At 37.6% G+C, this 270,809-nt stretch overlaps 29 protein-coding genes, 4 long non-coding RNA genes and 3 other non-coding genes across 72 annotated transcripts; 15 read left to right on the top strand and 21 right to left on the bottom strand.

Annotated features, from left to right (window-relative positions):
* The first annotated feature begins 3,346 nt into the window (after window positions 1-3,346).
* LOC103422543 (mitochondrial dicarboxylate/tricarboxylate transporter DTC-like) lies at window positions 3,347-5,898 on the top strand. 2 transcript variants are annotated; one of them, XM_008360609.4, is made up of 5 exons: window positions 3,347-3,726; window positions 4,182-4,243; window positions 4,642-4,982; window positions 5,209-5,369; window positions 5,589-5,898. In XM_008360609.4, exons 1-5 carry the CDS (start codon window positions 3,463-3,465, stop codon window positions 5,643-5,645), a joined length of 885 nt encoding a protein of 294 aa, XP_008358831.2. In that variant the 5' UTR covers window positions 3,347-3,462; the 3' UTR covers window positions 5,646-5,898. The 2 variants fall into 2 exon arrangements, with proteins under 2 accessions (XP_008358831.2, XP_028943622.1); XM_029087789.2 differs by having other exon boundaries at window positions 3,389-3,726; window positions 5,227-5,369.
* Window positions 5,899-9,072: 3,174 nt separating this feature from the next.
* LOC103422568 (mitochondrial dicarboxylate/tricarboxylate transporter DTC-like) lies at window positions 9,073-11,764 on the top strand. The gene is made up of 5 exons (XM_029088638.2): window positions 9,073-9,728; window positions 10,115-10,176; window positions 10,550-10,890; window positions 11,121-11,286; window positions 11,500-11,764. Exons 1-5 carry the CDS (start codon window positions 9,366-9,368, stop codon window positions 11,549-11,551), a joined length of 984 nt encoding a protein of 327 aa, XP_028944471.2. The 5' UTR covers window positions 9,073-9,365; the 3' UTR covers window positions 11,552-11,764.
* Window positions 11,765-15,187: 3,423 nt separating this feature from the next.
* On the bottom strand, window positions 15,188-18,351 carry LOC103447029 (uncharacterized). 2 transcript variants are annotated; one of them, XM_008386205.4, is made up of 11 exons: window positions 18,039-18,351; window positions 17,904-17,934; window positions 17,761-17,774; window positions 17,620-17,670; window positions 17,436-17,505; window positions 17,097-17,166; window positions 16,925-16,992; window positions 16,663-16,786; window positions 16,173-16,212; window positions 15,783-15,850; window positions 15,188-15,469 (listed from the first exon to the last, which is right to left on the bottom strand). In XM_008386205.4, exons 1-11 carry the CDS (start codon window positions 18,270-18,272, stop codon window positions 15,457-15,459), a joined length of 783 nt encoding a protein of 260 aa, XP_008384427.3. In that variant the 5' UTR covers window positions 18,273-18,351; the 3' UTR covers window positions 15,188-15,456. The 2 variants fall into 2 exon arrangements, with proteins under 2 accessions (XP_008384427.3, XP_028943620.1); XM_029087787.2 differs by having other exon boundaries at window positions 17,097-17,124.
* Window positions 18,352-34,621: 16,270 nt separating this feature from the next.
* Window positions 34,622-35,177, bottom strand: LOC114819405 (arabinogalactan protein 13-like). The gene has a single exon (XM_029087786.2). The coding sequence runs from the start codon at window positions 35,060-35,062 to the stop codon at window positions 34,874-34,876; it is 189 nt and encodes a 62-aa protein (XP_028943619.1). The 5' UTR covers window positions 35,063-35,177; the 3' UTR covers window positions 34,622-34,873.
* A 4,670-nt stretch (window positions 35,178-39,847) lies between these two features.
* On the top strand, window positions 39,848-42,217 carry LOC103446970 (uncharacterized). The gene is made up of 6 exons (XM_029087784.2): window positions 39,848-40,210; window positions 40,417-40,467; window positions 40,595-40,811; window positions 41,196-41,481; window positions 41,608-41,685; window positions 41,930-42,217. Exons 3-6 carry the CDS (start codon window positions 40,597-40,599, stop codon window positions 41,987-41,989), a joined length of 639 nt encoding a protein of 212 aa, XP_028943617.1. The 5' UTR covers window positions 39,848-40,210; window positions 40,417-40,467; window positions 40,595-40,596; the 3' UTR covers window positions 41,990-42,217.
* An 807-nt stretch (window positions 42,218-43,024) lies between these two features.
* LOC103446971 (calpain-type cysteine protease DEK1-like) lies at window positions 43,025-58,614 on the bottom strand. 3 transcript variants are annotated; one of them, XM_008386139.4, is made up of 31 exons: window positions 58,023-58,614; window positions 56,210-56,460; window positions 55,220-55,402; window positions 54,937-55,072; window positions 54,385-54,515; window positions 54,175-54,289; window positions 53,062-54,088; window positions 52,799-52,909; window positions 52,392-52,450; window positions 51,848-52,010; window positions 51,066-51,339; window positions 50,803-50,953; window positions 50,557-50,668; window positions 50,302-50,467; window positions 50,110-50,180; window positions 49,904-49,995; window positions 49,638-49,800; window positions 49,376-49,447; window positions 48,715-49,092; window positions 48,517-48,632; window positions 48,134-48,431; window positions 47,166-47,485; window positions 46,469-46,820; window positions 46,015-46,335; window positions 45,823-45,927; window positions 45,613-45,741; window positions 44,779-45,159; window positions 44,544-44,681; window positions 44,188-44,424; window positions 43,643-44,090; window positions 43,025-43,531 (listed from the first exon to the last, which is right to left on the bottom strand). In XM_008386139.4, exons 1-30 carry the CDS (start codon window positions 58,145-58,147, stop codon window positions 43,785-43,787), a joined length of 6,483 nt encoding a protein of 2,160 aa, XP_008384361.2. In that variant the 5' UTR covers window positions 58,148-58,614; the 3' UTR covers window positions 43,025-43,531; window positions 43,643-43,784. The 3 variants fall into 3 exon arrangements, with proteins under 3 accessions (XP_008384361.2, XP_070664970.1, XP_008384362.2); XM_070808869.1 differs by having other exon boundaries at window positions 43,025-43,526; XM_008386140.4 differs by having other exon boundaries at window positions 43,025-43,492.
* A 4,272-nt stretch (window positions 58,615-62,886) lies between these two features.
* Window positions 62,887-67,096, bottom strand: LOC103446972 (protein neprosin). The gene is made up of 7 exons (XR_003766464.2): window positions 65,908-67,096; window positions 65,192-65,278; window positions 64,845-65,090; window positions 64,567-64,731; window positions 64,401-64,454; window positions 64,122-64,268; window positions 62,887-63,602 (listed from the first exon to the last, which is right to left on the bottom strand). It is a non-coding gene; the product is annotated as a protein neprosin (transcript).
* A 1,483-nt stretch (window positions 67,097-68,579) lies between these two features.
* On the top strand, window positions 68,580-69,699 carry LOC139189717 (uncharacterized). Of its 4 annotated transcripts, none has more exons than XR_011573581.1 (3): window positions 68,580-68,788; window positions 68,927-69,101; window positions 69,177-69,699. It is a non-coding gene; the product is annotated as an uncharacterized lncRNA (long non-coding RNA). The 4 variants fall into 4 exon arrangements; XR_011573579.1 differs by having other exon boundaries at window positions 68,927-69,106; window positions 69,438-69,699; XR_011573582.1 differs by having other exon boundaries at window positions 68,927-69,106; window positions 69,408-69,699.
* Window positions 69,700-77,763: 8,064 nt separating this feature from the next.
* LOC103446973 (uncharacterized) lies at window positions 77,764-80,488 on the bottom strand. Of its 7 annotated transcripts, none has more exons than XR_003766463.2 (2): window positions 80,062-80,488; window positions 77,764-79,948 (listed from the first exon to the last, which is right to left on the bottom strand). XR_003766463.2 is itself a non-coding variant. In XM_029087783.2 (2 exons), exon 1 carries the CDS (start codon window positions 80,389-80,391, stop codon window positions 80,113-80,115), a length of 279 nt encoding a protein of 92 aa, XP_028943616.1. In that variant the 5' UTR covers window positions 80,392-80,488; the 3' UTR covers window positions 77,764-78,132; window positions 80,067-80,112. The 7 variants fall into 7 exon arrangements, 3 of the variants coding, with proteins under 3 accessions (XP_028943616.1, XP_070664969.1, XP_028943615.1); XR_003766462.2 differs by having other exon boundaries at window positions 77,764-78,132; XR_011573578.1 differs by having other exon boundaries at window positions 77,764-78,077.
* A 913-nt stretch (window positions 80,489-81,401) lies between these two features.
* LOC103446975 (lysine--tRNA ligase, chloroplastic/mitochondrial-like) lies at window positions 81,402-85,934 on the top strand. The gene is made up of 14 exons (XM_008386145.4): window positions 81,402-81,733; window positions 81,865-82,083; window positions 82,376-82,487; window positions 82,679-82,787; window positions 82,941-82,998; window positions 83,138-83,206; window positions 83,687-83,794; window positions 84,011-84,103; window positions 84,248-84,352; window positions 84,502-84,708; window positions 84,927-85,021; window positions 85,108-85,198; window positions 85,311-85,484; window positions 85,573-85,934. Exons 1-14 carry the CDS (start codon window positions 81,467-81,469, stop codon window positions 85,663-85,665), a joined length of 1,800 nt encoding a protein of 599 aa, XP_008384367.2. The 5' UTR covers window positions 81,402-81,466; the 3' UTR covers window positions 85,666-85,934.
* A 1,263-nt stretch (window positions 85,935-87,197) lies between these two features.
* On the top strand, window positions 87,198-89,462 carry LOC103446977 (uncharacterized). Its single transcript, XR_011573577.1, has 2 exons — window positions 87,198-88,312; window positions 88,866-89,462. It is a non-coding gene; the product is annotated as an uncharacterized lncRNA (long non-coding RNA).
* LOC103446978 (protein MET1, chloroplastic-like) lies at window positions 89,385-92,228 on the bottom strand. The gene is made up of 7 exons (XM_029087780.2): window positions 91,585-92,228; window positions 90,990-91,096; window positions 90,754-90,848; window positions 90,551-90,627; window positions 90,228-90,348; window positions 89,945-90,004; window positions 89,385-89,865 (listed from the first exon to the last, which is right to left on the bottom strand). Exons 1-7 carry the CDS (start codon window positions 91,998-92,000, stop codon window positions 89,722-89,724), a joined length of 1,020 nt encoding a protein of 339 aa, XP_028943613.1. The 5' UTR covers window positions 92,001-92,228; the 3' UTR covers window positions 89,385-89,721.
* A 403-nt stretch (window positions 92,229-92,631) lies between these two features.
* Window positions 92,632-97,296, bottom strand: LOC103446979 (pumilio homolog 12). Of its 3 annotated transcripts, none has more exons than XM_008386150.4 (9): window positions 97,147-97,296; window positions 96,885-96,956; window positions 94,630-96,348; window positions 94,287-94,449; window positions 93,860-94,023; window positions 93,512-93,770; window positions 93,199-93,313; window positions 93,045-93,088; window positions 92,632-92,949 (listed from the first exon to the last, which is right to left on the bottom strand). In XM_008386150.4, the coding sequence occupies exons 3-7, from the start codon at window positions 96,264-96,266 to the stop codon at window positions 93,206-93,208; spliced, it is 2,331 nt and encodes a 776-aa protein (XP_008384372.2). In that variant the 5' UTR covers window positions 96,267-96,348; window positions 96,885-96,956; window positions 97,147-97,296; the 3' UTR covers window positions 92,632-92,949; window positions 93,045-93,088; window positions 93,199-93,205. The 3 variants fall into 3 exon arrangements, with proteins under 3 accessions (XP_008384372.2, XP_017190905.2, XP_008384374.2); XM_017335416.3 differs by having other exon boundaries at window positions 96,893-96,956; window positions 97,147-97,287; XM_008386152.4 differs by lacking the exon at window positions 96,885-96,956 and having other exon boundaries at window positions 97,147-97,288.
* Window positions 97,297-99,577: 2,281 nt separating this feature from the next.
* LOC103446980 (ruBisCO large subunit-binding protein subunit beta, chloroplastic) lies at window positions 99,578-103,989 on the bottom strand. Of its 2 annotated transcripts, none has more exons than XM_070808866.1 (15): window positions 103,673-103,989; window positions 103,003-103,230; window positions 102,792-102,917; window positions 102,298-102,435; window positions 102,121-102,216; window positions 101,737-101,979; window positions 101,415-101,649; window positions 101,077-101,246; window positions 100,914-100,991; window positions 100,752-100,823; window positions 100,540-100,644; window positions 100,331-100,423; window positions 100,148-100,240; window positions 99,913-100,039; window positions 99,578-99,829 (listed from the first exon to the last, which is right to left on the bottom strand). In XM_070808866.1, the coding sequence occupies exons 2-15, from the start codon at window positions 103,228-103,230 to the stop codon at window positions 99,816-99,818; spliced, it is 1,818 nt and encodes a 605-aa protein (XP_070664967.1). In that variant the 5' UTR covers window positions 103,673-103,989; the 3' UTR covers window positions 99,578-99,815. The 2 variants fall into 2 exon arrangements, with proteins under 2 accessions (XP_070664967.1, XP_070664968.1); XM_070808867.1 differs by having other exon boundaries at window positions 103,003-103,235; window positions 103,673-103,854.
* Window positions 103,990-104,655: 666 nt separating this feature from the next.
* On the bottom strand, window positions 104,656-108,661 carry LOC103446981 (probable serine/threonine-protein kinase PBL16). Its single transcript, XM_008386155.4, has 6 exons — window positions 108,076-108,661; window positions 106,637-106,944; window positions 106,415-106,550; window positions 105,763-105,899; window positions 105,380-105,503; window positions 104,656-105,188 (listed from the first exon to the last, which is right to left on the bottom strand). Exons 1-6 carry the CDS (start codon window positions 108,137-108,139, stop codon window positions 104,800-104,802), a joined length of 1,158 nt encoding a protein of 385 aa, XP_008384377.2. The 5' UTR covers window positions 108,140-108,661; the 3' UTR covers window positions 104,656-104,799.
* A 3,607-nt stretch (window positions 108,662-112,268) lies between these two features.
* Window positions 112,269-113,863, top strand: LOC103446982 (uncharacterized). Its single transcript, XR_011573576.1, has 3 exons — window positions 112,269-112,746; window positions 112,875-113,086; window positions 113,196-113,863. It is a non-coding gene; the product is annotated as an uncharacterized lncRNA (long non-coding RNA).
* Window positions 113,864-116,315: 2,452 nt separating this feature from the next.
* On the top strand, window positions 116,316-120,989 carry LOC103429778 (YTH domain-containing protein ECT4-like). Of its 3 annotated transcripts, none has more exons than XM_008367910.4 (9): window positions 116,316-116,644; window positions 117,266-117,342; window positions 117,531-117,687; window positions 117,823-117,896; window positions 118,010-118,600; window positions 118,946-119,533; window positions 119,623-119,835; window positions 119,920-120,066; window positions 120,205-120,989. In XM_008367910.4, the coding sequence occupies exons 1-9, from the start codon at window positions 116,617-116,619 to the stop codon at window positions 120,442-120,444; spliced, it is 2,115 nt and encodes a 704-aa protein (XP_008366132.2). In that variant the 5' UTR covers window positions 116,316-116,616; the 3' UTR covers window positions 120,445-120,989. The 3 variants fall into 3 exon arrangements, with proteins under 3 accessions (XP_008366132.2, XP_070664966.1, XP_008366133.2); XM_070808865.1 differs by having other exon boundaries at window positions 116,416-116,644; window positions 117,272-117,342; XM_008367911.4 differs by having other exon boundaries at window positions 116,416-116,644; window positions 117,269-117,342.
* Window positions 120,990-123,738: 2,749 nt separating this feature from the next.
* Window positions 123,739-127,808, top strand: YTP1 (uncharacterized LOC103446969). 2 transcript variants are annotated; one of them, XM_008367909.4, is made up of 9 exons: window positions 123,739-123,928; window positions 124,244-124,326; window positions 124,472-124,598; window positions 124,772-124,845; window positions 125,010-125,555; window positions 125,948-126,535; window positions 126,630-126,842; window positions 126,916-127,059; window positions 127,267-127,808. In XM_008367909.4, the coding sequence occupies exons 1-9, from the start codon at window positions 123,898-123,900 to the stop codon at window positions 127,486-127,488; spliced, it is 2,028 nt and encodes a 675-aa protein (XP_008366131.2). In that variant the 5' UTR covers window positions 123,739-123,897; the 3' UTR covers window positions 127,489-127,808.
* A 6,019-nt stretch (window positions 127,809-133,827) lies between these two features.
* On the bottom strand, window positions 133,828-134,406 carry LOC103422565 (F-box protein At4g12382-like). The gene has a single exon (XM_008360626.1). It carries the CDS (start codon window positions 134,404-134,406, stop codon window positions 133,828-133,830), a length of 579 nt encoding a protein of 192 aa, XP_008358848.1.
* Window positions 134,407-137,574: 3,168 nt separating this feature from the next.
* Window positions 137,575-140,914, top strand: LOC103446967 (2-oxoisovalerate dehydrogenase subunit beta 1, mitochondrial). Its single transcript, XM_008386133.4, has 13 exons — window positions 137,575-138,083; window positions 138,524-138,635; window positions 138,753-138,788; window positions 138,921-138,980; window positions 139,078-139,135; window positions 139,228-139,325; window positions 139,453-139,542; window positions 139,648-139,716; window positions 139,847-139,933; window positions 140,108-140,203; window positions 140,290-140,367; window positions 140,470-140,556; window positions 140,652-140,914. Exons 1-13 carry the CDS (start codon window positions 137,881-137,883, stop codon window positions 140,685-140,687), a joined length of 1,110 nt encoding a protein of 369 aa, XP_008384355.2. The 5' UTR covers window positions 137,575-137,880; the 3' UTR covers window positions 140,688-140,914.
* On the bottom strand, window positions 140,814-144,019 carry LOC103429774 (TATA-box-binding protein). Its single transcript, XM_008367905.4, has 10 exons — window positions 143,803-144,019; window positions 143,357-143,479; window positions 142,975-143,062; window positions 142,564-142,635; window positions 142,226-142,276; window positions 141,942-141,986; window positions 141,757-141,849; window positions 141,293-141,394; window positions 141,118-141,191; window positions 140,814-141,027 (listed from the first exon to the last, which is right to left on the bottom strand). Coding segments are annotated over exons 2-10 (648 nt in total). The 5' UTR covers window position 143,479; window positions 143,803-144,019; the 3' UTR covers window positions 140,814-141,026.
* A 7,884-nt stretch (window positions 144,020-151,903) lies between these two features.
* LOC114819870 (small nucleolar RNA SNORD24) lies at window positions 151,904-151,992 on the bottom strand. The gene has a single exon (XR_003767169.1). It is a non-coding gene; the product is annotated as a small nucleolar RNA SNORD24 (small nucleolar RNA).
* Window positions 151,993-152,099: 107 nt separating this feature from the next.
* LOC114819887 (small nucleolar RNA R12) lies at window positions 152,100-152,187 on the bottom strand. Its single transcript, XR_003767185.1, has one exon. It is a non-coding gene; the product is annotated as a small nucleolar RNA R12 (small nucleolar RNA).
* Window positions 152,188-153,394: 1,207 nt separating this feature from the next.
* Window positions 153,395-156,583, bottom strand: LOC103446965 (uncharacterized). Its single transcript, XM_008386132.4, has 7 exons — window positions 156,137-156,583; window positions 155,864-155,940; window positions 155,627-155,761; window positions 155,172-155,226; window positions 154,926-155,013; window positions 153,876-153,974; window positions 153,395-153,789 (listed from the first exon to the last, which is right to left on the bottom strand). Exons 1-7 carry the CDS (start codon window positions 156,439-156,441, stop codon window positions 153,649-153,651), a joined length of 900 nt encoding a protein of 299 aa, XP_008384354.1. The 5' UTR covers window positions 156,442-156,583; the 3' UTR covers window positions 153,395-153,648.
* A 1,513-nt stretch (window positions 156,584-158,096) lies between these two features.
* Window positions 158,097-164,369, top strand: LOC103446964 (glucosidase 2 subunit beta-like). Its single transcript, XM_008386131.4, has 16 exons — window positions 158,097-158,380; window positions 158,473-158,589; window positions 159,009-159,104; window positions 159,365-159,604; window positions 159,932-160,164; window positions 160,457-160,549; window positions 160,681-160,761; window positions 161,428-161,719; window positions 161,819-161,923; window positions 162,018-162,119; window positions 162,225-162,282; window positions 162,401-162,469; window positions 163,164-163,251; window positions 163,524-163,585; window positions 163,749-163,800; window positions 163,876-164,369. The coding sequence occupies exons 1-16, from the start codon at window positions 158,230-158,232 to the stop codon at window positions 163,936-163,938; spliced, it is 1,902 nt and encodes a 633-aa protein (XP_008384353.2). The 5' UTR covers window positions 158,097-158,229; the 3' UTR covers window positions 163,939-164,369.
* A 1,576-nt stretch (window positions 164,370-165,945) lies between these two features.
* Window positions 165,946-169,520, top strand: LOC103422541 (pyruvate kinase, cytosolic isozyme). Its single transcript, XM_008360607.4, has 3 exons — window positions 165,946-166,997; window positions 167,620-168,081; window positions 168,444-169,520. Exons 1-3 carry the CDS (start codon window positions 166,785-166,787, stop codon window positions 169,254-169,256), a joined length of 1,488 nt encoding a protein of 495 aa, XP_008358829.2. The 5' UTR covers window positions 165,946-166,784; the 3' UTR covers window positions 169,257-169,520.
* A 901-nt stretch (window positions 169,521-170,421) lies between these two features.
* LOC103422542 (E3 ubiquitin-protein ligase SIRP1-like) lies at window positions 170,422-172,918 on the bottom strand. The gene is made up of 2 exons (XM_008360608.4): window positions 172,660-172,918; window positions 170,422-171,869 (listed from the first exon to the last, which is right to left on the bottom strand). The coding sequence occupies exon 2, from the start codon at window positions 171,838-171,840 to the stop codon at window positions 170,665-170,667; it is 1,176 nt and encodes a 391-aa protein (XP_008358830.3). The 5' UTR covers window positions 171,841-171,869; window positions 172,660-172,918; the 3' UTR covers window positions 170,422-170,664.
* A 2,510-nt stretch (window positions 172,919-175,428) lies between these two features.
* LOC103446961 (uncharacterized) lies at window positions 175,429-180,593 on the bottom strand. The gene is made up of 5 exons (XM_008386130.4): window positions 180,073-180,593; window positions 179,752-179,945; window positions 179,339-179,642; window positions 176,796-176,885; window positions 175,429-176,047 (listed from the first exon to the last, which is right to left on the bottom strand). The coding sequence occupies exons 1-5, from the start codon at window positions 180,166-180,168 to the stop codon at window positions 176,012-176,014; spliced, it is 720 nt and encodes a 239-aa protein (XP_008384352.1). The 5' UTR covers window positions 180,169-180,593; the 3' UTR covers window positions 175,429-176,011.
* Window positions 180,594-186,672: 6,079 nt separating this feature from the next.
* LOC114819404 (uncharacterized) lies at window positions 186,673-188,446 on the bottom strand. Its single transcript, XR_011573574.1, has 5 exons — window positions 188,309-188,446; window positions 187,830-187,902; window positions 187,614-187,715; window positions 187,095-187,160; window positions 186,673-186,812 (listed from the first exon to the last, which is right to left on the bottom strand). It is a non-coding gene; the product is annotated as an uncharacterized lncRNA (long non-coding RNA).
* Window positions 188,447-189,095: 649 nt separating this feature from the next.
* Window positions 189,096-191,042, top strand: LOC103446960 (RGS1-HXK1-interacting protein 1). Its single transcript, XM_008386128.4, has 7 exons — window positions 189,096-189,466; window positions 189,684-189,761; window positions 189,893-189,945; window positions 190,045-190,181; window positions 190,276-190,340; window positions 190,504-190,562; window positions 190,682-191,042. The coding sequence occupies exons 1-7, from the start codon at window positions 189,169-189,171 to the stop codon at window positions 190,769-190,771; spliced, it is 780 nt and encodes a 259-aa protein (XP_008384350.2). The 5' UTR covers window positions 189,096-189,168; the 3' UTR covers window positions 190,772-191,042.
* LOC103446959 (nuclear pore complex protein NUP214) lies at window positions 191,015-203,799 on the bottom strand. 14 transcript variants are annotated; one of them, XM_070808854.1, is made up of 19 exons: window positions 203,436-203,770; window positions 203,123-203,331; window positions 202,249-202,417; window positions 201,475-201,621; window positions 201,031-201,155; window positions 200,408-200,599; window positions 200,038-200,150; window positions 199,704-199,843; window positions 199,213-199,375; window positions 197,997-199,041; window positions 197,030-197,182; window positions 195,990-196,047; window positions 195,746-195,879; window positions 195,556-195,680; window positions 194,613-194,940; window positions 193,517-193,715; window positions 192,674-193,408; window positions 191,459-192,556; window positions 191,015-191,353 (listed from the first exon to the last, which is right to left on the bottom strand). In XM_070808854.1, exons 1-19 carry the CDS (start codon window positions 203,635-203,637, stop codon window positions 191,241-191,243), a joined length of 5,448 nt encoding a protein of 1,815 aa, XP_070664955.1. In that variant the 5' UTR covers window positions 203,638-203,770; the 3' UTR covers window positions 191,015-191,240. The 14 variants fall into 14 exon arrangements, with proteins under 14 accessions (XP_070664955.1, XP_070664957.1, XP_070664965.1 ...); XM_070808856.1 differs by having other exon boundaries at window positions 191,462-192,556; XM_070808864.1 differs by having other exon boundaries at window positions 191,459-193,408; window positions 200,408-200,604; window positions 203,436-203,799.
* Window positions 203,800-224,230: 20,431 nt separating this feature from the next.
* On the bottom strand, window positions 224,231-235,908 carry LOC103422564 (expansin-A15-like). The gene is made up of 5 exons (XM_029089474.2): window positions 235,894-235,908; window positions 229,966-230,083; window positions 229,700-229,752; window positions 224,743-225,002; window positions 224,231-224,534 (listed from the first exon to the last, which is right to left on the bottom strand). The coding sequence occupies exons 1-5, from the start codon at window positions 235,906-235,908 to the stop codon at window positions 224,231-224,233; spliced, it is 750 nt and encodes a 249-aa protein (XP_028945307.2).
* Window positions 235,909-237,830: 1,922 nt separating this feature from the next.
* LOC114819402 (uncharacterized) lies at window positions 237,831-239,572 on the bottom strand. The gene has a single exon (XM_029087770.2). The coding sequence runs from the start codon at window positions 239,178-239,180 to the stop codon at window positions 238,212-238,214; it is 969 nt and encodes a 322-aa protein (XP_028943603.1). The 5' UTR covers window positions 239,181-239,572; the 3' UTR covers window positions 237,831-238,211.
* Window positions 239,573-243,045: 3,473 nt separating this feature from the next.
* On the top strand, window positions 243,046-246,263 carry LOC103423156 (uncharacterized). 4 transcript variants are annotated; one of them, XM_029087768.2, is made up of 9 exons: window positions 243,046-243,370; window positions 243,524-243,674; window positions 243,814-243,901; window positions 244,037-244,096; window positions 244,518-244,580; window positions 244,675-244,875; window positions 244,972-245,083; window positions 245,212-245,429; window positions 245,860-246,263. In XM_029087768.2, the coding sequence occupies exons 2-9, from the start codon at window positions 243,559-243,561 to the stop codon at window positions 245,950-245,952; spliced, it is 951 nt and encodes a 316-aa protein (XP_028943601.1). In that variant the 5' UTR covers window positions 243,046-243,370; window positions 243,524-243,558; the 3' UTR covers window positions 245,953-246,263. The 4 variants fall into 4 exon arrangements, with proteins under 4 accessions (XP_028943601.1, XP_008359448.2, XP_028943602.1 ...); XM_008361226.4 differs by having other exon boundaries at window positions 243,051-243,206; XM_029087769.2 differs by having other exon boundaries at window positions 243,072-243,206; window positions 243,527-243,674.
* Window positions 246,264-249,955: 3,692 nt separating this feature from the next.
* On the top strand, window positions 249,956-256,940 carry LOC103423158 (transcription factor Pur-alpha 1-like). Of its 2 annotated transcripts, none has more exons than XM_008361231.4 (5): window positions 249,956-250,761; window positions 250,838-250,885; window positions 255,842-255,982; window positions 256,101-256,340; window positions 256,475-256,940. In XM_008361231.4, exons 1-5 carry the CDS (start codon window positions 250,444-250,446, stop codon window positions 256,625-256,627), a joined length of 900 nt encoding a protein of 299 aa, XP_008359453.2. In that variant the 5' UTR covers window positions 249,956-250,443; the 3' UTR covers window positions 256,628-256,940. The 2 variants fall into 2 exon arrangements, with proteins under 2 accessions (XP_008359453.2, XP_008359451.2); XM_008361229.4 differs by having other exon boundaries at window positions 250,104-250,761; window positions 256,098-256,340.
* An 11,277-nt stretch (window positions 256,941-268,217) lies between these two features.
* Window positions 268,218-270,269, bottom strand: LOC114819401 (L-ascorbate oxidase homolog). The gene is made up of 2 exons (XM_029087767.2): window positions 268,786-270,269; window positions 268,218-268,665 (listed from the first exon to the last, which is right to left on the bottom strand). The coding sequence occupies exons 1-2, from the start codon at window positions 270,141-270,143 to the stop codon at window positions 268,365-268,367; spliced, it is 1,659 nt and encodes a 552-aa protein (XP_028943600.1). The 5' UTR covers window positions 270,144-270,269; the 3' UTR covers window positions 268,218-268,364.
* Window positions 270,270-270,809: the final 540 nt, after the last annotated feature.

Below are 270,809 nucleotides of genomic sequence, written 5' to 3'. Positions count from 1 at the left end.
TAATTTTGACACAAGGAAAATCTGCCAAGTCACTTGCACTAAATCAGTTATGCAAAATTTTTGCATATTGAACAACAAAATTTGTATTCTATATAGTATATATGCTAAAATAAATTCATTAAATAAATACAAATTTTGTTGTTTAATATATAAAAAATTTGATAACTGACTTAGTGTGACTTAGTGCAAGTGCCTTGGCAGATTTTCCTTCTGTCAAAATTAAGGTGCAATTTGCAGAGTCTTTTCGTCCTGCTAAATATGCATCATGCAACCTTTGATTTGAAGCATTTCTTTATATATGTCAATACGTGTTTTCAAAATATCCACAATCTAAGATTCTGCCACTAGAAAATAAACAAAATAAGAGAATCAAGGCTAGAGTATTCCAATTAATTTGTTGCATACGTACGTACCTTCTTTTAAGAGTCTTCTGGAAGTGAAAATAATTTCGTAAATTATCTTGTACATAGAGATAAGAAAGTTTCTTTTTGATAATCAAATAAAGCATTACTGAGATTAGCTTTCAAAAAGATCCATAGATGTTTCTTCACATAATCGGGTGTTAGGTTGAAATTGTGCTTTTCATTGATAATATTTACCAGATGCTCTGCGATTTCATTTGCCATGAAATCAACAAGAGGTCCATCCTTGATTGTATTGAATAAATTCACAAAGGTGACCCGCTGTGGCACTAAGTCTGCAACGAGATGTACATAAGCCTCACTCATCGGCATACGTGTAGTCAAGCTTTCCTTTTGATGTCATGTTTTATTTTCCCTTTGTTTTGTGAGTATGTAGGGGATGTCATGCAATAGGGATACAGATCTTATTTAATTAGCTTTTGCTCTGGTGACATTTTTTTTCGAAACAGATATATTAAAACTTGTATTTTTGCCAATATTAGAATCTTATTTACTTCATTATGTTTGTATTTTGGAAATTCGAACCGAATATGAATGTAAATAATACTCCCGCGTATAATAAGGTTGGCTACTGATGTCATGTTTCAAACAAGGTTCCCACATTGGATGGGATATGCTCTATCGTTCCACGAAAGCCTTTATACCAGAGTCTCATTGGCAGCACCGAGTTACCTTTCATTAAACGTATAAGGTTATCAGTGATCTCTATTGGGTTGTAATTAGGAACGTGTGTTCTCCATCCCATCCCAATTCCTTCACAATCATTACCAAGAACCATTGGTTATATTGGAAACTACCTGTACGACAAAACCCATTTGATCGTCAACTATGTAAACTATCTATTAATACAACTTTCTTTGTCAACTAAAAGATAAATTTCATTTTCCATCCCAAAATAAAATCATGGGCAGTAATATGATTTTTTTTAACATTTTTCCATCTTCATACACACACACACACACTAGCAGAGAGCACACGCACAAGTGTGTGAACAACTGCCCATCTTCTTTCACGTTATCCTCAAGCGCAACCGTTTCAGTTCATTCAAACTATCTAAAAAACATTATGATTTCACTTACTTGTATGAAAAAATGATGGTGGGACAATTTTTCTTAATAAGTGCATATTTTTATCTTATATAAATATTTTGATACAAAATTACTATTTTACTCTCGTCATGTCAACATTGTGGATCAAAAGTGAGGGTAAAATTAAAAAAAAAGGGCAAAAAGTTCAAAAGATACAAAATTATCATTTTACCTTCATTATGTCAACATTGTGTATTCAAAAGTGAAGGCAAAATTGAAAGAAAAAGGGGCAAAAAGTTGACAAGGGGTTTTCTCTTGATACAATAGATATCGATTTGGTTGGTTTCCAGAAAGGCCCTGAGTGAAACCGAATCAAACAAAACCCATATAATGTGATTGGGTTCAGTGTCATTCGGCCGGTTTGGAACTCAGCCCAATAATTTTTGTCATTTGCAAATTTTCAGGGTTTTTTTTTCTTGATAAAAATTGTTATCATGTTAGTCAAGTCAATTCTAGAGCATGTTGGATTCTAATTTCTATTTGCCACTGAATCAAGTAATCTAGACTTTCAAAATTTCATCCAACGGCCCACTTGTTTTGACTTTTTAAAAGTTGTGATAATTTTTTACCGTTGGATGAAATTTAGAAGGTCCAGATCACTTGATTTAGTGGCCTTGGCGGAAGGATACCAAAATGGTCCTTGAGATTTGCATAACATATCACTTTGGTCCATGAGATTGAAAATCAATAGAAATGGTCCTTGAGATTGTCCACCATCCATTATTTTGGTCATTCCGTTAAAAACTCCGTTAAGTGTCCCGAAACTTTTGGCCAGACGTTTGGGCAATTTTCAAAGTTTCTTAACTCAATCGTTTCTTAACCAAATTCAACCCCGAATATATCAAAATGAAGATAGGAAAGTTTAGAACAAGATTATACCCATTTGGAAGCCCAATGGTTGCAGGAGATGGTCGGAAAAAAAATAGCCTGAAAGATGACTGGTCTGTGGGAAAATTAGAAAACTCAACGTTCATAAGTTCTTCAATACTCAACGAAATCTAGTGATTCAAAAACGAAAATCATACTTCTCGACGAGATGAAGAGATGATACCTTTCTCAATGGATAGCTTGTCATGGTTTGGGCGGAAAACGGTTCGAAAGTGGCTAACTCAACGACCAAGACAACCACTTTCGAGCCGTTTTTTGGACAAACCACGACGAGTTAGCCTTTGAGAAGGTACCATTCTCTTCATCTCATCAATAAGTATGATTTTTGTTTTTGAATCACTCAATTTCGTTGAGTATTGAAGAAGTTATGAACGTTTAACGTTTACCCAGTTTCCAGCGAGTTTTCCAGTTTTCCCGCGGAATAGTCACATTTCAGGCACCATTGGGCTTCCAAATTGATATAATCTTGTTCTACACTTTCCTACACTTTTCTATCTTCATTTTGATATATTATGGGTCGAATTTGGTTAAGAAACGATTGAGTTATGAAGCTTTGAAAATTGCCCAAACTTTCGGCCAAGAGCTCCGAGACACTTAACGGAGTTTTTTAATGGAAGGACCAAAATAATGAATGGTGGACAATCTCATGGAACATTTCTATTGATTTTCAATCTTAGGGACCAAAGTGATGTATTATGCAAATCTCAGAGAACATTTTAGATAAAAAGCCAAATATAAATAAAAGACAATATGTTCATCGCGTGATGCCTCATGCCCGATGCATTGACTGATGGTAGGTACTCGGTACAGTATTGGTTTATGCAAATACTGTCTAGAGAGTAGACAAGTTAAAATTGGGGTGGCAGGGAATCCAATTTCTGGTTGTTGGAAAAAGGACTTCCTTGTTAGTGTAAGAGGAAGCTGCATGATGAGACCTTCTTTCGTCCATAGTGTAAAACAAGGCCTTGAAAACTCATGATTTCTAAAGAAAATGAAAATGAGAATATAAAAGAGAGAGAGAGAGAGAGAGAGAGAGAGAGAGAGAGAGAGAGAGAGAGAGAGAGATGGAAGAGAGAGAAGAGAATGTGGGCATGAAATCCTTGAGTAAATCAGGTAGTAGTCCTCCTCCTTCAGGTTCAAATCCACGGTGGATGCAACATTACTGGCCGTCGGTGAAGCCATTTGTGTACGGTGGAGCTGCTGGGTTTTTTACAAGTTTCCTCGCTTTTGCCAGTTCGGCCACCCTCTTCTATTCCCCATCTCCAGACATTGTCGCTCGCTTTCAAAACACTCCCACATTCCATTTGTTTTCCAAAGAAAACATCAAGGTTCCAATTTCCAACCCTAGCTGTTTTTTATTTTTGTTTATTTATTTGAGAACTAGCTAGCTAGCTAGCAAATAAATAAGTTGCCTAATTATCTCATTTCGACCTATGAAAAAGCTTGGTTTTTTTTTTCTCCCTAATTTTGACAAGGCCCTGATGATCTGATCTGTGACAAAATGCCTGATGTGGTTGAAAATGAGTTTCGGAGTCTGAGCAGTTCTGTATATTCATTACATATAAATAATTTATAGGAAGTTTTAACAAAACATTCTCGGTACTGTTCACTTTTAACGAAAAACCACATTTTTACCTTTAAAAATGACTTTTTATTAAAACGGAGGTTTTTTTGGACTTTTCGTTAGTTTTCCTTAATTTATATTGAAATGTTAATTTAATTTATGATATCAGTTGCAATCTATCTTCAATATTAATAACTTTAAATTGGTTGTTCTTAGCAGATTATTCCTCGTGTGATTTTGGCTAATACTTTCATTGCGTCTCAACTACTTGGATTATTCGAGTAAGTGTATATTTTACTAAATTTAGAACTAGCCCTGCCAGTACCAATACCACCAATATAAACACAATATATGTAAAGACTCGATGACTCCTCGAGAACTCCTCATTTTGTACTCAATTTTCTTCAAGTTTGATTTCATTTGTTGACATGGTTGATTGTTCAGGGTACAAAATGAAACCTTTTGATACTCAATGAGTCAATTAAAAGTTTAAGCTCTAAATAATGATTCAACACCCTAGAACAATCTAGCGTGTGAACAGAGATTTGAGTAGAACTGAGGTTGATTTTCTCTTGGTCAAAGCTAGTTGGTATCCTGGGCTCCAATTAATAACCTGACTATTTTGATTGAATTTCTTTTTTCCTCTCAAAAGTGAATTTGGTTTAATTACATTATTTAGGATTCTGAGAAGGAAAGCAATTTCTACGAACGATGGAATGCCACCAATGTTACATCAGGAAGCTGCTTGTGGGCTGGCTGCTGGAGCAGTTGCAGCATGTATTAGGGTTCCATTGTATTTGCATGTAGGATACTATAGAGCTAAAATTGGATCACCTAACTTTTTTGCAAAGCCTTGGACATTGGCAGATTTAGCTAGGTACCCAAAAATATGGACAAAAGGAATGGGTCCTTATGTGAGGTCAAGAACCAGCTTAGACTTCGGTATGCTTGCCTCCTATAATCCAAGTCTCCGTTATCTCAAGGAATCCTGTGGTTTCAGCCAATCTGACGCACAATTCGGTACATTCTTAATTCTTTTTTTTCTTTCTCAAAACTATACTTTAATAAAAATTGAAGATATTGAATATATATGGTCGATCATGCACATCTTATATCTTAAAACTGAACACTCGTATTCCAGTAACACTAACTTTTCGAACTGATGATGAACATTATATTAAATAGTTTCGAGTTTTACTGTATCAATTAATTAGTTGCGGTGTTTAACTTTTAATTATTGACTCAGGTGCTAGTGTTATATCAGGTTTGTGTGCTGCAGCATGCGAATCAGCGTTTCGAAATGTTAGCTCCCTGGATTCCGCACTTAAACTTCTAAAATCAAGAGGACCCCTTGCATTCTGTACTGGGATTCCTTCTTCTTTAGTCATTTATGCACCTAATGTCATGGTAACATCTCTCTCAAACATGCACAATTAATAATGCGCACAACTTTATTTATCCATCTATATTTTTTTCACTTCAAATTGAGTATTTTACAATTTTTTACGCACAATATGTACGTAGTTCCAGAATGTTAAACATGAGAGTGCCGGGACAGGAGCGCTGGAGCTTCCGTTGGCTTTGTGTAATTGGTTGATTACGTGATGTTGGTGCATTGTTTTGCAGGTAACATGGGCTGTTTTAGAAGAAATCAGGAAACAAGGAAAGTCAATAGGAGGATAGATATTCTAGTCAAGTTCCTAAAATGATGAGATCTGAAGTTGGTTTGGCCATATTGTATCTGCAGACACTGCTTCTTGAACGCATTCAGATTTGAAAACTGATTGGATTTTTGAATATTATTGTATTAATTAGGTGGAAGCATAACTTCTGTTAAATTAATGGTACTTCTACATTATATATGTATGGCTATATATATCTTTTGAACATGGACAATTTTTATATCTTCATCTTGGACTCTTATCTACATCTTGGATCCGTTGCCTTGGAGAGAGAGATTTTGGTGTCACGAGGTGTATATCCGCTTTGTTGCTTGTCTCTCTGCTCACACGTCACGTTGCATGTCAAATGAGGATGCATACGGATTCCGGAAAAGATGTTGATTGATTTTAGTGTTAAAGCTCTAACATGACAACTTTGTATACTATAAAAATGGAACCAAGATCCATGGGATTAGGATGCCATGACATACATTTCAGACATCTAACTTATTCCGAAATAGTAGGCAAAGTGTTAAAAAAAATGCAAGAACCGTTCATATATAATTGCCTACTATGTTGTTAGTAATTTCCAAAAAAATAATTTAAGGCTTCAGGGTCTACTCTTTTCTAGATCCTTTTTTTACATGCATTTTGCCAACACTTTGCCTACTATTTCAGAATAATTTAGAAGCGAGACTAGTGTCGGAGCTAATAGTGATGTTTTAGCGTGCCACAAGGCGAGGGTTAGGGTATCAAAGTGTTAGAAAAATGCATGGTATGACACGCTAGCCTTCACATCTTGGCATGCCAAAACATCATTGTTGGCCCCGACATGACAAGCGTCGCTAATTGTCGGCAAAATGCATGTCATGACATGCCATGCATTATGTCGACTGTTTGCGAGGCTTGTTATGGCGTGCCATGGTGGGAGGGTTAACATGTTAAGACAAGTAATGGCTTGTTAAGACATGTGACATGTCATCACATGCACCAACAACGATGTTTTGGCATGTCACGATGTGAGGGTCAGTGTGTCAAAGTGTTAGAAAAATGCATAACTGACTTAGTACAAGTGCCTTGGTAGATTTTCCTTTTGTCAAAATTAAGGTGTAATTTGCAGTCTTTCCATCTAGCTAAATATGCATCATGCAACTCTTTTATTTTAAGCATTTCTTTATATATGCCAATACGTGTCTTCAAAATATCCACAATCTGAGATTCTGCCACTGGAAAATAAACATAATGCGAGAATTAAGGCTAGAGTATTCCAGTCTACTATTCCAGTTACAATCAAGTCGTTGCATACGTACGTACCTTCTTTTAAGTCTTCTGGAAGGGAAAAGAATTCCGCAAATGATCTTGTACGCGGAGATAATAATGTTTCTTTTTGGTAATCAAATGAAGCATTACTGAGATTAGCTTTCAAAAAGATCCATAGATCTTCTTCACATCATCAGGTGTTAGGTTGAAATTGTGCTTTTCATTGATAATATTCACCAGATGCTCTGCGATCTCATTTGCCATGAAATCAACAAGAGGTCCACCCTTGATTGTATTGAATAAATTCACAAAGGTGACCTGCTGTGGCAATCGGAATACTAGAAGTCTGCAACGAGATGTACATAAGCCTCACTCATTGGCGTACATGTAGTCAAGCTTTCCTTTTGATGTCATGTTTCATTTCCGCTTTGTTTTGTGAGTATGAAGGGGATGTCATGCAATAGGGATACAGGTCTTATTTAACTAGTTCTTGGTCTAGTGACATTTTTTTTCGAAGCAGATATGTTAAAACTTGTATTAATTTTTGCTAAGATTAGAATCTTATTTACTTCATTATGTTTGTATTTCGGAAATTCAAACCAAATCTGAATGTAAAAGATACTGCCGCGTATCATAAGGTTGGCCACTGATGTCATATTTCAAATTAACAAGGTTCCAACATATTGGATGGGATATGCTCTATCGTTCCACGAAAGCCTTCATACCAGAGTCTCATTGGCAGCACCGGGTCACCTTGCATTAGACGTATAAGGTTATCAATGATCTCTGTTGGGTTATAATTAGGAACGTGTGTTCTCCATCCCATCCCAATTCCTTTTACAATCATTACCAAGAACCATTGGTTATATTGGAAACTACCTGTACGACAAAACCCATTTGATCGTCTATATAAACTATCTATTAATACAACTCTCTTTGTCAACTAAAAGATAAATTTCATTTTTCATCACAAAATAAAATCATGAACAGTAATATGATATATTTTTTTTAACATTTTTACATCTTCATATATATCGATTTGGTTGGTTTCCAGAAAAGCCAATACTGAAACCGAATCAAGCAAAACCCTTATAATGTGATTTGGTTCAGTGTCAGTTGGCCGGTTTGGAACTAGGGATGGGCAATGGTTATGCGGGCGGGTAACCGCGGTTAATTTACCCATAACCGTTTATGCTCATACCCGCATAACCGTTTACCCGTTGGGTAATTGCCTAAACGGTTATACCCATACCCATAACCGTTTATAAACGGTTAACCATACCCATAACCACATACCCATTTAACCGTAACCGTTTAATACCCGTTTACCCATTTATAATTTTTAACCCGTTTATCTTTTTTTTTTACCATTACCCTTTTTTCACACGTCTACATGTTTTTTAACAACTTGAAAATTAAAAAAAAATTGTCATAATATTTTTTTTTAACAATTAAACACCGTTATAGGTACATTCATCATACATTTCCATATTTTAATTTTTTTAAGTCCTTATACCATTCCAATAATTGAAATAATAGTTTACGAACGATATTTGTAATTGTTACCAATGAAGGTAAATATAATATTTGCTAAGTATTATTAGGTTACAAAAATTGTGTAGAAGACATTTCTGTCAATTTCACGGTTACCCGCAATGAATTTAAATTAATTTGGCCAATTCCTTGATGATGAGAACTTGATGATGAGAATCATCATTCCTGTAGTAGTGTTATTGAGAGAATGACCGATGAATTCCTTGCTAATTTATTGGATGCTAAGTATTATTTGATCGAGAACATGGTTTGTGTTAATTTTACATATATAAAATAAATGGGTAAACGGTTACCCGTTTATAACCGTGGTTAATACCCATAACCGCCCATTTAAATTTCGCGGGTAAACGGTTATACCCATAACCGTTTATTTATCTAAACGGTTACCCATAACCGTAACCGTTTAATTTAAATGGGCGGGTAACCGCGATTACCCATAACTAATGGGTATTTGCCCATCCCTATTTGGAACTCAGCCCAATTACTGTTGTCATTTGCAATTTTTCAGGGTTTTTTTTTTCTTGACAAAGATTGTTATTTGACAAAGATTGTTATCATGTTAGTCAAGCCAATTCTAGGGCATGCTGGATTCCATTTGCTATTTGCCACTGAATTCTGTAGGGTGTAGGTGTGGAACCAAATCACAAATTTGAAAGGATCGAAATATAAATAAAAGACAATATGTCCATCGCGTGATGCCTGATGCATGACTGATGGTAGGTACTCGGTACAGTATTGGTTTATGCAAATACTCTCTAGAGAGTAGACAAGTTAAAATTGGGGTGGCAGGGAATCCATTTTCTGGTTGTTGGAAAAAGGACCACCTTTGTTAGTGTAAGAGGAAGCTGCTTGATGAGACCTTCTTCCTTCCATAGTGTAAAACAAGACCTTCTTCCTTCCATAGTGTAAAACAAGGCCTTGAAAACTCATGATTTCTAAAGAAAATGAAAATGAGAATATAAAAGAGAGAGAGGGAGAGAGAGAGAGGGGGAGAGAGAGAGAGAGAGAGAGAGAGAGAGAGAGAGAGATGGAAGAGAGAGAGGAGAATGTGGGCATGAAACCCTTGAGTAAATCAGGTAGTAGTCCTCCTCCTTCAGGTCCAAATCCACGGTGGATGCAACATTACTGGCCGTCGGTGAAGCCATTTGTGCACGGTGGAGCTGCTGGGTTTTTTACAACCTTCACCTATTTTGCCCATTCGGCCACCCTCTTCTATTTCCCATCTCCAGACATTGTCGCTCGCTTTCAAAACACTCCCACATTCCATTTGTTTTCCAAAGAAAACATCAAGGTTCCAATTTCCAACCCTAGCTGTTTTTTATTTTTGTTTATTTATTTGAGAACTAGCTAGCTAGCAAATAAATAAGTTGCCTAATTTATCTATTTCGATCTATGAAAAAGCTTCGTTTTTTTTTTCTCCCTAATTTTGATAAGGCTATGATGGATCCTAGGATTCCGTGATTATGACCGTTTATCGTATATCTCAGTTTTCGTTAGGTACTATTTATATTTAATTTTAAATTTTAAAATTTGAAATGATTTATGACCGTACGATGTATGATGAGCGATCATGATCACAGGATCCCTAGCATATTCAGGAAAAGAATCCGACGAGGATCCTTTTCCGGCTCTGATGATCTGATCTGTGACAAAATGTCAATTGGTTGTTGTTAGCAGATTATTCCTCGTGTGATTTTGGCTGATACTTTCATTACGTCTCAACTACTTGGATTATTCGAGTAAGTATATATTCTACTAAATTTTTAGAACTAGCCCTGCCAGTACCAATACCACCAATATAAACACAATATATGTAAAGACTCGAGAACTCCTCATTTTGAACTCAATTTTGTTCAAGTTTGATTTCGTTTATTAACATGATTGATTGTTTAGGGTACAAAATGAACCCTTTTAATACTCAATGAGCCAATTAAAAGTTTAAGCTCTAAATAATGAGAAATCTTTCTTGGTCAACAGAGATTTGAGTAGAACTGAGGTTAATTTTCTCTTGGTCAAATCCAGTTGGTATCCTGGCCTCCAATTAACCTGACTATTTTGATTGAATTTCATTTTTCCTCTCAGAAGTGAGTTTGGTTTAATTACTTTATTTAGGATTCTGAGAAGGAAAGCAATTTCTACCAACGACGGAATGCCACCAATGTTACATCAGGAAGCTGCTTGTGGGCTGGCTGCTGGAGCAGTTGCAGCATTTATTAGGGTTCCATTGTATTTGCATGTAGGCTACTGTAAAGCTAAAATTGGATCGCCTAACTTTTTTGCAAAGCCTTGGACATTGGCGGGTTTAGCTAGGTACCCAAAAAGATGGACAAAAGGAATGGGTCCTTATGTGAGGTCAAGAACCAGCTTAGACTTCGGTATGCTTGCCTCCTATAATCCAAGTCTCCGTTATCTCAAGGAATCCTGTGGTTTCAGCCAATCTGACGCACAACTTGGTACATTCTTAATACTTTAATAAAAATTAAAATAGAATGCTTTGACTTACCTGGAGATATTGGAATATATATGGTCGATCATGCAGATCTTATATCTTAAAACTGAACACTCGTTGTATTCCAGTAACACTAACTTTTCCGAACTGATGATGAACATTATATTAAATAGTTTTGAGTTTTATTGTATCAATTAATTTGTGGTGGTGTTTAACCTTTAATTATTGACTCAGGTGCTAGTGCTATATCAGGTTTGTGTGCTGCAGCATGCGAAACAGCGTTTCGAAATATTAGCTCCCTGGATTCCGCACTTAAAATTCTAAAATCAAGAGGACCCCTTGCGTTCTGTACTGGGATTCCTTCTTCTTTTGTCATTTATGCACCTAATGTCATGGTAACCTCTCTCTCAAACAAGCACAATTAATAATGCGCACAACTTTATTTATCCATATGGATTTTTTTTCCCAAGTGCAGTATGATTTTTATTCACTTCAAATTGAGTATTTTACTATTTTTTACGCACAATATGTACGTAGTTCCAGAAAGTTAGCTTCCGTTGGCCTTGTGTAATTGGTTGATTACGTGATGTTGGGGCATTGTTTTGCAGGTAACATGGGCTGTTTTAGAAGAAATCAGGAAACAAGAAAAGTCAATAGGAGGATAGCTATTCTAGTCAAGTTCCTAAAATGATGAGATCTGAAGTTGGTTTGGCCATATTGTATCTGCAGATACTGCTTCTTGAACGCATTCAGATTTGAAAACAGATTGGATTTTTGAATATTATTGTATTAATTAGGTGGAAGCATAACTTCTGTTAAATTAATGGTACTTCTACATTATATATGTATGGCTATATATATCTTTTGAACATGGACAATTTTTATATCTTCATCTTGGACTCTTATCTACATCTTGGATCCGTTGCCTTGGAGAGAGAGACTTTGGTGTAACGAGGTGTATATCCGCTTTGTGCTTCTCTCTCTGCTCACACATCACGTTGCATATCAAATGAGGATGCATACGGATTCCGGAAAAGATGTTGATTGATTTTAGTGTTAAAGCTCTAACATGACAACTTTGTATACTATGAAAATGGAACGGAGATCCATGGGATTAGGATGCCCTTACATCTAACTTATTCTGAAATAGTAGGCAAAGTATTAAAAAAATGCAAGAACCCTTCATGTATAATTTCCTACTATGTTGTAGTAATTTCCAAAAAAATAATTTAAGGCTTTGGGGTCTACTCTTTCCTAGATCCTTTTTTTACATGCATTTTGCCAACACTTTGCTTACTATTTTAGAATAATTTAGAAGCGAGGCTAGTGTCGAAGCTAATAGCGATGTTTTGGTGTGCCACAATGCGAGGGTTAGCGTGTATGGTATGACACGCTAACCTTCACATCGTGTCACGCCAAAACATCGTTGTTGGTCTCGACATGACAAGTGATGACAAGTGTCGCGAATTGTCGGTAGAATGCATGTCATGACACGCCATGCATTCTGTTCACAATTCGCAAGGCTTGTCATGACATGCCACGATGCGAGGGTTAGCGTGTCAAGGCAAGTCATGACTACGCTAACACTCACATTGTGGCACGCCAACTTTTTGCCAACACTTTGCCTACTATTTCAGAATAATTTAGGTGTTGGCAATTCATGCCAAGCGCAAAACTTTGGCAAAAGCATGCCAACAACAATGTTTGGTGTGTCATGATGCGAGGTTTAGCGTGTCAAAGTGTTAGAAAAATGCATGACATGACATGCTAACCCTCACATCATGGCACACCAAAACATCATTGTTGGCCTCGACATGACAAGCATTGCGAATTGTCGGCAAAATGCATGTCATGACATGCCATGCATTATGTCAACAATTCGCGAGGCTTGTTATGGCATGCCATGGTGGGAGGGTTAGCATGTTAAGACAAGTCATGGCTTGTTAAGACATGTGACATGTCATTGCACGCCGACAACGATGTTTTGGCGTGCCACGATGCAAGGATCAGCATGAAAGTGTTAAAAAAATGCATGGCATGACCAACCCTCGCATCATGGCACGCCAAAATATCGTTGTTGGCCCTGCCATTACAAGCGTCATGAATGTTGACAGAATGCATGTCATGACACGCCATGCATTCTATCGACAATTCGTGAGGCTTGTTATAGCGTGCCACGTTGGGAGGGTTTGGGACAAGTCATGGCTTGTCATGACATGTCATGCCTTGCATTTTGGCGACAACTTGCGAGGCTTGTTATGTCATGCATTCTTCTAACACTTTGCCTACTATTTCGGAATAATTAAAAAAAAAATGATCTAATAAAGAGTAGACCCCGGGGCCTAAAATTATTTTTTCAGAAATTAGTACAAAACATGATGCAAGTCATACATGAACGTGTTCTTACCGGTAAAAACACATTAATTAGTAGAACTGCAATTTTACACGTGTTCTTACCGGTAAGAACAAGTTCATTATTTGAGCTGAATATTTACAAGTGTTCTTACCTGTAAGAACACGTTCAAAATGTCCACTTCCTTGATTCCGCACTTAAAATCCTAAAATCAAGAGGACCCCTTGCTTTCTTTACTGGGTTTCCCTCTCTTTTTGTCAATTATGCACCTACTGTCATGGTAACCTCTCTCTCTCACTCTCTCTCTAACATGCACAAGAATGCGCACACATTTATTTATCTGTCTGTGGCCATATGATTTTTCACTTCAAATTGAGTATTTTATCATTTGTATACGCACAATATGTACGTAGTTCCAGAAAGTTAAACATGAGAGTGCCGGGACAGGAGCGCTGGAGCTCCTGTTGGTGCATTGTTTTGCAGATTACATGGGGTGTTTTAGAAGAAATCATCAGGAAACAAGAAGAGACAATGGAACGATAGAAATTCTAGTCAAGTGCGAGACTGCTTCTTGAACGCATTCAGATTTGAAAACAGAATGGATATGAAAGTTGAATATCATTGTATTAATTAGGTGGAAGCATAACTTCTGTTAAATGGTAGTTCTACATTATGTATGACTATATATCTTTTTAACATGGACAATTTCTATATCTTCATCTTGGACTCTTACCCCTACTCTAGAGGGTAAAACGTTGAGGCTGCCTAGACGGTCGACCAGACTAAAATGGGGTGGCAGGAATACACTTTGTGGTTGCTGGAAAAAAAAGGCCTTTCTTTGTTAGTATAAGAGGAGGTGAGACTTTGTTATTTACTTTTAATTCCGACAGTGTAACATTCATCCAGTCACGAGATTTTTCGGCATGCCCGCAATATCTTCATGGTGTTCCTATTTCACTCAAAACACATCCGTATAGCGAAACAAGAAAGTGAAAATGCTAGCTCCCTGGATTGTGCCCTGAAAATTCTAAAATCAAGACGACCATTGTTTGAAGGATTTCTACGTGTTTTTTCGCGTTGCACCTCCTGCCATGGTATTCTCTCTCGCTGTTGCTCTCTCTATCGCAAACACACACGCATATTTGTCTATTTATTGGAAAGTGGTTGATTATGTGCTATTCTGCTGCATGATTTTGGAGACTTCATGGTTTCATTTAGAAAGGATTCGGAATCTCGAAGTGTCAGTTGGACTGGCAATCTGAATACTAAAGTCTGCAACAAGATGTACATAAAACGTGTAGTCAAGCTTTCCCTTTGATGTCATGTTTCATTTCCCCTTTGTTTTGTGAGTATGTAGGGGGATGTCATGCAACAGCGATACAATCACACAATCACCAATGAAAGAATCAGGAACTTGTGGAATCAGATTGGATTTGATTCCGTTAAGATCTTAATTAACTAGCTCTTAGTCTGGCAACATTTCTTTTCGAAACAGATATGTTAAAACTTGTATTTTTGCCAAGATTAGAATCTTTTTTACTTCATCATGTTTGTATTTCGGAGACTCGAACCAAATATGAATGTCAAAAATACTGCCGTGTATCATAAGGTTGACCACTGATGTCATGTTTCAAACAAGGTTTTGGTCCAGACGGTCAAATTTCATGAACGGTGAATCTGATTTGCTGCGAGTAGCCAAAATACCGAGGTGATGAAGAACATCAGATTAAGCGGTCATATATTTCGTGCTAAGGGGTTTGCCTCCAATAAACCGGTTGGTTACCAGATATGAACAACTTGTCTTGAACCAGTAGGCTAATCAGATTTAACATTAAAACGAATTCTGGCATGAAGTTTCAGAGGAACATTGATGAAAGAGAGCTTATCAGCATTTATGATAAAAACTCGTTTCCCTTCTCATAAAATCATAAAAGTGCAAAACAGATAGTTTAATAATAATGTGAAACTTTTTCCCTTTTTTATAAACTAAACTGCACCAAGAAACATTTGTTCATCAAGTCAACGAGCAAAACTATCATCCCGCTGAAAGAGCGGTATCATTTCCGCAGCCAAACTATGTTGTACGAGTAAATGTACATCACTTTGAATCAGCTACATCAAGATGGTAAAAATTATCATGAAGTTGAGCAACTCATCTTAAACAGTGGCCAATAGAATTTCCACCTCTCCATCCAATTGAAGCAATGCTATTAAGCATTATGGCTTGGCCCTAATACCAAAAGGAAAAAAGAAATGAAATAAGAGAATAGACTTGGTACAAAATCCAGAAACGCTTCAAAGTGCACGAGGAGAGTTACAATTATACAGAGGGATAATAACATTATAGCATTAACTTCAACATCTCAATCATTGGGGTCATTCTAGTTAGAATGGAAAAAAATTCTCGTCTTATAAACATTTAAAAATAAAAATTAGATACACTTCAAGCAGAAGTGAAGTAAAATGCTTATCCCATATTAACTGTGCAAGAAAATAGAACTTGAAATATGTTAAACATGCCATAAAGATGAGTATAAAATTACCTTTTAACATAAGAGTCGTCATCAGTGTCAACCACCACAGCTTCACCTTCTACAATGTGAGGTGGTACCTAGGAAAGTTTGAAAAGAAAATTTACAAAAAACATTAAACACAAACAATAATGCAATCTATGATTCATGAAACCTATGGAATATCCTCAATGCACAATGGGATGGTAGAACAAACAATAATGTAATCTATGATTCATGAAACCTATGGAATATCCTCAATGCACCATGGGATGGTAGAACAAGGTTTAGGAATGCCTACAAAAATATCCCCCTTCAAATTAGAAAGCCGTAATTTGCAAATACCTAACGTTATTTTGTAATATTAGTTACAAAGATGAATAAATTTAAATATCAAAAGTACTCGGAAAAAAATAATCTTACTTTGACAGTGAAGCCGTTTTCCATCACACCTAATATTTCCCTGCATTTTAGAGAAATATCAAGGAAATAGCAAAAGCACACAAATGATATAATAATATTACAGTGTACATTAGTGTCAACATGAGAACCGGTAACCGCTTCAGAATTTAGCTACAAGATTTGTAGGAGAAAACAGAATGCAAAGTACACCAGATAATCATCAACCCAGTCACGATCAACTATAGTAAAGTCCTCAAACCAGCACACTATGTATGTATCAGTTGATGCATCAATGGAGCCAAGTCCATAATGATTAAAAGGTCTTATCTTAGCAAGCTTTAGTTTAACAAGTTAATTGAGAAATCAATGGTTTAGGAATTGCAGGATTTTTTTTCTTCTTTCTTTTGCATACTCACAAAGTACTAAATTCCACATATACTGATGCTGAAAAAGAAAGCAACTAGTGATATGAAGTCTGAAAAAGAGACAATATTCCACAACGAAAACATACTTAGGTGCTTGTGCAGTCCCCCTCACAGGATTTTGTGCTTCCTTGACAACGCATGTCACGTGTTTCGGAACTTTAACGGATAGAGGTTTATCATTATACAGCTCCACTGTCACTTTCATTTCCTCTGTTCACAATGAATAATGTATTTTAGATACATGGCGACCAATAATATTTTGGAATAGGGACCCGAAGGAAAAGAAAACAAAAAAATATCATAGAAATCAGTGAACAGAGAGGAACATGTACTACAATAAGTTTCGACCTTGTAGGTATTTAGCCTTCTTTCCGAACAAGTCTTCAGGCACATCGAGTTGATCAAGAGTATCAGGGCTGATAAGAATTACAAATAGTACACATTATTTAAGGGAAAGTAACAGAAGAAAGTGAACTGAAGGTGATGCTAGAAGAAAATTTTAATATTATATAAAACTCACTCTATCAATACTACAATGCCATCACGATCTGTGCACATGTAAACGTAAGTTTTTGATTCAACAAATACTTCTGCAGCAATTGATATGAGATTTATCATCTTAACTTAAGCACTACATTTATAATAGCTCAAAAAATGGCGCATGATTAAGATTAAAGGAACCCAGCCAACTGGAAATACAGTGACAACCCAGCATGTTTGCGTTGATATTATCAAAGTAGACATTAAGAACGGCACAAAACAGTTAAAAAGAATAAATAAATATCTAAGAAACTAAGGTTATACGACAACCAAAAGAATCCTACTAGTAATAGGAAGTTACAAAGTTAAAGTTTCGTACTATCAATTTGCTCATCCGTCAACAATCGTAAGGATGTCTTGTTCCCAGAGTCAACATCACGAACCTCCACCTGCAACGAAAACACAGCTTAAGATATCAGCTTGGTGGCATAAAAAAAAAAAAACATAAATTATAATCACAGCTTATGAGCAACATTCTAATAGCGACAACGTCAGAAACACACCTTAACAACCGCTTTTCCTCTTCCTTCATGTGAATGATCTGCCTTTAACACCTATATAACAACAATTTATGCATCAATAAAACTCCAGAATACTAATTAACAACACTAATCACCATTAAAGAAGAGGATAAACAAACTCACCTGGTAAATACGATCTGGAAAAGGTATTGCAAACCATAACCCCGACCGCAATGCAATATATTTTCAAAATTCACAAACTTGGTTAGTAAAAATTAAAACTTTGAACGAAGATTCAACTAAACCCACTGAAATTCCAAACTCACCATTCCTTGCAATGACATTTCCAGGTTTTACCTGCAGAATCACGAATCACCCAACCCATGATTACAAACAACAGTTGCAACTCAAAATACTCGAATTCATAGTACGAAAAACCTAGACGAGATTAAGAAACTTACATCGGCGCCGTGGACGACGGCTCCGCGTTGTTGAATGGCGGACCAAGGAGAGCGAAGTAGAGTTCTTCCGGTGAAACACGTGTTGGTGCTGCGGGTGATGGTGGAATCACAGCCCGGTGAGGTTAGTGAGTGCGATAAAGAAGAAGAAGAAGAAGTGAGGGTGGTTAAGGTTCTCGGAGCGAGGAGGAAGAGAGGGCGAGGGAGATTCTTGCTCAGCTTTGCCAGCGGCTGCATTTTTTTAGTTTTTGCTTAGAAAAAATTGGGAAATTTGAGAGAGTTAGAGTTAATGCTACGCAGCAGAAAAACCGCGCTGAAAGTGAGGGGTTATATAGGAAAATTTTGTTTCATATGATTTTTTTTTTTTTTTTAGTACGTTGACATTTTTATACTAAGGGAATAAGAGTTTGGTTAAGCTACACAATGGTAGTCTAATTTGATATCAAAATTGTCGTCCACAAGATTCGAATTTAAGGTCTCTCACTTCCAAGTGAAGAGGAATACTACCAGACTGTACTACTGAATGACTCTTCGTATGACCTCTTTGAACACCTAACTTAAACTTAGACCGCTTTACAACTAACTTAAATTTGGACCACGCTTAAACTTATCCAATGAAACATTAGAGTGATGATAAGCCCCCTCGAAACTCAACTTACCGCTAAGCCTCCTTTTCCGATTTTAATTCTAGTTAGAATTCCATAATTCGATCATCCTAGATCTTCACTCCATTCAACTCCTTTTCCTTAGGTCATCTCCAATTGAAGGGTCTAGAGGGCCAGATGGTCAAAAATAATCCGAAAACCGTCTCCAACCGAAGGCTAGGGCAGAGAGCTCGTGGGCCCCATGGAATCTGAAACAGCCAAAGGGCTGGTTGCATGGCCAGAAAACCGGAGCAATCTTGTCGATTATAATCGATAGGAGTATATTTAATATATTTAATATAAATATATTTTTGTCGGTTATAACCGACAAGATTGCTTAAAGAAAATTTTGAATCCAACGGCTATTATTATTATTATTATTATTGGTTTTTTGGGCCAATTTTATTTTTTAAAATTCTAAAAAATTCTAATTTTTTTTCCTATAAATATATAAACCATTCATTCACCATTCCTCAAACAATTTTCACCATTTCAATTCTCATATTTTCTTTCCTCTTTCAAAAATCCATCCTTCAATTTTTTCAATAATTTTCAAATGACCTCGTCTACAATGAAAGGTAGGGCTTGGAGCTAAAAAGAAGATGAAGCTCTTTGCAAGGCTTATAGATGGGTGTTGGAAGATAGTTTGAGGAGGAATTGTCAAACAAATGACGGTTTTTGGACTCAAGTGTCCAAAAAATACTTAGAGTTCTATGAAGACACCACTTCATTGAATATTCGAAACCACGAGAGTTGTTCTTCAATATGGAAGAAACATTTTCAGCCAAGTTTGAACAAATAGCATCAACCATTGTTAGCAGCCGCAAGTAGACATGAAAGTGGCGCTAATTATTACGACGAATTAAGTGTTTTCACGATTTATTTTAAATATTTAATTATATTACATTTAATTTCATAAATTAATTTTCTTTAATTTTTTTCTAGGTACGCCAAGCGGAGGAATTGTATATGGAGAGCATCTCGAAACCCTTTCAGTTTCACAGTTGTTGGGATATTTGTAAAGGGTGGGTGTTATTTGAAGATTCACCACATAGAGCTCCTATGCCGGTGTTTGGAACTGCATCCTCAGTTGCAGATATGGATGAAGATGGATGTCCTACCATTCAACAAACAAGGGTATAAAATCCGTCTTCGGATGAAGGTTCCATACCTAGGGCTATGAGACGAAACAAGGCGCAAATGTTGAAGGAAAAGGGCAAGGCAAATGAGGATTACGCCTCTCAACATGAAGTGGCGGCCTCATTGCGATTAATGGCGGAGCAAAATGCCCTTGAGGCGGAAGAAATGAAGTGTAGGCATGAAGTACGAGCCAAACAAATACAAGAAGAGATGTATGCTAAGAATATGGAAATGAAATTAATATCTTGGAGGAGGGTCAGAGGGCTAAAATGAGCCCTTTGGCCAGCTTTCGATCAGAGATGACCTTATCCCTCTAGTCCTCCAATGCAACCCCCTATTCTCCCTTTCAAATTCCACAACCAAGCCTCAGGACGACAATTCCCAAATTTCATCCTCACAACCCATTTATAAATTCACGACAATCCTTTTGTCATTTTACAAGAAGGTAAAATTAGTATTAACATTTTTATTATTAAGTGATAGGAAGATAAGACAATAAAGTGAGTTTAACAACACTCAACTTAAAGTGGTTTTACCATTTATTGAGCTGCAAATTTATTTTAGTCAGAATATTTAAGCCGAAAACTTCAAAATAAGTAGACAAAAATTGAGTGGAGCCAAAAACATTGCCAAAACGGGATTCCATCCGCAATAATATCAACAAAAGTCTTAAATGAATTTTTGAAACCCAACGGTGCAGTGAAGGTGGAAGCAAGTTGATTTTACAACGATTTTTTTGCAAATTTGCAAAACTGCCTAGAAAATGTGATAGTTAGCCACCTTTTTTTTTAGAAAAATGAAAATTTTTTATGTTTGCAAAATATTTCTTCCATGATTAAGGCCTAGTTTGGCAGGTTAGACTGTACTGACTATTTCAGTCGGATATGATAAATAGTCGTCGGATAGTACTGACTAAATTAGTTGAGCTTTTGATGCAACATCGGACTAATAGTCATATTATTTATATTGTATTTGTTATTATCTAGAAATCTAGAAACTTTCAAATCCTATCTTTAAAACAAGAAGCAAATAAAAAATCCCATAGATTTGAGCAAAACCTAATTTGAACTATGTTTGATTGTGTGCTGGATTAACAGAGAACTTTAGAATATTTTTAATAATTTTTAAATAATGAATGATGGTAAAATGAAGAAAAAAGGCAACTACACATAAGAAAAAATAAAAAAAAAATCAGAAAAAAAAACAAAAAAAAAACAAAACAGCATAGCACTGCCACCATTGTGCTTCTCACCACCGACTACAAACCATTATTGACACACCCCGATCCTAGAATCAATGCGTGCTGGCCGTCACGTGAGCATGACGTAACCAAAAGTGCGATGAGGAAGCAAAAAGGATAGACGAAAATACGAATGAATAAAAACCAACTACTAGCAATAATAATCCAACTAGCATACTAGAGTGAGTTTAAGTGTGAAACACACACAAAGTCAAGGGAATCTTCCTGCTAATAGATGGGTTGAGACCACTACTTGGTTTTTAGGACGAGAGTCAGCAGCTTGGTGGGTAAATCAAACTCAGTTTATGTCACCTGAAGCGGCAGCTGATTGGGAAGTATTCAAAGAAAATTTTAAGAAAAGATTTGTTCCCCTAGAGTACATTGATCGTAAAAAGCAGGAGTTCACTCAATTGAAGCAAAGAATATGTCGGCGCATGAGTATTACAGGAAGTTTACAGACTTATCCCGCTATGATCCTGATACAGTTGGTAATCAGGTAGTGATGCTTCGCCGTTTTAAGCTGGGCACTAAAAGGAAATGGCGGACGTTTGCTAGTGCGATTCCTTGCACCACTTACCATGAGTTTTTTTAGATTTTGGTTCGGATGGAGGATTTCGACAACCTTCCTAGTAATAGTGAGGAAGATGAAGATAATAATGATAATCAAAAGAAAGATGAAAGGGGGTAAAGGTATCTCTACTCAGGGACCCCGTAAGACACAGAATTTCAAGAGAAGTGGAGCGAGTTCGAGTTCTTCCAGTGGAGAATTTAGTGTCACAGGCCCAAGAAGAGGTGGAAGATTTACTGGTGGACCTGGGCCGGGATGTGACAATTCTCTATGGCTTCTAATCCTTTAAGACCAAAAAATAAGATGAAATCTCTCCTAATTTATTGAAACTTCCAGATCAAGTGGGGAGAGAAATCATGGTTTGGGAGGATTTCCAAAGAGTTAGACAATTGTTGAGAATTTCCAAATTTGCTGAAATTTCCAGATCGAAAGGAGAGAGATAGAGAGAGATTATGGTTCGAAGTTTTGAAAACCTAGAAAGAGCTTGTCGGGTTGGAGAAGAAGATGAGGAACCAGACAGTAACGTGTTTTTGATTGAAGGAGGGAAGAGAGAATGCGCATCGTGTTTTTGATTCAGCGTCCAAACTAATTATTTCGCCATTCAAGAGTATTAGTAAGCGGGTGTTGATCGTGTAAAAGATGTTGGACCGTGTTATTAATCCCTCTACTATTTTATACCAAGTGCATCAAACACCCGAGTCCGTATAGTTAATCCTATCCAATTCATTATACGAGCTGCCAAACAAGGCCTAAGAGTAACTTTATAAGGGAAGTGAAAGAATTTTTACTATTTATTGAGCCGTAAATGAATTTTTTGTGTAAGCTGAAAACTTAAAAATAAATGGATAGAAACTATAGCGGCAGCCGGCACCCAACACATTGCCAAACGAGACTCCATCCACAAGAATATCAACAAAAGTCTTGCATGAATTTTCTAAACTCAACGGTAGGGTGAAGGTGAAAGCAATTAGATTTTACGACGATTTTTGTACAAAATTGCAAAATCGCCTAGAAACCGTGATGGTTAGCCCACTTTCTTTTTAGAAAAATGCAAAGTGTTTATTTTTGCATAATATTTCTCCTCATGATTAAGCGTAACTTTATAACACAAACAAAAGCAATTTTACCATTTATCGAGCCCCAAATATATTTTTAATAGAGTATTTAGGCTAAAAACTTAAAAATAAGTAGACAAAAGTGGGCCCCAAAACATTACTGAAATGGGACTCCATCTGCAAGAAGAATGAAAAATCTTGCATGAAGTTTCAAAACCCAACAGTGTGGTGAAGGTAAAAGCAAGTATATTTTACGACGATTTTTGTACAAATTTGCAAAATCTCCTAGAAATTGTAATGGTTAGCCCACCTTTTTTTAAGAGAAAAATGATTTAATTTTTTATTTTTGCATAATATTTCTCCCCATAATTAATATAACTTTATATGGCAAATGAAAGCAATTTTACCATTTATCGAGCCACAAATGTATTTTAAGTAGAGTATTTAAGCCAAAAACTTATAAATAAATGGACAAACTGTAGTGGGGTGCAAAACATTACTAAAATGGGACTCCATCCACAAGGATATCAACAAAAAGACTTACACGAATTTTCAAAAACCAACGGTGTAGTGAAGATGAAAGAAAGTAGCTTTTATGATGATTAATGTACAAATTTGAAAAATCGCTGAGAAACTGTGATGGTTAACCCACGTTTTTTTATGAGAAAAATGAAAAATATTTATTTTTGTATAATATTATCCCCATGTTTAAAGATTAACTTTATAAGGCAAATGAAATGGTTTTACCATTCATGGACCCACAAATGTATTTTAAATAGAGTATTTAAGCCAAAAACTTATAAATAAATGGACAAACTGTAGTGGAGCGCAAAACATTGCCAAAACATGACTCCATCCACAAGGATATCAACAAAAAGACTTACAGGAATTTTGAAAAACCAACGGTGCAGTGAAGATGAAAGCAAGTAGATTTTATGACAATTAATGTAAACAGTTGAAAAATCGCTGAGAAACCGTGATGGTTAGCCCACAATTTATTTTGGATAAATTACATAACACCCCCTCAGGTTTGAGGTCTATTACAACCCCATACAACATCTTTAAAACATTTACTTTCATACCTCACATACTATTTTATTTCAAAATAATACATCCGTTAGATTTTCCATCTATTGGTCTGTTAAATGCTGACATGGCTGCCACATTTGTACTGACGTGGCTGCCAAGTGGCAAAAAAAAATTTATACATTAAAAATATTATAATATTAGCCCTATTAAAAATAAAAAAAACTAGAAATCTTTCCTCGCAACCCCACATCCCACCCCACCCCCTTACCCATCTCTTCCTTCCCGTCCGTCCATCACTTCCACTCCTCCATCACTCAACTCGGTTCCCACCTCGACGTCTCTCTCTCTTCAACCTTCCAACCTCGACCTTTCATGCCTCGCCTCTCTTAACCTCCTACCATGTTTCTCGAGTTTGACGACTCTTTGGGGGGCCAACCACCCAACCCCTTCTCCTCGTCCCTTTCGCTGGGCAGATCTAGGATTTCAAAATTTTGAATTTTTGGATTTTTAATTCCAACGCCCAAAATCTCAGCTGCATATGCAGCAGCACCCAATTTCAAACCTTAATCTCCAAATTGCTCATATACACAAATCAATTTCAGACCTTAATCCCTAAATTGCTGCTTTACTGAAATCAATTTCAAACTGTAATACCTGGAGAATTGAGCATGTTACGGATGGTCTAAGAGACCATGGCTGCCTCTTTGTGGATCACGAACTCGAACCACATCCAAAACTACGAGGTCTGATTCCTCCCCGAGTTCTTTGACTCTTGCGCAAATTGGACGGATTTTCAAGTGGAACTGTTCGTCATGGCCTGCAACCAAGGTCTTAAATGCCGATAATATCAGCGATCTTTCGCCGATATTATCGGTTTTTCGCGTTACCGATATTTTAGTTGCTATCCAATTAGTTTTCGTCAAAATATCGCGATATTATCGATAATATCGTGAAATTTATGATCTGTGCAAATTGAAGAAGAATGCCAGAGCTTCTACAGCTTCAGCCGACTGTAAAAGAGCACCCTAGACTCCGATCTAGGTATCAAAATGAAATAGAAGACGAGAGGAATGCTTTTATAACTTCCGTTTGTCGTGAAACGGTCGGAGGTGTTCGGAAAGTTCGTTGACACCCACAGCCTCGCCGAAGATGGGTGTGCCTATTCCCGAGCCGATTTCATCCCAAAAACCTTGCAAAAACATGAGATAGAACTTCAATTTCACATCTAAGCTTCGATCTATAACAGAAAGAGGTAAACCCGAAGCTTACCTAACCGGAGAAATTCAAGAAACTCGCCGGAGGGTTCCTGCGTTCGCCGAGTTGCAGAGACGATAATGAGAGGGAGAAAGACGAGGTGGGTGTCTTCCTGAAGCAGGTGTGATGGTGTGCATGTGTGAATGTGGGTCTCGGTGTAGAGAGAAATGAGAAAGATGAGAGTTTCGAAAGAAAGACGGCGCCGATGAGGCGGAAGACGCGGACGAGGAGGAAGGCGAGGGAGGAGCAGAAGGCCATGTGGGAGAAGGATCGAGAGACTGAAGTCTCTGTGCGTGTGTGTGGGAGAAGAGAGAAGAGAGATCGAGAGATCTCTGTGTGTGTATGTGGGAGAATGGAGAAGGGAGAGATGAGAGAAGGATCGAGAGAAAGAGATTGAGGTCTCTGTGTGTCTGCGTGTATGATGTTTGTGTGCGCGTGTTGTGTGCGTGTGTGGTGGTGTGTCTCTGTGTGTGTGTGTGTGTGTGTGTGTGTGGTTCCTGTCAGGAGTTAGGAACTTACTGACAACTTTTACAATTACTTTTGACAATTTCAAACCATGGAAAAAAAAAATGGTGATTTCATTGAAAAGAATCTAAATAATTCAAAACCTAGGCAACTTTTACAATTATAACTTGTACAATTTCAGACCATGGATAGTGGTTTCATTCAAAATCGTATGCCACTGTGATATTCCTTCACATTCTCAGAGGTGGAGTATCAGATAATCACACATTTTTTCACCCTTCAAAAATTAAAACCTCTATTACACCTTTTCGTTTCTTCTTCTTCCCTTACCCCTTTTAGAGCCATTCCAGATCTATTCAAGAGCTTCAACACAAAGGGTTCCATATTTAAGGTAAGTTTACAAACTTATATTTATATTATTGTAATTTATACAACAACAACAAAAATTTGTGTGGACTCGTATGTTAATTTTTTTAAGTAATTAATACTTGCATGTTAATTTTTTAAGTAATTAAGTAATGTTAACAATTACATGTTAATTTTTTTAAGTAATTAAGTAATGTTGTATAATTATTCCCTAGGATAATTTTAATATGTTTAATGTTATTTATTATTTTATTAATATTAGATTTTATTATCAAATTGGATTATTATTCATTAATATTAGGTTTTTTTTATTATCATATTGGATTATTATTCATTAAATTGGATTATTCATTAAATTGGATTATTCATTAAATTGGATTATTATCAAATTGGATTATTCATTAAATTGGATTATTCATTAAATTGGATTATTATCAAATTGGATTATTCATTAAATTGGATTATTCATTAAATTGGATTATTATCAAATTGGATTATTCATTAAATTGGATTATTATTAAATTGGATTATTATCAAATTGGATTATTATTCATTAGAATCATTACTATGTTTAATATTAGGATTATTTTTTTATCAAATTGGATTATTATTCATTAATATTAGGTTTTATTATTCCATATTATTTTTATAATTACTTAAATTTTTACAATCATTTTCTTTACTTCGTATTTAATTATTTTGTATAATAACTTTATTACTTAGGTTCTCTTATATAACCGTCATCACTACTATATTTTTTGGCCAAAAAATATTGTCTAATTTTCATGAAAAATAAATATAGGTACGTTTAAGATGTCCAGTGAAGTTACTAAGCGTGATCCAGCTTGGGAACATGAAGACCCAATAGATGGAAACAAACATGGCACAATTTGCAAATATTGTGGTCGGGTAATGAAGAATGGCGGAGTGACACGACTTAAATACCATCTTAGTGGATTAGATCCAGCAAAAAATGTCCAACGATGCGATAATGCCCCTCCATAAGTGAAGGCATTCATCACCACATTATTAAAAAATAAAAAACAGCAGAAGGAAAAGATAACACATGGAATGGAAAATATTCGAGCTGGGCTACGAGGAGAAGTCATTGGCCAAGCGGTTGACAGTGATGATGACATGGGACCTGAAGAACGACGCAATTTGAAACAAGCATTACGTGCCTCCAAACAGTTAGCATAGGAAAGAGAACACCTTCATAAAATTCCTAATAGAGCACAAGGTTTCGGGACAAGTGGTGGTGCACAAATGAGACGGGGAGGCAGTGTTAGAGAATCACAACCAACACCACAAATAGCCCCAAGTTTATATAAGTCATCTAAAGCACGTCAAAAGAGTATTTGGAGTTATTTCACTAAAGGTAATGTGAAGGACGGAATGGGGCGTCTAATTAGCAAGTTCTTTATCTATGAAAATGTCCCTGCTGAGAAGGCATCATCACATCATTTCAAAAATATGGTAGTGGGATGTCAACAGGCCGGTGTTGGAGTACAACCTCCCACCCCCTATGAGGTAAGAAACAAATATTTGGATATGGAGTATAAAGACATTTGCGAGTATGTTAACAAGTTGAGGTCAAAGTGGGAAACTAATGGTTGCACAATCATGTGTGACGGATGGACTGGCCCGACCAGATTGTTTATCATAAACTTCATGGTATACTCTAAGGGAAAGACAATTTTTTTTAAGTTTGTTGATGCTTCAGACCATATAAAGAACTACAAGTATATTTACAAATTATTGAGGGATGTAATCATGGAGGTGAGAGAGCATAATGTTGTCCAAGTCATAACCGACAGCGGTTCTGCATTTGTCAAAGCTGGAAAAAAGTTAATGAATCATCATAATGTGTTTTGGACATCATGTGCAACACATTGTATTGATCTCATGTTTGAGGCAATGAGGAAGAGAAAGAATGTTGCTACTGTGGTAAAAAGAGCTAGAAAGATCACAAATTATATTTACAATCACGGTTGGTTGTTAGCAAAGATGCGTGAATTTTGCAAAGGAGAAATTATTCGTCCAGCTACCACTCGATTCACCACCAACTATATTGCATTAGACAACATACTTAAGAAGAAAGCAGGGTTGAAGCAACTATTCACTAGTGACGATTGGGCCAACCACAATTTGAGACGCTCAAATGCAGGTCGTATGGTGGAAAGTATAGTGCTTGAGCATGCTTTTTGGACTCAATCAGAACATGTGTGCCAAGTGTTTGAACCTCTTTACAAAGTTTTACGGATCGTTGACACAGAAGTGTATCCTACTAGGGGGCAATATATGAGTTGATGCGTGTAATGAAGGATGAATTGGAAAGAAAACATGGTGCAAGGTGGGTCATAAAGATAATTGAAGACCGATGGTATAAAACATTATACCACGATTTGCATGCAGCAGGTATAAATTATGTCATAATTTGCAATTCATTTCTTTAGTTGCATAAGTATTATTTCTCTTATTAGAGTATGTGTTTCTTTGAACAACATATTATTTGAATCCTCGATACTAATACAAACCCGATGTTGGAGATGATGGTACCCTAATACGTGATGTACATAATGTATACTCTAAATTAGACCCTACATCACCAGCAGTTGGCCAATTTGGAAAAGAGGTACACAATTACTTAAATTATAATAGTTACTTTGTTGGATTAAACTAACACGATTTATTGAATTCAGCTAACATGGTTTAAAGATGCAAGAAGAATTTTGGAGAACCAACATCAGTTGTTGCTCGAACAAAAATGTCTCTTAGTGAGTGTAAACATATTTCACTATCAGTTTATAATAGAATTTGTTGGAGTTATTAGGCTTATCAACATTGTTTTTCATTGTAGCTGAATGGTGGATCATGTATGAGACTGATGCACCAACTGTGAGAAAGTTAGTAATCAAAGTATTATCACAAACAGCTTCCTCATCTGCTTGTGAAAGAAATTGGAGCATATTTGCACTCATACACACAAAGCAAAGAAATAGGTTGGCTCATAGTAGGTTGGAAAAATGAGTTTATTGCTACTACAACATGAAGCTTCAAATTCGAGATAAGGAAGCAAAAATAGATCAGGTCGACCGTGGTGACCCACTAGATGTGTTTGATATTGTTGCTGAAGATGATGATACAGAGGGTAACCAACTTTATCAATGGATTAGACCTCTTCATTTAGATGATGATGAAGGCAACCCAGCTCCCAGAGTTGCTGAAGAAGCACGTAATGAAGGGATAAATGTAGAAAGAGCATTAGAGGAGGAGGTGGGATCTAGCAGCGCTGACTCTTTAGGAGAACTTTTGTGCCCAAGACCAAGAAACATTGGAATTCCATCTTCTTCCAATCCTACACAACCACAACATCGTGCTGATACTAATGATAGCTCTAATACAAGATCAGGAGACTCACCTACCACCGGAGGTGGGAATGATGAAGGATATAGTGGAGCTGGAGGTAGTGGTGGTGGATATGGAAACTATGTTGGACCACCTCCCGGATTTATGAGCCCATTCACTGGTGAGGCAAACTTCATGCATGCAACACAGGATGATGACCATGGCAGTAGGCGGGCAGGACCAGGAATTGGTGCCATGTGGAAGGACTATACTCGTAGAGAAAGAGGCAAGGGGATTTTGTCAAGTTAAGAATATGACTCATTATCTATAACTTCGGACTCTGTTGGAGTGGGAAGTAGTAACGATGGTTATACTCATAACCAACCATTTCCCTACCCTCCATATCCCATTCCTGTTGGGATGGAATCGAGCGACTCATGGAAACAATCTAAGACTCAATCTTCAAATGATTTTGCTTATGGACAACGTCAACCAATCTCGGATCCATATGGGTGGCATGTTAACAGTTACATGCAAAACTATTTTGGGGATTTATCATTTGATGACTACTCTTCACAATACACTCACTCTACACATAGAGATGATGAAGATAGTGAAAATTTTGAACCTCATAGGAACTCTATGTGGTACTAAGTCACTCATGTATCTTACCATGCAATGTATAAAGTGTAAAATATTGTACTAATTCATTATATATAAATGATTATGGTGTGTTTAAACTTCTTTCATTAATTACTACATATTTTCTACACTCACAATGTTTGCCAGCTCGCTATATAATCAACTTAAATCAATTAAATCCATCATGCAACTCACAATGGTTTCCATATTATTTTTATCGATATCGATAATATCCCGATATTTCCGTGTTTTTGGACTACCGATATTTCCGATATCATCGATATTTAATACCTTGCCTGCAACAACGCCGCGACCAAGTTGCTTGGGGAGGTTGAGATAGACGCATCACAAAAGAGAAAGAAAGAGAGGAGGCTGAGATGGCGACGGCGTCGTCGTCAAATCCTACGAAGGAGGGATTGGTGTTCTAGAAAATCACGGCCAACAACTTGAAAAATTGTATGCCTTTGGTTCCCGTCAACGACGAAGAAGAGAGCCAGCTCCGATTAGGGTGTTGGTGGTTGTGGCTTTTTGTAAATGGGAGTTGCAGAGAGGTGAGGGGGAAGGAAAGGGATTGGGGTTCGGGTCTTTTTGGTTTTTTTTTTTAATAGGGTTAATATTATAATATTTTTAATGTATAAAAAAATTATTATTTTTCCCACATAGCAGCCACATCAGCACAAATGTGGCAGCCATGTCAGCATTTAACAGACCAATGGATGGAAAATTTAACGAATGTATTATTTTGAAATAAAATAGTACGTGAGGTATGAAAGTGAAATGTTTTAAAGATGTTGTATGAGGTTGTAATAGACCTCAAACCTGAGGGGGTATTATGTAATTTACCCTTCTTTTTTTTTTTGGTTGAGAAAAATGAAAAAAAAAATTGTATAATATTATCCCCCATGTTTAAGATTAACTTTATAAGGCAAATGAAAATGGTTTTACCATTTATTGAGGCACAAATGTATTTTTAATAAAGTATTTATACTAAAAACTTGAAAATAAGGGGACAAAAATAGTAATGTGGCCAAAAACATTGCCAAGATGGGACTCTATCCACATGAATATCAACCATAAGTCTTACATACGTACGGTGCTTAATGACATTTCAAAACCCAAAGGTGCAGTGAAAGTTGAACAAAGTTATTTTATAAGGAAAACTAATGAAAATGGCTTGAAAACTTTGAGTTTTAATGATAAGGACAAAATAAAGGGTAAAGTGAATAGTACCAGGATTGACTTTTTAGTGTAAAAATGTGGTTTTTCGTTAAAGTGAACAGTACCGGGTGCTTTTCGTTAAAGTTTCCTTTTTTATAAGGCCAATGAAAGCGGTTTTACATTTATCCATAAGAATATTAACAAAAAGTCTTCATGAATTTTCAAAGTGCAATGGTGCAATGAAAGTGAAAGGTCATAAATTTTACGACAATTTCTGTACAAATTTGCAAAATCGCCTAAAAACTGTGATGGTTAACCCACATTTTTTGAGAAAAATGCAAATGTTTTATTTTTGCAAAATATTTTCCGTCATGATTAAGGGTAACTTTATAAGGTAATTGAAAGTGGTTTTACCATTTATTGAGTCCCAAATGTATTTTTAATAGAATATTTACGCTGACAACTAAAAAATAAGTAGACAAAAACTATAGTGGGGCCCAAAACATTGACAAATCAGGAATCCATCCATAATGATATCAACAAAAAATCATACATGATTTTTTACAACCCAACAGTGAGGTGAAGATGAAAACAAGTAGATTTTATGACGATTTATGTACAAATTTGAAAAATTGCTTAGAAACCATGATGGTTAGCCCACGTTCAATTTTTGCGAAAGATGGAAGTTTTTTATTTTGTATTATATTTTCCCCCATGAGTAAGAGTAACTTTATAAGGCAAATGAAAACGGTTTTACCATTTATCGAGGCACAAATGTATTTTTAATAGAGTATTTAAACCAAAAACTTAAAAATAGGTGGACAAAAACAACAGAGGGGCTCAAAACATTGCCGAAACGGGACTCCATCCACAAGAATATCAAAAAAAAAAAAAAATTACATAAATTTTCAAAACCCAACGGTGTGGTAAATGTGAAAGCAAGTAATTTTACGACCATAGCATGGCTCACAATGTCTCTGAAATGTCGTGCATGAATTTAAAGAAAAGAGGTGTTATTCTCACCCCAATGTCTTATCTTCCCACCCACCTTTTTATGAATTTTTTAAATACAAATTTGTCCATTTGTAAAATGACTAATAAGGACCTTAGTTACTCCCTTTTGCATTACTTTTTTTTTTATAAAAAAAGAAAAAAGAAAAGTTTGGATGTGATAACTCTCACGCTATGTTTAGAAAATTTGTCTCCCTTAAACCCTAACTCATCATTCCCATCTCCTTTCATTCAGAGAAAGCAAAATCATTCAAAGAAAGCAAAAAGAATGAACTTAGAAGATGACGTTTCTATGGAAGAAGTAGATGATTATGTTTTCGTCGAAGAGGTAAAAGATAATTTTATGTGGGTCATCTTGATTTGTCGACATCGTACAATTGAAGCATAGCTCTGTGACTTTTTATTTGAATTTGCATTAGATTAGGGTGCAATTTGTTTCACATTTTCCTATGAGAATTCATTGAATTCATTTTCATTAGGTTAGGGTAAATTTGTTTTTTAATGAGTTTTCCTTTAGAAGTTACTAAATTTGTTTTTTAATGAGTTTATGACAATACAAAAAGGCATTGACCTGTAATTGAAATAAATAAAAAACTGAAACGAACCCAAAAAGTAAAAATGTGTGACAAAGTAATAGAATCTCCAACATATGTGGCAAAAATGGAAAATGTGTATGAAAAAGAAAACAAAAGGGGAAAAGCAAAGAATGAAAACCCAGAATTCTTCATTCCCACCCCAATTGGAATTTGGAAAGGAAACGGTTTTTTTTTTTTTTTTTTTTTTTTCTGGCTTTTAGAAGAGAGTAATATTATTTGTTTATATTCTTTTTTTAAGAGAAATTTATCTCTAATTAGATATAAAGGGTTATTTTAGGAATAATAGTGGGTGGGAAAATAACATTTTAATTTTTTAACTTTTTATAGTGAATGTAAATATAATGTGGGTGGGAAAATAAGACAACGAAATGAGTCTAGCAACTCTCTTAAAGAATCTTATGGTGTGGTGAAACTTCCACGAAAATACTTTTATGATGATATTTGCAGTTTTGGACAAAATCGAGTTAAAATTCATGAACTATTCATTGTAGTGTTTTTTTTATGAAAAATGCTATTATTAAATTTTCACAAAATATTTTACGTGGGCGGTAAGATAAATGCGACAAGTTATCTAGAAGCACTCTTCCGTTTTATTGAGTTGATAAGTATTTTTCTTATATTTTGAAGCTGGAAACCCGTAAAAGTCTATACGTGAATACTTTCCTTCGCGGTTTTGCTCCCATTCTTTTCAGTCTTGTAATATGCCAGCGGTGTTCCCAACATATTTCTGACAACCATAACAATTTTTTTTTTCTGAACAAAACATCTCTTGAATGTCCTACAAGAAATTTAAGAAACTTAATTATTTCAGAGTTCTAGTTTTTGAAGTTCTTAATTATTGCCTTTAGAAAAAACAATTTTCATAGTATATATATGACCCTACCATCCTTTCTTAGAACTCACAAAGCATGTGATGTTTGTTCACAGGTTCACTTCATCGCTGTTTTTGTTTTTTTTTTAAACCGTAAACAATTTTCTTTTCTGCGTTACTTAATTTTTTTCCATTCCATTTGAAGTTGTTGTAAAGAAAGAAGCCATTTTTTTCAATCCATGTGAACTGATTGAAGATGAATGATGATGTGTGTCTAGGTCTAGGTTAATTTGTGGTGAAAAATTTAGTTGTCCCTCCGTTTATGTCACGTGATAAAAACGATAGAGATGTACGACCCGATGTATGTAAGTTGTTGCATAGTTCCTAAATAGTTTTTGGAGATCATGTTTTTGACTCCCTCATCCATAATACCCTCTGTTTTGCATTATATTTATACGAAAATTCATGTAAAACTATAGGATATTTTAGGCATCAAGTCATTTCATTCATTCTCTGGCATTGTATGGATATGACCCACACAATGAAGAATTTCATTTGGACCACCGCCAAGTTAATACAATCCTTGGCTGTTCTGAATAGTCCTTCCTCCTCCTACACTCAGCGCACAGAAACTCACAAGCCACAAACTTGCAAGGATCAAAGCACTTGGTTTTGATTGTTTGGTAAACCTCCTCGTGGAGGACTTCCTTGTAATTGGAATGTCATAACACTAAATTGTCGATAATATCTCAAACGAATCACACGTTCTTATACATAATAAATTTGTAATACTGTCACCTTGATGTCCTATTTGCATGTAAATTTTTGTTCTCCTCTTGCATGTTCAACACTCAACTATGGAATGGCCTTAAGCATTATTGCAGAGGCACCACAAACCCATGCCAAATTCACACAACTCCATTGGAGTAGAACATGCCAAGCTTAGCTAGCTACTGCTCATCATAACCCTTATCTTCTCACCACAATTGCCAACTTACAAGGTCCACTCTTTCTAATTATCTTTGTTTCTTTCTTCTCTTTCAGTTTTTTGCTTTCAAAATGCGATGGTCTAAACTACAAGAAGGAAAATCTAAATCAAGCGAAAGACACACTGTCCAAACGAACGGACCATCAACTCAAATATGTTTTTTTTAATCAAACCACATATGTTATTTCTTAAGTATAGAAAAGTTTCATAATCATACGAATTCCTAGATTAAATCCAATGATGAGACATTAATCTGAAAACTACAAGAAAATAGAAGAATGAAATTTTTTTAGTACAAATGAATCACTGATAGAAATGATAGAGAAAATACAAGGACATCAAATGCCTACCCTTGATCCCCTTTATTAGCCTAAAATTGAACCATCCCCACATTCCCACTAAAAAAATTATAACATTAATTATATATCATATAATACAAATCCACCAAAACGAAAAGATCATTCACACACATACAACTCCATCAACAATACATAACCTGAAATTCCCCCCAAAAGAACCATGCTTAGAAGAATAAGCCAAAAGCCAAAGCTGCCAGAGAAGCAAAGAAAGTGGGGGCAAATGTGAAGGCATCAGATGTTGGGCTTGGAGCTGGAGCTTCAGCTGCAGCTGCAGCTACTTGTTGAATGCCTGAGAAGGCCACCATCATAACCACCAACAAAGCAACAAAAAGGTTCATCTTCATTGCCTCCATTTCTTGATTACTAAGTAATTAATTTGGACTATAGAAAAAAGGAGAGGAAGAAAGAAACTTGATTGCTGATATTGCAGTAGAGGAAGTGTAAGGACAATGGTTGTGGGTTGTATGCTATATATCCTCAGAAAAAGGAGAGAGAAAGATTAAATTTTTCAATTTTTCAATTTTCAAAGGCTGCTGAACTGCCAAAATTCCCAAAGTGAACGTTAGGGTGGGGTTGATGAAGTTGACACTTCACAGGGTGGCTTTGGCATTGTTGTCATACAACTGTCACCTTGCCTCAGGGTCCCCCCCACGTTTGCTGTCTTCTAAAAGAATTTTAAGTATTGTTTTGCCAATTTTTTTTATAGTGTTTGTTCACAGTTTTTTTCACTTTCATTTTGCTGATTAAATTCGTTATAGCATGTCTACTTACTTAATCGATGAAATCATGAATCGAGAAAGTTAGAAGTTGAAAAAAGAACGCACATGTATGGGAACAGCTCTCTTCTTATCAATCTAGTCTTAGTTTTTTCAAGTAAAGGATTACCAATTGTTTCGTGGAGATCAAAATTTTTTCGATTATGTATATATTAGCAATTGAATTCAATATAGATAAGTAAACACAATATAAGTTCTAACTTGATAGCTCATGCATTCATAAGTTTGAGTTTACCATTCATCATTCATTGGGTGAATGTTATTATGCTTTTCTAGTTTTCTTGTTGGGTGTATTATGGGATTTGGTAGGAAATGAGAAGTGATGATGAGCTGGTTGTATGATAATGTTATGTTTGTTTAACAATACTAGTACTACAGTGGATTATTATATGCACTTGTGGCTTTTATTTACATACTAGTGTGGTTTTGTAGCTGTACTTTTAATTGTATTTTAGAGTATGTAGGTGTTTTTTATATAAAATTTAGAAATGACATAACTTACATGTAAGGAGTCATTTCTCTATACAAAGAGATTAAATTTTTTATATATGTGCATAAGCGTTTTATTTTGTAGATTTATTGAAATATTTTGGTAAGAGCACAGGAGGGAAGGATCTAAAATGGACAGGACATATATACATGGGGTGGGAGGTAAAAGTCCTTGAAGACTCGAAGTTACAATTTGGGTTGTGACATCCACAATCTCGCTCCTTAAAACTTTAGCTTAAAATCCAGATGAAAGGGAAATCGGAACTGCTTGTGGTCTCTGCAATGGACAATAGTAATGGGAAAGCTGGCTTGGAAACTTGGAAACTAGATGGGTCACCTAAGCTTACCAGCTGGGTTGGTGTGTTGTCCATATCAGCTTCATTCTGTATCTATACAGTTTTCAACTGAACCAAATGTGGGTCAAATCAAACATGGAAATTTGATCTAATTATTTAAGACTGAATATCGGAGGAAAATCTTCATTCTTAATTTTAACAAATCCTTACATGTTCTATCGTAAAGACAATCTAATTAACATTAAAATATGTAAATTAAAGTTTTGAGTCCCCAAAATTAAAAATGGTGATCATATTATCACGAACCATTCTTTTCCATAGGTGCTAGCTAAACTCCAACTCTTTTGCACAAGGCAAATCTAGGCTACATGCTTTGAAACTGAAAGGATGTTTTTGGAATCAAACAAATTAACTGGGCCAATCTATAATAAATGAGAATAAGACGGTTTTGTTACTCTTTTTACGCATCTTCCTAGTATTTCATTATTCATGTCACGTCTAAGTAAAGAAAAGCAGTACTTAATCTTTACTATGTTTAAAGAAATTCTGAGTTTAAATTTCATGAATGATTATAAATTAAGAAAAATATAACAATTTTTTTTTTGTATTCACAAATCATGAATATGGCAGCCATATTGGCTAGAGAATCATAAAACCCACTAATATACCAGTATGTGACTTGCGAAGCATGAAGTGTGGGAAAGACATGCATAGCTGTAGAATGAAATCGTACATGAAATTGAATGGGTTTGTTATTTTGTGACATAGTGATATTTTAAACTACTTTAGCTTACGAGAAAGTGGTTCAAATTTGAGCACAAACGGGCAAAATCATACCACCCTAGCCCAAACTGACCTTAACTCACATCTTCATAATGGAATGGGACTAGCTATATGGCACAAACCATCCAACCATTTCCATTTGCCTATTCTTTTGAGTTTCTTACCTATATGCCTCGTTTTCTTTCTTCGGTTGGTGACTCGTACTTTGTTGACGACATTGGGATCAAATGGAAAGTTATAATTATTTATAAACCTAAGATAGATACCGATCGTCCACTCCATTGCCTCGCAAATCAATGCTATGCTGTCTTTCCCTTCCCATTTGATAATTCGACACTGCACATCAGCAAGTTAAACAAGACACTTTTTTGGTGAATGCGAGACTACATAGAACAAAAGGTAAATACGATTTACTTTAAGATACAACCTAATTTAAGTGTGAATTACCTGATATAAAATCATCTGCGTACTCCTTACTGATTTTTCATGGGTCATTAATTACACCCACCTGATCGAGCATAAATACGTAGTAGTCATGGTGATTCCATTATTTTAAAATAAATAAAGCAGCAAGTTCTGCAGTCCTAAGCTAATAAGCAATTCAGATTCTTAGGTATACAACAAAAACAAGATCTTGATCATCGGCGCCATCAAAAATAACATACTTATCTATGTCAACTTACTTCTCTAAACAGTCGGAGAGACCTACATATATCCCAATTATAATCAGTAATAACTTGACAGGTAAATGTCGAGTTACAGGTTCCTCGATGACGTGCATAAGTACCTCATTTGTATCTTCGGTGCGTATACATTTCTTTGTGAGCAACTCCACTTGAGAAACTGAAGAATCAAACGACAAATCAATTAATAAGTTCCTCATAATCAGTCAAGAAGTACTTTGAAGAGACAGCAATGTAGGATGATCGAATATATCAGAAAAGGACTGTTAATAGTGTCCTCTAAATTGGTCTTTCAACGCTCCTCCCTCCTAATTTTCACAAGGGAGGATTGTAGTTGCCATTAGCGACTCCCTAAGCATGAATTAATACACACAAGATCTTAGTAAGACTGCATATGATCCAATGTTAAGATTTCTATTTCCTAAAAAATTAAAACATTAAAATTTAGGTAGCATACGGTAGCAAGCTGTATGTTAATCTCAATCCAAAACCTGAATTCACTGTTTGAGTTATAACTTAGAGTTGGGATTAATCTTTCAACTAAAAAAAACTTGAAAAATTATTCATGTTAATATATTGTTGGAGCTAGGTTGAAACTAAGAGCTATGATGTCTAAGAATATAATTAATTTCTTACACACCAACGTATCACAAACCTGGTAAACTATTGCAGGCCTAAAATCATCTTGTTCTGCTTGAGGAGAAAGTCACGGTCGTCATCCAATTCCAGAATCTTCCACCTCTGAAACATAAGAAACGTTAAATCTAAAATCTTCTACCTCTGAAACATAAGAAACGTTAAATATTACGTCTATGTTGAATTAAGGGTAACTAACTTCTTTCAAGCATTTGCATATATATCAAATTAAAGAAATCTTTATCTTTTTTTGTTTTTGTTTTTGTTTTTGGAAGTGTGTACCTTATGGACGAAACCCTTTGTGAGAGAAGTGTTTTGCAGAAGGAATATTATTGGGCGGGAGTTCATCGTATTGTGTTGATGAACTTGCTATCTGTTGTTGTTCGATAAGTTCAACACCATTGTACTTGTTGTAGAATTGTCTCCTATCTTCCGCTTTGCCATGCCCCCACTACTTACAGACACTTTTGTACTTTGTAGACAAGTGTGGCAGTGTGGAGAATTTTGCAATAGAGTGATGAGTGCTTCTTAAATAAAAACCCTAAATCTGAAAGAAATTACCAACAAATTAAAGAAGGAACCCTAGCTAGAGATTTGCTAGTCCAAAAAAAATAAAGGGAAACAACCCAAAACATAAGCCCAGCACTTAAATACCTAATCAACTTCTTTTGTCAATCTAATTGAATTTGTGGAATGGATAATGCTAGGATGACTAAATTTGTAGATTTTGTAAACTAAATGATATGGAAGTTGATGATTGAATTATTACTGAAGCGTTGATAAACGTGCTTATTCATATTATTGAGAAATAATTTAGTTTGTAAATTTTATCTACAAATTTAACTTTCATAGCATTACCCTTGTAAAAAAATGTGTAATTCTCATTTTCTCTTTAATTTTTTATCACAACAATTATCAAAATTTCAAGTATTTATTATTCTTTTTTGTGATTGCAGCATTTTAATAATGCATATGCCTGGAAAAGTTGCGAATTGCATGTGATAGAATTAATGGAAAATTGTGCACGACCTAAAAGTCTCTTGGGCACAAAATCAAATTAATAGTTCGATACTCATGTTATTTACTTTCATTTGTAAAAGGGAGATTCCGTATTTTCCTTCACATAATGCTTTATTAATAGGCAAGAGATAGTACAACCCTCATAAACCTTTGCAAGTTACATGGTATGACACGAGTTCACCAACACGGTGGTGTTTTATGGTAATAAAATGAAAACATATGAAAGTATTTGTTCATATGTTATTTATTTCGTTGGAACAAGACAACATTCTGCCATGTAAGTTTTTCTTCAATAATTATGTATCAAATTTGCAATTATAAAAGTTATATTATCTTCACGTCGTAACATATTATACTGAGACGACATGGTGACGGTAACCTATTAAACCCAAGTACTTTTCTTTCCGTAGGGTGACGAGGGGGTTAAAAGGTCAGGCAGTTGGAGGGAAACGCATATGACCATTCGACATCCGACGGTCAAAATCATTTTCGACTTGTACAGTGGTAAGTGTGTGACATAGAGAGTAGAGATCGGTGATTGGAGGAGTGCAACAAAAACAAATCAAAGGAGGGTGAAAAAGCAAAAGAAAAACAGAGGCTCTGAGAGGGGAGGAGAGAGACTCACAGAAGTGAAGATAACAAAGAAAAGCGCCGATTTTTGATCTCTTGGCGTTTCAAAGACAAAAACCAACACACAACCCATATCTCATTACCATCACTCTTCTATATTTATTTTTTCAATTATTCTGGAGAAAATTTGAGGCCAAAGTTGTTCACTTTTTTGAGTTTCTGCTGCTGCTCGGCTGCCATCACACTATGTAATGAACTCTTCTCCTTCAAATATCTCACCTGCTGATTGTTTGGTCTGTTTGGTCTGTTCGGGTTCCCGTTGGGTTCCTTTGTTTCTTTGTCTTCTTTTTTTGTCTGAGACTTACTCAGCAACCAAACAGATCAGATCATTACTACGATGTTTTTATTCGATCTAATTCGTTAATGGGGTCATCGTAAATCCACTGAAATGCAGGGCTGTCTGAGACAAAGTGCATTTTTCACCGTTATCTCCATAGATCTTGAGGTCAGTTTTCAGCTCTCTACATGCTGGGGAAATTATCTTCCACTCATCTATCATTTTCTCGCACTTTATTTATTTATTTTTTTTAGTGGAATTCCCAGATGGGTAATCTCTAAATTTATGGTTGCAGAGATGGAAAAGGAAGGGAAAACCTCTAAGGCCACAGAGTCAGACTTTGTGCTGCAATGGGGGAACAGAAAGAGGCTTAGATGTTCAAAGTTGAAGCAGGACGAAAGCTTGAGCAACAACAACAAATCGTCGGACTGTTTGAGGAAGAAGAAAATCACTTCTCGGGCCGCCGATAAAGACTCTCCGGCTTCTCATCCACTGCCCAATCGCATGGACAAGTAAGAAACATCGATGGTTTTAACTGAAACATGATGCAAAAATGTTAACTTTTCAAAGTTTTAAGTATGCTAGATATTATGTTATAAATTGGTTTGAAGCAGCTATTCTTGAACTAAGAGCTTGTATGTTTATCTTCTGTTTGTGTATTCTCTGAAATTTTTCAAAGATCCCTCTTAAAAATAAAGAAATGAAAAAATGGAAGTGATTGGTTAGTGGTAATAAATTGAACAATCCTAGGATCATGACACTTGTGAAGTTAGTGTTTTGATGATATTGTTATATCTCAGATTTGTTGCTTTAAGTTAGCAAAATTCTCAATCAGAAAGTCTATGGGAAGTGGAATAGAGGTAACATTTTACCAAGTGGTTGCGTTTTGATTGCAGGAGTTCAACTTCGCCAATGAATAGTAGGAAGCTATTTGTTACTTCACCTGAGAAGGAAGATCGGTACTACACAACAAGGGGTTCATTAGGGTTGGACGAGAACGGGAAGGTGTTAGGATTAGATAATCCTGGTCCTGCAAGGGATGACAAAGGAAGCCGTGCTTGGCCAAGGTTATTTCTATCATTGTCTAGTAAAGAAAAGGAAGAGGATTTCATGGCTATGAAAGGGTGTAAGCTACCTCAAAGGCCCAAGAAAAGAGCAAAATTGCTCCAGAAAAGCCTACTTGTAAGTTGTTCATGAGAGAGAAAGAGAGAGAGTGTGTGTGTGTGTGTGTGTTTAACTGTTTGTGTTTGGGTTTTTTTTTCGTTTTTGTTTGTGAGGGGTTTGAATTATGCTCACTTCCGTGTGCAGTTGGTGATGCCCGGTGTATGGTTATCGGATTTGTGCCAGGAGCGGTATGAAGTCAGGGAGAAGAAGACTTCAAAGAAGGTATTCTCGTCTCTTTTAGGTTAATTTTCAGTTATGTCTTAACGACATTGTTCCATCCTTAGGGATGAGAAAAAAAAAAGGATTTAGAATCTGAGACTGCTTTTAAATGCTCGGGACCTCAAAATCGGTTAACAAGTGGAAATGTCATGTGATATTTTATCTTCTCTGTTTATTTTCCTAAGAATTGTTGTGCCAAGTATAACTATGCAAATCTGTAACTGATTGGGATACCATTATGATGCAGAGACCCAGAGGATTGAAGGCCATGGGAGGTATCGATAGCGAATCAGACAGAGAGACGTGAAAAAAAAGCCAAGAAGATACAACTTTATCGAGTAGTAAGGACTCGAGTATGCAACTAGGGACAGAGATCAGAGCCGGGTAAAAGAAAAAATTGAAAGAAACAGCGTGATCTCTCTTCCCTTGGTTTGTTATGTATTGCTTCGGCATTTTTGAGACTCGGAAAATAAACTTCATTATTTGCCCTAGCTACATGATCATCTTTATCTATCTATTTGTTCTTTTTGTTTCATATCAGCGGTCGTGACTCACCTAAAACTGCAAGCTTGAAGGATTATTGAACACAATTGCTAGAGAGAGAGAGGGGGGGGGGGGGGGGGGGGGGGAGGGACTTATCTGTTTGCTGTTAACATATCCTATTTCAAAGGGCTCCGAAGACAGACGATTCTAGCTTTTTGATAACATTCATGATTTTCCAAGGGAGCTCAGATTTTTCCCTTCTTTTTTGTCAAGTGAGCAACCTGACCTGCAATAAAGATTCTTTATTTCTGGGATATTGGTAGGGGCAATGCAGATGTCAAACTATTTCTTAAATCGACGTTCGAATCTTCTTCCCGCAGATTAGACTTAGAATATAGTTATGGTAAGAATAGCTTAGAATATAGATCCTTACCATACGAATAGCATATTCCTCTACAGTTTCTTAGCCAGTCCAAACAATGCCAACAACTTACTCGATAATATAATTAATTAAAATGAACTTTAACGAAAAGCTTTCAGTACTGTTTACTTTAACGAAAAATTACATTTTTACACTAAAAAATCAATCTTGATACTATTCATTTTACCTTTTATTTTGCCCTTATCGTTAAAACTCAAAGTTTTCAAGTTCTTTTCATTAGTTTTTCTTTAATTAAATCCTAAACTATGGGAAGAGGATTTGTTCGAACTTGGTTGCAGAGGGAAGCACATTTTTTTACCCAACTTGGCTAGGCCTTGTTCTTACCATGATAACTTCAATATTCATGTTCGTTTGGTCATTATGTAAGCATAAAAGATGCATACTAAAGTAGAACGAAACAAGATAATGCAAGTTACATTGAGTTAATGAAACGGGAGAATCAAATTGAGATAATTAAATATTTTGTACACTTGGGGCTCCATTGGTGACACTTGAAACCTCAAAACCTCAAAAGCTACATTTGCCAACTTACATTTCCCTCCAACTAAACATATTCTATTTCTTTCCCAATTTTCCCCCTCATTTACACATCATACCTATATTCATTCCATGCAAAACAATTAGTTGTATGTACAGAGACAACTACAAAACCCCCGAAAGCCCTCTTCCACGCTGGCGGAAGCAAATGACATGCATACAAGGCCAGCAACGAGTGCGACTAGTTTTCTTTCACAAGCACCATTGCGCACCACATGCATGTATCTGAAATACGCCCGCCTCTTACTCATTCTTGCGACTGAAAGACCCGTCTGATACTCGGTGCATTGAACTTGGAGAGCTCAGTGCCGCTAATCAAAATTGCACACCTGGTAATCTTTGCATTTTCTGCAATGATAGAATCAGTGGCATCATATGTACCCTGCCCTGCTCAGAATTATGTCCATATTAATAAGTCCTCTAAGAAGCTCGAAAAGAAGAGAACCATACGGAAGAGGATTGACTACCGCATTGACTTAGACACAGTGAGAAAATTACCGTGATCATGTCTTCTAATTTGTGGTCCACTGCAACCTTCCGACAGGGAGACGCGGCCCATGTCCAGCCCAAGCAATTCAACATTTTTTTCATAAGCGTTCTCAGACCAAAGGAGGAAAAGACAACCGAAGACCACAGCATACTACAAGGCTTCCAAGGTAATTGATGCTTTTGTGAAAACAGAAAGAACAAATGGAGCTTCTTCCCCTGGATGTATAGTTGTAGGCACAATTGTGTAACCTTTTGGATCTGGATCCAAAACCATTTCACAAGATATTTCTCGAGAGTTGACATAATCTGTCCCACCAACTGATTCATGTAGGTATATATTGTAAGCAGCACGACGGCCTCGAGTTTTGAGTATCCTCATCCCAATGTAGAACATCATTGAATCATGACTGGATTGATAGTTTCTGAAACCAGCAACCGTTCTTGAGAAGCTCACACCCTAAGCATTGACCAAGTGATAAAGTTTATAAATCCAGTTATAAAAAGATAGCTAATTGTTCATATAAATACACAACAAGGTCCAATTCGAAAGATACCTGTGTCAACGTAATGAATACGTGAATTGGAAGCGCGGCATCGGGGCCAGTGGCCCTCAGTCGGAACTGTGGATTTTGATGCCATGTCTCATAATCTTGGCAGCCACCTGCACTATAACCTCGCCATTGGCCATGAACAGAATAGCGCATCTCGGGGGGGTAGACACGACAAACATATATTGATCGAAAATGAATTTGGAAGTCTTGCCAGGACATCCAGAATATGCCGTCCTTTGACTGTTAAGAGAGACAAAAGAGAAGCATTATGAAACATGCCTTGAGATCGGAAACACCACCAAAAGTAATGACAAGATGGATTCACATATGTGATGCAGGAAAATGACACAGTAAACAACCTGAGGAACATGCTTCAACTTATGCTTCATCCTATCAGTCCAAAGAGATGATGAGTCTGACCAAGGGCCATTCCACTCAACTTCATTAGCCCATGGATTCCGAATCTGAATAAGCTTGTGGCCATCCACCTCTCTCACCTGAGTTAACAAAATTTGAACAGTGAGCCCACCTTTTGAAAATTTCATTTGCTGATATATAATGACATAACTAAGACATGGTGGCCTTCCAACGCACCTGCAATAACGAGTAGGCATGACCTTGCACAATGCCACTGGAGGAAACATGAACATCTGAACCTGATGGACTGCCAGCACCAAGAAGAAAGCCTTCTTGTTTGAAGCGCAGCAATTGAGACCATAGTCGACCACTTGCAAGATCAATTTGGGCCTGCGCACTCCTCATGTCAATCTCCTCGCCAGCACCTCCAGTAAGGTCGACAAGAGCATCTTGGACAAGCCCACCTTCTAATGCTTCATAGGAGCCATGCAATTTAGCATACGCCTTCTCCAATAAAGAAACCCATAGCTCGTTACCTTTCCTACTAGTAGCAAACGCTGGTTTCCCCGGTGACTCACATGGAATCCAATCATCCACAACAACAGGAACCCACTCACCCTAAAGAAATGTCAGGAACAAGCCTTAGCATGCTTACTATTAGAGTGGGAATTCAACTTCGTTCTATTTAATTTGTCTCCAAGAATTTTAGCATCTTAATGATCATTTAGCTGCATAAAGTTGCAAATTTCCCGTTACAGAGAAATAAAATTCCTATAAAACAAGGCCAAGCTACTATTTTCATCAGAATTATGTACAATAAACTCTTATCCAGAGACAGTGAGTGCTTTAAATTTTGAACTGGGATGGGGAGTCGGTGGTCTTTTGTAACAAGAAATTCAAGTTCCCTAGAGTGCTCTATTGAAACACTGCAAATCCTCCTGATGTTTATCCTCTCTTCCTTATCTTCTCTTTTTAATTCATATTACCCATGGTAATGGATGCAAGTTTATATTAGAACTTCATGTTTAAAACTATATGATTCGGAAATGTTATGTTAACATTACAAGTCACCTGAATACAGAAGCGAACAGTGTAGATTCCTTCCTCATTATACTCTGGGGTAATTATCACTTCCGATATTCGTGAAACCTCCGTCAGAACAGCAACGGCACTCAAAAACCAGCAATCACCAAGTCGGCCCTATTTAGAATGGAAACCCACTTAAGGATTATGCTGAACAAACTAATCATAACTAATTACCATATTGGCAAAGAGCCAAACCTGACAAACATCAGAAGGATTGACAGTGCCAGAAAATAAGCATGGACGAGCATCCAGCCGACTCTCTTTTACAATATCAGCAGGCCTCACCCACTCAGAAACAACCTAAATTCAAAAGGCCAGAAAAGTTATCTAAGACCACAGATTCTGTCAACAACAATTTCAAAAAGGTTATCAGAACAATAAAACAACCTGCAACTTTGATGGGGGATTTTCTGGATCTACAAATAATGACTGATCATTTGGAGGAAACTCCTGATCAGTAAAATGTATTTCTCCCCTTGCAGAGAGGGCTTCCTTGACTGCCAATTCAACTGAAAGCATTCGCTGGTTGATTTCTTCTTGTGTTTCCATCCTAGGTTTCCGAAACCTCCTGGCAAATGAATCCACATCAACCAGCACTGCATCACGTTCTGCCCTTCGTTTCCTCCCACTGGAGTATTGCCCATCCCAATCAACATCATCCCTATCATATAGATCTACATCTGCAGGATCACTATCCCATTCATCAACCTAGCAAAGGAAAAAGAATGAGAATCAGTTGATACGTTTAACCACCCACTATAACAAGAACTAAATTACTTTCCTTTACATTCTAGCATGGATTCATACAGAACAATTTATATAAACGACAAAATGCACATACTCTAGAGGGTGAATCTGCCCATTGCCAATTATCTTCAGGAAAATCTATCATATCAGAATCAGCTGAGCCAATAGCTGACTGAAGAGCAGCAACATCATCTTCAGTTAAGCACCTTCCCCATAGGAACACATCCATAATATGCATCTTAAACTCAGCCCCTTCACTGTCTGACCTCCCAAACGCATCCACATCTGTAGGTGGTCTAACACCAACCCAAACTTCTGTTCCTTCTTCCCAGACAGTATTACCCACATGCAATGGTAAACCGGTCTGGTAGCCATCAAAACCACCATCCAGATAGCAAGTTGCCTCACCTAAATCAGCATCAATCGTCATTGTTACCAAATGCCACCTGAAAAGCAAATACACGTTCCAGTGAGATTCAAAAGCTATCAACAAACATGTGGTTAAAAATCTTTTTTTTTCATACATAAAACTGGGAATTTGTTAAAGAACCAGACAAGGTGAACAAGAGGTCCATCAGAAAAACATAAAATCAAAACAGACCTGATACTAAAATATTTGAATAATAATAAAGAAAAAGAAAAGCCCACCTCAAACACAAGAACATGTGATCAATAAAAGAAATAAGTAGCCCTAAACAAATGGATGGTAATAGAGAACCATCAGGACGAATCCATGAATCAGAAGAAAAAAAAAAAGCCAATAATTTTGTTTTAATGGATAAGGCTCAAACCTTCCATCTGCTATACTAGTTGCACTAATACTCCACTCCTTTGCAACAGTAGTTTGTCTATCACCTTTTGTGATCAATCTAAGCCCAACTTGTCCAGCTTCAATACCTTGCTCAGAACCGGCCACCAATATTTCCCAGCAAACTTTCTTTTGAAACTCAGTGCCAAATAAGCAAACAGGCCCAGATACAGGTTGAATCATCACTGCAACGGAGAAGCTAATCTTTTGACTTTGACAAATGGTGGGGTGAATCTGGCCACAGTGTCTGCCACTTGTTATAGGCTCATCATCTAGAACACATACAGCCCCAGAAATTCCAGTCTGCCAATGACATTAACAACCACATTTCCGTGAACACAGAACCTCCATATGTAAATATCATGACAAGGCAATCAAACTAAACAGATGCGGCAGGACAAACAATAAGAGAATAACAGATTCATATATGATAAAACAAAAGATAACAGCACAAGGTATTTGAATACTTATTGGATCTACTGGATCATTGAGATGAACTGAATACATGGTTTGATCACTTAATAACAAAAGGACTTGACCCATTTCATGTCTACAGTATACCACACTCATCCTTTACTCGTTAAGTGAGACTCTCTCACTCATGGATTCCAACTCACAGTAGAGCATTTTATTGATATATTCTACAAGGTTACCTGTGGAAATGTTCAAATCCAGACAACAAGACCAGGTACCATAACATTGAAACCTTTCTCGTATCATTAAGTTAGAATAAAGATGACTCATCATCCCCCCATGGAAAAAGATGTGGAAGCTATTAAGACTAGAATCTTTTAATAAATGTCAGAAAATATCTAAGATTGAAAGCCCAACAGCAGTAAATGAGAACTGAGAAGCTATCCTACTTTTGTATACATTTTATGAGAAGCGAACTGATGATGCTATCACTTATAGTGGTATTTGCTTGAAACAGTTTGAGATAATATACAACACCTGAACTGCTCGACGAGCCAACTGAGCTGTTCGTATGCGACGCGCAATGCTTGAAACTCTCTCTCGAGCAAAAGAATCATCAAGAACAGAATCACCCCCTACTGCCCGCACTGCAGCTGCCATAGCTGCTGCTTCCCTGTTGCCAGCATTAGGAATGGAGGAAATCAGAGAAGCTTCTATCTCCTTCCACTTGCGTTCTTCCTTCTCCAGGAGAGCCTTTCTTCTCTCTTTGCCTTTCCCCTCCTCTTCGCGCCTTTGCATTAAGAGCTCCTCTTCCATCTCTTTTTCTCTTATATAACTACAAAATCAATATACAATTAGGAAGAGAGGATAACGTCAACAATCGCATAGAGGAAGACCCAGATGTGGAAGAGGAACTTTACCTCTCTTGAATAATCTCAAACCGCCTGCGGTCCTCGGGCATCCACTTTTTTATTTTCTTGGCACTTAGGTCAGCAAACCCTATGCTATCGAGAAAGAGTCTCAAACGTACCTCATCCTAGCATAGCATAAAAGCAATGTTATTGTTTACACTTAAACAATTATATCATCCATGGCAAGTAATAACAGTCGAAATTTACCTGTACTCGCTCTGCCTTAGCAGTCAAACCAAGCAAAAGAAGCAGATACCCACCAAATTTATCCCACATATACACCCATTCAGTATCAATCGCCTCTTCCAAAGCCAATATTCGTGCATGAGCACACATCTCTCTTCTATGATCAACATCATTAGTTGGTTCATGGCGGAAAGTTCTTCCATATCTCTTTCTGCAGAAGAATGAGCCTGCAACTAACTCCTCATTTCTTAAACGATCTCTTAATTTCATGACATCTGCTCTGGGAAGCACAAAATTTCCTGCCCTATCACGCATAATGGTGGGATCTCCAACCAAGAGAGCCGCTGAACTAGCAGACCTTTGTGGAGCAGAATAAGTTCCAGACAAAGCATTTCTGGTCTGCATGATTATAAGAATAACTCCCCTTTATATTCAAATAGAACATTCACCTCTAACAAGATTGAAAATCCAGCTTGAGAATACAAATATAAGGGTAAACATGTTGACAGTTTGTGCAATTTAAGGGCATGGTTGAATAATATGTAGTATTAAATTATTAATTCACACAGCTTATCCGATCCTACACACACACACATGCATATTAGTGTTTGTTGCTTCCATGTAGATGGGGAAAATCTTAGAACAATGCTTGAAAAACCGATCATAACAATATTATTCATACCTTGGTAGCAGATCTAGCAATAGCTTGAACAACGGTTTCCTTACTGAGAAAGTGTACTGCATCTTCCATCATCTAGACATAAAAATGAACATCTAATCAGACAAAAGAGAACATGAGAGAAAGGGAAATTCAATGGCAAAGAGAAAAAAGTCAACTGGTAAATATGTCAACACATCCTCCACAAAAATAAAGCATTTAATTATATGGAACTAGGTAGAACGAACAAATGCCAAATGAAAGACTGAAGCAAAATAAAGAAAACCTTGAGAGTCAAGCAGGGACGAGAGAAAGCAAACCCAAAGGCTACAACAAGAGTGATTGCTGACACAGAGGCACCAGCAAATGGTGGATAAATTTTCAAACTGGCAACAACACCCCAGCCTTCAGTTGCCAATGCAATCCCATAAAGCACTAGAAATGCCATACTGTTAAGGGATACAAATTGGAATCATCAGTTAAAAACACATGATAAAGCAAAACTACATTGTGTACCACATGTTCATCAGTTAAAAACACATGATAAAACACCTGACATTCTTTCCGCAATCTGCATGAGCATCATAAACATAGACTGGGAGAACTCTTGGAGAATAAACAACAATAGGAGGTGAAAGAAGAACCTGCACCAAACGCCATGTAACAAAAAATTAAAGCATGTGGAACAAGTAGAGACAAGAACTCAAATATTAGAGTGAGAATTTAGAATTTGATTCAAAATATTGAATTCAACTCACAGTCAATGCTCTCCCAGCAAGAAGAAATAAGAATAGAAAATAACCAACTGAAGCACCCACAAATGCTTTATCTATAGAGAGAGAGTAAAACAAGGTCAGTACTTAGTAGCATAATATATATATTTCTGTGTAGTATATAACTGGAAACTGATGATAAGGTAAATAATAAAAGCAGCAACCAAATATCTTCACCTTCAAACCATCCAACAAGAAATGCTGCCAATGCCAACAAAAATGCAAGGAAACAAACAAAGAATGTCTGGGTCCTTGTCAAATAGAAATTGTTTGAAGCCCAATGATGGATAGCACCAATAGCTAGTACAATCATGAGAAGAACTAAAAGAAACGCCACCCCAACCTGTTGTGAAGCCAAAAGAACTGTCAGAGAGGTCAACTGCCTATAAAATCTTGGAGGAATCAAGGGTACCAAAGTTAGTCCTCACTTACCGTCCATGGTTTAACTACAACTATAACAGCTGATATTGCCCCAAGCAGAAGCAGCAGCCCAATTGTGACAAAGATATAAACACCCCGAGAGAGTTTCCAATCATCATCCTTCCTGGAAAAACAAAATCCATAAAATTTCAGAAAGTTGGCAAGCACCCATTACTCCACATAGTTCTAATTTCTAAGGAAAGCAAGCCATGGATTTCAGCCTCAAATCAGTCATTAAAAAGCAATTAGTTCACTCACCATTTATGTAACCCAGAGCAAAGAGACAACAATGCAGGACTGCAAATTAAAGGAAGTAAAGCAGCAAGGAAATCACCCTCTGTTGGAACTTGGTCATCTCTAGATTTCACAACCTCCATATAGGATGCACCACAAAATGCCACAAGGACAACTGGAAAAACAAGGTAATATGACAAAATTCATGAGCGAAAACAGGGTACCAATTATGTTCCAATACGAAAAGAAAAGAGTCTTAAAAGAAACAAAAAATCTAGAGAAATCACCTGTGAATATCCCAACACACACTGCAGAAGACAGGGAGAACCGGTATGTTGCAAACCATGAAACAATCGGCAGTAGACCAGTGACCATCAAAGCAATCGCAGAAGCCATAGCCCACCCAATGTATACGGATGACGCATATGGAGAGTTAAAGCTTTTCTGTTCACCAGTCCAGCCTTTGTACTTTAAGTCATCCAAGGGCTTTGCAGACACTATCGCACCAAGAGCTAACACAGATCCGGCAAATAATATTGTACTTAAGACAAGAATAACACCCTGACAAAGTACAAGATGTAATTAGAATTACAAAAAATTCAGGTCAACCATAAATTCTGGTGAAGGGTGAAAAAGTAGAAGAGAAGATTGTATAATAGAAAATCAGAAGAGAAACACCTTCAGGGAAACTCTTGAAATCATGATTCGTGAAAGCACATAATAATCAAATCACACAACAAGGGAAGTAACTAAAGCTAAAAAATAAATTCAGTACTTTGTTCTCGCATATAAATAAGTGGATACTCCAAGAAATAAATACATAAATGAAAAGAAGTGCATCAACGTTGTCAGTATGTATGAATCCATATACATGTATAACCATCCAATGACAATGGTCAGAATGAGATATGAGCAGCAACCAACATCCATATTTGTGCTGATCATATTGTACAGTTCAGTTGTGCTAGAAGCCTAGAACCCATTAAGAGCTCAGCTTATTAAAATCATACTGGGTTTACAGTGCTCAGATGCTCTCATTAAACATGGTACGAATGGATTTAGTACAAACCTCTTTTGTTCCACGAATTTGATGGTTTCCTGCAGGACCTGCACATTGTAATTGAGGAACCCTAAACTGGTAACCATTACGGATCCATATAGGAATTGCAACAGAAAGGCATGCCACCATGAGTGGGACAGTCAAGGACAATCCAAGAAGAACTGAGGATTTGCTGCACATTGGAAAGAGATAATAAGTATGATGGATATAGACAGCTTTTGCGATTTAAGAGCCACAAGTTTTACAGGCAAGTTAAAGACCATCCTTTTTTAAGACTAAATGGTGCGATGCAGTATGACATGATCAGAAACTCAAATGATATGCAATATTTGAAAACTTAGTAATAAAACAAGTTTTGTAAATTATCTTATACCATCAAGAGTTATATATGCAAAAAAAAAACATCTTAGGTTCACTCAGACATTGCCAACCGATCCATTTAACCATTCATTTGACACTTAAAAACTGAAAACTTGGAAGACTCATTCTCTTCTATATATATTTTTTATAAGAGATTCAAACTCTATATATTATCCGATAAGCTAGAGCATACCTCAAGAAGGAAAGCAGCAATCCAACAGAAGTGCTGAGCAGCCAAGCAACAAAGCCATACTGAAGAAACATGAGAAAGAGAACCAGCATAAGCATCAATAAAGTTCAAATAACATAGGTGTACACAGAAACAGATAGTGGAAAAGCTCAGCCCCCATCAAACCGATCCAAATGTGCATTCCCCAGGAGATTTTTCCTACTAATCAATAATCATATAGGCCAACCCATTTTCACATACTACACAGAGGTCAACAAGCATCCAGACTAGTACAATTATATTAAACACGTTTGTTTCTCAAGAGTAAATTCCACCATGAAAAACCTATCAAGACTATTTGAAGCAATTGAACATCAACCTCTTTGTTCAATCCAAAAGAAAACAACAAACCTAAAGTCAGTGTGAGATACCTTGCGGGGTTTTGAGGTCATGGCCATATCCTCTGCTTGAAGAGATCGAAGGAAAGCCATGATTGAACAGACGACAGGAGATAACAGCAGCACCGCAAAGCCAAATTCAAACTACAGAAAAAACAAAATATAAAATTTAGGCATGATCAGGTACACAATTATATGTAAAGTTTTAATCTCTCATCATCAATCAGGATTGAGAAGTATAAAATGAAGTTACCAACTCATAAATGATAATGTAAGTTAGAAGATCCCTTGCTCACCTGTTGATGTGTGGCATTTATTATTTTTATTGTCCTTGGACGAACAATTGCCACAGCAATTGTTTCTAGAATGAAAACTAAACTAAAGAGAACCCATGCCCGTTCTGGGGTGCCTACTACATGATGCAAAACAAGTCTCGATAATTGAAGCCATTTCTCAAGCCCATGAAGCCTCAGTTCTTCTGACAAAGAGATTTGATTGGGTAAACCATGACCAACACTATTTGAGTCAACTACGGTGATATCTGTGTTGTCACGGTGATCTCTATCAGCGTCCAAGCTACTTCTTTGAAGTAATGCCAGAATAGTAGGATCCAAGCTCTTCTCCTTTAACATCATAGCAAAGTTAGGATCCAATCCTTTATCCTGCAATAGATTAACCAATTCAAGATCACCCTGTCTTGCCCTCTTCTTTAACATAGATGTAATCCTCGGGTCACTCAACCTTTCTTGCAATGCAAAAGCTAAGTTCAAATCCAAAGTTTGTTGGTTTGCAGAATTTGATGTACTAGATTCACAGCCTTGGCTTTCCAGACCACTACTAGAACAAACCATCAATGTGTTATTGTGATCAAAATTTTTGTCGGTATAGGATGTGCCCACTTCAGGCTCTTGGATTACTGAACGACAAGAACTGCTACGCAATGCTAAACTTGGCCTTCCACTATCGATGCTCTTATCACTATTAATCCCCTCACGAGAACTTGCAGCTCGTAATAGAGTGTTAGTCCAGTTATTGGCATCAAGTGTGCACTGTGTTGTGCTCCTATTGCTTGCTTCAACCACATTACCCAGGCAACCTGCTTCAACACTACTACTGCGCTTCATGCTTGAACCACAACCTTCAGATGAGCTAGATGAACTGTTTTGCTCTTTTTTATGAAATCCCTCTCTGAGGCGAATCACGGTACTCTGTAAGGCATCTCTCCTTGCAGCCAACGGGTTCATTGCAGATAAATGACGAGAAACAGAAGCGCCCAATAAAACAGAAGCTACAACTGCATAACTAATGCAGTGCCCAAAATACCTGACAAAAAATGGCAGTATTTGTTACAAACAAGAGAAACAAAGGCATTGACATTCAAATAATAGTTAAAAAAAAATTGCACGAACCAGTAGTGGACCCCAAAGCAAATGAGAAAGATCCGAGATGTTCCAGCAACAAATAATGCTGCAACACGACTTTGAAGGAGTTCGAATCCATACAAGCATGCACCCATGTTCCAATCTACAGCATGTTGGATATGCAAATTAATACATAAATTTGAATATAAAGCATGCAAAAATAAACAAAAACAAAACAAAAGACAGTGGTTAGTATACCAAGAATGATGACAGCAGCTGATGTAATGGCTCCAAGCCAACGTGACTCCTTTGCAGTCAAACCATAGAGGATTGAGTACACAAGAAGGACTACAAGTGAGCCAAGGTAAAGAAGCCCAAGATGTGAAGCCCTACATACACGTAATGAAATCAGAAAATGCAGACAACACTTGAACAAAATTCTGGGGCAAGTTTAAACCAGATGTAAGCTATTAGGTATAAATATATTACACAATTCAACACAGACGGAGAAACCCTGAACAAATTCTTCAATGTTTAATAAGACAAGTAAAAGTTCTATAAGGATTATCTAGACGTAAAAGTTCTGTAGGGATTATCTAGACCATTTATTGCCTCGGATGCAGATCTGTTCAACATATCTCTTTCCTCTAGAGTTTTTTCAGATAACCAATAAAAGGCTGTGAAAGTGGTAACACTATTCACTGTACAAGCATCTATTACGAAACAGAAGGACTAGTTACTTTTAATCAATAACAGTATAAAAAAACCCAGTAATAACTTATGAAATAAAACTTGCACATTAAGGGGCACCTGCTAGATTGTCGAGGATATAATTCATTAGGGTCTGGTGGTTCTGGTAAACATGCCACAGGACCTACTTCTATACAATCAGAATAAGCAAATTTATATGCCTTCCTCACATATTCATCAACATCTAAGCCATTCCCTGCACAAAGTGATAGAGAACATTTTTGAAGGAGGAAAACCAATTGTAGAGAATAATTGACAGCAGAAATTACAAATTATTGTTTTCAGGGAGATAAAATCATCAAATTGAAAAGCATGCAACAGGATAAAAGTTTGCAAGGTGTACCATTAAACACCATTCTGCAAATAAAGAGCATGTTGATTGCCAAGGCAACTGCTGACACGCCAAAAAAGAAACCAGACGGTGAATACCGCTGAGATGCTTTTGAACCAGCTGTAACATACACAGCACAAAGTTCGTACGCACATAGAAGGGCAACAGCCAGAAGAAGAAGAATTGCAACAGCCCCTGTTAAAGAAAAATTATAAAACCAATTTTAATGCTTACACAAAACAAAAACCAATAAACAATACTTTTATAAAAACATGAATGCTAAGTGCAAGCTCGAGTTACAAGTATTCCAAAAAATTATGTTGAATGTGAAGAAATCTGAGGTTCCACCATAAAACCAATTAGCAATATGGGGAGTAGTTACTTATAAGCACATGTAAGGTGAAGGTCCCTTATTTTCCCAATGTGGGATTGATACTCTCAACACGCCCCCTCACTTGTGGCGAATTTTCAAACCTAGCACGTGGACAACACATATCAGGTGACGTGAGGAGCAAATGTGGCCCTTGGGCTTCACACAAGGGATAACCTACTCTGATACCATGAAGAAAGTAGAGGTTCCACTACAAACCAATTGGCAATATGGGGAATTACCAATTACTTATAAGCACATGCAAGGTCCCTTCTTTTCCTGATGTGGGATTGATACTCTCAACATAATGGAACTAGACCATCAACATGAGTACACTGGATCCATTAAGTACCCATCATCAATTCCCATCACAACTCATATATCCCATTACCAACTCGACACATGTTAGTTCATGTATAATCTTTGCTGATCTCATATACCCTATCACCAACTCGTCAATAATATAAGGCCCAAGGCTTGGTATATAATTAATAAGAAACCATTTTTTCTTTAAGCCAACTTAGATGGTCCATTCTGATCGTCTTCAAAACCTTAAGGTTTACTATCTGTTCGTACAGTTTAAGTCATATAAGGAAAAAAGAAAGTTGATTAAAGGTACAGGAAATACATACTTGAGCTCTGCCATTGCGTTCGCCACCAAAGCATGATCGAATAGAAAGACAGTAGGAGAGCAGTGCCAGCCATTATTACCGCCAGACCAACTATATGTCGATCCAATATTACAACCAACCAGCTTCCCCATATGATCAGTACTAGGACCGGAGAAATGACAAGTATCCATGCGGAAAGAGACAGAAAGCCACATACTATATCCAGCTGAGGTCCATGGAAGATACCTGGCCATTTCCTGGCAAAGATCCAACTGGAAAAAAATACAGAAATGATGGTATTATATTTGGAGTCTAATATATGCTAGGAGGGGAGGAGGGAGGGAGGGAGACAGAGCGAGAGAGAGAGAGAGAGATTGTATGTTGATAATTCAATAATTTAAGCATGAGTACACGAATCAGCAACTCATTTTGCAAATAGGCATCACAAATGATCACAAAGTAGCTAAGCGAATACAAAACATCATTAATTTCGGAAATACAGAAGGCTTCCAAACAAAAACTGTATTATTTTCACATCTCCAGCATATAAGGGGTCACAGCAGAAGATGACCCACTCATGACTCTCCCCTTGGTAAAAAGGTTAAAAAAAATAATTCATAGAGAAAGGATCCAACTGTTTGTCACCCATGGTACCATTCAGTTGGGAAAAAATGCAGCATCTAAGACTCTCAGTGTTATAACAAAGCAAGCATTCCAACAGGAATCAATCCTTGTTTGAAAATTGGATGAAAAAAAACCCATGCCCACACAGAAATATATCAACAAATGTGGATTCCCGCAAATGCTTAAAAATATTGTTCGAAAAACACACACACGCAAAAAGGAAATGGATAAATATTAGCATCTGTATATACAAAATATAAAGAATTGGGTCAGTGTAAATTGAGGAAGATAACAGTATGGAAAATTAAAATATTCGATAATCATTTGGGCTATAACAACTATTTCTACAGTGGCCTATTGGAAATCTTTCCTATGAAGTTCATAAAATCCTAATACTTGTACCCTTATAGTTCTCAAAAGTACATGTTTCCGATTAGCCAAAAGTACTTGTACCCTTATAATTCTCAAATTTTTGTAGGTCTAACCAGCATGATTTTGTGTAATCTTCTGGTCCCAAAAAATGATGCAGGCCAGTATTACGTACTTAACTAAATTCCCAAATTAACTAGAATCTTAGCCTAATTGGCCAGCAGACCCAAGTAATCTTGGAGAGTCTTGTAGACGATCCTGGATCGAATTAGAACCAGGGGTAAGGAGACTAAAGATTATAACCATAATGCATCCCTTTCACTATGATAAAGGGACTTCAAAGGGAAGTCAAATAACGAAACAGCGCAAAATTTGTACACCTCCTAGGCTTCACTCACAATTTTCTCCACTATGTAGCCATATGTCCCGTTCCCAAGTATTACAATCCGGTCAGTTACGACCCATCTAAGTCCAGTATTCTTGAAAGCCAGAGATGGGAAATGTTTCTCACATTCTTAAGGAACTCTTCAGAAAAGAGGAGTTTCCAGTTCCCTGAAGATGCTGCCTTTCTCAATTTCTTAAACAAAATATAAATCCTAGAATTGCATACTGAATGCAGCCCTTAACCTCTGTTTTATAGAAGAGTTAAACCCAGCAATAAATCCCCAAGCGAAGTTACTTTAACAGTGCAGTCATGAAACTTCTAATTAACTACAGCTTAATTCCTTAATATTAACAAATACATTAATGCAGCCATAAATTAAATTAAACACTGCATTTAATTTCTCTCTGGGCAAAGATGGTAACTAAAAATTTCAAAAAAATTATAAGAGATGATTACCTGTAGATCCTCCAGGGCCTCCAATTCACAAGCCACAGTATAGAAAATGAAGCAGAACCCAAAACGGAGAAAAGGGTCCCAGAAATCACGCATGCTAGCAGCAGGCGACGCTCATCTCCTTCCATGGCTTTCCTCTCTCACCTACACAACGCATGCATCCGAACCCATCTCCCAAACTCCAACTAAAAACCAGAAAGCAACAAAATTCAGTCAAAAAACCAAATTTCCGGAATGCCCCCAGCACCCACTAGCCCGCAATGGCATGGATTGGAAGTAGCATGATGGTGAATTCAGGGCAAACGGGCCATTTTGGAAGTGGGAATTGTGGTCCAAGACTAGGGTTTGTGGCAGAAATTGAACAAGAGTGAAAGGCCAAGGTTTTTGAGTCAACAATAGCAGGAAGAAAGGAAGAAGAAGACGACTATGATTTGGGAATTAGGGTTTGTTTTAGGTTGAAAAAGATTTTGGCTTTATGTTTGTTTGTTTTGTGTTGTGTTGGGTTTGTCTCTCACGAGTCAAGATTGTAGGTTCACAGAGAGGGATGGGGGAGAAAGAGTAAAGATTAAAAAAACCCTACTGACTCACAGATATCTTTGTGTGAACTGTGTGAGGTGAAAAAGGAAGCTCCTTTGGAGAGAGAAAACAGGCAAAAGATCAAAATAAAAACAATATATTGAAAATAAAAATTAAAAAAATTAAAAAGTTAGAAGAGTGGCCATAAAACAACAGCTACCTCTGTGCCTTTGGGGGAGCTACACTCACACATGGATGGTGCGCGTGCATTTCACGATCCTATTGCGTGATGGGCAACTTATTTTCTATTGGGAGGTAGGTTGGGCTACTTTGGTGTGAGAGTGAGAGTGGAAGTTTATACATATGTATATTTTATATATGTGGGTTGTTTGTGTATGAATGTCTCAAGATGATAATTATTGAGATAAGAAAATAAGAATCAGAAAAGTAATTTTATATACATTTGTGATTTAAATAATTTAAAGGGTCAAGATAGTATTCTTGAATTAGTAGTAGGTGTAGAATAATGTGTTCCCACTGCATTATTTGTATTTGTTTAATGAAATAATTAATTAGGTAAAGAATTGGGAAGGTGGGTTCTTTTTTATTTTTTAATTTATGTCTAGTTATAATATTGACTTGTGGCCAGACTGGTCTTCTCCACATAACAAGTTTAAAGCTTGTCATCGCGGTTGGCACAATTCTAGCTCTTTGGAATGAGGACTGAGGTGTCTTTGGTATGTCAAATCAAATGTCAGCTGCAGGATTTCCTTCCTGCAAAAGCTATATACTCAGCTAGATCTTTGCAAATCATAAATCAGAGTATAAACAGGAAAGACCACTATTAAAGTGTTAGTCTTACCTGTATGTGTATAATTATTTGTTTATTAGAAAAACTAATAAAAATAGTTTGAAAATTTTGAGTTTTAATGATAATAACAAAATAAAAAGTAAAACAAATAGTACTATGATTGATTTTTTAGAGTAAAAATATGATTTTTCGTTAAAATAAAACAGTATCAATAGCTTTCCGTTAAGATTCCTATTTTTTTCTTGTGAAAAAATTGAGGATTGTATATAATGGTTGTCAAGGATCCCAAGAGCAAACTGGTAGCCATTTCTGAACTTTCAACTTAACCAGTGTATGAGATTTGTCCTAAAATCAAAAATCGATCATATGATTTGTCATAGCTCTTTGACAGCATATTTGCTTAAGCAGAAATCGAACAAGTAAGGAAACAATGAACTTGGAGATCAAGGAAATCTAGAAATAAGGATCAAAATAACTGGCTACTGATTTTGAGGGTAACGATAATTAAGTTTAAAAGATTGACGTAGCCAAAAAACCTTTGAAGGAATGTTAACTTTAAATAACTATAAGATTACAATATAATAAGAAAAGTTCATATAAAAATTTATTATCCTCGACAAGTTTTCATGGTCTAAAATCTTCTCATAAGCGTATCATAATCAATATTATCGAAAACAAACTGATGAAGGCTGTATTGTTCGGCAATTCGGAAAATTGTATGTATAGGGTTAGGCATTACCTATTTGATTTCTTGATTCAGAATATAATTCCAATTCCAAAGATGAATTGATGAAGATAGTATTATTGTTGTTGCAGTCTTGGAGATGAAGACGCTAGGAAAAACTCTGAATAGGAGAGGGTTTAAAAGTTTAATGCTAATTGATTTGTTTAGCTTTTAGGTTTGGTGATTATGTTAGTTTTCTAAATATTATAAATGTTTTATAGAATGAAAGAAGACAAAAAGGTAAGAAATAATTCTACCATATCGGCATATTGTACATAACTGATAAATTACTATATACTATATTATTTTGATGAGAAGCATAAAAACTTCACAAGGGTGAGATGATCATTGTGAGGCCATATTGGCTCCGCCCCTGGTTTAAAATGGGATCCACATATATTTTCTTGTGTTATTAAATGTGAGGGAAGTCGGAAATTGGGAATAGATCCATTTCTTCTTGAATTCATTTCTTTAAGGGCTTGTATTCAATTGAGATTTTGAAAGATTTTAAAGTGTTATATATTCATGGAGTTTTAATGAAGTTTCATGGACTCTATATGAATTTTTGGTGAAATTATTAAAAATCTTAGTAAAAGATGCCTGATTTCCTAAAGAAAAAAAAAAGGGACACTTTGGATGCGGTCCTTAGCTATCAATATTCTTTGATTGAAACCTTGTTAGTTTTTAGTTTTTGATTGAGGTCCCTGACATTAATGTAATAATGTAAGTTACTATATTTTTAAAATTAAAAATTAAAAATTGAAATTTGTAATTGTTTATATTAATGAGATTTTAAATAAAACCCATAATTTATGGGATTAAAAATAATAAAATATAAATTATATGTGTGTGTGTACATATATGTATGGGTACATTAACCAAAATTAACAAAAAAAGTTATTGTACCAAAACATGGATACATTCTCAAATCAACGAAAAAGAATGTACCCATATAAGTTTAAACATGGATTAAAAAATTTGAAAGGATTTTATATTAAAAAAAGGGTACATTTTACATATAACAAATTTTTGATATATTTGAGAATGGGTACATTTAAGATTAAAAAATTGAGAATCTTTTTATATATAAAAAAAAAAACTAATAGGTACAAACTTAATTTAATTTAATTTTATTATTATTTTGGAAATGTTTGAATTGAAAATTAATTAGAAGTTTAATAGAGGTGTGAGTATTAAACCCTAAATTAATTACTAATTTTTATATTAAAAAATTATATAATAAACATGTAAATTCATTATCACATTAATGCTAGGGACTTGAATCAAAATTTGAAAACTAATAAGGTCTTAGTCAATGAACAGTAAGAACTAGGGACCGGATACTAATTTTTCCAAAAAATAAATACACTCAGATTTTTATGAAGTACTATAAACTTTTTAAAATTTTTGTTTGAATACACCTCTCTAAGTAAAATTGTGTCAAATGGCAGATGAGAATAAAGGAACTGAGATGAAAGGGTAGGGACTGTTTAATGTGGACATCCCAAATCCCCAAATTGTATTAAAACGTACGGCGTATTAAGCAATGCGGGCTTCACAAGTGCCCTCCCCTTGGCCCAAATCTGATTAACATAATCTTTTTGAAAATTACAATCACAATCACAATCACAATCACAATCAATCAATATATTTTCATGTTTGTTTTCAATTACGATCAGAATCCCAAAGTGTGACTGGTTTGGTTAAGTTTCAAGAATAGTTTTGAGATCAGGGATATTGAAGAATCAAACGCAAACCCTCGGGTGCAAAAAAAAATGTTGTTAACTATTTGTAATTGTTGGAAAATATTAGTATTTATATTTATTTTAATATTTGGGTTTTGCTTGTTAGTTTAGGATTTGTGTCTAGCCATCCAAGTTAGGGTTTCTTAGATTTAGTTCTCTATAAACGCAAACTCTCGGATGCAAAAAAAAACGTTGTTAACCGCTTGTAACATCAATAACATAATGCTTTATGAAAAGATTTTTTGAGTATTCTGGACTTTTTAACAGATCCTTTACAAAACGCTGTATCACAGCAACTGGTTGGATCAAGAGAGCAACCAACACAAAGACGATAATGTTGGAACACAACTTAACTTTTTAGTTGTTAACCAATTAAACTTGCTTCCAACATTTAGTAGTTGCCCCAAAAAGACTCCAAGCTCAACATGCATGTCTCTCTCTCGTCTTTTGAAAATGCATTTAGCTTTACACACTTAAAAATTTAGTGAAGGAATCTAAGCTGGAAGATGGCTTTAGAATGAAAGAACCTCACAATGGACATCCGGGATGTAACAACATTTCAAATCTATCACGCACTACTTGTGTTTTCATCTTTGTAAGATACGTGATTAATTTAAGACACTGACACCTACACATGGTGTTCGAACTGCAGAAAATTTGTTCTCTGTGATGGGTAGTGGGCGTAGAGGTGGTGGACATGCAATGCAACCATATGCAAAGTGCGTCTCTGAATCTGCTCTGGTGGGGCATCTAATCCGATAATCTAATCTAACAAAAAGAATTGTCATTCACTCACATGCAAAATCACATCCCATCCCATTCCAGACACCTTTTTACACCAGCAGCATATTGTCTAGGGCACCACATCCCCGCCACCGCCACCACCACCTACACCAACACCCAAATTCAACAAATAAAATAACATATAACAAAACAAAAACAAAAAGAGGTGAGACTTGCGAGTTCCAATGCTTTTGCTCAACATTTTAGAACCAGAAACGTGATTAATTTCAGCAAACGAAGGCTACTCCAAGAGAGGGATTGGAATTTGGAGTGTATACAAACAAGAAGAATACCAAAGGAGTTTTATATAATTAAAAAAAGGCCTTCGTTTCTTTAGGCTTCTGAGAAACTCGGCCTACCTTCTTCACACCCACCCACCACTTACTTACATGGAGCGAGATTGATCCTTTCACTAAAAACACCAACGAGTCAAAACTTCCCACTACATAAAAAGCTACAACCACTTGTCTACTAGTACTACCCCAACCAACCTAAGCACTGAAAAGGAAAAAATAAATAAAAAGGGTATACAAGGGAGAAGAAGAACAAGAACAAGAAAAAGGTATTACACTAGATTGAATGATACACATAGGATTAAGTAGAGCGGTGAAATGGTCTTTTTCACCTCACGGGCAATTCGAGTTTTTACCGGGGCCTCCGTAGTAAAAGTAATGACCCCAGTCTCCATTACTGCCAGTTCGAACATCATAGCAGTTTGGTTGCTCAGTGAACGTGCCCAACCCTTTTGGGGCCTTGAGATTATTTGAGCTATCAACAACCTGGATGTTTCTGAAATAACTTGCCTTGCCAAAACCCTCCTCTGGAAAACGTCCGCTGCCCATTTGGGTTGAGGTGTGCTGGCCGTCCGGCTCTGAATTCACAACCTCACCTCCCCACTCAACCATGGAAGCACTGTCAGCCAAGTAGGAGAATAGGTAAGAAGGCCAATAACCCAGCACATAGTCGTTTCCGAATTGCATCCACCAGTGCCCCTCCTTTGGATCCTACGAACAAAAAAACACCACAGTTTTCCCAAGTGAAAACAGTTTTCTCAAATGTGCATCTATATCTACTGTTGAATTATAGAGGGAATAAAAAGGGTCTCTACTATCCTATAGCCTATGCCTATGCAAAACAAAAGAGTGGCAAGACAATGCTATTATCTTTCCCGTGACATGCATGCAAAGAAAGATGAATCAAAGTTTGGAACTTGTCAATGTCTGTATAAACAATGCTTGTCCCTTTATCAACAACAGTCAGATTCTTAGAATCTCAACCACAATGGATTTCTGCCCCTACCCCCTAATTCTCAAAGATTGCATATGATGATGATGATGTATATCTATTGTATATAAATACATATTATACATATATATACACATATATTTCGCTGCTTATATTGCCTATGATGAATTTGATTAACGTTTATCCATGCTCATATGCCTCCTTTAGGAGTTTATCAGCTATATTCCTTTGTTTTCTTTTACCACAAACTAGATGACCCATTTGTGCTTGCTTTTTACCTTCCAGACAAGTATACTGATGTCATATTGCGATCCTCGAACGCCTGAAACTGGAGAGATGCTTGCACCCATTGCTATTTCATTGTTGATTTGAATGAAGCCTGAGCAGAGGAGGTTGTAGCAACCAGTGGCTTGATATGCATCACTCTGTAACATAGTCACGGAAGGGAAGCATGCAAGGAAAAAACACATTAGCAAAACTATTAAAATTGAAAATAAACAAGAAACAAAAATGCAAACGCGAAAAAGTAAGGGAAATTTAATGTTTTGGAAGCTTACAGTCCAGTATGTAAAAAGTCTTGTGTTGTTGTCACCATAGAGGTCTGGGCTTACCTGTTGCAGTGCACAAACAAGTATCAAGATCGATACTTCACGTTTCAATAAGAAAATAAGTAACTTAGTAAATACAGGCTCGAATACTTTTTGGCCTTGATTAAGATAGTACCTGCCAGCCAGCTTCAATGCTGTTCAGATCTTCACCAAAAGATCCTCCTAATACCCACAGCTGAGACAAGCTGAACTCATTAGGCTGTTGTATCTTGGGTTCCCAGACATTTATGGTTGCTTTTGCTCCATAGTACTTATCTCCATTGACATATGCAATTGCATGCTAATCACCCCCAAAAAAACAAAGAAGCCAATTAAAACAAAATTAAGAAATCCACTAAAATAAAGTTTAAAGAACACAGGGAAGACTAAGAACGTCCATTAGAGAAAGCTTACCTGATGGCCACTCTCATTGGCAAGATCAGGATCAGCAGATTTTGGTATGGTTCTCTGCTTCTTCCTTCCATAATGTTTCATTGAACTTGCTCTCAGAATATCATCTTCCTTCGTTCTCCTTACCGGAATAGTATCTTCCGGGCATCTCCCATTGACATGCCACAGCTGGGTATTTACCCTTTCTTTTGTACTTTCAGCCACTTTGTTCTCAGCAAATAACCCTTCGGGGTGGTAGGTAGGCCTCATCTGAAAAACAAAACAGACAAAAGTAAACTTAGAAACAATGCAATAGGCAAAAGGAACAAAAAATTGTCAAATTTAACAACGTATTGTTGAGGAAAATGGACCTGGATTTTGTGATCTTTGAGGTAAGGGTGATCGAAAGCCGGTTGCTGAGAGATATGAACACAGTCTATAATATCTCCATCTGGGCTCTAATACCCATAACAAATCAAAAGATTCTCGAGTCAGATCTTACAACAGAAGCAGTGCAAAATATTACAACAAAGAAACTTGCTAACTCTCAAGAATCAAGAGAAAATAATTGAAGACATTGCTACACTTTTTTTTTTGGATTTTTTTTTCTTTTCATTTTTCTGATCTTCTGTAACTACTTTTAAAAGGAAATCATTGTAAAGAGAGGAAAGAGCAAACAACGACTAAATCATTGTTTTGTTTTAAAAAATAATAATAAGCTTCTGCAGAAAAAAAAAAAATATATATATATATATATATATATATATATATATATTATACTGAAAATCATAGGGGAAAACCCATTTGCTTACACTTCCCAATTGGTCACTGAGAAAACAATAAGAAAATACAAATAAATCAAACATTTTTACCCAAATAAATGAATAGAACTAATCAAAACAACAAAAAAATGTATAAAATTTTGAACTTTCTTCCATTTTCCACCACTTTCTCAGAAATCCAACAAAGGGAGAGAACAAAAAAAGCAAGAAAGCTCTTCCTTTTTTTCAATTTTTTTTCAAAAAATAAACACAACCCAAGAAAGTTAAATGAAGAAAGAATGTAAAGTTGAAGAAAAAGAGGAAACCTTGATGCTTTTCACGGCGGGTTTGTTCAAGCGGTTTAGGTGCTTGTGGACATCAAGCTTCTGCCTTGAAGAAGCACTCAATCTGGCAGCACAAGATAGAGAGATCAAGGTCAATAGGCAAATGGCCAGCGCCAGAGCTCTCCCAGAGCTCCCTCTGCTGCACCCAGCAAACTCCATTTGGTAAACCCAGCAAAACAAAGACCCAAAAAGCTCAAAAAATCAAAGCTTTCTCTCTCTCTCTCTCTCTCTCTCTCTCTCACAGTGCTACAATATAGAGACCCAGCAGCGTAGGTTAGAGCTCAAGCAAGCACATTGATCATTACCCAGAAACACAAAGACCCCTCTCTCTCTCTGTGTGAGAACCCAAATGACGCAGCTTTGCTGGGTGAGTTGGTTCTGCTTGAAACCTTCAACGCCAAAATCCAATAAAACTGCCCACCTCTGTCTCTCAAGAACCCACTTGGGAACTTTGTCGTTTTCTATCTCTCTACTTTCACATTTCAAGAACTGCACATTTCTTTCTTTCTTGTCATTTTCCCTCTACTTTTCTCTCTCTCAAATTAACTCTCTCTCTCTCTCTCTGCTTCCTTTCAATTTTTAGGCTTTTGCAAGAGCATGAAGTTCAAAACTATTACATAAAAGGAGTTAATATAAAAAATTATTAGAAATTTAAAATTTTAATTGTGCTAAATGATATGGCGTGGATAATTATATTATTTTTAAGTATTGATTAATATATTTATTTTTTATTTATGATATATTATTTATTTTGTAAATTTAGTTTAAAATTTTGATATCTTTACTATTATCCTTAAAATAATACTCTTGTTATTGTATAATTTGATTTTTGTACATCTCAATAAGATTTTTTAATATGCCCGAAATACAAAGCCGTATGCTATGATATTATACAAGTAGAGGAAAGTTTATTTTTATAAAAAGAGAAGAAATATAACTAGACTATTATTTTAAGAAAATTGTTATTAATACTTTAAAAATCATACTTGGCAGTCTAAATTTTCTATAATTAAAAAAAATACACTTATAAAAAATATAGAATAAAATATTTAAAATGCTGATAACAGTTTTTTATTTTATATATTAATAATAATAAAACAACAACTTAGATGTTTAATTAAACAATGCGGTCGAAAATGAACCCGATTCTTTTAAAGGGAAAGGAAGGTCCACCGGATAAATTATGGTGCTAAAAGCTTTTGAGGCTACAGCTTGGTTTGTCGTTTGGAAAGACTTATTGGGAGGTTCATGAAATATCTTTCCAGTTTCTCATTTTCACTCCTCATTCAAAAATAACCCCCATCACATTTACTAAAGGACAGAGTTATCCGCTCTCGTTTTTACTTTTACACAGTATTCTTTAGTTTTTTTCATTGAATCGAATGAATGAAAAAAATATCAATAACAACAAATTAATAAAGATATGTGAAAAGTCCAAAAGAGTGTGAGAGTCCAATAATGTGTGGACATCACTATCCTAAAAAAAATTTTCTTTATAAGGAAAACTAATTAAAATAGCTTGAAAACTTTGAGTTTTAATGATAAAGACAAAATAAAGAGTAAAATGAATAGTACTATATTTGACTTTTTAATTTAAAAATATGATTTTTCGTTAAAGTGAACAGTACCGTGAGTTTTTCGTTAAAACTTCCTCCTTTACAAGGCATAAACGAGATGACATATTAAGACGTTTGAGGAAGCACTATATAGCAGAGAATCCTTGATACCGGGGAGTCTCGTCCACGACCATTTGTTTTTTTGGTTATTCTGGACAAAGATTCTTATGTTCCAATCTCATTTCAATGGCACCTCCACCATCCACCATATTATTCTATACTTTTTATTTACATGCATAATTAAACTTTTCAATTACATGCATAATTAAACTTTTCAATGGCAGGCAGTGGCTTACGTTTTATGTATGGGATGTGATATCCACACATCATTTTTTACTTTTCTCACATCCTTTTAATTTTCTGCCGTTGGATTGGATAAATTGAAAAATATCAAATGACAAAAATTAACAAGGAATATGAGAGAAGTAAAAAAATGTGCGTGAATAGTACACTCCTTTATGCATAATTAAACAGAATAAATATATTAATTAGGATAATACTGGGAACAATGGTCCTCTCCTCCCCCATTTTATATCCTATTTTCAACCATGGAAATGCACAATTTCCCAAACCCATCAACAGATGTAGTCCTTGCTATATATATTAGTATATTACCCCATCGTCAAAATAATAAAAAGTAAAATGAGACCAATATAAGACACATAGTAGTTTTAAAATACGTAATATTGTTCAAACGCTATTTAATTAATCAATTTAATGTCAATCACTCGTTTAACGTTACCATATATATTTTACATAATTTAAACATCATTTTAAGTCATCACTGAACAATAATCATGTAAAAAATTATGCATAACAAAAAACACAATTTGTGAGTAATCCACATTCTAGATAGTTAAAACATTCATTACATGTCAAAGTTAATTACATTTTCAACTAAATATCAACAACTATAACATTGGAAAAAGCATAAGCTATATCATCAGTAATATCGACGATATATATCGCTGGTAAAGTTAATGCATGTACGCAGTTGGACCAATGAGTTTAATAATTTAGTGAATCACAAGCAATAGCATGTGTTGACTGTTCGGTGAGGACCAAAAATGTTTGAGTAAGGAGCGATGAGTGTGAGTGCAATCTGATTCTGAGGCAACTTCTGCACTTTTCACATGACAATTATTGTCATCTTATACACACAATAATATCATAAACTAAATAAAATGGTGGAAGGAAGGAACTCGGAAGCGAAAGCATCTGGATGTCAATTGCCATGCCTATTCAAAGTATTCTTCCTTTCTGGTTTCTAGCTCGTTCTTCAGTCCCATTTGACCACCTTATATTTTTTTTCTTAAAAAAACTTTGCACTGTGTCTTAAACAATGATGGTTTGCCGTGTACTCATTAGTTTTTTTAGCTTTGCAGGGATGACGCCTGGGCATGAGGTGCTGCGTCTCTTTTCTTGTAAATCCCTGCACAGCTTGTCTTGCTTATGCTGCTTGTTTGGCTTCTGTTGGCTTTCTGTTTGTTTGGCTTCTTAGCCCTGGCTTTGTTGTAGCAGTTTTTCCAAAAAAAAAACTTTGCACTGTATTCCTGACAAGTAAGGTATTATTATTTTTGTCATTTTTATTAACATATGAAATTATAGAAATAACATATGTGTTCTTCCGTCCAGCCCGAGAGATATATAATCTGACACACGAGCAGAATATTCACTTGCATGAGACTAGCTACGGCAATGGAGTTCGAAGCTCCACTGTGAAACACAACAGTGGAAGGTTTCGAGGGCCTGAAAGCTACTGCATTGCCAATAATACACGCACACACATATAACTGGTTCCACACCCAAATATTAAATTAGATGTTATAACTTTAGAACTTAACATTTATATTTAACCGGTGGCAGTTCAGTAATATTACACATTCATCGTCTCAGAATCCCAATGAAAAGTGTTCTCGTCAGCTGCGTTCATGATTACCAAGGTGGAGATATGACTGACGCAGAGCCGCAGAGGGGACCCGTCGCTTTTGTTTTCCGTCACCTGCCAACCACAGTTACCATCGTCTCATCACCAACTAATTTGTGGAAAAAAAAAAATTGTGTGGAAATTATTTTGACTCTTCTATTGAGCGAGAGAATGGATCCGGATCTTTTTGTGAATATCTCGGAAATTTATTAATCGTGTTTATTTATCATACATTATACGGTTATAAATTATTTTAAATATTTTTATTTAAAATTAAATACAAATAATACTTGATAAAAATGAATACACGATGTATAATGAACAAATACGATTCATGGATCCCAAGATCCTCACCAAAAGAATCCAAAGAGGATCAGAGCAATTCCACCCATGGAGTCTTCCCCCTGGCAATCCACTATTCAATCCACCCTATTGAACAGTAACTGCCTTAAATGAATAGTAACTATCATTAATGAACAGTAATTGCCATTTACATCTCCACCCTTGGAACCCTCTCCCTAGCAATAATCAATTAAAATAATAATTTTTTTTGTTTGTTTAAATAATAAAAAATTGCAAAAGCTCCGGTCCCCCTCTCTCTCTGACACAAAAAAAATAAAAAATTGCAAAGCCCTCGGGCCACAGGCTCGTCGACTCCCCACCCCCCCTTCGCTCGGGCTCCCACCGTCGCTCGGTCTCCACATGGCTGGACCTTTCTCCATCGGGCCTCTGGCCCCTTCTTCTCCACTGTCCCCCGAGCAACCCACATGGGTGGAGTTGCTCTCATGTTAACGAGAGAATAACTTGCACACACCTTCGTTGTGATACCGTGACGCGAAAAACAAATAATGTTATGTCGTGGGTTCTCATGCGCAACATTACCTTATTGTTTAGAGTTGTAAGATAAATAGCAGTATGACAAAGTATAGGGATTCCGAAGTATATGATTTTTTAGAGTTGTAAGATAAATAGCAGTATGACAAAGTATAGAGATTCTGAAGTATATGATTTTTCAGTCTTATTTTATATTTGAAATATGTTATTCTGTTGACAGATCAAAGCCGAGTGGATGGTATACTTTGGTTTGATTTCACAATGCAATATGATAAATTTTTAATTAAGTTTGATTTAATTATCGAGGAATTATGAAACGAATGAGTCGAACTGCTTTAGTTCAAATTTTGAGGTCTATATCATTCCTTATCAACGATCAAATCAAAACATTAATTGGTTTGGATGAATCTTGCATCATATCGGCACACATAGTGCCCCATACCGATATGAACCACAAACAAAATAATTAGAAAGCTCTATGCGCAACAAACTCACAAGTCACAAAAGATTGGTACATCCAGCATTTGGACCCCATCTGATATTTCATAAAGACGGACCAACAATCACTGTTAATTAGTCCCGTAACATTATCATCTCCTACTTGAACTTGATCACATGCTAGCGCAACAAGTGTTATAAAAAGAGATCTTCATGTTACCAATGATATAACTACTCAGTTACATACCAAATTTATCAAATTTCTGATACACGTTTACATTCTTCAACAGAAAACCATATGCATAAACTTGCAAAGTTGAGCACTATTGTTTGTGCTTGGTACCGACCCGAACTGCTTGGTATTTCAATTGAAAAAGTGTGTTTTTATTTTTATGGACTCGGTCAAATTGGATAAATAAAAACTAAAAATTTTGAGAGATAGATTGTCTGCCCTCCTGTTATGGTGTTCTTCCCATCTCTTTCTATTTGTGAGGTCATGGTTAAGCCACGTCAATATTTGATATTCTTATTATTTTTTTGTCTCTATAAAAAATCAATATAAAATGTTGACGTGGCTTAACCGTGACCTCACGAATAAAAAATGATGAGAAAAGCACCATAACAGGATGGCAGACAATATGCCTCCCAAATTTTGATGGTACAAAAAGTTAAAGGTGAATGATGGATTTGATAGAATCCCTTCCACTTAAGCCTCATGACCTATAATTCCAGATTTTTAAAATTTGATCAAACAATTATAAACAAGACGCATCGTTAAAAAGTTTAATAAATTTAGCCGGTTAATCAAATTTAAAGAGCCCGAATTTATGGATCATGAAGATTAGGTGAAAGAGATCATCTTCGGATTCCTTTTACGGATTTGATCATCTGAGTGGTATAACTGTACCTGTAGAAAATCATCACCAATATATATAGGAAATCCAGGGGCAGCAACAAGAGAGAGAGAAATCATGATGATTCATTGGCTCATGAACAACAACAAAGAAATGATGCCAAGGGAATTTTGTAACACCCGTGTGGTTGCATCAGCCACCATACACGTGTACATAAACTTACCAGTCCCCGCCCGTGAGCACGCACCAACCTGTTAGCGCGAATCACGAGCAACGGTAAAAACAACAGTAGAAAAGTAAAAAAGAATTGAGTGAGCAAGGAAAGAGAACCCGAAGGCAAGTGGTGGTGGAGTGGACTCAGTGGAGTCATCGGAGTGGGGTTAAAGAGTCATAATTTGAGATTCAAATTTGTACCCACTGGGAACCACTCACTGGGATCTCTGTCTGACTGTCAAATTTGGTGGCATGGTAAAGTGTACGGTGTACGTATAAGGCAGGCGTATGGTATGGTATAGAGTAGTGTATAGTAGTGATTCTGCGTCTGATTGTGTCACCAGCACAGCACATGGGTTCATGTTGGGGGTGTGAATTATGAGAAAATACGTTGTTATGTGCTGTGGGAGTGGGCTCCTTGGTCCCCTGATTAGCGCATGTCAATCGTGTTTTGAAGTGTAGTCGTAGTAGAGTTATTTTTATGATATGGATGACTGATATAACATTACCGATAATAAAATGCTACGGAGGAAAAAACTTATCAATAATACGGTGTTACGGAGAAGAAATATTTAAGTACATTTTGTCATTGCTATGAGAATCCTTTTACTCTTATGGAACTTTTTTCTACTTTCTAATTTCAATACTTATTCGGATGGCAAAATATGATTTTTTTTTTTTTTAGACAACAAAGGATGCCAAAATATGAATATGAAATATTAAAACGAATGGAATTCTAAATTGACTTGTTTGGCGAATATATTTGTTGAAAAATATATATAAAAAAAGTATTTATAGATTTTATTTGATATCATCTGGGTTTCTATGATTTGATTTATTTCCTATTATTGTTTTGTTTTTAATCTTATAAAAAATTTCTTATCGAGAAGAGTAAAATATTCGAGTTTGTGAAATTATTGTAGAGAATTATGAAATTTACAGCAAACCTTTTATTTTCAACTATACTAGATCGAATCAATGTAGCGAGATTTCACGCATCAGGATCCTTGAATCTGGGTTTGGCTGCAAGATCGGTACCAGAGTCTGGACTGCCAGGCACTGGAACCTTGATCAAGTCTTAGGTCGATTATTGGGTTTGGCTTTCCAGTACTAGGGTACCAGATTGGGTCGAGTCTCAAACGTTGAGGTCCATGCCTTGTCTCGGGCACCATGGTTCCTTCAAGCTACTAGGACTCCAAGCTAACAAATAAACTTAAAACCCCTTGATTGTTAGAATCTCTTAACAAAAAAATAATAAAAAAATAATGGAAAAGAAAGATAATACATAAAGATTTTCGTTCCCTTTCCGTTTCAACTTGAAATAATTGAAGAAAACAAATGCATGCATCATAACTTGTTCTTTCTTTCCTTTTTGAAAATCCAAGCATGTGATCATTGACATAGTTTTGGTGGTATTTCAAGATCAACAACTTTCCACTATCTTTTCCCGAGGATTCGTATCTGAAATGTACTGTTGCTTAAAATCCTTTTTGCTTTCAACTTTTCTTATCAATAAACTAAAGTAAATTATGGAACGAGTAACTAATTCTAATCTAAAACGTTAAATCTGTATGCTTTATTCCGTTAACTGTTAAGCTCATGACTACTAACCATACAAAAAGGCTTCAATCGAGAAAGGAGCTTCTTCTTTTTCTTTCTTTGGCTTCTGGCTGCGCGATTCGTAGCAAATTGCGGCATACACTTATCAATCTATTCAAAGGCATGCCAACTTTTATTTTTGGGACAAAAACTTTAAGCTTGTTTTATATTAAAAGTTGAAAAAGTTATATCCGGATTTAGTTTTGCATATACTTAAAAAGAAAATAGTTACTTATTTTATTTTCCTAGTTCTTATAAAAACCTAACATTTTATTTTGGATATCTAGGTACACAACGAGCGTTATAGGTAAATGAATCACGAACGGTCAGTTTTGAAAAATTATGAAACTTACAAAATTTGAGAAAAACTTTGGATTTTCAATTGAATAATATGATACAATGATAAAATACAACCCTAAATATTGTTTAAATAGTCTTAGCAAACCCTAACTCCAAGTAGAAAATAAATCAAACAAATAACAAAATATAAAAAAGATCATAAAATATGAAAATCTGAGTTGAACACATTAAATGACATAATTCGCTCGAGTCTTGTCATTTTCTTCGAATTCATATATTATGAGATCAAAAATGACAAGCCAAACGAAAGTAGTATTAATCTGGACAACATGAAAAGTCTAAAACATCTACTTTCGAGATATGATAGCAACAAATAATCTTTTAATCTATAAATTACCAATCTTCTAATCACTTTTCTTAATTAAATGACCCTTCATTCTTTTAACTTTTCCGTATCTAAAATAACATTAATTCCGTGCTCCATCATCATCTATTAGATTGTAATTAGTGCAAAGAAAAAGGAATATACAATGTGTGAGGTGTCTTGTTGCACACGGCCGCCTTCAGCGACGTCAAGGAGCCATGCATGCATAATTAATGGTTGGCTTCGCTGCTTCAGGACCACAGAAAATTCAAATTATTAACATATAATAATAATTTAAAAGTAATTGAAAAACAAATACTGGAAAACGATATATATATATTTTTTTCTTTTTCTGGTGGAAAACTGGCAAATAATGTGGGACTGGATGGGACACAAAGGTCCATGAACATGTGAACCATGGACATGGTTTGTCCTTGTATGCGAGTTGGTCGAAATTCTTTATTTTATTTTTATTAATAAGAGCATAGTTTAACTAGTAATGATATGAAAAATACATCTGATATTGAATTCGAGTGGCCCTTGATTGAAACCTCAAGGATTTTTAATTGTTGATGCCATATGAATGCAGCATTTGAACATGCAATGATGCAAGAAGTAAGTTAAATTGTGAAACTAGGAGAGGAGAATGTGAAGGATTCTTAATTTGCTCCGACGGAATACAAAATCCTTTTGGAAGATTTGTCTTCAAACCAGCATGCTCCGACACACACACATATGTATATGATGATGCTTATTGATTGTGATGAGCAAACCACCAAGTGATGAGAAAAAGAAAAAGAATAAAAAAAACTTGAGTTGTTCATCGATCCTTTGGTAACTTCATATATTCTTTCTGATGTATTAATTCAATTTAAAGTTTTGCAATTATTTATAGACTACTAAAAGAAAACAATTGTTCCAACTTCAAATGCAAAATAATTTTAATTTTTTGTTTAATCCGATTCCTTCCCAAAACATGGATGAATGTCTCCTTCTTCATTTTAAATTAAGAAAAGGCCATTAATTCTAATCCATTCAAAACAAAAGAGAATTATAGAGTTGAGAAGAATTAATCAGAAAGTATAAACTAAACAAGACGGCCATTATTTCAAGCCAGCAAAATATCTGAAAATCCACAACAACTGGAAAAGTTGGAAAGTTGGGAGGAGAAATAGAAAGGCCATCAATTCAGAATTCACGGGTCCATCAGTTCAGCACTCACTAGTCAAATACTCAAATGTGTAACAAAGAAAAAGAAGGTGTATATATATGTACGTATATATACATGCATAATTTGATAAGTCTCTTGAGATTGGGAGAGTGGGCCATAACTCTCATAAGCCATTGGATGATTGGAGTAACCTAAGGCCTGGCTTTTCCTTTCCTTTTTCCTCTTCATGATTCATGATTTTGTACTATGAAAATATAGCAATTGCTAACAATGGGCGCCAAACCTGCCTTAATAATAGACGGGAGCAAGAATAATGGAAGGTCAAGACCCCACATGCATTGGAAAACATACACCGGCATTGGTGACTGATGCCAATGCCACTTATATAATTTCCTTTATTTCTTTTACCATAAAACTTCACATTCTAAACTACTATAATCTACACCACTTAGTACTAGGTTTTCACTTATAAGTAAAAAGTCGTAAGCTCGATTCTTGTCAGACACAAATTTGAACCAAATTATTATGATTAGCCAATTGTGAGACTTATCTCTTTCATCCACCCCTACTATAGACAATATATATGGTCTGTATTAAAGTAAAGCTACTATAATCTATGGAACAAGGATCAAATTTCATAATAAAGGGCCAAGCACATTGTTTTGGCTAATTAGCCTAAGAGGGCTAGCAACCTTTATATTTGAAGGGGTATGATATCCACGCACCTCTTTTTACTTCTCCCATACTTTTTTAATTTTCGACCGTCGGATCAGATGAATTGGAGAAGATCAACGACATAAATTAACAAGGGGTGTGTGAGAAGTAAAAATGGGTGTGTGGATAGCACACCCCATATTTGAAACCTTTTTTTTCTTTCTATTTTCTCATTTCTTTTTTATGATCAAGCATTGTTACTTAACGATCGAAACCATATGTTATCTAGGTCACCTTTTAAACAACAACTTTGCAACAAAAGAACCAAACAAAATATCGTCAAAACTGTTTACACTAATATTGTCATAATTTCAATGTTTAAGAGAATTATTGAATAATAGTTAGATGAGCAAAAACTTATGGATACATTTAAGTTTTTATAGAGATGATTTTTAGATGACGACCTAGAAATAAATGGTTTAAATCATCGTGTAGCATTACAGAATAAGAATGAAAATAATAAGGTTTCCAAATAACAACGTTGTTAGCATTCTTCTTTGACCTAAACCACCTCTCTCTTATTTCACTTTCTCGCTCTGTGTTTTTACCTCTGCTGCTAGAAGAATAGTAATAATCTACAACCATCGCGATCCACCCAGATCCCCCAACGAATAATATGAATGGATTCTCGCCACCGCATCGCACGTGATAAAAGATGAACAGCGTCCTCTACCTAATGCTGCGGAGAAACTGGAAAACATATTGCAATCAACAGCTAGATACAACTTCAACATATCCATGTTTGACTTGTATATGCATTTCATGTGCCATATTTGACTACACGAAGTGGAATTCAAAGTGGTGCAGAGAACCAGCACATTATTCTAGCCAACTTGGTTATGCCCGTATCTGCAAAATTCCAGAAGATTAGAAAACCCGAACCGCATCAGGCAGTAATCACCAATCTTCAACCTAACATGCCGAGTTAATGCTTTCAAATCACTCACATGTAGGATTTAGCAACTAATACTTTCCCTGCAGCGACCACCATCCCTACACTTTCAGATTACCAAAACAGAGACCATGTAGCAACTAATTTACGGTCGACCTTGAACCAGAAGCTGCCTAATTGAGACATCATATCGAAAGTGTCTCAAATACGACACGAGACATCACACACTACTCTCTTTCTTTAATGTTGCAGGTCTTTGTACATTTTCCTGTGCAGAATTCCAGCGTGGAAGTCCTCAATTCTTGACGGGAAGACGATTTTTTTTTTTTTTTGAGAAGAAACTATAACATTTTATTAAAAAAGAAAAGTGGAATTACACAGAAGTTGATAAGAAATCCACCAAGAACAAAACAAGAAAATCTCTCAAGAGGATTTGATTACAAGTAGCAAAACCTCAACCAAAATCACTTTACGCTGCTAACATATCCCACAGTATGTGAGAAAGAGGGTAATTCTTAAAATCATTTGAAACTGAAGCCCAAAGGGCTGCCCAATATCTTACTCTTCCCCATAGATCTGCTACCCCCACACCAGCAAATAAGCATTCCCTGTCTCTCTAGTATCGTAAATCATTAGACATGTGAGAACATTTCATTTGTCTGAGTCACTCTTAATTCCACCAACAATCTCAGAGACGTAACCCTTCTATGAATAAATCTTCATGCTTAAGTTTCCATTTCTAAAAACCGGCGCCATGGTGATGTACTTGCCTAATAATTCTGAGCTTGAAGCAACCCATTTTTGGGTCTCATTAGCTTAGTTAGTACTTAGTGCTCCTCCTGAGTACATCATATTAAATCCAAATAATCAAATACAAATTAAATCAAAAGCAAGAACATGACTGCAGAAAGTGAGATTCTGTTCGAGGTTGAGTGTTACTAATTATTAACTATATCATCCAATATTTAAGTACAATTTGTATATACAATATCACCAGCATATGATCCAGTAGCGATGCTTCCACGTATAATAAGACCCAAAGAAATCTACAACTCAAAGAATATAAGACTGTTTGAAGCTTTCAGACAAAGAAGGAAAACAAACACAGGACCGGGATCTCAACTTAAATGTATTCAGAAAGTAGTTTTCCATTTCATCCACCAGCGACCAGCAATCTAACACGAAGTTAAGCCTGCTCTTCAATGTTATCCTGTCCCCTCCCAGACAAACCTACAATGTATAGCAACGAAAGAGTTTATCCAAGAATCTATCCTCCATCCTGCATCTTCCTACAATAAGTGCTGAAATGCATTAGCCAGTATCTGAAGAATTTAAAAGTTACATTTCACAAAAGCAGTCTGTGCAGCATCATCAAATGCTCAACAAAACAGCAAATCCAACACTGAATAATTTGCGTATTATTCCTAACTTCCAACAAGCACACAGTTCTTTGAAAAAAACACAACTCTGAAGGGGCTGCATGGACCCCATCAAGTTTATGAAAATTTGGAAATTCTGTTTTATAAATAAAAGGAAAAAAAATGAAAGTGATTAAAAACTATGTTCTCGATTTAAAGTTACTCAGAAACATGAAAATGGGATACTTTTTTTCCCAAGGCCACTCAATTAAAAACCAAGGCTTTCTTAATTGAATTACAGACTACGTAGAAAAAACTGCATGAAGAATATGGGTTGATGTCGCTTACATTGACAATTTGACAGACTTAATAGGGCAATGTGCACAGAACATCATCTCTAAAATATTAGTAGGTTTCAACCTCCAAGAGGAAGGGGCCATTTTCTAGAAAAGGCCATGTTTGATGTTCAAGATATTTTCTCTACGGGAGGTCTTTACAGCCCATCAAATGAGTGCCGACCTAAGAGCATACCTCATAACTCGATATTCAGTGAACACAAGTTCCTATCCTCTAATTTCCAATTTAAAGTATGAAAGACTACTGCTAATGCTAACTTGCCAACTTGCTCCCGGGCGTTTCTTGGACTACTCAAAGTCTAAAGTGCATTAACTTGCTGAAGATCAGTACAGCAATGGTCTGTACCCCACATAATGCCAAATTTCCAATGGATTTCAACTATTTCCCTCAAATTGAAGGTGCTCAATAAATTTATTAAATGTGACTATTTGTTTATTATCTTAAACTCACCATACCGTCATCCCTCCTGCCTCAGACTTGACAAATGAATCTGTGCAACCCAAATCGTAGGAAATCTCAGATCTTTTATCAGTGTTTCGGAGAAACAATCAAGTTTGACTTAATGTTTAGTTCTTACTCCATGCTTAATCAGTTAATCCACCTTCCTAACAAAGAATATTGTGATTCCAGCCAAACCAAAATAGAATAAACAATGATTAATATGAGCTGCTGGTGCAGCTTCTTTTGGATAATTCCTAACGATAAATTTTGAGAGCTAATATTGGCCCTCTAGAAATTATATGCTGCACTCCTCTCTATACAAATTTTTCCTTGTACTTTTATAATGAGGGCAGGAAGACCTTTAGGAGTGCCAATAACATCTCCCTAATTCTTCACACCATCGTCCTAACTCTGTTTCATGATCATCATTCATCAGTATCAACAATAAAATTTTCTTTTAAAGCATTACAATGTTACCTAAACATCAACCGTCAAATTAGCATCATCCTACTGATTCAGGGCATTGCTAAAGTGATCTTGGATACATCTAAATTTTAGACTCGACACCCCTAATGCCTCATGCCTACAAATTTGAGTGCACTCACTTGATAGCCTCCAAGACTGGACTGCATATCAGACCTAGGAGTTTCCAACCTTGTATAACTAGTGAACGAGTAACTTGCGAGACTTACATTGCCATACATACATACATAACAAGTCAATGCCACATGCACTAACAATGTTTTTTTTTCATGGCAATCAACTCTTAGAACACTTGATTCTCAACATTTGTTCGAAGAGCGAAGCGCTTTTGTCACACTATGTATCTAGCTTCTCGAGCCTCATGCTGATCACCCATTAAATTCTAATAATCAGAAGAAAAAAGAGCAATCTTGAACAACCCAATTCATTAATGCAAAGAAATCACGCAGTCAACCCATCATTCTACAAGAAGATTAAAAGTCAATGATCAAGCTAATCGGCACAAACCCAACATTCCAGAAACGAAAACAAAGCAATTGAGATAAAGAAAACGCAAAAAGGATAGCAGAAATTACTGTACAGGGGGCGCCGGCGAAGGGGAAGACAATCGAAGAAGCAGAAGGGAATCAATCAGAGTGGGGATCGTAGTAATAGTCATCGTAATCGACGGTGGAGGATGAGTCATCGGAGTCGGAGTAAGAGTAGGAGTAGTAGGAGTCGGGCGGAGGGACGCAGAGGAAGGTCCAGAGGCAGAAAGCCAGGCGACCCAACTGCTGCAGAGGGAGGCAGAAGATGAGATCCAACAGCTGGTGGCTGCTCAAGCGCTCCGGTAAGCATGCCAAGTACTGCCACATCTCGGCCGACAGGTGCGCCACCGACTCCACCATCAGGCTGTTGAACACCATTTTCGTGCCTCCTCTGTGGACTTGTGGCTTGCGTATGGTGACGGGACTCTGTTCTGTTCTGTTATGTTCTGTTAGTCTTATTTTTGTTGAAAGTTGGGCAATTGGGACTCAAAAATTTATCTCTGCAAAGCAAATGACGGATTTTGGCTGAGTGGATCTCAATTTTGACCGCTCTGTCTTACTTTTTACTGTACTCAAGAGTTTATATCTGCAATTGTCTGAGCTCCAACTTCCGATGTCCCTTCTATTTGTGTGGTTACGAATAAGTCACGTTAATATTTTATATTTTATCCCTGCAAAACAAAAGATGAATTATGTTGTAGTTATATTTTGTTATTAACACGTTATCTATTAGCAGATGGCATCCTTGGTGTTTATAACATCAATCATTTAATCATTTTGCTAAACAGTTGTATGTAGAGCTGCTGTTTCCTAATCCTTCTTACCAAACTACTATTTTAGGAACCAACTGTTGCTGTCTTTAAACATTTGCCAGAATACTGAAATCCCAATAAAAGAAAAGTAAATTGAGTTGGGGGTAACTGTCTTGAAAATTCAAAGGCATGGCATGGTATCCCATCCTATCTACAAGAAACTAAGTTGCATTGATTTGGAGAGACACTTATAAATAACTCTTTTTCACTTGTATTATGGCACGTGTGTACTGACTTGTTTTCTAAAAATTCTATAAATCTTTGACTATCTCCCTGTTAGTAAGAACTTCTCGCACATCCTATTAATTTTCGACCATCAAATTCGATGAATTAAATAATATCAAATGAAGATATTAATAAGAGAAATGTGAGAAATCAAAATCACACACCCCTAGAATTAAAACGCATCACATTATGTAATTGGCTTCGACTACAACTCAAGGTAGGGCACCAAAATTGGTTCGCAACTTCAATGGGTCATCACAAAAATATGGGCCAGATTTAGCCCATTCCACAAAGCCCACTATAGGGTGGCTCCTCTTGCCGTTGGAGTTGTTGATGGTAAAAGTCAGAAGAAAAAAAAAGATGGAAGAAGTGAAGTGAGAAGTAGACACTTCGGCTGTGAAACCAAAAACAAGGGGATGGATGCGGTGAAGCTATGGAGCCTATCCTCGCAGCCACTGAAGCACCTCTTCCGCGTTGCTTGCACCACCACCACCACCACTCTCAGACGACCATTTTCTCATTCTTCTTCGTATTCTAGAGTTGTCCTCCGCTGTTGCTCTTCCACCTCCACCACCACCACCACTCCTGCCAACGCCGCCAGAGCCGGCGGCCGCAACCGGCGCGCATCGACATCTTCCTCCACCTCCGATAAAGACGCTGTTCGAGCCATTCGTTTGAAGAAGGTAAGTTCTATCCAATGAAGCTCTGAGTGATACTCTGAAACTTTAATGGCAGAATTCCGGGACATGAAGGAATTCAAATTCTGGGCTTCACATTTTACTTCTCGCTTTGAATTTCCATATGGGTTTCGTAGGTAGAAGAACTGAGGAGTAAAGGTTTGGAGCCATATGCTTATGGGTGGGAAAGGACTCACTCTGCTAATCAGCTGCAAGATATATACAAGGATTTAGCGGACGGTGAAGAGGCAAAAGGCGAGAAGGATGCTGTGTCCATCGCAGGAAGAATCGTGGCTCGCAGAGCGTTTGGAAAGCTTGCATTTTTGACACTGAGGGACGATTCCGGCACAATTCAGGTTAGGAAAGCTTGCATTGTTATAATATTCATGTCTTAACATTTTTGCAAATATTGATTGGCTATATCTCATAGGAATTGTTATTAGCACTCCAAAAATCTCATTCTACACTCCAAACGGAAAGAAAAATACACTTGTGAGGAGTGTAGAATGAGATTTTTGGAGTGCCAATAACACTTACCTATCTCATTCCTGGTTTCTTTTGAAAAAACGCACTTTGAATTACCGTTTAAGTGAAACGAAACGAGCACTTCGATAAGCTGTGAGTGAAGTTATGGACATTTGGTTTCAGCTTTATTGTGAAAAGGAACGGCTTGCAGACGAACAATTTGATCAGCTAAAAGCACTTGTTGATATTGGTGATATAGTTGGTGCTAGTGGATCTATCAAACGGACAGAGAAAGGTAACTTCTTTCATGTTTCTTGTTTATAAGTAGTTGCTAAGCTTCACTGATAGGAGAAATGGCTTCCATAATAAAACGAACAAATATTATACCTGAGTTATGGATAAGTTTCATGCTTGTCTAGAAAGAGGTTATATTTGCTTCAAGGTCCTGCAAAGAAAGCTAACAAAAATTCTTGGTTAATTCCTCAGGGGAGCTTTCGATATATGTGAATTCTTTTGCAATTCTTACAAAATCTCTACTCCCGCTGCCAGACAAGTATCATGGTCTAACAGATGTGGACAAGCGCTACCGTCAGCGGTGAGTTGATATTTTGTTTTTGTATATGTCTAGACATTATACAAAAGTCTTTGTTTCCTCCTGTATTTGATAAATAGATGTGAAAGTTTTGGTTTACTTACAGGTTTATAATTCTTTTTGTTTGTTGTGTCTTATTTTCCTATTAATATTTAGGTATGTAGATATGATTGCTAATCCTGAGGTAGCTGATGTATTCCGGAAAAGAGCAAAGGTAAATCGTTCTGCTTCTCTCTTTACCAGAAAACAATTAAAACCTACTAGATTTTTAGATGTTCCTTTGCATGTTTGATAATTTTAGAATTTATAATTCCATTATTGAAAATAATTTACTTGTTTGTCTTACTGATTAGATTATATCGGAGATACGGAAGGCAGTGGAGTCTGTTGGTTTCATTGAGGTTGAAACTCCAGTTCTGCAGGTTTTACAATTTCTCCCAGTCTCATATTTGTTTGGCGCTTTAGATGTTTGATTTGGTACTCATATCAGACACGTATTAATTAAAAGCCTGGCTGAAAGTTTTTCCTTGTAAAATGGAACTGAACAACTTGAAGTGGAGTTCATCATGTGAACATAAAACTTTATATTTTAACAGTATTTTTTAGATGACAATTGACCGTTGGCTGTTTAGTCATTGACTTATTTGTACAGTTAAGAGAGAAATTGCAACTGCATGTAGAGAAATAAATAAATAGTGCAAATCCAAATTGGTCACTGATTAACGTGTTTACATATTCATATCAGTTGGTAATGGTTATGCAAGAAATTGTTGCCTGGAGTGATTTTGACAAGTTAAAGAAATACTATTTAATTCCTGGAATATATAATTCTGATTATTTTTATGAATTTATTTTAATGTCATGTACCTGGAACGTGGTTTTTAATTGATTTGATAAACTAGGGAGCAGCTGGTGGAGCGGAAGCTAGGCCATTTGTAACACACCATAATTCACTTGGAAGGGACCTGTATTTGAGAATAGCAACCGAGCTCCACTTAAAGAGAATGCTGGTGAGGACTTTGCATTTGTTAAGAATGCGAATGATTACTGGTTCACAGGAACACTGTAAAAGCTTGGTTTAAGTTTCATACAGTAGCAAATGAATGATCACAGTATATTTCATTTCTATATACTTCTGACCATATATTACACTTTTTACCAAAAAAAAAAAGACCATATATTACACTTGAATTAGATATTGAAAAGGATCTTTCTATGGATGACAGGTTGGTGGGTTTGAAAAAGTGTATGAGATTGGTCGAATATTCAGGAATGAAGGCATTTCAACTCGTCATAATCCTGAATTTACCACAATAGAGGTAAATTAATTATTACTGTCTATTTCAACTCGTCTGAATATACTTTACCAAATTAGCGTGACTAGGTGTAGGCTATTATATATTTAACTTTCTTAGTTTTATCAAGTGAAGCTCTGATCATTATTGGTATTAGTCTGATCTTAGATGTATGAGGCATATTCAGACTATGAAAGCATGATGAACATGGCAGAGGAAATTGTTACACAATGTGCGCTTGCAGTTCATGGGACTCTCACTGTTGATTATCAGGTAAATGCAACTTCACCCAACTTGTGATGGGATTTCTCTGCAGTTCACATTTCTGTGAAAAGCAAGTTGAAAATTACGTGTGCTTATTAGTTAATATATGATATTGAGTTGCTTTTAATGCATTGTAACTGTTATCATATTCTATGCAGGGGGCGGAGATACATCTTGAGCGGCCTTGGAGGAGGGAAACCATGCACAATCTTGTAAAAGAATCCACTGGGATTGATTTTGGTGAGTTGAGCAATGATCTTAAAGTGGCTAAAGAAGTTACTTTGAAAACCCTCAGAGTTGACCTTGATCACAAAGACAAAGTTTCTATTGAAGCATGCACATCTACTGGCCACCTTCTTAATGAGGTTGATCTCAATCTTCAGTCCATAATTCTTGATCTTGGTTTTATATGTGGATAGACTTATTAGTTTGCTGAGTTATCCATCTGATGGGAGGCTGTTGATATGAACATAACAGATTCCAGTGATGAAAATCAGAAACTCTTAAAGTGTGGATTTATTATTGTTATATTTTGGTTCTAGGTTGTCTCTTTTTTTCTGGTCCTAATAATTCAATTGTCCAGGTTTTTGAGTTTGCTGTAGAACCAAAGCTTCTGCAACCCACATTTGTTTTAGACTATCCTATTGAGATATCTCCTCTGGCCAAGCCACACCGAAGGTATTACACGAACCATGTTGGTTTACATACTACTTGCAATTTGACATTTTTACATGTCACCTTACTCCTGAGTACTTCCAAATTAGAAATGCAGGGTTGACTGAGAGATTTGAGCTTTTCATCTGTGGTCGTGAGCTGGCCAATGCTTTCTCTGAACTAACTGATCCTATGGATCAGGTAATCATGAACCACTGATTGTCTATTTTCACTGCCAATTGTTGTATAGTTCCCTATGTTAGTTTCTATCACAAAGCATAGAGAAGTTATGATTGGTGATAAATTTTGGCAGAGAGGACGGTTGGAAGAGCAAGTGAGGCAGCACAATGAGAAGAAAGCAGCAGGTACTTCCGAAACAGATGGTGCAGATGATAAAGGAAAGGAAAATGATGACTTGTATGAGGTGACTGTTGATGATGATTTCCTTACAGCTTTGGAATACGGGATGCCTCCAGCTTCAGGAATGGTACGGTCATTATCCTTCCTTCTGCATCTTTGTAATTTGGGAGAAAAACATAGGAAAACTAATGGGTAGAAGTTGTATATATTTTCAGGGACTTGGAATTGACAGGCTAGTCATGCTTTTAACAAACTCGGCGAGCATTAGAGATGTAATTGCTTTCCCGGTTCTTAAAGTTCATCAATAAGAAGGTCTGAGGCAGCAGGAGGCCCTAGGAATAGGATGAGTTATAATATTGAGTTCAAACTGCAACCGGCTTTATTTTTCATTCATCTATTTCTACTGATGCCCAGTTTAACGGGCAACGGATCAGTCGGTTCGTTACTTGTGGTTCCGCCATTTGATGCTGGAGTTTGGCAGAAGGAGATTACTTGTTGGAAAATTACTGATAACGAAGGTGTAGTTATTAACTTCGAAATATATTTTGAAGTAGGATTCTCTCCCTTCCTATTCTCATCCACTTTTCTCCCCTCCGCTCACATATTGTTTTTTGTCTTTATAAAAAAAATCAATATAAAATGTTAACGTGTCTAAACCGTAACCGTTCAAATAGAAAATGAGGGAAAGAGAGAGATTTGGAGGGAAAAGAATCATCTTCCATATATTTTAAGTGGTCTTGTTTTGTTCATATGATGTACGGATCCGACCATATGAGGGTGCGTCGGTATCATCTCTCTCTCTCTCTTGAAAAAAAAAAGAAAAAAAGGGCGGAGATTTCTTTCTTTATTAATTTATTTACGAGGAAAAGAGAGCCAAATTCGTAAAAAAAAGAGTGACTAGCGAGCAGTGATATGAGAATACAACTGCACAATACGAATAATGGCGATTAGAATGTGACAGCATAATTTCAAAGTTCAATCCTGGGCTGGTCTGATGTCCCCAAATATTAAATTCCACATATTATATTATGGGTTTGCATGCATGCATGCATGGACCATATATCTACGAATTATTAATTTAATCACGTGCATGCATGTTACCAATATTCCTTCATTAATCAATAAGATCTAACCACCAGAAAAAAAAAAAAGAAGGATTAAAGACAATATTCAAGTACGTGTATAAGTTATATCTAAGCATGCCCGATGACTGACGAATCTGAACGGAACCTATCAATTGTTCTTTTTCTTCTTTTATTTATTTATTAATAACGAAAAAAAAATTATATCTGTTAAGTGGAGATAAAGCTTTCCTTGTTATTGTAAATAATTCAATTATATCTAATATCATAATTAGTGATTATTCTTTCAAATATTATAATTATAAGGAAAACTAATGAAAATGACTTGAAAACTTTGAGTTTTAATGATAAGGACAAAATAAAGGGTAAAGTGAATAGTACCAAGATTGACTTTTTAGTGTAAAAATGTGGTTTTTCGTTAAAATGAACAGTACCGGGTGCTTTTCGTTAAAGTTATCTATATTGGATTTGTTGTTTCTCTTATACCATTTTGTTATGTAACCCTGATATTATATATAAAGAATTGATCCTAGCCTAGCCTTTTATTTGAGATTACGAGACTCGGGTGATTGATTATTTGTATTCATAAAATTAACAATTGCAGGCATGAATCCTAACAACACACATAAATAAATACACTAATTTTCTACATAACTATAAGCTTGCCTAATTTAAAAAAATAAAATACAATTTGGCATGCCATTCCCACTTGAGAGCATATATTATAAGAGAGAATGATACAAAATATAAGACTACTATTTGCCTGCCTGACTGATGGTTGGTACTTGCTACTTGGTAATTGGTAATCAAGGGAAAGAACAGAAGCTTTTAGATTTGGATTTGGATTTTGAGATAGGGTTGTTGTTGGGTGCTTTCCTTTCCAGCTAATTAAAAGCTTTCCCTTTCCCTTTCCTTTGTTTTTGTTCTTTTTTGTATTTGTTCTTTCCTTCTTTCTTTCTTTCTAAACGGGTAGACTTTGCTCTCTCATTACATTTTCTGCTTCTTCTCAACATTGTCCATGATGTTCATCATGTACAAGACGGAGGAGGTGGAAGTGGAACCCTGAAAGATCAGGGTATCATCGTAATTTCAGTCTCCATAGACATAATTGCTGCTTTCTTTCTGTTCCCTCCCTCTACTTTATAATTTATAAAAGGGAATCCCATTCCGACAATCATAGGCAGCAGGCAGTAGGCAGTAGGCAGTAGGCAATAAGCAAGCCTCATTTTTTATGCTTTACTTTTTAGGTTGGTTTGTTTGAGAGTCTTCTCCTTCTGCTGGGAGGAGTTGGAATCCAACTTCACAGGCCTTCATTTGTAACATTGTTTGAGAATTGAGACTGGAACTGCAAAATGAGATAATTTGGAACGCAGGCAGGCAGGCACATAGATAGATAGATAGATAGATAGATAGATAGATAGATAGATAGATAATATATATATATATATATATATATATATATATATATATATATATATATATATTTATATTTGATGAGGTTTGTGTTTTGCAAGATTCATTGTCCTCCCTTGATTTGCTTTTGCAAGCCTAATTCCCCTCACATATACACTCCTGGACCACTCGAATTACAGAATGCCCCAACTCCACCTCCACCTCCACCTTTGCCTAATTCAAAACTTGCATCAGTTCCTGAGACATCTGATCACTTGGTTGATGAAGAAATCATCAAGGAGGAAAAGTTATTAGGTAATGCGAATCCACAACCATCTACTGCTCAGCCTTGTCTCAAAAGTAGTCTCCGAAAACCCAATTCGGACTCCAGTGCTCCAAAACAGGAGGAGCTAAAGAAGACAGTGCAGTGGACAGACATTTTAGGGAAGCAGCTTGTTGACATCAGGGAATTTCAGTGCAGGTACGTGGTCTTTACTCTCTCTCTCTCTCTCTCTCTCTACCATGCTACTTCATTATTGTACTCAAATTATGCTGCGTTTAGTTTTTCCTTGGGTGGAATTCTTTGATTAACCGTCCAAGATTGATAGCTTCCAATTTCTGAAAATATTTAGAAAATCCTACATCAGAATTCACACATGATGCTTGATCTTGATTTTCCTTGTGAATGTTAAGCAGGTCAGATAACATCATAAACTACTGTATCTGAAAAGAGACAAATTTCTACGAATTCTGGTTGGATAATTTGGATCGTTTCTCCTTTTTGGTCCAAGTGTAGCATTCATGTGAAAGTTGAAACCAAACATGTGCATTCAGTAATGTATTTTATCTATAATACAACACAGTATGGATTACCACGCTCAATATGCAATGCGCAAGTTTGCATGCCTCAGTTTTTACATCCCCTTGAAATACCGATTCTTTTCTGTTTTTCATCTTATTATGCTTACTAATGTCTTTCAAATTTGGTTTTGGTTTCTCACCTAATCACTGCGTGATTTGTGTTTCTTCAATAGTGAACTAGAAGATACAGACAATGAAAACGAGAACAGAAGACGCTGTGTTTGCGTTATTTTATGAAACTTCTCGATCAGCGTCCGCTCTGCAAATTCCTAAGGAAATCACAGCAATTCCAGGAGAGAAAGAAAGGAAAATTCATGTTCATGGGATGGGTCTAAAATTGAACGGCACTCAGGTGTTTGAAATTCAGTTTTAGTCCATTTCACGTTACCAAAATTACAACGGAGCTGCAGCTCTCACAGGACTGTTTTATGCACTCAAGATAGTCACTTTCCGTTTATGAGAATTTTATCAACATTGCATTCTTTTGATTATGAAACTTCTCACAAGTTCAGACACAGGATCGGCGACGGACCAATCATCCATTCATGCGCAGCCTTTACTTTGTAATCTCCGGGGCAACATAGATCCAGGGGCCAGAAACACCATATTTATATTTGATAAAGTTGTTTTTTCATTTAGATGCTTAATTCTTCGGCGGAGGTGCCCAAAAAAATGATCAAGATGCAATAACATTTGCAAACACAAAAGCAATTGACACTCCTGTCATTAGATGAAATTTATGTATACGAAACTTTTTGTTACCCTCTTAAGTTTCTTTCTATCTTCAATTCTTGCAAATTACAAACAGAAGATTCTCATCAGAGAAAAAGATTGAAGTAAGCAAGAATAGAGAAAAAATATCTTCCAAACTCATCCAAAACTAATGCCATGAACGAATTGATACTAGCGAAACTGATCTGTCTGAAGCACGAGATGGCTGATGGCTCAATCAATCCCTTCGTTGACTTGCCGTTAAGCTCAAATGCAGACCAGCTCAAGTCCTTTTAGCTTTTGAAGTAGCTCATTGCTCTATTTCTTGTCGAAAATGCCAAATATAGATTTTATGGCGTTGATGGCATTTTCGTTGATGAATGATTCGTCAAATCTTTTCAATAGAGGATCAAAAGCATCAGATTTTCTTAAATTCTCTAGGTCAGGATCAGTCCGAATTCTCTGTTGACAGTAAAAGTAATAAATTCCATGAGAAGCTCTAGGAAATAAACCATGGTATTCTCAAAAATAGGTACGTTACCTTGAAGTCTTCAAATCCAGCTTTCAGGGCATCCTCAAGTGCAGAGATCCCAGCTTGTATCTATATAAAGAATTACAATATAAACAAATCAGTTAGTTGATCACAACATTGATTACAAAAGAGAGAATCCTTCACAATTTATTTAACCCGACAACAACGTCAGCTGTAGAAGGATAAATCAAAATCTAGGTAAAATGGCCAAACCTTTGAACGCCAAAACCAAGGGAAATGTTGAAACCGAAGCACAAATTAATCGTAATGACAGTATTCTTATTGGAAATACCTGATTAAGCTTAGAATAACAACAAGCAACATTGTAACTTGCCACTGAAGCTTCATCTAACTCAGGTTTTGATCCTAGCACAGATTCAAATTTCTCCAATGCTTCCTCATATTTCCCGCCCCTTTTTCAACCAATAAAAGGACAACGGAAAAGAATGTTGTAAGTGAGATCAATCTCCGGTTACCTGAAGTTTGGACTTCATCCGAGGTCATAATGAAGAAAAAACTTGGCTAAATGGAAGCAAACTGAACCTTTTAACTATCCTTATAAAAGAAAGATGAAGAAGGAGAGAACATGAATAAATATAAGATCAAGCTGCATACTTATAAAGCTGGAGGCCTTGTCGAAGTTCACTTTCTCTCTGCGCCTTTTGTTCCTTTTTCCTCAGGTAGTTTTGCATCTGAAGTCATTTTACGTACAAACATATAGAGACTACATTGGAGGCCATTTCTAGAAATATCTTCTGAAACAAAAAGAAACAATTCAGCATTATTTGTGTTCGCAACTGGAACAATGATTCACTTACTTGGATATCCCTCAATTTTCCGCTAATTACACCAGAATTCCTCTCAGCTCTGATAATCTCCTTTTCTGTTAATTCACCTGAAGTATCTAAATTGCCTGGAAAGAAACAAAATTTCCGAAAACCTCAGACAATGTTACAAAAGATTGATTTAAGAGGTAGGAGCTTTGGACTTGAATGAATTATGAGTATTTTAGTCACGATAACAAGTACAAACAAGGCAGATAGAATGAGCTAACCGTATCTCTTCTGCATTCGCATGAGAAGTGGACCGATCCTCTGGCGAATGGTGTACATTGTCCTCCCATACTCGGCAGCAGGCCATATTTCATCCCCAAAAACTGCACTGCATGGATAGAACTCTTTGATCACATTGCCAACACAGACACTCATCGGCCTTTTTTCGCATATCCATAAATAACTCATCAAAAGCGCAAAAAGAAAAATTTATGCATGTGCCAAACTACGATTGGTTTAAGAACAATATGTAAAAGCCATGATATTCCTTAACCTTAAAAATCATAAATACAATGCTACAAACAATTAGAAGGGACACTAACTAGAACGTATTATACGAGTTTAGTCACAAATAGAACTGGAATGACACTAAATCGACAATTGATATCGTATAAAAACCACAGTTTAGTGTCCCTCTATTGATATATTATTGTCCCTCGGATTCCATTTCAATTAAAAGCTTGTAACCAATTTCATTTGAGCATATATATTGCCGGATAAACTTTCAGAAATATGCAAAGTAAGAGACATGCTGTTCAACAATCATACAAATAAAGCCACCGAAATTAGAAGGGGAAGAAAGGATTAGATAACAACCTTGTGGCAACAACTTTATCGCCAACGGTGAACTTGCCAGTTTTGTCAGCAGATCCACCGGGCGCAATGGCATCAATGTAAGTTCCGCCGTCTCGGCCCTTGGAGAATTTCAGCCCGTAAGGCTGCACCACTTCCACCTCATACTCTTCATATGCTTCTGGTTTTCCTTTTCCCTCTCCTCCTCCTTCACTTCCACTCTCTGCTGGTTTCGACTCAGTTTCCGATGCTTTTACGACGAAAACAGACAGTCTTACTAAATGGGTGTTGAGAAAACAGCTTGAAGTGCTCAGACCAGAGAAATTCTTGGTCGGAGAAAACAGAAGTGGGTGGTGGTTCTGCTGCTTGGTCAAAGCACTTCTTGGTGGCAATGGCGGTGAAGAACAGAGAGACAGGTGACTTGTTGAAGCCAAAGACATTGTCTTCTGTTTTTGTTTAAGCTGAAATTAAAGTAAAGGAGAAGAAGATGAAGATGTTGGAGTTGCTGAAGGGATGTGGGATGGAAATTCCATTTGTTTGGTCTCAAAGAAAAAGGTTTTGGATTACAACGAGTACATGACTAGTGGCTCTAATAGGCTCGTCTTCAGTTCAAGGGTCTCATGACACGTGTTACTTTTATGGGTGGTTGCCAAGGAAATTTAATGGTACGACTTCAGTGTTACTGCACAAACAGAGTAGTTGTGTTACGTAGCATGTAATTTTAATTGTGAATACAATCGATTGCAAACTTTCAATTAAAAAAATAAAACTGTGAAACGCTACGTAAATTACAGTTTAGTGTCGTTGAGATTATGTTTATATTACAACATAACTCCAAACATATTAATAAAAAATGGTTCAAACCTTTGAATCCAATGAAACATTAACATGTCTTATAATTTCATAAGACAGCATCTTATTAGTATTAGAATAGCTATAATTAACGAAAAATCATCGATTAATGGGATTTATTAAAGAGATTTATTATATGCACTCCAAAATTCTTATTTTACACTCCAAATTTTCTATATTTAGAAAAAGAATACATTTATAAGAAGTGCAAAATAAAACTTTTATAGTGCCATTAACAATTTTCTTATTAAATACTAAACAGTAACAAGATGTTTCTGAACGAATACTAATAGACAACAAAAACACAGATGAAGCACGTTGGCAGTAATAATCTATAGGTGTAAGATACACATTGCTCCATCTTCCACTTCCAACCATGGTACAGTTTCCCCATAGCTCAAACAGCTCTACATCTTCATCTTCACATATTCCTTTTTATTCCTACGCAAAAACAAACGGGACAAAAACGAATCTGCTAATCTACAAGCATATCGATCTGGTGTGATGCTGCGAGATTTGCTCTGACATTGTCAAAACCTGTTGAGGGAGAAAACACAAAGATTAAGACTCAATTTCCATCTACATCTGTTCAAAACGAAAACCATTAAGCACTATATAAAGCTTTTCTTCACCTGCTTATTACAGATTTACAGGAACTCTCTGAACGAATTAAAACCTACAACGTGGAAGAAAGAAAATCGTATGAGCTCGAATGCCGTGTCAAAGGAGTGAAAATGGGTTAAGCTTGAATGCTATGTCAAAGAAGAAGATATTGCAGCAATTTACCAATAGTTTATTTCTTCAAAATGTTGCTAGAGAGGATTTTCTTCCCATAAGGACTGGTTCGAAGAACAGGCATGTGAGGTTTTATTGCATCCACCAACTTAGAATGAAGGATTCCCTGCTCAAACAGCAAAGAGAATTTCAGAAGGACAAGCATAGAAAAACCTCATCGTTGCCCCGATGAAAAATAACTTAGAAAATTAATTCGATCACTTCACTTCATATATTTTGTTGTTAAATGCAAATCTCTTTCGTAAAGGAACACGAATTTCATTTAAACCACAAGATAGAATGTAAGATGGACTATAATACTTACTTTTGACTGACTAAGCGCTGCTTGGACAACATAATTTCCATAAGGGTCTTGCATGACTTGATCCAAGCGCGGATTTTCTATCAGCTCCTGGATAATGCGTATGCGCCGCTCTTCACATGCATATTTCAGGCTTTTCTCAACCACATTACTGCTATACTTCTGCACAGACAAATCCCCATAATTACCCTCCAACTGGTCAAGAATATCTAAAGTTGCCCACGGAAGCTGAAGTTCAAAGACAAATTGTACAACATAGTTCCTGCAAACAAAAAATGACGCAAATATCATGCCATGCTATTAATGTATTAAATCAAGGACGTTGTAAAGAAGGGGGTGAAAATAGAGTACCCAAATGGATCTTGAGAAAGGATTAGTGCATTTGAAGTAATCTTGCAGATTAATCGGTTTCTTTGTTCAGCATCCGAATGGCTAAGGCATTTTTGTAGCACACAACAACCATGGCGGTCAGTTGCAAGCTCTACACAGTTAGTAGTTGCAGCTACGAAAAGAAACTGCAAAATAAACCGTTGCCATCTTTCATTCCATGATACATGATTTAATGAATTTACTACATTCCATGATACATGATTTAATGAATTTACTAACTGATTCATGTAGTAAGGTAATCTGAATTAAACCAAGCGACAACAGATAAGAAGATATACAAATAAGTTATCACGCTGCAACATTGCACAGAGATAGTAAACATCCCAACATCAGCAACATCCATGTACTCATAAACTTCAAAAATCATTCAATGTACTATATGTTTTACCTCACGATATTCACGTGTTAAATACTGTAAGCAGCGCTGTGCAACGTGATTTCCATTTGTGTTCTTTATCAACATCACTATCCCTGGCTTTAGCGATGAAACAACCATGGAAAACTGCTCTGGAGTTTTGAGGGTTTCAATAACCTTTTGAACAGCTCGAGTCCTGTGGTTGGGAAGAACCCCAATTTTATCATATCAAAATATAGAAAAAATGCAGCGGAGAGATTATAACTCGAACACATACACAAGCGAGCGAGTGCACACACCCACACACACACAAATATATATATATATATAAAGAGAGAGAGAGAGAGAGAGAGAGAGATAGAGAGAGAGGGCAAACCCATGCATATCACATGAAATCCTAACAAGTTCCCCTGGCTTTTTAGTGATTGAATGAAGAATTTGCATTTGCTGATCCTCATCACACACTTCAAGCAGCTTCTGGATGAGGTAATTCCCAAAAGGGTCTGTCATGAGCTCAACAATGTGATCAATGATCTCAAAGAAAATATTTTCGACATCTTTTGGGGTGCCTTCAGAAAACTTTCTTTGTAAGAAGCGGCAACCATGCTGATCCTTAGCCATTAGATAAATTCTTCCAGTAATTTCATCCATGGAGTTATATTTCTGAGGCAATGTCTTCAGATCAGTATATTTCTGAGGTAGCACCTTCATATCTGTATTCTTAAGATGCATTAAACTAGGGAACATACCCCATGTGTTCAAACTATCCAATTGAAAGCACCCGGTATTTCGAGTAGATAAGGCATGCCGGAAATGACCATTCGAGACAACTTTGCCATTCTGGCTAATATGAGTAAGTGATTCATCTGTTCCAACAGCACCAAACTTCACAGCTTTTAGTGTGTTCATTCCCTGTGATCTTGTTAGAATCTTCTCAGGAAAACTCTGCTTTCCCAACTTGTCAAGAACTTGAACCCTGTTAAAATCTGTGTACGAAAGAGCAGGATTCGATTCGTGTGGACCCCTGGGAACCACATAATTGTTCCATATTCGTTCTTGATTAGATTGTTCAAGCCGATGAGAGATTGGCACCTCAAAATGGGGGTGCCTTGGGTTTGGACGCGTGAGCCTGCTTGCGATAATCCCATTCCCTTGAACCAGATGCTGAGCTTCCAACCGCTGATCATGAACCTGCTGCAAGTATACATATTGCTCCTGCATCCTATGGTATTGCTCCTCTTCCATGTTTCTCCAGCTAATTTGATTCTGTTGCGAATGTTGGTAAGGAATACGAGATTGTGCATCAAGAAAGAATTGCTGCTGATGATCAGAAGTTAGAGGAAACTGCAGACCAGGAGCAGGCACATTAGAGAGGAACTGAAAACCTTCCACTGCATGAGCTAGAGGAACACCAGGAGATAAATTTTCAACAGGTTGTGAATAGGCAGCCTGCGGTTTCTTAAGCTCTTCAGAATTGAACTTTGACATGTTTGAACTTTCTTGGCCTGAGTTTGTCACATCAAACTCATAAAATCCACAAGGTATATTATTTGGTGCTTGGAAAGAGGGAACAACCATGACCGGCGTATCCATGCTTGAAACCTGCATCTTTAAGCTGTTTGGGATTTGTCCATCCATTGAAAAGTAGTTCTGCAAGGATTTACAATTTTCGACATGACTCCCAGCTTCCATATTCACTGCGCCATCAAAGCTCAGTCCTGCGAGTGCAGACGTTAAGGATTGATCATCGGGCAGATTTGTTACCTCTCGTTGAACCCTTTTCACAGGTGATTTCTGAATTTTCTTTGCCGAGTTCTTCCCCTCATCCAGCCTCCCATTGTTATGGAGTTTGTCACTCAATGGTCCTTTGCAGGAGTTCACACAGATGGGAGACAATGACGCATTCTTTGTTCCAGATTCCTCAGAATGTGTGTTCCCAGAAGTAGCATTTGGTATCTCACCCAGAAGCTTTTCAAATTCATCAAACTCTAGTTCAGTTCTTCCATCTTCCATGTCGTATTCGCAGTCCGTTTAACAAATTCACTCTGCCAGACAGAGCAAGCACTAGCAGGCAAGCAAACTCCCAAGATAAACCCTTCAATCCAGCAAGAATTTATATATTACAACTCAAAATAAACACAAATGACATTATTAAAAAAAATCAATAAGTACAAAACCAACACACTTAAAACTATCAATTTCAAGACATAATCCTACAATATTTATGCAAAATAACCCACATTTTATAAACACAAACCACACCAGAATTCCAATTTGAAATGACAAAACACTTCAATCTGATAAAATTACTCCTCCTAGAGAAATTGATCATTAAAATACACCAGTTTTATAACTTTTTATTTTTATTTTAATTGTTTTTTAAATAAGGACTACATTCCATTGGACAAAAAAAAAACCGACCAATCAAGGCCGTTATGTCAGCTCTCAGTCCAGAAACAGAGTCCACACAGCGCATGAAAACGATGAGGATCATCACATATTTTCTACTAAAAAATTAATTTAATAGAAAAAATAATTTTCTCGATTCTTACGTGCAAAACAAAGAAAATGGATGATCAATCCGATTGCTTTGAATTGTTCCCATCAAATAAAAAGGAGAAAGAAACATACCCGAATACCCGAATTCGATAGCTGATCGAATGTGGGTTTTAGCTGATCAAATGTGAGAAAACCCAGATGATCCTGATCATCAAGACGCTAAATTTATAATTCAGAATCACAAGAATATCACAACTTCACAATCAATACATCAAAAATAGAAAAAGGCAGGAATATCAGGTGCGGGTGAACATAACAAAAGAACAATGCAGAAGAAACGGAACCCAATAAAGTAATGCAAGCAAAAGAAGAAAGGAGAGAGAGAGAGACGTACGGGGGAGAAGGGAGAAACAAAGGGCAATGAGGGTGGCGGTGGAGAATCGGAGTGAGAGAGAAAACAGAGGCATGTACAGAGAGTGTTGGGCAGAGAAATGGAGAAGAGAAAGAGGGTGTTTTGGGTAAATTAAAAGAAAAGGGAGTGCAAAGGGAGTGACAGTGTGTGTGTGTTAATAATAAGTGTTGTTGGTCTTGGTGAGGTGAGAGAGGAATTGAAGAATGGAGAGGAGAGGAGAGGAGTGAGAGAGAATGAGGCGGCGTCAAGGAGAAGGAGAGAAGTTCTCAATACTCCGAAAGAGAAAAAAAGGAGAAAGAGATGGCCATTTGGCAACACCACCACCCACTCCAATCCCCATATTTGCCATTTTCATGCATGAATTGGACGAAAATTAGAAAAATGGGAAATGTGGGAATGGAACGCTTCTTATTCTTGTTTGGTTTTTGGTACGTTATATCCCACGTTACATGTTCTATACATCATCTCATCTGCCCTCCTCTCTAGCCTCTCTCGCTCACTTTTTGTGTGTGTAATATGCTCATTATATTGGCTTCCTTTTTCTTCTTGCATGAAAAACACTATAAGACTTTAAAGATTTGATCGTCTTTTAATTCTTGCATTTTAATGCCATTCTAGTACACTTGAAAGGAGATTTGAATTTGAGTTTAAGAGGATAAACACATTGGTCTGATCAATTCACATATGTTGTTGCTATGTTGTTACCTTGTTCAACGTTTACAATTATCTATTAAAAACTACAAAGTGAAACATAAAAGCAAAATAAAAACCTCGTAGTTGTTGAAGTGGGCTATCCCACACCATTTCATTTTCATCCACGATCCTAAGAGTAAAAGATTGTGCATGAGTGAAAACATATAGAAAGGGTATCTTTCTCTTGCTGTGTAAACTCGTTACCCAATTTTGTACATTTCTCCAAATATTATACATTATGAATTGGTAATGAATGCCATACCCTTACGTACCTTATTGCCTTAGCTTTTTGTTCAATTAAGGAAAAGGGAGCCCATCGCTACAAATAGCAAGCAAGCATTGGGTTCACATTACATTAGTGTATACACCTACTTCATTCTTCTTTACTATCTAGCTTTCTACTTGGAAATTATACAAATGTGAAACCGTGAATATTTTTTTCTAAACGGGTAAAAATAAGGCTGTAAAAATTAAAATATTACTAATAATAGCATTGAAGTTGAAGAGAAGGGTGGCCATATCAAAATATTTGATTTGATACGCGTGGCCATATCAAAAGGATAGAACTTTGCTGCTGAACAAATCAACAACAACTGCTGCTTACGACCAATTATGGTTAGACATATGTCTAAATTTTAATTAAAAAAATCAAAACTTAAACACGTGTCCAACTATGATTAATCGTAAGCAGCAACTGCTGCTGATATTTCAACAACCAAGTTCAGTTCATATCAAAATATTCAATTGGATACGTGTACGTGGCCCCAAAAGCATGTAATTGAGAGAGAGATAGAATAATTGACTAACTAGAGTTCAGTTGGAACAGTGAGGTGGCGAGACGTTCGGATCGTCATTAACTGTTTACTGTTGTAGCGGTAATTCATTTACGTATCAATTTTACATCCTCCCTTCCATAACGTCTCCCTTGTATAATTAATTACTCTTCATTTTTGTATTAAATCCTGACCATATATTTAAAACTTAAAAGATGTAGATTAGCGAGTAAAAAGTAGTTTGACCAAAAACAAGTCAGCAAACAAGTAAAAGTTATCCAGGGGTGTTTCGATAACTCGCACAAACATAGGATGGTTTGTTAAGCATTAAGTTCTGTTATTTTTAATTCTTTAGCTTTAACTTTGATTTAGTAGGTACGATTGTTTTGATTTGAATTCTGTAAATATTTTACTAACACCTACGACTTAATTCCGTCATTTTTTTCGACAAAATTAACGAGAAACATGCATGTGAGCTATTTTACATCTTAAAACAAGGCCAAATCATCTATAACAAGAAGTTAATGTCTACCAACCGTAAGAAGTACATTGAAACAACAACTTACGGAGACCAACAAAGATGAAATAATGCATGCTCTTCTTTTCCACGTTCAATATTTATTGCTTTTCCATTTCCAAGCAACTGGAGTTACGTAGGGTTGGAGGAATACCATACCCATTCATTGCACTAGGCAAGATAGTTATGCATCTAGAGTCTTTTATACCGTTCAAAACTTAATAACATGATAAATACACCAACCTAATCACCCAACACACCATTAAATCCATCTTATCAGTCACTAATCCTTTTCAAATTATTTGGCCTGCGCCTAACCATTCTCCTTTAACTCCGTTGAGCTTCTTTTCCACTTTTTAACATATAATTCAACGTAAAAGTCTCACCAATAACTCAAACAAAACCTAACTAATCGAGAATACAAACACACTTGGCACGAAAATTTCTTCCATTCAAATTATATTTGCAGTGATTGCTACACTGAAAAGGAATTCAACATCTGCAGCACTCCGGTGAGATATTCTCACCCGAATTCTTTATGTATACAAAAATTTCTTCCATTCAAATACTATCAGTCTAATAACTTGATGCCACCCTCTAAGGTCTAGGATTCTAGGTTGACCTTGTTCGCTCCTCTTCCTCGCACCGTACTCATTCTCCGATCAACTTTAGTAACCGTAGCCTGTCACAACATGAGCAAGAAGTTGGCAATTTGCATTTTGACAAGACAATAGCGGAATAGAGAGCACTAGAATATCTGCAAACCTGAGTTGTCCATGGGGTTGCCGGCGGGCACTGCTGGTTCTGGCTCTTTAATCTCGACAACTACACAGTCTGACATTAAGAAAGTTTTCGCAACAGAGGATGCATGCTCCAGGCAACATCTCACCACCTGAAAAATAAAAGGAATCAAAATTTCGGTAAATTATGTGCATGAGATTTTGATTTTATTCGTGGAAGTCCATGATGGCTCTAATGCAGATTCTGTACAGAAACCCACCTTGGTTGGATCAATGATTCCAGCAGCCATTAAATCTTCATAGTTTCCAGTGGCAGCATTGTATCCATACTTGGGATTGTCATTTGAAAGCACCTGAAAAAGGAGACTCCAATTTATTAAAACAAACATAGCATTCAGAGAGTAAGCGTGGTATATTCTATATTGAGCCAAACGAAAGAATACCTTCTCACTGACAACACTTCCATTTACACCAGCATTCTTGGCAATTAATTTCAGAGGGTAACTAAGAGCTCTTTTAACGATATCTGCTCCAACCTGCAATTACCATTTGATTTGAGCCAATATTCAATAGAATTTCAGTCATAATGAGAACCTTCTTCTGAGTCATACCCCAAAAGATAGGGTGAGTTTAATAATCAACATTACGTTACCTTTTCTTCATCATTATCAAGAGTATCTTTGATTGTGTCAACCTTCGATGCTAACCTCAGAAGTGTGCATCCACCTCCAACAACAATACCTTCCTCAACAGCTGCCTGGACAATTACCAACGTTTTAAATTTTAAATGTTCTTTAATGCACCAAAGATCAGATGAAAGAAAACAAGTATTTAACATGAAAATATTAGTTTGAGTTGCGTTACCTTCGTTGCATTCAGAGCATCTTCGACCCTCAGCTTCTTTTCTTTCAGCTCTGTCTCAGTTTGTGCTCCAACCTTGGGAGAATTCAAGAAAAAGTTAATAAAAATGAATTACAATTGGCATACATCATAATCCAAATTGTCTTCGTGTATATAGAAACTTACCTGTATAACAGCAACACCACCAGATAGTTTTGCAATCCTTTCATTCAGCTTTTCTCTTTCATAGTCCTGCTCTGCCGCCTGCATCGATGTTTAACTTGTTAAGACTATAAAGAATGACAAACGTCCATAAGCGTTTTCTAGAGAAGGAGAAAGAGGGTTTCACCTCAATGAGGTTCTTAATTTGGGCAACTCGCTTGTTAACTGCTTCCTGGGTACTTCCATCACCAACAATTGTGGAGCTATCCTTTGTAAGAACCACTTTCGAAGCATGGCCAAGGACCTCCTTTCCAGCATTCTCTAATGTGAGTCCTACCTCCTCTCTGATAACAGTTCCTATAAGCAAATTAATAGTATCTCAATATCACATTACAAACAGAAAATAATAAGGGAGACTCATCGGTTACACCAGCCCTCTATTCAAACAGGAGGAAGAACTATACTATTAGCACACAAGACACCTAGGCAAGAGTTGAGACCAAAAAACGATAGACATAAAAGTACCTCCAGTTAGAATAGCAATATCATCAAGGTACTGGCTCTTGCGATCACCAAACCCTGGAGCTTTAAGGGCAGCAATCTTAAGAGCTCCTCTTAGCTTGTTTACAACAAGAGTTGCAAGAGCTTCTTGTTCAATGTCTTCTGCAATGATTACAACTGGGTATCCTCCTCTAATAGCTTCCTCCAAAATGTTAATAAGGTCCCTTGCATTTGTAATCTTTTTATCAACAAGAAGCAACTGCACACAACCCACTCTTGTATTAGGAGGCACCAATAACACATTGAAAATTAAGTTTTCATCACCCAGGGAAGGACGACAAGTTACCTTGCAGTTCTCATATTCAACTGCCATTTTCTCGCTGTCAGTGACAAAGTAAGGTGAGATATAACCACGATCGAATTGCATTCCTTCAACAACGTACAGGCTGTTCTCAGCGCTCTTTCCCTCTTCAAGGGTCACCACACCTTTCCTACCCACCTTGCTCAAAGCTTCGGCAATCATGTTTCCTACTTCATAGTTGTTTCCTGCACTAACAGCTGCCACATCTGCCAGCTCACTGTCTTCAACCTGCAATGAGTTGTAAACTTTTCTTGTTCTGAGGAGACTTAAGGAATATGAAGCAATGCAAAGAAACACAGGAAATCATAATGCTAGCACCACATGGTCGATGGTTGAGACTGAAATAAATCAGAAAACAATTTACGCTACCTCTTTAGAGATCAACTTAAGCTCATTTACTAGAGCTCTGGTGGTCTTTTCAATGCCACGTGTGATTAAAACAGGGTTTGCCCCAGCTGCAACCACCTGAACAATTGAACTCAATTAACAGAAGTTTCCACACAAACTCTCCCAACAAAATGCAATCAGAAAGACCATGGTACAAACCTTGACACCTTCAGCAATAAGACCTTGTGCAAGAACAACAGAAGTGGTTGTACCATCACCAGCTAGGTCATTAGTCTTGGCAGCTGCCTGTCTCACTAACTTAGCTCCAATGTTCTCAACAGGGTCCTCCAACTCAACCTTTAAAGGCCGAAAAGAACAAAGTTAATAATCTCGAAATGCAGTCCTCAAGTGACTCATGCAAACTGTCCTAAACTCAAAATTGCAATCTCTTGGACAAAGTGAATACGTTTCATCTCAGAATTTTATTCAACGAAAAACGAACATCATGTAGCTCATATGCTTTGCCAAACTCACAACATGCTGCTCTCATCTCACACTACAACTTGAAATGCTAAAAGAAACATTGACGCTCAAAGCGTAAAGGAATCTAAGTTCATGTTCCCAGAACTACAACACATAAAAGCAAAGATGAGAACACTTGAAAGCTTTAATCTTGTTCCCTCCGAAAATGTGAACAAGAAAGGATCATATACCTCTTTTGCAACGGTTACACCATCGTTAACAATTTTGGGGGAGCCATACTTGCTCTCTAGAACGACATTCCTTCCCTTTGGACCAAGTGTAACCCCAACAAGGTCGGCGAGCTTGTTGACACCAGTCTGTATAACAATAAGATAATAAGTTAGAGCGCGTAAAGATAGAGCATGGAAACAAAATAGCAGCCTTGCTCTTCAAAAGACTCACCTGTAGTTTCTTGATGGCAGAGCCATCCTTGTTGAAGTGCAATTCCTTGGCCATGGCACAGATCCTGGGAGACCGTGTCCTCCTCAAAGCCACATTCTGCCTTCTAGAGACGGAGAATGAAGAGAATGAAGCATGAGACGACAAGTTGTCGAATTTCCTGTCAATGACACGGCCGCTAGGAGCAGCCAAGGAACCAACTGAAGTCATGGCTGCAAATGTGGATGCCATCTACCCTTGTCAAATTCAGTAACATCAGAAACACGACAAGTCAGTAAAATACTTATAGCCATGTAAAAGCGCATAATCCGAACAACAATATACGAGCCACAGATAAAGCCAGCTGAACACATTATCCAATTGGTTATTGAAAAAAACAATTCATCCATATTCAATTAATGGGAAAAAAAACAATTTCATGTCTTTTCATTTGAATTCAAATGGATGATTAAAATCAAGGTGAACTGAATTCAAAAGGAGCAAAGAACAAATCCAATACAAAACAAAACAAGCTGCAAGGAAAACGAAACAAAGAATCCAAAAGGGCTTCAATTGATACGGAAAGCGCACAACACAGACGACAACCAGCCGCCTCTCAAAAGCACCAGAAAACAGTAAATATTGAGTCACAGGGCTTCAGGAGCGAGAGAGAGAGGTTGAAGAGAGGTGTCACCTTAGAGCCAAACAACGAAGTGGAAGACTAGAGAGCAGCTTCTTCTGGGTTTTGGTGGGTTTGGATAAGAAACGCCCGAGAGAGAGAGCACAAAGGAAAAGGAGTGAACTTGAGTGAAATCTAAAAAAAGGTTGCGACTGCGAGCGAGCGACGCATTAGGTTTAGCCTCGCAGGGATTCAATAATGTTATAGGGACCCACTGCCCACCCTTGACTTGAGCTCTTGAAACCTTCCAGACCCAAACTCCATCTGGACCGTCGGTTGCCCATTCGTTTGTCCTTCTTCCGAACACTCTAGAACTTGGAGACTCCGACTACGCAGCAAGCATGAGTGACGTTTCGGTATATTGGGCTCAAATAATTTAAAGATTGGGCTTTTTGTTTATCTCAAGAATCAAGACATTGATATGCTTTTCTGTGGCCTCCTAAAAGGCTAAACCAAATGGATCACTTTTTTTTCTTTCTTTTTTTGTCAACTGGAATGAGATCATTTTCACAAAATCCTTCCCATCAACTAATCCGGATTTTTAAAATTTGATCCAACGACTAAAAACAAGGGTTCACCTTAAAACTTATAATAACTTTAGCCGTTTAATCAAATTTCAAGGGTCCAGATTAATTGATGGATAGGATTTGATGAAAATGATCCGGAGATAATCCCTTTCCTTTTTTTCTAGGATATTCATTAAAGATCAACTAGGTCAATTAAGTTTAAATTGTTTAGTAACTATGTTACTCAGTTAAATACGGAAATTTTAACAATGTTGATCAAAACGATCAAACAAGTTTTAATAGGGTTGATTTTTTGATGACTTACTTAGAAAATACGTGGTTTAAAGTTCCAATCTTTGAAGATGAGTGAACTAGATATAGTGATGTCACTCCGGTGACATGTCATCATCACTCTTCTGCCTCTGCAGTCTGCACTTGTTTCATTTTATATGTAGTTTATATATTCTGTGTTCTTGTCAAATGAATATTGCATTATCAACAAGAGAATATATGCTTTGAGATTGATATTTACGCAAAATTACAATAATCCAATTACAAATTATCATCACAGAAGCCATATATTTTCTCAGACGCACACAAATGAAGCTAACAAACCAAACAACACATGCATGTCAGTTACACCGGGTCTTCTTTTCTTTTAGTTTCAGCTTCCGGAAACTGGATGATCTCGGTTACAGTTTTTTTGTCAGAAACTTCCTCCGGAACCTGCAGAGGCTCCAAAGAGTCAACAATATCTCGCATTAGAGGCCTTGCTTTTGGGTTTCGGTTCAAGCAATGATACACTAGTATGGCTGCCTTTTGAACTCCTTTAACAGGATAATCTCCTTCTAGTCTCGGATCAACAATGTTCAGCACCTTCTTCTTCTCTTTCAGCATCGGGAGAGCCCAGTCGGTAAGGTTTTGCTCTCGGGCTGGCTGTGACTTGTCTAAAGATTTCCTACCGGTCAGAAGTTCGAGAAGAACAACACCAAAGCTATAAACATCACTTCTAGGAGTTAGATGGCCTGCACGTACGGAGATGGAGATATAGTAAATGATCTTTAGTTCCCAATATGAGTTCAACTGTCGATTTTTAACAATGCAATCCTAATTTTGGACGTTATGGGGAACAAAATGAAATGACTTCATCTCCATTTGGTTTACAAAGACCTTCCTAATTGCCAAAAGATGCGTCTAAATTTGTAACAGAACTTACCTGTCAAGATGTACTCAGGTGCGGCATATCCATATGTCCCCATTATGCGCGTAGAAACATGAGATTTGTCCCCCACCGGTCCATCTTTTGCAAGGCCAAAGTCAGAGAGCTTTGCATTATAGTCCTGTTTTGAGGCATGCAAAGAAGGTGCGATTGTAATCCGATTGAAATTACTCAGAAGATCAATGATACGTATGCTGCAGTAACTGAAATCAGCTCATTCGATCAATCCATGATTTTTTTAATGACCCCTAGAGAATATCATCCATACTTGGATTGAATCCGGAAATAGAGACTAGACAGTGCAATTGATATGGTAATTGGTACACGTCCCAAGTGATGTAATTTATTCTCTTTGAAAAAAAAAAATCAAGTATACTAACCAGATCCAACAGAATATTAGATGTCTTAAAATCACGATAGATGACAGGTTTCTCGGCCTCATGGAGAAAGGCAAGTCCTTTAGCAGCACCAAATGCAATCTTCATCCTTATGGACCAAGTCAGAGGAAGCAGCACTCCTATAAAAAGGGAAATACGCATGTGATATACAGTCTTATATTATTCCACAAAACTCACCAAATAACGAATAACAGTATGACTTGTCAATTGTCATAGGTTTCACAAAATTATACGGTTTGCCCCAAAACAAGTCTCTTTATGTCCCTTTTGGCATTTATCTTCCATTTTGATGTGAAAATGACATTTGACAGAAGTTCTAGAGATCATTTTTTGCACTTTCATGGCCATTCTTTGTTTAATCTCTTTCACATCCTATGACAAATATATTCAACATCCTGCATTGCCATCATATGCGCAAAGGGTTGTCCAGACGGGCCAGATGCAAGAAGCTTTAATAAAGCGAAAATGGAATTGTCTCAAGTCTTTGTGCCTGGTCAATCATATTTCTGTTCCATTGTTATATTTTGTCTCCCCGTTCTCTCTGTAATTCTCTAAGCATTTCCAGATTAATCAGAGAATTATTTTTGGGAAATTAATATAGAAAACGAGAGAGAGAAAATACTTATGTGCTTACTGGAAAATAAATTGTTTTCCACACTACCCCGAGCCATATACTCATATATCAGCACCCGTTGTTCATCCTCACAACAATATCCGATGAGCTTTACCAAATTTGGATGAGAAAGCTGCCCCAAAAATATGACTTCGGCCTAGAAATGCACAAATCAACCTCTTAATGAAACTGATCTTTCTTTTAATCTTCTTAGTGAGTTAAAATACAGAACACCAAGCTTACCAGCCATTCTCTGTGTCCTTGATAACTGTTATCACCGTCATGAACTTTAACAGCTACAGGAAGGGGGTCAATCCCCTCTCTTAAATCCTCAGTAATGAACCCCTTATACACACTTCCAAATCCTCCCCCACCCAACATGCGATCTTGCCTGAAGTTTGCAGTGATTATCTTTAGTTCACTGAATGTGAATGCAATCAAAGGATTTGCAGCTGAATCACGACGTAGGATCTCAACTTCTTCAGGATTTGATGGTAACTTACTATCATCTTCCCTATGTTTCACTGAGGGGCTCTGGTCTTTTGAGGACTCTGAAGAGAAAATTGAGAGCATAACATGACACGTCTGAACCATCCAAATCCAATCACAACTAACTTGAAGTGCATCATATAGAAAGAACTAAGAAAAACAATTAAAATAAAAATCCCTGGCATGGCAGAGTAGGGTATGCACCATCAACTTTTCGAAGGTAACATGCAATTCTTTTTTACATACCAAAGTTAATATTTTATAGCAAAATGTGTAATCTTTTAGTCTCCTGTGCAAGTTTAGTTCTAGATACAAATGTATACAAGAGGGATAAGCTAAATCTTCGATTGTCTTCGTATGGACCAGGAGGAAGCTGAAGATTAATGGTCCCACAAAGTAAAGACTCGAGCATATTGTTGAGAGTTGTCCCACATCGGTGAGGGACAAGGTTTGCTATGTGCTTATATGATCTTGGGCTACTCCCCATATTAGCAATTGGTTTTATGGGGAACCTCAATTTCACATATAACTCCAAATAGAAGGAAGGGAAAAAATTGAACTTTGAACAAGAAAGGATATGCTTTTGAAAACTCGCTAGAATGAACAGAAATACTAGTAAGAATCAAGATAAGATACAAGGCACCGGCAATGTAGAATATCCACTTTCGTGCGGGAAAGGAAATCTAATAATCTATTACCTTTTCAACCGGCCATATGGAAAAGGTGAAAAAGTAGATCCTCTTCATTTGTTTTTTCCTCTAAACATAAAGAATCCAACAAAAATAGTATAACCTACTTCAATATCAGCAAAAACTAATGAAAAGTTAGAGAATCAGCTCAATTTTTCGATTTCGGTCTTTTGGTATATCTCAGTCCAAACAAGTTAAAGAAATGATCTTTTTGCATATGGTTATGTGAATCATCCTAAAAATGCAATCTTGATTTCCATCTTCACAAGAGAGTCTATATCAATTTGATTAACGAATTCTTTTTGAAATTTCTGTTGCATGAGGAGGAACCAGCACATAATTTAATTTATTAATTATGGATCCAAAACAGAGCATGATCATTTGAATGTTGAACCAAGGTAAGGTTCAACTCTAATCTCTCACTAATCTAATCAGAAAAAATAGCAGAAAAAACAATCCATAAAAAAGAAGGAAAAAGAAGCAAGATTTATGATGGGGACTAACCTGACTTGGCATTGGAAGAGACTCTGTAAACAGAAGGTTCCCGACTGTACCAGCAATTCCCCATTATTTCCAAAACCAGAAGAAGAAAAAAAACCAAAAAATCCCCACTTCCTCCTCACCAACCACCCATCACCATTTCACAAGGATGAATTGGATTCAGACCCCCAAATGAAAAGCAAATGAGATTCCAAAATCAGAGCCAAAAGAGTAAAGAGCGAACTTAAGTGGGGAAATTGTTTTCTTCTTGTGAGTTTGAAATTGTTGAAGAATGAGGAGGAGAAAGAGTGAGAGAGAATTCTTCTTCTTGGTGGTAAGGTAATGATGGGGTGGAGAGGAGAGGGATTGAGGTGGGTGCTGGTTCTTGGCCATGGCAGAAATGGGCCCGCATTAGTAGAGAAGGGTTTTTTATTTTTTTTATTTTTTTGGGATTCAAAAATATATTGTGCTTCCTTGTTAGTGCGCAGATATGGTGGATTGCAATTCCACCAATCTTTCTTTTTCCATCATTCTCCATTTCCAACACCTTCTCTCTCTTTTCTTTCTTCCTTTAGTCCACATGCCTCTTTTTTTTTTTGACCCTTTCCCACTCTTTATCAGTACACAATAGGCAATAGCAGGAAGGTTTGCAGTCAGCGGCTGCTACCTAACTTTCATTTTTCTAAGAGCAAGTCCACCCCTAAAGACTTTGTGCCAGCACCCAGCGCATTTATCCACTCAAATGAACAGTAATAGACCCCAGTGAACAGTAATAGATCAAAGCATCTCCACTCCTAAAAATGCGCTGGCACCCAGTCAATTTAATATTATATTATTTTATTCATATCAATTAATATTTTATTATTTAATTTCGTTCTCTCTGCTTCCATTTCTTTCTCAGTGCGTAGACGGGTACGAAAGAGGTTTGAAGAATCAAGATTCACACACACCTATAAACTGCAAAGATCAGCTCGCCTAAATTGATTTGAATTCAATTGGTTTCTCCAATTAATACCAGATTCCATTGGTGTGGTGTGGCGTGGTGTGGTTGGAATTAGGATGGGGACAAGGTCCCAGCAGCAACCAGGACAAGAGCGAGCAGGGCAGGACGACGACGACATGGCCGGGGGTCAGTCCGTCTCGATGAGCGGCAGCGTGGGCTCGCCCTCCAGCCGCAGTGAGCAGACCATGGCCACGCCCGCCGGCGACAACAGTTTTCTTCGATTGAACCATCCCGACGTTCACGGCGATGATGCTGGCTCCCAAGGCGCCGTTGGGTCAGTCACTTCCCTCCCTCCCTTTTCTTTCTGCTTCTGGTCAGATGTACCGGGCAACACCTCAGTCAATTTTGGACTGGGCTAGAGACCGGCTTGAGCTGGGTGCCAGTCAATTGGGTCGGGTGGAGGGGTTTCACAGGGTGCTGGGCAGTTTTTTCAGCTGGGTGCTGGGCAAAATGCCCTCCGCTGGAACTGCTCTAATGACAAATTGCATTCATAATCCATCAGAAGGCCAATTCAACCTAGGAGAGGCTACGTCAACAAGACAACCAGCACCAATAAAATAAGGTTATCTAGCCACGAAAGACTAATACATAACCGTCATAAGATAACAATATGTTCGCATTAAGTTATTGCAATTCATTTGGATCAAAATAAGTCGTATTAAAAAGGTTCTCAGAGAGATTGTGGACACTAGTATTAATACAATTACCACATATATGTGGTTGGGTAATGTATGTATGCAGATATTAATGTATAGGGCAATCCACTCTTGAAGCATTATAGTGGATAATGAACTTGTTCCATGAGCATGAGTATAAAATCAAGTTGAACCCAATTCATTTGGCTTCTAACTATAACTTGCTCAAAAAGGTACCAAAAATGGGTCAACTTAAGATAAGTACATATTAGTTTTGCTTTTCTAGCTGCACCTACAATGATAATGTAAATTAATATACAGGACACGAATCTTGTAGTTAAATTAAATTTATGGAGGCAGATTGTCTGCTCTCCTGTTTGGATGCCCTTCTCATCCCTTCTATTTGTTAAGTTACGTCAACATTTTATATTCTTATTGTTTTTTGTCTTATTATTTCTATAAAAAAATCAATATAAAATGTTGACGTTGCTTAACCATGACCCACAAAAAATCAAGGGAATGGGAAATGCATCCAAACAGGAGGGCAGACAATCTGCCTCCCAAATTTATACACTTTTATCCTTGCTATTCATGGCAACTATTTTTTTCCCCTATTCTCAGGAAAAGATTGATTTTATTAATTTATTTCTCCACTAATTTTGGCTCGCAAGATTTTGAAAGGGTGTGATTGTGATAGACTAGTTAAAAGATACAAACAAGACGAGCATTTATAGTGATTTTGTTAAAATTATTCTAACTCAAAATGATGTGAATAAACACCATCACTAAAAGTATCTTGATTCACACTCACTAAAAGTGATATATGTATATCTCTTTCTGTTTCTCTTGCTAATAATCTAATACTATTCTATTTTTTTTTGGAAGACCTAGGAAATTGGTGTAACAAACTCACACCAGATTTTCTGCACGCCCAAACTACGAAAACAATTTGCAACTCGTCACTTGTCACTTGGACGGCACATGAAAATATATCATGATATTTTTAAAATATTTGAAATATTTTTATGTCTCTCAATGTGTCTGCAGAATACTTGTACTACTTTCCTTTTAATGAAGGCAACTGGGAAAAGAAGGAAAGGTCAATTCCTCCAGAAAATTGGAGTTGTTAACTTGTTAATCACTCAAGACTAAACATACTTAGCAACAAAATGGGAAATGTATGATGAACTTAATTTTGGTCAATCTCCTACCCTTATGACTCTAATTGACTTCACTGAGTTTGACAGAGATTGTAACAATTGTTCTTCTTTAAGAAGAAATCTTTGATTAGACTGCCTGACAATATATTTTATTCGATTAGTCTCACAGAAATGAAAGACTATGTATGTTAATCTCTTCTAAAACGTATCATGCTCAAAATTCTTCCATTTTCAACATTATATAGCGCATGCAATTTTTCAAGCAGAGAACCAGTGAATGGTGGGGTCCAATCCCACCTCTATAATAGTCTTTACTCTATATGGTGCATATAATGTTGTCCAATTTCGGACTAGCTAGAAACCCCTGGAGATGAGATAAGATGGGATGATGACCACAGATTGATATGGAAGGAAAGGAACGGAAGAAGGCAAAGCTCACCACCTCTCTCTCTCTCTCTCTCTCTCTCTCATGCTAGCTGAGCTCCACCACTACCACGCGTGGCCTCCAATATCAATGTCTTTGTCTCTTCACAATAGTGCTTAATTAATAGATATATCTAATAACAAATTATGTATACAAGTTTTCTTCCAAAAAAAAAGAAAAAAATTATGCATACAAGTTTTATGGTACATTATTTTTTGGTTGATTTGATGAGTGTACCCACGGTTATATAGTGAAAAACAATGCAAGTTTCTTTGGCTTAGCACCAGGAACCGCCAGGGGAGGAGCGTCAAGAGCACATCTAGCGGTGTACAAAGTATAAAGGACTACGATGGGAGGTGATCTGAAGCAGACATTCTTGCAGATGATGCTTTGCACGACGGAGTTCACGTGATATCAGCGTCGTTTGGATCAAAGCCGCCATTTTTGCCACTGTTTGTATCACTAGCTGCAATTGGTTCATTTCATGCAATGCAGTTGGGCGTTAGTGTGGTGTTCTCTGCAGGTAATGAAGGGCCAGACCCCTCACAGGTCACAAACGTTGCTCCTTGGGGAATTTGTGTAGCTGCTTCCTCCGTTGATCGAATGTTTCCAACCCGAATAATCCTATACAATAAGCTCCTTGTTAATACATATAAATCATGGGTTATACATGGCATTACATGTTAATTATGATACAGTGATGAAAAAGTCAAATTTTAATTACTTTGTTTGAGGTGATACTCTAATTTAATTAACAGTGGGTCACGACCCTAATCATTTCGTTTATATATATTTCAGCACCTTAATTAGCTGAGTCATTCATAAATCTCCATTTTTCACAGGGAGAAAGTTTTATTACCACACCTACAAAGGCAAAATTAGCAGATGCAATCATATATTTAGTTAATGAGTGACCTCTCTCTCTCTCTCTCATAATTTTCCATCTGATCTATTAATCACTTGTTAATTATGTAATTTATTAAATTAAAATGCAGGTTTTGCAGGCCAGGGAATTGGATAAAATCAAAGTTTGCGGTTCGAAGAGTAATTCTATGCTTCTCAAGTATAGGACCATTGAGGCAAGCAAAAGCAGCTGCCAAGAAAGCGAATGCATCGGGTTTGATCTTTGTGGAATCTGTGACAAGGCAGGTTGCCGTCGACATCATCCCCTCAGTCCATGTCAATCTTCCATGTAAGTCGCTCTCCAGCAGCGCAGTTAACTGCACTTTTTTAAAATATAGATATGTTCTCGATATTATTGATATTGTCAGTACTTCAAACTAGTTGTTGGTAATGTTGTCGACAAATTTGACTGCACTTAAATTCGTGACATGTGTTAATACTGTGTACTATACCACAATACCACGCACGAAACCTGTTGTGCGAAGAGAAGCAAGTAAAACTATTATCGGTAAGTCTCCAGCGTACTTGTCTTCAAGAGAACCAAGCTCACTTGCACCTGATATTCTCAAGGTATCAATCTGCATCACCCTGCGTGTATATATACCATAAGATGTACTTCTATACAGCCGATCATACATACATGCATTATACAGTAACAGAACATGATCCACATTCCCACCTTGACACATTACAAACAGCCAGACATAAGTGCTAGGGGTAAATATATTGGCAACATGGGCTCCTCAAACATCTCCCAATTTGACACTTGATGACAAACTTTCCGTGAGCTGGAATTTTCCGTCGGGAACATTAATGTCATGCCCTCATGTGTCCGGAGTCGTTGCCCTTATCAAATCTGCACATCCGAATTGGTCTCCCGCAGTCATTAGGTCTACTCTCATCACCATAGGTACGTGTTCAGAGCGTCTTACGTTGGTGATTTTAGTCTTGCATAAAGTGTTTAAAAAATGGTTTTGACTGGATGCTCACATTTTGTTAGTACTTGCATATAAAAACAGCCATTGATCATCATTCATGTTCAATTGTCACAACAAACACGAGGGACACATCCTTTGACAGCATTCTAGCGGATGGATCAACGAAAGCCTCCATCCCCTTGACATTGGTGCCGGCCACATTGATTGACCCCATCAAACCGATGGATCCAGGCCTCGTTTACGGCATGAAAACAAGCGAATACGTTCTATTCCTCTGCAACATTGGCTACACCGGTGACCAAATCAATCAGATTTTCTTTGCTCTCCCGGAACTGACACAAGCTGTCCACAAGTACCAACTTCAAATTTTCAGCATAAAATACGCCTCCATCACAGTTTCCAATTGCCAATCTCCAATCCACCGTGACGATCAAAAAAAGCGTCCGCAACGTGGGGAAAACTAAGAATGCGATTTATTTTTGTACCGTTTTGGAAACTGATGGAGTAGAGGTAGAAATATGGCCTATAGTTTTTATATTTTCATAGTTAAAACTAGAAAATACATATTATGTGATGCTCAAACCACAGAAAAAGTCTCAAGGGAGATATGAATTTGGAGAATAGATTGGTTAGATGGCTTCCACGAGGTTAGGAGTTCCTTGGTTGTATCTATCAACACCATTTACTGTGACTCTCATGAATATTACATCATTGACACTCATATAATCGTTATTTAAGCTCATTTTAAATGTCGTTTGACACTTTAAAAAGTTATTTTATGGTTAAAGTGCATGATGACTTTTCATCAATATCAGCTCACTAAATTTTTAATACATGTTCTATCACACATATGTTCTTTTTTTTTTTTTGTCAAAATCACACATATGTTCTACTATTACTGTTTTTGTTTTTTGTTTTATGTTTTTCAATTCTAGGGGATAAATTTATTAGAAAAACTAATGAAAAATGTTTGAAAACTTTGAGTTTTAATGATAAGGATAAAATGAAGGGTAAAGTGAATTGTACCATGATTGATTTTTTAGTGTAAAAATATGATTTTTCGTTAAAATGAACAGTACCATAAACTTTTGGTTAAAATTTCCAAATTTATTTGTAACTTTTCCATCAATATAGGCAATAAAGTAATAAATAAAATGTCCTAAGTTGTGTTTGATGAATTACTTTGTCTTTTTTGTTCAAATATGAGTTACTTCGTCAAACATGACGTTTGGGCCATAATACGGATAGAACTTTTGTCAAACCGGCTGTATACGCCTTTAGAGAGGCTCGGGAGATACCATGGATAGAATCGGAAAAAACATACAATTCCAAAAGCCCTATATTTGTGTGTGTGGTCGCACAACTACATGATTTGACATACAAACTTGAGAATTTTCCTCTATTTTACTTAGAATTGAACTGAATAAGTTATATATTAACCGATTTTATGGGTGAACTTGGCCAAATTGCACCCACCCCACCTCTATGGAGGAGAATCAAGGTTATGTTACATGGAGCAAAAAGTAATTATAATGGGTTTTTATCACAAATGTTATTTGAAATTGACCCTCATCATCAAGATGGTCTTTGAAATTTAAAATCAATCAATGTAGTACCTGAAAATAGGTGTTGCAAATCAATGTGGTCATTCCGTAACAATTTTGTTTAAGTGCTGATGTAGCACATAAATGGGCCTCATAACTCCTCTTTTCTCACAAATGATCATTAAAATTGATTCACGACATTTAAATGGTCATTGAAATTGACTCGCGACATTAAAATGGTCATTGAAATTGACTCGTGATATCAAAATGGTTAATGAAATTGAAAATTGATCAATGTAGTCCCGCAAGTAAGTGTCTCAAATCAATGTAGTCATTTTGTCAAAATTTCTGTTATGCGCTGATGTGACACATAAATGGGTCACATAAGTCTAATTAAATTTTAAAAAAATTACAAATATGCTTAATAATTTAATAGTTAATAAAAAAATTGTCAAAACCCAAAAACATAGTCCTACAATCACCTCCGATCCCAGTCCACATTTCTCTATCTCATTCGCTCTCTATTATCTAAAAAAAAATTCAATACACCCATATTACACTTTGATACCCTTTATCGAATTGAACCTGGATCAATATCACCTTTGGTGATGGCTTGGCCCATTGGCAATGACTACTGGGACATCACCATTAACATTTAGGCAATCAGCATCCTCACAACCTTAATCTTGGAAAGCTTGTTCAGCGCTTTCCTGGTGGTCTAGTGATGCAAAGAACGACGAGGTCTGCCTTCAGATAATGAGGTTGTAATCGAGGTGCGTCTATTGTTGGTTGAATAACTATTTCCACAACCCCTCTTAGGCCTTAGTTAAGCCTTGTGCATTTGAGAATTTATGGAAGGGATCTCTCTTTGGAGTAGGCCCTACTATAACAAAAAAAAAATATCATTGTGCGAAAAGGTATTTATACAAAATTTTAATTAATTATTAAATCAACATCATCACATAATATTTTTTTTTTACATAATTGTGGCGAAATGATCATATTGATTTGCGACACCTATTTTGAAGAACTACATCGATTGATTTTCAATTTCAGGGACCATATTTATGATGTGGGTCAATTTCAATGACCATTTTGATGGTGTCGGTCAATTTCAGTGATAAAAACCTGTAAATCTTGTGGGGCCCATTTGTGTGTCATATCAGCACTTAACAAAATTGTGACGGAAGAACCATATTGATTTACGACACCTATTTTTAAGGATTGCATTGATTGATTTTTAATTTCAGAGACAATTTTGATTAATTTAGCTTATAGTAGCTTCACAACCCATAGAAGAATGGTCGTTGGTAAACTCATGAAAAATCAAGAGGCAGTCGTTGATGTCTAGGGGAGGGAGGGACTAATTATAATTTGAGTTATAGATCTTTGTAAAATTCGGTTGCTCACGGTGTAAACCCCATAATGCCCACAACACCCCCCAAGTAAAATGGTAGGGTTTTGCCACATGCCCCAGTGCGATGGGGCATCGATGTCCTTTTGTAATTAGGGTTTTCAAACTCCTCCCGAGAGGGATACATTCAACTCAGATTAAAATCACCGGGCCAATCACTTTCACCTTGACCCTGAAAGACTAAAAACGGCATTGGGGAGTCCTATGAATAAAGGCCACGTGGAAATTTGGTCCAATAGGAGTGGCCCGATGAGCTCACAACGTGACCCGCGGGTGATTGAATGCGAGTGCTGAAGAGGAGCCGTGGTGCTATTTGAATCACCGCTTTTGGATGAAAAAAACCCTCTTTCCAAAAACCCAAACCCTTGGCGGCTGTGAGACCCGTTGTTCCCTCCTCTCTCTCTCTCTCTCTCTCTCTCTCTAAGCATCGAGATTTCTCTCTCCGATTGCTAAAACCCAATCACCTCTCTCTGGGATTTAGGGTTTTTGGTAATACTTAGGACAGGGAAGGAGAAGTAGAAGATCTAGCTATCAATTGACAGCCATGGCCACCGTTGCTCCTCCTGTGGAACGTATCCTAATCTAAAACTTTAGACTTTAGCCATCTGGTTATTGTTTGTTATCGATTTTCCTTATTCTAATTGGATCTGTTCTTTAGTGATTAGTTTTCGGTGAAACTAGATCTTCTCTACCTTTGTAGCTATTATGGCTTACATTAAATTTGTAGATCGCTGTGAGTTTCTTCTATGGCGTTTGTTTAGTTTTTGGGATTGTGGCGCTTTGTGTTGGTTTTATGGATTTCTATGCTTGACTTGTGGTTTTGTAGACCGTGTCTGAAATTTATGGCTGTATGTGCGACAATTCAAGTTCTTGGTATGGATTTGCTTAATTTTTTGAATTTGGTGTTGTTTGATTAAGTAAAGATTGACGTGTGCTTGGTTGAATTGAAGTTTCATATCAGGTGATTTTTGTAAATTGTTTGTAACTTGTAGATGGAGTGAATGAATTGACTGTTCCATATAAAATTCAAATTATTTTCACTGCTCCAGAAGGACCAGAACCTAGATTTTTTTTGTTGATTGGGTAATAGCTATTACAAATTTACAATACACACAGTAAAACAGGCACTGTACATTAGACATCTCGATTGATTTACAAAATTGTTTATATCCTTCACCGTTTGCGTTCTTTAGAAGCAGCAGATTTGCTACAGAAGATGTCATTAGACTCTCAAACCAAGACTTTGGAAATTCCTGAGCCTACCAAGAAGGTACCGTACTTTGCAATGTAATGATTGTCTGTGAATTTAAGATGGGATAATTATTTGCTAAACATAAATGAAACATGAAAATTCGGCCATGAGAATTGGACCATGAAAAAGTATTAAGAAACTGCATTTGAAACATTCATTCATTTACGTTATATATGGTTCTGAAGGTTGATTTCTTTTCCATGCAGCCTTCTGGTAACCAATACGGGTCTATTGATTCTGGCAATGCTGCAAATGGACAGATCCCAGCAGAGCGCTCTGTTACCCCATTGTTACCTGATTTCACGGATCCATCTATGTGCTATCTCCCGAACAGTTATCCATCGACTGCCTATTACTATGGAGGTAAAACTTATGCCTGAACTCTCTGCTTGAGAATGGTTTATTGGTGGATTGTTAGATTCTTCATGAAAATTAATGTGTACATTTTGATAGGAAATTCATGTGTATGATATGGATGGTTTTGTGGATTTCTTTTAGGTTATGATGGGACTGGCAGCGAGTGGGATGACTACTCGAGATATGTAAATCATGAGGGAGTAGAGATGACTTCTGTAAGTTCTTTTTCCCTTTTGTGTAATGTTTCATGGTGATTGTGTTTGATTTGGGTCTAACATAAATTCGTTCTCTTAAACTTATAAGTTTGTTATCTGCTTGTGTTTTTAAGGGTGTTTATGGGGACAACGGGTCTCTGATATACCACCATGGGTACGGGTATGCACCTTATGCCCCATATTCTCCGGCAGGCTCCCCTGTTCCGACTATGGGAAATGATGGTCAGTTATATGGACCTCAGCAGTACCAATACCCTCCCTATTTCCAGCCTCTGACTCCAACCAGTGGACCATACACTCCCAACCCTGCTGCCCCACAAACTGATGTCGCCACCTCTGTAGCTGCTGACCAAAAGCCACTGTCTGTGGAAACAGCTAATGGAATTTCCAACGGCATTGCAAACAGTGGAGGTGTGAAAGGAAATAATGTTTCAGCTCCCTTGTCAACATATCAAAACTCGTCTTTCAACTCTAATGGTTCATATGGAAGGGGTGCTTTGCCAGGACGTGTTCCTACTCCTGGATACCAGGACCCAAGATTTGGTTTTGATGGGTTGCGTTCTCCTCGTCCATGGTTAGATGCCCCACTTTTTTCGGACGGGCAACCTAGACCAGTGACAAATACAATTACTTCGTCAATCTCCAATGGCAATACCAATTTTTCTTCAAGGAATCAGAATTACCGTCCAAATTCTCATTACATGGTATGTTGGTCACTTGCTTATATTTATTTATTTTTATTTTTTATAATCTTTGCTTTGTAGTCTTACTTTTGGAGACTACCTTATTCCACCAGTGGAAATATCATCCGAGTTGTATGGCACGACTGTTCAATTATGGCCTTGGCCGCATATCAAACCTCTAACCTTTTGGTGTGAGAACATCTAAGGCATGGAGGAATCTTGGTATTGGATATCCTTTAACCGGTTGAAGGTGAACAGTCTTCCAATGCTAATAGATGTTCTGTGGAGGCTGAATCTGAATATTTACTTTCAGTGTTCTACTGAGATGTTTTCACTCTTACAAACTTCATTTATTTGATCCCACAGGGTTTGCACCACCCAAGGCCATTGTCAGGAATGGGTGCAGCTCAAGGGTTTATAAATAGGATGTACCCAAGCAAGTTGTATGGTCAGTATGGAAACACAGTTAGATCTGGTATGGGCTTTGGGTCTCATGGTTATGATTCACGAACCAATGGACGCGCATGGCTTGCTGTTGACAACAAGTATAAACCCAGGGGAAGAAATGGTGGCTATTATGGATATAGTAATGAGAACATGGATGGATTAAATGAACTAAACAGGGGACCTCGGGCGAAGAGCTCCAAGAATCAAAAGGGATTTGCCCCTAATGCATTAGCAATCAAGGGGCAAGTACCAACGAATCCTAGTAATGATGAGGAAAACGAAAAAACCAGTGTCCCAGATCGAGAACAATACAACAAAGCAGATTTTCCCGAGGAGTATACTGATGCCAAATTCTTCATCATTAAGTCATACAGTGAGGATGATGTTCATAAGAGCATTAAGTATAATGTTTGGGCTAGTACACCAAATGGCAACAAGAAGCTTCATGCTGCATACCAGGAGGCTCAGGAGAAATCTGGTGGCTGCCCTGTTTTTCTTCTCTTTTCGGTAAGCATCATCCATTGCTGTTAGGACTTGTGAGGTTGTAGTTTAAAAGTTTTATTGGGTTTGAAGTAATTTACTTGTTTTCTTTTTAGGTCAATACCAGTGGACAGTTTGTTGGCCTTGCCGAGATGTTGGGCCCTGTTGATTTTAACAAGAACTTGGAGTACTGGCAGCAAGACAAGTGGAATGGCTGTTTCCCTGTCAAGTGGCATATCGTTAAAGATGTTCCCAACAGTTTGCTGAAGCACATTACTCTTGAAAATAATGAGAACAAGCCTGTGACCAACAGTAGGGACACTCAGGAGGTCAGTTCACAGCTTAGTGTTTCTTTTTTGCCTTGACCTTCTTTATTTTTCCCTTGTGAATATTAATCTTAAGGGTTTGTGTAGGTCAAATTGGAGCCAGGGCTTAAAATAATTAAAATCTTCAAGGAACTTATAAGCAAAACTTGCATTCTGGATGACTTTGGGTTCTATGAGGCCCGCCAGAAGACAATTCAGGAGAAGAAGGCTAAGCAACAGCAGTTTCAGAAACAGGTAAATACTATGCCTTCCTGTTAATTTAGCTGCCCCTTTTATTTTCTTCTTTTTTTCTTCTTATATTGCCGTTTAGAGATGAATGTTAACAATTCCAAATACTTAACATTTGACCATTTGAAAATGCCTAAAAAAAAGGTATGGGAAGGAAAAAACAATGATGAGAAGGAGCAGGTGGAAAATGGGCAACTGAAGACTCAAAATTCATTGGAGGTTCCCGCTGAGTTGACCAAGGAATCTGTTCCGGCGGTGAGCGGAAGTGAGGAGCCGAAAGTTGCAGAAAATGGATCAATTGCATCTGGAGATGCCCCAAAGGGTGCTAAGCCAGTTGTGTCAGATAAGAGGGTTGTAGCAAACGGGGTTGCGAATGGTTGCTAGCTTCTGCCTTGCGTAATGGCGGTCCATGCTCTTGCGGTGTTCTTGTAAAGGTTTTGTGTTGGAAGTATGCTGGTGGTAATGAATATGTTGGAGAAAACTAGTTTCCAATGCTGCCTACCTACTTGTATGGACCGCCGTCCTGATGATAGTGACTTGCCCTGCTAGAATAGTCAATAGTTCATTGAGGAATGGCAAGTCAATAATGTCTTGGAGTTTCTTGTATCTTTTTCTTGGGCAGGCTAGGGATCCGAGTAATCGTAGTGGTGCCACCCCCAGAGTTTTTCATTTGGGTTGTCAATTTACAGGTGTTCTGCAGAAGCTCTTAACATGTTTTGGGTTGCCTAGGATTTTGGGTTTAGGGCTTATACCTTTAGTGCTTTCTCCTTGTTTTACCTTTGCCTTTTACTTGTTTGGTTATTTCCGGTCTTGTAAATCTAGATCATAGCCTCTTCCATTTGGGGAGCAAGTTTTTGCGTTTGTAATTGTAAGTGAGCTAGAAGAAGCAAGGTGGGAAAATATTGCAATATAGTCAGTTTAAAATTTTATTTTGTTTCATATTTTCTTCATGTCTGCCGTGTCGTGTGTTTGTTGTGCTTGTAGATTTATTCTGTTGGGAATTTTAGTGCCAAGAATAAAATCAGAGGAGATGCTCGTTGCAAAAGTTTGTATGGTATATATTTTTAGGAAAATTAATGAAAATGATTTGAAAATTTTGAGTTTTAATCAAAAGGATAAAAATTTGTTGTAAGTAAATAGTATTATGAGTGATTTTTTAAAGTAAAAATAAATAGTATCGGAAATGTTTAGTTAAAACTTCTTTTATTTTTTCCTTTTTCGTTTTATTCTTTGCAACTTGTGATGGGAAACAGGGTAAGCTCCACTGGCCCCTCGGTCACGGTCTAGCAAAGTTAAATCAGCCCCTATGGGCCAGTGAATCGATGCCAATTGCAAGAAACAAAGTCCATTCACATAGTTCATATCGATTTTGGTAGCATTCAGTAAATGAAATTGTTATTGACGTTTTAAAAAGGAAATTGTTATTGTCACTCTAAAATTCTTATTCTACACTTCAAACTTTCTATATTTAGAAAGAAAAATGCATTTGTGAGTAGTGTAGAATGAAATTTTTGGAGTGCCAATGTAATATCCCACATCGTCCAAAGGAGTGATCCTTAAATGTATATTCCTATCCCTATCTAGCACGAGGTCTTTTGGGAGCTCACTGGCTTCGGGTTCCATTGGAACTCGAAAGTTAAGCGAGTAGCGCGTGAGAGCAATCCCATGATGGATGACCCACTGGGAAGTTGCTCGTGAGTTCCCATAAACAAAATCGTGAGGGTGTGGTCAGGGCCCAAAGCGGATAATATCGTGCTACGGTGGTGGAGCGGGCCCGGGAAGTTGCTCGTGAGTTCCTAAAAACAAAACCTAAGGGCGTGGTTGGGCCCAAAGCAGACAATATCGTGCTACGGTGCTGGAGTGGGCCCGGGAAGTGGTCCGTCCCGGGCCGGGATGTGACAAATGGTATCAGAGCCAATCCCTGGCCGGAAGTGTGCCGACGAGGACGTCGGGCCGCTAAGGGTAGTGGATTGTAACATCCCACATCGCCCAGGGGAATAATCCTTAAATGTATATTATCATCCCTACCTAGCACGAGGCCTTATGGGAGCTCACTGGCTTCGAGTTTTGTAGGAACTCTGAAGTTAAGCGAGTAGGAGGCCAGAGCACTCCCAGGATGGGTGACCTACTAGGAAGTTGCTCGTGGGTTCCCAAAAACAAAACCGTGAGTGCGTGGTCGAGGCCCCAAGTGGACAATATCGTGTTACGATGGTGGAGCGGGCTCGGGAAGTGGTCCGTCCCGGGCCAGGATGCGACACAAATATTCCCATCCCTACCTAGCACGAGGCCTTTTGGGAACTCACTGGCTTCGGGTTCCATCGGAACTCGAAAGTTAAGCGAGTAGCGCGCGAGAGCAATCCCATGATGGGTGACCCACTGGGAAGTTGCTTGTGAGTTCCCAGAAACAAAACCGTGAGGGCGTGGTCGGGGCCCAAAGCGGATAATATCGTGCTACGGTGATGGAGTGGGCCCGGAAAGTGATCCGCCCTGGACGGGGATGTGATAGCCAATAACACTTCCTTTTAAAAATCTCATTTTATTCCTCATGAGTGTTGTTTTTTTTTTTAACATAGAAACATTGGAGTACAAAATGAGAATTTTGGAGTGTTAATAACAATTATTTATTTTTTATGAGATTTGAGTGCCAAGATTGTTCTTTCTATACCAAACACGACTATTATTTTTTTTCTCAAAAAAAAAAAATATTGCCTTACGACGTCTCAGAAAAATTAAGGAAGAATTTGTTGGAGTTGGACCCAAATATCTATTCTATTAAAAGAAGAGGGCTTGTCAACTTTTTGCCTTTTTTTTCATTTTTGCCCTCACTTTTGACACACAATGTTGACAAAAAGGAAGGCAAAATAGTAATTTTGTATCTTTTGACACAATGACAATCATATCCCTATTTTTCCTATTTTACCCTCTTTTTTTTTTTTGAGAAAATGACAATCATAGGGTTATTTTTCCAATTTTACCCTCACTTTTGATATACAATATTTACATAAGAATGACAAAATAGGAAAAAAGGGGGAAAATTTTGACAATGAGGCTTCTCTTAATAACACTTTTGATACATAAGGAGGACAAAATGGTTAAAAAAAAAAAGGAAAAAAATTGACAATGAGGCTTCTCTTAATATAATAGTATAGAAAAAAACTATACACTTATTAAAAAAAATTGTTCACACACACAAAATGTGTGCTCTCTGCTAATTAGTTATTATTGGAACCTCTCTTAGGTGTTGAAGTTATTCAAGTCTGAAGTCTTTGGAGTTAGCTAAACTCACCTATTTAACATACTAAATTAGAATTATGATGGACGAGAAAGGTTATAGCGTAATAGATTTAGAGGAGGTTCGAATTATATAATAGACACAATGCGATAATTAATACAATAATAAATATTCGAGTCATAAAAATTGAGATTTTAAAATAGGTTATCTAATAGAATTATTGTTGTATCAAGCTAAAATACCAATCCAAACTCGTTTCATAGTACACACCAAAACAAAATATCTCATGTGCCGTGTGTGAAACTAGTTGGCGAAAACAATGTATTTGCACGAGAGTTCAAGCTCCCGCTTTATAAATATCTTTACCCCTCGTAACACTTGTGTTGCAATTTGTTGATAAAATATCTAAGGACATTCATATGATATAAATGAAGCGGCTAAAGCCAATTTTGGATGACTGGGTGCACTAAAGACTAAACCAAGACTTTTATAAACGACTCGTCTTTCACTCTGTCTCTACCCAAAAACCCCTAAAACCCTTTCGCGTTTTAAGCAAGCAGCAGCAGCAGCAGCAGAGGCCGCTCTCTCAAGTGTCACTCTTTGTCATGGCGACCACCGTTTCCCCACCTGCGGATCGTATCCTTACACACTTTCACTGCTTCTTTGTCTATTGGATTCTTTTTTGTTTTCATATTTTGGAATGTTAGCTCTGTTATACATATATTTATGTACGGAGCTAGATCAGTAGATCTGTCGCTTGCTTCTTCTTTGAGTGCTGTTAGGGGCTTCTCTGTGACATAAAAGCTGCTGATTCTCAACATTTTGATTTGGGATTTTGTATTTATTTAAAAAAAAATTCTGCTTTTATTTTCATTTGAATTGTATTTTGGGCTTGTTTGCATCTACTGTTGTATTTTGTATTTCCTTGACTTTCTGGGTCTTCTTCAGAAGCTGCAGACTTGCTGCAGAATTTGGCCTTGGAATCTCAGACCAAGGGTCCTGATGATATCCCTGACCCTGCCACTGCCAGGAAGGTAATTCTCGTCTCTGCTCTTATGCTATATTGTCTTTAGTCAAAATTATGAACTTCTTGTTTGTTTTAACAAGTGAATAAACTGTAACGGAAAGTGACCGGTGAATTTGTGTTTCGAGCTTGATTATCAATTTCATGATTTTCAGCCCGTTGTCGTGACTTCAAAGAGCAAGTCTTATCATCGGTCTACGGCCCCATTGCGAAAGAATTTTATGGATCCATCTGCGTGCTATCTACCTAATGGTTACACATCTTCTGCCTATTACTATGGAGGTAATGCTTATGTGCTGTCTTCCTTTATCACTTCTGTTATTGGATTTTATTATGTAAGTGCTCCGCTAAGAGTTTTGAATTCCATCGTCGTGTTGAAAATCCCTTGTGCAATGAAGGGTTTTATGGTTTGTATGTTATTGATGATTCTGTTGTTGATGGTCTGGGTTTTGTAGGCTATGATGGGACTGGAAATGAGTGGGGCGGGATTTCAAGTTATGTTAATCCAAATGGAAACGATGTGAATTCTGTGAGTTTTACAGTCTGTTTCGTCAAAGTGTCTGTACCTATCAGAGTTTTGTATTTCTGTTTACATCTTCTTACATGTCTTAGGTGAATTTTAAGGGTGATATTCTCTGAGAAACTCTTTTATATCCTGGCATCATATCATATAATGCTTGTTGCATATTTCAGGCTGTCTATGGGGATAATGGTTCTTTTATGTATCATCATGGTTATGGTTATGCACCCTACAGCACATATTCAACATCGGGGTCTCCAGTTTCAACTGTGGGAAGTGATGGTCAGCTATATGGACCTCAGCAGTACCAATATCCTCCCTATTTTAAGCAGCTGAAACCTAACAGTGGCTCACACACCCCTAATTCAGCTGTTCCTTCCCAGGGGGCTGTCTCTACCGCAAAGGATGCTGGCCACAAGCCCTCACTTGTAGGAACAGCTAATGGGAATCCCAATGGTGTTCTGGCCAGTGTGTGTAAGAAGGGAAATAGTCCTTCTGATTTCTCAAAACCAACATATAAAAACTCATCACTGAATCTAAAGGGTTCCTGCAACGGGTACTATGATGCAATATATGGTTTTGATGGGTTGGTAACTCCTACCCCATGGTTTGAACGGCCAATGTATTCAAATGGACTGGGTAAACCAATGACTGGAAACGCAGTCAACAGAACTCCATCTTCCAAGAATCATACTTCCCGATCAAACTCTCAATTCATGGTATGCTAGCTCTATCACTGTTTACATTTCGTACTATTTTCTTAGGGTTAATCAATCTTCTGCTCTCATGTTTGTACCTAGTATATGTGTGATATTAAACACATTTACCTGTGATCTGGTTGGTTGAGCAGCAAGGTAACTGTAATCTTCAGATTTTTCCCATTTGAATTCTGTTGGGAAACCAAATAGGTAGAAATAGTAGCTATTCTCTTGGAGTTTACCTCACTAGAAAATTGATTGATCTGGTTGCAGCGCTCCTTTTTCATTACTAGTTATGCTATAGGTCATATTTCATCTATTGTGTAGTGATTTTTATTTGATGGAATGATCTGACTTTTATAGATTGTTCTTGGGGATGGCCTCCTAAGGATTTCTGTTACATGACTTTGTAGGATTTGTACCACACGAGGATGGGATACGGTATGGATGCAGCTAACGGACTTGTGAATGGGATGTATACCAATGAATTGTATGGTCATTATTGGAACCCAATTAGACTTGGTATGGGATTTGGATCCAGTGGTTTTGGTATGCATAGAAATGGAAGAGGGTGGACTGCTCTTCAAAACAAGTATAAAACCAGGGGGCGAGACAGTTCCTTCCGCTTTGGTAACCAGGACGTAGAAGGCTTGGATGAGTTGAACAAGGGACCTAGAGTTAAAAGTTTAAAAAATCAAAAGGGAAATTCACCTGTTGCTGTAGCAGTTAAGGGGAACAATATGCTGTTGAATAAAGTTGATGATGAGAAGGATGCAGTTAGCATAATGGCAGAGCAGGAGCAGTACATCGGAACAGATATCTGTGATCATTATGCTGATGCTAAGTTCTTCATTATTAAGTCATATAGTGAGGATGATGTTCATAAGAGTGTAAAGTATAATGTTTGGGCCAGCACACCAAATGGAAACAATAAACTTCATGCAGCATACCAAGAGGCTCAGGAGAAGTCAGGTGGCTGCCCCGTGTTTCTGTTTTTCTCGGTGAGCATCATTATCCACTGCTTTAGTCCATTATTTCATTTGTTGCTTTCCTTGGCTTAGCTTCTTCTTCTTCTTCTTCTTGTTATTTCTCTAGGTGAATGCCAGTGGCCAATTTGTTGGCCTAGCGGAGATGGTGGGGCTGGTAGATTTTAACAAGAATGTGGAATATTGGCAACAAGACAAGTGGACTGGCTATTTTCCAGTTAAGTGGCACATTGTAAAGGATGTACCCAACAGTTTGCTAAAGCACATTACCCTAGAGAACAATGAAAACAAACCTGTCACTAATAGCAGGGACACTCAAGAGGTATGTCTACTTATTTTCTTCATCTTGTTATTCCTCTATCTTGTCCGGTGATAAGCTTAATGTGTTTATGCAGGTCAAGCCAGAGCAGGGGCTTAAAATGATCAAGATGTTCAAGGATCATTCCAGTAAAACAAGCCTTTTGGATGATTTTGAGTTCTATGAAGCTCGACAGAAGACAATTCAGGAAAATAAAGGAAAGCAGCAGATCCGGAAACAGGCAAGATTTTTGCCCTTCATCCAGTAATTCTTATTTTAGAAGTGTAGTAGTTTTATCCTTTCTTTGCAGGAACCTCCATGCAATGCAACTGTTTCATATGCATTAAGCTGTTTTTCTTTTCTTACTGCTACATTTGTAATTGCCATTAATTAAGCCAGTTGAATTCAGAAGAATTTATTGTATTCTCTGCTGATTATCTGAATGAAGATATTGGATGGGAAGCCAAATGATGGAAGAAATGATGGGGCAAATGAGGCGCTCAAATCCTTGGAATCATTTGGAACTGCCTTAGATTTGATTAGGGAACCGACACCAAGTGCTGAGACCGGTGAGGAACTGAAGTTGTCGGAGAATGGATCGGTTGCTGAAACAGGAGGAAATCCGGAGGCTCCAGAACTAGCTGTGACCGAGATGATTGTAACAAAATAGGTTGTAAATGGTTGCTAGTTTGTGCAATGCACCATTGTGGCTCGAACCATTTAAGGTTTTATTAGTAGGAGTTTCTTGAGAGGATTTACTGCTTTCAGTGAAGTATATTAGTCAAGAGTATGAGTAGGTGTCATTTAGAGATTTCCAGGCCCCATGTCATTGTTCATGTGGGTCGGTTTGTTTTAACAATAGTTGCTTCCATCTCCCTCCTCTTTCTCTGCGAGAATCTCAACCCCCGGCAGTAGCTTAAACTTTACGAGTGTAAGAAAAATATGTTTTATAATGCTTTTTGTGGAAATTCACAAAAAGGGATTGGAAAACCGTGGGAGCTCATGTTTCTTTATTTTTATTTTTATTTTTATCGTTGCTCACATTGTTCTGGAAATTTTAGAATGTCCATAAGGAATTTTAAATGGGTAATGCTAGGGATGAGGATTCTCTCTAGATCTTCTTTGTCCTAGGAATTTTTACATCCTAACCGTTTATTGTACATCGTGCGGTCAATTTTCGTTAGGTACTATTTATGTTTAATTTTATATTTAAAATTCAAAATGATTTTTGGCCGCATTATATACAATGAACGGTTAGGATGTGAGGATCTCTAGGATCCTCACAATTTGGATCCGGATGGGATCCAAATCCTAATGCTAGGGATACCATCTATGTAAATCAAATTTGGTACATCATATGAAAGGGTAATGCTATCCTTTATTAGGTCACAAAATCAAGGTTCTAAAAGACGTTAGGTGCTAGTCGGGTAGCGGGTTGGGGCCTAGTGCCTAGGCGGACTAAGCGGATATAAGTAGATCCATTATATTTCGTGTAAATAAGTGACGGTTTATACTTCAAATATATATAATTTCATCATAAACTACAAAATAGAATAACATATATATTATGAAGTATTGGAACATAATGAAAACATGGGGAACAAGCAAATAATGTGTGTTCATTTATGTATTCAACAAGTCTCTTACAATTTATTGAAAATAAAAAAAAACAAAATGAAGTTATATATTTTCTGTCTAAGTGAGTTGCAACCTAGGTGGGTGCCAAAGCAGGTCTGGGTGGGTTAGGCGGGTGCCTAGGCGAGGGCCTCAGAAGGTCTAGGCGCCCTTTTTTAATTTTCAAACGCCTAGGCATTAATCGGGAGGTGGCTAGCCGCCTAGCGCCTAGGCGGCACTAGGCGGAGATTTTTAGAACAGTGCCCAAAACTATTTTTCATTGATCTTAAAAGTTGAAAATAGAAAAAATAATGAAAGCTAATAGCCGGGCCCCTGCAAATGGCCCTTTACTGTAGTGGTGGAAAGGTGTTGAGCCATTGCATGACGACGTGAGTTCAAACTCTGTCGGTGACTAATCTAATATCTAATCTAACAAAATCTATCGTTTGATAAAAAATAAAAAAAATAGCGGGGCCCCCATAAAAATTTGTAAGTGTCCGAAATCTTAAGAATGTCCTAAATAACAAAAATGTTGCAAGACCTTTGGATGCTATCCTATCGTTTATTGGTCACTGAACTATTTTTTATTGATTTTTAAAGTTGAAAAAATAGAAAAATAATATAAACTAACAACGAGGCCCCCAAAGAGATTTGTAGGTGTAAAAAATCTTTGGAATATCTTAAATTAATTTTAGAAAACATGTGAGGCGACTAGAATGACTCAAATTTTGACTTATAATGGAATCTTGTAAAAGTTCTCAAAATCGATTGGAAAACGTGGGAACTCACAGTTTTTGTGAAAATTTTGAAATTTTTAGGGGGGTGTAGTCAAACTTGGATTTGAGAATATTTTAATAGATTTTGATATGTGATGGATTTCATAGGATTATATAGACTTCTACAAAATCCTATAGATTTTGGAAGATTTGAGAAGATTTGAATGACAGATTTCTATAGATTTTGAAAGATTTTGTAACGTTGAATCTTAACCATCAAATAAATCAAATGGTGATAAATGTATCTAGGTCATAAATTTAATCAAATGAAGTTGTTCATGATCTGGAGCTGCATCCCTTGGAGCCGAACAAAAAGAAGTCAAGATTATCACATAAACCCAACTCCACAAAGATCCCCAGTGCACCCATTTCCAATCCTACTTCCTCCCTCACTTTATTCTTATCCCTTTCGTTGTCACCTTAATTATTCTTAATATTTATTAATGAAACGAATTCATTCATGGTACCAAAAAAAAAAAAGCATAAATAAGCAGACTTGAAGAAAGATTGTGACCCAACAACCAAAAAAAGCATAAATAAGCAGACATGAAGAAACGAATTCATTCGTTGTCACCTTATTCATTCATGAACCCATGCCGCACACATAGCAGCAATTAGCATGAGGGTCCAGCAACAACGAAAACATTGCGGACATGAAGAAAGATTGCGACCCAACAACAAATTGAAGAAAAAATTGCATAAAATGATGCAACCCAACAACAAAAAATGAAGAAAATATTGCAAAAATGAAGGAAGAAGATAAAGCAAAGAAAGTGGCTGACAATGAGAAGAAGATGAGTCGTTCAACTAGGATTTGAAATCCTATGGTGTGAGGTAGGATTCTATTTGGTCTTTGTTATATATACTTCCTCCTCTCAAATCCTATAAAATCCACAACTTAATGAAATCCTACAAAATCTTTAATTTTTGAATACATCTAGATTTGGATGGACTTTAAAACTGAATATTAAAATCTCCATTGACTACACCTAGATTTACATGGATTCTTAAAATCCATTAAAATCCATTAGTTGACTACACTAAGATTTTAAAATCTTTTAAAATCCTTTCAAATCCAAGTTTGACTACACCCCCCTTAATTTTAAGAAATATTTTGCGTGGGAATTAACAAAAATGTTGCAAGACTTTTGGATGTAATTTTATACTTTATTAGGTCCCAAAACTATTTTTCATTGATCTTTAAAGTTGAAAATAGAAAAAATAATGAAAGCTAATAGCGGGGCCCCCAAAGGGAATTATAGGTGTCCGAAATCTTCGGATTGTCCTAAATTAATTTTAGATAACATGTGGTGCGAGTAGAATGACTCTAATTTTAGCTCTACCGTTTATTAAATAGGTCACTGAACTATTTTTTATTGAATTTTAAAATTGAAAAAATAGAAAAATAATATAAACTAACAGTGAGGCCCCCAAATGGATTTGTAGGTGTTGAAAATCTTTGGAATATCTTAAATTAATTTTAGAAAACATGTGGGGCAACTAGAATGACTCAAATTTTGACTATAATGAATCTTGTAAAAATTCTCAAAATCGATTGGCAAACGTGACACTCACAACTTTTGTAAAAAAATTGAAAATTTTAATTTTAGGAAATATTTTGTGTGGGAAATAACGAAAATGTTGCAAGACCTTTGGATGTAATTTTATCCTTTATTAGGTCCCAAAACTATTTTTCATTGATCTTTAAAGTTGAAAATAGAAAAAATAATGAAAGCTAATAGCGGTTCCCCCAAAGGGAATTATAGGTGTCTGAAATCTTCGGATTGTCCTAAATTAATTTTAGATAACATGTGGTTCGAGTAGAATGACTCTAATTTTAGCTTATAAAGAATGTTGTAAAAGTTCTCAAAATTGATTGGAAAACTGTGGGTTATAACTCACAGTTTTTGTGGAAAAATTAAAATTTTAGCTTTAGGAAATAGTTTGCGTTGGAGTTAAGGACAATATTGTAAGACCTTTGAATGTGATCCTAATGTTTATTAGGTCTCGAAACTTTTTTTTTTTTTTAATTTTTAAGGTTCAAAATAGAAAAATATCTTTAAATTTAGGTTTTAAATCGTTGATTTCAAGTGTTTAAATATGAATTATAATAGATTTTGCACGAAAAAATATATTTTGAAGAACATGAATACGATAGTTTGTTGTTATGGTAAGAAAAATTAAACAAACATTAACAAAAAAAAAAAAAAAAAAAAAAAAACTGAAATAGAAAAAAAAATTGAAAAAAAGGACGATCGATATGATGCTAGCGATTAAGTTGATAAATTTGTAGCGAATTCCTTGACTCCAAAGTCGCTAAATTCGTAGCGACTTCCCCCTCTCCGAAGTACCGATCATATCCTTTTCTTTCTTTTTTCCTCCTTTTTTTTTTCTTTTTTCATTGAATTTTTTTTCTTCCTAGGTTACTTTATTAAGATTTGGTTTTTTAGCCAAAATGGTCCCTGAGATTTGCATAATACATCAATTTGGTTTTTGAGATTGAAATCAATAGAAATGGTCATTGAGATTGTCCACCATCCATTATTTTGGTCTTTCCGTTGAAAACTCCGTTAAGTGTCCCGGAACTCTTGGCCGAAAGTTTGGGCAATTTTCAAAGCTTCGTAACTCAATCATTTCTTAACCAAATTCGACCCATAATATATCAAAATGAAGATAAGAAAGTGTAGAACATTGTACCTATTTGGAATCCAATGGTTGCCGGAGATGGCCGGAAAATAGACTGAAAGGTGACTGGAAGGCCTAAGGCCGCCATCAGGAAGGCTTAAGGTGCATTAGAAGCAGTGGAGGCCCATGAGGTTTCTGGTTTAGAGGCAAGTGAATATAACACCTTGAGTTCGGTGCGTTTCAAAGCTCGATGCATTCAAATGTTTTTCCTTTGCCACAAGGCGACGGAGAAATGTTTAAACAATGTTTTGGTATAATGACCTGATAGATGTCCGATGTGGGAATTGGTTTCCCTTGTGACCCCATGTGAGGCCCTTGTGACTCCATGTGAGGCCACTTGTGAGGGGGCGTGTTGGAGAATAGAATCTCACGTCGAACATATGACAAAAATATATACAGTTAGAGATTCCACCACTAACATTACCGATGCCTTTTATGATACAACCTAACACCTAGCAATAGGTAGTTTTTTTGTTTAGTACATTGATATTTTTACACTAGGGGGATGGGGAGTTTGGCTAAGCCACATAATGGGCAACATAATTTGGTATCGAATTCGCCATTAGGACAATAAAGGTAATGTTGGTAGTGGACCATATTGGGCCTGTCACTTTACACATGCAAGTAATCTCTCCGATACCTTGTTAAGATTTCAGAGTCGGCCGACAGTTCACAACTAATAATTTATAAGTAGTAATATATTATATCAAATTTTTTTGTTGTGGGATTTATATTTTCTCAATCTCTCTCTGTCCTACTCCTACCAAACATAATATGCAAGAAACAAATGGGTCAAAGACAGTTTGTTGAAATTTATGGATATGCTTGGAAGGATTAGGTTTACATGACAAACAACTTCATCGACCTAAGCTTGTGTCCAAACTGTGACAGATGCATGTTGTATTGACTAATGCACACCTCACGCGTGGAGTTGGCAAGAATGTAAACTGTACAAATACAAGATAATATGTTGGGAAAATTTTGGTGCACAAAACACAGAAAAATCGAACGTACGGAAAAGAAGAAGTTCAAGAAAAAATTCAAATCCCCAACAATCAGTATGGACATAGTCAGACACACTCAGATTGCTTTTTCACTTTAGACTTCAAATCACGACAGAAGAGTGAAGACCCTCACTTTTGTCCCCCTCCTTTGTTCACGTATCCCAAACCTTTAAACATTCCCAAGCACCCCTTTTCCTTCCTATATTAATTTAGGCGAGAAAAAGTTTATGTTAGCATGAAATGGATATATCACATTCATAGTCACATGTTGCTTGTATTATAAAGAAAATGAGAGACATTTGTTTTATACGTATTCTCTTGCATATGAGTTTGAATCTCCATTTCGTTGAAAGTAGTTTAGAATATTGCTATGCCACCAAAAAAAAAATTTGTTGAACCTTCATTTGTTGTACTCAATGGAATCCAGAAGTTGAATCATAGCCGCCCTTAGCAAATTTTCCTTCCACAAGAGTTCAAAATCCCATTTCACTTGGGATTTGTTTTGGAACTTTATACATCTCTCACTTAGGATGTCAATCTCCGTTTTATAGAAAGTCTTGCCTGCAAATTCATCACTTGCTTCTCCCACAAGGGGACCTGTTGAAATTGACAATGGGCACCCGTAAAACACCGTTCGTTTTTTAAACACTTCTCCATAGCTCTTGACCCTAACCCACTTATTGTTTGACCGATCAAAATTGAAGAGCATGCCACCAATATGCACATACTTACCAGTAGCGTTTCCCGTCGGACTCTTCAACCAAGTAAGATTTAGAGGGTGAGTCCCACTCTTGTCTTTGCAGCGACGTCTTTAGGAAGGGGAACAAGTCCATCGTCTCCCAGACTTGAAGTTCGGTAGTGAACGCACCCAAATAACTTGATCGAAAATTACAAAGTAAGATTCCATCAAAATATACCAGATCATATATTTCAGAGATTATTAGGTATGGAGATAGTACTCCATGTTCGATTCCTGAGGTTGCATGATCTTATGCTGTCATCGCATCCAAATACGACATAAACATGACAACCATCAGGAGAAGTTGGAACCTTCGTGAATGTGGCAGCATGTTCATAGATCCCACATTTCAACTCCAATGGTGGCAGTTCTATAATCTTATTACAGAAAGGACTATAGAAAAAGAAGATACATGAATGCTCTGTACTTTTCTTAGAGTGAAGCAACCAACCCTTTTTCGAAGCACAAACTTTCGCACCAACGAACAATTCTCTCGCTTCTTCTCTTATGATTTGTCCGACGGAGTAGGTTTGTTTTGCCACTAAATCAGAGAGCTCCAGTATGCTTATGATTTTTCCTTCATGCTTAAACCAAGCATAGTTCATGCACCATGGCATATCATTTACAGGTCGACCGAGAACCCCATCTAGATCAGCTTGCCGCCAACTCTTACATACCACACCGAAGCGAACCAGGTCGAAAAAGGAGAGACGTTGAGCCACTAGGCATAAGAGTTCAATGCGAAGATCAGACCATGAACGCTTTGTCATGATATATCTATGTCTTTCTATAATGAGTTCATATGAGGAGTGTGGAGGAGCAGTACTTCGATAGATATAGGCCGGGTTCCATTACTTTCTAGGTCTAAATTTCCAATCAAAGATCTCGGCGATCTTCATTACTTTCTAGGTCTGGAAGTTCAGAAATCCACCTCAGGAGCCTTCATTCATCAATCCAAATACATATTGGATCTTCTCAAGCGTACCAAAATGGATGGGGCAAAGCCATGTGCCACTCCCCTTAGTTCTGTCAAGCTTGATCACACTGGTTCCTTGTTGTCGAATCCCGAGGACTATCGCTCTATTGTTGGCGCCCTTCAATATCTTACATGGACCCGGCCTGATTTATCCTTTGCGGTTAATTTGGTGTGTCAGTTCATGCACTCTCCCCGGGAGCCTCACTTTCAAGCCGTGAAACGCATCCTCCGGTATCTAAAAGGGACACTTGGATTTGGCTTATGGTTTCCCAAAACCACATCTCCCCTACTTCTAAACGCCTACTCCGATGCTGACTGGGCAGGATGTTCGTGGGATAGACGTTCCACTGGTGGCTTTTGCATCTTTCTTGGTCCTTGTCTAGTTAGTTGGAGTGCAAAGAAACAGCACACAGTTGCCCGATCCTCTACCGAAGCTGAGTACCGCTCCCTTGCACATACCGCTGCTGAGATCACTTGGATCTGTCAACTCTTCTCTGATATTGGATTCAAATTGTCCTCCTTGCCACAAATTTGGTGTGACAATGTTTCTGCAATTGCCTTGGCTTCAAATCCGGTTTTTCATGCTCGAACAAAGCATGTTGAAATCGATTATCATTACATCTGTGAGCTTGTTTTGGCTAAGCTTCTTACTGTCAAATTTATTTGCAGTGCGGATCAATTAGCGGATATTCACACCAAATCTCTGCCAAGACCACGTTTTCTTCATCTTCGATCCAAGCTTTCACTTCAACCTTCTCCGTTCAGCTTGAGGGGGTGTGAAGAGCAAGTTACCATTGTAAAACATTAGTGTTAGTCAAGTTAGTTAGTTGTTAGAATAGTTACAAATAGTTACCACTGTAACTATTCTCTTTACCTGTGTAAATCTAGTTTATATAAATACCTCAGTGTAACTAATTATAAAAGTAATGAAATCATTTCTCAATAGTATACATAATCCTCTTTTGGGATCCAATCCCTCCTAGGGTTAGGAGTGTGTTACTAGTCCTTGTCGCTTTAGTATTCTTATAGCGTAAGTAATCTTCCCTTGTAATTGAAGGCTAATCGAGCGGGATTTGGATCTTTCCTATTTCCATCTTGTAATTGGTTTGCCAACCACCGCGCCTTCTCTGATCCAATTGTAGCCAATATTCTTTTAACACCATAGGTGCTGTCATCTGGCTGTTGTTTATAGATATAGGAGAAAGCACGGCAAAATAAAGAGATCAAAATATATAAACGTAAGTTCAGACTCCTGGGCTAAAAACCTCAAAATTCATTCTGATGGAAACATGTGCAATAATATATAGAATTCGTTTAGGTTGACGAATTTCTGACCACCGTCTCGTTCTTACCAGACTTCTTTGTTAACCCGGTTAGATTGCCTACGTACCATGTGCTCTAGCGCAAGGACCAAACCTACGTAGTTCTGTAGAACCAAACTATAGGGAGAGATTTGTGTGAAGAGTGCGAGGGAGAAATTCCTCTAGGAATTTTGGCTATGAGGGTTTGGAATGGCTGCTGTACGTAATGTTTAAACTCTCTCCGTAAGACCACTATTTAGCTAGGGTTAGAGTGAAAACTTGGAGGCGAAACCTAGCCTACTAAGCCAAGCATATTCCATAAGAGAATATCTATTAATAACAATAAAAGGTATTACCAAGAGATATTAGCATAATCCATCTCTACATTTGGGTGGAGTAATTTTAATTAATAATTGCATTAAATAAAAGGGAGTTTTAATGAAAAGGGTTTGGGCCAACAAATATTTAATAAAAAATCATTCCAAAATGTTATTTAACCAAAAGGGCTCAAAATTTAATAAAAAATCATCCAAAACTATTGTCCACAGGTCAAACTTACAAGCCCAATCCACTACAAATCTACACTTCTGTAAATACTCCTAAATGATTTGATATTGTCTTGACTCTTCACCAATCTCAACCCAACGCGGAACCGCCATAATAATTCCCTGTCTTCATATCAAATCGAATTCCCCCATTTCAAAAACAACCAAATCAAAGTTCAAATCAAAGTTGAAAAATGAAGCATTCATTGAAACAAAGCCGCCGAAACAAGTTCAAAGAAGTTTAATGGCAGAAACCAGCGAAAAAGTGTCTGGAAAAAAAAACCAAAAACATAAAACTGTTTCTGGATTACCCAAAACATAACACTGTTTCTGAAAAAAAATTAGATACAGTGTTTGTTTTGTCTGTGCACAAACAAACACTGTATCTGGAAAGAAAATAACCAAAATCCAGAAATAGTGATTTAAATTCTAGAAACAGTGACTTAGTTTCAGAAACAGTCTATGTTTTAACCTTTGAATGTTTCTTTTCTTTCATGCATCGGTTGATTATATTTAGGAAACATGATGCTTATTTTTCTTTGAATCCAAATATAGTGATTTTCACTATTTCTTTTCTAGCTTACATTTAAGAAACAATGTGTCTATTTCATTTGGATCCAGAAATAGTGACTTAGATTCCAGAAACAATTTATTTTTTACAGTCCAGAAACAGTGACCCGTCGTTATTATTGAATAGCATGCATATCTCAAATTTATTTTCTGGAGAAACAAAACATGAACTCCACTAACGATGAAAAATTGAAAAACAGCACCTCGAATACACTATGAATAATAACGACGATCACATTTCAACGAAATAATACAAAATATAAATTAAATAGCATGGGGATCTATATATTTAACCTTTAAAATTTAAGTGGAAAAGGATCCTGCGGGATTCATTTTCCTGAGAATTCTAGAGATCTCGTGATTCTGACCGTTTATCGTACATTATGCGATCAGAAATTATTTCAAAATTTAAAATTTAAAATTAAATATAAATAGTATTTAACGAAAAATAATCACACGATATACGATAAACGGTCATGATCATATAATCCTAACATCGTCAGGAAAATGATCCGATTATGATCCTTTTCCGATTTAAGTTGGCGTAGAAGAGGTTGACTTGAAGTTCATACTGTACTATGAATGACTGACTGAACACGTGTACTGTGGATGGATTCACTCCAATTTATCAGTAAAAATTAATAAAATAATAACACCAGATGAAATCTTAGCTAACAAAAAAAGCAATAGCATGATTAGTGAATGAGATAAGATCAACGCTTGGAAGAGGAAGAGGAAGAGGAAGATGGAACTGCAGTAACATCATCATCATCATTATCAAGGTGTAGTTTTTCGCCTGAGTCTTCCATTCTAAGAGATTGAGCTCGCTCGCTCTCTGTTTTCAGTGATTAAATGGGGCTGAGCAGATTTGGAGGACTGGTCAAACGGCTTGGAGTTGCCAGGAGAAGGCCATTTGCAACCTCCTCTTCCTCTTCCTCCTCCTCCTCCACCGCCGCCGGTGATGGAACGATTGTTCGTGGCACTGGTAGCAAATCATTGAACCTCTACTCTGCCATCAACCAAGCGCTCCACATCGCCTTGGAAACTGATCCTCGGTCAGCACTTTCCTTCTTCAATTCTACCTGTTGTATCTGCTTGCTTGCTTCATAATTTGGACTGAATTCGATCTGCGGTGTTTTTAATCGTTTTCTGAATTGGCTTTGCTCTGCATTCATTCAACTATTCTCGTTAATTGAATCGTATGTGATTGTGATGTGATCTTATCTCTTAGATCAGATGGTTATTTTGCTTTCGGTCTATCGACTCCACTGTAAACAATTGTATATCATCATCCACGAGTTTTGCAACTTCGACTGACTTTGCTGAAAAATATCAAATTCGGTAAAATTCACCGCTTGAATTTTACAGATGTTCATGCGAGATTTCGATGCACCAGTGTTATTTTGGATCGATCAGTTACCTCATTGTTCTTGTGCGCCGCCTAGCCTAGCATATGGGTTAATCACTTGACTCATTGTTTTCATTTCACTCTCAGTTCTTATGTATTTGGAGAAGATGTGAGCTTTGGTGGGGTCTTCCGCTGCACAACAGGCTTAGCTGATCGCTTCGGTAAACAAAGGGTTTTTAATACCCCTCTTTGTGAACAGGTACCCGGCGGGCTTTATGTCTTCCGTTGTACCAAATTACCATGTATCCCTCCCTTCCACTTTGTTAAATATGTCTTCTGTCAACTTGATAACCTCCCTTATTGTCCTTACACCCAGGGCATTGTAGGATTTGGCATTGGTCTAGCAGCTATGGTAAGTATGAAGGTTTAGTCTTACACGTGACCTTTACAATCATACGTACCTCCATTCAAATTTTACCTTCAGTTCTTTATCTTATCTTATAGGCACGAACCTCACTACATTTGTTTTCATCTGACTTGATAGGGTAATCGAGCTGTAGCAGAAATCCAATTCGCAGATTATATTTTTCCAGCTTTTGATCAGGCATGCATCCCAATTCCTTTCAGTGCTGAGTTCAGTCATAGCCTCGTAGCCTCACAAATGAAAAATGATAATTAATTGGGTGAATCTCACCTTGTAGATTGTCAACGAAGCTGCAAAGTTCAGATACCGAAGTGGAAATCAATTTAATTGTGGAGGTGAAACTTCCTTTTCTTGATCGTGTGTGAACCGTACTTTTTTCTTCCCACATGTTATTTGCGCATTATGAGGTTTTTTTATTACTCACTAGGTTTAACAATAAGAGCCCCCTATGGAGCTGTCGGCCACGGTGGACATTATCACTCACAATCTCCTGAAGCTTTCTTCTGTCATGCCCCTGGTCTCAAAGTATGTTTTCTTCCATTCAATCACTTTGTAATTTTTGCCCCCACAAACCCTTGCCGCATTTTTGCGATCCTTTCTTTGAACGAGTACTAAAAACTTGATATCTAAAGAGTACTAAAAATTCATATAGGTGGTCATCCCTCGAAGTCCACTCCAAGCAAAAGGCTTATTGCTGTCGTGCATACGTGATCCAAATCCTGTTGTGTTTTTTGAACCAAAGGTAGGTTAATTTTGGTTACAGAATAAATTAATTTTCCATTAGCAAATAAAATTAATTTGACAAAAAATTTGATCTGAAATTTTACAAAAACAACCCGGGCTTCAGTGGTTATACAGATTATCAGTAGAAGAGGTTCCTGAGCATGATTACATGTTGCCTTTATCAGAGGCAGAGGTACACACTACCCCCCTAGTTCCATTGTAGTCCAAGTTTCTAATGTTTGAAAAAAGAACGAGACTTGCGGTCATGGTTTTGATATAATTGATGGAACTTCATACTTGAAAATTGGAACTGCGATACTCAGGTAATTCGAGAGGGCACTGATATAACGCTTGTTGGTTGGGGAGCTCAGTTATCTGTAATGGAACAGGCCTGTAAAGAAGCTGAAAAAGTAAGTTTTTTCCGACTGCTAGAAAATATTATTCCCTTTCTGCTCTGTGTAATCACTACATTTGATTTGGTGTTGTCTATTTTATGCGGCGAAGGTTTATGTAATTGTCAAGGATACAATTATCTCATCCTTACAGGTAAAATAAATGCTAAATAGTGTAGTGGGAATTTTCAGGATGGAATTTCTTGCGAACTGATAGACCTGCGAACTCTTTTACCGTGGGACAAGGATACAGTGGAGGCCTCTGTCAGAAAGACAGGAAGGCTTCTTGTAAGTATGGTATCTGTTTACAGAGGACACTTGATGAAAATCGGTTGGTGCACTCTTGGTGACGAATCGATTGCCCTTTTTTGTAGATAAGTCATGAAGCGCCAGTTACTGGAGGATTTGGTGCTGAAATATCCGCTTCAATTGTTGAACGCTGCTTCCTAAGGGTACTCTCGTGCCTTTATTTGTTCTATTTAGATGTTTCGGTGGTTAACTTTTGCTAAGGTCGTGGAGGCAGCTGATAACTTTATCTTTGAACTGTTGTGTAGTTAGAAGCACCTGTTGCAAGAGTCTGCGGTTTGGATACCCCCTTCCCTCTCATCTTCGAGCCCTTTTATATGCCCACCAAAAACAAGGTTAGTCATTCGAGATGTTTCCACCGTGGCTTTTGCTTTTGATACTGGCTCTGTGCTTATGTAAACCTTTCTCTCTCTTTCTTCCTCGGATGCAGATATTGGATGCAATCAAATCAACCGTAAATTTCTAGTGTAATGAGCCCATTATCATCTAATCTTGCACACGGTGGAGAGAGGAAATAAACGTTTCGGTTCTTCCTCAATCTAAACCAGTATCAATATGTAAAAAAAAAAAAACCAGCACAGAGAGAGAGAGATTTGTGTTAAAAACTACTTGTTTACTTTGCATTTTGTTAAAGGTAAGGTCACATTACTAAAATAAACAAAAGACAGAACCAAGAGTCTAAATTTATATTCATCGGCTACTCCAACAATGCACAATCTTCTTATCAACAATTCAACCCAGGCAATTTGCCCAATTTCCGCAGCATTCAGCCCCAAGAATATGACTTGTGCTTACCCAGAAACAGTCTGCCGTCAATTTGAAGATGAAACGACATTAGTTATAAAAGCATAATTGGTGTTTGTACAGGAAATTTGATTGGAGTTCATACTTCATACCAATGCTGATTTTTCCTGAATCCTGTAAGAACTGGGTAAATGTTCTCAAAGGCTTCATACGTCTCGGTTCTTGCCTGAATCATCGAAATGACAATGGTCTCCAGATGATGTACAAACATAATAAAATATAAAACCGAAAATTCAAACATCGAAAGAAGCATTGTGCAATTATCACCTTCGCTCCTGTCAGGACAATTTTTCCGGACACAAAGATGAGGAGCACAATCTTCGGTTGTTTCATTCGATATATCAAGCCTGGAAAAATTTCTGGTTCATACTGGCCACCACAACAGAAACGCTTTCAGATGATTAACTGGAAATTTTCAGGATTAGCAACACAAACAATTGTTTCCAGAAGAAATTCCCTACTAGACTAGATTAGGTAGAATGATGAAAAGTAGAAAGTAGAAACCGTTTTTGACAAACTTAAAATGCATTTCATTAGTCACCAAATGCGAGAGATGTATAGGCTGAAGTAAACTATTAACGTTACGTCCAGTAAATTTAGTTTTTATCAGGATTCCAGCACAAACCCTTCCCTGAAACTTTGGACCCTCAACAATAAGAAACCTCGTTCAAAGATACTCAGTTTTAATATGATTGCTAAAACAGACGCAAGGATGAAGCCAGAAAACTCACGCTGGAGAAAGCACAATGGGATACTACCAAGGCTTCAAGTCTTATGGGGAATTTTACATCACAAGAACCAACTATATTTTGGATTTTGAAATCCTGCACCACAAATTGAAGCCAGATTAAAAACTTAATAAGTGATAGTGCACAGCATAAAGCATGTGCGTGTTTGACAGAGAGAGAGAGAGTACTTTGAACTTAGCTGGAAAACCGAGTTTCTGGATGACACGAGCATACTGAAGAACAAAGAGGGTCATGTAAGATTGTGTAAATATGACATGTTACACCATATTTAAAATCTACCGAAGTGCTATTTGCATGTGTTAGAGCTGCATGGTTTAAACGAAAACACCAAAATGGCTTCTTCCTTTTTTGGATAAAACTTCAAACAGAAGGCAGAATATGGACAATGGGACATCCAAAACTACCCCCATATATAAATGTACATGGTAACTGTGGAAAGGAATAAGAATACCTTTCGTGCTGCCAATCTCGATTGTTCTTCACTCTTAGCTCCCGTACAAACCTATACCACAACAATAATGTGCCAGCATTAACATGAGTGTGAAGGACTAATTAGCATGATTTGAAAAGGGAAGAGAGATACATAAAATCGCAAAGAGACATAAAATTTATCAACTACAAAAGGGTAGAGAGGGAGAGGGAGAGGGAGACCATAAAAAAAACAAACCCTCATCTATTAATCATTTGAAATGATTAGAAATCAAAGAATAAGATGCAGAAATCTATAGAAGTCGATGAAAAACAGAAAAAGGGAGGGAAAAAGATCCTTGGTTGGAAATTGAGACTTACCATTTTACCGGATGCAAATATCAAGGCAGTGGTCTTCGGCTCTCTTATTCTCATGATCACAGCTGCAAAACGCTGCAAGGATACAACAGAATTGGTATGCAATATAAAGATGACTATGAAGTTTGAACAAGGAAAACCGATTTTGTATACATATATAAATAGATATTGTAGCAACTCTAGCATCTAAATATATAAAATTGGAACTGAATTGCGCTCCATCTAAACAGTAAAATCTGTTTTTACACAGACCTAGGGAACTAAAAACTACCCGAACTTTAATGCACTTGTTAAACAAAGGCTTCCGCAAAAGGGATCCATAGTATAAAAAATATTATAGCTCTTGAACAAAAGAAAGGTAAAAGAATGGAGGAGAAAGATAGCAGGGGAAGCTATGCTCGAAACATCACATGCCTTTGGGTTGTATTCAGAATTACGAGCTTTCAATGCAATGGCTTTAAGATCCAATTTGCAATCCAGATTGACAGTGGAGACAATATTCCTGAGAGCACAGATAACACCTTGTTAAGCAAAGGTACAAGCAAGTGTGGAGACAGAGAAAGATGAGTTAAATAGAGAAACGACGAACAACAGCCAAAATAAATTTGCAAATATATCGCAATCGGTCATTTAATCATGCACAGCCAACATAATTCAACATATTACTGGATGAGGACGCAGCAGAAACTGGCGGCTTGACTATATGACAAGTTACGATAACTGATTGCAAGTGAAAGCAAATAGCTTGTGTAAATTGAATTGTGAGAGTTTGATGAGGTGGAAAGAAACAACTCACTGGAGAGTAGGGACAATCCCAGAAGGGTGCTTGCTCAGATCTACTACTACTGGATGGCTTCCTTCTTCTGCCATTCCCTTTGTTTTATTGACTTGGTACTGATTGAGACCTTGCGCCTCCATTCTACATATTATACACAATCCATCACACAATCATACAAACTAAATCATACAAACTAAATTATACAAACCAACCAAGCCAGTTTGATACATATATCCAGCCATCCAGCCATCGCACATACACGCATTCTGGGATTTCGGGTATGATTCTTTAGTATCTTTTATTTTATTTTTATTTTTTATTTTTGGGGCAAAGATTCTCCATAATTATCGTTGAGTAACATGAAAAGGACGGATCATCTTCGAGATTTAAGTACGGGGAAAAAAGAAATCATATCAGGAGGATGGTTTTGTTTAAAGTTTAAAGTTTGAATAAAGAAATCGGACCTTTTGGTTGCAGAGATCCGACCGCGAGATCAATCGATAGATCGAGAAATAGAGGAGGAGGAGTTGGGTTAGAACTTGGGAGGAGGAGGAGTAGGAGAAGCGGGAAGATTTTGAATAGGTGTTCCGTTTTATACAAGAGATTTGTATTCCGAAGCTTAAAAAGAAGAGAGGAGGAGAGCGTCTTGTGTTGGTGTGGATCTGGAATGCATCTTTTACCCTAATACTTGTATATATGTAGTTCCCCGTAATGCCCTCTTGCCCACCCGCTTTTTTCAACCAGCTACGAGGGCCATTATTGGAATCTCATCTGGCATTGCTTCGATGACATGGTCCGTTCGTCAAGGCCTTATAGAAATCTGCCACGTTCCTTTTCTGTTTTTGTTTCCTTTGGTCGGTCAGTGCGTGCAAATTCACCGCCATATTACGCTTCGGTTTCTGCTTCGGATTCGGATTCGGATTCGGATCCGGATCCAATTGTTATATTTTGGTGTGAGAGTGTTTATCCCAAGGGGAATAATGGGCCGATAAATGCACGAACAGGCAGCTAAAGGATTGCTCAGGCCCAATGCACGGGAGACCAAAGCTCTATCCCAAAGAAATGGTGTAGACTGTAGAGTAGGGATCCAAAGAATCCGGTGATTAATCCGCATGTGTGCAATCAACAAAGTATAAATCAATCCACTCCAATCCAATCCAAAATATACGAGGACACGAAAAAAATGTTTAAAATAAAGATTTGAGGTCAAGCACTACACCTGTAAACAGGTCGAATTCGAATCGGATTAATATTAATTCGACACACCCCGACCCGAAATGTCCACTAGGACTCCGAATCGAGCTGTGCTGGCCGACACCTGGAAGGTGACGAAGCCATAAAGTGTGATGATGTGGAAAACTGTGAATAAATTTAAACTTAAGAGTGCCTAAATACAAGAGTGCACCGGTGAGCGGGAATGAACTCACTTCACACGTGACGTTAGAGCATAAGCAAGAACATAAGAGTGAATTAAGAATCGTACCCTCGAAATAATCTCCAATACTAAGAATCGCCACGAATCTTCGACAATAAGAAAGCTCATCTAATAAGACCTGGAGGATGAAGACAAGACAAAGGTGAGTGGTGATGAGTAGATTTTATATTATATATTTTACCCTAATCTTAGTATATTTTGGTTAATATTTTGAAAGAATTTTGATACTTTGAATTATATTTTCAATATAGGACTTTCGACTTCCTCCGGAGTAAAACAGGACCAAATGGACGAATTTTGGAGTAATTCCAGTTGAATGACGTTTGTGAGTCACTTAGCTTGATCGTATCAAAATTTGGGATTTTTCCACCAAGTGGCCCTGTAAATAAAATTTTAATAAAACCCATATAAAACATTATAATCCCTCGCTACAACATTTGTATAATTTCTAGAAAATATCATAAATATACCACAATACATCATCTTGTCAGCAATATCAAATAATCATGTGATTAATAACTCATACTAGTAAGCAAGTCGGAGTCACCTATGGTGACCTGTACGACTTACCCATATCTCATCACATATACTAGTTCATCACATATGCTAGCTTATCGTATATTCATCACATATGCTAGCTCATCACATATCCATCACATATGCTAGCTCATCACATATTCATCGCATATGCTAGCTCATCACATATTCATCACATATGTTAGCTTATAAGTCGGAGTCACCTCTAGTGACCTATACGACTTATCCATATCTCTTCATATATCTCATTAATCATTGCTAGCATATAAATATGTACGACATATTCGTATCTCATCGCATATGCAATTGATATGTCAGCCGGATCCACCTCTTGTGGCCTGTACGTCTAAGTCAATAGCTCTTATCTCAATCTAGCCAGAGTCAGCTCTTTTCTGAGAAGTCTGAATTTTAGTTTAAATAGGAAACCTTTTATTTTCTGTTTTATTATTTTATTATGTTTCCTATAGTTTTATTCTAAGACCTTTTACTAGGAGGATTTTAATTAGAGTAGTATAAATAAGGCTTGTTAGCCATTAGGGTTTACTACGCAACATTGGGGAGGAAAAAACGCACACACTACTCTAAAGGGGTTTTCAAGTTTATTTTCTAGGTGTTTTCTATTTTTTTTTTCTATTTCAATAAAATTCCTTTTGTTTTATGGTTGTTTGTAACTAATTTTTCATTTGCTAGGGCGATACCTTGAGCCTTAGCATGAATATGTAATTTTTTTAATTGCTTATGATATTATGCATGCATGCATGCTTTGAATTATTAATCATCGTGTTTTAAACTGTCTCTATATCTTAGTGCTTAGCTACCATTAGTATGTTTAATAAGTAATTGGATGCAATTCGGTTGGAATGCCACCAGGGAATTGAGTATTGCTTCTTGTGATTGATAATTGTAATTTCACCTAGGCAAATGCCACGTCTTAAGGGTTGCATGGTTTTTCAAAGGGTTTTCACAAAGCGTAATGAGTCATGCATGTTTATATTTAATCTGAATGCCACAGATGACACACCCCGTCCCAAATGAGGGCATGCTGACCGTCACATGAGAGTGACGTAACCATTTACACAGTTCGGAAGCTTTAAAGATACAATTACTAAGATGTAACACCCAAGGGTGAGTCCTACTTTTGTGAATTCTGTCAGAACACCGTTGGATTCCTCGTGGCCACCAAAGCTCTGTTATCTTGAACTTGGAGGGGCGCAAAACAAAGTTGAGTAGGTCAGTAAAACAAAGTTTTTCGAAAATCATCTCATTATCAAAACGTTAACCTCTCGCTGTAAAACCCGTATACTTTCCTAGAAATATGTAACACGTATACTTGTCTCAAAACTCAGAAGTAGTGATATGTGAATTATATGCCATGCCAAAAATATATATCTCATCAAATCATATAAGTAACTCATGCAAAATAATATGTCAACCAGATCCACCTATAGTGGCATGTATGGCTGAATCTATATCTCATAATCAATCTTATCTAGCCGGAGTCATCGCAAGTGATCTGTACGGCACTACACTGCACACGAGTCGGAACCCCTGAAAAAGTCTGTGCGACTGAACTGGGTGAAATATAGTTATGCTCATGCTATCCTCTCCTGATAGCTATGCGATAAATCGCTAGTCACCTACGAGTCGGAACCACCTCTAATGGTCTATACGACATGTTGGAATCACCTCTAATGGTCTGTACGACATGCACCTAAATTGGATCCAATTGTGAGCATATGGTGCGGGGGTGACTATATATACAGGCCTCAATCATCTCTACTAAATCACGATCACCAGTGTGCAGGTTTATGAGCTTTCAATCATATCAACTCAACAATTACATAATTTAAATTATGAACTTACCTGACACTTACCTGTGCGTCCGCAGCACCAATCATGCATGTATGCAATTACTAATGCATAAATAATTAGGCATATATTTTGCATGGTATTTCATATCGCATTTCATCTCACATTTCACTTAAATTGATTTCCTGGGACAAATCTAATTTATATAGGTATATACGGAAAACAAAACTGCCCACTCAACTGGAGTTCACCCTACAACTCCCTAGCAGAACACATCAAGGCGTCATGACGATCGGTGCCTAGAACAAACATCAAATCAAACCTCAGAAATCGTATTGATAGAATATATAACTTATATAAAACATGTCACTACGTAGTTCGATTCGGAAGATCTGCAACTCATATTTCCAATCCATAACTTCCAGAGGTCCACAATATATCTCTAGAACAACATCCTAAAATTTCATTACCATCCAACGGTCGGATCTCCGTCAATTGTCAAAACCAAGTGACAGTTAACATTCTATTTTATGAACTTACAACTCCAATTTCGGAAGATCCGGTAATTGGATTCCCAATCCGTAAGTTCCTATAATCCAAAAATATTACGTATTACAACGTAACAAAGTTTGGTGAAGATCCAACGGTCGGATCGTCAATTCACATTTTCACCTAACCACGAATCGTAACGAACTTAGGTTCAATTACTCAATTTACGTCAATCCATTATCAAAACTGAACCTAGAACATTAAACACATGCTAAGAATGATATTGGCGGGCCACTGGCCACGCGCCACCGCACGGGCCGCCGCAGGTGGCGGTCGGCCGTTCCGGCTCGCCGGAAAATCCAACTATCTCCAAAAATTACCAAAATTTACAGAAATGAAGATCTCAATGAGTAAAGTAAACTTTATACCTGAGGCCAAGGCCAATTTGTCCTGGAAATGCTCCAATTCCATCAAACCCGTGAAGAACCCTAGAAATGGGTGTTTTCAATTCGACCTCCAAAACCACTTCGATGCTCGAACTAATGTTTGGGCTTTGTTCCAGGTCATAAGGGAATGCTAATGGTGTTAGTAATTGAAAGAAAACATTTCAAGATTTGAAGAATTTGTACACTAAGCCACCGCACACACCGTACGGTTTCAACCAATTTCAAGGCCAAATTCTTTGATTTTTGGGGTGTAATAGGAAGATGGAAGATCATAGAGGGTTTTCCAAGTGACGGTTTGAAGTAACTCACCGGAAAAGTGAAGAAATTTCGACGGAAATGGGTGGAAAACCCACTGGGTCGCGCGGGTCATGGGTTGAAAACCCATTTCTGTTCTTCTTCCTCCGCTTCTCGCCCTCTCTCCTTTCCTCATTTCCCCTTCTCTGATTGGTCTAGCCCATCTCTTTCCTCTCCCCATTCGGCCTCTTCTTCTTCTTCTCTGATTGGGCAAGTTGCTCGTGAGTTCCCAAAAACAAAACCATGAGGGAATGGTAAGCCCAAAGCGAACAATATCGTGCTACGGTGGTGGAGATGGCCCGGGAAGTGGTCCGCCCCTGGCCGGGATGTGACAACAGATGGATTGCATGTTTGATATATGTTCTAGCTTGAATGCCACAAGTAGAATATGCATAAGGAAAACCTAACCTTCAAAGTTGCATGTGTAATTTATAAGTAATTGATAAATTTACATAGGATTGTTAAGGGGATGGCAGAACCCAGGCTTTTACAATTTGGTTTTCAAAACGTTTTCCTTTGTTTTCTTTACTTTGCTAATTTCTTTAATTGTTTTAATTTAAAATTCGTTTTTAATCTTCTAGGTCATAAAATCAACTTTTTTCAATCTTTGTTTTAAATAATTAATTAAGATTTGGTATTTACATAAATTATTCAAACAATCCCTGTGGAAAATGACATTGCTTAAGCTGCTATAACCTTGTACTCTTGCAAGCATTTTTATCCCTACTTTTGCAGGTGGTAAAAATCCCTATCAGTCACAAGCATTAATAGGATTCGCAGTAGCCACTGAAATCATATTAAGTGATGATATTGAGCCCCGCTCTGTTGATGAGTGCAAACAGAGACAAGATTGGCCTAAGTGGAAAGATGCAATCCAGGCAGAATTAAATTCCTTGGAAAAACGAAGTGTTTTTGGACCAGTAGTCCAAACCCCGCCTGATGTAAACCCCGTGGGTTACAAATGGGTATTCACAAGGAAACGCAATGAGAAAAACGAGATTGCTAGATACAAAGCACGACTCGTTGCACAAGGCTTTTCACAAAGACTTGGAATTGATTATGAGGACACATACTATCCTGTAATGGATGCAATTACGTTCCGTTACTTAATAAGTTTAGTGGTTTCAGAAAAGCTTGACATGCGACTTATGGATGTCATCACTGCGTATCTATATGGAGAATTAGATACTGACATATACATGAAAGTCCCAGAAGGACCTAAGTTGCCTAAAACAAGTAACAAACCACGAGGTATGCTCTCGATCAAATTAAGGCGATCATTGTATAGGCTGAAACAATCTGGACGAATGTGGTATAATCGTCTCAGTGAGTATTTGATCAAAGAAGGGTATATTAACAATGTAATTTGCCCTTGTGTGTTCATTAAGAAATCCAACTCTGGATTTGCTATAGTGGCAGTATATGTTGATGATATGAACCTAGTTAGAACTCCTGAAGAGCTCCATAAAACTGCTGAATATCTGAAAAGCGAATTTGAAATGAAAGACCTTGGAAAAACAAAATATTGTCTCGGCCTGCAGATCGAGCAACGTGCTAGTGGAATTTTGGTCCACCAATCAGCTTACATTGAAAAAATCTTGAAGCGATTTGGTATGGACAAGGCTTATCCACTCAACACGCCAATGGTCGTTCGTTCTCTGGACATTAAGAAAGATCCATTCCGTCCAAAAGAAGATGATGAAATGGTCATTGGTCCAGAAGTACCATATCTGAGTGCAGTAGGTGCTTTGTTGTATTTAACACAATGTACTAGACCAGATATAGCTTTTTCAGTCAACTTGTTAGCCACGTATAGCTCAGCTCCAACAATCCGTCATTGGAAGGGTATCAAAGATGTATTGCGATACCTTCGTGGGTCAACAGATATGGGTCTCTTCTACTCAAAGAACTCCACAAATGACCAGGTCCTTGTTGGATATGCAGATGCTGGTTTCCTCTCTGATCCGCATAAAGCCCGCTCACAAACTGGATATGTGTTCAAGAATAGAGATACAACAATCTCATAGCGCTCAACAAAGCAAACATCAGTTGCTACATCTTCAAATCATTCAGAAATAATTGCTTTACATGAAGCAAGTCGTGAATGTTCTTGGTTAAGACTAATGATCCATCATATCCGGAATTCATGTGGTCTAACTTCGAAGACAGATAATCCAACTGTCATTCATGAAGATAATGCAGCCTGTGTTGCCCAAATGAAGGAAGGATTCATCAAGGACAATCAAACTAAACACATATCTCCAAAGTTTTTCAGCGCACATGAGCTTCAGAAGGCTAAAGTTATTGAAGTCAGACAAATCCGTTCTAATGAAAATCTGGTAGACTTGTTCACCAAGTCTCTACCAAAGTGCACGTTTCAGAAGTTAGTGCAAAGTATCGGATTACGTCGACTTACAAAACAACTAAGTTTGGAAAATGCGGAATCAGGGGGAGATACATATCAGGGGGAGCATCCATGATACATGCATGTTGTACTCTTTTTCCTTCGATTAGGATTTTTCCCACTGGATTTTTCTTATCAAGGTTTTAACGAGGCAACATAAGCATACTTAACACTATATCAACAATCCAGGTAAAGTTGTACTCTTTTTCCTTCGCTATGGTTTTTTCCCACTGGGTTTTTCCAAGCAAGGTTTTAACGAGGCAACTGATGTTGATATGTGGGCATCCAAGGGGGAGTGTTGAAAAAGATAGTGGGTAATGAATGCCCACATAGAAATTGAAAACATTGGGTAGAGTTTTCAATCCACACAGATACACATTTTCAATACTCATGTAAATAGAAAGTGACTTTGGATGCAGGAGATCATGTTTGTCAAAGGTTGCATGCTGTAAATGTCCATATGCAATTAATACAGTTGTTTGAGTTGCTCTATAAATAGAGCACTCGAATGCAATCAAAGCATACGAAAAAACAGATAGAAAACAAACAGATCAATAATATCATCCATTCCTCCGTCTTTAATTTGCCATCTCCTTATGTTTTAATTATAGTGTGATATTTTATCTCTACTTCGTTCCACTCAATATAAAAGGTTATCTCTCTAACTTTGATATATTTTATAACAAATCTTTATTTTTCTTCATTAGATGACATTTCTTCTGGTGGGATCGAACAAATTTCGATGTGCTGGTTATACTCTCAGACGAATATAACAAAATGAGATTGTTGAACTCAAAACTTAAACTTAGTTCAACAACATTTTTACTGGTTGGCACGAACTTCCGCATTCAAACTCGCCATTTTTACTTCTTGATTGGATCAAACTTAAGTTCCATCTATTTTAAGTTGTTTATTTAGGGTTTTGGTAACCATTTCTTCAACTATGGCAGTAGCGTTTGTCAAAATTATTCTGTCGTCTTACTCTCTGTTCCAAATTTACTTTGGCCCCCTCTCTGTATCACACATTCACAACTAGTATTCATTCCGGAAACAAAATCCAATCCAGGATAATCAACTTCGCTCCGATACTGTAGAATTGTTTGTTTCAACTGATTCAACATGAAATCAATGAGAGAGAGAGAGAGAAGAAAGGCCTCAGAGATCTTGGTGGATAAGATTCATCAGATGGGAAGGATCCCTTCCCATCAAGAGTAGCAAATACCAATCTACATCACCGGCCTTCCCCTACGATTTCTTCCTAATAATTCTAAAACAACAACAGTAAGACTCAAATCAAATCTTTAAAAACAAAAAAAAAAGAGGAAATGAAGGGGAATGATTGAATGATGTAGTCAGAAGTAGCTGGTTTAATATCATACAGACACGAATGAATGTTATCATTGGGAATCCGTCCGATTTTTTTCATCATTCTACATCCTTCAATCCATCAATACTCCCTCCAAAAACAAACAATTTATTTGCAGAAACAAAAAAATATATAACTTTGAAATTAAAGAAAAATAAAAGCCCGAAAGAGAAATAATAAAGAAACAAGGAAAATCGGAGGAGTAGGAGGCATAAGGCGGGTACAGCCTCCAGCAAGAGCAACCAGTCGTGTCTGTGAATTGGAAGTGAATGTATTTTTGGTGAGCTTTCCTTCTCCTTTTATAGGGTCTGGTACAACCAAAACCCTAGACGACTCCAAAACAAGATAGGGGAGGCGGCGGTCCGCTCTCTATTCATCCCACCTCTCTCTGATTTCTCGCGAAAACCCAATGGACAACTCATCCCAGCCCACAAGTATTAGGCCCTTAAATGCAAGTATTGGGCCTCCAGATGCTGTGCTTGTATAAGCAGATTCTCTTCACTACATCATTTTTTTATGAGTGAACGGTTGAGATTTAGCTAAATCTTATTTTCCGTGCATCGTTATGTTAGTTTTATTCTCTTTTAACTTTCAAGTTCATATTGTTCAAAAAAAAAAAAAAAAAATCAAGTTCATATAACTCCTTTGTTCTTATATACTTTGTGTTGGTATTGGGGGCTTATTGACTTTAATTTCTTCGTTTATGTTTGGGATTTTGAAATTCTGAAGCTTTTGAATTCTGCAATTCTTCCCAATCTTTGAAATTAGATGGAGGGAGACGGGGAACGGGAAGGGAGGTGGTAGTTAGGAAGGGTGGTTTCTATTGAGTTTTGGCTGTTGACGCTGCATCGCCTCGGTGGTCCACCATGGAGTTGCTCTGGATTGTGGTGCAAGCGAAGAAGGGGGTCTCGCGGTCATGGGAACGCAGAAGGGGGTCTCATCGTCATGGGAGCGCAGAACGGTGCTCAGGGTGTCTTGACAAAACGTTTTAACTTTAACTAGTCTACTTTTGACATTATCGTATACATAAGGATTCTTAGCCAAAATAGTTATTGAGAGTGCACTTTGGTCATGATATTAAAAATCGATAGAAGTAATTCATGAGCTTGTTTATTAAATTGAGGATATTTTTATCATTTTTTATTCTTATTTAAGATAATTTTTCAAGGAAGTGCCAAAATGATTGACGGTAAACAAACTCAGGAACTACTTCTATTGATTTCAAATTTCAAATTTCAAAAACTAAAGTGAGAAGTTATGCCAATCTCAGAGACTATTTTGGCTAAAAAAACCTATACGTAATATCTGAACACGAATATTACAGCATTTATCATATACTTAATATGAATAATTCTTACAGTTTCAGGTACATCATTTATAAAACATTGGTTTGCCCGCCTCTCTCTATGGCCTCCGTTCCCCTTCAATGTTTTCCACCACCTACAAACTAATGCATTACTCCTAAACTGACACTCTTCTTCAGCCTACCAACAACTGTCCGAAAACGTGCAAACAAGACAAGTTCATTCATCAAGTGACCACATTCTGTTTATACCCCAGAGCCCGAGTTAGACCACCAGCTTCTTCAATTTGTTTGACAAATGTTCTAAGACAACCATTGATAATACGGGGTGCTGATCCATCACAGAACCGTTTAGCAAGATCTACGGCCTTCACAAAATGCCATATTCAATCAAACCAAGCAACTATGGCAAAACAAGTATACTTACAAGTTATGAAAGTAAACAACATCATACCTCGTTAATGACAATCGGGTGTCTTGTTTCGAGCACTGTTATTTCTGACATTGCCAAGTGGAGGATGCAAAGCTCCAATATTCTGCCTGCTGGCTCATCCTGAAAATTACGGATGAACATGGTGTAAAACATTTGTACGTAGTAGAAAAAATGGGAAGTAAAATATCAATACCTCTGTAATAATATCCTTTTTCACCCAAATAAAAAACAATGAACCGGATTTGGTGCCTTGTTTAGAAGACAAGCAATTTATGAAACAGATATTTTTTATAATGGTGTAATGCTACCCAAGTACTAAACATGTGCTATGAAAACATACTGAATTAAGAAACGCCCAATCTCCAAAAAGCATGTGTTATATTCCCACCTTATCTGGAACTAGATGTAAGTTCATTTATACCTACGTGAAAATAAGATGCGGCTCTAGGTAACTAAAGCCTTTAATGGACATCTGCCTGGTATCACCCTCCATATTTTTGCCTGACGTTGGAAAGCAGAATAGACAATAAGTAAATCCTAAAGGGGGAATTGAGGTAAACAGCCCATGAGCAAACATCAGACACACCCCACAACCAGTAGCACCATGACCAAAAGCCATCATGTGAAACACTAATGAATAGTATAACTTGGTTGGACAATCACAGTGCATCAACCTCCTTGTTTCTTTTCATTTCAAAGAACAGAACTCCTGCTTCATTTTGGCGGCATACAGATACTAATTGTCCTTTCCAAAAGACGGGGAAACCAACTATTCACCGATGCCTATATTGCGTTTATACTTTGAGCCGATTAAGAACAAGTGTACACATTAATTATGGAAACGACCCCACGTAAGCAGGCCAAAAGAAAGAATAAAGACCCAGAAAAGTAAAAGCGTATAAAACCTGGATAGTCAATGCACAAACAAGTAACGCACAACCTAAGCCCCTCCCCCCCCTCTCTCCCCAGTGTATTACAAGAAGCACGAACCAGTAATACACTTCAGGAGCTACAAAACTCAACAAAGATAATGTGCAAACAAAATGTATTAAGCTTATTGGTGTACCCAACCTTCCAATTTGGAGGGGCAACGTTGTCAATAACGAGCACATGACTGTCCCATTTATCCATGACTGCAACCAAAAGTTTCCTTGTAAATCTGTAACAAAAAGAAAGACAAAATTAGTTGGTCTCTCCACAACTTCCTGTCACCCTCAATAAACAATGTTGGGAAGAAAAACAAAAAAATGATATGCTCCACTTGCTACATCAAATAGTTACAAAGTGAAATTTTGATCAATAGAGTGGATGGTTTACCGCAAAATCAGTTTGCTGTATACCAATTTTGGAGGAGCTGCAAGAACTTCTGCTTCTGAGAAGAGAAAAATTACACAGACTATTACTCCGGAAATAGGAGTTGCATATAAAGTGGAAAACTGAGCAAAATGTAAAAGCACTATCAACTCAATTTTGATGAAGTTATGAATAACTGAGACATATAAATTACAGAAAAGGTCATTATAGCATTGAAGTTGCACAATAATTTTGATTAGAGGGGTAGTTGGAGCTCATGAGACCCAACAACTGGGAGAAAGGCCCCGTTAAGTTATAGAATCAGTCATCACAAGTTCTAGGACAAACTGTGTGAGCCAAACAACTAAAATGATTGCATATAAACCACATTGGTACAGAAAGGACGACGGTGATATTTAACACATCCAAACAACTTTAAAATGGAAAGGCATGTGAAGTGTAAATTGTCACATGTATACCAATTGCAGATTCCTTTTCATCTTTGCGCAGGAGCTCATCTGCTTCCTCAACAGTTTCAACTGTGACAGGGGGTCCTCCGAAGCTCATGGGATTATATTCAAGTAATGATGCCCTGTCAAATTCATACCCGGGTTCTGGGAATAGAAAAGGTGTGATGAGTAATTCAGAACACAAGCATATTGAACGTTTCAATGCTTCATATACAAACATTAAGACTATAACCAGGGGATAGTTACCTCGACGGACATTTATTCGCTTTTCAAATAAACGTATTGGGTCAGAACCCTCTAAACAAGAAGCATAAACAATCGACCTGCGTTTAAATCCAGCCAAAACAAACTTGGTTAAGGCTGGAAATGAAACAATTCCCAAAATTACTACTTTTTGTTTGAAAATCATTCGTTTACCTTCACTATTTCTCCAAGAAACAAACATGGGTTTAGTTTAGTTTGCAGTAACTGAGGAAGATAAATAAGTAATTAAAAAGATAGGATAAGAGAGAGACTTACAGAGCGAGCTCTCTGGCGGCTCTGGGGCTGCAGAATCTGCCACTCTTATCAATCTTGGGCAACGTATCTGCTGAGCCATTGCTGGGCTTTTCGAGAGCTTGGTCGAGAGGGAAGGACGAAGTGCGGAGGGCGGTTCGAGGGGAAGGGAGTGATAGGGTGCTGTGGGCGAGTAAGGGTCTGGGGATTAAACCCAGAAGGTGGGATTTTCCGAAGAGCAAGGAAGAAGAGGAGGAGAAAGAGAAATGAGGTTTTAAATGGGGAGAAGAAGAGGAGCAGCCGAGACTGAGAAGCGAGCTTCCCTCCATTGTTGAGCCTCAGGCTGTGGGAGATTTTAGATAACGTGGCCGCCTCTCCCTGTATTTAGCGTATAAGTATCTCCCCTCGGACCTCAGCCATTTTGCGGGGAGGGGTTTTGGTCTTTTGACTCTTTGAAGTTAAAAACTTTTTACCAACAAAAAGGGAAAACATGAGATGAGATATTTTCCTAGCATCCGGTGAGGATCCAGATTCATTTAAAAGATCTTACTCTTTTAGTTTTTGTATTACTCGCAATCCTGCTTAAGTAAAGACACAAATAATGAATCATGAACGGGTGGTTCAATGGTAAATGATGGACTGCAAGGTCTCCTTTATACTAAAAACTGAAGGTTTTGGATTCAAATTCCAATGTGGCAATGGAGAAGCTGAAATGCTTCTGTGAGTTTTCTCAGCCCCTAAAAAAATGGATAATCGTGACTTGCTACAATTATCCCTTTAAAAAAAAAAAAAAAAGACACAAATAATTAAAAACATTATCACATAAATTACTCAACTTTCTCCCTTTCTTTTTGCTGCCGCACACTCTACTTCACAATACAGACACTAATTGGTTTAGAAAAAAAGTAATGAATCTTTATAATGGTTAAATCTTGTATAAAATCAGTACCTATGTACCATTGTAAATTGTAATCCAACGCTGTAATAGGATAAAACTGCATATGTTTTAGGTGAGATTTTGTTGTTTGCTAATGATACTTGATTTAACCAAGTCCAAGGACCATTAGGATTGGTGGCTAAATCATAAATCTACTAGTATACTTACTCAAAGACTACAGCCTAAAAACCTGCTATTTAGAATATTACAAATGCTTTGTTAAAAAAAAAAAAAAATTACAGATGCATTGTAACAAACATTACTCAAAAGGAATTTCAAATGAAAATTTTCTTTCATTAACAAAGAAAATTAAAAGTTTTCAACTGACATACTTTCAATTTGTTTATAATAAAGATGTCACTTACACTAAAATCTTAAACGCTATATGTTTTAAAGCAATCCCTTTATTAATGTAATATTCATTTTTAACAGATGAGATCAAATTCCTCTTGCATAATATTTTATTCTCATTAAGTTTATTTCTTAATAACTTGATCTTAATTCATTGCGGCTTGAATTCTTTTACTAAAAAACATAGCCTAAAGTACCGTGACTGCCCCTAACATTTGCTTTGAGGAGTTTTTTATTTTTTTTTATTTTTTTGAAGCTATGAAGAGTTTATAATAGAATAAGTTGCACAGTTTACAGTTAATTGTAACTCTTGGTAAAACCTTAAGGCCTGGTTTGGTATTGCTGTGCTTTGAAAAAAAGCTGCTGTGAGAATAAGCGGCTGTGCTGTGAGAATAAGCGGCTGTGAAATAAAGCCAGTAGAGTGTTTGGTAAACTTTTTTGTGAAAGTGCTTTTGGAAAAAAAAGCAGGATGATAGTGTGTCTTTTCATTAAAGGAGCACTGTAGCTCCGTGTGCTTTGAAAAAACTGGCTTTTTTTCAAAGCAGCAAATAGCAACTTCAGCTTTTCCTTTGATTTTCAGCTTATTCTCACAGCAGCTTCCAAAATAAGCCATTTTTTTTCAGTTTAACAAACACAAAAATGACCCTCAGCTTTTTTTCACAATGACTTTTTTTAAAATCACCTCAATCCCAAACGGGCCTAACTCCCGTTAAGTTGGTGGTGGTTTGGTTGAATCGAATCGACAATCGAGAGCGAAAAGGCCCCTCTCTCTCCCTCTCTCTCGTTCTTCTCTCTGGTTGTCTTGTCCGTCTGAGGACTGAGGAAGAAGATGAAGATGAAAGTGAAGCCGAGCTTCATTGCAGCGGCGCTGTGCGTTCTGTGTGTCCTCTCCCTTTCCCTCGAATCAATATCAATATCAATTGTTGGATCAGCATCTTCTTCTCCCACCACGAATCAATTTCTCGGAATCTCCCCCCAAGGTCATCCAACTCCTTCTCAATATATTTTATTATTTCATTTTATATATAAACAACAAATTCTAAAAATCTGAGTTTGGGTTTGGAATTCCCAGATGAGATATACTACAAATCTTCGGAAGTGATAAAGTGCAAAGATGGATCCAAGAAATTCAGCAGGGCTCAGCTCAACGACGACTTCTGCGATTGCCCTGACGGCACCGACGAGCCTGGTACTACTCATTCCTTCCTCTTTCCCTTTCTCTTATTTTTTTTTTTCTGAATATAATATATATATATATTTTTTAATTTTTGAGCTGCTTGCCACCATTTTCCATTGCTGTAATTTGTACAGGTTTCCATTTGATATTGCTATAATTTCTATCAGTTGCCATTACCTAGCTATTGCAAATTCTAATAACAAATGGTCTTTTGTTCGCATTTTTACTTGTAGATTTGGTTGTTCCTTACTTTAATACAATGTTTTAGCCAAATGGGGCTCTCTCTCAATGTATATATTGTTTCAGAGCGATCAACTTTCTATTAACTCCTTGCTAGAATTCGGTGTGGTTTTACGTGTCTGATTAATTTAAGTTTCTTGACTTGATGTACTGTTTCGCTCATGGTTGAACTTGGATTTGGGGGGTTGCAGGTACATCTGCTTGCCCAGCTGGAAAATTTTATTGTCGGAATGTGGGACACGCTCCTCTCCTGATATTTTCGTCTAGAGTGAATGATGGAATTTGCGGTAAGTGTTTGTGCCAATACAAATAGCTGCACAAGTTATTTGTTATGAGCACCATCACAGACATGCTGCATTTTTGTGTTTCATTTTTGCAAGACGAGTCGGCAAAGGGAAAGAGAGGTTTAGAAAAAAGCCTCATAAAGTTGATACGTTACCTCTTAAGAAAACCAGTTCTCCATTCCTTAACATAAAAATCAAACAATTAATTTACCCGGCTGATTTATTTAATCTGTTATGCATTGTTCCCTGTCTGCAATCTGCAGACTGCTGTGATGGGAGTGATGAATACGATGGTCAAGTAAAGTGCCCAAATACATGTTGGGAGGCTGGGAAAGTGGCTAGAGATAAGCTCAAAAAGAAGATTTCTACTTACCAAGAGGGGGTCGCTATACGAAAGCAGGAAGTTGAACAAGCCAAAATAGCTATGGCCAAAGATGAAGCAGAACTATCAAAGTTGCAAAGTGAGGAGAAAATACTGAAAAAGCTTGTTGACCAGCTAAAAGGTATACTTCTGTTTTGTCATGTCCTATTCTTACAAAGTTATTCTTATTTCTTCTTCTTCTAAGACAATATATTTTCTGTTGTGGGAATTTAATAATTTTGGCAAATTCTTAAAAAGAAAAGGCTTATCACTTTTGAATAATGGATGTAAGATTTTTTTTTCTTCTCCCTTCTCTCCTCTCTATGCATTTTCTAGGCATGTTGAGTCATTGACTGTTGTGCCGATGCTGAGGTTGATAAATGTAAATAACTTAAATCTCTCCTATTATCTGGTAATACAATGGTTAAATGTCATAACAGTTTTTGTTTTCTCCTCACCTGTTGTGTAGAACAAAAAGAACAAATAGAGAAGGCAGAAGAGAAGGAACGGTTACAGAAAGAAAAAGAAGAGCAGGAGAGAAAAGAAGCCAAAGAGAAAGCTAACCAAGGAAAAACCAAAATTGAAGAGGAAGCTAAGCAGGACAGTAGTGAGGATTTGGAAAACTCTGATGGGGAAGTCAGACGTACAGAAAGTACGTATGAAGAGAAAATTGGGAATTTGGAGGGTTCTCACTCTTCTCAGGTTAGTTTAATTGCTTACACGGGCTGTTTTGTATAGTGCTATTTGGAGAAATTTGCAAATAAATATGTAGGTTACAAGTGTCTTAAACTAAGATACATATTCTTCATCTGCATTAAAAATGGATTTCTGCTGATTAAATTCATTTGACTGAAATCATGCATGTACATGTACAAAAATTACAAATAAGTATAAGTTCTGTTACTTGAAATTAGTCTTTGACCATAACCACAGCTCACTGGTAGTTGAAATAGTTTATTTTCTACTAGTTCTCACATTGACAGCATTGTCATAGGATACAGCAGAGAACCATGATGACTTAGCTGCTAAAGATGATCATAGTAATACTCCTGAACATAAAGGATCGTTGGTTGGGAGTGTAGAACAGGTAAACCAAGACTTTGAAATAATATTCTTCGACAAAGACAAATCTATCCAGTTGAAGCTTTCAGTTCTTGCATTACATGTTAGATTACGATATCTTATCGGGACATAAAAGTTGCTTTTGTCTCAATGTAGCATGAAGAAAAGCAGAAAGAAGAGCCTGTTGCTATATCTGAAAATGAATTTGATTCTGGAAGCAAGGTGCCTCCTGATGAGGTAATAGCTTATAGCTGCACACTCTTTGATTGCCTTATTAATTGATTTGTAAGGTATCCTTCACTAGTTCTTTTCACCTATTGAGTTCACATAGTGTGGTGACCTGATCTATGCGAAATTATGAACACCCTTTCGTCTATTAAGTTCTTTAAAGGGAAAAGGTCTATCATGAAGACATGTAGGTAGTCCATCAAGGTTTAGACTGGTGATGGTATGGCACACATTTTGGCAGTTCCAAACTTACAAGGTGTAAAGTGTGTTGTATCAATACTAAATAATTAGAAACTTCTTTCTTGCATGTGCCACCAAATGGCCTTTTCCTATTCTGTTAACACTTTTATATATAAGAAAAATGAAGTCAAGCAGAAATACTTGCATTAGCCTTGTGCACTGGGTACGACAAGATTGAAGTTGTTGATATTCATCATATTCATCAAAACAATACATATTTTAAAGGGGCTTCAAGGATTTTATCTTATGTTTTGCTTGTAGTAGTATATTAACGTGAGAAGCGTTAAAGTTTATCTGATATTGTATTTTGTGTTCTTCACTTGTGAAATTAAATCATGACTAGCCAAAAACTTCCAAGTGTTTCTTATAGTTCCAGCTGGTATCTTTTATTAGGAGCTAATGGGTTTTTTCTTTTGCTTGATTATGTTTCTGCAGGGTGAGGATGAATCTGAAAAGACTGAGTCATTGTCCAGGGAAGAGTTAGGCCGCCGTGTTGCTTCTCGTTGGACTGGTGAAGATACCACAAAGGAAGGAGAAGAAGTTGATGCTGTAAAAGAAGACACTCACGAGCAGTATGATGGCTATGCTTCAGAAACAGATGATGACAACCAAAAATATGACGACGAAGATGTGGAGGAAGCGGCAGATAATGATTTTGGAGAGGAGGATCACGGCGATTCTGATTCTTCTTACAAATACGAGTCAGACACTGATTCAGACTTTTCAGGTATGCTGCTGCTCGGTGGACTTGTGTTCATCAGTTTACAACCCAAGCTGTTTCATTGGATTATTATGCTCCTTATATGTATTACATAACTGTTTTCAGATGTAACAACTTCAAGTACTCCATCTTGGTTGGAGAAGATACAAAAAACTGTGTGGAACCTTCTACAGGCTGTTAATTTATTCCAAACTCCAGTGAACCAATCAGGTAGTCAGTAAAAAAATTGGATGTTATTAAGTGCTTGATTACAGAAATAAGAACATATGAATGTTTCAGATCTTTTTCCTTGTCTGTTTTTCAGAGGCTGCTAGTATACGCAAGGAGTATGACGAATCCAGTGCCAAGTTGTCTAAGATAAGTTCAAGAATATCAAGCTTGACAAAAAAGCTAAAACATGATTTTGGTTAGTATCTATTGAGCTGCATCTCTATGTACGTTTATTTTATTTTATGGCATAGTTGGTTATCTGCTAGGCATTCGTAAACTGAGCTCTTATTTGATATTACAGGACCAGATAAGGAGTTCTACTCATTCTATGATCGTTGTTTTGAAAGCAAGCAGAATAAGTTACGAACTTTGTCTTACTTTTTAAGCATTCAAATGTCTTGGTGTTGTATTTTGATTTTGTAGGAAATTTCATGTTTGATGTATCTGACCTTTGGGCATGCAAAATTCTCTGTTCAGGTATGTTTACAAAGTATGCCCGTATAAACAAGCTTCCCAGGTGGAGGGCCACTCTACAACCCGTTTAGGGTAGGTGTCCACTTTTTCTTCCTATGTATGTCATACAAGAAAAGGAGGTGTTGTTTTGGTGGACAGAAACACAGATCAAGTTATGCATCTACCATTTTCTTAGCTCTTAGGGTTAGGGGTTTGCTCAAGTTGTCAAGGGGTTGATTTTGGTTCGAAATTGGAATACATCTTTGCGTTCATGTTATCACTAATCATAGAATGATGAAACATTTGGGGGTTAGATGTTTCTTTTTTCTGGGTGTGGGGCACCTTTTATTCTTCTTCCACCTAACTCCTAAGAGATCCTTGCTATATGTCAAGCACCACATCTTAGCTGTCCATTGTCGCAATTAGTTTCTAGATTGTTGGCCTTGCCTTCAATTGGCAAGTCATTTTGGAAAAGGTTAGATCATTGGATTTTAAGTCCAACTAATTGAACATGTCTTGCTGCGTCCCGGTGTGGAGCAGCAGCTTGATGTAGATAATGGCACAAACACAATAGATTCAGTTGGCATTCCTATGCTGGCGCAAACATTATAGATTCAGTTGGCATTCTCTTAGGAAATACTCAAGCATCTGACACTGATGATGTCACCATCACAGGTACCTCTGTGTGTGTGTGTGAGAGAGAGAGAGAGAGAGAGACTGAGAGAGCATATGTTTCTTGCATTTCAATTTTCTTACTGTTTTTTATATATAATCTTTGGAAAAATAGGAGCTGGGACAAATTTGAGGACTCGTACAAAGTCATGGTCTTTGCAAATGGTGATAAGTGCTGGAATGGGCCTGATAGAAGTTTGAAGGTAGTTATCATCACGTTTCTATATATATTATGCTGTGATTTTGTCATTTATGAAACGCACATTTATAGTCTCCATGAAGAACTAGAAATGAGACTATAGAATGGTAAATTCTAATTTGTAAGACAATGGTGGGTTATGATTTTAATAGACACCATAAACAACCAGTATTACTGCCCATTAACATTTTGGCTGAAAATTAGACAAACGTCACATAACTATTGGTTTAATTTTTATTCTGATATGCAGTCTTACACGTCTTATTTTATCTTCAGGTCAGACTTAGATGTGGATTGAAAAATGAGGTTGCTGATGTTGATGAACCAAGTCGTTGCGAGTAAGTCACGCTCAGCTCTCTCTCTCTCTCTCTCTCTCTCTCTCTCTCTCTCTCTCTCTCACACACACACACACACACACACACACAGAGTTTCTCATTTCTCATTGTGGATATGTAGTGTAGTGGTATTACCTGGGTCTGACTTTTCTGTTTCCTGCGACAGGTACGTAGCGTTGTTATCTACACCAGCGCTTTGCGTAGAGGAAAAACTTAAGGTATTGTTCCGTTAAGAGTGATGTTTACTGTTGCTCTGTAGCATTGAAATGTCTAATGGGATTAAAATGTGACAGGAACTGCAACACAAATTAGTCGTATTGAACAAAGAAGAACCACAAGGCCACGATGAACTTTAAATGGTCATGACGGATTTACCCTGCAACGTGGCCTTTTACGCAAAGTGATTTGAAGGATTTCAAGCAATTTTCCAGTAGTGTACCCTGAAATTTATTTATAGGGGTTGTGGATGGATGCTTTGATGAGGAAGCCCTTAACAGGAATGTCTGACTCAGCAGCACGAAGTGATATGAAATGATTGATCCTCTGATACAATTTTGAAATGAGCTTAAGAGTAGTAGTAATTCCAATATCATATGATTATATAACATATATATAATTGTAGTTGTATGATCTAAATTTCTGTATTTTGACGAGTCCCTGTGATTTTATATACAACTGAGTATGAACCCACCAGATAAAAGTGGATCATAATGTTGACATGGCAATAAAAAGGGGGCGGTGTCTCAATAACCGGAATTGGATTCCATCTGGATCCATTTTGTCCTCATATCTTAGTCATTTATCGTGTATTGTGCAATCATTAATCATTTGATCTTTTTATTTAAAATTAAATACAAATAGTATTTGACAAAAACTGATCGCACGATGTATGATGAACTGTTAGGATGTGAGGATTCTTAGTATCCTAACAAAGTGGATTCGGAGATAATCATCTTCCTCAATAACCTAACATGGCTATTTTTTGAGGTAAGAGTTTAGTTCTCTTGGTCACCGAACAACCCGAGAATTTATAGTCACCCACCCAACATTGGATTTGAGTGACCATGCATTACTTGGTTTTGGTTTTGGTTTTGTGAATGGTGTTTTCCTTTCTGTGTTACTATATATCTATGTGCTTTGCTGGTGGATAGGACTAGAGGGACGTTGAGAATTGAGAAAGGCAATTGGTATCGAAAATTGGGACACCGTACATCCATACCACGGCACGGCGCATAACTGCGTGCCCAATTGCCCAATTGTGCCCATAGGAATTTGAATAGAGGACTTTGCTGGTTTTGGATTCAGAGACAAACCAGATCTTGAGAGCTTAATAATTAATAGGGCTTATTTGCGACTTGTGAGTTAGCTGTTGGAGATATTTTTCAGTGTGACCGGTATACATGATGATACACCACGTGTCGTTATACAAATGGTGAGACATATGTGTTAAAAAGTTAAAAACTTAAAAAATAAAATTTCTCACAACTTCTATTACCATTTATGTTCCTATCACAATTAAAAATTTCTCTTGCGGATGGGAGTCACAATCGAATCAAATGGAGGTGTGCTGAAATAAGCACCGCACGAGACAGGAGACGAGATGTAAGCCTCCTAACACATTTCCACTTGTGTTTCTGCAATGCACTCTGCTCTTCAACGCACGCAGAAAAACTTTGACCTCCTTCCATATAAACATGTCAGTCACATGATAAGTGCTACGGTCAGAAACTAACAGCTAGTACATACACTCAACACACAAGGACGACTAGAGATGTTATTGTGTCCGTATTACAGGTGTGTATAAGTTTCTCTTTCTGTGAAAAGTTTTAACGAATACAAGGGTTTGCCAAACCGAGCACAAGTGGGTCAGCTTTGAAGAGACGGTAGTTTTACGGACTCTCAACTACGAACAATGCCAACATCTGCCTGCCTGCCTGCCTACCTAACTTCCAATTTCCTAACTATTATAATACATGAATAGAAAACACGTGGAGGTGGCAGGCTAGTCAAATGTCACTGAGAGCAGAGTTTGGGTAATATTGATGCCTATTGGTGGATTGGATTGTATTGACGCGTAGTGACGCCATTGTTGACTTGGCATGAATGCGACTCTAATAGTAATTGAAAATTAGAAATAGAAGCATTCTCTTTTTTCGTCGGTCCTCATAGGAAGGCTGAGTTAGGGCTAGGATACCTATAATTATAAACTATAATAATACGCATAAAAAGTTTTAATTGGTGCATTTTTGCTCCTATAAATTAGAAATATTAGAAACAATACAACAAGAAGCCTAATCATGATTTTCAACATTCCAGTTTGGTGGACAAACAATAGAATAACTTATGTAGGTTACTTGGATTTTCACTTTCGTCGTTCTAGTTTTTTTTATTCGTATTTACATATACTCGTATTTATGGTTTCATTTTATTATTAGCACACTTTTTTTCAATTTAGGAAAAATTTTCTTTCAATTAGGGGTTTACAAATGAAAAGATGTGACAAAAATAAATGAAAAAAGATAAAGAAAATACAAACTTAGCTAATGAATTTGACTAAAAGTGAAAACGAATCAAAGATAAAAAAAATGAAAAGAAAAAGTACATAGAGAGAGCTCAACCTCGAATAAACTACAAAAATTATTAGTGTAAATTGACCTGAATAAGTATAAGAAATCGAACTAAAATAGCATAAGATTCTCAAATAAATGACTTTAATTGTTGGTTCATATATTTAAATTGTAATTGGCCTTTCCTTGGGCTGATAGAATAAGCTAGCTTGTCGCCGAGGCAGCAAGAAGAATACGCTTATGCTTGTTTACCATTCTCATTATTAAATTCTTATAAAAAATAAATAATAATAATTAAAAAGAGAGAAGAAGGAAAAGGAAAAACACATAGTGGCATCGGCGAACACTCTTCACGCTTGTTTCTCGGTCTAATTGCTCCCTTCCATTTCCACCATCGATATTCGGTATTCGCAAATCAAAAGGCCACTTTATTTTTTCCTATTATTATATTTTATATAATACATCATTTTATTCAAGAGAGAGAGAGAGAGAGAGAGAGAGAGAGTCGGAGTCGATCATGAGTCATTGACAAGTACATCGCCGTTGGCAGATTTTCCCACAATACCACCAACTCTCTCTCAACTCCTCCTCCAAATACCAACAGAGAGAAGAAGAAGAAGAAATTCAGGGAAAAAATGGATCAGAGGCCCAAGACCAAGATCGTGTGCACCCTTGGACCCGCATCGCGGTCTGTTCCGATGGTGGAGAAGCTGCTGAGGGCCGGCATGAACGTCGCCCGCTTCAACTTCTCCCATGGGTCCCACGAGTACCATCAGGAGACCCTCAACAATCTCAGGGCCGCCATGGAATCCACCGGCATCCTTTGCGCCGTCATGCTCGACACCAAGGTCTGCCTTTCTTCTCTCCTTTCATCCTTCCGATCCCATCTGATCCGAATTCCTCGGATTCTCAAGCACACAATACAACATGCATTGCTGCTGCTTATTTGCTACTTTTCTGTTTGTATCTCTGTTTTGTTTGCTACTTTGATTGTTTTTGTTTGCTCTTTTTGTGTTTAGGGTTCACAGTTTTAATAATTTGTGTTTGATTTTTTCATTTTTAGAAAATTTGCAGACACTGACACATTCCCCCTTCCCTCACTCTCTCTGTTAATGGGTGTGCAATGAATTTATTCCCTCCCTTAGTTTGTAGGTTAGGACTTGGGACGCACATTTTTGGAAACTTTGCTGCCTAGGATTGGATTGGATTGGATTGGATTGAATTGGCCTCCATTTGTTCCTTCAACCTGCTTTGAATCGAGCGAGTTATATAATCCAATACAATCCTAGCCAGCAAACGATGACTAGAATAGTAGAATGATAAATAGATCACTGTCTACTCTAGATTCACTAATGCTAAATTGCTAATAGCACATACTAGTGCCCACTTTTACACAAATGGATTAAATTATGGAAGCTTTGATTAATTCCTGATTGATTGTTTGTTTATTTCTAAAATTCACCACCACAGGGTCCAGAGATTCGAACAGGGTTTCTCAAAGATGAGAAACCTGTCCAGCTCAAACAGGGCCAAGAGATCACCATCTCCACTGACTATACCCTCAAGGGTGATGCAAATATGATTTGTATGAGTTACAAAAAGCTGGCAGAGGATGTCAAGCCAGGGAGCATGATTCTATGTGCTGATGGCACCATCTCCTTTATGGTTTTGTCTTGTGACAAGCAAAAGGGTTTGGTTCGATGCCGCTGTGAGAACTCTGCAGTTCTTGGTGAGAGGAAGAACGTTAATCTTCCTGGGGTCGTTGTGGATCTCCCAACCTTAACAGAGAAAGACAAAGAAGATATTCTCAAGTGGGGTGTTCCAAATAAGATTGACATGATTGCACTATCTTTTGTCCGGAAAGGTTCTGATCTTGTGGAGGTTAGGAAGCTCCTTGGAAAGCATTCTAAGAATATCCTTCTCATGTCAAAGGTAAGCTCAATTATTCATGACAAGATAAACTGAGCCATTTTGGATTTTCTGCTTCTTTTTACTGCTTTTGACTATATAGAGAGAACCTAGTACAAGTTTGTCTTGCCTGGATTAATCAGTGATTGCAAATTTGTTACTGGGACTACTTCTTCTTGGTGCCATTTGGTATGCAAAGTATTATGAACCGATTTCTTTTTAGCTTAAAATCATGTCTAGAAAAAAGGGTTTACTGGCAGTGTGGCATTATGTGGATAGTTTTTTAGGGTTTCATAAAACTATGCAACTGTTAGCAATACTATTAACAGTTGAATTTCACCTTTTGTTTCCTTCCCTTGGTTCTTACTTGAAAATTTGACTGGTAGGTTGAGAATCAGGAAGGGGTGGCAAACTTTGATGACATCCTTGCACAATCAGATGCATTCATGGTGGCACGAGGTGATCTTGGAATGGAAATTCCAATTGAAAAGATCTTCCTTGCACAGAAAGTGATGATCTACAAGTGCAACATCCAAGGAAAACCTGTGGTCACGGCAACACAGATGTTGGAGTCAATGATCAAATCTCCCCGTCCAACTAGGGCTGAAGCTACTGATGTTGCCAATGCCGTTCTAGATGGCACAGATTGTGTGATGCTAAGTGGCGAGACTGCTGCAGGAGCATACCCTGAACTTGCAGTGCGGACCATGGCAAAAATCTGCGTAGAAGCAGAAAGCACCCTTCATTATGGAGATGTCTTCAAAAGGATTATGGAACACTCCCCCGTGCCCATGAGCCCGCTAGAGAGTCTGGCTTCTTCTGCCGTTAAAACAGCCAACTCGTCCAAAGCAGCTCTTATATTGGTCCTAACCAGAGGAGGAAGTACTGCAAAGCTGGTGGCCAAGTACAGACCTGGCATGCCTATACTGTCTGTTGTTGTCCCCGAGATCAAGACAGATTCATTTGACTGGTCATGCAGTGATGAAGCTCCAGCAAGGCATAGTCTGATTTTCCGTGGGTTGGTTCCAGTTCTAAGCGCGGGATCTTCTAGGGCCTCTCACGCAGAGACGACCGAAGAAGCACTGGACTTTGCCCTTCAACATGCCAAGACAAAGGGGCTCTGCAAGAACGGAGATGCTGTTGTGGCTCTGCACCGTGATGGAACTGCATCAGTGATCAAGATCTTGACCGTGAAGTGATGTTCATCCTTTCCTTTTTGGCGTTCTCAAAATTAGCCAATGACAATGCTTATGATTTTGACTTGGCTCGTTTAATATGTGTTTTTGGATGCGAAAACATCTACATCTACCGCCGTCATCAGTGTATGTGATGGGCAGGCTTTGATAGCTACATAATTTGCAGATATTGCGATATGGGACTTTATGCAATACGTTTACTAATAGGATCGTTTGCTGAACAATGCATGTTATATTGATGTTATTTAATCCACCGCTTCTACTTAATACCTGTACGACAAGATGCGGAGATTGAATTATGCATATGATACAAGTAGGCCTGGCATTTTAGACCCAACCCGTTAACCCGATCCAACCCGTTAATATTTGTATTTGGGTGGATGCTTAACGGGTCGGGTCGCTAACGGGTGAATCCGTTAACAACCCGTTAAATAACGGGTCACTTTGGGTCCACCCGTTAGACCCGTTAGCATCAGTTAGTTGAGAATATTTTAGTAATTTTAGTAAAGTCTTAATAACAAAAAATAAACTTTATGCAAAAAAAAATAATAATAATTGTTAACGGGTGTTAACGGGTGACCCGTTAGCTTAACGGGTTGGGTTCGGGTGACCCGTTAACTTAACAGGTCGGGTTGAACCCGACCCAAACCCAATAATTCCGACCCGTTTACAGGTCTAGATACAAGTTCAGTTCGGTTCTCATGGCTTGGCTTCTGAGAGATAATTAAGATAATGAGACTAAGGGGTGGATTGGGAGTGAGGTGCTTAAAAAAAAAAGCACCCATGAAAAAAAGCTGTGAGGGTTTTAGGTGTTTGGTAAACTGAAAAAATGGCTTATTTTGGAAGCTGCTGTGAGAATAAGCTGAAATCAAAGAAAAAAACTCAAGCTGTAATTTGCAGCTTTGGAAAACTGACGTTTTTTCAAAGCACACGGAGTTACAGTGCTCCTTTAATGAAAAGACCCACTGTCAAACTGCTTTTTTTTTTTTTTTGCAAAAGCTCTTTCACAAAAAAAGTTTACCAAACACTTTATTTCACAGCCGCTTATTCTCACAGCACAGCCGCTTATTCTCACAGTAGTTTTTTTTTTTTCATAGCACAGCAATACCAAACCAGCGGCAAGAAGGAAAATGAGAAAGCAATTCACTCGCATATCACGTAACATAAGTTGAGAAAGCAATTCACTCGCATATCATGTATATATAGCAACATAAGTAGTTCTTGTGGTACTGGGTAGGAGGCCAAAACATCTACAAACGACCATCCTTCCTTTTAACAAACTAACAAACAAAAAACACAATTTGAACATTCCATGATTCACATTCAAGTAAGATACTCTATGTACACCAGCAGCGTAGCCACGTAATGGACAAGAACATCAGATACCAACTCAAATATTTGAAAAATATACTCAGTTCTCTTCTGTTTGAGAAGCGCTTCCGGTTCCATTTGCTGCTGCTGACGATGAATTTCCCCCACTGCCACCTGACTGAGATCCTGAGTGAGAAAACAGACTACTGAAAGGCCACGGAATTGAAAACCTTCTCCCGTTACCGTTTCTCCCATCCCCATCCCCATCCCCATCCCCATCTCCCTCTTCCCCACCACCACCACCACCAACATCGCCAATCTCTTCACTCTCCCTCGAGTTACTGCTATTCCTGGAAATATCTGAATCACGCTTTGATTCATGTGCAGGCAACTGGAACCTGCAAACCGGACAGGAACTATGAAGCTCCAACCATGGCAGAATACACCCGCTATGAAACTTATGCTTACATGGCATCTCTTTAGCTTCTACACCAACCTCAAAATCATCCAAGCACACTGAACACTGCATATTCTCCTTGATTGTCACAGCGGGCAGCGCTTCCACTGCCTCCTTTTGTGCTGGCGGAGTCCCATACCTATTAGGATCATTCTCTGCCAAATGTTCCAGCAACAAATCCAAACCAGGCCCAACAAAAAAATCGCCTAATGAACTGATAGGGGTGTGATTGTTGATTTGACCCTGATTCGAATCATAAGATCCCTGAACAATGATGGTTTGATTGAAAGGATTGATAAGAATTACACGCTCCCTCTCCCGTTCTCTTTCTCTCCCTCGATCCCTATCCCTATCACCCTCAGAATTCTCAGATTCAGATGCCAAGCCAGCTCGAATGCCTTGAAGCAGCTGTAGAATAGAAGCTGAGCTTCTCCTCCTCCTTCGGATGATTGATTCAAGTTCTCTGTCCAATTCCGTGTCTCCACCCTGGCGAGTCTCACCATCATCATTGTCATTGTCATCATCATCATCTTCATCAAAGTCTAGTCGTCTTAATCTATCTTCATCAAAGTCTAGTCGTCTTAATCTTCTACGACGACGGGGATTGTTCATCATGCCAAGCAAGATCGGAGCCCAGAGGGAGAGTGCTCGATCGGATCCAAAATCAGAGTCAGCGTCTTGATTATCCCTCATAGTGCCATTCATTTCCTCAATAAATCCGCTTTGGCATAAGGGGCATTTCATTTCTACTTCCATGATGGGATTTACTATTTCAGAACACCTGTGGCACCAATACCTTGCGGCAATTGCGTCCTCCATCTCTCCTTCTTTATTTATTTCTTCAGTCACTGTCACAATACCATATCAAAATCAATTACCAAAAAGATCAAGATTTTAGCCTGACTTCAGATCTAAGCCATCAGAACAATATTGCCCTTCAACCCCCCCAACACACACATAATTTAATTTTCAGGAATAATTCTACAACAAAATTCAGAATTTGACAGGTCCACGAAGCAGAAAATATGCAGAGCACCTCCGATGAACCACACAAAAGAATTCTTCTTCTTCTTCTTTTCAGGAAAAGGAGGGGTAAAAATAAAAACAGAAAAAGAAAAAAAAAAAGGAGACGGAGACGGAGACGGAGGAGAATTGAACTTTGATTCTTAGCAAAAGTCAACAAAATCGGAGGGGAGAAGACGAGCGAGGAACAAGAGCAAGAGCAAAAGCGCAGAGCTTGAGAAGTCAAATCGCTTTCCGGAATGGAACAAGCAGATGGGGGGTTTTATTGTAAAATTCAGGTAAGCAGAGAAGGAAGAGAATGATCTGGAAGCATCGTGTGTGTCCGTTTATAAATATTTCAAGACCCAGCTATATATCTAGTATTTACCAACAAGAATTAATATTATAATTAATAATAATAATCAAAATTCAAGGAGAAGAAGAAGATGATGATATTTGACACGCAAACTGAACGTAAATAATTTGCCAATTACTTACCCCCCCCCTCCTCCTCCTCCTCCTCCTATCTGTTACCGCAGCAGCAGCGGGAGGTCAAATTATTATTTTTTTTTTTTTTGACGAAATAAATATATGAATGATAATTCAGAAAGAAAGATAGAAATCGAAGAATTGTACCCAAATGCTCAGCAAACAGAATTTTACGAATTCCTTGTTCGTCTCCTTCCTCCTTCGTTTTGGAGCTGCAAAAAAGAGAAAACTGAGGGAAAGAAGAAGATTCCACCAACCCTTCCCCTCTCTCTGTCCCTCTCCTTCTCTCTCTCCCCCTCCCCCCTTTGTCTATCCCATTCCCTTTCCAAGTTTCCAACTTGCTAATTTCTTTCCATTATTTTTATTTTACTCCTTTATTTTAAAAAAAATTGCAATATAAATGACTGGTCCACCGTTCGTTTATTTTCTTTCTTTTTCTTTGTTTTTGTTTGTTTGTTCCCATGAATTGGAATTGGATATATGTGATTTAAAATAAAAATAAAATATTCCTTAAACGCGTTGTGTGTGTTGGTGGCAGTCTGTCATTCATTGTTTTAGAAGACTCCCAGTCCCAAAAATCCCAATTCAATCCGAAGCCAATCGTTTGATTTCTCTTCGTTTCTTATTTTATTTTTCTTTTCCTATATTAAGAACCCTTCATATCCAATTTTAGTCTACCAAAATTAAATAACAGTGCTTTTCTTTTTGCTGGAAAAAGAAGTTGATTATTGTATGTGAATATATGCAGCAAATATAGTTTTTGACACGAAACAAAAATGAGCTAATTTTGCATTTGCGTTTAGATTGAAATTGGCAACAAAGAGAAATAGCCATTAAATTATACTCACACGGGAGCTTTGATTTTTAAATTAAGAATATGAGACATTTGGTGTCCTAATTAGATTTAATGTGAAGCGTCAATTATTTTAACCAATTTTCATCAGTATTTTTTACTAACATGTACACCTGGTAAGCATTCGATTATCTTATAATATAAAATTGTGTTGTGTAATATATGACGGAGTTGAATCTTAGTGTTTGGAGTCTAAAAATCAAGGTTTTTTTTATTAGCACCTCACATAATGTTGAATGCACCACACATTAAAATTTAATATTAAGTGGCTTATGTAACCTACTATGCAATGACAATTTCGACTTTATGAGGTTTAAAGAAAATAAGAAATTTCTAAATACACCCCAAATTACTTTTAATGTATTATTTATCTTTTTCAACTATTAAAACGCCTCTCACCCTCCACTCCATGTCTAACTATTGAAACTATAAACACGTTGATTGAGAAAAAATTTAACGAATGAAACACAATATCAATATTTTGGAAACTTCACATAACGTAAAATTTCGTATTTGTTATTATTTTAATTATTCAACGACATTGGTGATTATTTAAGTTTGCTTTTGCTTTCCATACTACCCAATTTCATAGGAGGCCAACCCAGCAAAGCCTTTTCCATTCTTATTCATCTTATAGGCTTTACTTGTGCTCTGTTAGATTCCTCCCAGTTGCTATTTTTTAGCAGAAATCCTCTTTTTTGTTAGCAAAAGGCTTAAGAGACAGAGAAAAGGAGATTGGATGTGATGACCCAATGAAATTCAAGCTCAACAGACCAGATTGTGGACTTCTCTTTTTAGAGAATGTTAGGGTTTTAATCCTAAGTCAATTTAATTTATAAAAAATGAAAATGAGTATTATAAGATTTAAAGAATGTTGGGTGTATAGAAAATGTGGGGTGTATGTGGAAAATATTAGATGTATGAGAATGTGGGGTGTAAGGGTATTATGAGAAAGTATGTGGGGTGTATTAAGATAAATTTTAATTGAAAAAACAAATGTGGGGTGTATTAAGTATATGGGGTTTAATCAACAATATGTGAGGTGTTAATAGAATAAGCCAAAATCAATCCATCTAAGCCTCTAATTGGTGTGTAAAAGAATCAAAGTGATTGGTTTATACGTGGTAGGCTAAGAAAATGAGTTAATGAAGACCATTGAATTTAATTTGTACAATCCAGATTAGTTGATCTTTAGGTTCCACGCATTAACGTCCAGAGCAAATCCAATTCTATATATTACCACCATGCATCTCAAATGAAATTAACCCATACTCTCCATTATATCAAATCTGTACATACTTTTAATTCATTGATCCAATTTGGTCATATAAAATTAAAGGAAAACTAATGAAAAATGCTTGAAAACTTTGCGTTTTAACAATAATGACAAAATAAATGGTAAAGTGAATAGTACTAAGATTAACTTTTTAGTGTAAAAATATGATTTTTCGTTAAAATTCCCTATAATTGAATTGAATAGAACAGATTATTATGGGAAGGTAGACAAATGACAATCCATTCAAATGGCCGACACGTCTTCTCATAAACAATTGAAGCTTATGCCTCATGGGCCATGAGTCATGGCCCCCTCCCCTGCCCGCTGCCCCTTTGACGTCTCATTCCTATTTCGTTACTTTCCACTCTCTCTCGTGTCAAGAAGCAAAAGCACATATCGTGAGTGAATCTTTTAGCATGGTGCTGAGCTTTACTGAGGGAAGGAAACTAACACGTAGCAACAAATCTGAACACGTAACGAAATTAGTTAGTTAAGACAGTGTGTCTCTCATAAATCCAAAGTTAGCCATTAGAAAAAAGGAATCTAGTAATGTCCTGCTGAGTGCTGGCCGGTGTGCCAGCCTTCGATTTGTCCCAAACTAACAAAACAATGTAAATGAAGGAGAATGCTCACTCGCCCTTCCAACCCACTATTTAATATATCAATATATTCCTCCCATATCCATGATTCGAAAAGCATCAATTATATTATTACACCAACAAAAAAAAAAGGAGGGGGCGATGGAAATTCGAAACCACCTTTTTCCTAAGCAAGAAGAACGAACAAGTCCACCAATACACTACTCCCTTCCATCCGCGAACTATCCAAAAATTTTGTGTCATAAATTTTCTACATGCGTACGTACTTGGGGACAAATAAACCTCTTGCAATTATGTAGCGAATGACATTGTAAGGGGGTGTAAAATCCAACAGAAAACAAAGCTCCATTGATAGGGTGAACAAATGCTATTAGGGGAACAAGAGGCAATTGCCTTCTCATGGTTCCTATTGTCAACTTAACTAACACCCACATGTCCGATTGCTGCGTTGTTAAGCCAACACGCTAACACGATTCCATATCCGACAATGTTCATACGCATGTACCACTGAACTTGGATCTTGATCCAAAGCTTTTGGCATACCAAACCAAACCACATGGACCATGTGCTTCTCCTTTTAACACTTTCATCTGATCAACATCTTCCCATCCTCATCCGGGCAAAATGAAAATGCAATTATATGTGATCCGACTGTACAAGGCCCACTCCCGAACACAATCTCGCCGCAGCGACTACACCATTTGAAAGATCCTCTAGACAACTAGCTAGGGGAGTTGATCCGTAAAGAAGACAGAGATGGCACACTCAAAATTAAACTGAACTAGGCTGGCTTGCTGCCTTCTCCTCCTGCGAGGTTTCAAATCGAGTTAGAAGCAGCAAAAATGACATTTCATCTGGATGAAATAATAATCATAACAGATTTTTATAATTAAAACAAAATCCTATTAACCAAAAGCGGGTAACAGTCACAGCCCCGATATGGACAGTCTAATATATTCTTCTACCATGCACAGAGCTATCTGACGACAATCTGCCCTGTACATGACTAATAGTTAAATGGCATATGTAGCAAAACGTGGTGGCTAAAAGAATGCATGAGCCACGAAAATTTTGGAATGTCTTGTTGAAAAGGAATTAGAAAGCAGCAGAGGAGCATAACTACTAATGAGGTAATAAAAAGGCCTTTGTCAGCTGGGTGACTAGTATCATTTTACACAAGATATATGGTGCTTGTACATGATACGAGTACGGGTACTGTTATATAACAACCACAAACCATCATACAATCAAATTTTGTGTAGAGAGGTGCACAAATGAATTATCCAAATTTCCAATTGAGAAATCTGTCTGTCAAAACCAAGAAAACAACCTCAAAACGCCACCCAACCAAATACTCAACGTAGATAAACATGTGAATCGAATATTTGGCCAGTTGGTGTTGCTGGGAGATAACAGAAGGGTGTGAAAGAAACCATGAGATCTTCTATATCAAATAAACTAACCAAATGGTATAATAGTGGGGATCACACCAGCGTCACCAGACATGCTACCAAATTTCATATAACTGGTCAGAAACATATTCATGGATACTTACATCTACGAACTGAAACGATCTGACTACGGATGGTTTTGTCTTAGAAGCTTCGACAGCAGAAGTAGATCCGTTGCCACTGCAATATTTTCCCTAGAGACAAATAACAGAGGTTTCAATTTAGTAACGGATGACGAACGTTCGTTGCTGCCTTCTAACAGAAAAGAACAGTATTATGAATATCTAAGGAAACAGAACATATCAGCAGTTCCAACTTTCAAATACCAACATAAATCTCAGTAGTTCACATCATAGCAAAATGTAACACTCCAAACTAGGTGTTGCAAAAGTACACCATATATTCCTTTCATTCTTTCCCCAGGTTGATTACTGTAAAAACCATCACGCACAGAACCATAACAAGATGCAAAATGAAAACATTAGCATTCTTTTTTCTTTTTATTATCATGCGACTTCATAGACACCTAAGCCGAAGACACCTTAACATACTCATTCCTTCGAGTTAACCCTCAATGAAGTTAATAGAAAAATTAAATCCTTTACTTCTTTCCCAATTACCTTTCCATATTATGATTTCTGAATCTACCTAAAGGCTTTACTGCCAAAGAGTTCTTGGAACACACCATAAATGTTGTTCCTTTAACTTTACATACGGGTTTTCTTTCTTGTCTTCTTCCATGTACATATTTGTACAATCTCGCATTAGGTGGTTTTTGACAACCTCCTTCCTTTTAGATTATTATGACCATTATTGTTTATTTTGTTATAATTATATGTAGACGAGAATCAAGCTGGAATAAGAAGTGATAGTAATGATGCCCCACCCCCAACAAAACAAATAAACAAATAAAAATCAGAAGTGGAGGAAAACATTCTCACATCCCAAACAAGGATCTGAATAGAAGCCTTCTTACATCGTGAAATGCATCAGTGTATTTCTAATCAATATGTCCTATGCTTAAATCATGATGCACAAAGCAAAGTCAACAAACATTAGACTACAACAAAACTTGTGTTAAGAACATATTCATTCATTGGATGGATAGACACAAAAGTATTTGCAGAGTTTGTCTTTGATTTCTTGAATCTTTCACTATTCTATGAGCAAGTCTACATTTTTGTGATTGCATGCGAACTCAGATCAAAGTGGAGGACAGATCAAATTGCATAGAACCCCTCTTCTTCAATTGCCACACAAACAGTCACAAAAGACCCTTCTTGTGGACACCACAGTGACTCAATTATCGAAGCCAATTTAGGCAAGGGTTTATGGGGTAGCACGGCGAGATCATCAACTCTTAACTCTTGCCAAGCATCCAACCATTATCCAATTCCAAGAAAAATCCGGCATGATTCTTTTGATGCACAGGACCTCTACTTATTTAAAGAAAATGTTTTGGGCCACCAGTGGCATTAATTCCCCTGGAAAATCGAAGACCAACATGCATGGTTGTCTAGAATCCAGACCCACTTACAGCAATTGATATCAAACCTTTCAGCCCCCTCTGCCAGAATGCAAATGTTAACAGAGCAGAAAACTTTCCCACAGTGAACATACGTCCAGAACAGACACATTACATCTCTTTTCAAGGAAGGCCAATTAGAATTTCATTCCTTAACAAGTGGGAAGCAAAATTTACAAATCACGAATATCAAGGAGAGCACTGTTCATGGTATGCAATCCTCATGTCCCCTTATGAATATTCTTGCCTCCAGGTGGACTTTGATGGTCATCTATATCTCACAGACCAAGGTACGTGTATGATACATTGCAACCCTTGAAATCTTAGTGCTCCAGCTACCTTCTCCATCACACCATTTTGAAGCTATACTAGACTTGATTGTTATAGTTTTCTTGGAAGAGTGAGACTCGTTAATCTTCAAAAAGAACTTTACTGTTGTCTTATAGATAGATATTCATAGAATCTTTCCATTAGTAAATTCTGACAACCACAAGTGGGACTATGTCTACATCCTTCATTATACCTATTCACTCGTGTCCCTACCTTAATCTTATTGTGAATCCCAAATATTAGGGTTTTAAAACTGTACTTCTCACCAAAGAGATAAAGAGAGAATAATTGTACGTCACTAGCCTCACTATATTTTATCCTACAATTGTATACTCCAACTTCTTGGTTCTTATATGAAAACAAAAAATTATGGAATCCTCACTTTTCCTATCTGCTGAGGTTAACATCCATGAAGATCGGTGGTGGAAAACTTCGGTTAGGTTTGCAATGATACTGACTGCTAAACAAAGTTTCCACCAATTCTAAAGTAAACTAAAATGAGGTTTTAGGTGAACATATACACGGGATGTGGTAACAACATGTGTTTCTTTGAATGAGCCACCTTTAAGGAAACATGGATTATATGAGATTTTAAACAGATATAGTGGGTGAAACCATACAGTTTGTAAATAGAAATACAAAAGAAGATGAAGATGCTCCATAGTAAGTTTGTTAAACTACAGATGCTAATAAAGTGAGGTGATGGCATATTCCAATTGTAGGTGCAAGAGAAGAACAATGAGAAATGAAAATTTGAGTAGGCATGTAATGAGAGAGAGAGAGAGGACTGACCTGACCATCTTCAAAGAGTGAGGAGTAATACGCAGGATCATAGATAGCGCCTCCTATAGCATCACTAGAATCTGAAGTTTGTCTGGGTACAACGGGAGTACTGGGACTCAAGAAACTATTTCTTAAATCAAAATCAGCTTCTCTAGGAGTTGCACTAGTGTCTACATAAGAAAGGCCCAACCTGTAGATCTGAATCCATAACAAGGAAGAGGATAACCTGATGGAAAAGCTGATAATTTGCATGGCCAGAGTGAGCTTTACGGAGAAGATGTACAAAGTTGTATTACTCCCGCGAGAAAGGTTCCTGCGCAACACCAAGTTACAAACACAAAAGCACCAGAATCAAGCATAAATATGTACATATACATACGTCAAAATGCAAAAGGGAAAATGTTGGAGGAAGTGTGAATTACCAGATTTCGTGGGTGAAGAGAATGAACCAGAAAACATCGAGGAAGATGGCGCAGACGAGAAGGACGGCATATGTGCGGCCGAGGCTCTGACTGCTGCTCTCGATTGCGACTAGGGCGAACAATGCAATGGCCAGATTTATCAGCAAAACCCCATTGTAGAGTGCACCCAGCGATCCCACCAATGCGCACCCAATCTATACATACATACAGACATGCATCAAGGGATCGATCTTTAATATTGTTATATGAATCAATCATTCATTCGTATTGATTTGGTTTTGTAATTGAAAGGAAGACGAAGTGAAAGGAAAGGAGAGGAACCTGAATGTAGAGGAGAATGACGGCCAATGACTGAAGCCTGTCGTAATCACGAAGCCATGGCTGTATTCGATCACGCAATGATTCACAAAGCATCATAAACACCTCCTACCTCCTATCCTCTGCCCCGGCCCCACCCTACGCCTCTCTCTCTCTCTCTCTCTCTCTCTCTCTCTCTCTCTCTCTCTCTCGCTAATCTTCTTCCTCCTCCTTTCTTTCTTTCACTGGTTATGCTTCTTCTGGTTATGATTCACAAAGGCTGCCGTAAACGAAAATTCAAATGAGCATTACGTGAATTGATGTAGGGGCCTTTAAGGGTCGGTCTAATTTCTCATTTGCCAGGCAGTTTGAGGCCAACTCATCCCTTCGTCTTCGTCTTCGTCTTCCTCCTCCTCGTCACTAACTTTTGCTAATTTTCTCTCTCGACTCAGCTTCGTTTCTGTTTCTTTCTTTCTTCCCCCTCTCACTTCTTTCTGCTTTCTTTTGTCCCCACTTGGCTAATTGGGTTTTGGCTTTGGCTTATTGGTAGTAAGTACACAACTCACTCTCCTCTACAAGTAGGCTGGTAACCTAATTTTACCAATTTTTTTTTACTCATTTGACCATTAGGTTAGGAAAACTTTATTTAGAGTGATGTATACACCCGACTTAAATTTTTTTTCCTCCTAAACTATCCATTTTGCTCCCAAAGTAATGTGAAAAAATAAAAATAAATTAAAACAAATATGAACCGATATCAGCCGATCACCCTGACTTCCACACCCTCCTTCCTCCTCCCTTATCTCTTTTTCTCCTTCCTACTACCAATAAAAGGCCGCTGCATCCTGATTTAGATTTGAAGAATCAATAATAATTTCAATTCTTCTTTGTTCAGTAATAACTTAAATGTTCAATAAAATACTTCTTGTAAAAATATCAATAACCCATTGGTTTCACGTATGAAAAAAAAAAAATTATATATAAATTAATGAATTGTGATACAAAGAAAGAATAAAAGTAACAAAAAATAAATAAAGTTCATAAGAAACGTAGGATTGTGAATGGTTTATTGTATATTCATCAAGCTAGAGTTACAGCTTTATACAAAGGCTATACATCAGGATCCCTATTCTCTTGCTTACAAACAACGCTAATTATGAACTAAATAGGAAATCAAATAACTAAGAATCAATTTACAATATTGACTAATTATCCCGAGATATCTTCCTTAACAAAAGCATATCTCTTTTTTTTTTCAGTTCCTATTCTTCTTTCTATTTCTGAGAAAAAGGGCTTTCAAAATAAAGTAAAGGATTAATTCGTTTCGAATAATTATTTATTAAATTGGTGGACAGGAGTATACTTTGGATTGGAATCGTGTCATGAAGAGTATTGCCGGATCATTTCTACTAACTTGAAGCCCCAATTAGTATTCTTTGTTTGTATATTATGTAAAAATGTCGTTTTTCTCCATTACTAATCCTTTACATATGTTGTGTTTTTGACCATCCACTCATTTTTGCTCAATTCCCCATTATGCTAATACATAAAAATGACAGTGAAACTCAATACGGTTGATCTTTTGAACCCGTTTCAAGTCAGGATGACTAATCAACCAATCTTAGGGGAACCAGTGTCTTCTGTTTGTGTTTATTTCCACTTAACTCTCTAACTCTTATACATAGAAAATGAGAATCAATCTTTTTACTGCAAATTTATATATAAGTTGTTTTCTTTCACTCATATAACTATTTGATTTAGTTTATCGACCTGAATAATGAATAAAACAAAATTAAGATATCTACTCAATCCATTCCAACCCTTTCCTTGAAATGAAGGAATAAAACTGCCATAAAAAAGAAGCAAATGAAAGGCTTTCGTAAAAACTCTCGTAGAATCGAGAATGAAGTTTTCATTCTGTACATGTCAAATCATGAATTAGTAACGGCATCCAATCTCCAAAAAAACTCCAATTCTTTCGAACTTTCTATTTTTGGAATTAAATTTTTTACGGATTCCCCATGAATAGGAACAAACCTTATTCCATGGTATTTACATGAGATTCCTCTTTCTTATTCTTAAACAAGTTCCCAAGAGGGCTTAGTTGATCCACGGTTTATGTTTCATCTTTCGTTTCCTTTTTTTTTGTTTCAAGAAATATATCAATCAATGTCGAATTTTTTTCTATTAATTCTTTTCCGATCGAGATGTATGGATACATGCCATATGGCCCTATTCACCTATAGCGTACCATATCTCAATAGATTGGCGTAATTTTTCTACCGCTTGTACATTTCCATAATGATGGTGTTTTTCCAGAATATAACTTTGTTGTTCAACATCTTGGACTAGCCACCCCTTAGAAGGTATTGTTAAAAGATCATCAATTCCTAATGACATGGATGTAGCAGTGGCTTGTCGGAACCCCATAGTTTTTACTTGATCCAAGATGTGTGATGTATATGCCATTCCAAAGTGGTCTATTAATCTACTAATGAGTCGTTTAATAGCACTTTCATCTATCACTTTATTGTGAAAGACCAAATTGGCCCATTATACCATAAGTACCTCCCTATTCCGCTAAGTGGGGTTCGACATTGGATTTGAGTCAATGATTGGAAAACTTCCTTTTTCTCGATCTTGATTCGCATAGAAATTCAGAAACTATGGTCCTAGGTGAACTGCAAAAACTCAAAATGACACGGGTGTCATAGAATTACTTAGTTTAGATATCATATGATTAGGTACCATATGAGTAGGCTCGACAAAACCCTTAGATAGCTTCTTCGATTTCTCGATAAAGAGAAATATGACCAACTGTGGTTCGAACATATATACAATTTTTTTTTATACTTCTTACTATTAGATAGTGCCCATAAATCTCATGATAGATACCCAAAGATTCATAGTGAACTTCGATGGGAGTTTCTCTTGAAGTAATAACGCGTTTAACTAGTCACCACCAGAGCCACAATAGGCTATTTAAATTGATTCTTTTTTGTTGATAAGCTCCAATTGCATAATAAGAATTACAAAAAAAAATAAAAAATAAAAAATAAAAAAAGTTTCTTTGGTATACTTATAATTATTATCATCAATTCTTTTATTTTGATAATATTTGCAATTACATAGATTATACCTATTTGCACAAATTCCTCGACTAATTCCCCTCGTTAATACATGGAGCCCAATAATCATATCTTGAGTTGGTACGGAAATAGGATCCCCAATAGCTGGAGACAAGAGGTTCATATGAGAAAACATAAGTAAATAGGCCTCCGCTTAAGCCTCCAAAGATAAATGTACATGAACAGCCACTTGATCACCATCAAAGTCTGCATTGAATCTCGTACAAACTAATGGATATAAACATATTTAATCCTTGTTTATACATAGGCTTCTTTGGTACGAAATGAGCCACTTCAAATAGGTTCATTGCTCTGGCCTATAATTAATTCAGCATGGGCTACATCAGCCCCCAGTAGTTTACAAGATAAATTGATAAGTCGAGCTTTCCCGCCCCACCAGGAAAAACTGGTGGTTTCTTGGTCATGACCGGCTAAAGCTAAAGTTCCATTAAAGAGCGTTTCCACCGGGTAAAACCTCCTCAGGGAATATAAGGTTTTCATAAGGTTGATCTTGAGCCACCATCCAAGCATGTATACCTTCATTTAAGAGAATATTGTTGGTTTAGAAAGTCTCAAATTCAGGATCTTCTACTACATGGATTTTCTGAGAAACAAAATCATAGACACGTAGGTTCAAGGCCAGACCCACTACTTCAAGAGCACTCATCCATAAACCGGTTACTAGTACAAATAACATAAGGAAATGTAACCAATGTTTATTGGAAACAGCAACCCCAAAGATGTGGGACGACACTTCTAATGCTTTTTTTTTTATACTTTAAAGTGAACTCAGTAGTAGTTCATTCACATAATGTCGCGATTGAAGAAAAAAAAAGTATCGCACGATAAGATCAATCGAAACTGGGTTTTACATTTTATCTTTCCATATTACGAAGACCCATCTTTGTAATTAGGTCACGAAGGACGCCTTTGGGGGATTAAACAATAATGCATGCATCACAAATATTTATTGTATTGTTTTTTATTTATTCGTTGTTCCTCTTTCTTTCATTGAATAATATCTACTATTGTTACTTGTTATTGGGTGGCCAACCAATTCCTAACAAAAAAAGATTCCAACAAAAAACATCTTATACAACCACAAAACGTATGTTTTTAGATGTAACGTCTAATTGAATCGTAAGAATATGAGAATCTCCTTCATAAATTATTGGAAATCAACCTGTCAAATTCACATTTTACTGGATCTTCAGCTTCTACTGAAGAAAATCCTTATACTACAAGATTTTAAGGAATTTTATGTTAAATGGTACAAAATTCTACATCGACAAGCAACAATAAAAGAAGAAACAAATTATCTAACACTTCATTTCGATATTGATTGTGAAATTGCATTGTTGTGTCAGAATAAGGATAGTTATATTGATTGGTATACAAAGAAAAATAGTATATGTTATAAAACATTAATTAATCGGTTGGATATTCAGGAGTCAAAAACTTGTTGATTTTATAAAGGCATTTTGAATTAGTTGATATATTAGATGTTGAATTTTAATGAATTTTTTTTCGTTTTCAACAATTCATGAAAAATGAATCAAGAAAAAACCTATGAATATAATCTACAAGAAAATACCTCATGGTAGTCAATGTGGGCCCCCACCACCCATTAATGCATGGTATTCTTCGACTCATCATTACTCTAGAAGCCCTCTTTTTTCCGATCCAGTTCCTCCACCACCGCAAAACCCAGTTAGATTCAGCCATGATACACTTTTTAGTTATTACTCTCTTTCGGATCCAGGAAACAGCTCTCAGAGATCTTTTTTCCTTTTGGAAGATACATGAGCGAAACAATCAACCTATTGATATTGGAAGACCCAAAAGATTATTCCAATGTATCATTTTTTGCTCCAATGAAAATCATAGGTATAAGAAGAAGCCTTGTCAAAAGTGATAATGCCCATCCGAAAAATGATAAAACATACTAAAATGAAAGGCGAAACCTTGCGCTTGCATTTACCCTTTTTTCAAACAAAAAAGTACCATTCATTTTTAGAATTCAGTAGACAACAAAATTCTTATCTATATCAGAAACGAAAGAAAATTTTGGCTTCAAATTAAAGTCAAACAAATTCAATTAAATATTTGTTTAAATTAAAACATTATGAGACTAATTCAATTTATCTTTTATATATACTAGCCTCTCTGCACGCACTAACGTGCGTGCGAGAGGCATTTTTGCATCACTGGCGCTACGCGCCCCAAAGATGTGTTGTTTTAGATATTATTACATTTCTTAAGTGACTATTTTATAAATTGTGGGTGTGTGTCCATCACAACAATTTCTTATTATTTTCAATCATCTAACTTAGTATTTTTTGAACCCGCCCATTGTACAGAAAAAATGAAATTTATGAATTGCACACTAACCATTCCATTTTTTTTTGTTTTTTTTTTTCTTGCTGATTATTATGGTATGATCAACATGAAGGTTGGACCCAATAAGTGAAATAAAAGGAAAAACACAAAATGGAGAACAGAATAAATCTCTCCCTTTCTCTCTCATGCAAAATGTCAAATATCTACCCAAGTCCTTAAATTAAAAATTTCAGATTCATAAGTTTTTAGTCAAAGTTATAGGCTAACTAGGGATGAACTCTTAATATATGAAGCAAATCAAAATATGGACAACATGTACATATGTAAACATAGTGTCTACGTGTGAAATCAAAGCCATGCTTGCCACCCATTTGCTTGCACTTAATGCTTTAGATTTTCATGGTTAATCTGCAAGAAATGATGATAAAATAAGAAGTCTAACTATAATGCACAATCCCAAATATAAAGGTTGTAAGCAATTCAACCTAAATACCTTTAACTTTGACAATTTTCTCACGGCAATACTTTTACTCCAGTTACTTACTGAAAGATAAATAATTTGAGACGGGTGTGATGCTTGTAAAACTGACAAAAAAATGCAATTTTATTTATATTTGAAAATTGAATGCAATTTGAATTTACAGTATACTTCCGTATGAAAATAAGAGAATACTTACTGTATTTAGAAAAGTTGTTTGGCAAAAAAATGCAATTTTATTTATATTTAAAAATTGAATGCAATTTGAATTTACAATATACTTCCGTATGAAAATAAGAGAATACTTACTGTATTTAGAAAAGTTGTTTGGTCACTATTAATCTTTTTCCTGCACCCATAAATTGTTTTTTTTATAATTCGAGATAATTAATTTGTAGATTTTTTTTTAATTTTATAATTTGAGATAATTAATTTGTAGAATGATATAGAGAATGTCATTAAAAATAAATAGGTAAGAAATGGTGTTGTACCTAATTTGTTGGACTTTATTCCAAATTCGTATGATGCGACGAGTTGTTGAAGATTTTAATTCTTATACATGCTTTTTCATGCGCCACCTATATATTGAAGGAATATATAATGTTAGAATTTCTTGTAACAAATTTAATAAATAATTTAGAATACATACTGCTCATGCTTCTTCTTTTTCCACTTTTTGAGAATAAGTTGGTTTAGATCAGTAGCTTTTACTCCGACAGATATCTCCCAACCAGGTGTAAAAATAGAGACACGTCTGTTTGGGATCTTATCAATAGGCAGTTCCTTTTCCATTTTTTGTGGGTATTCTTGTAAATATCCTGAGAATGAAAACAAATATTTTTTTTTTAATTTTCATAGCACATGTATAGCACATTAAGATAATCAAAATTGAAACTCGTAATTTGACCAAAATTTAAAAAACGCACAATGAAAATTTCAAAGAAGGAAGTTTAAAAAACTAAAATTGACTTAGAAATACTAAATACAAACTCATATATACATCCTGAAAGATGCAGTAGAGCGCATCAAATTCATCACCTAAAAGATGAATGGAAAAAAAAACTTAAAAACTGAAAAGGTAAATTTAGATTGATATTTACCCAAAGAGAAAGAAAACATTTGTGATTGGAGAGATTGGGATGCAAGCATGTGATATGGTTGTCCCACTGCAATAAAAATTCAATCACAAAATTGTTAAAGGTGTGTCCTTTTTACCCCATAATTCATAGAGTAAAACAACATATAATCCAAAATTCGAAAGCCTGCAGAAGACCTGCAGATGTTGCTATAAAAAAACAAACAAAAAAGACGGACATACATACACACACACACACACACACACACACAGAGAGAGAGAGAGAGAGAGAGAGAGAGAGAGAGAGAGAGAGAGAGAGAGAGAGAGAGAGAGAGAGAGAGAGAGAGAGAGACTGCATAAAAAGAAAACTGAAGGACTTGAATTAAGGACTTGAATTTTTTTTATTAGCAATCATCACAAATCCCGATAGAAAAATGAACTGAAGGACTTCTGCTCTTCCACCGCAACATATAAATTGGGGGGAAAAAAGGAACAAATATAAGTTGGAAAGAGTACAAAGCAAGAAATAATGAAGAGAAAATACCTGGAAGGCAGTGGAAGAGCAAAAGTAGGATTGCAGTGCCTTGCCAAAACTGGAAGAATTTCACAGCAATTCTTTCTACCTGAAAGAATTTCAAACGCCCTCCTGCAGATACATGGGTTGTTACATTTAGGATTAAATCATGAGATTAATGAAGAGGCCGAAGTGGAAATGGAGAAGGAGGAGGAGCTCCAAATTGCAAGCTGGAGACTTCCATACCTCAAACCGAAGGCGGTGTACTGTCTAGTAGTCCAAACCTTGATCCTTGATAAATTGAACTTCCTTCTTTCATCTAACAATCGAAAAATAGATAAATAAGGCAGTATGTCATCGCAATACAACACCCCTATACGTACACACACATACCAAAACAGCCTACATTCAGATTTGCATCATATCATTGTTTCTAACTCTTTGGGGAATTTTCACAAACACCTAATAGGCAAGATCCGGCGAAAATGTATGCCTTAGCCTTTAACGTCATTGTTTGTTCTTTAAATTTTATTATTCGCATCATAAAATGCAGGAAAATAGAAAAAAAATGCAGGAAAATTAGTTAATGTTAGTGTAGTTAGCTGATGGTAGCATTCATGTGTTTAATTGCCTAGAAAATGCAGGAAAATGAAAGAAAAATATCTGAAATCTTCACAGAATTGTGCTAATATACTTCCATGTATGTGTGCGAGTGATTTTCTTACCGATTTATGTAGATTCTTAGCATGCAAATGGGTGAAACTGAAACCTGTAGAGAAAGAGTAGGGAAAGAAGAACAGAGAATATGGAGTGGTAGGCAGCGGTCAGAAAACAGAAAGAAAAGAGTTGTACGTGGAATTGTGGGAGGTTACAGAGTCTGTAGAATGAACGATTGTATAGAGAGGTTTGTGTGAAGAGGAAGTTTGATCAGAAAATGGGGGAATATAAGATAGACGTGGGTGGGTGGGTTGGTTTCCGCTGCGAATTAGTGAGTTTGAAAACTGTACAGAAACTGCCATGCAGTTTAAAAACTAACGTGCTAATCCAGCGACGATTCCGAAAAAGCCGAGGCGCGGATGCAGGAGCGAAGCAGCGGCGGTTGAAGATTACGTATCCAACACCATTGCAAACTCTCTAATTATTCTCCAGCCTTTCCCCATGTTTGAATTTCTTCTTTTTTTTGTCAATTTTTTTTTTCTGTTTTATTTACACAAATGCCCATGAAACATTTAGTTTCATAATTTACTTCAGTTTTAATTTTTTTTGTTTCAAGGGCTTTTGTGTCCATATTTTTTTTTGTGAAGCCTTAAGACACTAAAACTCACTTCTGGCATTCTATTAGTAGAGATTTTGGTTTTCAAATGAAGGTTGTTATGTTGACTTGAAATGTGCACTAATTCTTTGAATCCGGTGAAAATAGGTTGATTGGTAAGTTGGGCTTGGCCCATATGCGTCGTCGTGAATGACGAGAGGAGTGCGAATGTAAGCCCAAAGCAAAAGCCGAAATGCCTCTTATTCGACAAAGGCGCAAAGCACAGCAAATTTACACAAGTTGAGAAAAGCATTTAGAAAAGCAAGAAGGAAAATGGCGGAGACGTTGCCGACGCTGTCACCGTCGGAGCAAGGGGAGCAGGTGAATATGAATGTTGATAATGACCAGAAAGATAGCCAACAGGGGGCGGGAGCATCAGCATCTTCCAATTCCAATGCCAACATGGCATTGGCAGCAACGATGGCGGAGGATCTGCAGCGTACGGTGATGGAATCCACGGACTCCGCCGTCCGCTCAGCTCGGTATATCCAACATCACTTGCCCCAGTATATCGGCAAAGCCGTCGACAATTACAGGATCTACGAGCATGCTTTCTTCACCAAGATCAAAGGTATGCTCAAAATTCATACATTCACTCTTTCGTTTCTTATTTAATTTATCAGATTATTCTTACCTCAGAGCCTAAATGCTAATGAATTATTCAGGAATCGTGAATTTGGTTGAATTGAATTATAAATAGGTACCCAAAATTGATCATCAATCATTTCATATTTTGATGTATTGATGTGAGTGTGTATATTTTGTATTTTGTAATTGAATCATTGCAGAAGGGTTGACGAGTGCAATAGAAAACCCAGCACCAACGCTTGGAATTGGTCTCACTGCCGCCTTCCTTGTTTTGCCAGGTCCTCCTTTACTTTGCTGAGATAGTGACATGTCATGGTTTTTGTCAGATAAACCCTACAATTTGGGTATTCAACTTGGGATTTCCAATTTTCTATTTGCACTCCGACTAACTAACAAGACAACTGTGCAGGTCCAAGAAGGTTCCTCTTTCGCCAGACATTTCGTCGACTTCAGAGCGAGGAGGTCTGTATATACCATAAACCCTTTCAAACTCAGAATCTCCAAACCTTTACCTCTAGTTTCCGTATCTTCCGATATTAATTACAACTAATATATGTGCAGGCACAATTTCTTAGCGCTGAAAAGAGTGTAAAGGAGTTGAACCTTTCAGTTGATTTGATGAAGAAGGAGAGCAAGAAACTTCTTGAAAGGGCACTTCTTGCTGAAAAGGATATGACATATGGCCATACTGATCTCATGTACCCTCTCTCATTCAACTAGTCTTGGCTTCTCTTATAGATGTTTTCGTTGGCTGTCTGTCGGTGTCCTGATTAATCCAAGTAATTTATGCAGGGATGTCGGAAGACAAATCCAACACCTATGTAAATCTGCTCATAAGGTTGAATCTCAAGCTTCAGGTTTGTGGTCATGAATTCTTCCCTATTTCATTTTGTTATAGCTATATGGTTATATGAAAGACTTTAAAATTTAAACTGGTTTTGCGGGTTCTTACGTTTCACTTGAGCCTTGGATGTCATTACACTAGAATCATGCCCTCATTTGTATTACGTTTTTGTGTAGATTTAATGGATGGGCTGCGAGAAATTCCTAATAGGGAGGCTTTGAAGCTTAGAGCAGAGGCAAGTTCAAACAAAATATCTCCTTAAGTAGCTCTTTTCTTTGTGTTTTTTTTCCTTGCGCATTTGTTTGTATGTTTACATAAGATTGCCCTTCTGTCTTTTTGTTTCATGTTTATTAGGTTGCATCAATGACATCGATCTTGAAACGTCAGAGGTCTGTGCTGGACAAACACATAATGAAGATTTCAGAATTAGGACTCCCAGTGTGACCACTACCAGAGACTGAAAGGCTATTTATCCGGGAACTTTGATATCTGATTCTGAGATAGAGGGTGCAATATGCGCCCCCTTTTGTTTCGTCGACTCTATTGGCATACAACCAGCACTACTATTTTGTAATCTCGCAACCGGTAATCCTGTTTTGTAAGAGTGCACCCGTGCAATTCTGTTTTGTAATAAAAAGGTTGTAATTCCAGCAGGGGCCATCAATTTTCCCTTCGCTTGCATCAACATTTGTGAATAGCCGAGTTACCTGTGATATCTCTGATGTTCTATTTCAATTACAAATAACTACGGTGATGAGAGAGAACAAAAAACTACACGAGAGGAAGGAGAAGAATGTGTAATCTAGCTTTCTTTTGTAGTATACAAACTAAAAAAAGCTTTCAAGTGGTTTCAGTATGTTCAATTGGCCATTGCATTATAATGGATTGCTCAAAATCTGGAAAGAGACAATGGTTACTTCCTCATCTGTGTGAACAACTCCGGTGGCTTTCCCGTTCCTCCTACACCACCAAAAGCAGAGAAACTGCCAGATCCTTGTTGGCCACCAAATGCCCCAAATCCACCACCTGAACATATTTCCAAAATACATGTTTGCTAAATATCTTTATTAAAAAAAGAAAAGAATACAACATCCGAAAAAAATGAAAAAAAAATTGAGAAGTAAAACAGACCACCTGAAGCTGCACCACCAAAGCCCCCTCCACCGAAAGCTGCACCAGCAAATCCCACGCCGCCTGAAACTGCACCCGAAAATCCACCACCGCCCGAAGCTGCAGCAGCAAAACCACTACCACCTGAAGCCGCAACAGCAGAACCACCGCCACCTGAAGCCAAACTAGCAAATCCACCACCACCAGAAGCAGCACCAGCAAACCCTCCGGTAGCAGCACTTGTGAAGCTACCGGTGGGAGTAATGCCAGCAATGCCACCACCAAAACCACCGGGTGATCCAAAACCAGTACCTGGTAGACTAGTACCAATCTGTCTTGACTGTCCAAAAGCACCAAGAACTGACCCTAATGCTTGCTGCCCTGGTCCAACCTGTGCTGGCTGGCCAAACCCACTCGGAATGGGAGCTTGGGCAGTAGTACTGGTGCCAAAGCCACCAGCAAATGCACCTGAATTTGCTGGCTGAGATGATTGGGAAGGCTGTAGAGATTGGAAGTTAAAGGAGGCAGGCTGAAATAACTCTCCACTAGCAACAGGCCTGGAGAAAGGAGAAGTCGCATTTGTTTGTGCATTTTGTGCATTGCCAAATGATCCACCAAATGGATTGGGTTTAGGACCAGAGCCAAGCCCAAACCCACCAAGGCTTCCCAAACTAAGTTCACTTACTCTACTTGCGTCCGGAGTCTCCTCATCCATGTCATCCTCCTCTGCATTTTGTAAATCCAAGCCATCAATCCCACCAGTAACACTCCCTGACGTTGTAGGTAGATTTGGAAATGGAGAATGCCCAGCAGATGGCTGATCTTGTTGATCATTGACTGTTACATTCTGTTTAGGGCCTGCAGTTTCGTTCATCCCGGTCTGGCTCCCAGATGCCTCTACTGCTGCAGGACTAGCCTTGATAAGACTCGGATCGTCTCCAGTTGACAGTCCTGTTGAAGTCTCAATTGAGGGTGGAGATGACACTGAAGGTTTAAGCTCCAAATTACCTTCAACCGTGGAAGGCCCAAATTCCATGCGTGGTGATGTAGTATTAGCATTCATGTCTGGTTTTGAAGGTGGTTGGATCTCTGTCTTTGGAGATTCTGATGTTGAACTCACTAAAGGTGAAGGGGTAGATGAAGACACCAGTGAATTTGAAACGTTAAAAGAGAGAGAACTAGAAGAAGAAACAAATGGGGAGAAAAAAGATGATGAGGATGTTGATACAGGTTTACCAGGTTTGCTTTCATCTGCAGCAGTGACAGAACTAGCCAATGATTTGTTTAAGGGCATCGCTGAGGAAAAGGTTGGTGCAACTGATTGCGGAATTGATGACGAAGATAGAGGAGCCGATGATGAACTAATTATTGGAGATGAGGGTGCAGAAACTGACATTAAGAATGTGGTAGGTGGTGGCATTTTAACAGTCTGGCTTTTATTTGTTGCAGCATCGGTCTGGGCAAACTTTCCAGGCTCGCTAGGAATCACAGGAACAGAAAATGAGGGAGAAAATGGAAAGTCATGTTTTTTCCCAGCTTCAGTAGATGCCATTCTTGTGGTTAAAGGCCCATCCTTCACACTTTCTTTTGGTGGAAGTGCAGTATCTTTAGCATATGCATTTAGCATATCATTCTGTCTCTTCTGCAAAGATGGTGTCTGTGTAGATACCTTAGAAAATGATGGTTTCTGAGTAGTGTCTGATGGTAAGACAGGCTTTTCCTTCATAGGAACTGAATCATACTTCCCAATATATGCCATGCCATCGCCAGATCTTTCAGCTGTCATGCTAGTTTCCCTTGTAAAATTTTGCCTGGCTGCAGGGAATACTTGGGATGTTGCTAACATTTTGTGTTCTTGCGTAAGAGACTTCAGCCCAGTAGGTTGGAATGGTCCCGGAAGATCACTAGCCCAAACAAATGGCGTTGCTGAGCTCTCAAAAGCCTGTTTCGGTTGTGTACCCTGAATACCTGCTGAAAATACATTTACATGCAACAACAATCAGCGGGTGTTTCTCACCATGAACAAAGATAAGAAAAAAAACCAGAAAACTTTCTGGTTTGCGTTTTTTCATGGCTCACATTTGTTTACGGATGGATGCAAGAAGGATGTAGGGCTTGTGTGGTCCCTTGGGCGAGTAACTGCTGATCCCTCCAGCAGGCAAGGACTTAACTGTTGCTTATCAATGGGAAATGATGATCTATTAATGCTTTCCTTGCCACTCTCTTTCAAAAGCAACCTTTTCACAGTTGCTTTTGTAGGCTCATAACTTTCCCAGCTCTTGATCAGGACAACAAAAATAAAACGCACACGTGAGTCTTGCAATTTTTGTATTTCTTGACAAGAAACAAAAATTTATTGTAAAAGAAAGAAATGTTCCAAGAACAATGGACAAAAAGTGCATCAAATGACTTGTAGAGCATCAAACAAAAATAATCAAGTCAAAAGTCTCCCAATCAAGAGGAACTAATATCCATATATATATATAAAGGGAGAAGAGGAGTTTACTGAAACTTTCAAAATACCAACAAATACTAGTAGTTAAAAATTGCGAAGGAGAAAAAATATAATATAATGAAGGTGCCTTGAGTAAAATTAAATAATTCAAGAAGGTGAAGAAAAATGTGGAAGAAATGACTGCAACAGTTCTTATTATAAACAAGAAAAATCTCATCATAATTCATAACACAAGGAAACCCTAAGCCGCCATAAACCACAAATTTGAATTGATGAGTGAAGTAAGAATAAACCTGAGAGATTTATTTTCAAGTACGTGGAAATTAACATTTAACTTAATTCCGAGACTCACCTATTAGATTGGACTGCACACTTACTCATAGAGATCGAACTTTCATCCATTAAATGAACATACAATTTACAAGCTGGCAGATAAGACAGACTATAATACACGACAAGGAGAAGAGAGAGAGAGAGAGCAGAAAAACTCTTGCATAACAATGATACATACATACATACATACATATAAATTTGTTAATATAAAAAACCTTCATGTGCCAAATTACTGAATGAGCCAAGTCCATGGAAGATTGGCATAAATTTGACAAACATTAAACTAAGCACACAAAAATGAGTTGTCCTCCTGCAGTTGAGCGTTGGTCACGATGGATACCAAGTTACAAGCACAAAATATAACACATAGGAGTTCAGAGGCCATACCCTATCCAGTGAGTCTCTCCTCCTCCTTGCAGTTTCTGGTTCATAATTTTTTATGGCATTAACATTTCTCCTGGGCTGATCTTTAGAAGCAGCAGAACCAAAAGAAAATGATAGTTTTTCATTTGGAGTACGTGAAGGGGAACTGAAGGAGGCATCATAGGGAATCCCTATTGTTTCAAACAACTCTTTTTTTACATTCTGCTTCTTTACAGAAGGTGACTCTATCTTCAGTGCTGCCATTTGTTTTGAAAGGCACTCAGAAAGTTGATCAGCGGCGGCTAATTGTGACGTCATTGTGCTATGTAAACTATGCAAGGACTGAATGTGTCTGCACGGAAATACCTCAGCACAGTTAGGAAATCTGAATGTCCAGCTTTCAAAGAACTAAAACAAAATCATTACTCAGGCTTTTAGCATCTCAGCTTCCAAGCATGGAAGCATACAATGTATTGGAATATTGTAAGGAAAGCCCTGAATTGGCATGAAGATATTACATAAGATTAGGGATGGAAACAAGCTAGTAGGTTTAGATGCTTTTGTGAACAAGATATCTATGTTTTTAAAGTCGTAAGAATATAATCCTGAATATACTTCTAAATAGTTGAAAGTAAAGGAGCTGAGCTTTCAAGTTGTTAGTTATAAACCAAGCAGGCCGAGCCTGCACAGTACAGAGCTTTGACACAGCTTGTTTGTACCCAGAGCATTGATGGTACTTATAAAGCTATAAATGAGATAAACACCTGCTTATTCATTTATTCAATTGACATCTTTCCAGCTTTCTTAGAATTTAGGTTTTCCTTTTGACATTTTCACCTTGTATATCATATTGTGCCTTCGATTTTATCTATTCATCTAATTTACATTCAATAAAAAGAATAAGGAAATTGTGGAATGACTTTAATCTCTTATTTTTACATACGCTAAGAAAGTACGTTCAATGTACCTTGGGGGCCCAAATCGACTCTGCAAGGCTCTTCCACCAGCACGAGCTCCAGCATTTTCACCAAATTTATTGAGTTCAAGGCCATTAAAATGCCTTTCTAACTGAATTAATTGGTCAGTCAAATCCTGAAAGAGAAAAAAGTATGTAAGAACTATCTTATATCAAGGTGACAAATCAAACATTGAACTACCTGGTTCATTTTTAAAATATGCCGCCGCTTAAGCTCAAGTTCTGAACTCAATTTCTGGCAATTCCAGAAGTCCCAGTATCGTCTATCAGAAGCTTGCTTCACAATGCCCTCCATGTATATTTTCCTTGCCAATACTGAACCGATTGGACAATCATCAGTTCAATATAAGAATGATATACACTTTCCTCCACGTGTAAATCTGAAAAATTCTCCACCCAAAATGAATAATTTTTACTACAAGTACCTTGTACGGTTGTGTCAAGCAGATGTTGTATTTCTCGAAGTCGTTCATCCATAATGCTCTGTAAAGTACAAAGGCAACTGAGTTTCAAACATTAATAACACACAATAATCAAATAGAAAATCATGTAGTACCACCAAATAACAAACATCCACAATCCTATTAAAATAACACACAACCATTTAAGAACTCAGATTGTGGGATTTTCTCTAACTACCAAGTGCTGAAAACTTTTTCAATGCACAGTAAATAGCATATTTTGAGACTGATAAAAAGTCTAAGCATGCGTCCCCGCAAGTTCCACCTGAGAGCTCGAACACTTATGTCAACAATACCATCCTAAACCCCCATAACTTCTTACTGTTTTTCCCTTTTTGCATAGGTAGCATACTAGGTATAAAATATGGACAGGAAACTATAATGACAGGCAAGTATTTGCTTTTTCTGGACGATGATTGAATACACTTGAAACAACCTGTTATAGAAGTGCACTCTTTCTGATAAAAAGCAATTGGGAGATTTTATTTACTATAGAGAAATCAGCATTGCTAACTTCTCATAATTTGCACAAGAAAGGACGAAGTTTTTGTTTCACAAAACAGAAGAGTACAGTGCAGCATCAGTTAGATTATTAGGTTCAGTTTGGTCATCCAATTAAATTTGTTGTACTATGGTTTGGCCTCACTATTTGGGCCTCTTGTTTAGCCCACAAGCTATGTATAGGAGAGGGAACCCTAGTACTATAAAAGGGATCCCTCACCCACATTTTAGAGAGAGCTCTAATTCTTAGCCACCTTACTATTTCAAAGGCAACAAGCCTCTTGTACAATATAACTCACATTTACATAGTGGCAACGGATATACACCAATGTGAACGTAGCCCCACCTCAGGTGAACCACGATATATCTGCTGTATTCTTGTGTTTGTGTGCTTTTACGGTCGGATCTAAGTTGGTCCAATATCAACCCCATTTTGGGCATCAACAAAATTATTAGATTTGCTAGCCCCTAAACTTGGCCTGAGTGGCAGTAGGAAATATCACCTTCCACAGTCGGCATCTGTCAGACAGAGTCTCTATGCCTCTCTCCAATTCTTCAACTGACCCTTTCTGATTAACGGTGCAGGCATCCCTGAAACCACCTGCTCCCTCTATAGATTGCAGAAGCATATCCAACTCCTTGGTCATCTCTTTGATCTGGACGAAAAAGAAAAAACAACTAAGAACTCTGAAAATTGACAAGTTCAGTCTCAAGAACATTCCTCCAGTAGCGAATAGGGAAGCAAAATGAATCTGTGTGTATGTATAAAATCAATAATAACCAAAAGAAAGCATACAGAAAAATAGACAGACTATAGTTTTTTACACAGGACAACGACAACAACAACAACAACAAAGCCTTATCCCACTAAGTGGGGTTGGCTACATGAATCCTAGAACACCACTACTCGGTTTTGTGCCATGTTTTCCGTTAGATCCAAGTAGTCCAAGTCTTTTCTTAGAGTCTCTTTCCAAGTCTTCCTCTACCCCTTTTGGCCCTGAGCCTCTGTCTCATAATCACATCTTCTAACCAAAGCTTTTTTTACACAGGAAACAACATAATAAAAATAATGACAAAAAAGCAGAAGAACAAACAGTCTACCTAGGGAAAGCCTTCTACAAACACAACAACAACTAGAGTACCAATGAATAACACTAAAGGGACATCCTTAAACTGCTCATACATAGACATCCAAAAGAAAACAAGAAACCTAATCCTGTCCCAAACAAAAGTGATTTCCCTATCATCAAAAGTAATGTAAACAAAAAAACAGGTACATTGCAAACAATAGGGTAAAAACTGTGAATGGTGCGAGCAGGCAATAGTTTAATTTGAAGTTGAAATATGTTAGCATTTAAACAATAATGGATAAGACAACTTGGAGTTCACCATAAACATTCTATCCTAACGTGGAATAAAGAGGTGTGCAGCAATGCATTCCAAAAGGAAATCCATAGACAGGTATATTACATTGCCAAATTGTTTTGATAAATTTGGTTCGGAGTTTGGCATCCTTGACTGGTTGGGAGAATTCGCAAAGGAAAAACTTCCATGTGATAAGGTTTGGGAGCTTGAAATGGAAGGCACTGACACAATATTTCCAGTCGCCGCTGATGGTCTCCATTTGCCAATCTCCCCAAGCCTATCAGAAGAGTTGACTGAAGTAGGTTTACCAGAGACATCCTTGAAATTAATAGGTTTTCCAAAATGTTTCCCATGAGCACCTGAAGCAGCAACAGTTTGGCTAGCATTTCCAGACCTGCTGCCTTGAATAGAAGTTGAAGTTATGAGTGGTGATTTCACGTCAGTGTCCTTTGAAGATACGATTTTTCCACCAAACCGTGACTGAGATGAAACACTTTGGAAACCCGCTGACTCAATTTTTCCAGGAGATTCTGTCCCCATCCCAAAATTATTACGTGTATCATTTGAATTTGATTTTATAGCAGCATCAGCAGCAATGTTACCACCAAAAGAGACACTGCCAGTTCCTCGTCCTTCAATATTTTTAGCCTCCGTCTTGCTAAAGTCCCTGAACACATAACTAGGCCCTTCTTGAAGAGAAGCGTTGGTAGATGCTTGCTCAGTATTTCTGTTTCCCAGTCCAGGAAGCTGTATTTGGTTTCCATCTACGTCTTCGTGTAGCTTTGGGACAATAACTTCTTGTTTCCCTTCAGCTTTAAATGATTGAGTGTTTTTCAGGGGCTCCACTTCCTTGTAACTAGTAATTTCTTTATTGAGTATTTGAGTAAGAAGTCCAGGCATCACTGTCTCATTCGCGTTAAGAGATTTCAAGTCATCTTTCACATGGACATCAAGACCTACTTTTCTGTCAAGTTCTTTTCTGCTCTCATTAACCAATGGAACATCCATAGAAGCCTTTTCAAATTGTTCCTTCCCCAGCTGGAAAGAAGGTTTAGTTGATTCACTTTCTACAGGTACCAATGCAGTGGAATCCTCCTCACCATCAGAAAGGGAGGAAACAACAGCAGGTGAGGCTGTAATGCGGCTGACACTACAGAAAACTCATCAATTGTTAAGATAGATAGCTATAAGATAGGTTTCACGAAAATAATCCTTACACTGCAGCACGACTAAAGATAAAACTTAAATAGCTATACCACACAAACAAAAAACCATTTAATGCTTATAAAATGGTTGGAAAATTAGGACAGCAGGAAAGTACCTGGCAACATGAAACATAATCAGTTTTCCCTCTAGCGTAAGACACATCAGAACACAAAATGGTGAGAGTTCTTTGTGTTCCTCTCCAAACCGTACACTAATCTTTTTACTTATTGAAACTTTATCTACTGAGAGCCCCAGAATCAAATTATCATCACCATTATCTGAAACAAGGGACACAAGCAAACACAAATTAATTCAATCCAACTTACAACCAACAAAAGATAACATGTGAGACAAGGTAAATGAATAAACTATTTATCCATACATGGCAAACCACTTATAGGTTTGAAAATCCATACAAATTTCAGCCATTAAAACGTTACACTGTAAGTGAGAATCAATAAGGATGAGACAGGTCTAAAAGAAACCACAACAATATGCTGAGAAAGCACAATGAACTGAGCAATGACACTATTATACTAAACATTAAGAAAAAGATTCAATCAGCTCAACCATTAGAAGTTAAGTCTAGATAGCAAAATTAAACACCTTGAAGCTCAATCCTTGGTAGCAAACTATCTTGGAAAATATCAACAACTACAACTTCATTCTTCTCCTCTCCTAGCGACCAACTGAGATACACAATATGCTCGTCCACATTCTTCCTGTTAGCGACAATTGCAAGTTCACTGAAAATTACCAAAAGAATAAGTTAGTTATCACCATTTAGGAAATATAAAAGTTTAGTAGATAATAGAAAAGATGCAAAAGACAATCATACAAAGTTATAGAACCACATGCACTTATCAAGAAAGTTGAGAGCAGCGGCCTAAATTCTATAAAATCAATTCTCAAAATGGGTGATATAAATTAAAATGCATACCATTGCTCCAGATAGCTCAATAACAAGTATGGTCCACTTGCAGAGGGCAGAATGTCATCAATGACATTTGAAAACAAATCATAGAAAGATATCACAACTGGCTTGCAAGAATCCTACAAAGAACTCAAAAAGTTAGTGTACACTTACTTTCAAAAAAGAGGCCAAGGCATGAACCAAATTGGTTTTTAAGAAGAAACAAATTTTTATTGCAAAGAAACAATAAAATACAAGAGTGGGCAAGACGTCTGCAAAGCACACACAAAAACAGGGTAAATAGCAACATCACCCTGCCACTTAGAAACTACAAAAACGTCACGAAACTAACTAATATCAGCATTCCAATTATGCCACATTTCTGAAAAGGAAAGACCTCTAAATTATGAAATAACTGATGCCCATAGAGATGACCATAACCGAACTTTATCCCATAGATCTTCCCTTCTACTGACTGCGTAGTCCTCAAAATCAGCCTGTTTCTTTCCATCCAAATGGCCCAGAACATGGCTGAAACCATACCACCTCGTAAGACCTTGGCCTTCTTCCCCTTTCCTGGTAATTTATGCTTTTCTACCATAAAAGAATAACAATCCCTCGGTAAAAACCAGCTTGTACCAATCTCCTTAAACAACTTCAACCATATATTTAAATCCTATTCGGCATAGGTTTAAAAAAAAAAAATATATATATATATATATATATATATATATATATATATATATATATTTATGAGTTTTAATATTTTAAAATTAACTTACATTATCAATTACTCAATTTCATTTAGTTTAATAGTGGCCTTTAGCCGTAATCTATTGCACAACTATGTATAACCGGTGGGCCGTCAAGTTTTCCCCAACAGGTCCAATCCGGCAACTTTAGTTACCCATAGGGCCAGCCAAGCCAATCCTCAAAAGTGAGGGGATATATTCCATACAAGTATTGTATAAGAATAGATAAAAAATTGTTGAAGATAAAATACATAAACAAATTACTTACATCAGTAAATTTGCCATCCTTGACTTTTATTACTTGAACAAGGTAACCTTTTTCATTGCCCTGAGCAGTCAGTTGAAAGCATCCTAGAATGATGCTATCATGGCGTACCCACCTGATAGAATCCACTGATGATCAAGGAAACACTTTAGTTTAAGAGGTTGATAATGATCGATCTTTTAAATGTAATATAATAGCCTTTCTTCAAGAAAAGAGAAATCAAAATCAGGTCCAGATATAAAACATTACAGAGAACTAATAGCATGCAGGTGGAAGGCTTTAAAGAATATTATCTATTAAACGTACTTGTGCAATGGTAATATATACAACCTAGCTGATATATCAGTGAAGACAATACTTGTTTAAAAATAATAATTTAAGAACAGTGAAATAATACTGAACCAAATGAAAAATAATACTGAAATGTAACAGTGAAAAGCAACATACCTTTTACAATGCAGTTTTCATCAGAATCTTCATCCCAGGGTTTGAACGAAATTAACATAGATGACCTCTCCTCAAAGTTAGATGATAGAATGCTGATATTATCCTTTCTTGCCACGACAATTAAGTTTCCTTTAGAACTCCATCCAACTTTGACAAAACACAGGTCAAAACAAGCATTAGTTGCACCTATGTAAAAGAGTAGGAAATTATTGCGTAGCTCTGGAATGCATTTCTCATATTGTTGCAGATACCCATAAACAAAACATGATTAAACTGAAACTATTCCTCAAACAAGGCAACACGTAGATGATAAGAAATAAAAGGATTTGCTCAAATAATTATTTCCAATACATAAACAGGTTCTCTTGATACTAAATGACACTAGCGTTTACTTGAAACCTTGAGCCTGCACAGCTACCTTACATCATTTCTATACATCACAATTACAATTTTTCTGTTTCAGTCATAATGGCTGCAAGTTATAAATATTTGTGATAAGTGAAGTTTACTGGAGTGGGAAAAAGAACTGTTTATGCACATGCACATGCAGTCATGCACACATATGAACTCACAATATGTGCGCAGTTGTGTGTGCGTGTGTGTAAACTGTAAATACAAATTTGTCATGTACCATATTAAGACAATGCAGTAAATATATAATGAACTCCACGGCAAGTATGCAGGATGATCCTGTTCATGACATGCATATGGACACTCGTGTAATCAACAAGATGTGCCTCACAGATTGCATCAGAGAAGTGAAAAAAGAAATACCAGCATCAACATTGTCCATTACATCTTCCATAAGGCCACCAACCGATCCATGAGATAACTTCCCAAGATCCGAAAGGACCACATAAAGGTTTTCAGGTTTCCTTGTCCACTGCATATCCTTGATAGAGTTGGATTCATTGAGTGAACAAGATAATGATGGTTTGAGACCCTGCATAAAAATGGAAGAAACCAAACACGGAATAAACAAAAACTGTATTTGTGGTAAAAGCAGATGTTCAAGAAATGTTACAAATCATAAGGAAAATCCCAGGACCTACCCCAATCTCATTCAAAACATATAAGAAATAACACCCCAGCCAAGGCCCAAGGGTTAGAAGAAAAAAAACAGAAGATAAAACATTAAGGATTATACTAGAAAAGATTAGGTTCAATTCAAATGGCCTCTGATGGAAGTTACTGAAATGGCTAGTGAACCTTAAGAACTAAACAGTTTGAAAGTGTGCTCGCTTAAACCACACGACAATGAAATACGCTGACAGGTGGGAAAACTTAGTATGTTAGTGTAAATATATAACAAGTACGATCAGAGCCGTGAAAATCAAACGCACATGGTTCAAAAGTGCGAGGCTGAAGTTGGAAAAAGAATGAACATGACACACACAAAATTGAAGTGATGCTGGTTTACCCAAAATGAATAAAAAATTGATGTAATACTTTGCTTCTTCCTAACAATTCCATATTCTAATTCTTCTAATCTAAGATGGAATTCGAAGGGAGGCGATGCTCTTTGATGTGATACTAATTAATAGATACAAGAACAACAGAATTGCAGAGCCCAAGTTAGCATCGAAAATCCACAGAAATAGAGCAATAACATACATAATGGAGATGAAGTGAAAGCGAGCAAAAGCACCTTATGGAGAAGTGATTCGACAGAGAAGAAGTGAATGTCTGCATCTACGGTAGCTGCGAGAGTAGAGCCGTCGGTAGAGAGTGCGAGAATGTGTATGTTGGGAAGGGGAACATCCACAATACTCAGTTCCTGTACAGAAGAATAGCTTCCCTTTTCCTCCATCTCGGCGGCCGAAGCCATAATATCTTTGGTCCTCGCAACGCAAAACCCTGACAAGTAACAACAACAATTACAGTTGATTTATATGTTTGTTTGGTCGAAATCAGAAAGCAATCAATCAATTCGGAGTTAGGAATCGAATCGAGAAGCTAACCAGAGGAATGGGCGACGAAGACGAGGCCGTGTTTCTCGGAGACGGCGAGGGGCCGGGAGGGGCTGCCTCGGGGATCGAAACTGGAATCATGAGGCGTGATTGGGAGGGGGTCGCCGATCCTTTTGAAAATGTAGTCGGCCGACTCCACATGCTCTCCTTCAACTTCTTCTTCCACTCGAGTCACTTTCCCACTATCTGTCATTCTTTCTCTTCTTCTGGATGGAACCCTGATGAGTTTGGGCGGGAACACTGACCGCCTCACCTTTTGCCCTAATGCAAATGAAATGCGTGTAGAAATTATACTCTTCTAAAAGCCCGTGGATGACTACTGTTCATTAACGGTGCGTCGCCGGTTTTGTCCCTCATTTTATTCATGGTTTTTGGGGTTTTAGTGGATTGTACAGTGACGTGAAGTGACTGTCTTGCCCTTGATCATGTGGTGGTGCGCGTCCACTTTTTCTTTTCCTCTTCTTTTTTCCACTTTTTCTTTTCCTCTTCTTTTTTCCACTTTTTCTTCCACCTTTTCTTCTGGGTAAATTACATTGTATCCCTTATATTATATTTAGGATCAATTGCAACATCATACAACATTTTTAAAAAATTTCAATTTTTTATATTTACTTATTATTTTATTTTAATCTCGTACCTACGTTAGAAAATTTGTTAGGTAAACCATTAAGTGATAACATAGCAAATATGGGATCCACATTTGTACTGACGTGTCAACGAATTTTATGCCACATGGCATAAAAAATAATTTATGTATTTAAAAATATAATAATTTACCCTAAAATAATTAATTAAAAAAAGTATTAAAAAAAAAATAAAACCTAAAACCCATGTCTTCCCCGACCCACTTCTCCCTCTCCTTCACTCTCTTCACCTTCCCTCCCTTCTCTCTCCCCAAATCAACACCACCCCCTCCCCATCACCACCACAGAGCTCTCTCTCTGATCTGTCTGCTTCTCATAGAGTTCCTCCGTCACCTCCCGATCTCGTTTACCGGGCCGATTTCCCTTCCTTACAAACCACAGTATCTGCGCCACCTCCCTAGGGTTCCACCTCTCCCAACGCAGCATTTTCCTGATGGGTTTTCCCAATTCCCCAGTGCTTGCACTCTGGCATCATCCGGAGCATCTATGCGTCCTTGTAGTCGCAAAGGCAGATGGAGCACGTGGACGAATCGGGGCTCGCCACCTCCTTGGAGAACGAGAATTTTGGGTAGGATGATGCGGGGGAGGATGACGCCCTCGGGGTTCGAATTCGCATTAGGGTTTCGGGGCGATGGCATTAGGGTTTCGGGGCGATGGCGGGGTTGCCGGGGAGGTGGGGGTGGGATGGGGGGTTGCGGGGCAGGGATGGATTTCAGTTTTTTTTTTAATTTTTTATAGGGTAAATTATTATATTTAAATGCATAAAATAAAAAAATTTGTCCGTGTCACAAATTTGGCAGCCACATACAAATGTAGACCTATATTTACCATGTCATCGTTTAACGGATTGTATAATAAATGTATGAAATTGAAATAAAATGATAAATAAGGGTATGAAATTGAAATGTTTTAACAATGTTCTAAAAAGCTTAGAACCAAACCCAAACCGGTAAAATGTAATTTAACCTTTTCTTTTCCTCTTCTTTTTTCTATCTGCCGTTCCGTTTCTCTCAGTTTTCCTGTCCGTCTTTTGATTTCGATTCCGATCGGATCTTCTCGAAGGTGTTTGTCGTTTTTTCCCCTGTTTTGCGCGAACGAATCTCTTTCGTTTAGGTATGTTGATGCATGTGTTGGTTTATTTTCTGTTTGGTTAGGAAGAAAATTTTATGATTGATTGCTGTGAATTTGGGCTATTCGGCTTTTTTGCCCAACGTTTCTTTGTTTTTTCGTGCTCTACGTCTGGTTGTTATCTCTGATTTTGCATTTAAGTTGCAGGAAACATTCTTCTTCAAGCTTTAGGGTTTTATTCTGTGAGCTTCCAAGCTTTTTTTCCAAGGTTTTTCTCGGTCAGGTATATAATTTATCTCTTTGGTGTTTTTTTTTTTTTTTTTTGGGTTTTTTGATTGTTTGTTAGCTGACCCCACTTAGTGGGAAAATGCTTTGTTGTTGTTTTGTTGTTGTTGTTGTGGGTTTTTTGATTGTTTGTGCTTCGATTTTTTCCTCAAACTTAAGAAAAAAAAAAGAGTAATACTGATGATTAATTTTTGGGTTTTGCTTTGCATGTTTCGGTTTTTTACTGTGGGTGAGGAATTTTTTTTTTTTTGGTGTTTTAATTAAAGGGCTAAACATTTCTCAGCAATACAAATGGATGATGATGATTAATTTTTGGGTTTAATTTAGCTGTTTCGGTTTTTACTGTGGGTGATTTTTTTTTTTATTATTAAACGGGCCAGAGATTAGTGAGGGATGGATATGCCTAGAATAGTAGTTGGTGCATTGTCTTTGGTAGTATGATAGAGAGCGTTCTAGCTTTATTTGATGGCTTGGGGACTATAGCTTTATATGTTGTTGAAAAGGCTAGAAAAAAGGGATGATTTCATACCTACTTATCCTATATTAGCTAACAATATACATATATATGTATATATATATCCTTATTAGGCTTTTTCCAGCCCCATGATAAGTTGTCCTAAGTCTATAAGGAATTATAGTCTTAAAGGATTAAATTGTTTTTCCAATTGGATTTTTCCCAATTGCTCAGACGGAGAAGTTATTTATAGGCGGAGATTTAAATGGACACGTGGGCAGGGAGACAGGCAACTATGGAGGTTTTCATGGTGGCCATGGTTTTGGGGAGAGAAACGAGGATGGGGAAGCTATCTTGGATTTTGCAATGGCATATGATCTCTTCTTAGCCAACACCTTCTTTAAGAAGAGAGAAGAACATGTGATCACCTACAAGAGTGGGTCGTCAAAAACACAAATAGATTTTCTTCTAATGAGGAAAGGGGATCGTATAACTTGTAAGGATTGCAAAGTTATACCAGGAGAGAGCGTGGCTAATCAACATCGCTTGTTGGTGATGGATGTACATATCAAACGAGTGAGAAAAAAGAACAAGACTTGGAAGTGCCCAAGGACTAGATGGTGGAATCTAAAAGAAGAAAAACAAGCCATTTTCAAAGAGAAAGTAATCACCCAGTGTGTGTGGGATAGAGAGGGGGAAGCTAGCCAAATGTGGGATTTCATGGCTAGTTGTATCCGAAAAGTAGCAAAAGAGGTATTAGGAGAGTCCAAGGGCTTTGCCCCACACCAAAAGGAATCTTGGTGGTGGAATGAGGAGGTACAAACAAAGGTGAAGGCTAAGAAGGAATGTTGTAAAGCCTTATACAAGGATAGGACCGATGAAAATGGTGAAAGGTATAGAAAAGCGAAGCAAGAGGCGAAGAAAGCTGTGAGAGAAGCTAAGTTAGCGGCTTATGACGATATGTATAAGCGACTAGATACCAAAGAAGGAGAGTTGGATATCTATAAACTAGCTAGAGTAAGGGAAAAGAAGACAAGGGACCTAAACCAAGTGAGGTGCATCAAGGATGAGGATAGAAAGGTTCTTGCTACAGAGAACGCGGTTACAGACAGATGGAAATGTTATTTTCATAATCTTTTCAATGAAGGACATGAAATGAGTGCTTCTTTAGGGGAGTTGAGTAACTCAGAAGAGTGTCGAAACTACTCTTTTTATCGTAGAATTCGGAAGGAAGAAGTGGTTGTAGCTTTGAAGAAGATGAAGCATAGAAAAGCAGTAGGCCCAGACGATATACCAATCGAAGTGTGGAAAGTTTTGGGAAAGACAGGTATAACATGGCTCACTGACCTTTTCAATAGGATTTTGAAAACGAAGAAGATGCCAAATGAGTGGCGAACGAGCACTTTGGTGCCTATCTACAAGAATAAGGGCGATGTACAAAATTGCATGAACTATAGGGGTATTAAGCTAATGAGTCATACAATGAAGCTCTGGGAGAGAGTCATTGAGCATAGATTGAGGCAAGAGACATGGGTTTCGGACAACCAATTCGGGTTCATGCCAGGGCGCTCAACCATGGAGGTAATCTATCTCTTACGAAGATTGATGGAAAGATATAGAGATGGGAAAAAGGATTTACACATGGTCTTTATAGATTTGGAAAAAGCGTATGATAGGGTCCCAAGAGACATTCTTTGGAGGATTTTAGAGAAGAAAGGAGTACGAGTAGCATATATCCAAGCTATACAGGATATGTATGAAGGAGCAAAGACTGCCGTAAGAACTCATGAAGGACAAACCGAAAGCTTCCCCATAACTGTAGGATTACATCAAGGCTCATCCTTAAGTCCTTACCTTTTTGCGTTGGTAATGGATGAGTTAACAGGACATATTCAAGATGATATTCCTTGGTGTATGCTTTTCGCAGACGATATAGTGTTGATAGATGAAACTCAGGAAGGGGTAAATGCAAAGCTTAACCTTTGGAGAGAAGTGTTGGAATCTAAAGGTCTTCGCCTAAGCCGATCAAAGACAGAATATATGGAGTGCAAGTTCAGTGCAAATGGAGGCCAAAACGAGTTAGGGGTGAGGATCGGAGATCAAGAAATACCAAAGAGCGACCGTTTTCGTTACCTAGGATCTATCTTGAAAAAGAACGGAGAATTAGATGGAGATCTCAACCATAGAATACAAGCTGGATGGATGAAGTGGAAGAGTGCATCCGGCGTGTTGTGTGACCGCCGTATGCCACTGAAGCTCAAGGGAAAATTTTATAGAACGGCAATAAGGCCGGCGATGCTGTATGGCACAGAGTGTTGGGCGGTGAAGCATCAACACGTACACAAAATCGGTGTAGCGGAGATGAGGATGCTTCGTTGGATGTGTGGGCACACGAGAAAGGATAAGATTAGGAATGAGGATATCCGGGGTAAAGTAGGAGTAGCCGAAATTGAAGGAAAGATGAGAGAAAATCGGTTACGGTGGTTTGGACATGTGCAAAGAAGGCCTACTGACGCTCCGATTAGAAGATGCGACTATGGGACAGAGGTTCAGGGCCGAAGGGGTAGAGGAAGACCTAGGAAAACTTTGGAAGAGACCCTAAGAAAAGACTTAGAGTACTTGGATCTAACGGAGGACATGACACAGTACAGAACACAATGGCGTTCTAAGATTCATATAGCCGATCCCACTCAGTGACTTGGATTTTCCAAGTCTCCAACCGAGAAGTTTTCCTCACTCGGGAAATTAAGGGAACACTACCTCAACCTACATGCTCCACTCACAAAGCTTCAACATACAAGCTTCAACAAAATAAAATTCAAAGAACTTAACGAAGAAGGCTTTGGTGTATTTAACACAATACGTTGAAATGAAGGAAAGCTTATTTATTGATATCCCCGATAAGTTACAAATATGTACATATACTTGAGTCAAAATAAACAAACAAGAGGGAGCCTTCACAAAGGTTGCTTAGGATAAGTCTCAGCAGTCGGTAGAGCCCCAGAAAGAGAAGGCACCGAAGGGGGATCATTCGGAGCCTCAGTACTGGACATAACCCTAGAAGGAGGAGGCATCAGAGGTTGATCATTGGGAGCTTCATTAAGCGGTACAGCCCCAGAAGACGAAGGCAATAAATGCCTTTGGAACAAACCCACAAATCTCTGATGATCAAGTAAAACCTGACCATCAGATTTCTTCATCTGGTCAAGCTTCCTCTTCATGTTTGTAGCATAGTCATGTGCGAGCCGGTGCAACTGTTTATTCTCATGCTTGAGCCCTCTAATCTCCTGTTTGAGACTCATCACTTCAGCCGCCAATGATTCAACTTGGCGGGTTCGAGCAAATAGGCGTTGAGCCATATTAGACACAGAACCTGCACACTGAACACTAAGAGCCAGAGAATCCTTAACAGCCAACTCATCAGACCGTTTGGAAAGTAGTCTGTTATCTTTGGGAGTGAGAAGGTTCCTGGCCACTACCGCAGCGGTCATATCATTCTTCATCACGGAATCCCCAACGGTAAGAGGACCAGTAGGGGAGACGAATGATGGGCGCCATATGTTGTCTGGAGAAGGCGGGGCTGCCTCTTCAACAAGGTTCAAGTCAAAACGACGGTCGGAAGGGCCAGACATTTTCAAAGGTGTTGAAGAGAGAAGAGGTCGGACAAACAAAGATCTTAGAAGTGCAAGAATGAAGCTTCTACTGGTGGATATTCAAGTGTGCTTTGGAACTTAATGCCAGCCCCTATAAAAATCTGCACTCGATAAAGCTTCAGAAATCGAAGAGGCGCCTGCTCAGAAATCGAAGAGGCGTTTGCCTTCTCAAAAGCTGGGCTGCTCAGAGACCACGAGGGTCGATCTCAGAAATCGAAGAGGCGTGTGCTTTCTCAAAAGTTGGGCTGCTCAAAGACCACGAAGGCCGATCTCAGAAATCGAAGAGGCTTGCTTTCTCAAAAGCTGGGCTGCTCAGAGACCACGAGGGCCGATCTCAGAAATCGAAGAGGCACCTACTTTTCCAGCCCTGTCAGCACCTGTCACACGCACTCAGCTTTGCGGAAATTATGGGCATTCTGTCAAAGATTTCTGGCGAAGTAGAAAGCACATGAATCGTACTGTTCAATCACCCACTTCCCACACGCAACAGTAGTTCATGGGTACCACATATAACTTTGCCAAAGTTCTCTGACAAAGTTGAGACACGTGAAGCTTGTAGCTCCCACTACATCGCTCTGACCAAGAAGGGTAAAAGATTAGCAAAGAAACAACACTAACAGAGTTTAGACACATAAATTTTGAAGGTCTAGCTACCATATTATTACCCACAAGGGTAAAGGAACAGTACCACTATTGGATAATTGGAAAGTCCCGGTGTGTCAACCTCTGTGCTTCGTGGCAAGGTAAACTAGCAAACATGCCCAACCTTTACTCACATTCGAGAAAACACTCCCAACAAGATTGCTTGCTCCAAAATCGAAGAGGCACCGCCCTCCGAATCTCGAGAGCCAGACTCCCAACATGATTACTTCCTCAAAAATCGAAGAGAGGGTAAAGGAACAGTACCACGGCTGGATAATTGGAAAGTCCCTGTGTGTCAACCTCTGTGCTTCGTGGCAAGGTAGACTAGCAAACATGCCCAACCTTTACTCACATTCGAGAAAACACTCCCAACAAGATTGCTTGCTCCAAAATCGAAGAGGCACCGCCCTTCGAATCTCGAGAGCCAGACTCCTAACATGATTACTTTCTCAAAAATCGAAGAGAGGGTAAAGGAACAGTACCACTGCTGGATAATTGGAAAGTCCCTGTGTGTCAACCTCTGTGCTTCGTGGCAAGGTAGACTAGCAAACATGCCCAACCTTTACTCACATTCGAGAAAACACTCCCAACAATATTGCTTGCTCCAAAATCGAAGAGGCACCGCCCTCCGAATCTCGAGAGCCAGACTCCCCAACATAATTACTTTCTCAAAAATCGAAGACACCGCTCTCCGAATCTCGAGAGCCAGACCCCCAGTAGGATTGCTTTCTCAAAAATCGAAGAGGCATCGTTCTCCGAATCTCGAGAGCCAGATCCCCGACAGGATTGCTTGTTCGAAAACCGAAGAGGCACCACTTTCCCAACTTCAAGAGCTGGATCTCCTTGGATAAAGCTTGTCTGTAATCTTCACACGCAACATCAGCTTTCCAGATACCACAGACCACTTTTTCAAAGTGCTCTGACAGAGTTAAAACTTGTAAAGCTGGCAGCTCCCACTACCGTGCTATGACCAAGCAGGGTAAAGGAATAGCATTATTACTTGATGTTAGGGAGACTCCTATATATGTCGACCTCCATCCCCAACAGACAGGCAGACCTGCAAAAATGCTCAACCCTTCCTCTTATCTGAGAGGGCACTCCCAACGAAGCCTTTCGAAATATTCAGCTTTCTTTCCCCCCGATAATACCTCTGTAAACAAGCTATACTAGAGCAAGAATATCTCATATCATCAGGGTTAAAAGCAAGAGTATCCCATATCATGTTTTTTCCCTGTCTTTTCCTTTGGCCTTGTTCTTACCTACAAGACAAGGAGAAAGAGAGCAATCAGTCAGCACTTGGAATCAAGCTTCCAGCCAGGAACTGACTGCCTGGAACCGCTTACTTGATTACTTACCTGACATTGCTCTCGAGTACTCATCTTCAACATCTTATGCTTCCAGGGAAGATCCCGCATCTGCCTGAGGAACAGATAGGGCAAGTGAGAAGGATACAAGGAAGCATGTGGAGACAAGCGTAACAGTACACGTGCCGATACATCCATTACTCTGTCAAAAGTAAAAGTATCCCATATCAGCAGGGTCGAACGTACTCTAGATTTGATGGACTTGTTTTGACCCTCAAATTCTTCAGTCGGCCTTATCTCTGGAGGAAACCAGAAAACCCTCCAGCCCAGTTCAAGAATAAGCCTGTGGAAAGTTACTTCTTCAAAAGCAAAAGTATCCCATATCATCTCTTCTCATTTTTCTTCTCTTTATCCTTCATGCTGCCTGCAAGATAGGGAGAATGTGAACAATCAGCCGGAGCTCTGATTGCTTACCTTGTCTGTCACCTCTGTCAGCAGATCCCCTAGCTCGGCGACTTGGGGGACTCCTACTACATGGTTTGTATCGCGCTTGACCAAGCCTGAAACTACAAGTAAGCTTCAAGTGACATTGATACATTACCTTGTGCATCTCCACCAGTTACAGATACCACCCCTGGATAGAGGAAGAGTACTTCCAGAGAAGATGCCACATCTACCTATGAGACAGATAAGGAAAGTCAAGACGATACCACACTCCAATACTTAGAAGTTTCGTGGTTACGAGATCATTCTCCCACAATATTTCCTAATGTCATTTGTACTAAATCATTCGCTTGTACTTACTAAAGGAGAGCTTGAACCTATGTACTTGTGTAAACCCTTCACAATTAATGAGAACTCCTCTATTCCGTGGACGTAGCCAATCTGGGTGAACCACGTACATCTTGTGTTTGCTTTCCTATCTCTATCCATTTATATACTTATCCACACTAATGACCGGAGCAATCTAGCGAAGATCACAAAAAGTGACCGTTTTCGCTACCTAGGATCTATCTTGCAAGAGAACGGAGAATTAGATGGAGATCTCAACCATAGAATACAAGATGGATGGATGAAGTGCATCCGGCGTGTTGTGTGACCGTCGTAGGCCACTGAAGCTCAAGGGAAAATTTTATAGGACGGCAATAAGGCCAGTGATGTTGTATGGCACAGAAGGTTGGGCGGTGAAGCATCAACACGTACACAAAATGGGTCTAGCGGAGATGAGGATGCTTCGTGGGATGTATGGGCACACGAGAAAGGATAAGATTGGGAATGAGGATATCCGAGGTAAAGTAGGAGTAGCCAAAATTGAAGAAAATATGAGAGAAAATCGGTTCCGGTGGTTTGGACATGTGCAAAGAAGGCCTACTGACGCTTCGGTTCGAAAATGTGACTACGGGACAGAGGTTCAGGGCCGAAGGGGTAGAGGAAGACCTAGGAAAACTTTGGAAGAGACCCTAAGAAAAGACTTGAGTACTTGGATCTAACGGAGGACATGACACAAAACCGAGCGCAATGGCGTTCTAGGATTCATATAGCCGACCCCACTTAGTGGGAAAAGGCTTTGTTGTTGTTGTTGTTGTTGTTGGAGTTAGTTTCTCAATTGGAGTAGGATTTATAACTAGATTCCAATTAGGATTAATAATCCTTATTGGAGAAGACCTTTATTATGTCTATATAAAGGGGTTATTGTACTAGTTTTGAATTAAAAGGGAGCAAAACAATAAAATGTATACCACTCACTCAGGGGATTAGAGTGAGAGAATATTGTAGTGTGTGCGAAAGAAAAGAAAAGATATAGTGTATTTCTTGTTATTGTTCTTTCAGGTTTTTCGTCAGGTCCTAGTTCTATAGATTTGGCAAGATTATTGGTTGTACTCATTATTGATATAGTAAAAGATTGTTGTTGCTGTCTCGTGGACGTAGGCACATATTGTCGAACCATATAAATTCTTGGTGTTATTTATCTTGGTTATTTGTTTTCGATTTCCGGAGATTGTTCTATTTTTCCCATTCTTAAGCGCGATATTTTCAACAATCCTAACTCCTAATCTCTCTCTTCATAGCCTTAAGTAAGGCATTAGATGATGTTGATTTCTCTTATAGACAGATGTTGGGTGCAAAACTTAATAAACCAAGGCATAATAGCAATGATAAAATCTGGTGAAAGTGACATTGAATTAACTCATGAGATATTGTTAGCTCTCCATTGGACCAATACTGAGAGGTATAAAACTTGAAAATACAGGCAAATAAAGAGTTTGAACAAATACCATGACCTGAAACAAATTGACCAATATCAAGAACAGAGACAGGGCTAGGTTCTCCATTGGTTTATAAATTCAGTTGGTCAAACTAATTGAATAATGTAAATTTGGTTTTGCAAATGAGTGACAAATTTGGACCTGATTTCTCTTCGACCATTGCTATCAAGGTGAACTATAATCCTAAAGTTTCAGAGGTACTGCCATTACTTTTTTATATGTGTTTTATACATTTTTACTTTGTTTTTTGGTTTTTCTAATCTTTGATTGAGAAATTAAGCACAGTTTGAAAAAGTGCCAATCTTTTTTTTTTTTTGTAATGGCGCTGTGCTAATCTTTATAAATACAACGTTTTAAACTGGCAAAAAAATTAAGGTTGTGATGTTTGTAGTTAGTGTATGTGATTAATTGTGCCCGACTGTGTTGTATGATTTTCTTTCTTTATTTTTCTTTTGTGGACTGTGGCATTGCCTTCGTTTGTATATGTTTTGTGTCTTGCCAATTTAAAGTTTATTTTGTTGCTTTTAAAATTTTCATGTTAGCGTGATGTTCAAACTTTGTGACCTTCTGAAATAGGTGGGAGCATAATTCATTCTACTATAGATTGTTTCCGTTTTCATTTCCATGAGTTAAAAGCTCAAATCTCTATATTTTTGTGTTGGAGAAGTTTGTGGAACAAATTGTGCTTTGCTCTACAAATGACCAATGTCTATGTTTTTACCTATTTTGATAATGCTTGAATTATGCTTCTTGGTTTTTAATTGGGTTTTTGAGTATTGAGTTGGATAGATAGTTCATGGGTTTGGTTGCATATTTTTTGGAAAAAGAAAAACACAAAGAGGGCAACACACTGAGGATAAACTTTTTCTCTTCAGGTTAGCATTACTTCTTTTTCCTACAAGTCATACATGTGCTAATAGTGTTGAGAACAATGCCTAATTTGGTTAAACTCTTCTCATTTTGATAATTACCTTTTCCACTGCCTTCTCGAACTTGGATTTAGTTTGATAGAATTTTGGTTTTAAGCATTTATATAAAAATATCTCATTCCAATCAAGAAGTCATTGATCTATTAACTCTTATTTTGTTGAAGATTTAGTGTAAAAGCTAGGAGTTACAAGTATTACATTCCATTCACCAAGTCATTGATATATTAACTCTTATTCGCTTGAGGATTGGGATTTTAACTCTTCTCATCTTTACTGCAGTTACCCAATTACAAGAATAAACATTCTCCATTGCTTCTACCAACAAATTGAAAACCGCAACATTAAAAATTCATCACTGCGATTTCACCCATTTATCATAAAATTGGAAGATATAACTTCATACCATCTCAGAGCATCGCAAAGCAGAAATAAAGGTTTTAATTTTCTCTTGCTCCCTTATTGGTCATTCTTTCTCTACTTTTCCTCAATTTAAGTCTACAAACAAGCTACCGTTTGTAAGTTCTATCAATCTTCAATTTTTAATTTTCTTGTTTTGATTTTAGTTTTTTATCACTAATTTTAATCATTTGTGTCCACTAATGATATCTTGGTATGTTAATTTGAAAACATGTCCCTTCGCATTGTAAAATCTGGCAAATTATTTGATGCAATTCTGATTTGAGCTTTTTAGACTTTACAAATAGGAAGATGAGGAGACAAAAAGAAGAAGTACAAAGGGATACATTTGGCTTCCACTTTTGAGGTTCCTTCCATAAACACCCAAAAACTGGTGACTGGTGAGCTTAAAAAAAGAAAAAAAAAATCTCAATTTGATATAAAGTTTGGATTTTCAAGTCTGGATTGGATTTAATTGTACGTTTAATTTGATGGGTTTGATTTAAATGGAAGGACTTTGCTTTTATTAATGCATAAAATACTGATTAAATTTTAAGTAAGATGCTAACTTTGCAGGCACCCTGGAATTACAATCTAAACGGAGTTCTCCACTGGCTTAAGTAGAGTGGAGAACTCAAGTACAGATCTCTCAATCTGTTTCTCAAACTTAGAACCTCTGGTCTCTACAAAAAGGTACGTCTCTCTCTTTCTCCCTCACACACCTTTTCTTTTAATTCATAATAGAATTTCCTTTGCATAAATGCTGGATCTATTGCAGTGGGGCAAATCCTACCCTCTGTTTCTTACTTTGTTGCAATCAATTTTTCGTTGTTTTACTTGGTCAATTCTTGCATTGTTTTATTCGGTGAATTCTCAATTAACGATTGGTTCTTCTTGGTCTAATTGGGTAACTTAAGAATTTCATGTTTCAATTATATTTCGTGTGAGAATTTTTGTCCAGATGGATCGTTTTTTTACTATTATTCTTTTTTTTTTAATTATGTAGCCGAATGAGTTCAGGATTTCTTTGGAGTCTCTGCAAGTTTAAAGTAAGGTCTATGTTGTTTTGATTGTGCGTTTTGTGACTTACTCTATTTTAATAAGAATGTTTTTAATTTAGTGTAATCTCAATCTCAATGAGTTTTTATGATGTGCCATATCTGTGAATTTATCTGCATTTTTCAAATGTTGGTCTTGACGATTGTGATAACTGCATTGTATGGATTTTATTCGAATTGCCAAATTTTGTCAAACATTTGACAAGTGCTTCTTGAATAAATTTCACGTCTAAATGTGACAATTTTAGGGTTTAAAATTCATTGGAAAATATTAAATAATATTGCGTAGTTTCTGATTAATGCGAGAAATTGGTACTTTTGTAGTGATATATGCTTTTGGAGAAAGTTGTAAAGTTTGATACTTTCCAGCTTTAATCTACTTTTTCCGTTGTCTTAAGGTATAGATCCCCTCATTTAATTTACTTTTTTTTTCAGAAGCAGTTTGAAAGATTAAAATGTTGTCATTTGGTATAGATGATCTTGGCAGGGCCCGTTTATTTGGCTTCTCTAAGTCTTACTATACTAGACTGGACTAACACTTAGTCCAGTGTGTGTTTGGAGCAGGGACTACTTTTAATGGTACTACAAGGGACTCGCCTCGACCAGCAACCTCTTTAGGTGGTCTTTGCGAGACCCCCCAAAAACAACAAGACTGTTAAGACCGTATTCGTTCGTCTGCTTCGCTTGTCTTCTTCATTCGTCTGCTTCGCTAACCAACTCTCCCAACAGGTCTCAAATCGATGGGCTCCAGCTCGAAGAAGAGTCTAGGTCGGCCGGATCTGGGGCCTTAGACGATGACGGTGGTTTGTTGTTTGATACAGGATCTGCCATATCCCAGATGACATAACCCGTATGACAAAACCCAGATGACAAAGTTTGAAACAAAAAAACAAAGAAACTTTTTGATGATGATGTCAATTACCGATGATATGATTTGGATTATAAGAAATGGGGTTGCGGGGAATGGATATGTTTGGAATTTCCAGTAATAATTTAGCAAAAATGGAAGATGAATGATGTATAATAGAATCAGAGAGGAGTGGGTGGAGGATCAAACATGCTTCTGGTCTGCAATTTCAACATCCAGATAACAATAAGCTCTGAGAAAACCCAGATGACAAAACGGTAACCAAAAGAGAATTTTGAATAATTTGGAGGGATCCTGAAGATTCTTGAAAAATGGATGAGTTGAAGATTGTGAAAAATGCTGAGGCTTTTTCTGAGAATGAGTGAAAAGAATGGAATTTGCTGATGAGGGAGAAAATAGATAGAGAGAGATTGAGACGGTGACAGACTGGAAAGTAAGAGGAGAGATTTGGGAAAGGGGAAAAAGAATTCTAGAAAAGGAAAAAAAAAACGAAAAAAAAAGAAAAAAAATATATTTTTTTAATTTTTTTATTTTAGTTCTTAGTTTGACATTGCATCAAACTCCTTATTAAATCAATCCAGCTTAGTTTATTCTAAGCTAGTTCAGTTTAGTCTCTGAAGCTAGTCCAATTCAGTACAACAAATGAACCCTCGGTTTCCTTTTCAGAATTCTTTTATTCTCCTTTTCCCAATGTTAATATTTTACTCCATGATAGAAGTTTTAGGGTCTAATTTCATTTTTGTTGATGAATGTGCATTTTAGCTTTATTTTTTATTTTAATTTAGATCCTACAAGTTCAAGGCATTGATGATGGAATTAAATTCAGCGCTGCTTATTGTTCCTTCATTGGCCTCATATGAAAATCCACAGCTTGAAATGTGGGAGCATGGTATTTAGTAAGGAAAATTAATGAAAATGGCTTGAAAACTTTGAGTTTTAATGATAAGAACAAAATAAAAGGTAAAATGAATAGTATCAGGATTGACTTTTTAGTGTAAAAATATGATTTTTTAACGAATTCCACTCTTAATTTTCTGCTGCTCTTTTTTTGCAGAAGTTTCTCTACTTACAAAAATGCTTTACGAATTTTAGTTTTTATCATCTGATTGTTTTTTGCAAAGGTTGTATTAATTTTGTTTTAACTGGAAATTTGGTGGTTTCTTCATTGTTATCAAATTTGATTTTTCTATTTGCTGATTTTGGGGTTTTCTAGGGAGTGGAATTTTGGTCTTGGCAAGATTTTGAGGCTTTAAAATGGCTATGTGTTGCTTTTAACGTTTCGGTTCTTGCGTGTTCCTTTCTTTTATTTCTGTTGTATGTCTGCTTCTGCATTACTTCGTGATTTATTTTCCAATGTTGGGTGATGGAATCTAGGATTTTTAGTAAATTTTCTGTGTAATTCCAATTGAAAGATTGAAATTATGTTCTTTTTCTTTTTCAAATTTCTCTAAAGTTTTTTTCAGGATATAAAAGTATCTTTTCCCGATTGGTTAGAATGGTTATTCATCTCTCCAATTGGTTCTTTTTTATTCTAACTAACCTTTTTGTCTAATTTATTTTTTTTCATTTTTTTTGTGACTTACTACAGAAGGTAGAATCAGCCTTTCACATAACATGGATGATCAGTACGAGAAACTCATCTGAAGAATGAATCCAATAAAGTATATGCAAAAATCCTACTTTGGGTTCATATAGAAACGTGAGTTTTCTTTTAGCATAAAACTTTAATGCAATAATTTTTCTCATGGTTTGTAAGATATCGTATGAATTTTATCTACCTAGCAGTCAACGGTTGATGTCACTTTCGAGAAGCTGAGATCAGCATATGGCAGATCACAACAGTATATTTTTCACAAGCAGATGCTGAAACTGTACACATAACATTAGGCAAGTTTCAATCTTTTTCGCTTCCACTTTAGGGTTTTTCTAATTAATATTTTGTGCCGAAATTTGATTGAACCTTATTTGGGGTGTTTGATTTTAGGATTTCTCAAGTCAAATTGCTGCTTGGGTAATCAGAAAAAAATTGGATTTGGTCCATGATTACAAGGTGACTTCACCTCTCTCAGCTCTCTCTCTCTCTCTCTCAAAAACTCAATTTTGAAGTTATCGTGCATATTTTTTTTGGATCACTGTCACCTTTCGATTTTGTCTTGTGGTTTTATCATCGTACATTATTGGTTGACTGTCTTTGTTTTCTTCTGCAGCATGGAGAGCTGTGCAAGGCACTTTTTTGCAATTTATTGCAAAATAATGTCAATTTTGCCTTCTTTGGATACAACTCAAGCTAGGAGAAAGTCTGGTATCCAAATTTTGCATGTAGCACTTGAAAAGGCTAAAAATGTAATACACCTTATTTGGCAAGTATTCCCTTAATATTACATTTGTAGTTGATGCAGTTGTCTTTACTCCCAACTTTTTAAGCAAACATTTATTTTCCCCTTTCTACTTTGAAGAAATAGAATTCTCTTTAGATATTTAAATTTGTTTCATTCATGATGAAGTTGTGTATAAATTGCATTGGCGTTTGTAACTCAATTTTTTACTCAAACATTGTTTATGAAGATTAGGGGTGGAAAAAATTCCCAAAAATTCCGAACCGAACCAAAAAAATCCCGACCCAAACCAAAATTTCGGTACGGGATTCAGGATTGGCTTCTCGATATTTCGGGAATCCCATACCAAACCGAAAATATATAATATTAATTATTATATATATATAATATTATTCTTTTATAATTGATGCTAGTAGTTTTTAATTCATGCTCTGCAACTTGGAATGCCCTATACCTTGCATATTTTTCATGTTCTGTTTGATATTCATTTGGATTTTTTTATTGCTGTTGCCATGGCTGATGATTTCAGAAGGCTTGATTCTTTTGTTTCTCAACAGATTGCAAAAAAGGTTTAATTAATTTGAATTTTGACTCTGATAAAAACAGTCAGGCATGTTAGTGTTCGATTAAATGGTAGTGTGAATGAAGTGACATTCCTAGTTCTTGAGTTATATATTTGAACAAAAATTCATAATTTCATATTTCAATTTAGGATTCCCGATTTGTCCCGAAATCCCGAAAATATTTTAGGATTCCCGAAATTTGGGATTCCCGAAAATTTAGTTTGGGATTGGTCTTCAAATTCTCATCCCGAAAAATTTCGGTTTGGGATTCGGGATACTAATTTCGGTATAGTATCCCATACAGAACCACCCCTAATGAAGATTGCAGTTGCATAATCTTTCATATAATTTTCAACCTCACATCATCGCGGGTACAAATTCTAGTGTCTACTGATTTCTCGCATGGTAATGCTATTCAAACCCCAAAAATGCTGACTACACTCGTTCTTAAGTTTTCACCCAATTTACCCCCTGTAATTAATAGAAATATAAGGCTAATCTGGTACCGTACTGTGAAACGATTTTTGAATCACTGTTTTGTAAAATAGAAAAATACTCGTTCGTAAAGTTTTCTCAAATTCCCAGTTTACTCTTGTAACTAATAGAAATATAAGGGTTAGTCTGGTAATGTACTGTAAAACGATTTTTGAATAACTATTTGGTAAAATAAAAAAACAACAAAATATAATTTTGGGAATGAAAACATTAAAAATGCGTTTGGTACTAATATGTAAATTCTTGTTTGGTAATAATGGTAGCGGTGATGGTTAAAATGAGAGGGGGGTTGGCAACAATAGTGGTTGTAGTCAGTGAAGGTAACGGGGTGGTGATGGTGGAGGTGGTGATGGCCATGTGAGGGTATTGAAGTGGAGAATGTAGGAAGTGGTGGGGCAGTGGTGGTCATGGCAAGACAGTGGCAATGGTGTTAGTTGTGGTAATAGTGAGACAGTGGACGTGGTGGCAATGGCAAAGTTGACAGGGGATCATTCCAACAACTTTAAAAACTCCATATATATTTGTATGTGTATTGTATTTGATCCTATAAATAGTTACGACAAACTAAGTTACAACTAGGAAAATGTTAGGGAAACGATGTTTTTCGACCATATTTTGTAGACCACAGGATGTGGCGGTTGATTGTTTAAGTCTTTTTTTAATGGTTTCTCTAGCATCACCCTTTACAAAATCATCTAAATATGGAAAATATATTCAAACTTGGGGTGTGAAAGAAAGAGCACATTGCTCTAATCAATTTTGCTTAACTCATGTCCACTCACAAATTCATTAATAAAAAACCACGCAAAAATGCAGCAACCCTAGCTTCTTACCCAATCTTTCTTCCAAAATTAGCCCCTCAAGTATTCTTATAGGATAGTGCTAGTCACACACTTATTTTTACATCTTATATACTCTTGTTAAATTTTTGTTATTGATATTCTTCAATTTATTCAATCCAACGGCTGCAAATTGAAAAGAATGTGTGAGTAGTAAAAACGGATGTGTGAATAACACTACCCTTCTTATATTTTCTCTCTTCTTACCCAATAAAATATAGTGAGGAACGCACCCACCAACATAGCATTTATCTAAGCAACAACTCTCTGATGCCTGTTTTTGATCTTATTCATTTTTTATTTTGACTTGAATGGATTTGAAATTGGAATGTTTCAATTTATAATTTGAACTTATATACATGGATTTTGATACGGGGTTGATACCGGCCAACAACTCTCTGATGCCTTAAGTTAGGTAGTTATTCATAGGAGTAAGAGATAAGGGTTGAACAAAATGAGTTAAGTATATTCAATGAAACATTAAGTATTAAAAGCTATGTAAAAGGTTGAAGTTTCTTTCCCTCTTTGTGCTTAATCGAGGTAAGAGGTGGCAAATTAATTTATTAGATTGTTAATGAGTAATTAAGACCTATTTAGTTTGATTTTCCATAATATGATGAATCATAATAATTACCCGTTAACAATCTAATGGGTTGGTTTGCCACCCTAGGAACACAAGAGATATTTCAATATGCCTGAAACACGGGCATATTCATTATTTGTCATTATACAAGTAGATAAACACTTGAAAAAATATTTTTTTCTCAACTTGTATAATAACATATGAGAACCGTTCTTTGAAAAATCTCTTTAGGAACACGAGAGTGATCAGTTGTTGGATTTTAATCATTCAAATCTTGGCATCCAAAACTGCATACCGATTTAACAACCACAACCAATTCGGGTTTTAAGAGATAAAACTCACCTTCTTCTCGTTCTGGGTGCAAACAAATCGTTCAAATCCCATCATATTTTCTTCTGGTGGATTTTCGCCCGTGCTGCTTGGACAACCATCTGTCGCCTCCAACAACGACTCAACATATCATGTCTAACGTTTGTGGTTGTTGATATGTTGGTAAAGAAAATTGTGCCTACAATCTCTTTGTTGAAAAACCCATGAACCAATTGTTGGAGTGAACTCCTCTCCTCTCCCGGGTGACTGGATGATTGATTTTAAGATTGATCTTAGTTTACTACCTTGAAGTTTTGTAGTTTTCAACATTTGGTACATAAGTTTTTTTCATACCAGAGTCATACCTCGAGTACTAATTTTGAAACAGTCTCATACATCCGTTAAGCTAATGTTAAGTCAACCGTTATCTGGTGACGTGATGCCTACGTGAATAATGATTGAAAGACACGTGTCAAATTTTTTTTTAAATTAAAATTAAAAAATAACAAAATTAAAACATTAAAATTGAAAACCTAAAACCTAAAAAAGAACCCCAACATTGTCTAGCTCCAAAAGGTCATGGCGAGCAAGTCCAAGATCTATTTCGCAATGGATCTGGTCTGCGGTGGAGAGCTATTTCCAAAAGCTTTCTCAGCCATCGATTTCTGCCACGACAGTGGCGTCTACCACCGAGATCTGAAGACATCGCCAAGGTCATGGACTCCTCCTGGTTCAAAGAATTTGTTTCTAAAATCGTACGGATGAAGCCAGGATCTGAAGCCGTCGTTTCGTCCCAATCCAATCAGGGTACTCGATCATAGACAGCTCATTCACCGTCACAACCAGATCCAAGCCATCGATCACCATCATGGCCATGTTCAACACGTCGTGGAATCTTCCAGAAGGTCTTTGGATTTGGATCGCCATAATCAACGACTATGGCAGCGAGAGGGTTGGTGAAGGAGATGACTATGGCAGCGAGAGAGGCGAAGGATGAGATGGAGGCGGTGAGGAAAGTGGAGGATGTGGGTTCTCAGTGTGGTGGGTGAGTGAAAAATGGCGGCTTGGGAAGCTTTGGGAGTGGGTTGTTAGGGGGAGATGGGGGGTAGCTGGAGAAGGTGTAGGCTATAAGGAATGGAGATTATAATTTTTTTTTTTTCGTCGGTCTCCTTGCTGGAGAAAGGGATAGGCAAAAAAAATATTTTTGAATTTTTAATTGGGTTTATATGCCTATGTGGGGCTCATAGTGCCACATTTTTGCATAGTCATCATCCAGTCAAGTGCAACGTCACGTTTTAACAGAACTCTTGACAAAAATAATAACAAAGTATGATCCACAATTAAGATTTGAGGTATGACTATGAGATGAAAAAAAATTTATATACCAAATGTTGAAAACCACGAAACTTCAAGGTAGTAAACTGAGATTAATCCTTGATTTTAATTATGTTGCACTACAGATGAAAGAGTTTTTGCAAAGAGAACGAAATCATTACAAATTATTCTTCAACATAACAGTAAACCACCTATTAGTACAGTTTCATACCATTGAAGGTGACACAAATGGAACTAGGAAGGAACTACTTATTTCGCAAATGTATTCCAACAACATAAACTCAGCTAACAACTGATACAATACAGAATTGACTTGCATTCTCTTCTTTGCCTTGGCGGGTGACAAACAAACAAATCCCCTTCACCTCAGCCAATACATCAAAACGAAAACCAAAAATACACACGCAAGCTAAAGCTAGTGGCCCTTGTGAAATATTCATCACTGAAAAGCCAGCCCAACACAAAATGTACAGGACTCAAGTCGCTGCCTGCGAGTTGCGAGGGCCATTTTAAAAAAGGAAAATTTATGAAAATAATTTGAAAACTTTGAGTTTTAACAATAAGGATAAAATAAATGATAAAGTGAATAGTACCATGATTGATTTTTTAGTGTAAAAATATGGTTTTTTGTTAAAATGAACAGTACCGGGAGTTTTTCGTTAAAGTTTCCTTTTAAAAAAGGGTCACAGTCTCCATGTAGGATTCATATGTTTTCTCTATAGACTATAATTAATTAGTACTGATACTTGGTAAGTTGATTAGAACTGGGATCCAGTGTAGGTTTGGCCGAAAGACCAGTTGGGAGGAGCGACATTGTTGGAGATGAGAGTGCGGCCATCACTGGTTGTGACCTTTAAAGAAAGGGACTGACTGTTAAGGTAGGAGTTGGTTTGCCAATTCTGACCCCAGTTCAGGGACATAGCCTGCCAACCGGTTTTCGAACCCTTAATAGACACACCCACCACATCACCAGCTCCACCAACATTGGTTATAAGCACCAGATTGAAGTGGGGGTGCCCATTTATTGTGAATCTGATTCCACCCTTCTTCTTGCAAGCAACCCTGCATTACAATATTAATTGGCTTGTTAGTTAACATTAGTATTTTCATTTATCAACTGTTGTCTAGTGGCTATGAGATTTGAACTCAAGACTTCGTCTAACATAGTAAAGACTGACTGATGCTAGACCACAGGATCAATCATGTCATGTGCTATTAGTTAGTTAAAGTTAGTATTAGATATATGCCAATTGAGGATATAATTGATTGCCTTCTGTATTGAACAGGGACAACTCCGGCTTTGTAGGGAGCAATGTGTTGAAAAACGGGCTGTAAAAGATCAAAGTGTCGCAGTGGAGGATTGCACCAGCCTCCGGCATCATTAGAAAGACCCAAGTTTGGTGGGCAGAAGTTGGTTGCGGTTACTGTAATGGCTCCGGGTAAGCACAACATTTTGTCATTCACACATTGAATCTCATAGCAGGCTCCACAGCTCAATCCATTATTGAACAAAGCAGTGCTTAAGAGCAACTCCACCCATGCTCTTTGCTGGGGGACAGGCTGCAGGAAAGGGCCCGAGGGCCTGTTGCTTCTTCTCCAGCCATGGAGAGGCCGGGTGAAGGTGGGAGCCCGAGGGAGAGGGGGGTGGGCAATTGACAGGCCTGTGGCCCGAGGCCCGTGACGTCAGGCCTGGGTCCGGGCTTTTTTTTTAATTTTTTTTGTGTCAGGCGCGTGCCCTTCACTCGCGAGTGGGGGCGTGTCACCCGACATGATTTTAGGGAAGTGGCTCGCGTGCCCAGTGACCGTTGGGAAGCCACGTGGCTTCCCACGGTCCGTTCGATCCCAACGGCTCTTTAATACGAGCCGTTCGATTTGCAACGGTAATAAAAAAAAACTGATTTTATATCAACCGTTCGATCTAAGATCAACGGTTGATATAAATCTGCTTTATTAATTTTATAAAAAAAAAGAGAAAATAGTTTTAAAATTAAGAAAAGTTACCGTTATGACACGTGGCACAATCTGGAGTGTTGGAATTCAAATTTTTTAAAATCTAACGGCAAAGATTAATTTTTTGTATAAAAATTTAAAAAAATTTGTAAAAAATTGTAAAAAATCTGAAAAAAAATTGTAAAAAATTGTTTTTACTTTTCTATAAATACCACTTCTTCTCCATCTACCTTACACCACAATTTCATATTTTCTTAACTACTTTCAATCAAATTCCTATCTTTCTCTTAAAGTTTCAATCCAATTTTTTTCCACAAAATGACTACTGATGCAGGTACGAATTGGTCGCTTCTTGAAGATGTTGCGTTGTGCACTAGCTAGGTTGAAGTTATTCATAATTCCCTTACGGGTAATGAGATGCAGTTGCGAGAAATGTGGAGTTTAATTCATACCAAATTTCTTGAGCAAATAGGTGGGAAAAGAACCAAAGAATCGATGTACAGTCGTTGGAAAATACTTTGCCATTCCTTTAGTACGTGGAAAGATGCCTTGACACAAGCTAGTAGTAATGTTCGAAGTGGGGCAAATTATGCGGATGAGGTAAGAATATATTATAATTATTTGTTTGTATTATTATTTTGTTACCTAATTTGATTATAATTATTTGTTTGTATTATTTATTTGTTACCTAATTTCATTATTATTATTATTTGTTTGCATTATTTATTTGTTACCTAATAATAATTTCATTATTATTATTTGTTTGTATTATTTATTTGTTACCTAATAATTTCATTATTATTCATTTGTTTGTATTATTTATTTGTTACCTAATAATTTCATTATTATTATTTGTTTGTATTATTTATTTGTTACCTAATAATTTCATTATTATTCATTTGTTTGTATTATTTATTTGTTACCTAATAATTTCAATATTATTCATTTGTAGCAACTTCAAGCACAAGCATGGTATGGTGCCAAAATCAAATCAAGAAACAAATCATTCACGCGGTGGGAATGTTGGAATATTGTTAAAGATTGTCCTAAATTCAAAGTTGTGCCTGTTGGTCCAGAAGTATGCATGAACAGCATCCCTCTACACAACACCTTTGTACACAGCACCCATCCACACTCTACACCCGATCATGGCTCCCATGTTGATGAAGAAGATGGAGAAGAAGTGCCTGAAACGCCCATTCCTGAACAAGCGTCGGGGTCGACCCGTTATCCAATTAGGCCTCTAGGTAAGAAGGCTTCAAAGAAGAAAAGGGAGTGCTTCCAAGAATGATTATGGAAAGTACATGCAAGAACTTGCTCGTCAAGGTGAATTGACGTTGGCGCGGGAATTGGCGAAATATGAGGCTGACAAGGTTAGAGATGAGGTAAAAGTTGCAGCTATTCAACAAGCATTTCAAGCTGAATAAAGGGAAAGAGAGCTACTTAGGCAAGAAAGGGAGTTGCTTAGAGAAGAAAGAATTGCACAACGAGATCGTGACATTATGAACACGCATTTAGAAGGGATGTCTTCAAATTCTAAATATTTTTGGCAGTCGGAGAAAGCGGATGTGGTGCAAAGGAGGCGTGCAAGAGAAGCGAGATCAAGACAAGATGGTCCTAGCACAACAAGACAAGATGATCCTAGCACCACAGATTGGTTAAGTGGTGAGGAATAGGGTACTTTTGTAATCGGAGCCCATAGTTTTCCAATCACTTTGGGTTGTAATTTATTATTTATGTTGTTTCCATTTTATTGAAGTTAGTACTTTATTTAAAGTGAGAGTACATGTATTTAATTTCGTAATATATTTATCCTAATAATAGAATCTTTAATTCATCAAATTGTTCACGTATAATGAAATTATAAAACACACCAAATAAAACTCACCAATTGGAATTACATAAACACACCAAATAAAATTACATAAACATACCAAATAATTCACACCAAATAAAATTACATAAACATACGAAATAATAAAAAACTCACTACAAAAAACACACCAAATAAAATTACATAAACACACCAAATACAAACAAACATACTAAATAAACTTAAGTATCTTCAGCTTGTTTTAATGCCCACTGGTGCTCTATCAAGTCAATTTACCGATCATTGTGCATAGATGACCTTTGAAGTGCAGTATATCGTTGAATGACCGTTTCATTGTAACGTCCATCCCTTTCTAATGGCTCGTGTTGCACGGGTTCTTCGGTGGCATCATGCGCACAATATATCCGTGTTCTTGAATTGTTCATCGTGTCTGGCTCTGGCTCATATTCATCAACCGCATCATAATCAAACTCATCTTCCACAATCATGTTGTGAAGAATGACGCACGTCATCATGATGGATCGAAGTGACTCTACATCGAACATTATGGCAGCACCCCTGACGATCGCTCAACGAGCTTGAAGGATACCAAAACAACGCTCCACATCCTTCCTGCACCTCTCTTGACAGCTTGCAAAGTGTTTTTCCTTTGCACTTCGCTGGCGTGGCACTGTTTTGACAAATGTTTCCCACCGTGGGTAAATGCCGTCAGCTAGGTAGTATGCCCCGTCGTACCTACGTCTGTTGACGACGTACGTGACTTTTGGTGCCTTTTCTTGCAGGACGTCGTTGAACAATGGGGATTGGGCAAGGACGTTGAGATCATTTTGAGCCCCCGGAACCCCGAAAAAGGCGTGCCATATCCATGTATCAAAAGATGCCACTGCCTCCAAAATGATAGATTTTGATCCTTTTCTGTCCCCATATGTGCCTTGCCATGCACTTGGACAGTTTTTCCACGTCCAGTGCATACAATCGATGCTTCCTATCATCCCAGGAAAACCTTACATCTCGCCCTTCTTCAGAAGCCTTTGCAAGTTCACGTGAGTAGATTTTCGGAGGTACTCTGCGGTGTACAAAGATTTGACTGCTCCGCAAAACCTCATCAGGGCCTCAAGAATGGTTGATTTCCTCATCCTCGTTATCTCATCCACTTGGTCTGCAGATGCTCACAAGCATCTGCAACACATCAGTGATTTTTTGCTCAGGCAGGAGACCCATAACACCACAAGCATCCTTCTTTTGCACAAAGTAAGAATCATGGTTGCAAACATCAGTCATGATTCTGTTGAACAAATTTCGTTCCATTCTAAAACGGCGTCTGAAGTACGTATCAGGAAATGCACTGTTATGGACAAAGTAATCGTCCAACAACTCTTCACCCCGTCGTTGCCTGCTTCTATCAAGGTTTCTTGAACGGTTGGGCCTGCATATCTGAGCAACAGTCTGGATGACTCAACGGGAATGTGAGGCTCTGACCATTCTTGTTTCATCATCTCTCCTTCTACGCTCCTCATCCTCTTCCATCTCATTTTCGGCTATCTGAAGGTTGAACATTCCTTCAGATTGGTTAAATAATTCCTCCTCTCGCTGATCGATTTCCCACATCATACTTGATGAAGAAGAAGACATTGTAAGGATGGATGGTGAAGAAGAAGCAGAAATTATGAATAATGAGATAGAGATGTTGAGAAAATTGGTGTGAGATTTGTGAGGATGGATGGTGGATTATATAGACGATTCAGAAAAGGATCGGATTGTAGATGAGGCCACGTGGCATGCCGTCATTCGTTAAAAATCTAATCGAAATCTATCCTCAAAGATTCTGAAAAGATAATGACACGTGGCACGATCGTATTGGATAAAAATCTTATCGAAATCGATCTCCAATAATTATATTTTCGGATAATGACACGTGGCGCAATTTTGAACGAGTTAAAATCTGATCAAAATCTATCGTCAAAGATTTTCAAAAGATAACGACACGTGACACGATGACATTGGATAAAAATCTTATCGAAATCGATCTCCAATAATTGTCTTTTCGGATAATGACACGTGGCGCAATTTTGAACGAGTTAAAATCTGATCAAAATCTATCGTCAAAGATTTTCAAAAAATCACGACACGTGGCACGACGACATTGGATAAAAATCTTATCGAAATCCAACGCTAAATAATTGTTTGTTTTTATAAAATGACACGTGGTGCAACGAGAACAATTTAAAAAATCTTATCCGAAATTACAAATAATTTTATTTTGTATTATTTAAACAAACAAAAAAACTAATATTTTATTGCCTACTGCATGGGGGGAGGGCTCCAAGGGTGGAGATGCAAATGGCAATTACTGTTCATTAATGGCAGTTACTGTTCAAAATTGTGGATTCAATAGTGGATTGCCAGGGGGAAGGCTCCATGAGTGGAGTTGCTCTAATGCAACTGTGTTTGTCCCATATCCCTGGCTATATAGATTCCCATAACCACAAGCACCACCTGCACCACCACCCCCAATTAATTCACATTATTTCACTTTTCCGAACAACCACCGTACGTGCATTCATTTTATATATTGACAGCACACGTGTATATAATTCTAAATATCTACACTCCACAAGTTACAGCAGAAAATATATATATATGCATGCATGTTTAATTAGTTTCTATTTTGGTGGGAACAATAAAGATTAGAAAGGTTATTGTACGTACCCATTGTCCCAGAGGCATCACTGCCTCCATAAAAGGTAGCATGTGCATTTGTCCACCCAGTTCCAAAACCTTTGACAGTCTTCAAAATCGATACCGTAAGTAGGGCTACGGTGATATACTGACATCGAAATTCCATATCCTGCCAGAAAGCGAGAAAAAAAGAAAATTAATAACAGGGTTTGATGAGAAATACACGAGATAGGGATTAATTTAAATCTTGATAAGCAAATGGAGATTGGGAAGTAAACTAAGTTAAGAAGCTTACTGGGAGCCTTTGTAGTTGTACTATTAAGTTATAACTGATCGTGAAGTTTGAAGGAGAAAGATGGAACATACATACGTGTGTATATATATATATATATATATATATATATATATATATATATATATATATATATGTATGTATTGTTCATATAGATCTGGATACAGAGATGGCCGATGGGAGAAGATTAAGGAATTATGTAAATGGCCAAGTTCTATAATATAGAAAACTAAGATGCTGGCAACTCACTGGAAGTCTCAAACTAATAGAATAATGCTTAATTTATTCCACATTTCCACTAGCACTATACAGTATGTATTATAATTATAGGTTGATAATTAAATTAAGATGCCCGCTGTGTAGCTTTGTTGAACTCCCCCTCTCTCCTACTGTAAGAAATAACTAATTTAATGGCAATTTTATGCCTTGCCTGGCTGTTAGTGCAGTCAAGTGGCATTTTGACCTTCTTTTTTCATATGTTTACAAGAGTGGTGAACTGAACACCCCTAAAGCTCAAGTTGAGCAGTGGTGGTAATTGATGAATATTTTAAGAGAGCATTTTTTCTCACCACCGTAATTATGGTGTATGTTCTCCATACACCTAATCACCTGTCACGTGTCCTCTCATCTAACTATAGTTAATTTTCACATTAAATGTTACTTTTTCAATTTTGAAAAAAATTAACTATAGCTAAGTGAAATGACACATGACGGATGATTAGGTGTAGGTGAGCATACACTATAGTTTATGGTGATATGCAAAAATGCTCCCATATTTTTAGTATTACTCACTTCAAAATAATGAGGTGGCAGAGAGTCCATAAATAGTCTCACTTTGAGAGAGTCTCCTTAACATTTCACTTATCGGAAATGTTTTTAAAATGACCATAAACGCTTTTAGATGATTAAAATGTTTTAAATATTATTTGGTAGCTTGTGATGAAAGCGCATCTAGTATAAATACTTACAAACAAACGTAAGTGCTTTTTTTTTTTTGGACAAATGATAGTATCTATTCTAAGGGGATGAGGGAATGAGCTAAGTCTTACAATGGACTTGTCATAATAATGTGGTTATTCGTCTTTAGCGAAAATCGAACCTAAAACCTCTTACTTACAAATGAAAAAGAATATCATTAAATCGTAATACAAAGTGGGATAAGTACTTCTTACATAAACATTCTCAAATAAAGTCTGCCATACACTCACACCTAACCATGTATATGCTTTATATTCGCTGCATGACAGTTTATAGTTAAAGTAGGACTTTATTTATTCGACAAGTTACAAGGTTGCATGGTAAAAGCGGAAGTCGATCTTTCGGTCATAATCTGTATATAAATTATTTATTTTGATTCCTAAAACTGGTCTCTTCTCCTCCTTCTGGCCGTCGTGGTGGTGCTCGGCAGGCAAGTAATATAATTTCTTTTTAAATTTGTTTCTACTTAAATTTAACCATGTCTTTCTTGAAACTTGAAAGCAATATGCTTGCCCTCGTCCGCTTCTAGGCTCTAGGTGTTACTAACAGGAATATAATGTAATAATATATTAATTGGTTCACAAGTTGGCAACAATAGGAATCACCTGCCCAAATTGCTCATGACAATAAACCATTTCTGTAAATAATATTATTAGCTTAGCCTCCATTATTTTTTTTTCCTTTTTCTTTAATCGTATAAAAAATATGACAATGTTATGGCTTATATTAACTGATAAGGAATAGGGGGTGCGGCAAGAGAGAGTGGAGAAAAGTATAGGGGTTTTTCTCAGTGTTTATGAGATATATGTTATTCTCTTACACAATATCTCTATTTGTAATAATAAAAAGGAGAGGAATTACTTATCCTAGAAAAAAAATAACTAGTAATTAATATATCTAGAATTTATTTAATCACACTTTAACATTATATTTAGAACATACAAGTATTATTTACCTTTAAAATGTTAATGGCCCAACTGGGCACATGGGATGGATGATGGGGGCATTTCAGTTTGACTTTACAGTACTAGTATGTACATATAGGCATGAGAAATGAGAGTGAATCCACATGGAAGTTAAAGAAGATTAGCAAGAGGAAACCAAAAAGTCAGGATCTTAATATATTGAAAGTGGTTAGCATGTGGCAAACCGCCAAGCTCAGAAGATTGAGAGATTTTCTAGCGTGATTAGCACACGGATAGTACACCATGTGTCATTATATAAATGGTGAAACATATGTGTTAAAAGTTAATAACTTAAAAAATAAAAGTTTCCACCACTTACATAAAAAACACGTAATATACCATTCGTGTTTCTGTCACAATGAATTTTTTTTCTAGAAGACTATTATACTAAAATTATTAATGAGAAGGAAAATCGATGTCCTCACGCGGCAATAATCAATCAATCCCTTTTTTTCACTTTGTTGGGCAATCTTAATTGTAAGTGATAATATCCTTCTTACTTTTCTTGATGCACAAGAACCATATTAGTATTAGTCTTATATGTTAGTGTGTAAATTGTGATCTGATGTGGCAGTTGTAATTCTAGCTCATATTGCTAGAATAATTAGCTAAGTGCTGATTTGGTTGTATCTTTCTTATTTGAGTCTCAGGTCTTAAGTAAGTAAGGTGTCAATTGTTTACATCTCATAGGGTGTAAGATGGAAGTCTAAGATTACTTTGATGTGTTTTGAATACTGCCAAAAGTGTATAACCGTTAGAATTGGAGTGATTTTTCTTCACACTCTCTCTAGCGCATGTCATGGTGAATGTGTGAAAATGTCAAAGTCATATTCTCTGTTGCTCTCTCTCTCTCTCTCTCTCTCTCTCTCTCTCTCTCTCTCTCTCTCTCTCTCTCTCTCTCTCTCTCATCATCCTTCATCTTTGTACTGGAATTTCATCTAAATTCTGAGTGAATCTGTGAAGTCATAGCTCACAGTGTACCATTCCCTACTAAATTCGAATGAAGACGATTTTCCAATTGCACGAGTTATGGAGTATTGTGGAGACGGGTTTTACTTCTCCAACGAAGGCGGAGGAAGAGTTAACAAAGGCGGAGATGAAGCTGAATCGTGAAAATTTGGTCAAGGATGCAATGGCTTTTGGAATCATTCAAGGAGATGTATTGGATCAGATTTTTCCACGCATTGCAACTCTAGAAACTGCAAAAACGGCATGGGATATTATGAAGCAAGAGTTTGTAGGAGACAAACAGGTATGATCTATGAAATTACAGGGTCCTCGTTGTGATTTTGAGTATACTCGTATGAATGAATGTGAGTCTCTAGCTGCATATTTGGCTAGGTTGTTTGATTTGATAAATCAAATGAAGAGTTATGGAGAAGATCTTAGTAACAAGGGAATTTTGCAAAAGTTATTGATCAGTTTACCCAAAACATATGATAGTATAGCTTATGTTATAGAGAACACTAAATATATTGAAGTAATTAATGCTCAAGATGTGATTGTTATATTGAAAAGGGTATGAACTGATACTAGCTAGACATGGAGAAAGTAGTACTGAGTGTGCATTTGCTAGTTTGAATATCTCACCTAAGAATGGTAAATTTGGTAATCAAAATACCAATGCTGGTGGAATGAAATTTCAGAAGAATTTCAAGTTCAAGGAGAAACAATGGAATAACAAGTTCACTCCAGGTGTAAGAAATGACACTAGCAACATTAGTGGTGCTCGCAAATACTGTGATAAGCTTTACTATGGAGAGTGTTGGCTGAAAAGGAAGATCAAATGTCACAAGTGTGGCAAGTTTGGCCATATTGTTAGGGTTTGTAATCTCAATAAGAATGTTCAACAAGGGAATTTTGCAAACAAAATGGAAGAACCTGGAAATATTTTTCTTGTTAAATAAACAAGTGAAGTGAAAGTTGTGAGTGACATATGGTATATAGATAATGGATGTAGCAATCATATGACCTTTAGAAAGGATCTGCCTGTGGACATTGACATAAGTATTAAAGCAAAATTGCAAGTTGGCACATGTGTTCTGATTGATGTGAAAGGCAAATGAACTCTTGTTATTGACACTGAGAAGGGAAAAAGGTATATAAGAGAAGTCATGCTAGTACCTGGACTTGCAGAGAATTTACTCAATGTTGGACAGATGACTGAACATGGGTATTTTCTTGTGTTTGGTGATTACAAGATGGATATCTTTGATGACAAAACGCTGACAAACTTGGTGGTTAGTGTGAAGCAAAAGGGGAACAGGTGCTTTTCATTCAATGATCAATTGGTATTAAAAGCTAATGTGCATCAATGTGCTACAATGTGGCATAGGTTTGGACACCTAAATTATAGGAGTATGAAGTAGTTGCAGGAACATGATATGGTTCTTGGATTACCTGTGTGATGCATGACAGTGAAGGTGTGTGTCAAGGATGTGCATTAGGAAAGAATCACAGAGAGTCTTTTCCAAAAGAATCAACTTGGAAAGCAAAGATGCACTAGAACTAATACACTCAGATATGTATGGCCCTATGCAAACACCAACAATGAATGGAAATAGGCACTCCATTACATTCATTGATGATTACTCAAGGATGTGCTGGGTCTATTTCTTGAGACACAAGTCAGAAGTCTTCTATGTGTTTAAGAAGTTTAAGGCTATGGTACAGCTTTAAAGTGGTTATTCTGTGAAGAAATTGAGAACTGATAGGGGAGGAGAGTTCACTTCAAGTGAGTTTGAAAAGTTCTGTGAATCTTTGGGGTTAGAAAGGCAACTCACTATTGCATATTCTCCACAATAGAATGCAGTTGCAGAGAGGAAAAATAGAACTATAGTGGAGATGGCTAAATGCATGCTTCATGAGAAAGACCTTTCATATAATCCCTGGGGCGAAGCAGTGAACACATCTGTGTATCTTCTAAACAGGTGTCCCATAACAGCATTGGAGAATATTACACCGTTTGAGAAGTTCAGTGGAAGAAAACCTGAAATTAAACACCTAAGAGTGTTTGGCTCAGTGTGTTATTCTCTCATTCCAGGAAATTTGAGGCATAAATTAAAAGAAACTAGTGTCACTGGTATCTTTATGGGTTATGGTACTTGTGAGAAAAGATATAGAGTGCTTAATCTTGAAACACAAAAGGTGATACTCTCAAGGGATGTGATCTTTGATGAGAATGGCAAATGAGACTGGGAGAAACATAAAGTCAAGGAAGTGTGCATTCCATTTTCTGCAAATGAATTTCTAGAGATAAGTAAAGTTGATGAAAGTTCAGATTCCATGGAACATGTTGTATTTGAAGGTCCTCAAATCCAAATTGAAGGTTCTCCAACTATTATCTCTGGTGAATTAACCAGTTCTAACTCTACATCTCAGTATGATGATACTCCACTGAGATATAGAAACTTAAGTGAGATTTATGAGAGATGCCATTTGTGTATCATTGAACCAAAATGTTATGATGAAGCTGCACAAGATGAAGCATGGAAGAAGGCAATGGAAGATGAAATATGTATGATTGAGAAGAACCAGACATGAGAATTAGTAAGGAGACCATCTGATAAGCCTGTGATTGGGGTAAAATTGGTGTATAAAACAAAGTTGAACTTAGATGGCTCAATTCAAAAGAATAAAAGCTAGACTTGTTGCAAAAGGCTATGCACAAAAACCTGGGATAGATTATAATGAAACCTTTGCACCTGTTGCAAGGTTAGACACAATAAGGACTTTCATTGCAATGGCTGCAAAGAACAAGTGGAAGTTATTTCAACTGGATGTAAAATCATCTTTCTTAAATGGTGTACTTGAGGAAGAGGTGTATGTAGACCAGCCAGATGGATTCATTGTGCAAGAAGATGAGGATAAGGTTTACAAATTGAACAAAGTCTTGTATGGTTTCAAGCAGGCACCTAGGGCCTAGTATGGAGAAATTGATTCATACTTTGCACAGTGTGGTTTCAAAAAGAGTACCAGTGAGGAAACATTGTATACCAAGTGTAGAGGAGACTCAGAGATGATTATAGTGTCCATTTATGTTGATGATATAATCTACACTGGAAGCTATTAAGAGTTAATGGATGAATTCAAAGCTGATACGATGCATAAATATAAGATGATTGATCTGGGACTTCTACATCATTTTTTTGGTATGGGAGTCATGCAAACTGAAGAATAAAATTTCATACACCAAAGAAAGTATGCATCATCTTTGTTGAAGAAATTTGGACTCCAAGATTGTAAACTAGTGAGCACACCACTGGTACCAAATGATAAATTGAGGAAGGAAGATAAAAGTGGAGCTGCAGATGAAGCTCAATATAGAAAAATTGTAGGTAGTTTGTTGTATCTCACAACAACTAGACCTGACATAATGTATGTTTCATGTTTGTTAGAAAGGTTCATGCACTGCCCTACTAACAAGCATTTTGGGACAACAAAAAGGGTTCTCAAATATGTTCATGAGACTCTTGATTTTGGCTAGGAGTACAAGAAAAGCAAAGGAGGAATTCTAATAGGATTATGTGATAGTGATTTGAGTGGTTCAGAAGAAGACATGAAAAGCACATATGGGTATGTTTTTACCTTTAGTGGTGGAGTTTTCTCTTAGGCTTCAGTCAAGCAACAATGTGTTGCTTCATCCATAGCTAAAGCAAAGTATATTAGTGCATCTAAGGTAAGAGCACATGCTGCTTGGCTAAGGTTTGTTTTGGAAGACTTTGGTGAAGTCCAATCTGTTACAACACCAATGAACTGTGACAATACTTCAGCCATAGCTATCACTAAGAATCCTATTTTTCATCAGAATACCAAGCATATAAACAGGAGGTGTCATTTCATAAAGGAGGCATTGAAACAAAGAGTGATTGATTTGGTTCACTATCCTACAAAGGAGCAAATTGATGATATCTTTAGAAAGGCATTAGCAAGAGAGAAATTCACCTATCTCAAAGAACTTCTTATAGTGAAATCAGTTCACAATTTAAAGGGGGTTGTTAGGGTTTTTAGTGTGTAAATTGTGATCTGATGTGGTAGTTGTAATTCTAGCTCATATTGCTAGAATAATTAGCTAAGTGTTGATTTGGTTGTATCTTTATTATTTGAGTCTCATAGGTCTTAAGTAAGTAAGGTGCCAAGTGTCTACATCTCATAAGGTGTAAGATGGAAGGCTGAGATTGCTTTGATGTATTTTGAATACTGCTCGTTAGAATTGGAGTGATTTTTCTCTTCACTCTCTCTCTCTAGCGCATGTCATGGTGAATGTGTGAAAATGTCAGAGTCATATTCTCTGTTGCTCTCTATCTCTTCTCTCTATCATCATCCTTCATCTTTGTATTGGAATTTCATCTAAATTCTGAGTGAATCTGTGAAGTCATAGCTCACAGTGTACCATTCCCTGCTAAATCCAACATTATAGCATACGAATTAATATCCAAACTTTACAGCTTAAAAGAGCCTACAGCACTAGTGAACATGATTAGTACTCTAATTAATGTTTAGCGAGCTTAATCTCTGAAGCTTATTATAACTTTTGGGTTGGCATTCAATTGGATGATGAAAAGATGATCCTGTAGCACACTATCATCATTGGAATTACAGTTGTCGGTAACTTTGCCAAACAAAACTAGCTTTACACACCCACACCACACGGATGCACGTCTACTTAAGCATGCGTGTTCATTTCCGCATATTTGCCTTTTAAGATGACAAAAGGACTTTGGTTTATGGTGTACAAAACAGAAATATACAGATGAGAGTATTAGTCTTCACGATCATGGTTGGGGGCCATCCAATGTGACAATAATGTTGCAACATTATACAAACCAGGGAGACTTGCTCTGCCAAGTACATATGACCTATATATTAAAAAAATATGCGGCTGACATTGTTAATAAGGAGCGCTACCTAGCTTAATCACTGGACAGATGCATGGAATGGAAATCCGAAGCTGATCTGCAGTGAGAAGCTAATGAATTACAGAAGACATACGCACGCAGTTTGGTGGACTAGACGGGAAAAACCAGCCTCTCTTCTGCTAGCTAGCTGTTGGCAACACCTGCCTTCATGATATGGTAATTATTATTGTAACCTGCACTTGTAGTTTTGGAAGTGGTGCATGAGGAGAAAGCAGCAGTAGTCCTCTTGCCAGCTGCTGCAGCTTTCTTATTGAAAATTCTGTGATCACATTGCCTACCGTTGCCATTGATATCCATATAACTACTAACAAGTCTTCTCCCCAATTCATGTCTTTGATGATCATGAGCTCTCCTCCTGATCATGAGATTCCGTTTCTTCATGTTCATGACATCGATGATACTACCGCTAGCAATGTCTAATTTACTACCAGTACTACTCATCACAGGTACTGGCATGGCCTCTAGCCCCATCAACTTAGCTACTACTCCTGGTTTGCACCACTTCACCCTCTCCCCTGCTACAGTTGCTGGCAGCCTACAGTACTGCAGTTTCGTCCTTGTAAAAGCATTTGTATGATCATGCTCAAAATCATGATCCAAGCTGTTTCTGAAGGAGGAGCGATACATGGCATCCTTGCCATCGAGCGAGAAGCGAGGGTACTGATTTAATGCATTCCTTGCAGACCGTAAAATATCAGAATTGTTAACGCAAGACATTCTTCCCTTGTAGTACTTGTACTTGTTATAATCTTTCGGTTTTGAATACTTTGATGATCTCGCAATCTCCTCTTCTAAATCTAACCTCAGTATCATCTCCTCCAACGTCGGCGGCTGATGAAGAGCATGATCTGAATCATTAATACTGCTGGTATTATTTTCCTGCAAATAGTAATTATAATCAGTAGTAGGAGAGCGAACAACCGGAAGTGGTGCAGGATTAGAGGAGGTAGCAGCAGCAGCATCGGTGCAGGTGGTCTTGTGATGTTGGTTGAGGGTAGAGGTTGAGCCATCATCGTTGCAAAAGTTTCTCAACCCTTTCTTCATCTTGGCTCCAAGAGAGTTCTTGATTAGAAACAAGGACAGGTCTCTCATTGAGCGCAAGGTTGATATCAGAATCAGATCGAGAGCTTCAACCCGAAACCCTAAATTCTGAAGCAAGCTAGCTCCTTAATATATTAACTAGTGGATAGTATTCAAGGTTGATCCATGGAGCTAGTGCAGGGGATCCGATCCGGTTCTGAAAAAGATCATCAGGAGCTGGATGGAGACAAAAACATATTAGTACAGAACGTGAACCAGAACGGGAATATTGTGGGGTGGGCGGTGTGGATGATGATATTTTAAGTTTAACTACGATATGCTGAAGCAGCTAGCTACAGCTAGAGCTAAGATATATAGATAGATAGAGATAGCCTTAATAGCATTCACATGACAAGGGAGTGGGGGGGTTTCACAAGTTTTGTCCCCTCTCCTCTCCTCCTGGTCATGGTCTCTGCAAATTAAGCTTTTACTTTACTAAATTTACGTCAAATATCAATCAATTCACCAGCGACTAGCCAATCCAGCAATACATACCGTACTTACTCTCTCATAAATTCATTTTGATGATGATAATAATAATAACTAGCAAAGAGCACACACTTTGTGTGTGAATAATTTCTCTTAATAAGTGCATATTTTATCTTAATATTACATAATTATTGTTTTTTGTTCTTTTTATGTAAATATTGTGTATCAAAAGTGAGGGTAAAATAGGAAAAATAAGGATATGTATGATTGTCATTTTGTCAAAAGGTATAAAATTATTATTTTATCCTGTCAATATTGTGTATTTAAAAGTGAGGACAAAATTGAAAAAAATAGGAAAAAAAGTTGACAAGAGCTCCTCTCTTAATAGAATAGAACAGATAATAATATAATATTAAAGATGGTTTTCACCAGAATTGGTTGAGGGATATGATGGTCGATCATTCACTCACTCTCAAGCTAACCTGTTAAACAAGGGTAATAATTAATTAAAAAGGATGATGAGTCCTTCCGTCCATCCGTCCATCCGTCCATCCGTCCATTCATATCCGTCAAGGACAAGAGGTTCGTTCATCAAATGCCTGCTGGAGGTTAAGAGATTAATAAAAGCAAAGCTTGACCCCTTTACATTCAATTTCTGGTGGAAGTCTTGTGCACAACGTCTTATTTTCAAAATACACAAAATCCATACAACCCCCACCCAACACACTCACACGCATATTCGCTTTCTTTTTTAATAACACAGCCCCACATATGAAACTCATTTCAAGAATTCAACTCTATAGTTCTGTTTGCAAGTTAAATTAGTGAAAGAAAATTGACGCTAGTACTCTGTTGATGATCTAGTGATATTTATCTTCACTTGTATGTGAGAGGTATATGTTCGACTCACCTAAATGACAAGTTAATTCGTAATTGTCGTGGCTCATATTTCTATTGTCTCACTTAACTCAAATCCCAATCATCTTTTATTTTCACTTTGATTTTTTTTTACCACAAGCGACAATTTACACTAATTCATTACACTAAGGAGAATGGGGGAGAGTTTGAACTAAGGCCAAAACATAATGCCCATGACTATGGTCCAAGACTTGCATCCCTGGATCAAACTCGACGACCGCGAGCCCTTACCTAACATGAGGACCCTAACACCCAAGATCGACTTGAGGAACCTGACGCGCCGAATAAGGTCTAGAAGACTTGCCGCCTCAGAATCGAGGACCCAAGGGCCTTGTTAATGACTTGAGAATCTAGCACCCAGGACTCGGATATGAAACGTTGAGACTCGGACTAAGGAACTTGGCGCTCAAGACCGAACCTAGGGAATCTAGGTCGAGAACTCCAGTAAAATCTTTCAAAGACTAGAGGTGTTGGATTTTGAATTTAGCGGTCAGGTCAATTATTTCAAAGTTATTGAAATCGTCAAAATTGGATTGGAATGATTGGTTCTGCAAATTAAATTGGATGTCTTTTTTTAATCAACCGGGAAATTCTCTAAAAACAAAATGTTGACGAGGGGATGGAAATTCTCTCACACTTTCTTATTCAGGATTGAATAGTTGAGATTTAACTAAGAATAATACTTGGCTACTCAAAGATGTAGGAACTCCTACTCAAAATATTTATTGTTTTAATCGTGGAACTTTGTGCTTATGAACATAACCGTTTATACTATGAATCACATTGTAAAGATTATCTTTGCAAAAAATAAATTAAAACTAAGGTCGTTTAGTCAATCTATTGTAATAAATACATAGACGGTTCATAATGTTTTTACCAATACCGTTCATTTGTTTTTACATAGTTTGATGACTAAACGACCTTAGTTTTAATTTATTTTTTGCAAAGACGATCTTTATATGGTGATTTATAATATGAACGGTTCTGATTATAAACACGAAGTTCTATAAATTGACAATGAACAATTTTGAGAAATTTTGAGTAGGAGTTCCTACTCATTTTTTAGTAGCCAAGTATTGTTCTTTAAGGTACCATTTGGTACGTGGGACGAGACGTTCTGTCCCACGTTTGGTGCGCCTAAAACAGGTGGAACGCGCTGTTCCACGGGACGAGTTTTGGGTGAATTTTCGTTCCGCCTCACTCCCCTGGAACGACTCGTTCCACATCTGTGGAGCACAAATCGCCGATTCTATATTCACTCAAATCTTCAAAACCCCTCGTCTCCCATGGCTGCCTACATCGATACTCAGACCAACCAACTTTCTCGGGATCCCAACAGGTCCAGTTTTGACGAAGACCGTTACCAATTCATGAACTTCTGCCACCGCAGCTTCTCCAATCAAGTTTCCTGTGCACCCATTTGCCAAAACCGCACGAAAACCACTCAGACATGCAGAATCGTGGAGGATCTCGACCCAGATAAAGATCTATGGCTCAGAATGCAGGGCGAAGCTAGCTCGAGAGGTACCCACTTGGTTTTTCCCAACGATTTGTTCGAAATTGGTTTAAAAGATTTCTTATTTGTTCCGTCATGCGCGTACCAAACATACAAGGAACCTCCGTTCCGTCCCATCTCGTCCCGTCCCGCCCCGTCTGTGTACCAAACGGTACCTAAGTTCCTAAAGAATAATACTTGACTACTCAAAGGATGAGTAGGAGTTCCTATTCAAAATTGTAATGAGATTTAACTAAAGAATAATAATTTGTATTTATGATCAGAACCGCTCATATTATAAATCACTCTATAAATATCGTATCCGCAAAAAATCAACGAAAACTAAGGTAATTTAGTCGTTAAATTGTATAAAAACAAATTAATGAAATTAGTAAAAGTATTACGAAACATTTAGTTATGTGGTACTTGATTACAACAAAGTTTTAATTCCTCTTTTTTTTTTTTTTTTTTTTTTTTTTTTTTGCAGAAATGATATTTATAGGAATTAATAAGGGATGTGTGAGAAGTAATTTGGGGCGTGTGGATAGCACACCCCTATTTATATAGTGATTCATAATTTGAACAGTTATGATCATAATTACAAACCTCTGTGATTCGAACACAAAAGTTTTTAAGTGGGAGTTCATACTCATCCTTGAATAGCAAAATATTGTTCTTAATTAAATAAGCTCTTGTTAAATGTCAACCGTTATTTATTCATTTTTTAAATATAGCGCAACAAAGCAAGCCTCGATAGAGAAATTGTTCATTGTGCTCAGGACAAGGATGATACACCATGTATCATTATACAAGTAATAAAAAGTTTTATTTTTGAAGTTGTTAATTTTTTTAACACAAGTATCTCACCACTCCAGTCACATTTAAAAATTTCTCGATGGGAGATGATTTATATTCCAAATTTAAAAGGGAAAAATAACAGTTTGATGGGCCTGGCGGTTTCAAAACAGGCGGGATTTGACCCAAAAACAAAAGAGCGGGCTGGATGAGAATAAAAGGCGGGCCGTATACTTGGGCCTGGTGTGACATCCGAAGTGCTTTCCCCAACCTCCCTCCCTCCCGTACCCAAAGAGAAGAGAGGGCGGCCATAACTTAATTGATTCTCCACTTTGATTTCTATAATTTCCGACAAATCCACCAAAATCCCTCAGCCTCATCCGTCATCCTTCATCCCTCAGGTGCGTCCCCGATCGATATCGATCGATCTATCTCCCAATCTTTCTTTTTTTCGGGTACTCTCAGTTTGGATTTGCATTTCGCGACCATCGCCCAAACTGGATTAGATTATTTCAGCACTTTGTTCTTTAAATCGACCGATCGATCTCAGTTTCAATTAGTCTATGTATGTATGATAAATGATGTATCTGTTTACAGTTAGATTGATTAGATTCGAATGCAATAAAGAAAACCCAAAAATTTGATCTGTGGTTTTGGTTTGCTGCTGAATCTGATCCATATGTGTTTGTTGTGTGTTGTGTGGGTTGGTTGTGTGTAGAAGCAAAGAAGCAAAGAAGCAACGAAGCAAAGAAGATGAAGGCAGCTCAGCCTCTGGTGCTAGTTTTGGTGGGTTTGCTTGCGCTTGCAGGAGCACCTTCCACTTCAGCTTCCACAGTGCCAGCTTTCCTCTGGTCCCCTCATTACCATATGTACTCCTTCCTTCCGTCCTTCCTTCCTTCACCTAACACCCTATTTTACCAATCCACTCAAGTTTCTTAGTCTCATTAGTCATTACTTACCATCGGATACTCTATCATTTTTTACTGATTACATGCTCTCTGAAAACAGAGTCAAGGCAGCCGTAAATTATCAGACAATATCCCCCAAGGATTTAGCAAAGTCTCTTCTTACCGAAGGTGGCTGGTCCAACGTACTGGTATTTTCTTTTCCGATAGTTTATTGCGCTTCTTTTAGTTGTGCTCTTTGGTTTTCTTTCTTTTTATTCTTTAGGTTTTCGCGCTATTGATGTGTTTTCCAAGTTATATTTATGTATTTGTTTTCAATTCCATAGTGCTCTGCAAACAACGTTCATCAGCCTCTGGAGCTGGCTCTTGTCTTTGTGGGTCAGGAGGTAAGAATTTCGATGTTGTCTTCCTTTCATCGGGTAACTTTCATATACATGTTCCCAGTTCAGATGAAAGCTACTTCATATTTGAACCTTTGTGGTGGCTGAGGATGTTATACAGTGCTGAGGCAATTTGTTCTTGTTTGCTTAGGTGTCCAGCTACCTTACTTTTTTATCTTTTACGGGATTAAATTGTAAACTGTTTTTCTAGAATCAAAGCAGTTGCTTGCTTTGCATAAAGTACAATGCCAGGGAAGTAACATGTATATAATTTGGATTTAAATTTCCAAGATTTTGAATAAGTATAAGAATCACTCTCTAAGAACCAAAGAGAGCTTTCACTTTTGATGAGCTTTATTATTGACATTGCAATACAGAGAAAAGCCTTTGTCGTTGTTTATTTCTTGAGCTTTCTTTCTTTTCTTAGTTACAATCTTCAGATATTCCTGCAAACAGACATGCAGATCCAGCTCTTGTGGACTTGCTGAAAGTAGGTAGAGTTTGCCCAATTGCTTGTGGTCTTTTGGTTGATATATATGATGAAAATTTTGGTTTAATAGCTGCCATTCCATGGTCTTCAATAGACCTCTTTCTCAGGATCCAATTTTTCCATGGCCTTCCCTTATGTTGCTGCACCGGAGGATGATTCTATGGAAAGTTCTTTGGTGTCAGAGATTTCAGAGACTTGTGGGCAGGATTTAGGACTCAGTAATGTTGCTTTATTGGGGTCATGCTCGATTGAGGGTGAAAATGTTCAAAAGCTCACAAATGTGCAATCATTCCATGTAAATTAACTTGACGATCGTGTATATTACATTAGAAACATGTTTGGTCTATGAAAAAGATCTGATGTCTTTCTTTCCCCAATAAAAATATGGCAGGATTACCTTGTTTCAAGGATGGAGAAGAGATCCAATGGGGAAGTAGATTTGGTTGTGTTCTGCCATAAAGGATCTGAATCTTCCAAAGAATTTGACCAACCACATTCTGAGGGTCTGTTAAGTTAAAACTGTTAGTATATTGTGATATACATGAATCATATAAGTTTTTTGGTTGTGTACTCAGTCACACTGCTCTAGGACATGGATGGTCATTCAAATATTTCAATTCGATTTTTGCAGGTAAAGTTTTTTCTGAGCTTGTTAATTCCTTGGATCAATCTGGGGCAAAGTATGGAGTTCTATATGTTTCAGATCCCAGTAAGTCGATCCAATATCCTTCTCATCGAGAATTAGAAAGATTTCTGGCCGAAAGTGGTTCAGGAAATGCATCAGCCAATTCTACGGCCTGTGATGAAGTTTGTCTATTAAAATCATCTCTTCTAGAGGGACTTCTAGTTGTAAGTGTCCTTTTCCACATCTTTTGTTTTGCTATACTATGGTTTTTATAAGAGTTTGTAGCCACTACATTTTGCTATCTCCCTATGGTCCTAATCGTACCCAGATAGTTCTCAGACAAAATAACTTAAATTAATACCCACCTCTATATCTTTTTTACTGCTAAAAAGTATAATTGCCCACTCCAGTCATATATGGACACTCTTGTAACTATTACTTGTCGTCAGGATGTCCAATGCCCTTTCCACAAAGTTTTCCATTTCCTTTTTCTCTTTGGCCCATAGATGCAAATATACTCATACATCCCTATTCAGACATAGTAATTGTGTGGATTTGTTATAATGACAAGTACGCATGGCCTATATATTTTTCTAGTTCCTTAAGATGCAAGTATGCACGATGCTGATGATGTCTCTTCTTGTGATGATTCAGGGAATTGTTTTGCTTATAATCTTAATATCGGGCATTTGCTGTATGATGGGGATTGACACTCCAACGAGATTTGAGACGCCCCAGGAGTCTTGACTTGTACATGCGAGATAACAGTCATCTGTTATGGTGCTAGCAATTGGATCTTAGGTAACTCAAAAGTTGTTGCTTGTTATATATAGTTGCAGTGGGATGTTACCTTTGTAATATTTGTTCACTTTCTCAAGAGCGTTCTGTTATGTTGGCAATAATGATTTAGGGTTATTTTAGAATGTGTATCCTCATGATAATATTGATTTTTTTTCTTCTATCGATTGTCTGGCTGTGTAACTGATTACAGTACAGAAAATCTTATCGTTTGTTATGCCACTGAAAAATAGATAATAAATTTATTCGTTTTGCAACAAGGGCCAATTATTCATTCGTTTTGCAACAAGGGCCAATTATTCATTTCTTGTCCCAACTCAAATGGCTTGCGCTTTAATATTTCTCCCATCTCATTCCTTCACACTTTTTAACAGACCTCATTATAATGAGGCTGTGCATCTGAAATATCGGGGGAGGTAATTTTCAGTTGCGAATTTTCTCTTCATGCCCACCCTTTTCATTTCTGATTATTTGATTTGTTCTTCATTTCTGATTATTGGATTGAACAAATCAAACGAGAGTCGAGAGACAGAAAGAATAAGGACATCCAGAAGGAGAAAATGTGTGTATGTTATAATTCTTTTTAGCTAATTGCTGCACGTTACACCGTGTAATGAAATTACCCCCATTCTTTGATTATCAATGAGAAAACCTTTAGCCGCTTTCCCGCTGAACCCCACCAAAACTCCCCTGCTCTTCGCGGCTTACTCCTTCCTCTGGTTGGGACTGGCGGCAACTCTCTTGCTCTTCCACATTTTTCTTCTCCTCTTTAGTAATTATGTTTGTGTCCTGCCCTTTCACTGCCTATAGCTGTCGGATTGTGAGGTGACGACTTTTATTCTTGGCGTCCTTTGCCATTTCTCGGTGTTTGTTTTGCCTTTGACAACCCCATCCTACAACCATCCTCCTTCAACTCCCAACACCTATTCTCTTCCACTTTGTTCATTTGCTCCTCACATTCCATCCCTTCCTCATTCTTTGCTTAAAGCCACTTACGTTTCACTTGTTTTGGCTCTCAGAACTATATCCTTTTACTGCTCCGCACCCGATTGGCATGCCAAAAAATCAAGGGCAAGCGTGTTGCGGCTTTGCCCAAAGAGACAGTGATCTAAATGCCCCCTTAGCCCCATCTCCTTCCTTTTTGTTTTGGTTCTTGGTTCTACTTGCAGGGGCATGTGATGGTGGTTCAGATCTGGTGAATCTTCTTTGGTGCGGCGATTTTGGTGGCAAAATTTGGTTGAGAATACTTCATTGTTGCAAGTTTAAAGGTTTTGCACTGCGATACCTTCGTTGAATTCAACGAGGAGTTGATTTTTCTTAGGGTGGCTGCTCTTGTAGTTGCCGACGAAGAGGTTGCGGCGGTGGCGGCATTTTGTTTGATAGGGATTAGGTTATGATTTTCCTTTATTTTTTGTCTTATTGCTGATTAGACTTTTTGGTTGTCCCCAATTTCTATTGGGCTGTGTTGTTGTAACTTGTATTGGGCCGCTTTAACCTAGTTACATTATCAATCAAGGTTTTAAGAGTGTTGGGGCCCAAAAATCTCACACACCAATCCAACCAAGTCGCAAGGCCCAATTGTCATATAAAGCCTACATTCAAGCCTAAACATACGCCAAGTCACGGGATTGATGAGGAATATATTTACAAATATGCCATGCCACCTTAATTAAGCTGGATATTCGCATAAATCACGCCATATGCCTATTCATCACGCCAAGCTTCCTCATGCTGGTCATTATTCATGCTACGCCTAAGTCACATATTCGGGGCTTGTCAAGTGGATTGTGGTGTGGATGATTACAAAATGTTATTGGGCCTAAGTGGAATCGGGGTTATGGAAGACTCTGGGTTGCTTAAGAGCCTAAAGATCCAAGCCCATACTCTTTGCATTTCATGCAGGCAAAATTGAGAGAGAACTAGCCTAGTTTACCCCTTTCCCTAGCAAGCCAATCCTCTTAGTTAGGACTAAACTAGATTCCTACATTAAATGCATGCTAAGCTCAGCAAGTCAGGCATTTGATGATGAATTTCCCTTCCCAGCTTGCACAAACAACCAACACGTGAAAGCCATAAGCCACGCTACCAGGAGTAGTGTCTGCGGAAGGCTGACCTGGGAAAGGCACACCTTGGGAATAAGTAGATTGCATGTTTCAATAGTGCAACTACCTTACACCAAAAAGGTATGAGGGCTAGGGAAAAAGGAAGGGGAAAACTAAGCCACAAAAAGAGATTCCTTAAAAGCCTAGAAAAGAACCCTTCACTTACATAAGGAGGGGGAAACCATTTGAGCAGAGGATTGAGGTAACAGAGAGAGATATAGCAGAAATGCAGGAATAGAGAACCACCCAGGAAATAAACCCAGAGAGTTCCACTTAGCCCAAAAGCATACTCCAAGCCTCAATCATTATCCATGCAACCTTAGTAACTCCCACAACCTTCCATTAAACATCCCAGCCATTAGAAGCCTTACTATCACCCTAGGAAAACCCTAATCATCCAGCCAAGAATGCCAGGCAACCATGCAAATCCCTTCTCTCTCATGTTAAACCGATAATCTTCTAGCTTTCACACCACGTTTCACTTGAGCAAGTCATTATTTTGATCAATCATGCTCCGTTGATGTTACTAAGGTATTTCCTAAGATAAGCTAACTCTTTCGAGATATCCTAGGACATCCTAGGACTTGGTACAAATTTGCACCAAAGGAGACAAGATGACGTTCTTAAAGCCCAAGTCCACCTCAACCTAAGAGCAAGTCCACCGGGGGTGGGATAGGCCGGCACCCAGTGGAAGAAACAGGCTGAGACTCAGCTAATCCACTCCAGCCCGTGGAATCGATTGGCACCCAGCCCAAGCCAGTACACAAGTTGGCCTAAAATCGACAGACTTTGGGACCGGCTCAAGTGACGCCTAGCTGACGCCAGCGTGGTGTCGGAGGGCAAGGAGCCACGGAGGGAATGAGCCATAGAGCCGTCAACGCCAACATGAACAACGCCGCCAAATTAGCTGCAACGACGAACATCAGCAACAGCCACAGCAGCATCGTGGAGTCCTCCTCCCCGCCGTCTCCCCGCTCGCTTCCCACTTCCCGTCCCTTGATTTTCTTTGATGCCTTCGCACGGGCCGACAGTGCTGCCGCCCTCCAGCATGCCCGCGAAACTTGCAGGTTCGACCCCCCCCGCCCCCCACATCAGGCTCGAGCCACAACGACTCGTCCTCATCCTTAGTCGTCGCACCTCCTGCAACGGGCGGCTCGATCTCGACCTCAACTTTCCTCCCCCCTCAGAAGTCGCCTAAACTACCGCCGCCCGCCGCGAAAGATCCCCCCTTTTTTCTTTCCAGTCCAAGTTTGTTCCTTTTTTTATGTAAGCCCAGCTTTATAATAATTATTTTTATTATTTTATAATAAAAAATAATAAAATTTTAATAAAATTGACTAGGCTATTTTTTGTTAGGGGTGAAGATGCATTGACCTATTAATATTCATTGGAGTCTATTACTGTTCACTGGAGTAGATAAATGGGCTGGGTGCTGGCACAAAGTCTATAGGGGTGGATTTGCTCTAAAAGTCTCCCAACAAAGGGTTACAAACTTTTTTGGTTATTGAACTTTGGGTCAAATTCTCTTTTAGTCATTGTGTTCAATTTAGTCAGTATGATCACTATGATGTCAAAAGTTAACAATTTTGGTCGCTTCCGTTAATCTTCAATTAAAACAAAATATTAAATATGCATTAATTGATTAAAATTAATAAAACTTTAAACTAAATAGGGTTAACTGTACTTTACATCACAAGGTTTGTGGTTTATTTGCAAACTGTGCCACGAAGTTTCAATTTTTACATATTACATCATGTAATTTTTAGATTTGACTCACATTTTAAACATTCATTAACTGTTAATTTAAATGTTTAGTAATATATTCCTTATTCAAGAAAACGAGAAAAGGTAGATGTGCGGAAAACAAATGGAAATTTTGTGTGAAAATAGGCAAATTTGGTATCGAGGAACGAAAATGCAAATTTGGTACAGTTGATGAATCAAAATAAAATGAATAAATAAAACAAAATAAAATGATATAATAGAAACTTGCATGTAGGGGGATGGGAAGTGGAGTGTGGAAACTGGAGGCTGAGAGTATGAGTGGTTCAATTTCGCCCTCACATGACATCCCCAAGGCCCAAAACCCTAGTTTGCATAACTAGCAATCGAGGAGCAATTCCAAGTTGAGAAGTGAGATCTGGGGGCTGACACCTACCAAGTAGCAATTTACCAACCAACCAGAGCTCCATAGCTTCCGTCGGTGGTATGTCTCAACTCTCACGACTGACTCTCAACGAAACAACTAGCTAGTACTAGTGGTGGAGTGGCAAATTTGGTGCTTATTTATTTGGATTAGGTTAAGATTACGAAATAACATAAACAGAAGGATTTGGAGATGGAAGGGAATTCGGGGGGCGTAGGAGGCTGTGCAGCGGCAGTAGGCGGTGGAGGTGGAGGCGGTGGCGGCGGCGGCGGTGGTAACGACGTCGAGCTCCTGTGTAAGACGCTGCAGGTTGAGCACAAGCTTTTCTACTTCGATCTCAAAGAGAACCCTCGCGGCCGCTATCTTAAAATTTCCGAGAAGACGTCGGCCACCAGGTCCACCATCATCGTTCCCTTCTCCGGCATCTCTTGGTTTCTCGACCTCTTCAATTACTATGTCAATTCGGATGACCAGGAAGTCTTCAGCAAGGAATTGCAGCTCGACACCAAGGCAAGTTCCCTCCCTCCCTCATGCTTTCTTCTTCTTTATTTTCTTTTTCTGGCTGACCTTAATTTCTCCTTCTCAGGTCTTCTACTTTGACATTGGCGAAAATCGCAGGGGCCGCTTCTTGAAGGTCCCTTTATCCCTTTCTCTCTCTTTTTTTTTCTCAATATATTCTGTCGTCTGTTTCAAAATCTTACAGGCATCCCATCCCATCAAATTTTCTTGCTAATTTCCAACCACATCCTTGAATACTCCACAGACTCTACTTACTTAGGATCAATTTTTGGTGTTTTACTTACTTGCATCTGCCGGCCTGTGCATAATGACATTTGACTAAGCACTAGGCACACATCAATTTAGCCTTGCATCTGCGGTTGCCTCATCACCTTGACCTGACCCTGAATTCAGTTTTTTTTTTTTCCTAATTAAAGATTTGTATGCAAACAATTGCGTTTCCATCTGTATGCATATGTTTATGGGTGTGTACATACGTTCTGGATTGCGTGGTATTGATATGTAGATCCTTCATCCTTGTTTTGGGGAAACTATCGATAAATTAAGCACACAAAGCTATGCTGATGAATAGTCCAGGACTATTTTAATTTCACAATGAATTGTTTTAGAACCCTTTTTCTTCAAGGGTTGTGCTATCCACACACCCATTTTTACATCCCACACACTCCTTGTTAATTTATGTTCTTTTGGTCGTCTTCAATTCATTCGATTGGAGGTGTGTTGATAGCACCACCCCTTCTTCAAACTCTATGCAAGACCAAGAGCCTGATAATATAAGGAGTCCCCTTGAAGTGCCTCAATAGCTGGCTTCTTTAGTTGGAGGACAAAAGATATGAGTTCATAGAAAACTATTGAAATTGATAGGGATAGGATTTGATATCTAAACTGAAGAAGCACACAAACCTATGCTGATGATTAATCAATGGATATGATTTCATAGTGAATTGCTTTAGAATTCTGTTTTTCTTCACATTGTATGCAAGCTCAAGAGCCTGATTCTACGAGGAGTCCCCTAAATGCCTCAGAAGCGGGCTTCTTTAGTTGGGGGACAAAAGAGATGTATAGCTTGTTGTAAATACTCAATCTAGACTTTTTCCTCCTCTCTCATGGATAATGAGGATGATTTTTCTAGTTTAATGTTGCTCTAAAAAATTTCTCTCATGAAATGTTTCAAATTCCTAAGTTTCGAAAGTGTATCCCTGATATTTCATATTGAAGTCACCACCACCACCACCACCAAATTCATAAATATTTTTTCCTCCTCTCTCACGGATGATGATGATGATTTTTCTAGTTTAACGGTTCTCTCGAATTTTTCTCTCACTAAATGTTTCTAATTCCTAAGTTTCGAAGGTGTATCCCTGAAATTTCATATTGAAGTAGTTTTAGCATGTACTTCTTTTTGAGCATTTTCTCCACCACCACCAAATTCATAAATATTTTTTCCTCCTCTCTCATGGATAATGAGGATGATTTTTCTAGTTTAATGTCGCTCTTGAAATTTTCTCTCACTAAATGTTTCTAATTCCTAAATTTTGAAAGTGTATCCCTGAAATTTCATATTGAAGTAGTTTAGCATCTACTTCCAACACACTTGGGGTAATGGTCACATGTTAAGTCAAGGTTTGGATGGAGGATGATGTAGTTGGTGAATGTATGAGTCCTTCAAATAACTCTGATGGTTTTGTGAGGTAAGAAGAATGAAAAGGATATTTGAGATAACGGTAGAGATGGAGATTGGTTAACACTTTGGGATCCGGTTTCATGTGAAGTGTAGTTGACTAACCATCGGAGGTAGTGATGTCACATGCAGACATTTTATGTGTGTTGTCTATGTTTCCCGAGTGTCTTTTGATTTTTGCGTCACCTTTGTACTTATACGTACTTTGTTTGTATCTCATTATTTTTTATAAAACTATCCTTTCTTTATTTCTATTGAGGAATATCTTTAGTCTTGGGGGTTTTTATTCACCTGCCTCTGACCAATGGCAGATGACACGCCCTTACTTTTTATGACATATGATAGCATAATAGTGTATCAAGGGTAAGGTTGAAAATTTGGATATAGATGGAAAGATCGGTAGAAATACAAGTAAAAGTTGCCTAAAAATGGCTATTTTATTAAATTCATGGAAATTCTGAAGGGAACTTTAGGAAATCTCAATTTTATGTCCAAAAGGAAAATACTTGGATGTTTCTAAAAATAAACATTAATCGCATTTATCCCAAATCATTACAATTTCAGACCATTTATATGTTTAATATATAACTTGAGAAACCAAAACTTGAAATTCCTAGATCATTGGTATGAATAATTCGTAATTCTTCTAGATTTTCTTTTCACTTTCTCCACTTTTCATTTTCTCATAACATTGCAAGCCATTTAGTTTTTTTGTCTAAAGCAGGTAGGATATTTGGTTTTCCAATCTGCCCAAAGACATGGTTAGGGCTAGCGTTGTGAAAAACCATTCTCCACCTTCATTTTACCTCCTCTGTGTTTGCATTTGCTAAGAAGACAGGGAAGTTTTGGGAACCCAACTAAGTGCTTTGCCTGTGATTGATGGTCGTGACTTGTGAGTTCATGTCCAGTGGAGATGAAGCTAAACTCAGTAAACTAGCTTTATTTCAGATATATACATCCTACGTACGTTCAACTTATTGGGGATTTGCTAGAAAATTCACCTTTATCTTGAAAATTTTATCATATTGATATGGTTTTGATGTGTAATTCATCAACACCGTACTCCTTAGGAAGAAATCAAATGACCCCCTATTTCCATATTGGTACTCTGTAAATTTGAAATGCCATCAATATCTTAAACCAACTTCCAGATTTTTGTGTCACTGCTCAAATCTTGTTAAGACCAAGGTAAAAGTTATTTGTTCCTGATATAACTGTTGAACAGTCGAAGAACTACTAGTATAGAAATCTCACCCTTCTACTCTTCAGTAGCTCATGTCCGCTGTTGGGCTGAGCAGCTTGTGAATGATTTGAATATTTATGTAGGCTCGATATAACCTGGAGCCCTACATTACTTACTAAATGGTGTTTGTTTCTCATATTAATTGATGTCAAGCAATTTAAGGGGAAAGATTCTATGCTTAAGTCGGTGGATGAAAATCTGACATCAATAGGAAACATACCATTTGCTTAAGATCTCCAACTAGTTGACATTCTAATTGTTGGATTTTTATTTTTATTTTCCCCAACAACTTAGAGCATAGTATAATGCTAACATCCTATTATGGCACCTGGCATCAAATGCTTAAAACATTGTTGTGTATGTACACACCTTCACATAGAGAGATATCTAATATAACAAAGACGTTACTCAACCGTTATATTAGATGCGGATGGATGAGATCTCAACCACAGGAATCTCAGTCGTCCATATATGATTTTTGGTTAAAAAAATTCTCTTTTCTAAATAACTGTATATATACATTTCATTATGTGCTCAAGCATGCATTCATGTATTATATATCATGGTACTTCTTCATTTTCATTTTGGGTATCAATGAACGATGAATGCAACACATGTATTCTTGTCTATCGTGATATACAAATTGCCACAGGAACTTATCTATGTTTGAAGACCTTCTTGGATCCCAGTTGCATTTAAATTTTATTTCTACTTATCCTAATTAGGTTATTCATTTTGAGTTGTTTGTTTTGCCCCTCTTGAACACCATCTGAATCTAGTGCTTATTCTTGTATTCATTGTATCAATACTTTAAACTGTTGTTCAAATTTATAACCAGATGCTTTAAGATGTGGTATCCTAAATAATTTAATGAATAAATGGGGGTAAGGCTAGCCGACATTCACCTCTCCCAGACCCTGCGTAAAGCGGGAGCCTTGTGCACTGGGTACGACCTTTATGCTTTAAGATGTGGTATCCTAAATAATTTAATGAATTTTCTATTTAACCCTTCGGATATGGAAGCAAAATGGTTCCTGAGTTGGAGAGGCATACTACAATCAAATGTCAAGTGAGAAACCAGCTACTGGCATGCTCCATACTGAGTAAAATTTACTATCGGCGGTCAAAGGTTAAACTCTCGTAAAGAACTTTTAACAGAACATTACGGCCCTTTCAGACAAACCATTTTGCATTCTCCAAAGTTACGAACCTTGTGTACTGACCTTCGAGTGTTTGTCTTCTTTGTTTCTTGTGTTTCTGAAAAATTAATTGTTAAAGACCACTTTGTTTGTGTCTGGGAGAAAAGAAAAAGAAAAACCACAAGCATAGATTTCCTTTGGTACAGGTAGAACTGTTACTTAACTCAGACCTCTCTTTAGTCCCCTTTCAAAACGTGATGATGTGGTAGTTTACCAAGTCAGACTTAAATGTGTGTACTGACGAGAGATTTCTCTGTACCAGAGTTCTGAGTTTGATGCTCCTTCCATTGCAACACATTTCAACATCTACTCTTATTCCACCCCCAACTTTCTGTTCTTTGATAATTTAAGATCTCACATATTTCCACTTACATTACATGAATTTACCACCTTATCATGCTTTCCAATGTTGGAATGAAATATTAACAATGAATGTGCACTCACCTGAGCCCCTAAAATGTTACAACTTTGATTTAACTTCTTAACTTTGGGGCTACTGGATTACGCTGAAATGTTTAGGTGCTCACTAGCCCCTATTCTTAGGCATCAATTGACCGCCATCATTAAACAATGATGGTTCTAGGTTTAACTCCATAGTTTGGACATGGAGCTCTGGTTTCTTTCCCCTGCCCTGACTTTTTAGTTATAGGAATCTTTAATATGGTTGACATTAAGGTGTCAGACCTTACCATTGATGACAGCCCCTGAAGATGGGTCTTTTATGGCCTACAGTAACTTTTATTTGTCAAGCAACGACCTTTGAAGCTATCTTGTGTTATTTTTTTTTATTATTGTCTTTTCACTAATTGTAACCATTTGAAATAGAAGACAATTCCAGGGCTAGCGTTAGTTTTGTTGTTGTCTTTGCGTGAGTTGTAACCATTTTGAGGAGAAGGCAATTCCAGGGTTAGACTCCACATTACTACTCTGATGACGTGTTTGGTACAGGTTTCTGAAGCTTCTGTTAGTAGAAATCGCAGTACTATCATTGTTCCTGCAGGAAGCACCCGAGATGAAGGGTGGGCAGCATTTAGAAACATTTTGGCGGAGATCAATGAAGCATCAAGGCTTTTTATACTGCCAAATCAGGTGTCCTTGTTTTTCATACATGAACTCCTTCCTGCTTTCTAGGTAATATAAGTTTCTCTTTTGGGAGTGACTCACAAGTCTTGTGAATTTCCACCTGGTTGTTTCTATGCCAAAGCAGCAAAGTTCTGAACCTTCAGAGCGTCTTGTTGGGCTTTCAGATGACGTAGGCGCTGGTTTCATATCTGGCCACAGTAGTCAAACTGCTCCAACTTCTGAACTGAATGACAGATCCGCTGAGTTGCCGGCACAAGATGAAATTGGTAACATGGGGATATCTAAAGTGATCAGAGCTGATCAAAAGAGATTCTTCTTTGATCTTGGGAATAATAACAGGGGTCACTTCCTAAGAATATCCGAGGTATGCTTCAGGAAGTGAAATAATGTTTTCTTTGAGACCCTAGAAGGATTTGCTTGTTCGTTTTACCTTTTTAATTTTAGGTTTCTGACAGTAAATGAAGTCATAATATCTTTAGAATTCTGTTAAATTTGCAGGTTGCAGGTTCTGATCGGTCCTCCATAATTCTCCCGCTGTCAGGGCTCAAGCAGTTCCATGAAATAGTAGGTCACTTTGTGGAGATAACCAAAGACCGAATTGAAGGAATGACAGGTGCAAATGTTCGGACAGTGGATTCCCCCCAGAGATGAATCCCTCCCCTCGGGTTTGGTGATTAAACCAATAATTCCAGTATATCAAGATTACTTTAGAGGTACAAGTAGGTGTTTGATTAGGGGTGGGATTCTCCTTACAGTTGTGTTTCTGTTATTTTCTTCTCTTCTTCTGTTCCCTCATTCAAGTCTGAAATAATATCTGTTTTTCTGATTGCTCAATGTACAATTCGGAGATGATTGCCAAGCTTAATTTAAACAATCAATAACACAAAAAACAGACGGGATACTTGTAACTTTAGTTTGATAGTGTGTCAACCTTTCAGATTAATAGTAATGACCTTTCCAGCTCTGCTTTATTTTGTTCAGTAGCACAAATGCATCTACTTTATTTGTTTCGAGTACTATAGCTTGTGGTGCAGGTTTTCACTTGTTTTAGTTGTAACCTTGTGGTTGGTGATGCTACCTTGGAATGTTAAAAATTACGACGATGGGAAAAACTTGGTTTTGAGGAGGGCTATACTAGTCGTCACTCTGGTGGCAGATTGTAGAGACGATTTAGCTTGCGCAAATTTTATATCTACACTGCTAGTGCTGCTTATAATTATTTAGTTATTCTTCATTTCCCAAGTAAATTTTATGTGAGGCATCATGCATGCACTTTTGCCTTACAGAATGACCTATTATTTCATGGAACTGCTTGAAATGAAACAGAGCTAGCCTAAGACATCGTAGTTACTAGTTAGTGAATAAACCCTGTAGGCCCTCCATTTACCATCTTTACATATAAATGGCCTTATCTACCTACCTATAATTGTAAAATTTGAATTCATGTAAAATACCCTTAAAAACGACTCGCCAATTTATTTAAAATACCCTCGGCAAATACCTACCCATCATTGTAAAATAGATCGCAATACGTAGGGAAGTATCGACCCAACACCTCGATCCTATTAGCTCTTGAACTCCACCCCAACTGTAAACCCACTGTTAAACGATTTGGTGTTGGAGATGCGGATGTATTGGAAATTGCGACGGCTTTCAACGATTTAGACCTTTTTTTTTGTGGTTGTGGAAAACAAATCTCATTCTACATACCTTACAAGTATATTTTTCCATAGTAATTCCTTTTTTTTTTCTTTTTGCTTTTTAGCTAAAATGGTCTATGAGGTTGATATAACTCTTCACTTTGGTATTGAGATTTGAAATCGATAAAAGTGGTTCATGAGTCCACCATCAATCATTTTGGTCATTCCGAAAAATTCTGTTAAATTAGGACCAACAACAGTAACAACAAAGCCTTTTCCCACTAAGTGGGATCGACTGTATGAATCTTAGAACGTCATTGCGCTCGGTTCTGTCTGTGCCATGTCTTTCGTTAGATCCAAGTACTCCAAGTCTTTTCTTACAGTCTCTTCCAAAGTCTTCCTCTACCCTTTTGGCCTTGAACCTTTGTCTCGTAATTGCATCTTCTAACCGGAGCGTTAATAGGCCTTCGTTTCACATGTCCAAACCACCGTAACCGATTTTCTCTCATATTTCCTTCAATTTCAGCTATTTCTACTTTACCTCGGATATCCTCATTCCTAATCTTATCATTTCTCGTGTGCCCACACATCCAATGAAGCATTCTCATCTCCACTACACTCATTTTATGTACGTGTTGATACTTCACCGCCCAACATTTTGTGCTATAAAGCATTGCTGACCTTATTACCGTCCTATAAAATTTTCGTTTGAGCTTTAGTGGCATACGACGGCCACATAACACACCCGATGCACTCTTCCACTTCATCCATTCAGCTTGTATTCTATAATTGAGGTCTCCATCCAACTTTCTGTTCTTTTGCAAGATATATCCTAAGTAGCGAAAACGGTAGCTCTTTGGTACTTCTTGATATCCAATTCTCACCCTTAACTCATTTGAGATTCCATTCGGACTGAACTTGCACTCCATACTTTCTGTCTTTGACCGACTTAGGTGAAGACCTTTAGATTTTAACACTTCTCTCTAAAGGTTAAGCTTCGCATTTACTAATTTTTGAGTTTCATCTATCAACACTATATCATTTGCAAAAAGCATACACCAAGGAATATCATCTTGAATATGTCATCTTAACTCATCCATTACCAATGCAAAAAGGTAAGAACTTAAAGATGAACCCTACAATTATGGGGAAGCTTTTGGTTTGTTCTTCATGAGTTTTTTGGCAGTCCTTGCTCCATCATTCATATCTTTTATAGCTTGGATATATGCTACTCGTACTTCTTTCTTCTCTAAAATCCTCAAACCAATGTCTCTTGGGACCCTATCATACGCTTTTTTCCAAATCTATAAAGACCATGTGCAAATCTTTTTTCATATCTCTATATCTTTCCATCAATCCTGGTAAGAGATAGATTGCCTCTATAGTTGAGTGCCCTAGCATGAACCCGAATTGGTTGTCCGAGACCTGTGTCTCTTGCCTCAGTCTATGCTCAATTACTCTCTCCCAGAGCTTCATTGTATGACTTATTAACTTAATACCCCATAGTTCATGCAATTTTGTATGTTGCCCTTATTTTTGTAGATAGGCACCAAAGTGCTATTTCACCACTCATTTGGCATCTTTTTAGTTTTCAAAATCTTATTGAAAAGGTTTGTGAGCCATGCTATACCCGTCTCTCCCAAGATTTTCCACACTTCGATCTGTATTTGATCTGTATATCATCTGGGCCCACTGCTTTTCTATGTTGCATCTTTTTCAAAGCTACAACAACTTCTTCCTTCCTAATTCGGCGATAGAAGGAATAGTTTCTACACTCTTCTGAGTTACTCAACTCCTTCAAAGAAGTACTCATTTCATGTATTTCATTGAAAAGATTATGAAAATAACATTTTCATTTGTATTTGACCGCGTTTAATGTAGCAAGAACCTTTCCGTTCTCATCCTTGATGCACCTCACTTGGTTCAGGTCCATTGTCTTCTTTTCCCTTGCTTTAGCTAGTTTATAGATATCCAATTCTCTTTATTTGGTATCTAGTTGCTTATATATATCGTAAAAAGCCGCTAGCTTCGCTTCTCTCACAGCTTTCTTTGTCTTCTTATTCGCTATTCTATAGCTTTCACTGTGTTCGTCGGTTCTATCCTTGTATAAGGCTTTACAACATTCCTTCTTAGCCTTAACTTTGTCTGTACCTCATCTTTCCACCACCAAGATTCCTTTTGGTGTGGAGCAAAACCCTTGGACTCTCCTAGAACCCCTTTTGCTACTTTTTGTATACTACCAACCATGGAACCCCACATTTGGCTAGCTTCCCCCTCTCTATCACAAACACATTGGGTGATTACTTTCTCTTTGAAAATGACTTGTTTTCTCCCTTTAGATTCCACCATCTAATCCTTGGGCACTTTAAGATCTTGTTCTTTTTTTTTCTCTCTTTTAATATGTACATCCATCACCAAAAGCGATATTGATTAGCCAAGCTCTCGTCCGGCATAACTTTGCAATCCTTACAAGTTATACGATTCCTTTTTCTTATTAGAAGAAAATCTATTTGTGTTTTTGAAGACCCACTCTTGTAGGTGATCACATGTTTTTCTCTCTTCTTAAAAAAAAGGTGTTGGCTAAGAAGAGATCGTATGCCATTGCAAAATTCAATATGGCTTCTCCATCCTCGTTTCCCTCCCCAAAACCATGGCCACCATGAAAACCTTCATAGTTGCATGTCTCCTTGCCCACACGTCCATTTAAATCTCATTCTATAAATGCCTTCTCCATCTGAGCGATTCCTTGCACCAAGTCTCCAAGGTCTTCCCAAAATTTCTTCTTCAAATTTGTATCCAACCCTACTTGAGGTGCGTATGCACTAATCACATTGATGAGTTTTTGTCCTATTACAATCTTAATTGCCATAATTCTATCTCCTAACCTCTTGACATCTACAACATCTTGTGTCAGGGTCTTATCCACGATGATGCCAACACTATTTCTCATTCTATTTGTGCCCGAATACCAAACTTTAAAACCTGAGTTTTCGAGATCCTTTGCCTTAAGACCAACCTACTTAGTTTCTTGGAGGCACATAATACTTATCCTTCTTTTTACCATAACTTCCACTACTTCCATAGATTTTTCCGTTAAGGTTCCTATATTCCACGTTCCTAAATGCATTTTACTATTTTGACCTCTACCCTCATGTCTTAGCTTCTTCACCCTCCCCCGTCTAATAATGTCAAAGTACTTCTTTTGTGTACCTTGTGTAAAGTTGATGGTAGCAGATGCTTCCAAACAACTTTGAGTGGAGTTGTTAAAAAAAGAAGTTTCTATGGCCCCCTTGCTCATTTAATACTGCATTTGGGCGCTGATGGAGATGTAGCGACCCTTGCTCACTTATCACTGTGCTCAGGCCACATAGTGCGCCAGTTACGGGTGACGATCTAGCTTTAGAGCAATTTTGTTTATGATTCATTATCATAAGGATTCGAGGTAAGATAAGAGTGCCAGCTGCCGACTACCTGACACCCTCCCCCTCCTCCTTTATCTGGACTTGGGACCGACAATATAAGATAAACTTACACAAGTGGAGTTTGTTAAATAAGGACCAAAATGACAAACATACCCTTTACTTGATATACAATGAGTCAAAATTATTTAACAAAAATTGATGGTATTTTTGTCATTTTATCCTTCTTTAAGGGATATTTTTCATGGAATGACCATAATGATTGATGATGGACAAACTCAGAGACTACTTTTATCGATTTCAAATCTCAAGGACCAAAGTGAGGAGTTATGTCAATCTTAAAGACCATTTTGGGTGAAAAGTTTTTTTTTTTTAATTTTTTTATGTTGGTTACAATTACGATTCTTATCATGGATCATGGACGCAAACATTATTGTCCAACATATATATTTTTTTGTTGAATTGGAAAATATCATTAACCAAGGCAGCAACCAAAGGGTAACAGAAAGCCATGGTGGCGAACAATAGTAAACAAGAAGTAGAAACAAGGGACAGAAAACAAGACACATAACATCACCATGTCACCTTTAATCATAACCAAACAAAAACTAAAACGGAGGGTAAGGAGCCCATTTTTATTAAGAATATGTATAAACGAAGATGGAGGTCTTCTAACCCAGACAAAGTTGCACATCTCCGCACCAACATGCGACACAACAAAATCCGCCGCTTCATTGGCTACCCGAGGCATCCAAGACCAGGCGCACGAATAGAACGCCTTCCCCTCCATACTGATCTCGCACAAAATCGGAAAAACATGCCACGAACCTTCATTGATACAACCATTCAACCACGTAATAATCGTCTTAGAATTTGGTTCAACCACAATACGAGAGTAACCCCGCTGCTAAGCCATTACGCATCCCTCAAAGACTCCCCGAGCCTCCGCCATAAGGGCAGAAGAGGCACAAATTCTTTTTCTCCTCATTGTCAAGCAGCGAAACCCATAATCCCTCATAACAATCCCACTATAAAAGCCCTCATCAACCCTCTTCCAACTAGTGTCCACATTTACCTTGATGACCCTAGGTGGGGGAGGGGTCTAAACTCGAACATCAGTCCCATCTGAAACCTGCAGAGCCCGCTCCCTTGAATGAGCCTCCAATAAAGCAGAGCTAGCATTCTTAATGGCCCATACAGTATGGGTTAAGGATGAGATTCTCGAGTTAAAGACTCCATCGCACCTAGCTTTCTATATAGACTAACACGAGAATGCAATATACGACATTGTTTTCCTCCGCTCCACCACGCCTCTAAGCAAACTGCACCAAACAGAATCCAGCCAAGCATGTAGGGTAGTCACCTCACTTTTCTCCACCCTAAGCCCCAACGCTCCACCAAACCACACCCGATCCACCTAAGGGCAAAGAATCAAAACATGCTCAATCGACTTCTCCTGATCACCACATAAGGGATAGATAAGAGAATGCGCACACCGTCGGCGAAATAAATTTTGATTTGCAGCTGTCGCCCCTATCAAAGCCCGCCACATGAAGTTTTTAACATTAGGAGGAGCCATAACATTCCAGATGCATTTCCACACCCTTGAGTCAATGGACATCGACGAAGATAGGCGATAACTTTGGGCCATCCAGTTCGCCACATGGATCCAATGGTAACCCGACTTCACGGTATACCTTCCCTCTCTGTTAACAGGCCAGACCAGCCGGTCCACTCGCTTGGCCCCGCTAATGAGAGTGTTAAAGATAGCCTAATGATCATCCGTCACCACATTTTGGACGATAGCTTCATGATTCCAACACTTGAAGACTGGCAAAATAAGGTCGAGACACATTGATCAGGATGCACTGTGACCCCCGAGGCAGGGGATGGGTGCCCTATAGTCACAGACGGGGTCCATCGATCAGACCAAATCCTCATTTGTTCACCACTCAAAATCTACGAATGAAGAATGAGACGCCAACATTGCTTAGCTAGAAGTGCAAGGTTAAACTCCTTTAGGTTACGGAAGGTCATGCTCATATCTTGCTTCAGCAACCTAAGTGTTTCCCTACTCGCCTAATGAATTTTCCGCTCCCCTACTTTTTGTCCCCACCAGAAATTGGCAACAGCAGCATCAATGTCATTGCAAATGCTGTTGAGGAAGCAGAAAATATTCATCGGATAAGTGGGGATTGCCTGCATGACAGCTTTTATGAACATCTCTCTACCAATTTGGGATATGAACCTTTGCTTCCAACCTTGAATCTTTGCCATAACCCTATCTTTTACAAAGGCCAAAGCCTCTCTTTTCGACCTTCCCCACATTGTTGGAAGGCCTAAGCAATTCCCTGGGTCCATAACCTGAGGCATGCCCAGGATCCTAGCCAACTCATTTCCCTGAAGAAAATTGAAGATTTTTGCATGCTTACCTCCTGACCAAAGGCCGTGTAATAGGCATTTAGAATTTGAATAATGTTTGGGCAATTAATTGGAAAGGCCCAGAGGAAAATAAGCGTGGCATTTGCAAACAAAAGATGAGAAAGAGTAGGCCCATGCATGCTCAGCCGTATGCCTTCAAGGAACCTATTTTGCACTATATCATGAATTAATCTCGACAAGACGTCCGTGACGATAAGGAAAAGGTAAGGAGAAAGAGGGTCTCCCTGTCGGAGTTTACGGGAGAGCTTGAAACGTTTCCCAGGTTGGCCATTCATTAGGACTGAAAACTCCACCGTGGAAACACAACCCATAACCATATTAATCCACCAACTATTAAAACTCATTCGAACCATCACCGTTTGCAAGAAGTCCCATTCACCCCTATCATACGCTTTGTTCATGTCAATTTCATAGCAAGCTCAAATTTTGTTTTTACCTTCCAAAGCTTAAGGAAATGGAACACTTCATGGGCCACTAGAATGTTATCTTGGATCTGGCGCCCCTCAACAAAAGCGTTCTGGGTCGGGGAAATGATTGTAGACAGCCACAACTTTAGTCTATTAGTTAATAGCTTAGAGAAAATTTTATAGGAGTAGTTGCATAGGCTAATAGGTCTAAATTGGCCCACCAATGTCGGGTTTGCGGTATTTAGAATAAGCACAATGTGGGTAGAGTTTAACTTCCGAGGATTCTGTCTTCCACCCGCGAAGTCCTCCACCATCCCCATCACATCACCCGTAATAATATCCCAAAACTCATGGTAAAATATCCCCTGAAATCCATCTGGGTTAGGTGCCTTCAAGCCACCTATCTAATACGCAACATCTTTCAGAATAAGCACAATGTGGGTAGAGTTTAACTTCCGAGGATTCTGTTTTCCACCCGCGAAGTCCTCCACCATCCCCATCACATCACCCGCAATAATATCCCAAAACTCATGGTAAAATATCCCCTGAAATCCATCTGGGTTAGGTGCCTTCAAGCCACCCATCTAATACGTAGCATCATTCACTTCATGTATAATAATCTATCGACTGAGGTGGGAGTTAATCTTCTCCGAGATAGAAGGGTGAATGCACTCGAGAACCTGACCCCACTCCCTTTGGCCCCCAACGTGAAGATGCCTGTGAAGTGGTCCTAAACCACCCTATTAATACCAGTGTATCATCCCTCCAAATCTCTTGCCCATCTTGGAGTTTCTCAATTCGATTGAATCTTCGTCTCTAGATAGTGGTTTGATGGAAGAAAAATGAATTAGAATCCCCCTCCCTTAACCATTTGATCCGGGAACGTTGCCGCCAAAATAATTCATCCCGCTCCTCCGTGGTGAGTGCTTCTCCATCGGGGTTTATTTTTCTTTTCATCTTGCTGGCGACTAAAGTATTTGTACTCTTTTCTAGAAACAAGGTATCTGTGCTAGTTCGATTTGGTCCTGACTGTGGTTTGGAAATATCCTATGCTAAGTTATCTTTATTACTTTCAACAACCAACTGTTGGGGTATTAATAGAGAGTTATGAGGGTTTGTACTTTAAATTAATCAATTGGATGGTGTGGAGGGGGAAAGGGACAACAACCAAAGGGTCATAATTTATTACAGAGGGTAAGGGATTTAATGTTAAGGAAAGAAGAAGGGTTCAGATGTACTATTTGGCAAGAGTACAATGGGCATTTTGGTTTGCTTGTTGTGTGTGTAGGTGTTTTCTGAGTGAATATAAAGATTATTCTCATCTACTGGGTATGTACAGGAGTAAAACACAGAGCTGGACGAACTGCATTCGGGTCCCTTTATTTTGCAGGTGTTGGGACTGGGAAATGGATCAGTCGGGAGTGGATGAGCTAATGGTGCGTTTGGAAGATTCATTGGAGATCTCAAGTATGAAACATGGTGTGAAGCTTGTTGGTGTGGCCCTAAGTGATCAACCTCTCAATAAGTGGTGGGGGTTAGAAACATCCTTACAAGTGCTTGGAGGAAGTTTGGAGAAGTGAAGGTTAACTGGGTTAAAGATACTACCTTTGTCATTATCGTGAAGGATGAAAATGTGGCTAACCAGATCGTTGACCTGGTGCCGTGAGGGGTAATGAATAAAAACTTCTCGATCAAGAGGTGGCCTAATAACCTTGCATTGAAGGAAATTAAAATGGAGTTTGTACCATTTTGGATGCAAATTAGATGGCTTCCTCTTAACATGTGCTGGAGACAAATGCTAGGAGACTGTCAATGGAAATAGGTATGTTCATGGAGATGGAGAATCTTGATTATGCTAGGGGTTTCCTCAAGGTTAAGGTTAAGGTCTATACAACGAAGCCTCTGGTCATGGGATGCTAGTTGCCTAAGCAAGGTGATATCGACTCATGGATTGACTTCAGTTACGAGCGGCTACATGAATTTTGCTATAAGTGTGGAAGGATATGGCATGTTAATACGAAGTGCTCGTACCCACAAACAAGGGGTGGAGCTACGGGGTATGGAGAATGGACCACAACTAGGAGCCAATGGAAGTTAAAGATGCTCGTTGAGGAAGCCTAACTTTATCGGGTGCTCGTAGACATGCGACGAGGTACAACAGAGGTATAAGTAGATGTTGCGAGGACTCTAGGAAGGTGAGGAAGATGGGGCGCGTGGGAGTGGTGCGTCTAAGGTGGAGATCTCTGACATAAAGCATGATGGAGGTAGGGGGCACATAATCCAAGAATCCCAGTGGTTGAACACCCCCTGCTGGCGGCTCTGGCTCTTCATAACAAGAGAGAGTCATAAAGGTTACTTTTGGTGGTACCATCCTAAGGGAAGCTCAGCAATTTCTGGTGGCAGGGGAAAGACACATGGAAAGGCAGTTCTTACAACTGGGGCCCAATTATAGATCCAGGAAAAGTGGGGTAATTTTAAAAGAGTTGGATGGAAGTGAACCAGTATCAGGACCCATGACCCATATTAGAAACAAGATGGGCGAGTGGACTCAGGGATGGGCTCGGCTCATTATGCTGAATGAGAAGGGAGTTGAGTCAGCCACTCATATTACCTTGACCTAGGCCGAGGGATAGCCCCACTACCTTTGCCTTCGGGTACCGGAGGAGAATTGGAAACAGTGTAAGGGTGTCAAACTACAGTAGGCCTGGAGTCTCTGAAAGATGGTTAGTTTTTTGAAGGGTTGGGCCTGAAGAAGAGTATTACGAATGTAGGGGGACGACATGGGACACAAAGACTGGGAAAGAAGCCGCAAGCTGGGAGAGGCTTGGAGACACGTGAGGGATGGAAGAAAAACAGGTTTCATGGAATGCCTTTAAGAGAACAGTGGTCTGCAGTAGAAAAATCATCATAGCTGAGGATGATTAACATGATGTTCATGTTACGGAGGAAGATAACATTTGGGACTACTTGGATGAGGCTGCAAGGGTGGAAATGAAGGAGCTCAAGGCTAGAAAAGCGGGAAAGCAACCCTGGGGTGGTGGCGGCTGGCCTTAAACAACCGTAAGATTGCCATGATCTATGTACTCTGGAATTGTCGTGGTCTTGGGTCGGACACGGTAGTTCGGGCCCTAAATGGGCTAATAAGGAAGCATAGACCCTATGTGGTGTTCTTATCAAGAAAAAAAAATGCAATGCCACATATTAGATGGTATTCGAAGGCAGTTGGGCTAACGTCCCCCCAGTTGGTTAGGTGGGAAGGTTGAGCTTATGGTGGCACGAGTCAACCGAGGTGCAAATTCTTTTTGCAACAAAAAACATAATTCATACTGTGATACGGGAGGCATGAGAGCGCGAAGGGGTCTACGCGTCCTGGCTATATGACACCCCGTACAGAGCCAAAAAAAGAGAGTTATGGAGTTGGTTGTCATCTGTGTTAAATCCGATTGATGGGCGTTGGTTTTGTGGAGGGGATAAGAATGATATTTTGTGGGAATTTGAGAAGCGAGGGGGTTGTGATGATTTCCACACTAAGCCTCGGTTTCTTCATGAGTTTATGATGAATATGGAACTTCTCGACCTTTGGTTTTGTGGCCCAAAATTCACGTGGAGAGGCACGAGAAACAATGGCCTTGTCCAAGAGAGAGGCTCGATCGTGGACTTGTGAACGGAAGTTGGCAGACCCGCTGGCCCTTGACCACGGTGACCTATGGCATTGTGAGGGGCTAGATCACTGTCCAATTATTGTCAACTCGGATCCCAGCCGAGAGAAAAGAAAAAAGATATTCCGTTTTGAGGTTTTCTGGGCTACGGAGGAGGGTTGCCGGGAGTTGGTTGAGCGGAGTTGGTGTAGAAGGGGAGGAGGAAGTGAGTAGGATAAGGTGGAGAGATGGCTGCGGCACCAAGCCTCATGTAAAGGGAAGCTCATGAATTGGAATAGAAGCAGATTCAAGTGTGCTCAGGAGGAGATTGCTGTCCTTATGTCTCGGCTGGTGCATCTCCAAGAGGATTGGGAGTCGAACGTTGAGGAAATTAGAATCCAATATTATTTAGTTTAAATAAGGTCGAGCTAGCTTATGAATATTCCTTGGATTAATAGCTAACACGAAATTTGATTCAAATTTGATTAAGGGTATCCACCAAAGAGTTAATTAATTTGAAATATAGATTCTTGGAATCCATATATATATATATATTTATTTATTTATTTATATTTCAGATTTAATTTTTATAGTAGGTATGTATTGAGTCTTTATGTTGTTAATAATCTGTACCTAGCTAGCGAGCATCGACATGGTAAATGTGCGCTGGAACAGGAGAGATAGAGATACGGTAATATTAGAACTGTAAATTTATTGCAATTTGGAAAGGGTTGATACATGCATGATCAAACAGCCAGCCCACCGCTTGATGGCGATTCCTTTGGGTGTTACAGTACTAGCAATCATATATATAATATACTAGTGGATGACGATGTGATCGTTTAAGAGCTGTATGGAGGAGGCTTAGGCAAATCCTTGACAATGCCACAGAGTTGGGCGGTTTCTGGGAGGTTGTACTCGTCCCTGAGGGAGCGTGCAGGGGACAGGACGCTCACGTAGAACTGTTGTCCGAGGTAGCACCTCTCCGGTTGTTCAGACCTCACGTTCCACATTCCGGCATTGTCGAAGGTCAACATGATGGCAGCCCAGGATTTGGGGAACACTTGGATGGTGTGCCTGCTCACTCCGTCAAGAAGGTTGTAGTTCTTTCTCTTTTCTGGGGTCCACCTCCCGGGTTCAATGCTGCACATAATAAGAGTAGGATTGATTGAATATATGAATATGTAAGTAAGTACTATTAGCTAGGTATAAAAATGCATATATACATATTACGTAGAAGAGAGACACTAGCTAAGGACTTACGCGACGGCAAAGAAGGAGTATCCATCCAAATGCCATGACTGAATGCTCTTCTCGTGGTTCTCAAAGATGATCTCTACAAAGTCACGGAAGGTCTGGTTGACAACGTTGGGTGCCAAGGTGATCTTGTCCTCCACGGTGGCTGGGGGTTCATCCTCGATTGTGTCGTACTTGAAAACCTTGTCGGCCACACCGAAGTACTCAGCCAGCTTGAGTGGGGTTTCGGATTCCACGTGGGAGACTCCGTTGACGGCATACCGGAGCTTGCCATCCACCTTGGAGGCGGAGTTGACGATCTTGATGGTGCGGGTGATGTTGATCTTTCCGTAGTGGTACGAGCCCTGAGGGTTAGGCCTGGCAGCGCTGGCAGTGAGGTTCCAGCGGAAGGAACGGAACTGGTTAAGAGACCAGGCCCATCCTACGGGAGCCTCGGGGAGCTCGGGGGATGCAGGGCCGTTACCATTTTCGTAGCGGATAATGCCTTTGCCGGTGAGCACGGTCTTGGTGAATCGGGTGGAGGCCACCATGTAGTAGTCCTTGGGCTCTTTGTCTGCAGTGACGAGCAACGAGAAACATTGCCCCACGTGCACGTCAAGGGATTCGTAGGTGTTCTGGACAGTGTGGGAGCCCTCCATCTCGACAAGCTTCAAGGGATGGCCTTGGATCCGGAAGTTGAGGGAGTTCTTGAGCCCCACGTTGCAGACCCTGTACTTGTAGGTTTTCCCTGGCTTCATGGTGAAGAGGGGCTCGTCTTTGCCGTCTCCCTTGGCGTTCTTGCCGTTGATTAGGACGCCGGTGGGTCTTCCCATGGTGCGGCCGCTGTCCAAGATTTTCTTGAGAGCGGTGTGGCTTTTGGTGTACCAGTCGCCGATCATGACGGTGTATTCATCCTCGGGATCAGCATATGGGACGGGAATGAGCAGACGACTGTTGATGCGGAGTCCACCGAAGCCACCTGCTGCCCTGTGCATGGCAGTGACTGGATAGTACATGTAGCTCCCTATCTGATCCTTGACTTGGAAGCGGTAGGTGAAGTTGGTACCAGGGGCGATGGGGCACATGGTTCCGAGGGTTCCATCTTGCCACGAATTCTTCCTCTGCTGGACGCCGTTCCATGTCACAAGGAATGGCTCATCGAGGTTGTTGAAGACGTTGAGGACGATGTTGTTGTTGCTGGTGGAGTTGATGTTGGGTCCTGGGAACTGGCCATTGATGAGAATTGCTTGCTGGGGGACTCCGAGGGGAGAGATGGTTCCGTAGGTGACATTCCATGTGAAGAACAGGTAAGGGTCTTCACCCTGGACCATCGAAAGTGCTCCGGCTGAGAGGCACAGCAACAGCGCATACATCACGGAAGCCATCTATAGCTTTCTTATTCCTATCGATCTATTAATTTCAACCCTTTCCTCACGCAATATTTAATTAAATTCCTATCGATCTATGGTTTTATTCGAAGAAGACCGTTGCTTCTTCTTCTACGATCTTCCTTGTTCCCAATCCTTGCCCTTTTTATACACTTGTTTCACAGTTTTTCCACCGCTAAAATTAAACTTTCCGGAATCGTCTCTCTGCTCGCCCTTCTTTCTTGTCCCTTGCATTGCGCGCGCCCTTGCATTTTCTTTTCCAAAAAAATTGAAGCAATAGCCCTTGTGCGTTAGCTCAATTGGAGTTTTATTGCTTGAATTAAATATTTGTAAGTATTGGTTCTGAACCTTTTATAATATATAATAATGGTCTTTTTGTTAACTTCATTAGAATTTTTATCCAGTTTTTGCACCCTTAAATCTTTTTTTATAAAAGTTATAACAGAATTAATTGAAAGGACCATTACTTCACATCATCAAATTCATATATCAATATTCACGAATTTTTAGTTAAGAGACTAACACTCTAATCAAGGCCGGCCCTGAGAATTTGGGGCCCTATGCGAGCCTTCAAAATGAGACCCTAGAGTTCTCTGACTCCTGACCCTTCGTACATTAACATGTATAAAAAAAATTCACTAAATACATGAAATGTCTATTTCT

This window comes from Malus domestica, chromosome 11 (genome assembly GCF_042453785.1).
Source record: "Malus domestica chromosome 11, GDT2T_hap1".
Classification (NCBI taxonomy): domain Eukaryota; kingdom Viridiplantae; phylum Streptophyta; class Magnoliopsida; order Rosales; family Rosaceae; genus Malus; species Malus domestica.
The sequence above is the reverse complement of the archived record's forward strand: the minus strand, read 5'-3'. Positions and strand labels throughout refer to the sequence as shown.

Bases quoted from the DNA above. Each gene is read 5' to 3' on its own strand.
- LOC103422542 (XM_008360608.4), bottom strand. From the start codon at position 171,840: ATGGAGGACGCAATTGCCGCAAGGTATTGGTGCCACAGGTGTTCTGAA.
- LOC114819402 (XM_029087770.2), bottom strand. From the start codon at position 239,180: ATGAGAGACCTGTCCTTGTTTCTAATCAAGAACTCTCTTGGAGCCAAG.
- LOC103422564 (XM_029089474.2), bottom strand. The intron at 225,003-229,699 runs GTTGCATTAGAG...GCATGGGTGGAG, and splicing joins AGGGATATGGGACAAACACA to TTGCTCTTAAGCACTGCTTT. The intron at 224,535-224,742 runs GCAATCAATTAT...ATTGTAATGCAG, and splicing joins GTCCCTGTTCAATACAGAAG to GGTTGCTTGCAAGAAGAAGG.
- LOC103446970 (XM_029087784.2), top strand. From the start codon at position 40,597: ATGGAAAAGGAAGGGAAAACCTCTAAGGCCACAGAGTCAGACTTTGTG. The intron at 40,812-41,195 runs GTAAGAAACATC...TTTTGATTGCAG, and splicing joins CTGCCCAATCGCATGGACAA to GAGTTCAACTTCGCCAATGA. The intron at 41,482-41,607 runs GTAAGTTGTTCA...TTCCGTGTGCAG, and splicing joins TGCTCCAGAAAAGCCTACTT to TTGGTGATGCCCGGTGTATG.
- LOC114819405 (XM_029087786.2), bottom strand. From the start codon at position 35,062: ATGGAGGCAATGAAGATGAACCTTTTTGTTGCTTTGTTGGTGGTTATG.
- LOC103423158 (XM_008361229.4), top strand. From the start codon at position 250,444: ATGGAAGGGAATTCGGGGGGCGTAGGAGGCTGTGCAGCGGCAGTAGGC. The intron at 250,762-250,837 runs GCAAGTTCCCTC...TCTCCTTCTCAG, and splicing joins AATTGCAGCTCGACACCAAG to GTCTTCTACTTTGACATTGG. The intron at 255,983-256,097 runs GTGTCCTTGTTT...TCTATGCCAAAG, and splicing joins TTTTTATACTGCCAAATCAG to CAGCAAAGTTCTGAACCTTC.
- LOC103447029 (XM_008386205.4), bottom strand. From the start codon at position 18,272: ATGCAGCCGCTGGCAAAGCTGAGCAAGAATCTCCCTCGCCCTCTCTTC. The intron at 16,993-17,096 runs GTGAGTTTTATA...AATTCTTATCAG, and splicing joins GGCATTGTAGTATTGATAGA to CCCTGATACTCTTGATCAAC. The intron at 16,787-16,924 runs GTCGAAACTTAT...CATTGTGAACAG, and splicing joins GAAGGCTAAATACCTACAAG to AGGAAATGAAAGTGACAGTG.
- LOC103446978 (XM_029087780.2), bottom strand. From the start codon at position 92,000: ATGTCTTTGGCTTCAACAAGTCACCTGTCTCTCTGTTCTTCACCGCCA. The intron at 90,849-90,989 runs GTTAGCTCATTC...GTTTCTTTCCAG, and splicing joins GCGAATGCAGAAGAGATACG to GCAATTTAGATACTTCAGGT. The intron at 90,628-90,753 runs GTAAGTGAATCA...AAATGACTTCAG, and splicing joins GAAAATTGAGGGATATCCAA to ATGCAAAACTACCTGAGGAA.
- LOC103422541 (XM_008360607.4), top strand. From the start codon at position 166,785: ATGGATCAGAGGCCCAAGACCAAGATCGTGTGCACCCTTGGACCCGCA. The intron at 166,998-167,619 runs GTCTGCCTTTCT...TCACCACCACAG, and splicing joins CCGTCATGCTCGACACCAAG to GGTCCAGAGATTCGAACAGG. The intron at 168,082-168,443 runs GTAAGCTCAATT...TTTGACTGGTAG, and splicing joins ATATCCTTCTCATGTCAAAG to GTTGAGAATCAGGAAGGGGT.
- LOC103446979 (XM_008386150.4), bottom strand. From the start codon at position 96,266: ATGGAAGATGGAAGAACTGAACTAGAGTTTGATGAATTTGAAAAGCTT. The intron at 94,450-94,629 runs GTTTGCCCTCTC...TCCCAACCACAG, and splicing joins ATTTCATGTGATATGCATGG to GACTCGAGCTGTTCAAAAGG. The intron at 94,024-94,286 runs GTAAAACATATA...TTTATTTTGCAG, and splicing joins TAACACGTGAATATCGTGAG to TTTCTTTTCGTAGCTGCAAC.
- LOC103422568 (XM_029088638.2), top strand. From the start codon at position 9,366: ATGATTTCTAAAGAAAATGAAAATGAGAATATAAAAGAGAGAGAGGGA. The intron at 10,891-11,120 runs GTACATTCTTAA...TTATTGACTCAG, and splicing joins CCAATCTGACGCACAACTTG to GTGCTAGTGCTATATCAGGT. The intron at 11,287-11,499 runs CTCTCTCTCAAA...TTTGCAGGTAAC, and splicing joins GCACCTAATGTCATGGTAAC to ATGGGCTGTTTTAGAAGAAA.
- YTP1 (XM_008367909.4), top strand. From the start codon at position 123,898: ATGGCGACCACCGTTTCCCCACCTGCGGATC. The intron at 124,846-125,009 runs GTGAGTTTTACA...TGCATATTTCAG, and splicing joins ATGGAAACGATGTGAATTCT to GCTGTCTATGGGGATAATGG. The intron at 125,556-125,947 runs GTATGCTAGCTC...ATGACTTTGTAG, and splicing joins GATCAAACTCTCAATTCATG to GATTTGTACCACACGAGGAT.
- LOC103446960 (XM_008386128.4), top strand. From the start codon at position 189,169: ATGGCGGAGACGTTGCCGACGCTGTCACCGTCGGAGCAAGGGGAGCAG. The intron at 189,467-189,683 runs GTATGCTCAAAA...GAATCATTGCAG, and splicing joins TTTCTTCACCAAGATCAAAG to AAGGGTTGACGAGTGCAATA. The intron at 189,946-190,044 runs GTCTGTATATAC...ATATATGTGCAG, and splicing joins GTCGACTTCAGAGCGAGGAG to GCACAATTTCTTAGCGCTGA.
- LOC103446980 (XM_070808866.1), bottom strand. From the start codon at position 103,230: ATGGCATCCACATTTGCAGCCATGACTTCAGTTGGTTCCTTGGCTGCT. The intron at 102,217-102,297 runs GTTTGTACCATG...TCAATTGTTCAG, and splicing joins TTATTGCTGAAGGTGTCAAG to GTGGTTGCAGCTGGGGCAAA. The intron at 101,980-102,120 runs GTAGCGTAAATT...AACTCATTGCAG, and splicing joins TTAAGTTGATCTCTAAAGAG to GTTGAAGACAGTGAGCTGGC.
- LOC103446967 (XM_008386133.4), top strand. From the start codon at position 137,881: ATGGGGCTGAGCAGATTTGGAGGACTGGTCAAACGGCTTGGAGTTGCC. The intron at 139,326-139,452 runs GTATGTTTTCTT...AAATTCATATAG, and splicing joins GTCATGCCCCTGGTCTCAAA to GTGGTCATCCCTCGAAGTCC. The intron at 140,557-140,651 runs GTTAGTCATTCG...CCTCGGATGCAG, and splicing joins ATATGCCCACCAAAAACAAG to ATATTGGATGCAATCAAATC.
- LOC103429778 (XM_008367910.4), top strand. From the start codon at position 116,617: ATGGCCACCGTTGCTCCTCCTGTGGAAC. The intron at 117,688-117,822 runs GTAAAACTTATG...GATTTCTTTTAG, and splicing joins GACTGCCTATTACTATGGAG to GTTATGATGGGACTGGCAGC. The intron at 119,836-119,919 runs GTCAGTTCACAG...GGGTTTGTGTAG, and splicing joins ACAGTAGGGACACTCAGGAG to GTCAAATTGGAGCCAGGGCT.
- LOC103422565 (XM_008360626.1), bottom strand. From the start codon at position 134,406: ATGACAAAGCGTTCATGGTCTGATCTTCGCATTGAACTCTTATGCCTA.
- LOC103446965 (XM_008386132.4), bottom strand. From the start codon at position 156,441: ATGGAGGGAAGCTCGCTTCTCAGTCTCGGCTGCTCCTCTTCTTCTCCC. The intron at 155,941-156,136 runs GTAAGTCTCTCT...ATTTAAACGCAG, and splicing joins GCCGCCAGAGAGCTCGCTCT to GTCGATTGTTTATGCTTCTT. The intron at 155,014-155,171 runs GTAAACCATCCA...TTTTTGTTACAG, and splicing joins TACAGCAAACTGATTTTGCG to ATTTACAAGGAAACTTTTGG.
- LOC103429774 (XM_008367905.4), bottom strand. From the start codon at position 143,478: ATGGAGGCGCAAGGTCTCAATCAGTACCAAGTCAATAAAACAAAGGGA. The intron at 143,063-143,356 runs GTGAGTTGTTTC...CTGTGCTCTCAG, and splicing joins GGGATTGTCCCTACTCTCCA to GAATATTGTCTCCACTGTCA. The intron at 142,277-142,563 runs GTAAGTCTCAAT...GTTGTGGTATAG, and splicing joins TATTTGCATCCGGTAAAATG to GTTTGTACGGGAGCTAAGAG.
- LOC103446981 (XM_008386155.4), bottom strand. From the start codon at position 108,139: ATGGGGAATTGCTGGTACAGTCGGGAACCTTCTGTTTACAGAGTCTCT. The intron at 106,945-108,075 runs GTTAGTCCCCAT...TTTTCTCTTCAG, and splicing joins CTCTTCCAATGCCAAGTCAG to AGTCCTCAAAAGACCAGAGC. The intron at 106,551-106,636 runs GTAAGCTTGGTG...GTGCATTTCTAG, and splicing joins AAGGACACAGAGAATGGCTG to GCCGAAGTCATATTTTTGGG.
- LOC103446971 (XM_008386139.4), bottom strand. From the start codon at position 58,147: ATGGAAGGAGATGAGCGTCGCCTGCTGCTAGCATGCGTGATTTCTGGG. The intron at 55,073-55,219 runs GTACACCTTGCA...CACTTTGTGCAG, and splicing joins TTGCAGAATGGTGTTTAATG to GGAATGGCTTAGATGTTGAT. The intron at 51,340-51,847 runs GTTTGTACTAAA...GTACTTTGTCAG, and splicing joins AAATTCGTGGAACAAAAGAG to GGTGTTATTCTTGTCTTAAG.
- LOC103446961 (XM_008386130.4), bottom strand. From the start codon at position 180,168: ATGATGCTTTGTGAATCATTGCGTGATCGAATACAGCCATGGCTTCGT. The intron at 179,946-180,072 runs GTTCCTCTCCTT...ATGTATGTATAG, and splicing joins TCATTCTCCTCTACATTCAG to ATTGGGTGCGCATTGGTGGG. The intron at 176,886-179,338 runs GTCAGTCCTCTC...ATTTGTCTCTAG, and splicing joins CACTCTTTGAAGATGGTCAG to GGAAAATATTGCAGTGGCAA.
- LOC103423156 (XM_029087768.2), top strand. From the start codon at position 243,559: ATGAAGGCAGCTCAGCCTCTGGTGCTAGTTTTGGTGGGTTTGCTTGCG. The intron at 243,675-243,813 runs GTACTCCTTCCT...CTCTGAAAACAG, and splicing joins TGGTCCCCTCATTACCATAT to AGTCAAGGCAGCCGTAAATT. The intron at 244,581-244,674 runs GTAGGTAGAGTT...GGTCTTCAATAG, and splicing joins CTCTTGTGGACTTGCTGAAA to ACCTCTTTCTCAGGATCCAA.
- LOC103446964 (XM_008386131.4), top strand. From the start codon at position 158,230: ATGAAGATGAAAGTGAAGCCGAGCTTCATTGCAGCGGCGCTGTGCGTT. The intron at 158,590-159,008 runs GTACTACTCATT...GGGGGGTTGCAG, and splicing joins TGACGGCACCGACGAGCCTG to GTACATCTGCTTGCCCAGCT. The intron at 162,470-163,163 runs GTAGGTGTCCAC...TTGGAAAAATAG, and splicing joins CACTCTACAACCCGTTTAGG to GAGCTGGGACAAATTTGAGG.
- LOC103446975 (XM_008386145.4), top strand. From the start codon at position 81,467: ATGGATGCGGTGAAGCTATGGAGCCTATCCTCGCAGCCACTGAAGCAC. The intron at 84,104-84,247 runs GTAAATTAATTA...GTCTGATCTTAG, and splicing joins CTGAATTTACCACAATAGAG to ATGTATGAGGCATATTCAGA. The intron at 85,485-85,572 runs GTACGGTCATTA...ATATATTTTCAG, and splicing joins TGCCTCCAGCTTCAGGAATG to GGACTTGGAATTGACAGGCT.
- LOC114819401 (XM_029087767.2), bottom strand. From the start codon at position 270,143: ATGGCTTCCGTGATGTATGCGCTGTTGCTGTGCCTCTCAGCCGGAGCA. The intron at 268,666-268,785 runs GTAAGTCCTTAG...TATTATGTGCAG, and splicing joins TACTCCTTCTTTGCCGTCGC to CATTGAACCCGGGAGGTGGA.
- LOC103446973 (XM_029087783.2), bottom strand. From the start codon at position 80,391: ATGGTGTTCAACAGCCTGATGGTGGAGTCGGTGGCGCACCTGTCGGCC.
- LOC103446959 (XM_070808850.1), bottom strand. From the start codon at position 203,637: ATGACAGATAGTGGGAAAGTGACTCGAGTGGAAGAAGAAGTTGAAGGA. The intron at 203,332-203,435 runs GTTAGCTTCTCG...GTTACTTGTCAG, and splicing joins CTTCGTCGCCCATTCCTCTG to GGTTTTGCGTTGCGAGGACC. The intron at 202,418-203,122 runs GTGCTTTTGCTC...ATTTTTATGCAG, and splicing joins TCGAATCACTTCTCCATAAG to GGTCTCAAACCATCATTATC.
- LOC103422543 (XM_008360609.4), top strand. From the start codon at position 3,463: ATGGAAGAGAGAGAAGAGAATGTGGGCATGAAATCCTTGAGTAAATCA. The intron at 4,983-5,208 runs GTACATTCTTAA...TTATTGACTCAG, and splicing joins CCAATCTGACGCACAATTCG to GTGCTAGTGTTATATCAGGT. The intron at 5,370-5,588 runs GTAACATCTCTC...ATTGTTTTGCAG, and splicing joins TTTATGCACCTAATGTCATG to GTAACATGGGCTGTTTTAGA.